Here is a 288358-nt window from a genome sequence, read left to right as displayed (position 1 = left end):
ATATTTTTCCAGACACCTTCCATGACATAAGCGTGGATTTTTAAAGAATATTTTTCCAGACACCATCCAAGACATAAGCGTGGATTTTTAAAGAATATTTTTCCAGACACCATCCAAGACATAAGCGTGGATTTTTAAAGAATATTTTTCCAGACACCTTCCATGACATAAGCGTGGATTTTTAAGGAATATTTTTCCAGACATCATCCAAGACATAAGCGTGGATTTTTAAAGAATATTTTTCCAGACACCATCCAAGACATAAGCGTGGATTTTTAAAGAATATTTTTCCAGACACCATCCAAGACATAAGCGTGGATTTTTAAAGAATATTTTTTCAGACACCATCCAAGACATAAGCGTTTATTTTTAAAGAATATTTTTCCAGACACCATCCAAGACATAAGCGTGGATTTTTAAAGAATATTTTTCCAGACACCATCCAAGACATAAGCGTGGATTTTTAAAGAATATTTTTCCAGACATCATCCAAGACATAAGCGTGGATTTTTAAAGAATATTTTTCCAGACACCATCCAAGACATAAGCGTGGATTTTTAAAGTATATTTCTCCAGACACCATCCAAGACATAAGCGTGGATTTTTAAACAATATTTTTCCAGACACCATCCAAGACATAAGCGTGGATTTTTAAACAATATTTTTCCAGACACCATCCAAGACATAAGCGTGGATTTTTAAACAATATTCTTCCAGACACCATCCAAGACATAAGCGTGGATTTTTAAGGAATATTTTTCCTGACACCATCCAAGACATAAGCGTGGATTTTTAAAGAATATTTTTCCAGACACCATCCAAGACATAAGCGTTTATTTTTAAAGAATATTTTTCCAGACACCATCCAAGACATAAGCGTGGATTTTTAAAGAATATTTTTTCAGACACCATCCAAGACATAAGCGTTTATTTTTAAAGAATATTTTTCCAGACACCATCCAAGACATAAGCGTGGATTTTTAAAGAATATTTTTCCAGACACCATCCAAGACATAAGCGTGGATTTTTAAGGAATATTTTTCCTGACACCATCCAAGACATAAGCGTGGATTTTTAAAGAATATTTTTCCAGACACCTTCCATGACATAAGCGTGGATTTTTAAAGAATATTTTTCCAGACACCATCCAAGACATAAGCGTGGATTTTTAAAGAATATTTTTCCAGACACCATCCAAGACATAAGCGTGGATTTTTAAAGAATATTTTTCCAGACACCTTCCATGACATAAGCGTGGATTTTTAAGGAATATTTTTCCAGACATCATCCAAGACATAAGCGTGGATTTTTAAAGAATATTTTTCCAGACACCATCCAAGACATAAGCGTGGATTTTTAAAGAATATTTTTCCAGACACCATCCAAGACATAAGCGTGGATTTTTAAAGAATATTTTTTCAGACACCATCCAAGACATAAGCGTTTATTTTTAAAGAATATTTTTCCAGACACCATCCAAGACATAAGCGTGGATTTTTAAAGAATATTTTTCCAGACACCATCCAAGACATAAGCGTGGATTTTTAAAGAATATTTTTCCAGACATCATCCAAGACATAAGCGTGGATTTTTAAAGAATATTTTTCCAGACACCATCCAAGACATAAGCGTGGATTTTTAAAGTATATTTCTCCAGACACCATCCAAGACATAAGCGTGGATTTTTAAACAATATTTTTCCAGACACCATCCAAGACATAAGCGTGGATTTTTAAACAATATTTTTCCAGACACCATCCAAGACATAAGCGTGGATTTTTAAACAATATTCTTCCAGACACCATCCAAGACATAAGCGTGGATTTTTAAAGAATATTTTTCCAGACACCATCCAAGACATAAGCGTGCATTTTTAAACAATATTTTTCAGACACCATCCAAGACATAAGCGTGGATTTTTAAACAATATTTTTCCAGACACCTTCCAAGACATAAGCGTGGATTTTTAAAGAATATTTTTCCAGACACCATCCAAGACATAAGCGTGGATTTTTAAAGAATATTTTTCCAGACACCATCCAAGACATAAGCGTGGATTTTTAAAGAATATTTTTCCAGACACCATCCAAGACATAAGCGTGGATTTTTAAAGAATATTTTTCCAGACACCATCCAAGACATAAGCGTGGATTTTTAAAGAATATTTTTCCAGACACCATCCAAGACATAAGCGTGGATTTTTAAAGAATATTTTTCCAGACACCATCCAAGACATAAGCGTTTATTTTTAAAGAATATTTTTCCAGACACCATCCAAGACATAAGCGTGGATTTTTAAAGAATATTTTTCCAGACACCATCCAAGACATAAGCGTGGATTTTTAAACAATATTTTCCAGACACCATCCAAGACATAAGCGTGGATTTTTAAACAATATTTTTCCAGACACCATCCAAAACATAAGCGTGGATTTTTAAACAATATTTTTCCAGACACCATCCAAGACATAAGCGTGGATTTTTAAACAATATTTTTCCAGACACCATCCAAGACATAAGCGTGGATTTTTAAACAATATTTTTCCAGACACCATCCAAGACATAAGCGTGGATTTTTAAACAATATTTTTCCAGACACCATCCAAGACATAAGCGTGGATTTTTAAAGAATATTTTTCCAGACACCATCCAAGACATAAGCGTGCATTTTTAAACAATATTTTTCAGACACCATCCAAGACATAAGCGTGGATTTTTAAACAATATTTTTCCAGACACCATCCAAGACATAAGCGTGGATTTTTAAAGAATATTTTTCCAGACACCATCCAAGACATAAGCGTGGATTTTTAAACAATATTTTTCCAGACACCATCCAAGACATAAGCGTGGATTTTTAAAGAATATTTTTCCAGACACCATCCAAGACATAAGCGTGGATTTTTAAACAATATTTTTCCAGACACCATCCAAGACATAAGCGTGGATTTTTAAACAATATTTTTCCAGACACCATCCAAGACATAAGCGTGGATTTTTAAACAATATTTTTCCAGACACCATCCAAGACATAAGCGTGGATTTTTAAACAATATTTTTCCAGACACCATCCAAGACATAAGCGTGGATTTTTAAACAATATTTTTCCAGACACCATCCAAGACATAAGCGTGGATTTTTAAACAATATTTTTCCAGACACCATCCAAGACATAAGCGTGGATTTTTAAACAATATTTTTCCAGACACCATCCAAGACATAAGCGTGGATTTTTAAACAATATTTTTCCAGACACCATCCAAGACATAAGCGTGGATTTTTAAACAATATTTTTCCAGACACCATCCAAGACATAAGCGTGGATTTTTAAACAATATTTTTCCAGACACCATCCAAGACATAAGCGTGGATTTTTAAACAATATTTTTCCAGACACCATCCAAGACATAAGCGTGGATTTTTAAACAATATTTTTCCAGACACCATCCAAGACATAAGCGTGGATTTTTAAAGAATATTTTTCCAGACACCATCCAAGACATAAGCGTGGATTTTTAAAGAATATTTTTCCAGACACCATCCAAGACATAAGCGTGGATTTTTAAAGAATATTTTTCCAGACACCATCCAAGACATAAGCGTGGATTTTTAAAGAATATTTTTCTATACACCATCCAAGACATAAGCGTGGATTTTTAAAGAATATTTTTCCAGACACCATCCAAGACGTAAGCGTGGATTTTTAAAGAATATTTTTCCAGACACCATCCAAGACATAAGCGTGAATTTTTAAAGAATATTTTTCCAGACACCATCCAAGACATAAGCGTGGATTTTTAAAGATTATTTTTCCAGACACCATCCAAGACATAAGCGTGGATTTTTAAAGATTATTTTTCCAGACACCATCCAAGACATAAGCTTGGTTTTTAAAAGAATATTTTTCCAGACACCATCCAAGACATAAGCGTGGATTTTTAAAGATTATTTTTCCAGACACCATCCAAGACATAAGCGTGGATTTTTAAAGAATATTTTTCCAGACACCATCCAAGACATAAGCGTGGATTTTTAAAGAATATTTTTCCAGACACCATCCAAGACATAAGCGTGGATTTTTAAAGAATATTTTTCCAGACACCATCCAAGACATAAGCGTGGATTTTTAAAGAATATTTTTCCAGACACCATCCAAGACATAAGCGTGGATTTTTAAAGAATATTTTTCCAGACACCATCCAAGACATAAGCGTGGATTTTTAAAGAATATTTTTCCAGACACCATCCAAGACATAAGCGTGGATTTTTAAAGAATATTTTTCCAGACACCATCCAAGACATAAGCGTGGATTTTTAAAGAATATTTTTCCAGACACCATCCAAGACATAAGCGTGGATTTTTAAAGAATATTTTTCCAGACACCATCCAAGACATAAGCGTGGATTTCTTAAAGAATATTTTTAGACATCATCTGAGACATAAGCGTGGATTTCTTAAAGAAAGAATATTTTTAGACATCATCTGAGACATAAGCGTGGATTTCTTAAAGAAAGAATATTTTTAAAGAATATTTTTTCAGACACCGCCTAAGACATAATCGTGGATTTCTTAAAGAAAGAATATTTTTTCAGACACCGCCTAAGACATAATCGTGGGTTTCTTAAAGAATATTTTTAGACATCATCTGAGACATAAGCGTGGATTTCTTAAAGAAAGAATATTTTTAAAGAATATTTTTTCAGACACCGCCTGAGACATAATCGTGGATTTCTTAAAGACTTTTTTAGACATCATCTGAGACATAAGCGTGGATTTCTTAAAGAAAGAATATTTTTAAAGAATATTTTTTCAGACACCGCCTGAGACATAATCGTGGATTTCTTAAAGACTTTTTTAGACATCATCTGAGACATAAGCGTGGATTTCTTAAAGAAAGAATATTTTTTCAGACACCGCCTGAGACATAATCGTGGATTTCTTAAAGAATATTTTTAGACATCATCTGAGACATAAGCGTGGATTTCTTAAAGAAAGAATATTTTTAAAGAATATTTTTTCAGACACCGCCTGAGACATAATCGTGGATTTCTTAAAGACTTTTTTAGACATCATCTGAGACATAAGCGTGGATTTCTTAAAGAAAGAATATTTTTTCAGACACCGCCTGAGACATAATCGTGGATTTCTTAAAGAATATTTTTAGACATCATCTGAGACATAAGCGTGGATTTCTTAAAGAAAGAATATTTTTAAAGAATATTTTTTCAGACACCGCCTGAGACATAATCGTGGATTTCTTAAAGAATATTTTTAGACATCATCTGAGACATAAGCGTGGATTTCTTAAAGAAAGAATATTTTTAAAGAATATTTTTTTACAAAACAACTAAGGCGAAAGCGTGGGCGCTGGCGGTAACCCTGGTGCCAACGTTGCTGACATCTCCTTCTCCGCCTTTGTGATGAAAACCCTGATAATTATTCCAACATTATTTACATACCATAGCATCGATTTTGTCGTTGCTATTGTTATTATTGTTATTACATTTTTTTATATTATTGCTGCTGTTACTACAACTCTCGCAGTTTACAAGCTCACTTGTTTGCTCGCTCCTTTCAAATTAAATTAATGATGTTGTTTGTGCTGTTGTTTAATTAAATAAAATTGTCAGTTTAACAGCAACAATTACAATAAATTGATTACTTTGACAAACGGAAATTGATAATTTACCTTTTTAAAGCTTGTATGTCATACCTTGTCGGCGACAACAGCATTGTCGCTTGCAATGCTGTTGTTGTCATTGTTGCTGCTGCTGCCGTTGTTGTCTTGTCGTGGTTTATATTTGCAATGTCCATTACCTTCATTATGTTAATAAATTGTGTGCATATTTGTTGCTGTTGTATGTTTATTGTTGTTGTAGTTAGTGGCGAGTCGTATCGTACCTCTTTATACATATTGCTGTCATGCACCAGAGCACCTAGTTACAGTTTTTTGAATCATGTGTGCAGGTGTAAGAAAATTTGTTGACATGCCATAGTTTTTGCCATATCATGGGATAGAATAACACAAACATTATTGTTTTTACAAAGTTGCAGTAAAAAAATTTAATTTGCAATTAATAATTGTCAAAAGTGTTGTGTGTGGGGTGAACTAGAGCTACTGTCATAATAATAATGAAAATGTGTTACTGATAGCCTGGTTGTTTCAGATTTCCCACATTCAAACTTCTGCAACCTGGACTGGCTGGACAGTTAAATATATGCAGCATATCGAGCGGTCCCATGACACATGTAGGTCATGCCTTGGGTATTGTGCTACCAATTCGTGTCCAATTTAGGTACACCGCCCATACTTAAATTGAGCTCGTGTTTGCTTTGGTTGCTAGGGAGGATGGGTGTGATCTTCGACTACAACAATAACATCAGTGTGTATGTGTGTGAAAGCTATCCAAGCCTGTTTGATATAGATCATGAAGATCGATCGTTAGAACCAACATATAGAGACGGTTAGTAGTCGGAATCAGGGCAACACGCCAATATTTCAGGGGGAGCTTCATTTCAACCATACAGGTGGTGACCAGTGTGGTAGTGCATTTCGACACCTCCAAATAATAGTATGCTAAGTCTAAAAAGTGAGTTTTGCAGGAGAAGCTCTCAAAGTTTGGAAATTTTTTTGAACTTCAGTACTACGCTAAGTCAATATTTGTTTATAACTTCTGTTCGGATTGACCGATTATTACCAAAATTAGACAGAATTTAAGTAAAAGGACGTTCGACACCTCCAAATAATAGTTTGCTAATTCTGAAAAGCGAGTTTTGCAGGACAAGCTCTAAAAGTTTGGAAATTTCTTTGAACTTCAGTACTATACTAAGTAAATATTTGTTTATAACTTCTGTTCGGATTGTCCGATCATTACCAAAATTTGACAGAATTTAAATTAAAGGACGTTAAAAATAAAAATGTAAAGAACTTGAAAACATGCTAAGTCGACTTAGCATACTATTGTTTGGAGGCGTCGATTTGGCGACCGATATTTTGATGATTGCCAGTTTTGTGGTGCGTTAGTTCCTTCTCGCTGCAGCCATCCCAGACCCTTGGTGAAGAAAAGCCGACTTGTCTTGCTGGTTTGGAAGGTTGTCAGAGATTAGTACGTACGATCACCAATGCTTCACAGTCTTTGGGTCGTGAGTCTTGGACAGTAATATAATAAGAGCTTGGTTGTGACTGTTTTGCCTTCATCTACGCACAACCTGCAGTAGTCAGTAATTTCATCTTTTTCAAATTTGCAAGACATTGATCTTATTCTGCAGTGACCCATAATTATTCCGTACCATATATTGCAGGTCAGGTTTTTTCATGGAAAGTAGAGATGTAGTTTCTCGCTTGGAGAGGATTTGCTAGATTGTCTTGCATACCTTACAGCTAGGTTCATCATGCCAAAACTGGTTAGCCTGTCTTGATTGAGTTTTCGACTTCAACATCGGTTTACTCCGATCCGCAACTCGCCAGTTCATTCATTATACCCTACACCACTATGTGGGGAGGGTATTATAAGTTGGTTTTGGCCAAAAAGTTTGTAACGCATCGAAATAATGGTCGTAGACCCATACTTATATATATCAAAATGAATGTCTCAACGAGCTGAGTCGATCTGGCTATGTGTGTCCGTCCGTCCGTCCGTCCGTCCGTCTGTCCGTCTGTCCGTCTGTCCATCTAAACCTTGTAATCACGCTACAGGCCGCAATTTTGATCGGATCGTCACGAAATTTTGGATGTTGATGGGGGTCCCGGAGGGGAAGAAGCCTATTGATTTTGGTGATGTTCGGATAATATTTAGGGGTCGGAAAGGGCAAAAAACTTAGGTGGATAAAAAGACAACGTTTTTTTCCAAAGCCAATATCTCAGCTTCTATATGGGGTATACCAAAAGCAAAACCTGACAATGAAAGCAGAAAATATCACCTTTCTAATGATGTAAAGTAGGTGCTCGTACGTGATCAAACAACGAAGATATCGCAATAGTAGCAAATAAAACCCCAATTTTCATTTTTGCGATTTTAATTATATTGACAAATATCACAGCTTTGGTTGAAAATTTTCCAAAAGCAAAGATTGACTATGAAAGTAGAAGATCCCGTCTTTACAATGATCCTAACTAGGTCGGCGTAGGCAACCAAATAACGGAGATATCGCAATAGTCGGTAATACATCCCATTTTTCTATTTTTTTGGAAATCACGCTACAGGTCGCAATATTGATCGGATCGTCACGAACATTTCAGGGTTAATGGGGGTCTCACAGATGAAGAAGCATATTGATTTTGGTGATGGTCGGATAATATTTAGGGGTCGGAATGGGCAAACACTTATTTGGAGAAAAATCAACATTTTATTTCAAAGCCAATATCTCTGTTTCTTTAAGAGGTATATTAAAAGCAAAACCTGGAAAGGAAAGTAGAAAATATCACCTTTACAATGGTGTAAAACAGGATGTCGTAGGTGGTCAAATAGCAAAGATATGGCAATAGCCGATAATGCATTCCATTTTCCGATTTTTTTGTAATCACGCTACAGGTCGCAATTTTGATCGGATGGTCACGAAGTTTTTGGGGTTAATGGGGGTCCCAAGAAGAAAGAAGCCTATTAATTTTGATGATGGTTGGATAATATTCAGGGGTCGGAATGGGCAAACACTTATTTGGAGAAAGGTCAACGTTTTATTTCAAAGCCAATATCTCTGTTTCTTCAAGAGGTATATCAAAAGCGAAATCTGGCAAGGAAAGTAGAAAATATCACCTTTACAACGATGTAAATTAGGTTGTCATAGGTGGTCAAATAGTAGATATATCGCAATAGTCGGTAATGCAACCCATTTTCCGATTTGTTTGTAATTACGCTACATGTCGCAATTTTAATCGGATCGTCACAAATTTTTTGGGAGTTGATGCGGGTCCCACATAGAAAAAAGCCTATTGATTTTGGTGATAGCCGGATAATATTTAGGGGTCGGAATGGGGAAAAACTCATTTGGAGACAAATTCAAAGTTTTATTCTTTGTGAATATATTGGCTTCCAACGACATAGCCTGTCAATGGAAGAAGAAAATATTACCTTTACATTGGTGTAAAGCAGGTTGGCGAAGGTGGTCAAACAAGGGAGATACCACAATAGTCGGTAATGCATCCAATTCTTCCATTTTTTGCAATCAAGCTACAAGTTCACTTTGATCGGATGGTCACGAAATTTTAGTTGCTTATGGGGGTCCCAGAGAGAAAAAGGCATATTATTTTTGGTGGTAGTCGGATTATATTCCCTAAAAGAAATGTTTACCAGTGAAAAGCTCATGCACAGGGGTAGTGGTGTAGGGTATCGCATGGTCGGCCCCGTCCCGACTATAGCCTTTGCTCACTTGTTAATTTATGTCTTATGATGTTGCAACCCGCCGGGAAACATCACAAAGTAACGATTGATGTTAGTGCCTCTGCAGACTTGATGGTGTGGGACCTGAATGATATAAGGGTCGCTTGACTATCTATGTTGTCACCGGTTCACTTATGTCCCTTTTTATATTATTTATCAGTTCTGCCGCATTTTCTGATGGCAAAGATTTCAGCTGGGAATACAACAATTTGCGTTTAACTTATATGAGAGCCTTAAGTTGGGGGTTGTCGCTATAGACACCTGCTCCTGTTTCCGTTTTCATCTCCGAGCAATCGGTATAGATCTGTAATAATCGTTTTTTCGGCTAATCGGTCTTAGTCTTTCGGAAGTTTATGACTAGACTTCCCCGCTGTTGGGATATCACAGTGACTTCCCTCCAGCCCCCTGTGCAGTTGGGGAAGTGGGTATTAGACTGGGGATACAGAGCACGATGGGGCCAATAGCAGGTTTTCTAGGCAAAAAGTCAATTTTTGAAGTGAACAATTTGAAAAAAATAATAACGGATTTCGATTGCCAACACTCTGAATCACTAAAAATAAAAAAATAAATCAATCTGGTAACATCACAAAGCGACATACTGATCTGGCAATGGTGAAATATTTTCTTATGCATCATTTTCCGACATTCATTATAAATAAGTAGTGAAAGCATTTTAGGCGCCAAAAAGAACATTTCAACATTTTTATATTTTTTAAACATGGAAAGCTCTTCAATGGGTATGTAAAATAAGATAGTGTTAACAAATAATAAAAGTGTTATGTGTGGTAAATGTATTTTTGAGTTAAGATGTTATGTCTTTTTTGGAGTATTTTGCTTTGTTATCCATGTGTTCTCTGGAGTATAACTTTTGAGATCTAGGTAGATCTAGGGTATTATATATATGTGGTGAAAGGTATTAATGTGTACTATCATTTTGTGAAAAAATTAGCTGCGCCTATCTGCGCCTTTTCATAAAAATCTGATTTCAGATGTCGTAATACTTAAAAATATGGACATTTTTATGTTTTGGTTGGCGAATAATCGGAAACCCATTAATGTTACCAATTGGATTTCGGAAAAATTTAATAGACGTATATAATAATAATAATATATAATTTCAAAGATATCGCAAACTTTGGCTTTTGTGGCGGAATCTTAGCCGATTTTTACTAAATTTGGAACCTTTTTTTTATTAACTTATAACAAAGCACAGACAAAACCATGAAATTTGAACATATGTATATAGGGGAGCTATTTCTATATCTGAACCGATTTCAATATAACTTGACAAACCTATTTGTAGTCCGAATTCCGTAACATTTTCCAAATTTTATTGTAATTTGCATGCTTGGTTAATCATTTTCCTGAAATAGGGCGAACATATATATAGGAGCTATATCCAATTCTGAACCGATTTCAATATGATTTGCCAAAAATGTTTCTAGACCAAAATCCGTCACACATTTCAAATTTCATCAAGATTGGACATACATAGCGGGATTGGTGCAGCAAATACCTAAAATCGGGCGAAAAAATATATGGGAGCAATATCAAAATCTGAGCCGATTTCAATATAACTTGGCAAACTTATTTGTAGTCCTAATTCCGTGGTATTTTGCAAATCGCATAAAAATTGGGCAGAATTTGCGTGTTTGGTCCATCAATTGCTTGAAATCGGGCGAACATATATACGGCAGCTATATGTATATATGAACCGATATGAACCAAATTTGGCATATTAGTTTCTAAGCCCATTATAAACATCTGTACAAAATTTGGAAGGTCTAGCTTGCCCCAGTGATTTGTTGCCTCGAAACCCTGTCATTGGCCCCATCGTGCAGAGATGGAGACGGGAGTTTGTCCATGTACAATGTTCCCGTTTGATATTGTACCCCACGGAATCTGGCTACGTCCTTAACTCACACTATTGACTCTCTAAAGCAGATCCAAGATTTGGGTTTAGCCATCTTCAGTTCGCTGTTGTACTTATTTGAAGGCGCTTTCTGCCAATCTGAGGACAACTTCGTTTTACTCAATTTGTTGTAAAGACTTCTACTGATCTTCCTAAGATTACTTGGGCAGGTAAGTGGATAGGAGGCCTGATGGCTATCCACAAGAACTTTATCAACGTAATATTGCCTTAGCCGAAAAAAGGGAAATATATAAATTCAAGATTCTTTTTGGCAACTATACAAGTTCTTGCCCTATCTCCGTTGGATATGGCGAATATAGTATAGTTGCCATCGTTTATCCCAGCACCCCTATTTTTATAAAACAAGTAAAAAAGTATCAGTCAGAGATATACCCTCAGCCTATGGGAATTGAAACTTTTGTCTACGGTCAGATCAAATGTATTTAGGATCTTTTCAGCATTTTGTGGCCTTTTTTGAAATTGCCGACAAAAATATGGATTTGGATTGGTTCTTATTTTGGGTGTCATATCTTTTCGATAGATATTGCGCCCACTGGACATTTCAGTTGGTCATCGTATAACTTTTGGACGAATATGGAAGGAAGCATGGACTTGTCTACGGAAAACATAATATTGCTGTAAACAGGACCACAACGAATAGCATCGGTATACAATTCCAAAGGAGAAGTTAAACAAAATTTAGATAAAATATTAGGAGATCCAAAGTTTGGATCAAATTTGTTCAAGAGATATCGTGCATACCATTTAAGTGACATTTTTTAAATATTCCGGGGAAGTACCGAAAGTTTTGGAACTGTATTGCCTATTGTCGAATTAAAACTATGAAAAAAATGCAGAAGGCCAAATCGGACGAAATCGGTTGATCAGTTCGAGAGTTGTCGTGCTCTCCAGCCACTACATATGGTGCCATAGGGGTTTTTGCCTTTTACCGTCTTAATAGAGGCAGCGAATGCAAGTTGCTTCAACAAAAATCAAAGTGATTCGGGAGCAGGTCTTAAAGTGAACTTATCCGATATTTTGTGTGGGAGGTACCGGATGGAGTGGACAAGTATAGTCCATATTTGAATCTGATCTATACCTGGTAGATATATTATCATGTGTAAAGTATGGTCTAATTCGCCCACTCTCTTCAAGAGTTACCGTGCGAACAATTTTTCCGAACATTTTTGAACTTTTGTGGGGGAGGTATCTGAAGGAGCTGACCGATATGGCTTATCTTCGAACTAAAACTAAGTTTGGACAAAATATTATGAACGCCAAATTTTAGACCTAATCGGCAGATCTGTTCGAGAGTTATCATGCGCTCCAACCACTATACACGGTGTCATAGGCTGTTTTTGCACCTTTCAGACTATTTTCTCAGGAAGTATTGACTTGCCCCTTATGAAACTTGTACCGTCAAATGAGGGGCAGCGAGTAAAAGTTTCTACAACAAAAATCAAAGCAATTCGAGAACTGTTCCTAAACTGAAACTTTCCGAAAATTTGTTTGGGAGGTACTCGAAGTAGTGAATCGGATGAATCCATATTGGAACCCCATCTAAGCCTAGTAGAAGTTTCACGATGTGCAAAGTATGGACCAATTCGGTTACTCCCTTCAAGAGTTATCGTGCGCACAAATTTTCCGAACATTTTGGAAATTTTGTGTGGGAGGTACCCGAAGGAGTGGATCGATATGGTCCATCTTCGATCTTAAACTAAGTTTGGGCAAAATATTACGAAGTGCAAAATTTGGTTCCAATCGGTTAATCCGTTCGAGAGTTACCGTGGGCACCATCCAGACAGACGGACGGACATGGCTAAATCGACCCCAAATTGTCTGAATCGAATTTCGTCCAAATATATTTGGGGTCTAAAACCGTTTCGATGAGGCACATTTTTGGTCGTATCAAAGTGTATATGGTAAATTTCAAATTTCTTTTGCAATTCCATTGGAAGAAATTTAAAAAAAATTTTTGCGAGCACATCCGCAATTTTTGGAACATAGATTAAGAAAAAAGTCGTGGTTTCAAATCGGTTCGCGTTCACAAAATAGGATGCTGCGCTCCAAAGTTATGGGGGGTTTTATTCCCTTATAAAGAACAAATATTTAAAAATTCCATTTTTGCTGTAATATGAAAATGTATATATAAAGCGTTAACAGCATTTAATATCTATCAGTAGATGCCCAAATATTTACTAAATGTATTTCTATTTTCGCGGAAAATCAAGAAATACTGAAAAAATCTTGGAGTAAATTTAATTTATTATAATTTAGAGTCCAAATAAAGCTCGCAAAAATAAATTAAAAATACATACAGATTCTAGACAACGCGTAGAAAAATATGAGACCAAAATTTTAACGATAGGCTTTATAACTGCCATATTACAGCAACAACAAAAGACGAAAACTTATTGTTGGAATATTATTTCAAAAATATATATTTTTGTTTAATACGAAAAATAGAAAAAAAAATTTTGGGAGTTATTCTACTATTTCGCTAAAATTCGATGCAAGGACTGACGGACTTCGCTGACACTTCTTCAGGGAAAATGCGATGACAAACCCGAAAGTGTATTTGCTTACTTTGACAAACAATAGGATTATGAAATAGAAAGTAATATTGAAATTACAACCAAAGAAAAAACATAAAATTTAAAAAAGCGTATAATTCGCGAATTCGTTAAAATCAGTTAAGGCGCATGCGCTTTTCAGATACAGCGAGTGCATCTCTATCAATATGTAGCGATTTTTCCACTTTTCATTCAGCGGCCAAAGTGTGCCGTCAGCTGCATCTTACTGTTCAAAAAACCTTTATGTGGGTAAAAATTGCGCGATGTACATAAGATTATAAGGCGCATCCGATTTCGGTGACCGCCTATAAAAAATTCGTCATTATAACAAATTTTAAACAAATTCGTCAAGAACCGCGGATGTGCTACCAAATTCTATTTTATACGAAATATGAATATTACTCCAGAATCTCGGTAATTTATGCCACACGGTTTTGGAAAATAATATAATCGCGTATAAAGGATTCCATTTATGTAAAAATAACCAAAGAAAATCGCGGTTGAATGCGCGAAATCATCAAGATATAATTTTGCAGAATTTCCTACTTTCAAGGTATCTATAATCGCCGTTTTAGTGGATGGATTTGAAAGCAGAGGGGTTCATTAGATCCGGCGCGTAAAAAAACTAAAATCACGCGGGGTTCAAGGGTACCTGAGTCACAGTTGTAAATTTTGAAGCCAAAAAATAGGTTTTTAAAGAAAATTTACGCACCAAAATTTCGACTTTGGACTCCTATTACTAGGGAGCTGTATGAAGCACACTCATGAGATATACATCAAACGACGTGGAATCACGAGTTCTACAATCCAATAAATAGTTTGTGTAATTATCTGGTTGCGCCCTCCAATTATAAGAAAAATTCAAAAAAACTCAGATTTCAAAACTTCAAAATGTCAGCATCGATTATAGGGGGATGCAGTGTATATATCTAAAAGTCATACATTAGAACCATGTTGCCCAAGGGGTATTCTTTAATTCTTTCCTTGAGCTCTGGTCTGAATTTTCCGTGGTTTGACCAGAAATCAAGAAAGAACACAAAAAAACTTGAAAACTTCAACACATTTTCACCCATTTTTAAATATTACGACCAACACAGCTTCCACATAAATTATTTGTTATGGTTTATTTTATGCGACCCCGGCTAAAACACTTCAATTAATATAAATATATTCATATTGTATAAAATATATTGACAGTTCGCGACTTATTAAATGGTGAACCTCAACTTCAACGATTGTAAAACATTTTTGAATATTACCATATACCCTCGTTAGCATAAATGCTGAGGGTATAAAAATAAGGCTTCTGGACAAAGACGATGTCAACGTCAGACTTCAGCAGCAGCCGCTTTGCAGCGATGCAGATTAATCAGCATTATGAGAAGTGGTTGCTGCTTATGATATCCTACAGCTTTTATTCTAAGCGGAACCTTATTTATCCTAGGCCAAAATGCAGTCCTTAGGTATTCTTAACAAGACTCCTATTCTCCAGACTGTAGTTCACCTGTTTCCACGGTATGGAGATGCTGTCTACTGAGTATTGTCAGTATGCGTTCATGGTTCACAGTTCGAGGTTGCAGGAGACTAGGATTCTGTCTACTGAGTATTATCAATATGCGTTCATGGTCCACAGGTTAAGGTTGCACCAGTATTGACAAAAATCTTTTGCGCGGTATCTCCTTTACACTAACAATTGCTAATTGGTACCCTTTTTAGAGTGCAAGTAAAGACAACGCTACGGAAGTGCTTGTGTTTGGGACGTTCCGGTTCGCCCGAGAACACGCAGACGACCTTTAATAAACATCCATCGATTATCACTAGTCTTTCCATCGGGATCTGCTCTGTCGATCACTGAAACTCGCAGTTAATCTGATAAGATTGCTCTTCTGGTTTTCTTGTCAGCTATGCTATACGTGAGAAGGTACCGGATGATATCTTGTGGCTCAGGTTAGCTTGTGAGACCACCTTGGCAGTGGTATCATTCCTGCTTTTATTCCGCTGGTAACTTCTAGAGGAGTGGAAGGTTTGGAGTCCTGTCTCGGGTTGGGTCTTTTAGGTATGAGGTATGGTTCCTCCGTTAACCTTACTCCCTTCACTGTATTTATTGGTAAAGAAGCGTTGTGTTTAATAGGAGTCACTCACAGAGATATAGAGGCCGGTTCCGTGTTAGACTTCACAGCTTTCTGAATCCATGACTTATTCATCCTCTTTGAGTTATCATCCATCGGCTTTGAGGGGTGGTTGAAGAGCCTCTAATTGTGGTCGAGATAGGTGAATTATGTTTGGGGAGTTGGGTCAAGTCCAGATCGCTCCTAGTTTGTGTTTTAGCGGCTATGGAGGTCGATGTTGGCATTGAACTCGACTTTGTTTCTTCGGTCGTCGAGATGAGAGAGATTCTATTAAGGTCTTTCGTACTTGCTCACCACTTTGTGATTAATCCTGCTTAATTTGCACTCTCTTCTCCAGACGGATGAGGGTTCCTTGTGGATGTATTCCCTGAGGTAGTGCATAGACCTACTTTACGGTATGGTAGTAGTGGCTAGTTGAGGCGGTGGCAATGTTTTCGTCCAAACAGTTGCTCGAGGTTCTATCCTATTTTGCTTCTGCTTTCGTGTAATCACCCGTCCTGGTTTCAATGGATTTGCTGATTCTACAGAAACCGAGGCCAGTTTACCGATGGCTACAGTCGCTGAATCGATTTCGGTATCGATTTCGTCATCGGATAAACAGACCTCAACCGAAGCACAGTCCTGGCTGAGAGCCATGACCGCCGTCTGCTTCAGAAGGGATAGAAGTTATCTGCTTTCTTTAGTTAGACTATGACAACTTCTATGTTTGTTAGCACTTGTCCGTCCGCATCCGAAACTACCGCACGTCACCCATAGGCTGTGTTTCTCCAAAATCAATTACCATGGCCGTTACAGAAGTGGTGTCATCATTGGGTTTCGTAGCAGATCTCCACATGAATAAACTGGCCAAAAATAAATTGAGAAAACTTGTCAAATACTCAACTCCGGGTTCATTCAGTTGCTCAAGCATTGCCTACTACTCCTTCCGTTTATGTTCGTCTTCTCATCAAGAGAAAATTCCCTAACCTTTGTTTCTTCAACACGAAGATCATCATGTTCATTTGCTAGTGCCGCCGCTTCTGATAGGAACCTTAGTCTAATTGTATTCAAACAGTAGGTATGTATCAAGCAGCTACAGCTGTGATAATTTCAGCTACCAATTATCTACGAGAATGGTCAGATCTATGAAGCGGTGATTAATAAGTTCCCTGAACCCTTGACAATTAGCTTTTCCATGGTTCAGAAAAGTACGACCATCAAAGTTATAAATACATTATATAAATCATCGCGCTCCGGTGAATTTTGCTTTTCTTTGTTTTTTTTTTGATTTTTCTCATCTATGTACATTAGGGATATAACTTTTTGCACTTTTTTGGAAATATCAAAAATACCACCATATAGCCGTGTAGAGCATGAAAAACTATTATGAAATACGGTGTCATTTTTTCTCTACCGCGAAAAAATTTTCCGCACCAAATGCAATGAAGTTCTGTAATGCATTTTTTAATTTTATACGTCATAACAACATATTTGCTTTTCATTAAAATTTTTATTTTTTGTAATCAAATTTAAAATCGTTATCAAAGCGTTCTGGACCAATTTGTTCTAAAATCCCGCCATTTCGGACCATATTAGGATTTTTTGACACTATTGCAATTTTTGGTTTTTCTTTATAAACTCGTGAATTTTATGTTTATATTTTTTTAGCCTATCGGAGAAGAGAATATGGAGTCATTTGCAACTAATTCGCGAAAGTTACAGGCTGTTTTTGTTGACTTTGCCTGTGAGAATTGTATTTTTTTCTATAAATATTTATTCAAACAAAGCAAATTTAAAATTATAAGTAGAAAAAGCATCAAAAGGGTTTTAGTAACCAAAGCTGGTGCGGAGACTTTTTTCACCGAATCGATCTTAGAAACGCGTTTTCATTATTAGCACAAAATTCCCTACATGGTACTGGTGTTGTATTTTTGTAGAAAACAAATACGATTCTCACAAGCAAAGTCAACAAAAACAGCCTGTAACTTTCGCGAATTCGTTGCAAATGACCCCATATTCTCTTGTCTGATAGGTTAAAAAAATATAAACATAAAATGCACGAGTTTTTAAAGAAAAACCAAAAATTGCAATAGTGTCAAAAAATCCTAATATGGCCCGAAATGGCGCGATTTGAGAACAAATTGGTCCAGAACGCTTTGATAATGATTTTAAATTAGATTACAAAAAAATAAAAATTTTAATGAAAAGCAAATATGTTGTTATGACAGATAAAATTGAAAAATGCATTACAGAACTTCAATGCATTTGGTGCGGAAACTTTTTTCGCGGTAGAGAAAAATTGACACCGCATTTCATAATAGTTTTTCATGCTCTACACGGCTATGTGGTGGTATTTTTTTGGTTATAGCCCTAATGTACATCCTTGTTTCAGAATCCGCAAAAACTTCCCAGGTGTAAGCTCCTTTCATTTAAAGTTGGTTCAAGAGAGCCGTGCGAAAGAAAACTAATTGTTCCATTTTACTTCAATATAACTCATGGTGAAGGGTATGAAAAGTTCGACCGCGCCGTTCCTACTTGTTAAATGGTAAAATTTTCAAAAGAGCAAACTGTCGAAAATGAGTTTTACATACATATTTTCCAAAATGTACGGAAACGGGAAAATTTGCAAAAGTAGTTTACTTAGATGGCTTTTATACTAAACAGAACGTCTTGTTCCATAAGCCGAACTAAGAATAGTTTTCCAACCGCACCGATCTTTTGCCTTACTTCTCCAATTTTGGACGCCATGTTTTGTGATATCTTCTTCAATTTGGTCTTTCCATCGGAGTTTTGGCCTTCCCTTGGGGCGTATACCGTCGAGTGGCTCGTATTCAAATGCCTTTTGGGCGGGGGCATCTTTATCCATCCTGCTGACATGGCCAAACCAACGCAATCGTTGTAGTTCGATACGTTCTACTACACTACCGCTCACTTGAATAGAACCCCCCTGCAAAATTTTTTTCAACCTCCATTTTTTCCAAATTATACAAGATATGAAATTATTAAGTTTTATTATATTTTGCTTCATGTGTTTGGAGTAAACTTAGTCATTCATTTGCATTCAAATCCAATTTGTATAAGAATTATGCAAGGAAAACAAAATAAAGTCAAAAATTGAAGTAAAAAAATTGGCTCATTTGAATAGAACCCCCCTTTAAAATTTGGGAATACAGAAAGATTGTAGTAGAATATCGATGCAAATTTACTCTATATTGAAAACGAAGTACTTTCAGTAATATTCAGTAAAAGTATATCCCTCCTGATTAAGGATATACCCGTATATCCTGCTTTGGAAAGGATTCTTTAAATAATCGGGTGTAATGCCCAACAAAGCTTACTTTTTTCATTCAACAAGTTTATTTTTGGAAGATTGCTGTCTCCTTTAGTCGTACATTTTACGCATAAATCATTCCCATACATTTTAGAGAATATTTTCCACTCTAGAATATGGCGGTCCCGCAAGGACATCCGCATTTCTTTTCAAAATTTTAAGTTTTTATGACTCGAAGTGTACAAACGTTTACAAAATCGTGATGAAATTTCCACACGGGATATCCAAAAATGTTACTCACTACTGGATATGTCTGTTTCAGAACTCCTTTGTAAATTGTCGTGCGCATTTAGGGCGAAAGAAATTGACGCCCAAGTCCTTCATAATTAGTAAGGACTATCCTTATTAAGTAAACAATTGCATAACTATAGAACTATTTTTTTCGCGTCTATTGAATGGAAGACCATCTTCTAAATTGTTTCTGTAGCGATGAATGTGCTTTTATGGTGCTGGAAGGCATTACTAATTATTAAGGACATGAGCGTCAATTTACTTCACTTTAATGCGTACGACAATTTACAAAGGAGTTCTGAAACAGACATATCCAGTAGTAAGTAACATTTTTGGATATCCCGTGTGGAAATTTCATCACGATTTTGTAAACGTTTGTACACTTCGAGTCATAAAAACTTAAAATTTTGAAAAGAAATGCGGATGTCCTTGCGGGACCGCCATATTCTAGAGTGGAAAATATTCTCTAAAATGTATGGGAATGATTTATGCGTAAAATGTACGACTAAAGGAGACAGCAATCTTCCAAAAATAAACTTGTTGAATGAAAAAAGTAAGCTTTGTTGGGCATTACACCCGATTATTTAAAGAATCTTTGCCAAAGCAGGATATACGGGTATATCCTTAATCAGGAGGGATATACTTTTACTGAATATTACTGAAAGTACTTCGTTTTCAATATAGAGTAAATTTGCATCGATATTCTACTACAATCTCTCTGTATTCCCAAGTTTTAAAGGGGGGTTCTATTCAAATGAGCCAATTTTTTTACTTCAATTTTTGACTTTATTTTGTTTTCCTTGCATAATTATTATAAAAATTGGATTTGAATGCAAATAAATGACTAAGTTTACTCCAAACACATGAAGCTAAATATAATAAAACTTAAAAATTTCATATCGTGTATAATTCGGAAAAAATGGAGGTTGAAAAAGATTTTGCAGGGGGGTTCTATTCAAGTGAGCGGTAGTGTATATCGATGTCGGTCGGCTGGTATAGCTCGTGGTTCATACGACGTCGGTATTCACGCATATTGGTCCATAAATCTTTCGAAGAATTTTTCTCTCAAACACACCAAGTTCTGCCTCATCTGCTTTCGCAGGTACCCATGCTTCAGATCCATACAAAAGAACGGGTAGTATCAGTGTCCGGTAAAGTGTAAGTTTTGTTTGACGAGAGGTGGTTTTGCTTTTAAACTGTTTATTTAGACCAAAGTAGCATCTGTTGGCCAATATTCTTCTTCTCTTTATTTCAAGGCTTATATTGTTGGTTTTATTTATGGCGGTGCCGAGGTATATAAAGTCATTTACTATCTCAAATTTATAATTATCAACATCCACAGTTGGTCCGAGTCTACTGGATGACTTGCGTGTTGATAGCATAAACTTCGTCTTATCGCCGTTGACTGCCAGACCCACTCTGGCAGACTCTTTTTCAATTTTTGCAAAGGTGGCTGTTACGGCTCACGCTGATCTACCTATTATGTCTATGTCATCTGAGTATGCAAGCTTGAAACACCTTTGCTCTAATTGCTCTGTCGAACGCGGCCTTATAGTCGACGAATAGGTGGTATGTGTCGATCTGTCTTTCGTGGGTCTTCTCCAATATTTGGGGCAGAGTGAAGATTTGGTCAATTGTCGACTTACCAGGTCTAAAACCGCATTGGTATGACCCGATTATTTCATTGACCATGGGTTTTATCCGTTCACACAGTATGCTCGACAACACTTTTTATGCGATGGGAAGGAGACTTATACCTCGGTAATTTGCACAAACCGTTTTGTCTCCTTTCTTATGTACGGGGCATAGTAGGCTGAGGTTCCAATCGTTGGGTATGCTCTCCTCCTGCCAAATTTCGGTAATTAGCTGATGCATACTCCTTACCAGCATTTCGCCACCGGTCTTGAACAATTCGGCGGGAAGTCCACCAGCTCCTGCTGCCTTATTATTTTTCAGCCTATTAATGGCTGTCGTAACCTCGCTTTGGCTAGGTGGTAGACATTCAACATTGTCATTTACGATTGGTTCTGGGGTATCTTCATCGCCATCCATATTCGATACCAAAAGCTTCATAAAGTGCTCTTTCCAGATCCTCAGTACGCTATCTGTATCAGTTACCAGATTCCCTTGGTCATCTTTGCAGGAGAATGTGCCTGCACCAAATCCTTCAGTCTGGTGTTTTACACTCTGGTAAAATTTTCGGACTTCATTCTGACTCCTGAACATCTCGAGTTTCTCACGCTCACGTTTTTCTTGCTCCTTCTTTTTTCTCTCCTGAAAATACGCTTTTCCTCTCTTCTCTTCTCCCGATAAGTTTCTTTCGTTCAAAAGTGGTTTACTGTGTAAAAAATTTTAGTTCTGGAACACAACTATAGTTATTAGAAAGCCAATATTTTTTTAGTTGAAGCAGCCAGATGAAAAAAACTAATTTTATGTTTTCTTAATTTGATTAGATGGTAGATGACATCAGCAAAAAATAAATAAATAAAGTGGGATTACTGATAAATCTAATTAGTTTAATTTACATATTTAACAACTTGATGAAATTGATAAACAAACTAAATTAGTGGACAAACTATAAAAAAGTTATAATTCAATATTAGCCTTAAATAGAAAATTAAATTATAACAAAAAACATATTTAAATGTCATTTGTTATTTGTATTTCACATTTAACGCCAATCGAATAGCTAACGCAACAAAAAACATAAAAAGTGAATGACTAAATTTGTTGTTGTTGCTGCACCACAGTGTATTTGAATTGACACCAAACATAAAAAACTCATAAAAAGTCATAATTATAAAATTATACAGCGAAATGCCATAAAAAATCTTTGGTTTTTATTATTATTTCTCTCTCGTTTTCGTTTCGTTTTTATTATTTTTTTATATAAAATGAAATCAAAAATATATAATTTGTGTTGGGTGACTGGTTGCTCCATTGCCGGGGGACATGTTATTGTTCCTTAATTTTACGCTTATTTCTTTGTTTGATTTTTTTATTGCAGAGGTTATGATGCCCGGTTTTTTGGGTGTTATAAATTTCGCTTAAATTCCCCTTTGGGGTGTAGCATTTTATGATGCCAACAAATCAACAATCTAATTAGCACGTATATTTTTAATGATCGACCACAATAACTCGAAAGGAATTTAAATGGTTTTTGGTTGTCTATTTTTGTTTTACAATATACAGGAGATTTGAATTCGTCATCTAAATTGAGTAATCTAATTAGTATTTTTTATAACTTCATAAAATTATCATGTTTTTTATAACATTTGTGGAACTTACCCACCATGGCTATATTCAAAAATTTTGGTCGTAAAATTTTTTAGACCAGTTCCATAAAGTCAAGGAAATTTGAATACAAATAAAGCTGAATATATGAGTTCACATATGTATATATATTAAATGCTTATAAAAGAAAACTATAAAATTTTAATTATTTGCAATGCCATTTGGTTTGAATACTAAATAAACGATAATTTATGGGATATCAAATCTAAAAATAAGTTTTTTAATTGATTTCGACTAAATTAAAATAACTTCTTTTTTAAATTAAAAATAGAAAACAAATTAATTTGTTTGGAGAAATCAAACAACCGTACCATATTATGTTATGTTTATTTGGACAACCAGTAAAAAATAATAAAACTCCGGCGGGTCCTGCTATGTATATGATACCCTACACAACCACGATTTCAATATAATTTGGCGACATATTTTCTAGACCAAATGGCATTACAGTTTCCACATTTCATCAAAATGTGTGTACATTGGAGGTTAATCCAAATCCATAGCAAGTTCAATATAACACTGTGCAACATTTTTGAGCCAATCGCGTGCAAACAACTTCTGTCCAGAATTTTATGAAAGTAGAGGACCAATAGGCAAAAACCATATTTGGGTTTTGTTTTCTTAGATCGGGTTCGGCTTTTTTGGCCCCATCTAAACATGGTTAAATATCGAATTTTTAAAACAAATCAGGGCTGTATCTCTGGAAACAAAACGAATTTTGTTTTGACATCTGCAGCAAACTTGTAGATAAGAAAACTGCATTTATTGCCTCAAATTTTATAATATATCTAAAAATTCTATAATTTGTGTATATTTCGCAGCGTATCTCCCAAAATGTTAAATTCTTCTTAATGTTGCCTTTTGGGAAAATATTCTCTGGAATGTAATACACAACTCTTCAGAACATTACATTGTTGTAAAATGCCTCTATCGCCTTGTTTATAGCAAACTTTTCAACAACAATTTGGTAAATATTCAATAATTAACTGAAATCCCCAACATGAGAATAAACAGCCTGTATGAACATTGTTTTAAATAAGTTTTGTAAAAGGTATGTTATGAAATACCCCTTAAACAACGTGAAATAACAATTTTAGAGTTTCGGAATGTTCTGAAGAATTGATGGTCACATTATTTGGAACATTTTTAGAATGGCTACTGGTTTCAAATTCCAACGGTTTAGTTGTTACTCACCAGAATTTCAGATATTATGTAAACTTTTCTATATTTTAACGAGTTTGATGCGCTAGATACAGCTTTTCCTAGTTCATCTGTTTGACACATAAGTTCTACTACTTTAGGGCTACAATATTGCTAAAGACTGCAAAGCAAAATTCTTATTAGTTTCGGAGAAAAAGGTCCGATCACTGGAAAAAAGGCTCATTTTAGGTCGGTTTAGATGAGGCCATAAAATCTAAACCCGATCTAAGAACACAAAACCAAATTAAGGTTTTTGTAGTCTCAATATGTACATTCAGAAAATGCCCATTAGAAGCTGTTTGCATTTCCAGTGTTGCACAGTGTAATTTAGTAAAATTTATTTCTAGAACAACTTCTGTCTTAAATTTCAAATTTCATCAACATTGGACATACATGTCGAGGTTGGTGCACCTAAAATCGGTCGAAAATTGTGTAGATAATATTCTTAAAATACCTAAAATCGAGAGAAGCCGTTATAGGGGACTGTTCCAAAATAAGAGGCCTGAACGATAACTATCTGGCCTAACAATGAAAATGCGAATATTTACCATCAAAAACGGTTATATTGTTTTTTTTAAGTAGTCTTCAGCATGATTTATACACTTTTTCGTGCGCTCAAATTTCTGGCGAAGCACTTTTTCCACTCCGATTGAGACACCTCCAAAACATGGTTTTTCAACATTTTTACAGCATCTTCAGGCAACAAAAATCTTTGACCACGCCTTTCTTTCTTGATGTTCTGGAGTCGAATGAAGTCATTGGATCCCCCCTCAGGGCTGTACGGCGGTATGACCCATCAATTCCACGTTTTGTCCGGTCAAACAGCCGCTGCACACTGGTCGAAACCATTGATCTAGCGGCGCGAAAGTCAAAAAATCGAACTATAAAATTACGAAATATTTTCCATTGTATCGATTACAGACCCTTTGCAGACAAAGATTTTGTTTTTCATTTTTGTTGTTGTAAATATTCACTCATTAATTCACTATCAAATACAAGAGTTTTTGTTGCATCAGATTTTAAACAATTGTTGCAAAAAATTAACTTCATATTTGTTTAAATGTTAAATAAATTCGTAATGAAAATGGACAAGATAAATTTTAATTAATAGCAGAGGGTGTGATTTAAATTATAAAAATTAGTTTGGGGTCTGGAGGTACTTGGTTATATAGCAATAAATTTTCAAAAAATGTAATTTTTTTAGTGTTTTTATGGGTTGTACGCGCTTGTTCCATAGAGTGCGTCTTGTAAACTTGGCCGATCTTAGGTCCGATTATTTTTGGGGAATGAAATTGGACTCTCTGGATACTGAATAACCACATTCGGGCTGCAAATATTTGCAAATCTTTTGATGGCTGCAATTTTAAAATAAGGGATTTTGCATGAAATTCATACAAATTTAGCTGTGCATTTGTATCGGAGCTAAATCAAAATATGGACCTATCTTGAGAAATGTTTGCAAGAAGGAGTTCTACCCCCGGAGACACCATAATACCATATCATAGCTAAATATGTTATTAAATATGGGATAACAAGTAAAAATTCAACGAATCGGGGGTACCATAAAAGGGGCTACATCGAAACATAAATCCGTATTGAAAATGTTTTGCAAGAAGATTTTATACGCAGTGAGAATGCAAAATTACAGCCAAGTTGAATTAAACATGTGGTCATGATATTCAAAATACCTTAAATTGGGAGGTACGGTTACATGGGGGCTATATCAAAACGTGGACCTGTGTTGATAATTTTTGGTGGAAATATTTTGTGACCACTAGGAACCCTAAGTACGAAATTACAGCTAATTTGCTACGAAATTGTGGGTTAAATCCTCAAAATACCGAAAATCGGAAGGTACCGATATATGGGGGCTATACCAAAACATTAGCCGATATTGTTCATATTTGGTCCATTATTACCCACAAGTACAAGCTGAGTTTGTGCAAAATTTCAGTGACGTATCTCAATTCGTGTGCAAGTTATGAATTTCGCGCCGGTAGATCAGTGCTTTCGACCACCGTGCGCTGGTTTGAATCGATGTGTGAGAGCCCACACTGTCATGATACAGAATGATTTGTCTTCTCTTGTTCGTTTTTCGAATTTCTCAGGAGACTTCAGGCAAACAAATTATAGTGTACTACTCAGAATTAACCGACCTATATTTCTTAAGCCCTATAGTCGCCACACGGTCAGTTTTTCTGAAGAAACCGGCAACCTTTTGCTTCGAAGTGCTTCTTACTTAAACAACTTTCGTTTGATTTGGCTCGCTTTCGAAGACCCAAACGGCCGATTCCTGTTTTGTCTCAGGCTCGTTAGCATAGATCCGAGGTTAGTCGTCCGTGACGAACTTATAAACATCGTTTGGAACACCGTGCTCAATTTTATGCACAATTTCTTTGAACAAATTCACAGGAGCCTTTTTTGAGCGATTGTCCAACTTTGCTGGATTTAACGAGAAAATTCATTTTCGCGGCCAGGTGTTTATGCAATATCAAATGTTAGTTGGTGGAAGAAATGCCAAAGGATGCCTCTACCTCACGGTATTCCACATGGCGATCTCGCATTATCCGTTCATGCACAGCATATTTTTTTCTGGCACAACGCCCGATTTTGGGCGGCCCTCACTACCTTCGTATTTTGGCGAGTGCCGACTACGGTTGAACTCATTAAACCAGTTTTTCATAGTCCTATAGGATGGTCCTTTATCGGCATACAAAGATTTAATTTGATCGATACACTCATATGGTGATTATCCGCGTCGAAATTTGTGAAAAATTCTTGGACTAAAATGTTTACAAGTAAATTCCTTTTGTTTTTGCAAAGTGATTTTAAACAACACATAACATGGTCGTGCGACAAACTGTCCTGAGGAAGTCTAGGCTAAAAACTATCAAACTTTCCAAAAAAAAAATTCAAATGGCGCCTGGCAATACGCCGTGTGCCTAGGCCAGGTAGTTTTCGTGCATCCCTCGTACGGACCTATGTTGACAATTATTGGTGGATAAGTTTTGTGACCATTGTGAACCTCAAATAGCACGTTACCGCTAGTTCGGCCAAAAACTTTGCTAAAATCTCCAAAATACCGAAAATCGGGAGGCTGTATGGGGGCTGTACCAAAACAGGTAAATTATTTATTAATTATGTCATAAAATGTATCAACTATCATTTATATTGGGGTTATATCAAAGTGTGGACTTATGTTGAACATTTTTGGCGTAGAAGTTTTGCGATCACTGAGAACCTTAAATGACAAATTACATGTAGCTCAGTCTGAAAATATAGCTAAAATCCTCAAAATATGATTTGTTGAGATCGATAACCCTATGTTCATGTTATAGATGTTCGGTAACTTAGTGATTCGGTGATCGTTAGCGTTAATGCTACAAACTAGCATCTTAAACCCCAAGCTCAAAAAATTTGTATAATTTCAAAACTAATAAAAAACAAGTAAGAAAACACTATAGTCGGACGGGGCCGACCATGTGATACCCTACACCACAACCTCTAGGAATTAGCTATGTGCAACTGTCTTGCACGCTGAATGTCCGTTTTGGATTCCCAGGCCTGGCCACATCCAATATTCAACAGTGGCAAAATACCCCTGCGTATTTTAGCCATGAAAAACTTCTGTATAAGTGGCAACTTAGGACACGCCTTTGGATTCGGCGATAAAACCTAGGTCACATATCAATGACCTAATATGAATCCATTGATATAAGAGAAGGCTTCCTTGTCCGTACTGGGATGTTTGTGGAACAATTACACTATGCAACACTGAAAATGCAAACAACTTCTCGTATGGATTTTTTGAAAGTACATATTTAGACTACAAAAACCCTATTAGGGTTTTGTCCTGTCAGATCCAGTTCGGATTTTATGGCCTCATCTAAACCGGGCTAAATCTACACTTTTTTGCATTTATCAGGCCTTTATCTCAGAAATGAATAGGAATTTGGCCTTGCTGTCTTTAGCAATATTGTAGCCCTAAACTAGTAGAACTTATCTTTTGAAAAAACCACATAAGAAAAACTCCATCTAGGGCATAAAAAACTATAAAATATAGAAAATTTTACATAATTGCTGAAATTCTGGTCAGTATCGGCTAAACTGTTAGGAGTTGAACCAAGTAACCTTTTGCAAAAATCTTCCAAATAAAGTTCTCAACAATTCTTTGGAACATTCTAAAACTCTAAAATGCTTACTTCATGTTGTTTCAGCGGTATTTTGCATCATATCTTTTACAACTTGTATTTCAAACACAGTTCACACCAACAGTTTATTCTCGCATTTCGGTTTTCACTACATTATTGACATTTTTATTAAATCGTCGTTGAAAAATGTACTAAAAACAAAGCCATAGAGGTATTTTACAACAATGACATGTTCTGAAGAGTTGTGTATTACATTCCAGGAAATAGCTTTCAAAAAGAAAATGTTCAGAAAAAATTAACGGTTTTGGAGATACGGTGCGAAATGCATATAAATTGTGGAATTTTTGCATATATTTTGAAATTTGAGGCAATAAATGTAGTTTTTCGTGTTCATTATTTCTCCATATATTTTATTCTTGTCCTTATCTACAAATTTGCTTCAGAGGTCAGAAGAAGATTCGCATTGGTTTCAGAGATATAGCCCCGAATTTCTTTAAAAACTCAATATTTAACCATGTTTAGATGGGGCCATAAAATCCGAGCTGGATCTGACACAACAAAACCCAACTAGGGTTTCTTGTCGTTTGGGCCTGTACTTTCAAAAAATCCTCAGTCCGAATTGTTTGCACAAGATCACTTTAAAAATGTTGCACAGTGTTATATAAATTATACATTTCTAAAACATATGCCAAAATTGGAAAATTCACATTGATTAGCATCTCCTGCTACATCTTTAAATTGTCTTTAAATATCAGGTTCCTTTTTGAAATACACCTAATATAAATATATATATACAATGCAATTTGTCATATCTCTGATATTTGGGAAAATTGTGATTTTGTTGAAGATCTATCGTCCAAAAATTGTGCACTTGTACCTCACATATGCTTGATAATGCACGTAGTTTTGTGATTTTCAGGGCATTTCGAAAATAGTTCATTGTGGTTATACATACATATATTGTGATATCAAACATATATTTTATACCGGTAGAAATAACTAATAATGAATAGAAATTCAAATAATTCGCATGCAGACATATTTATCAATCCCAAAATTATTCATATTCAATTACATACCTAGAGAGATAGTATAAGTCAGCTGCGCTGACAGTGATATACCCTCAGCATCTGACCAAAATAGAAACAAACACAAAAATTATGCCGTATTAAAAATATGTTGATTTTGTATCACGAGTTTGCTTCAAAATACTTGAAATCTGTAAGTACCGTAACGTAAGGCTATACCAAATCAATTTTAGTAAGCTAACTTCTGATTTTTGAAAAAGTTTAAGAATTATTTTTTGGACATTTGGACCATTATCTCAGGAAGTATGGATTTACTCTGGAAAATTTGTACCGTTGCAATAGGGACAGTGAAAAGAACCTTCTTCAAAAAAATTCAAATAGATCCGAGACGGGTCCTCAAACTGCACTTTTCCCAAATTTGTGTGGGAGGTATTCAAAGGACGGGACCGATATAGTCCATATTCCAACTTAATACATAACTGGATGAAATAGTAGGATGTGCAAAAATTTGGACAAATCAGAAAATCCCCTTGAAAGTTATCTTGCAGATTTGCCATTTTAGTTAGTTTTCTAGTTTGTTTTTCAGAGTTTCTTGGAGCTTTTCGGCCATAATCTCAGAAAGTATGGTTTTGGCATTGCAATTGTACCATCGTAAAGGGGACTGCAAGGAAAGTTTGCTGAAAAAATTCAAAACGTTTCGAGAGGATTCTTAAATTCCACTTTTCCGTATTATCTGTGGGAGGTACTCGAAGATGTGGACCGATCTATATCTGGAAGGAATAATAATATATGGAAAGTTTGGACCAAATCGATTGCTCACTTCGACAGTTATCGTTCACACAATTTTTCAGACAAATGTTGAACTTTTGTGGTGGAGGTGCCCGAAGGAGTGAACCGATATAACCCATATTAAAAATTAAACTAAGTTTGGGCTAAATATTACGAAGTGTAAAATTTGGTTCGAATCAGTAGATCCGTTCGGGAGTTATCGTGCGCACCAGACAGCTAGACAGTAAAAGAGACAGATGATCGGACAGGGCTAAAACCATTATTTCGATGAGGCACATCTTTGGTCGTATTTTGTATATATTCCCTTTAATTAATTGGACAACTGAACTGAAAAATGCTCTGTCATGATAGAGACAATTTGTAGTATGGGAGGAAATTGTGGTTCTCCACACAAAACCCATTATACATATATTAGGCAGTAGGCCCGTTACCTAGCAGACACATTATTCCAATTTGCATCAGGGGAAATGTCAGTAGTTATTTTTCCATATCTAAGCTACTTTGCCGGTATATGCCCTCCAGGAATTAAAATGTGGACTAACAATAAGATGTGTATATTTTTCATACAAAAGTAATGGTCTATGTCACCCGCTACATAATATCAGATCATCATGCAAAATTATAGGCAGTTTCTTCAACCTAAACTCTTACCTCGTGCAACAATTCGTGACTATTGAGCTATAATTGCGACCTCTAGAGTGGTAAATACTACACTACAAACAAAAAATTGGATATATTAAGCTGTAACTCTGTTATCTGATCACGTACATCATAATTGACATCAATGGAAAGTTCAAAAGATTGTCTTCCAAGTATAACTTACTTGCCCGGAATGTCTCTTCCAGGAATAAAGATATAAGCGGTATATTAAAAAAGTTCTCAGAAAAGTTGTGGTGTGATTGCCATCTCATATTTCAACCCTCTTCCTTGTCATATACTCTTACTTTATTTAAAATTACGTTTTTGGTCCATTTCACCCGCTAAATATTTCACGATCATCGCCAATAACAAGTAAAAAAGTATCATTCGGCGTTGCCGACAGAGATATACCCTCAGCCTATGTGAATTGGAACTTTCTTCTACGGACAGATCGAATGTATTAGGGTCTTTTCAGAATTTTGTGGCCCTTTTTGGACATTTGAACTTGCCGACAAAAATGTGGGTTAGGATTAAAGTTCAAAAGTGTTGCGGAGGAGGGAGCGACATAGTGCATTACGGAAGTGGATCTTATTTTGAGAGTCATATCTTTTTGATAGATATCGCGCCCACTAGTTATCGTACAACTGTTGGACCAGTATGCCAGGAAGCATGGACTTGTCCACGGAAAACATAATATGGCTGTAAACAAGTACAAAGAACATCATCGGTATAAATGTCCAAAGGATCGAACAGACCCTAAATTGCACTTGGACACAAATTTTGAAGTTATACACTAGTGAGATGATCTTTATTTAGTTGCCTTCTACTTTTACTGTGACGGGAAAATCGTGACAAGTGTGGTTTAATCACAAATCGAGAGAAAACAAAAAAGACACGTTGGCTTCAACCCATTTTTACCCATTATTTAACATAAATGTAGCCACAGCTTTCACGCAAATTATTAAGGCCAATATTTTTTGCCAAGTCTAAAAACATTTCATTTTATCCGAAAGCATTTAATTTGTATAATACTCAACCACATTTCGCAAGTTATTAAAGGCTAAACCTTGGCTTCAACTATCTTAAATTTTCAAATATATTGCCCATATATACCCTCGTTAGCATAAATGCTGAGGGTATAAAAAACAAGTAAAAAAGTAGCATTCGGCTTTTCCGGCAGATACGTACCCTCAGCCTGTGCCGCAATGATGAGGGGAAAACCAAGCATGGGTTATTTTTCCAAAACATTACAATTGTAGAAGTGGACCGATGAAGTTTATCTTCGAATTGGACGTAAGTTTGGAAAAAACGATTGCGATGTGCAAATATTGAACAAAATTGAGGACTACCTCAAAGAGCCAGTCAGTATGAACTTGTTGCGTTTTCATATGAAAAAAGAGCTACTGACGCTTCCCCTGATGCAAATTGCGATAATGTGTCTGCTAGATAACGGGCCTACTCCCTAATATATATAGTGGGTTTTTGTAGATAATTACATTTTCCTCCCATGCTACAAATTGTCTCTATCATGACAGAGAAATTCCCAGTACTGACATTATTGCAAATTACGTGGAGCCTCAGTGTATTAATTGTCCAAGTGGATTTATATACATACATTGCAGCATGGGGTCGCTTAGCGACTTTTTACAAAATGTACTCGGTGTAGTTGTCGTTAAAGTTTTTTTTTTTTTAATATTAATGTTGGTGATGGCGAAGGCACCAACAGCCTCCTGACGTATAATTGAATATGAATTTTTCCGACCAGGCAACATAACATTTTTATTGGTGGCAAAATATCCCTCATTAATGTTGGCGACATTTCCTGAGTATTTCAGCCATGAACTACTTCTTTACAAGTGGAGTCTTAGGACACGGTAGAATCCACAAAGTAATTTCTTACAATAAGTTTATTTGTTAAATAAAGGAATTTGCATGTGCTAGTAGATAATTGCAGAGGTAGTGGTGCAGGGTATCACAGGGTCGGCTCCGTCCGACTATAGCATATTCCTTTACAGACTTACGGGACTAAGATGTATTTTTTAAGCACGTAACACGTTTTGCGATGTAAATAAAAATATTTGGTAGCACAGTTGAAGCAAAATAATATCATAACGCCCCTATCCATTTCATAATCGATGGTTTTGCAATTCTTGCTTTCACCGATCGTTATCAGGTAACCGCCTTCGTCTACTTTTTTCTGACTTCTGTTTAACGTGATCTCCCGAATTCTACTTCCACTGCAAATTTGGAATAAGACGCAATGGCTCTGATTACACGGAAAAATGCGGTAATTGAATTTTGACTGAGACTTTACAATCCAGTACATTGATCCTTGTTAGCAGAGCTATTCTATTAGTGGCCGTTCTTTGTGTGTTTCGGATGCTTGAAGTCTTGTCATACTAACGCGTGGCTGTTGTCAATTACTTGGTCACCCAACATAGTCAAATGAATATCACAAACTAATTAACTTTTAATAAGTATTTACCTACTTATGTCGCCCGATAAAGAATATATGTCAGATAATTCGACCAAAAATATCCAGTACCTCCGATTTCTTGTTTTTTTTTTTTCTTTCCAATTTTGAATATCAACCTTTTTCGATTTACATATACATATACAGTGTACAAAGAATACCAGTATTTGGCCATTTGTAATTGCCTTCCAGCTCGGCGGGAACTAAACTGATTGCATTCATACTCCTTTTCAGTGGAGACATCATTTTTTAGTATCATGACAGGATCTAAACAGTATCAATATATATGTATCTGGTACAGCTTAAATTTTATATCGCATAAATGGGAAGTTGATCTTTCGAAGATGTTTTACTAACGGTTTAAAAGTATACATATATGTATGCCACAACTTCACTTCCAATGAAATTACCTCCGATCTCTTGATTTTTCAAATAACCCACCAATTTTGTGGATTTGTACCTTTTTCCTTGAAACTGTGGGAACTACTTTCGGCGTTATCATCTTCATCTTTTCAATCGGAATCAGACCGAAACCACCACTAATCTTTACAAACTCTAAACTAAGCCCTCTCCTTTTAAAGACTTTTCGCTGTTAATTTCCTAAAAAGACGCTTGAAAATAAATGAAATAAATCAAAAATTTACAAAACTGAGGCAAACAATGAACCCTCACAGTTGGTACATACACAATTTTCGCCAAAAACTGTCCAAATACGTGTCAAGTTATACTCCAAACGCGAAGTTCGATAGGAATTTGTGGAAAAATAGACTTTCTTGAAAAAATATTTTTCGCAAATGTTCGCGATTTTTTTTAGGTTTTATCCTTTTCTGCCATGAGACCTTTCCGAATTGGTGCGAATTGTCGAAATCTGTTCAGCCGTTCTAGAGTTATAAGCGTAGTAACTAACATCATCCTTTTTATACCCTATACCACAATGTGGGTATTATAAGTTTGTTTGGTAAAAATTCATGTAACACCACGAAATATTCGTCGGAGACCCACAATGTGGTATACCAATCTTCATATCTCGACGAGATAAAGCGATTTTGAGATGTGTGTCTGTCCGTCCGTCCGTCCGTCTGTCCATTATAAATTGTAAACACGCTCCAGGCCGCAATTATGGACCGATCGCCACGAAATTTTGTATGGAGGTCGGGTTCCGATCAGAATAGATCCCTATTCTTATTGGTGATGATCGTGAAATATTTAGCGGGTAAAGTGGACCAAAAACATAATATTTATCCAATTTTCTAGCGGCTCTGTAGGTCTCAATAATAGTCCGATCAACGCGTAATTTTAAATAAGGTAAGATTATATCACAAAGGAGAAGCTTGCAATTTGAGATGGCGATCGGATAATATTTAGAGGGTTAAATGGACCAACACTTTTGTGTGGAAATTGTGAACATTTTTAATATACAGCTTATATCTTAATTCCTGGAAGTGACATTCTGGACAGGTGAGATATACTTGAAAGTGGAACGCTCGACCTTTCAATTGATGCCAATTATGTTGGTGTGCATGATCAGATAACAGAGTTACAGCCTAATATATTCCGTTATTTGTTTGTAGTATAATAATAAACTCGCTAGAAGTCACAATTATACATCAATAGTCACGAAATTTTGCACCGGGTAAGAGTATAGGTCGAAAAAGATGCCTAAAATTTTGAATGATGATCTGATATTCTTTAGCAGGTAAAATAGAGCATTACTATTGTATAAAAAATATAAAAATTTTATTTTTGGTCGATAGTTTAATTCCTTGAGGACATATGTATATATTTTGCAAAGTAGCCTACATATGGAAAAAAAACTATTGACCTTTCCTCTGATGTAAATTGCAATAAAGTGTTTGCTAGATAACGGGCCTACTGCCTAATATATAATGGGTTCTGTGTAGAGAACCACATTTTTATTCCATGCTACATATTGTCTCTCCAAAAGTTTATGTAACACCACGAAATATTCGTCCTAGACCCCTTATTTGGTATGCCAAAATCCATATCTCGATGAGATAAAGCAATTTTGCGATGTGTGTCCGTCCATTAAAAATTCTAAACAAGCTTAAGGCCGCAATTATGGACCGATTGTAACGAATTTTTTAAGGAGTTTGGGTTCGGGCCAGAATAGAAATGATTAGTTTTTGCTGATGATCGTGAAATGTTCGGGGAATAAAATGGACCAAAAACAAAATTTTAACCAATTTTGTAGCGGCTCTGTAGGTCAAAATAATAACCCGCAAAATTTTAAACCAAGTTTGAGTTTATGATGAAAAAGAAGGGTACAAACCAACGTGAAGATCAGATAATACTTAGCGGGTTAAATGGACTGAAACTTTTGTGTGAAATTGGTAAAAATTTCAGTAACGTAGCGGTTAAACAACGGAAGTAGTAGTACTACATAAGTGGGTTTCATTACATTTTAGTTGTGTGAACTAAATTTTCCTTTCCTGCTACAAAAATGTCTTTTTCGTGCTAGATAACTTTTTGGTTTTGGTGATAAGTATTATACATTACATCTCTGATATTTGATAATTAAATTTTTACAATCATTGAAAAGAAGTTCCGTGGAGAGCGATGGTCCAGGGATAGTGGTATAGGGTATCCCATGGTCAGCTCCGTCCGACTATAGACTTTTCTTACTTGTTTATATATAGATATAATATTCCTTAAATTCCCTCGTTTAAAAACCAATTTGTTAGATGTTTAATGAGTTTAAAAAATATGGTGAGCTATAGTGAACACGGCAAACCGCTTTAACAAAAATATTGTTTAGTGAATGTGCTCTATCAGATAAAAAAAAAATTGGTAGTTTTCTTAGGAAAAAATGATAGAAAATGGCAAGTTAGGCAGCACAATATGTATGTAACCCATTAAATTCGTTGCGTATGATTGATATATGTATGCCATGTTAATATTAATCATACGACCATTGCAATAGTGTTGGGAGCGTTTATGAATCCTTTCAGTTCGACATTTTTTGATACCAAATCAGTACAAAATCGATTCAATCGAGATTAAAATATGTATAATGGAACATTTACATTTATTTGTATATAATTTGGTGATTTGGAACTGAATGATGGTTGTATAGATACACGGAGTTTTTATATTGGGGAGAAACGAAAATGTTTGTTCAAAATATTGTCAAGATAGGTTCCCCCCATATGGTTATGAAAATCACCCATGCCTGCCCTGGGGTATTCCTTAGAAATACATATATTATTGACCTTAAATAAACGAATATAAGCTTTACCACGTTTTCTTAATCTCTTTACAAACAATCTCCAAAATAGATTAACTTATCTGTACAAACAAATACAAACGAATTTGTATAACAATTATGGCGGATGCTGTTTAACAACAAAAGATGTAAACACACACACATCAGTGCTTAAGAAACAAATCAACAACAAAATACACCAAAACAGCAACAACAACACTACAAGTCAAACACAAAAATGGCTACCGCAAATTGTATGCTATGATGAATGTAAAAAAATAAACAGCCGGCAAGTGAGACAAGCAGCCAAACAACCAATGAGAGTGTGAGGTTAAAGATAGCGATAATACTTGCACACCAAATTGTAAGAAGCATACAAATGGTATAAACAAGGAATCATGGAATGAGGCATTTTTGGAGGATTATTTAAAAAAGTAAATGAAAATAATTAAACATTTAACTAAAATATTATGATTGGCTTATTTTTATTATCATTTAAGATACTTGAAATTTCCAAAATTAAAAAATAGTGGCTTGTTTTGAAGTATAATAGACACATGTTTTCTTTTACTGCTAGATGGATATGAAGACACAGATAAACTAATATGGAGACATTAAAAATAAAATTTTCGCAGTAAAAGGTAATGTTAAGAAGCCGTCCCTCAAATTTAATGATCACTTTTAATTTCAAGTTAAGTGGAACGCTATAAATCTGATCGAAAAATCTAGATTATAACAAAAAAAAACTGATAGACACCTTTTACTATCTGAATACTCCTAAAAGAAGCAGAGATATTCGCAAAGAAATAACCAGTGAACAATTAACCATATTGTACATTCCGACCCCAAAATATTATCCTACATTCACCAAAATCAATAAGCTACTTCTACTCTGGTATCCTGCATTTCATACCAAAATTTCGTCACGATCCGATCTAAATTACGATCTGCAAATATAACGACGGACACACCTGGCCAGATGGGTTCACCTCGTCGATACTTTAATATTGTTAATACGGAGATCGTTAATATATAGGTCTACGACCAGAATGCCTGTCCTGAACTATTTTGGTCCGTGGTGGATAGGGAAAACCGGTTTTTTTTGCGATATTCGCATCTATCATATTCCAACTTTGGTGAGATGTAAAGCATGTACGGAATGGATGCACTTCCTAGCCTGCACAGATCTCAGGACTATTGCGATATGATTGCTGTTAACTGCGCCAGAGCATCTTACAGCGTATCTCCAACAGCAGCAAACAAAGCTTCTAACCCCGAAAATGCATCATTCCTGCAATTCAATTGCAACAGTCTCCGTAACAAAGTCAGCGAAATCGTAGACTCTGAGTCGGGGAAAACTCATGGTTACTGCAATCCATGAAACAAAGCTTACCGTCACCAATGGTAGGAAGAATTGCTTAATGTGTACATACCGGGGATGAATAACTATGCCTTGCGATATATGCCCGTATTAAGTTCGGTTTCGGAGGACAATAACCGTCAGGTGAAAGAAGACTTTAATTCTCATCATGAGCTTTGGCACTGCTGATAGCTCCACATTTTGCACGGTGAACTAAGGCGCGAGGATAAGAGGTGCTAGATACAGCTTGTCAGGGATCATAATTATGGCACCCCGTATGATAAACGACGTGTCCTGACAACCCATTATTTCTCTTGGCTAAGACCATATTCCGATCATTGCCTCTGTAATCAGACAACCCGAGTTCATAACCTTCCGCTTCTGAACCATGGAAAAGTGTATTGGCAAGTCTGATTGCCCATTTCCTTTTAACGGCGTGACAGTGACAGATCCAAAGAGATGCGAGTATTATTTTATCATGCAGCTTATAGAGTGTGTTACACCATATAAGAGCCTTCCCAGCCGAGGAGGCACCAGCACAGTTTACGAGCAATGTTGCAGACGTCATCTGAATCTAGAAATTATCCAAAGCGTTTGGGTTCACACGGAATCTGAACGGAACTTCTTAAGCAACTGGATGAATCCGGAGTTGAGTATTTAACAAGTGTCCTAAATCTATCGTTACCCACACAAATTGTACCAGAAACCTGGAAAGTGGGCAGGGTAGCCCGCTACTGAAGACAGGAAGGATGCCAACAGAGGTAACCTGCGCACTTTACATTAAAAGTTATGAGTAAAGTTCCACTAAAGTACCCATATATCGCACTTTCTAAAATTCCACACGCTCCAGACGCCATAGAGGTCGTAATACATGCGAATGATTGTATGATCCTAACGTAGGGTCCTTTCGTCGATGACATATCGCTCATTTACTCAAAGAGTGACATAACTAAACAAATGAGTTTTCTGAGTTAGCAATTTCTATTTTTTCTACTTTGTGTCAAATTTCCATTAACTCATTAACTACGGGTTTGACATAATTTAACAAAATAGTGTTTTGAGTTTATGAACCATTAAAACACTAGAAATCGTGCTTGATCTTGCACAGAAATTTAGCACTGATATCTGGCTAGCTGTTTGCAAAATATAGACTAAGAGTTATTTTAATTTTTGTGTAATAATCTTTTTATGTTGGGAACACAAATTTCCATCGCCAACTTACAACGCGTTTTTCTCGAAACTGTATTTTTGAGATGTACCACTCTTTGAGTAAATGAGCGATATGTGATAGTTTAAATGCATAGATGACTTAGAGCAGTTCTTCAATCTGAGGAATATGAACATATGAACATATCACAACCTGGACAGCTAACATGAAGCTCCACCTGAACATATTGGTCGATGGTGATCTGATTCCGACCACTAACTACCCCGATATTTTGTGTAACGTTCGAATGCATATGTAATTCGTCCACGCAAGGTTCTCAAGTCTTGACCTCTTATAAGGCAATATGCCGCACTGTCGCGAAAATGTCGCTCCAATGTGGTATGCAAATGTTAGCGCTACGCAGTGGAAGAGTATTCAAAACTGCCAGAAGACCACCAGAGGACTGAAAGTTGGTGTGTCCTCATTATACCAGTGGACCATCTTTATGAGGTGGCGAAGAATTTATACGTACATGAACACAACAAGATGTTATCGATGCACTACATGCTTGCGTGTTATCGCCGTGAGAATCACTGCCACGATGAAGTGGATAGGCTTACCCTAACGCAGGCACGTCAGGAGAGATCTTGATGATCTGGAAAGAGAGTTCCAATGATATAAGTGAGAACCTTTAGATCAACAAACCCATTAGGGCGGCTTGAATAACATTTATGCTAATGCCGTTGCGAAGGCAGTACAAATGAAGAGTGTGAATGCCGTATTCCGAGACGATTCCCCATTCTGTCACAGAAGAATAACTCCAGCTGCTAAGGCAAACAGATCCAGACGATGTAGCCTCCTGAATTCGTATTGGGCCCGCATTGATGGCACAATACCAAACACATGCCCCACATGTGGATGGGGACCGCACGACACGTTGCATTTGTTTAGCTGCTCACACGCAGAGAAAAGACATTGTGGGAGCAATAATATTCTATGAGCAAAATAGTGTATTTTAAAAATCTGAAAATATATATTGTTGGTGCAACAATATATTTTGTGTCATTATGTTTCCTGACACAAAATATATGGTTGAAACAACAATATATATTTTCAAATGTTTAAAATACACTATTTTGCTCTTAGAATATGATTGCTCCCACAATATATCTTCTCTGCGTGCAGATAACCTCACTCAACTGCCTTCTGATTTTTTATTGGCACAGCCAGTTCAAGTTGCAGAATTTTTGAATCGGAATACAGAGGAACCAAGACCAGATAACTGAATTAAAACTGTTTTTTCCCCTAAAACCGTTTGTCTTTATGGGGTTTCAGAATTTTGGTCGTATGAACTTGCCGACAAAAATATGGATTTAGATTAAAGCTCAAAAGTGTTGCGGAGTAGGTACCTGAAGGAATGGACCGATTTTGGAAGTGGGTCTTATTTTGGCTGTAATTCCTTTCGATAGATATTGCGCCCACTAGACATTTCAGTTGGTCACCGTATAATTAAGTCATTGGGCCATTATATCAGGAAGAATGGACTTGCTCACGAACAAATTAAAAAGTATCAGTCGGCTTTGCCAACAGAGATATTATACCCTCAGCCTATGTCTGGGGTCTTTTAAGAATTGTTTGGACATTTTTGGACATTTAAACTTGCCGACAAAAATGATGATTAGGATTAAAGTTAAACAGTGTTGTGGAGGAGATACTTGAAGGAATGGACCAACATAGTCCATTATGGAAGTGGATCTTATTTATGGCGTCATATCTTTTCGATAGATATCGCTTGTCCACGGAAAACATAATATCGTTCTAGACATGACCACATTTACAAACGATCTTCGAACAGAGCTTTAACTGTACTTAGGCACAAGCGTTGACCTTTAATGGGAGAGGTACCCTAAGAAGAGGATCTATATGGGCAATTTTAGAAGTTAAATTAAATTTTAACAAAATATTAGGATATTCATAGTTTGGACCAAATTGGTTGATTGGTTCGGGAGTTATCGTGTTCTCCTGCCACTACATATGATGCCATAGGGGATTTTGCACCTTTCGGATTGTTTTCTAAAGAAGTATGGACTTGCCTCTGAAAAAAACTTTTACCGTCATAATTGAGGCAGCAAATTCAAGTAGTTTAATAAAAAATTAAAGTGATTCGAGAGCAGGTCTTAAAGTGAACTTATCCGAAATTTTGTATGGGAGGTACCCGAAGGAGTAGACAAATATAGTCCGTATTTAAACCAGATCTATATCTGGTAAATATATTAGGATGTATAAAGTATGAACCAAATCGGTCACTCCCTTCAAGTGTTATCGTGACCACATTTTTCCCAAATTTTTTTAATTTTTGTGGGAAGGTACCTGAAGGAGTGTACCGATATGCACGGTGCTCTTGAAACAAATTTAAATGGAAGGTGCTTACACCTGGGAAGTTTTTGCGGATTCTGAAACTACAATGTTCATAGATGAGAAAAATCAAAAAACAAAAAAAATCGCCGGAGCGCTTTTTAAATAAAACGCGATTCAAGTTGACATTTTTAGGGGTTGTTTAGGTTTCTGCGATTTTGCTTGGAAATTGCAAGTCCTATCAAAATGGGAATAAAGAAAATGTTGTAGCTATCAAAATTCTCTACAAGATTGACCTTAATGATATTTTCGTAGGTTTTACAACTTTTGAGATATAGACGTTGAAATTGGGACAATTCAAATTCAATTCAATTCTGTATGGTCTCCTTACAAAACAATGTCATGACTGCAATTTCCCAACTTAAGCTTATATCTAAAAAAAATCGGTCACTCCCTTCAAGTGTTATCGTGACCACATTTTTCCCAAATTTTTTTAATTTTTGTGGGAAGGTACCTGAAGGAGTGTACCGATATGCACGGTGCTCTTGAAACAAATTTAAATGGAAGGTGCTTACACCTGGGAAGTTTTTGCGGATTCTGAAACTACAATGTTCATAGATGAGAAAAATCAAAAAACAAAAAAAATCGCCGGAGCGCTTTTTAAATAAAACGCGATTCAAGTTGACATTTTTAGGGGTTGTTTAGGTTTCTGCGATTTTGCTTGGAAATTGCAAGTCCTATCAAAATGGGAATAAAGAAAATGTTGTAGCTATCAAAATTCTCTACAAGATTGACCTTAATGATATTTTCGTAGGTTTTACAACTTTTGAGATATAGACGTTGAAATTGGGACAATTCAAATTCAATTCAATTCTGTATGGTCTCCTTACAAAACAATGTCATGACTGCAATTTCCCAACTTAAGCTTATATATCTAAAAAAATGGTACAACCTAGGAAAAATAACATAAGCCAGTCTTGTAGAGAATTTTCACAGCTATAAGATTTTCTCAGGTCCCATGCCGATAAGACTTGCCGTATTCAAGCAAAATCGCGAAACCCTAACAAAAAAACCTAAAAATGTAAACTGAGCTTCTTTATCTCAAAAATGGTACAGCCTGAGAACAAATCATAAACGTCAATCCTGTAGAGAATTTTCACAGCTACAACATTTTTTTTAGCTCTATTTCGATTGGACTTGCGGTTTCCAAGCAAAATCGCGAAAACCTAAAAAACGCCTAAAAATGTGAATTTTGACCGCGATTTATTTAAAAATCCCTACAGCGATTTTTCCTTGTTATTGGATTTTTCTCATCTATGAACATGGCTGTTTCAGAATTCACAAAAACTTCCCCTGTGTAAGCGGTTTTCATTAAAAGTTAGTTAAGGCGCACCCTTCATGACATTGTTTTATAAGGGGGCGATACAGTCAGTGCAATGCCCGAATTTGAACTTCAATATCTCAAAAATGGTAAAACCTACGAAAATACCGTAAAAATCAATCTTGTAGAGAATTTTCATAGCTACAACATTTTTTTCAGTCCCATATCGATAGGACTTGCGGTTTCTAAGCAAAATCGTTAAAACCTAAAAAAACCCCTAAAATGTCAACTTGAATCGCGATTTATTTAAAAACCGCTCCTGCGATTTTTTTTGTTTTTTGATTATTCTCTTCTATGAACATTGTAGTTTCAGAATCCGCAAAAACTTCCCAGGTGTAAGCACCTTCCATTTAAATTTGATTCAAGAGCAACGTGTATGGATTTTTTTTTGGAATGTAACCTAAGTTTGAACAAAATGTTACGAAGGCCAAATTTTGGACCGAATCGCCAAATCCGTTCGAGAGTTATCCTGAGCTCCAACCCCTACACACGGTGTCACAGGGGCTTTTTGCAATTTTTAGGCTATTTTCTCAGGAAGTATGGACTTGGCCCTGATGAAACTTGTACCATCGTATAAGGGGCAATGAATACAAGTTGTTACATCAAAAATAAAAGCGATTCGAGAGCACCTACTAAACTGAACTTTTCCGAAATTTTGTGTGGGAGGTACCCGAAGGAATGGACTGATTGAGGCCATATTGGAACTTTATTTAAGTCTGGTAGACATTTTACGATGTGCAAAGTATGAACCAAATCGGTTACTCCCTTTATTGTGCGCACAAATGTTTCGAACATATTCGAACTTTTGTGGGGGAGGTACCGGAAGGAGTGGACCGATATAACCCATCTTCAAACTTAAACTATGTTTGGACAGAATATTCCGAAAGCCAAATTTTGGACCGAATCGGTTGATCGGTTCCAGAATTATCGTGCGCTCCAGCCAGCCAGACAGACAGACGGACGGACATGGGTAAATCAACTCCAAATTGTCTGAAACGGATTTCGTCCAAACATACTTGGGATTTAAAACATTTTGCCCGTATGAAAGTGTATATACCTCGTTAGCATAAATGCTGAGGGTAAAAAAACATTATACCGCCGTAAACAGGGTTTACAATTACTATTTTCCATTTTTTCGGGAATTTTGGTAATTCTTCTGAGAATTATTCATAATCGACAACTTGATTTGCTGTTCCGGATAGTACTGTCGTCCTTGGTAAGAAGTCGCTCCATTTCAACGAATTCAATAAAGAACCATTACTGTCCTTATATCCAAAATCCTAAAACATTGCATTTTCTTTCCTTTTTTACATTTTCATATTCTCTGTGGATGAATTCTGAGGAAAATATTTCCAATATTGAGATATTTTCTAGGCTCGCAGCAAGAAACCAACCGCCCTTCATTCTGGTGAAAATACCACATATGGCGTTTTCATTTTCAAGGTGTATCTTCGGTAACAGCATTCAAAGGATCCGGGAACAGACCTTAAACTGCTCTTAAATATAAAGTTAAACTTTTCTGAGGGATGTACCCCAAGGAGTGGAGTGGAACTTTAGCAGGGGAGGTACCTGTAAATACCATCTTCGAAATTTGTCTAAGTTTTGCAGATATCCATTTGGTGTTCGTAAGTGTTTTTTGAGGTTTTTGGGTCATTATCTCAGGAAGTATGGACTTACTCCAGAAAAAAAATTTTACCGATTCAATAGGGACCTTGAAAACAACATTCTGTCAAAAATGTCCAATAGATACGAGTCGACTGTTACTTTCCCAAATTTTGTATTGGGCGAAGGACGGGAATAATAAGATGTGCAAAGTTTTAACGAAATCGATTGGTCCCGTCTAGAGTTATCGTCCACATCATTTTACAAATTGAAAATATGAATATCCGTTGCAGGCCAAACAACAACTGATGCTTACTCTCAATTTACGCTTCCGTGAAGAAATGAACAACACTGTTTTACAGAAAATGTTTGAACCTTTGTGGGGGAGGTACCAAAGGAGTGGACCGATATGGCCCATCCTGTAAATTAAACTAAGTTTGGGCAATAAATATATTATTATTACAAAGTGCAAAATGCCAATGCTATAAAGGAATTTCGTCCAAAGATACTCGGGATTTAAAACCATTACTTCGAGGCACATTTTGGTTGTATCAAAGTGTATATGGTAATATTCAAAAATGTTTTACAGTCGTTGAAGTTAAGATTCACCATTTAATAAGTCGCGAACTGTTAATATATTTTATAAAATATGAATACATTTATATATATTGAGGTGTTTAAGCTACGATCTCATAATATGGACCATAACAAATAATTTTCGTGGAAGCTGCGCTGGTGGTAATATAAAAAAATGGGTAAAAATGTGTTGAAGTTAGCAAGTTTTTTTGTGTTTTTTCTTGATTTCTGGTAAAACCAAGGAAAATTCAGACCTAAGCTCAAAGAAAGAATTGAAGAATACCCCTTGGGCAACATGGTTCTAATGTATGGCTTCTCGATATATACAGTGCATCCCCCTTAAATCGATGCTGACATTTTGAAGTTTTGAAATCGGGGTTTTTGGAATTTTTCTTATAATTAGAGGGCGCAACCAGATAATGAACTAAACTATTTATTGGATTGTAGAACTCGTGATTCCACGTCGTTTGATGTATATCTCATGGGTGTGCTCCGTACAGCTCCCTAGTAATAGGAGTCCAAAGTCGAATTTTTGGTGCGTAATTTTTCTTTAAAAATATATTTTTTGGCTTCAAAATTTACAACTGTGATTCAGGTACCCTTGAACCCCGCGTGATTTTAGTTTTTTTCCGCGCCGGATTTAATGAGCCCTACCGCGATCGAATCCATCAACTAAAACCGCTGATATAGATACCCTGAAAATAGGAAAATAAGCGCAATTTTATTTTGACTAATCCGCATACTAAACCGCGATTTCCCTTAATTTTTTTTACATAAATGGAATCCTTTATACGCGATTATAATATTTGTCAAAAAGGTGTGTCATAAGTTACAGAGATTCGGGAGTAGTATTCGTATTTAACCAAAAATAGAATCAGGTAGCACATCCGCGGTTCTTGACGAATCTGTATAAAATTTGTCTTATTGACGTATTTTTAACAGGGGGTCACTGAAATCGGATGCGCCTTATAATCATATGAACATCGCGTTATTTTTACCCACATGAAGCATTTTGGTGTAGTAAGATGCAACTGATAGCACACTTTGGTCGCTGAATGAAACATGGAAAAATGCAAACATATTGACAGAGAAGCACTCGCTCTATGCGAAAAGCACATGCGCCTCAACTGATTTTAACTATTTCGCGCGTTATACGGTTTTTAACTTTTACGTTTTTTCTTTGATTGTAATGTCAATATCACTCTTTATTTCCTAATTCTAGTGCTTATCACACTAAGCAATTATACTTTCACGATGATAAACTATTTTCCTTGAAGAGGTTTTAGCAAAATAATTCAGGTTTTGTTTGGAAATTTAGCGAAATAATAGAATAACACCCAAAAAATGTTCTCAAAATTTTCGTATTAAACCAAAAAATATATTCTTGAAATTATGTTCCAACAATAAACTTTTGTCATTTGTTGTAGCTGCAATATGCAATTTAAAATCCCAATCTATAAATTTTTGGTCTCACATTTTTCTGGACATTGTCTAGATTCTGTACGTATTTTTAATTTATTTTTTAGACATTGTTATGGACTCTGAGTTAGAATAAATAAAATTTACTCCAAGATTCCTTCATTATTTTTTGATTTTCCGCGATAATGAAAGTAAATTTAGCAAATATTAAGGCGTCTACGGATAGATATTAAATGTTGTTACCGATTTATATATACATTTTGGTATTACAACACAAAGGGAATTTTTAAATATTTTTTCTTTATAAGGGAATAAAACCCCCATAACTTCTGGGCGCAGCATCCAATTTTGTAAACGCGAACAGATTTGAAACCACGATTTTTTTCTTAACCCATGTACCAAAAATCGTGAATGTGCTTGTAAAAAAATTTTTTAATTTTTTATCGATGTAATTGTAAAGGAAATTTGAAATTTACCATATACCAATAGGTATTTACCTTTACACATTCTTAACCTCTCATGCCTACTACTATCTTATTTTCCAAAAACTAATAACATCACTAATAAATCTCTTCAAATATTCTCAATTATAATAAACATGTAAATTGTACAAATTTATCCGTTTATACGCTAATTGATTGACATGATTGTTATTTATCTGCAGTTATGTCTAAATGTGTATTTAATACTGACAAAATTTACTACTACTTTTTTTCTGTTTTTCAACAACTGGAAATCTGCCCCCTTTTCCCCACTCTGCTACAAAACAAATTAACGCTCTCTTTGTACTCCACATGCGCCGTTTGATTCTCAACAAAGAGTCAATGGAAATTAATGGAGAATAAAATTAACTCACGAGAGAAATGAAATTTATATAAAACGAGAGCATACTCCTTAGAGGTAGTTTACACTATCTATCAATGTCATATGACACGAAATAAAAACATTCCATATCTACCCACGCAGGCAATGTGGAGACGTAATTTTATTACAATTTTGCTGGTGTGGACGCACAAAGTAAATGGCGTAAGGAAAATCCCTGATATTGCACATATTAGCTACTATATAATGATGGAAAATTTCATGTCATATGACATTTACATATAGTGTAAACTACCCCTTAACATGAGTCAATGTGGGCAGAGAGCAAGAGCTCCAATTAAATGTGGAGCACACTTGATGGGGAGCAGGTTTTCCAAGACACAACACACTTGTTGAAAAGTCAATGCACAATACTCGTTTGTTGGGTCTCTCATTTTGTTTACAATGCAATCAATACTACTCTCTGTTCCTCTATATATCTCATTTTATTTATTGCTCTCATTTATATTGAAAATGAGCTCCATTTCTCTGTATACATCTCCCATAAAATTGAGGCAGGCAGCTGGCTGGCAAACAGACCCAACCAACAACTGCACACCACAATGTCTCTGTGCCTCTTCTGGTATGCTTGAGCTTGATGTGCTTGCTGTGTGTTGCTTTGTTGATGTTGTTTCGTCGTCGTCGTTCTTAGTTTTTGGGGGGCCAACACAAAAATGGCAACACTACACGATTTTAGTTGTATTTCTACTGTTGTCATTGTCGCTACACACAACATCTGTAATTTTTATTGAATTTTTCGTATTGTGGTGTGTTTTTCCTTCCTAACGTCGTATTTACGTAGCTTCTATGCGAAATGCATTCATGCGTACCTACTACAACGACGACAACGTATGCCAAATGTTGTTGCTGTCAATGTTTTTGTTCTTTATTTTTTTGATGTTGTTGTTTTGTTTTGCATTTGCACTCTAGAGTTATGGTATTTTTTTCCTGGCTGTTTTTTAGTCGATGTTGTTGATTATAAACGTAAATGTATAACGCGCGGTTAAAAAACGATAAAAAAGGAATAAATAAAAAAAATTGTTTTAAAATATGTCGGAATAAACAACGATAAAATATGCATTTTGGATAATAACCCTTCCATCAATTAAATTAAAATTTAAGGTGAATAACTAAATAGTTTTAAGAGAAGAGAGAAACTGGAAACAAAATAAATAAAATAATAAATGCAGTTAAAAAATAAAACAAAGTAGTTAAAAAAAGATTATGTTGAATAATTCCATATAGTTATAAAATTAAACAAAAAATAGCGGCATCCAAATATGCGAAATAACGTATCAATTTTTAAAAAATTTTAGAGAATTTATATAAATTTATTTTTTAAGAAAATTTCCTTTTTGTGGAGTTTTATGTGTCCCTTTACAAACATCAATGAAAAGTGCATCGATAATAAAAATATTGCAAGGAACCTTATCTACATATATTTGTATAAGAAAGCCATCCATGGATTAATTACATACATACATGTATCTAATGTTGGATTAACTGACACTCTGCAGTATGGAACCAAACATCAAAATATCGGATTACATTACAATGGATTATAAAACTAGATTTTGATAAAAGGTAACTTTATGCATATCATTGAGCTAATATGAATCGGGGTGCACTCATTGATATGAGAGAAGTCTCCCATGTCCCTTCTGAAATGTTTGTGGAACAATTATTATATAACTTTATGCATGGGAGGAATTATGTATGTTTATAAAAGTATTTTAGTCGCATTTCAGCAATTTAAGCAACACAGCCTGTAATTAATGATATTAAAAGAATTATGCGTAATATGACACATTAACGTGGGTTAGTATTAAAGATGGTGTACTAAAACTGTGTTGAACGTGGACTAGTGTGGAAAATTATGGTATCGTATTAAGCACTAATCATTGCATTAGACTAATGAACATGGAAGGTTGCGAACACAGATTTAAATGTGCAATCTTAAGAAAATTTAGTACTAAGGGAATGAGTTCGAAGGTCTTATAAGAGAGAGAATACGTACTAAGATTGCGGGGAGTTTTTTAACAGCAGTTCTTGAATTTGTGAAACTATGCAAGCCGACGGCACCTACATAATTGGTTTGTCTCATTAAATTTTCTTTGAAAAGGACTGTGATAATTCTGGCATATACAATACATGGGCATCAAAATCAAATATCATGGATAATAAAAATGGAAATCGGTTGAAACCTATGTGGGAACAGTATCAATATTCGAACCATGTTAAACAAAATTTTGCAGACATACATACATACCATATTTTAAATTTTTAGGTTTAATCGGGCGAAAAAAAAATACTTTTATGAAATCAATATATAAATTTGAACCGATTTCTATCAATATCAAAGAACTGAGATGTGTTATATCGTATATAGGCGAAAACTGATTAGATAAAATTCGATCAGCAAACGCAACTGTGGTTGTATCGTGACACATTCTGTTCACGTTTCTTATGGAAATATTTTGAAATCCATCAGAACCATAATAAATTTGGTCAGAACATGCAGCTTAAATCTATAGCAAATATTGGGGGTGTGTCTTTAATTTTCGCTATAGAAGTGTTCTGAGCAAAAAAACAAGTAAAAAAGTATCAGTCGGCTTTGCCGACAGAGTGTAACGAACACGGTCAGTGTTTATCGAATACTTGTTTAACAGGTATCGGTTTTAATCATTTTAAACTAATATCGAGGATTAGGACTACGGGAGTCATCAGTAGGGCTAACTGTTCAGTCGGTTTCGGGGTTCGGTCCTTCCTCTTTATCAATCGGTTTCCACGTTACGATAATAAATTTAAGACTCCCTTTTTTTTTAAGCTAAAACAGAAAAATTATAATGGACCAGAACATCTACAACGAAAAAAAAAATTACCCCATTTAATGTAAAAAAACTATTGAATATTGGTATTTTAATATTGTTTTTAATATTCAACCTCCCAGATGTTTAGATGGGGGGTGAAGCCTCTATACCCTCCCTTCCTCTGTTCTATCGGCTTAATGTTTATGATAGAACAGAGGAAGGGAGGGTATAGAGGCTTCACCCCCCATCTGTTTAACAGGTATCGGTTTTAATCATTTTAAACTAATATCGAGGATTAGGACTACGGGAGTCATCAGTAGGGCTAACTGTTCAGTCGGTTTCGGGGTTCGGTCCTTCCTCTTTATCAATCGGTTTCCACGTTACGATAATAAATTTAAGTCTCCCTTTTTTTTTAAGCTAAAACAGAAAAATTATAATGGACCAGAACATCTACAACGAAAAAAAAAAAAATTACCCCATTTAATGTAAAAAAAACTATTGAATATTGGTATTTTAATATTGTTTTTAATATTCAACCTCCCAGATGTTTAGATGGGGGGTGAAGCCTCTATACCCTCCCTTCCTCTGTTCTATCGGCTTAATGTTTATGATAGAACCCATAATCGAATGCGACTAATACATGCCTAGATCCTATTCATCATCATTCTTTCAGGAAAACTCCGGTTTTATTCTTAATAACAATTCATTTTAATTCCAGGGATTTCATTCAGCGATTACAATTCATAATGTTTTAATTCTTAATGTATAGTTTAGGTTATGTGCGATTATCATATGTACTTCTTATGCTTCAAAATTATTGTTTAGAATAAAGATGAGAATGCTAATAATAAGCGATAATGATGATATTGTACTTGTAAAAACACAGAATGACGATAATGATCATCAGAAGGTTTAACATAAGAAAACGAATACAACTTGTTCCTAACTCTGTCTCTCAGCCTATGATAGAGCAACAAAACTACAATTTCATAGGAATTGAATTAAGAGGAACTTACCAAACACATCAGCTATCGTTGAAGAGGCCTTTTCAATGAAGATCGATGTTTTGTTGTTGTTAAGACGTTGAGGCACCAAAATAGGGTAGCCAATCCGTGATGATTACGAAGTACATTATATCACTATATAAATGAAATTTATATGTATATGGGCAAAACTGCCAATTATTTCATATTCCATTTCCAAAAAAGTGATTTTTTTCTTTTCGCGCTACATTAACGATTTTTGGTACATAGGTTAAGAAAAAATTCCCCAGTACAAATCCGCTCGCGAGCAAATTTTTGGTTGTTGCGGACAAATGTTATCGCGGTTTTACTTCTGCTTTTAAGAAAAAATTATTATAAACACGCTAATTATTTTATTGAGCACAATTTTCACTAAAAAGTTATCACGAAGTGACGTCATTAAGTAGATTGCATAATACTTGTAAAATGTTTCTCAGCATTCGCGGAATTTACAAAAAATTGACAAAATTTTAAATGTAATCCGAATTTTTTGAAAATATAGCTCCATATACCCGTCAAAAATTACAAAAAAGTAACAGTTTTAAATAAAGACTTCACGGGGAATCAAATGAGACCAAACTTATAATCATCGGGATAGTATTTAGGATATTATAGCCAAAATAAGCACATATTTGTGTTACAAAAAACTAATTTTGGTTTGGAATAATAGTTTTCACACGCATTCTAGAGTCGAAAATATTGGAAAAATTCTATAAGAGTACTTCTTTTATTTTTCTTGAAACTCCCAAGAAAATGGGTGGATTTTGCTTTATCTACATTCACATAGAAGGTTTGCCATTGAGGAAGGTTATCGGGTTGTTGAAATAAATCATTAGACTTCTTAAACGGAAACAGAGTTCAAATAAATTGCTTTAACTTATATGCATTATTAAAATATGTGTAAATCGCGTAATTATCAAAATCGTTTTGTCCGCATGTGATTTTCATGTACAGCATGACCACATCTTTTAATTTGTATATATTTTTCGAAATATAATTTGGACGCTAAGATGTAGCATCGGCTGCATCTTAGCATTAAAAAACCTATAAAACATCACTAATTTTCCCAAAGTTCATACAATTTCGTTCCGCATCCGGTTTTAGTGTCACCATGAAAATCTGCATCGATATATACCTATTTCAAGGCAATCAGTCAAGAACCGTGGATGTAGCATCACACACTATTTTTGGGATAAAATGAATGTAGTTCCCTTATCAGTGAAGTTTTTTAATCTTTGTTTCCGTAAAAAGGAAGATCCTGCACTAGTTTTTTCATAGCAGTGCAAGCTGCCGACAGAATACGCGATAAAATGCGCGATATTTTCAAAAACAATATTAGGTGATTTTCCTACCTTGGAATTTCTCGTATCTCGCGTTTTAGTAGATGGAATTTCACGAGTATTGATTTATTAGATCCGCAACGTAAAAATCAAAAATTTGCAATCAAGTACGAGTAAATCGAATGCCAATTGTAAAAATTAGGCCCGAAAAATATGATTTTTAGAAATTTGTTCACACAAAATTTTCGTATTTGGATACAGATTTCTCTGAAGCTGTGTAGGCTACATTCACGACACATATATCAAATAAATCAGAATCGTGAGTTCTTCATTCCTATATATGATTTTTTGAAAAACCTGTTTGCGGAACGAAATTATAAGAAAATTTCAAAAAACACTTAAAATCTGGCTTCAAAATGTCAGCATCATTTAATGGTAGACGCAGATCAAATTTTGAGAAGTTATACACTAGTGAGATGATCCTTATTTAGTTGCCTTCTACTTTTACTTTAACGGGAAAATCGTAAAAAGTGTGGTTTAATCACAAATCGAGAGAAAACAAAAAAAGACACGTTGGCTTCAACCCATTTTTACCCATTTTTTAACATAAATATAGCCACAGCTTCCACGAAAATCAACTTTGAAACCCAATATTTTTTGCCAAGTCTAAAAACATTTCATTTTATCCAAAAGCATTTAAATTGTACAATATACAACCACTATTCGCGAGTTATAAAGGGGTAAACCTTGGCTTCAACGATGTTAAATTTTCAATAATATTGCCCATATATAGGTATATAGGAATATAAAATGGCTACCTATAATTTTCACAATTTTAAGCACATTATTAATATCATTCAAATTAATCGAATTTTTGATAGAAATTCCAAGCCTATAATTATTCAATAAATATTAACAATTTTGATATTTAATTAACGAGCACTTTCTTGATTTGGTGTTAAATATTTGTCACATTACTTTACAATTTTACATTAGGTTTTTTGATGCAGCAGATCAAAATACACTTTACTATTGCTGTTTAATAATCCACGTTTCTTTTTTTTTTTTCTTATGATCTTGTAACTAACTGGATTTCATTCTTTTGATGCTTTTGCAATGACACAATATTTAAGACTAACAGTGAATGTTGATCTGCATACCTGCAGCGCTATTCTCTCTTTGTGGTGTTTCTTTTGCTAGTGTACTGTACAACTTAATTTCTTTTCATCATTTCCAAGTTATTGTTTATTTTGTTTATAATTTGTTAAGATCATTGATATACCCAACGAACTATAATTCTGATTGAGTTTTAACAGCGACTGCATTAAATAGGCATGGATTTTTTTTTTTTTTTAAATACATATGTGAAATTTTTGGTAATAAAATTTAGTGTTTTTTTATGAAATAAAAAAAAAGAAATAAATGTTTTCAATGAAAACTAAAATTGGCAAAGTCTTATTTAATGTATTGTTGAACAAGGTCCAAGTTCCTTATTTTTTGTAGGACTCTTATGGCTATTTATGCACCAATCTTACTTGAATTCATGGCTTCGTGGACAACTCATGTCATTCATAGGTTCAGGAATATTGTCCCGAATCTGGATGTGCTGGTGGGAATCTGGATGATGGTCCAGAAATGACAAAGGATGATATTGCAGAATACGACGATTGTTTTTAGTTGCTGATTTGGAATAAAATCGCCGTCTTCCAATGGATAAGTAGGGAGTGCTACCATCGATGAAATTGTGGGATGGGTACAAACAGTCAGCGGAGTTATGTTTCTTCTTTGCATGTCCATATAGGACATGCTTGGGATGAAGAATAATTTCCCTCTAGAACATAACCAAGGTGATAGTAAAGGTGCACTTTTTCCTAAATCACAAGTTTTTAACTAGGTAAAAATGGACAATTCAAAGCGAATATTGGTTTAATTACCTGATGTCAATAAAACACCGAATTTAAACATTCACTTTAATTATAGTTTTACTAAGACCACGTCCAAAGTTTAGAATTTTTGGATTCTAGTAGGCACAAGAGATCGATGTTATCTTGACGACGATTAAATTGGAAAGAACGGAAGTTGTAAGTGGGATGCTCTTGAAGCTGGTGGTGTCTGCAGATGCCTTTCTGTTATACAAGCATTCTCAGTTAGCAGAAATTGTTACCACATTCTTACAATCCTGGTTAAAACAACTTATTGTACAATATATCGTACAATTTAGTAGATGCTATTACCGTTACCAAAATGACGAAGTTCAAGTTAAAGGAAATGCATGCAATAAGAGTTAAGGAAAACTGAAGTTAGGACTTCCTTTTAAAATGTTCTGTCAAAAGTCCATTACAAGAGATATACCCTCAGCATATGTGAATTGAAACTTTCATCTACGGACAGATCGAATTTATTTAGGGTCTTTTCAGAATTTTGTGGCCCTTTTTGAACATTTGAACTTACAGGCAAAAATGTTGATTAGGATGAAAGTTGTACTTGAGGGAATGGATCGACATGGTTCATAATCGATCTTATTTTGGGAGTCAGATATCGCACCCACTAGTCATTTCAGTGGGTCATCGTATAACATTTGAACAAGTATGCCAAGAAGCATGAACTTGCCCACGGAAAACATAATACCGCTGTAAACAGGACCACAACCAATAGCATCGGCATACATTTCCAAAGGATCTTCGAACAGACCCTAAACTGCACTTAAACAAAAATGTTGAAGTTTGGCAGGGAAGTTAGCAGTTAAACTAAATTTGGACAAAATATTAGCCGATCCAAAGTTTGGATCAAATTGGTTACCCCGTTCAAGAAAGTGTGTCGTTTATACCATTTTAGTGACATTTTTTAAATTTTAGGGGGAAGTATTGGAAGTGGTGTACCGGTATTGCCCATCTTCGAACTGAAATTAAGTTTGGACAAAATATGTCGAAGGCCAAATTTCCGACCAAATCTCTTGACCAGTTCGAGATTTTCGTGCTCTCCAGCCACTATATACGGTGTCATAGTGATTTTTACAGCTTTTGGGCTATTTTCTCATGAAGTATGGACTTGCCCCTGAAAAAACTTGTACTATCGTAAAGATGGCCAGTGAATGCAATTTGCTTCAAAAAAAAAAAAAAAAGTGATCCGAGAGCAGGTCTTAAGTTAAACCTATCCGAAAGTTTGTGTGGGAAATACCCGAAGGAGTGAAGAAATATATTCCATATTCGAACCTGAATTATACCTGGTAGATATATTTGCCTGCGTAAAGTATGTACCAAATCGATCACTCCCTTCAAGAGTTGTCGTGCACAAAATTTTTCTGAACATTTTTGAACTTTTGTGGGGGAGGTACCTGAAGGAGTGAACTGATAGGATTATCTTCGAACTTAAACTATGTTTGGACAAAATATTAGGAAGGCCAAATGTTGGCCCGAATCGGCAGATCCGTTCGAGAGTTATCTTGTGCTCCAACAACTACACACGGTGTCATAGGGGTTTTTTACAACTTTCACTCTATTTTGTCAGGAATTATGGGCTTGCCCCTGATGAAAGTTGTACCGTCGTATGGGGTGGGGGGGGGGGGTATTACAAAGAAGACTAAATACCAAATTTCAGCCATTTCGGTGTGATTATGAGGCACCGTGGACCTAAGGGTGGTTTTAAAAAATCGATGTCGGATTTAAGGGGTAAATGTATAATTTCCAGAATGAAACTTATAGTTGATGGCATTGACAATGTTTTTGCGAAAAAAACATATACATAAATAGTTTTCTTCTTCGTAAATAAATTCGTTGTAAATGACTTTTCCTAGTATTCTTAATATCAGTACTATAAATTTATATTGAGTTTTACTAATGTTGGGATTTTTTGGGAGACTCCGTATTTTTTTAATAAAGGGGAAAGTCTCCAGTTTCCAGCTGCCCCCATCTGTTGAAAATCGGTAGGTATGCTTATATGAGGGCTTTACCTAAACGTAGACATATATTGAACATTTTTTGCAAGGTGGTATTTTGTTCACTCAGAACTCAAAATGCAAAATTACAACTAAATCGGTTGGAAAATTTGGCTAAAATCGTAAAAATACCTAAAATCGAACGGTACCTTTATATAGGGGCTATACCTAAACGTGGACCTATATTGAACATTTTTTTGCTTCGTGCCAATCACAGCTGTTTAAGCGCCTTAGTCGAAGTTACTGAATCAATAAGATATGACATTGATGACAACAAATTTTGCCTTCTTGTTTTACTTGATCATTCGAAAGCGTTTGACTCAGTAGATCACAAAAATCTCTGCATGAAACTAAAGTTGTTTTTTGGATTCTCCTCCACAGCCGTAAATTTAATTAGGACATACTTAAGTGACCGCTTGCAGTCCGTTTGCATAGGCAACGTTAAATCCATGCCTTTGGTAGTTCCGAAGGGTGTTCCCCAAGGATCAATCATTGGGCCTTTACTATTCTCGCTATACGCTAATGATCTACCAACCCAAATTGTCAATAGCAACGTCGTTATGTATGCTGATGATGTTCAAGTCTATGCAAGTGGGTCTGTTGATAGAGTTGGCGAATGCATAACTAAACTTAATAAAGATCTTTCCAGTGTGTACAGATGGGCTACAGCAAACGGTCTTTTATTAAATCCTCAAAAATCAAAGTGCCTCGTCATACATAAAAATAAAAATTTTTCCTTGCCAAACCTTAATATTGTTATTAATAATCAGAACATTGATATTGTTCCTAATGCCAAGAATTTAGGAGTAGTATTCAACAATACTTTAAGTTGGTCCAACCACGTGAATGCTGTTGCCGGGCAAACGTATGCTAAACTGCGAGCTTTATGGGTTACACAGTCGTTCACACCAATCAATATCCGCATACTTCTGGCGAAGAGTTTCCTAATTCCCGGGTTAATTTATGGATGCGAACTTTTCGCTAGCTGCGATTCATCCAGCCTGCGAAAATTGAACGTAGCCTTCAATAATATTATACGCTATGTTTATGGATTGAAACGAAACCAGCACATTTCTCACCTTACTAAAACTCTTTACGGTGTTAGTTTTAATCATCTTCTCAAGATAAGATCGTTAATATTTCTTCACAAAATTATTGAAGTAAAAAAACCAGAACATCTTTTTAAAAGAATAAAATTCACACGATCTGAGAGAGGCAGAATCTTAATTCCATTAAAACAACGAAATCTATTATCTGATAGACACTTTTTTATAAATTCCATACGTCTTTGGAACTCTCTTCCCCATGAAGTTCAAACGATCAGCAACGCGTTTATCTTTAAAAAGCATATTTTCAAATTATATACAACTGAATCAAATAATCTATAATTCTCCTTTATTTATTTCTAATAAATTGCTTTATATTATTCTCTTTTATTATTGTAATAATTCTATTTTTTATCATTGTAACTCTTCCTCTTATATTTAATTTTGTATTTAAATTTTTAAATGGATAATTCATAAAAACCAAACCTGTACTGTAATTATAAGATTTTTGTCTTGTTGTGCAGGTATTCATAAATAAATAAAATAAATAAAATAAATAAATGTGTTTTTTTCACTCAGAACTCAAAATGTAAAATTTCGAACAAATCGGTTGGAAAGTATGTCTAAATTGGTCAAAATACCAAAAACCGGGTGGTACCTTTATATGGGGGCTATACGTAAATGTGGACCTACATCCACTAAAAATGTTTTTCTATCTTTTTGCCTCGTTATAACCCTACGTTTAACATTTCGAGGCGGTAGATCGATTAGAACTATTTTTGGCATTCCTTTCCATACAAGTTGGACTACTGTGCTGGGCCTATATACCTATAGCAAAAATTAAAATCCGAGCCGATTTTCACAATTTTTTGTTAACATATTTCGATTGTGCCCAAACTTTGGCAATCTTAAAATCTAACAAAACTAAACACTTTTGCCGCATAAAAAATCCAACATCGATTTTTCCCTTTGAGTTAAAACCAGTTTAGTGGACCTGTGCTGATAAATTTCTGGCAGAATGTTTTGTAGCTCAAAGGAGGACTAAATACCAAATGTCAGCTTTTTTTGGTAGGATAATATAGCTAAAATCTTCAAAATACCGAAAATCGGCAGATATTGATCTATATAAACATTTTTGGTAGAAATGTTTCTTGGCTTTTGGAAACACAAAATACCAAATTACAACCGATTCTGTGGTCAAATGGGGCTAATAAATGCAAAAACTTAAAAATTACGTGTACTATATATTGGGCGTTATTTGGGGGCTATACCACAACGTGGACCTATGTAAATAAGCTATTTTTGGTAGAAATGTTTTTTGTTGCCTCTTTAAACACAAAATACCAAATTATAACCAATTCGATGGTCGAATGGGACTAATACCATCAACATACTTTAAATCGACGCGTACTTTATATGGGGGCTATATCAAAACGTGGACCTATGTAAACAATTTTTGGTAGAAATGTTTGTTATCCTCTGAAAACTCATAATACGAATATACAACCAATTCAATGGTCAAATGGGATAAATATCTTCAAAATTCCATAAAACTTCGACGCGTCACGAGTCACTTTGTATTGGGGCTATACCGAAACATAGACCTATATACCCCATTTTCAAATACCAAAAGTTCTAAGTACCCTCAATAGATTTTACAAAAAGTTTATACACCTATTTCAATGGGTTAGGACGCTAGAGTGATTTCCACAGACGGACAGACGGGGGTGTTAAACTTTCCCCCAGAATTTTGTCGATATAGGTCCACGCCTTCATATAGCCCCCATAGGATGGTACCTCCCGATTTTCGGTATTTTGAAGGTTGTGGCCTCAATATTTCACCGAAATAGCTGAAATTAGGTACTTAGTGTTTGGTGGGCGTATTTAACATCCCCCTCTTATTTTGTCGCTATAGGTCCACGACTTTATATAGCCCCACCTCTTGATTTTTTTTTGTTCTTTTTTTTTGTTTTTCCAACTTTATCTTACCGAAATATCGGGAATTTGGTATTTAGTCTTCTTTAAAATTTGGTATTTTGTCTTTATAGGTCCACGCATACATCTTTATTATATCTTTATTCCTGGAAGAGACATTCCGGGCTTACTTGTTTATTTTGGATATTATAATTGTTTTATGAACAACTTAAATATTGAGGCTACGACACCTTTCGAGTAAATTGCCAAATAGGGTCACTTTGATCTGCTTTTATATCCAATTACTGAACTATTGACACTATTTATTGTGACTTTGTATTTTTTTCGATTTTTGGCCGGGTTTTTTTGGAAAATTGGCCACTTTACCTCCGTATAAAAAGATACCCCTTTCAAAACTATGTCATTCAGTCATACTTTAATTCACGTTATTACCTTTGGCGAAAAGTTTTTTATTCTAATCCTAAAGGGAATAAATAATTCAACTTGACTAAGCCTATCACAACTTTGCTTAAATTTTTCTACGTTTTAAAATGCCAACTTTTTTCGCTGAATAACGCTCACATTACCATTTATCAGCAAATAAATCACATGAGTTGAGTAATTATTTTGCCAGGGTATTCAAATTTATTATATTTTGATATATGCCATTCATTTGAAACGACTTAAAACGGCCTAAAAATAAATCATTCATGCCTAAGACAGAAAATACCCATATCATTCTACAATTTCATTAATGACTGGGGAGGGAATTCACCACAACAAATGTAGTATAGGATTTCAATACTTCACTCCACTCTCCTTTACTAATAAACAATATTTCAACAATGAGCACAAACAACAAATTAATATCGTTTACTGCAAAATGATTGAGAACATTGTGATGTTATTGTTGTTTTTGTTTCAGTTGCTATTTTCTGTATTTTTTTAAGTTTCTTATCGACATGTATGAGAATATCAGCATCATAAATCACCGCCGCATATCGATTAACCTCATTATTACCCCCTCTCCAGGCTATTCGTCGTCGGTCGTCGTTGTTGGTCGATCGCCTAAAAAGTAATTAAAAATAATTAATCACTTATTTAAACGAACTCGGTGACTTGTTGGTTGCCAGTTTGGTTGGTTGGGTGATTGAATGACTAAATGGCTGGTTGAGTGACTGACAAAATCGTTAGTTCATTGCGAGTGTGCAGGGTAGTAGGGTGAATATCAGTAATGAGCCCACTTAAATGTTTAACACTCCATAATTAAGTGTTATTAGTTTTTTTTTAAACTTATTAGAAAAAATTGTAGTTCTTTTCTCGTTTTCAAACTTTTTGTTGTCGTTGTTGCTGCTGTTTCTTTGTCATTATTTTCCTTTGAACCATAATGAATAATAACAAATGATTAACCACATTAATAATAGTTATAATTATTATTACTGTGCCGCAAAGGAAAACCAAACAAAACGATAAACAGTCAAAGCAAACGACGAGAAGAACTGAGGAGAGGAAAAATTCAAATAAAAACAGCATGTTGCTGCACAGGAAGAGGTGGGCAAACATAAATTAATTAAACACAAGTGTTTGTTAAACATGGCGATAAAAATAATGGAGTGGGAATGAAGACATTCTACTTTTGCACAGTGGGGTAAATTTGCTTTAAAATCAGACAAAATGTAATGGAAATGTGTTTTAATAAAACGTTTGTGGGATAGCTATCGTATACAGTCTATATAAGACAGAAAAAGTAAGGAAGTATCAGCCAGATGTTCTGACGGAGATATACCCTCAACCTTAGACCAAAAAAAAAAAAAAGAAGCAAACACAATAATTATGCCGTATATAAAATAAATTTATTTTGTATCACGAGTTTGCTTCAAAATACGTGAAATCTGTAGGTATTGTACATAATGTGGGCTATAATAAATCATTGACATATACCAAACAATTTTAGAAGGCAAACTTCTGATTCAGAGAGAACTTGAAGTATTAAATTACGTTAAATTCAGTTTGGAAGAAATTTTTGAAAATGTTGAGAGTTATTTTGCACACTATCCATTTTAATATGTGCAAGCAGGGTTTTTTTAGCTTTTGGGTCATTATATCATATGGACTTACTTCAGAAAAAATTACACCGTGTAATAGGGACTGTGGAAACAACCCTCTGCAAAAAAATTTCAAATAAATCCGAGAGGAGTCCTCAAACTGCACGTTCCCCAAATTTTGTTAGGGAGGAACTCTAAGAACGGGACCGATATAGTCCATACTCCAACCTGATACATGAAAGGATGAAGTAATACAAGGTGAATAGATTGGATCAATCAGAAACTCCCTGCGAGAGTTATCTTTCGGATTTTCCATGTTAGTTGGTGTCGTCTGAATTTCTTGGAGCTTTGCGCCCTAAAACAATTAAACGGTTGTATACCGAGAGGAGCTCTTAAACTTCACTTTTTCCGAATTTTGTGTGGGAGGTAACAGAAGGAGTGGACCGATATAGTCCATATTCGAACCCAATCTATATCTGGAAGGAATAATATGAGGTGCAAAAGTTTGGATCAAATCGATAGATCCCTTCGAAAGTTATCGTTCACACCATTTTACAGAAAAAATTGAACTTTTGTGGGGGAGGTACTTAAACTAATTTTGGGCAAAATATTACGAAGTGAAAAAATTGGTTGATCCGTTCGAGAGTTACCGTGCGCACTAGCCAGCCAGACGGACGTACATGGCCTTAGCAACTACGTCCGTGTGAATGCTAATCAGACCTGCCTGATATGCCTCTTGATCTAAGGGTTCTCTCCTATATTGCTGGACCTCCCTCTCTAGAGCATGAATATCCTTCCTGATATGCCTGGGTGTGTCGGGCCTAGCCAGCAGATGGCGATGGGATGGCTCTTATGGTAAGACCCGCACAAGTACTGCAACATAAGCATCTCATTGTGTTGCTGTAGTGGAAGAATTTTTGCCTCATGTAAATGGTCCACTTAAGACTTGAGGTGGCGTCCTGTTTCTATTCTCAGGGCGGCATTTTGACAAGTTTGAATCTCTTTCCAATGCGTATCAACTAAATTCGCGGACCAAATTGGCGCCGCATAGCTTACCATAGACCAACCTATGGCGTTATATTTGGTCAGTGAGGTTTCTTTATCTGCACGCCAAGTGCTGCCAGCTAGTGACTTGAGGACATTGTTTCTGGACTTCAGTTTGTCGCAGATAGCTGCGGCATGCGCTGGCTATGTGAACGTAGTGTCGAGTGAATGTGGTGGGAATTCTGCTACCATCGACCACGACATTCTACTCTCTTCTATACTGCGCAGTCCATGGAGTGAACAGAGTGGCCGTAGATTTTGTAGCGGATATCTGCATATTCCTCGCGTGGAAAAAAGTTACGATCTCAATGCCGTCTGGAGGGATCCCGCTCCGGAAAGGTAGAGGTTAAACTTATGGCTAAGGCCATAAGCAAATACAGTGTGAATAAAGACCTCGGAGTACATCCCCCATCTATCGCAGCGGAGGAGCGTCAGCTGCCACGACAAATCAGAGTAGTTTTGGCTCAACTTCGTTCAGGATATTGCAGTCGCTTAAATTCCTATTGGTCAAGTATTGATAGCACCTTGCAAAACATCTGCACAGTATGCGGCATGCGCCTTTTCAACTGTTGTGCCAAACCTACTCATCTAACTTCAGTGGATCTGTGGTTACATCCCATCGAAGCAGCTACTTTCCTGGAACTGGAGATAGATCCAGAGTCAGATTGAGCAGAACAACGAACGCGCAAACACAAAATAATAAACACTGTTACAACAACAACAACAACGGACAGACATGTCTAAATCGACTCCAAATTTTCTAAAACTAATTTCATCCAATAATAAACCGTTATTTTGATAAGGTATAGAGAGATAAGAAATATGCAAATGTTGGACCATAGTCAGTCACTCTTTTCGATAGCTATCGTGTCCACAAGCTTATGTCAGAAAGAGTGGACTTTTCCACGAAAAACAAGATATCGCAGTACCTGAAAGAGTATCTTCAATAAAAATTTAAAATCGATCCCAAATAGCTGCTAATTTCCACGTAAGACAAAGAAAGCTCTGACCTTTTGTGATGAGGATATTCGAATTTGCTGTCTAATATAGACCTTCTTGAACTTGATATAGGCTTGGACAAAGGACGATGTACAATTCTTAAGTCATCATGCTCATTAGACATTTTAGTTGGTGCCGGCAGAGAAAGGGTATTTATTGCTTTTGGGCCATTATCTCTGGAGGTAACGACTTGCCACCGTCGTAATATGTGCCGCGGGGACAATTCGCTTCAAAAAATTCCAAGGCGAGACATGTGTTAAACTACCACAAATTAGAGTATTGTGTGGGAGGTATCCACTGGAGTAGACCCATTGTCCATATTCGGACTTGATTTATGTAGAATAAATATTATGATTGTGAAGGGTTAGACAAAATCGGTCACTCCCTGATAGGCTGATATGGTCCATCTTCGAACTTGGTCTAAATATGTCCGCACAAAATATTTCCTGGTGAAAAGTTTGCACCAAATCCGTTGATCTGTTCACAGCTACCATGCACACAAACCAGCTACAAACCGACTACAAATTGTCTGCAAATATACTTGTGGTCCCAAACCATTATATCGATAGGACACATATTTACCGTATCAGAGTGTATTTCCCATCGTTATCTGAAATGAAATTTAGTAAACAAGTTTTCCTATTCGATGGAAACATTGGACTATTGTAGAATTTATCAAGTTTACTTGTGTTGTAACATAGTGGGGGATTCTTCTACAATAACATTAGGCGACTGTGATCCAGAGTCTGCCACGGTAATGAATCCTGTAATTACCCTAGTTGACAGATGTAAACGGTTCAAAGATCTCAACATCCAGACTTTCATCAATTCTGCTACCTTCGTTGTCTAATTTGTATGAGTATTCAAGACCTAGCCTTTGAAAGTGTACGTCAGATTCGGTAGCCTTTTCCATCTTTGTTTAGAGGACCAAACCATCCATAAGAGGATTATATCGGAACCCTTCACCTCTACGTGGGATAACAACATCAACATATTAAAATATTAAGGCTGCTGATATATAGCCACTAGATTTCTGATCACGTTGTGATAGATGGAAGACATGCATTAAGCGTGTTGGATGTACGATCGTTCCGAGGTGCAAACATAGACTCGGACCACAACCTTGTTACAGGAAAGGTACGTACCAGATTGAACGTAGCAAACAAAGTGCGAACAGACACAACACGGAAGTTGGGCACCGGTAAGTTGCAATCACAACAGATAGCCACAGCATATTCCACTCAACTGGCCCAACTGCTTAATCAAAGCACTCCTCGTTCCGATAACATATCAAGACAAAATATTGCCCACTCCATGCAAACAGTTGCAAAGTCAGTACTTGGATACGAGAGACCTCCACCAAGGAATCCATGGTATGACCAGGAGTGTCGTGCTGCTACTGAAGAGAAAAATGCGGCATATAGGGCTACTTTACAATCAGTAGCAACGCGTAGCACACGAGAGAGGTATCGGGAGAAAAGGAGAGAGGAGAAATGTCTTTTCCGCAGGAAAAAGAGAGAGATGGAAAAGCGGGAGTGTGAACAAATCGAGATGTACAGGAGACAGAATGAAGTCCGAAAATTCTACCAAAGAGTGAAACATTAAACTGATGGCTTTGGAACTGGCACATCTTCCTGTAGAGACTAGCAAGGTCATCTGGCAACTGATACAGATAGTGTCCTAAGGATATGGAAAAAGCATTTTTCCAAACTGTTGGTATCCAATAGTAGAGAAGTCGACGAAGATACCATAGATCCAATCCCAGAAGATGGTATTGAATGTATAGCATCCGGCCGAGATGAGGTAAAGACAGCAATAAACCGGCTGAAGAATAATAAGGCAGCAGCAGCTGATGGCCTACCATCCGAGCTGTTTAAAACCGGAGGCGACACGCTGATAAGGTGTATGCATCAGCCAGTTAGCTCCATCTGGCAGGAAGAACGCGTACCCGACGATTGGAACCAGAGCATACTGTGTCCCGTCCATAAGAAAGGAGATAAGACTTTATGCTCCAACTATAGGGGCATAAGACTTCTCCCTATCGCCTACAAGATAGTATCAGGGATATTGTGCGAACAACTAAAGCCCACGGTCAACAAAATAATTGGACCATACCAATGCGGCTTTATACCTGGCAAGTCCACCATTGACCAGATATTTAAACTGCGGCAAATCCTGGAGAAGACCCAAGAGATGCAGATCTACACCTACCATCTTTTTGTCGATTATAAAGCAGCCTTCGACAGTTCGCTACGTTCAAAGGTATTCCATGGCATGTCTGAATTTGGTATCCCCGCAAAGCTCATTCGGCTTTGTAAAATGACTCTAACTGAGACAAGATCTTCAGTTAAAATAGGAAAGAACCTCTCCGACGAGTTTTGCACCAAAAGAGGTTTCAGACAAAGAGACAGCCTTTCGAGTGATCTTTTTGATATCCTGCTAGAAAAAGGTTATACGAGAGGCAAACGTCAAAAGAAGTGACACAATCTACACCAATAGCCATTTGTTACTTGCTTACGCTGATGATATAGACATCATGGGACGATCAGTAAAAGAAGTAACCGATACCTTTACGAAGGTCGAATAAGAATCTGCCAAAGTGGGTCTGGCGGTAAACGGCGAGAAGACCAAGTTGATGGTGTCGACACGCAATGCGTCCATTGAGATCGGACCAACTGTTGAAGTTGGTTCCTATAACTCGGCACCGTCGTAAACACAACGAACGACATCAGTTGTAAATTAAAAAAGAATTGTATTGTCCAACAGATGCTACTTTGGCTTAAGTAAGCACTTCAAAAACAAAGCCACAACTCGCCAAACCAAAATAACGCTTTACAAAACGCTGATACTACCCGTGCGGATTTATGGTTCCGGAGCCTGTGTACTTGCGCAAGTGCTTGGCGTGTTTGAGAGAAAAATTCTTCGAAAGATCTACGGACCAATCTGCGTTGACGGTGAATATCGACGTCGTATGAACCACGAGCTGTATCTGCTATACAATGACATCATTATAGATACACGTATCGAGATGCAGCGATTGCGTTGGCTAGGCCATATAATAAGAATGAGCGATGATGAACCCGCTAAAAAGGCGTATAAATTCGAGCCACATGGCGGTGCACGCAGAATTGGCAGGTCAAAGAATATATGGCGCAAACAAGTGGATGAAGAGATTTCAAGGCGCGGTATTCCAAAAAGCGAAGCACGAAACAGAGAGAATTGGAGATCTTTTCTTAGTTCGGTCTAGGGAACAAATGTTCCGTAATGTTCCAGCTAAGTAAGTAAGTAATATTTCTCACGAGACTCCTCTTTAAGTTTGCTCCCAATTCCCTTAGAATATATCCATGACCATACGTGCTGCGCTAAACTACCTTAAATTGTCTGCACCAGTATAGGCTTTATGGTTGTCCATAGAAGTAGTCGTGTAGTTTCTACCAGATATTTTTCTTGCACTTTAGGGGAGTCCATCTGTTGGTCCCAAGACTTACAAACCTAAACCAGCCGGATAACAATCGTTTGACAATGGCTCGTGGTCTCATCAATGCTTTTCGCCGGTATTCGGTTATTTTATTTCCAGCACCATAACTTCATTATATTTTATAGTATGGAGGATATATAATCTATATGTACTATAAAGGATCAGGATAAAATTCTGAGTCGATCTGTCCTTGCATGTCTTTTGTAATCCCTCTATCGTCCCCAATAATTGATCTAGAACGCAATATTTTTTGCATCCGAGTGTCTTTTTTCCATAGGCAGGTCAAGTTCGAAGATGGGCTATATTGGACCACTTTTTGGTATAGCCTCCATAGCCCCCCATTTTCGGTATTTTGGGGAGTTTAGCTATATTTTCTTTACCGTACTACCTGTAATTTCACGTTTGGGGTTCCCAGTGGCCACAAAATATCTCCACTAAAAACCGTTGACATAGGTCCATGTTTTGGTGTAGACCCCATATAACGGTACCTCCCAATTTTCGGTATTTTGGGGATTTTAACTACATTGTTTGACCAGACTACCTGCAATTCAAAATTTGCGGTTCCCAGTGGTCAAAAAACATCTTCACCTAAAACCGTCAACCTAGTTCCATGTTTTTGTATCTGCCGATTTTCGGTATTTTTGGGATTTTAAATACATTGTTTGACCAGACTACCTGTAATTAAACATTTGAGGTTCCCAGTGGTTACAAAATATCTCCACTAAAAACTGTTGACATAGGTCCATGTTTTGGTATAGCCCCCACATAACGGTACCTCCCGATTTTCGATATTTTGTGGATTTTAACTACATTGTTTGACCAGACTACCTACAATTCAATATTTGAGGTTCCCAATGGTCAAAAAACATCTTCACCCAAAATCGTCAACCTAGTTCCATGTTTTGGTATAGCCCCCATATAACGTAGCTTCCGATTTTCTTTATTTTGAGGATTTTTAGTTACAATTTTTGACAGAACTACCTGTAATTTGACAGTGGAGGTTTATAGTGATCACAAAACATCTCCACTTAAAATTGTCAATATAGGTCCATGTTTTAGTATAGCCCCCATATAACAGTACCTCCAGATTTTCGGTATTTTGAGGATTGTAGCTACATTTTGCGACCGAACTCCCTGTGATTCGACGTTTAAGGTTCCCAGTGATCACAAAACATCTTCACCAAAAACTGTCAATATAGGTCCATGTTTTGGTATAGCCCCCATATAACGGTATCTCCCGATTTTCGGTATATTGAAGATTTTAGCTAAAATCTTCGAACTAATTTCAGAACTATATGAAAGTCGACATTTGAGATTCCCAGTGTTCATACAAACTACCAACATAGGTCCATGTTTTTGAATAGCACCTGTATATAAATTGTCAACATACATAGGTCCATGTTTTGTGCCTCCCCATTTTCGGTATTTTTGACTATCGAACTATCTATAATTCGAAAAACTGTCAACATAGGTCTATGTTTTGGTACCTCCCGATTTTCGGTTTTTGGATTTTAGCTAAAATTGTTGACCAAAGTATCTGCATTTGAGGATCCCAGTGGTCACAAAATTTCTCCACCAAAAACATAGGTCCACGCTTTGATATAGCCCCATATAAGGTTTCCGACCGATTGAAGACATTTTTATGCTTTTTTCCTTATTTGTGTATCAGTGGTCACAAAATATCTCCGCCTAAAACTGTGGACAAGAAAGAAAATAATTATTCCCTTTTAGTTCAGAATCTTCTATGGCGGAGGGTATAAAAAGTTCGGCCTGGCTGAACTTAAAGTTTTTGTACTTGTTTAAATGTAACTTTTCTATCAATTTGAGGCATACTCACTTGAATTTCACAATTTTTTAACAGTTTATGACGATAACCTTTTTTTATACGTTTACAAGTGTATAATAGTCGACAAAATAAAAACCAGTAAAGAATGCCGAGTGTTCAAGGGATCGCCAATGTTAAAGAGCCATATTGACCCAGATCTGTCGTAGGTTGCCCTCAGACAGCTCTGATTCAACACAGCACAAAACCCCACCTTGGAAGACTCGCCCATTTCGTTGTAAAGAAATATTGGGACTTATGGACACACTGACTTGCATGTAATGTCTGTTAACCAAAGTTTCTCAGCAAACTCATTCCCAACTTTGATCGTTAATAGGTGGTCTCCTGTAGAATATGAAGTTGGTTACATTAAGGGTTACAATGTCCTGTTCGTAAACATGAATGATTGGCACTGGCCACTTCCTCTGAAGTTCTGCCCCCACTTGGGCTTTCCGCTATTCAGTTTTACATAAGACTTGTGCTCTTTAATTAATCCCAACTGTTAAGCGCGAACTAACCTAAATGAAAATATAAATTATTAAAAATTAGCCACTGAAAATAAATTGCACACCACCACCACCCTCACACGCTATTACACTAAGAACAAATACACATAAACTTGGCCATAAATCCTCACACTCGCATAAACTTATTAAACTCAGTTCAAATGGCAAACAGTGCAAATATTAATGTGTAAATAATGCGAAAAACAACACCAAAGAAAAAGGCGAAAAAAAACGTATGGAAAAATGAAAATAATATTTTACAGCTCGTAAATAAAGTAATAAATTAATGTTTTAAGCATACAAGGCAGGCAGTGGCAACCAACCAACAACAATTACTACAACACAAACAAATGAACAAATAAAACCCAAATAACAAATGGAAAAAGAAGAAAACAAGAAATAATGCAGTAAAATAAGATTTATTACCAAATTGCATTACCAGTGGAAAATTGTTGTTGATGATGGGGGTTGGGTATTATTTTCTTTGGAAGGATGTTCTTTGAGAGTTAAGTACATAGGTGTATGAAATAAAAATTCTGGGATTGAACAATTGGAATGTGGGGTTTCTGTGGGAGTTTTTACAATTTCCAGAATTAATAAGCCAACACTTTGTCCCAAGCAATTAAAAAAAATCGGAGCAAAGTGGATAACAAATTAATGTGGTTCCTCTAAAAGATCTACTTTAAACGACCAACCCATTAGGCTGAGAGGTATAACCACAGCTGAAAAATATAATGTTGCTTGAAAGGACACTCGAACCAGTGACCTTCTGTGTTTGAAGCGTCATCGTGGTACTTTATAATCATAAAAGAGTGGCTTTTTCAACTCTCCACTATATAAACTAGCTACAATCCCGCTAATCTTATATCTGTCCTTTAAAAGTTTATACTCTCCTCCGTACGATATGAAACACTAGGAAACTACAACAAAACTAGATGCAACAAGGTTACCAGCCATTATTTTCTGTACATATATTTCAAAATTTTGTGATTATTTTCCATCAATCATTTTCCTAAAGTTACCCAAAAATATAATTCTTCCCTTTCTTTTTGCATTTTTCTCTTTACAGTGCAATAGAAAGCACAACCAACGTCAAACGGCAAGAAGGACGTGGCAAACAAAACCCGGCAAAATATTTTTTGACAAGAAGAGTGAGTGAGTGAGCCAGCGAGTGGCGGAATGAATGAGTGATGCACCACGGCGGCATGCTATGAAAATAGTCCCGAAATACCACAAAAACCGCATGTAAACCAGTGAAGCAAAACCAACAGAAATAATTTACAAAATATTTAAGTGCAAAAACAACAACAGCAACAGCATCACTAGCCGCAAATGGTGTGGCCAACTAAATCAACTATTTAATAAATGCATAAAAATTCATTGAATTTTTTTCCTCTTTTTTTCTTTCAAAATAAAGCCGTAACGTGCAGTGAATATTTTTTGCCATAATAATCAGAGGAAATGCCAACGGAAAAAAAATTAAATGCATAAAAATATAAAAGTGGGCGAAAAATATATATAAAAATAAAATCAAAAATAATTATTTTTATATTAACGTAATATAAACGTGAAAAATCCATAAAAATATTCATAAATAAATATGTGGTAAAGATCGTTATATTTTTTTCGTATATTTTATTTCTCAATTAAAATTTAATACAATAAATGTATATAAAAATAACAGTGAGTGTTTGCGGTAGCCATTATAAATGCAAGTGTTAATAATTTATATGGACATTAATGTCAAATGTGCGGATTGAAAAAATAAAACACAAAATATACACATAAATATATAAAAATTATTTTGTTCTTGAATATTTAAATATAAAAATTAATATTTTTAAAGCATCGAATTAAGAAAATGATTGAAAATAAAAAATACATTATCAAAATTAATTAATGAGATCAAAGATTTTTATATCTGTGAATAATATTTTCAGCTGAAATGCTGAAATTGTATCTAACAAAATATAAAAAATATTAAAAATCCAATACAAAACACAAGTGAGGAAACTAATACTGCTTTGCAACGCCTAAAAGAAAGTTTTCTGTTAAAAAATAATATGGAATCCCAAAAAAAATAATTATAATTGCATTATTCTCACCTGCAAGAAGAATTTATGGTCAACTCAAACATAAATCCGTCTTCTTAATATGATATATTTTTCTGCAAATGGTTTCTAGTAAAAGTATATTTTGGATATATTGGGTGGAAGTTCGTACTTATGTGTACAAAAAGTACTAAATGGTACTAAATATATAGATGTTCAGGTCACATTTTCATCTTTTTTGTTAGGTTTTTACGATTTGCTTGAAAACGGTAAGTCTTACCGAAATGGAACTAAAGACAATCTTCTAACATTGCGAATTCTCTACAAGATTGGCTTTCGTAATTTTTTTCCTAGGTTGTACCATTTTCGAGATATATAAGTTTAAGTTGTGAAATTGCAATCATGACATTGTTTTATAAGGACGCGATACAGTCAATCCATTGTTCCAATTTGAACTTCTATGTCTCAATAACGGTAAAACCAGCGAAATTATCATAAAGATGAATCTTGTAGAAAATTTTCATAGCTACAATATTTTTTTAGTCCCATTTCGATAGGACTTACGGTTTCCAAGCAAAATCGTGAAAACATAAAAGTGTCAACTTGAATCGCGATTTATTTAAAAAGCGCTCCGGCGATTTTTTTCGTTTTTTGATTTTTCTAATCTATGAACATTGTAGTTTCAGAATCCGCAAAAACTTCCCTGGTGTAAGCACCTTCCATTTAAAGTTGCTTTAAGAGAACCGTGATGTGGAATTAGGATTAATATTGAATTGCAGTATTGAGATATGGAGGTAAGTTAGGTAATTTGTACTTATGTGTACGAAAAGTACTAAATTGTACTAAATTTGGTACAATTTGGATTTGGGTGAACGGACAGACCTGGAAATATAAAATTTGGAATAATGATTACTGTTGGAGTGGTGGATTGAGATATTGAGAATATTGGAAATGTGTTAGGAAAGTACTAAATGGTACTAACATTGGTACAACTTAGATTTGGATAAACGGATAGATCTGGGATCCTGAAATTTAGAATTGAGATTACTGTTGGAGTGTAGGATTGAGGAAGTTTTGGAAATTTTGGAAAATAAATAAAATAAAAAATAAATAAACGCATAGAGCTGGAATCCTGAAATTTGGAATTAAGATTACGGTTGGACTGTACGATTAAGAAAGTTTTGAAAATTTGTACTTATGCTTACGAAAAGTACTAAATTTGGTACAATTTGGATTTGGTCGAACAAATAGAGCTGGAATCTTAAAATTTTGAATTCAGATTACTGTTAAAATGAAGGATTGAGGTAATTTTGGGAAATCATACTTATGGGTACTAGAGGTACTAAATGGTACTGAGTTTGCGACAATTTGATAATGGACGAACGGACAAAGCTGGAATCCAGAGATTCGGTCTAAATGTTATATCGGGTGTAGGAACAGAGCTGAAAATATTAAATTTGTTCTTAGAGCAGCCAAGATCATCCATATACAAATTTAGAAACAAAAATTAAATGCCTGCCGGGAAGTCTGTATACCAAAAAGTTATTTTGGCAGGTCTCTCTCGTTAATTTTTAAAATAGAAAAATTTGAATATATACTGAAAACGCCAAAATTTTGAGAAAAAATAGATATCTGTAAGAAGGACAAATATTTTTTCAGTTCATACCAATTAATTTTACTCGTCTTTTGGCTGAAACTTTCTTTAAAATCAGTAAACAAAATCTATGAAAATATGAATCATGTTGCTATGAGTTGTGTACCATGTCGTATGAACGGGTTTATTCGTGTACGTAATTATGAGAACGAACGACGTGATTCAAATGCTGGTATGAACATAAAGGAGATAGTAAGAATTTTTGAAATTTTAGGAGGAGTTTTCGGAAATTCGTTTTTAACTATTTATACACTCCAGTTCATCTTTGTCAGATGTGGAAAACTTTTACAAAAAACTACTTATAATTAAAAATAAAGACCATGAGTTTCCATTGCCAACAAATATTGGGCAAAAAAATTGTGTTAAGGTCTTGGATGAAAATCGATGCTTAGAGCTCAAAAAGGATTCTTATGAAAAAATTGATAGAAACAATTTACAAAATCAAAATTTTATACTGATATGGATTCAATATTTTCAAGACTACAACAAAAGTTCAAAGAAGTCACATTTTATAGCTTTATAAATCCGAAACAGAAGAAATATGGTATAGATAGCTCACATTGCTGCAACTCCAATTCAATGATTGATATTTTATCTGAGGAAGATGAATGAAAAACGATGGGTTTCCCGCGGTTTCGTTGGCTGTGGACATCTACAGGTCCAAAAAATAAAGAATATCCAATCGCCTAACGCTTCATGTCACCATCAAGGCCTTGAAATTTCAATCGATCCCAAGACGTTTTATGTGTACAAACAACATAGTGGTAGGGACATCCAGAGCTTAAATTTATCGGAGGAAAAGTATTTAATTTTAATGGTTTAAAGTTTAGTGATGGTATGTGTACCAAACAAATATGTCTGATCCATTATAACACAAGAAAGAACACCTTTGATTCTGTGCATTTTACATTACGCAATATCTTCCAAATCAAAGCCCTTGATACATAAAGGGTTCAGCGGTGGGAGTTTTGATATTTTTCGGAGCTGTAGATGTCTACAGGCAATGAAACTGCGTGAAACCCATAGATTTTCACTCATTTTCCTCAGATAAAATATCAATCATTAAATTGGAAAGGCAGAAATTTGAATTATCTTTACGATATTTCTTCTGTTTCGGGCTTTGTAATTGTAATATTCCCAAAAAAGTTCAACATTTCTGTATAAGTGCAGTTTAGGGTCTGTGCGAAGATCCTATGGGAATTTATGTCGTTGCTTCTTCTTTTGTTTCTGTTTACAGCGATATTATATTTTCCATGGGCAAGTCCATGGACGGTGGCTAACTGAAATTACTGGTTGCCGTGATAGCTATCTATAGCTATTGCGAAGCCACTGTTTGATATATATATTAGTCGTATCATTAAGGCCGAGGCCATGGATGGCTCCCGCACAAAAGTTCAGAAGCACCACCTCAGTACATTTTTCTAAAATGATAATTTTTTTAAGAAAACAAGGTTGTTATTATACATTAAACCACAGGTACTTGCCAACGGAAAGCATAATATCGCTGTAAACAGGACCACAACGAACATCATCGGTATACATTTCCACAGGATATTCGAAGAGACCCTAAACTGCACTTAGACACAAATTTTGAACTTTTGCAGGGAAGGTACCTTAAGGACCAATAAGAGCCATTTTCGAAGTTAAACTAAATTTGGACAAAATATTAGTAGATCCAAAGTGGTTACACTGTTCAAGAATGTGTATCGTGCAACCATTTTAGTGACATTTTTTCAAATTTTGGCGGGAAGTACTTGAAGTTGTCGACCGGTATTGCCCATCTTCGAATTGAAACTAAGTTTGGACAAAATATGACGAAGGCCAAATTTTGGACCAAATCCGTTGACCAGTTCCAGCGTTATAGTGCGGTCCAGCCACTACACATGGTGTCATAGGTATTTTTACAACTTTCGGGCTATTTTCTCAGAAAGTATTTACTTGCCCCTGACACTTGTACCATCGTAAAGGGGGTCAGTGAATGGAAGTTGCTTCAACAAAAATCAAAGTGATTCGAGAGCAGGTCTTAAAGTGAACTTGTCCGAAATTTTGTGTGGGAGCTACCCGAAGGAGTGGACAAATATAGTCCATATTCCAACCTGATCTATACCTGGCAGATATATTAGGATGTGTAAAGTATGGACTAAATCGGTCACTCCCTTTAAGAGTTGTCGTACGCACAATTTTTCCGAACATTTTTGAACTTTTGTGGAGGAGGTACCTGAAGGATTGAACCGATATGGCTTATCTTCGAACTTAAACTTAGTTTGGACAACATATTACGAAGGGCAAATTTTCGACCGAATCGGTTGATCCGTTCGAGAGTTATCTTGCGCTCCAACCACTACAGGCTTTTTTCTCAATAAGTATGGACTTGCCCCGAATGAAAATTGTACCGTCGTTTGGGGGCAGTGAATACAAGTTGTTGCAACAAAAAAAAGCGATTTGAGAGCAGGTCCTAAACTGAACTTTTGTGTGGGATGTACCCAAAGGAGTGGACCGATTGAGTCCATATTGAAACCTTATCTGAGTCTAGTAGAAATTTCACGATGTGCAAAATATGGACCAAATCGGTTACACCCTTCAAGAGTTACTCACGTATTTTCGGAACATTTTGGAATTTTTGTGGGGGAGGTGCCGGAAGGAGTGGACCAATATTACGAAAGTCAAATTTTGGACAGAATCGGTTGATCCGTTCGAGAGTGCGCTTCAGCCAGCCAGACAGACGGACGAACATGGATAAATCGACTCCAAGTTGTCTGAAACGGATATCGTCCAAACATACAAACCACTATTTCGGAGGCACATTTTGCCCGTGTGAAGTGTACATTAGGGTTAGTCATTTTTTCATTTTTTTTCGAATATCAAAAATCTGTGGAAATGGCAAGTAGGGCAGGCAAAAATAATAAGAATTGCGTTTTTACTTTTTCGAAATTGTAAAAAAAACTTCCGCACAAAATGCAATTACTTTAGCTAAAAACAAACTTTTTGAGTTTACTTTTTTTAAATTTGAGAAATTTTTTTCTGCAATAGTTGTTCTTGGAAATATTTTTTTTAGTTGGTTTTAGTGCATCGATTTCAAATATGCAATTTGATCAAAAATCTGTCATTCAGTTTTTAAGCTACATCGATTTTAAAATTTGCATCTCGGTTTCATTTCCCAGTTTTAAAAATTTTAAACGAGTTGTTCTAATAAAAGTTTGACAATACAGAAGTAATGTAAAAATAAATGACATATTTTGGATCAAATTACATTTTATTAAAAATTTATCAAAATTTATTAAAAAAAAGTATAAAAAAAATTATTTTTAAAAAAAATATTATCAAATTTTAAAAATCGCAAAAAAAATTAAATAAAAAAGTTGGTTTTGAGCTAAAGTAATTGCATTTTGTGCGGAAGGTTTTTTCACAATTTCGAAAAAGTAAAAACGCAATTCTGCTTGTTTTTGCCTGCCCTATATGCTATTTCCACAGATTTTGAATCTAAAAAAATGACTTACCCTAGTGTACATACCCTCGTTAGCATAAAAGCTGATTGTATAAAAATATTTTAAGTCGTAAATATTTGTGGACAAAACTAAAGCACCCCCCAATTTAAGGTAAAAGAAAAAAAATAGTGAAATCAATATTTCGTTGCGTATCCTTTATTCTGGATGACACACGCACGTCTTGTAGGCATAGAGGATATTAAATTATTAATTATTTCACGTGGTATTGTTTCCCAGGCTACTTTTGCGGGTTCAAATAATTTTTTTTAAATTTTCGTTTGGTTAATTTTCTCCCAATCCCAATCGCGAGTTAAGATCAAGGAATTGGGCAGACAAACGGACAACTTCTGTTGAATTGTTTTGGAATCACTCCTTAACCACTTTCGATAAATGTTTTGGCTCGTTATCTTTCTGGAATGTTCATCTAACTGACATCTCTTCTTCAGAATAAGTCAACATCACGCCTTTTAATACGTTACGATACTTTAAACTATCCATAACACAACCTTCAAAATACAGAAAATCGGGAGGTATCGTTCTATGAGGGCTATATGAAGACGTTTACCTATACCAACAAATTTCAGGTGGAAAGTTTCACACCTCCAACATAGACTTAAACCAAATTTCCGTCATTTCGAGTTGATATTGATGTCATCCAGAATAAAGGAAATGCAACGAAATATTGATTTCACTAGTTTTTTTGTTCCTTAAATTGGGGAGTGCTTTAGCTTTATCCACTCACTTACTCTTGAATTTTAGCTTTTTTATAAAATTCACAATTCATTGAGTTTGTGCTTTTTTAATTTTTTATTTTTTTATTTATCTACCCAGCAAAAATCCTCATTACAAACCTCCTTTCCCACCCATTATTTTAACAAGGGCATGTCGCGCGGAATTTCTGGTTATTTTGTAACCACTGAAAGTAGTAGTCAGAATCTACTCAGTATCAGTATTTCAGTGGTTACGAAATAACCAGATATATCGCGCGACATTACCTTGTTAAAATAATGGGTGGGAAAGTAGGTTTGTAATGAGGATTTTTGCTGGGTAGATAAATAAAAAGAAAAATACAAACTAAATTTTTAAAAATGTCATTTTAAAAAATGTACCGAGGAGGTGCTTTAGTTTTGTCTGACACTGTAAAAGCAGTAGAGAAGTTTAAGAAGTAAATTTTTAAAATTTATACCACAATTACAAAATTATAATATTATAAAATATATCTTAACATTTGAGCCCCAGTGCGTATGATTCTTATTAATAAGAAAGATTATAATAACAATCATACGACCTGGGATTCCAATGTTAAGAAAAACAAAACATTATTAAAAAACCACAAAGATAACCATTTTCGTATGAGAAGAGAAGAATGGCTTACAGGTGTCTGCTGATGACAACAGGAAAAATTACGGACGCTAAGAGTGGCCACTATTTCCACCCATACCAGAGTATATGTAAGCGCTACACGCTTGTTGAAGAAATTTTTCTTTCAGATAAATTAAAATTCAACAATATTCGACTGACTGACTCCTCTTACTTATTGGCCAACCATTTTTATTATTTTTCTCTTGGTTGCATCAAATTAGACCCAGACTTATTACTGCTTTACCTCTCATCTTAAAATTTAACCAATATTATCCCAAAATAAATCAACAACCAACACAAAAGAATTCCATTTTGCGACAAAAGTTCAAAAGGTATATGAACTGAATTCAAGAGTTGGCTTGGCCATAAATTCTTCACTTCAGGTCAAAGTGCAAAAAACCGTGTAATATTCCTACAAAAGTAATAAACAGAAATGTTGAAAATTAAAGAAAATCATAACCAACAAAATTTATTTTCCCAACTTTGCAAAAAGTTCACAACTGTCGACAACTCTATAATTTCACCAAATAATCTGCAATTTGTGTAATTTCCCAACGCAATAATGAAAATTTGTTGAAATTATAATTTATAGTGTAGCTTGTTCCAAATTAACCCACGTTATTAATTAATATTAATGGCAACAACAGCCAGTAACAATAATAAGCAAGTGCAAAACTCAACAGACCACGAAAAAACGCAATAACAACAATAAAAAATGCAAAAAGTAGCCACAAATTATCTTATAACACAAATAATCATTAATTAATGCAAATAAGCGCGCAATGTAAAATGTCTGTTAAGGCGCCTGCGTTTAAATAGTTTATAAACAACAACAGCAACAATAATAACAAAAGCATTCAACACTCAAATGTAACAACTACTACAACTCTCTTACCTTTTTTTCTCTACAATGTCTACAGCACATAAAGAAGCAGCAGCGACATATGACTGTAACAAGAAAAACAACATATGAAATCTCTTTATAAAGAAAAAAGGAAACAAAAAATAAAATATAACAAAAAAGGAAATCTCAAAAAAAGTCAAGTGAAACTCAGCAAACTACAACAGTGTTAATCTCAACTGCACACTCTTTTTTTACTCTCACTTTGTGGATTAGAGAGTAAAAAAATACAAAGAAAAATCTCATTATCAAAGTGCTAAGGATAACTGGAATTACAACAACGAAAAAAAATTAGAGAACTAAAAAAACAACAATAATAACAACTACTCACCTGTTTTGAACATCTCTTTGGGAATACTGCTGCAATTTCTTGTTGTTTTTTTTCTTTTTCCTTTTGGAAAATTGTCAAAGAAGAAATTGCAAATTAGCACCATTACCAACATTGTTGGCCTTAGTGTTGCCAACTTGATATTAATTGGATTTTTTACGCCATCCGTTTAAAAACAACAGCCTTCAAAGTGGATTTAACAAATTATAATAAAATGCTGCAGGCAAGCAGTCAATATCTGCGGCCGGACTATTTGGCGGCACCAACTGCGGTAAGTAAAGTAAAAAAACATTAATAAGGTATAAAAAAGAATTAACATTAAAAACTAAACATTTTAAAATATAGACCAGAATAAAAGTATTAATCAATAACATTTATAACAAAACATCGAACCCTTAGAGACAAGGGTGGCATATACGTTACGACAATACTTATACACCCATTATATTTTGCGAATAAGTCTTAGACATTTTATATACACTCCACGTCAGTAGAATAGAACACCTTCATTTTTGTTATTGTTAGCTTATTTATCCCAAAACGAATGAATCTGCGTTTTCAATCTTGTGGGGATGTAAAGTCGATAATGTTCCATATCAAACACAGAAAAAATTATGTTTCTAGTTCTTCGCGAAATGATTTTCTGATCATTTTTCCGATAGTACTATGAAAAATAGGCATTTATTTTTGGTCATCAGGATAGAACAGTCACTTTATTTTCGCGAATTTTTGAGATAGTAAAGCCGAATTTTCTTTCAGTCGATAAAGCAAGGCTTTCTAATCATTTTTCACCAAAGAAAACCTATAAATTATTCCGCGGACACCGAAATAACAGCGTTAAAGGGTTTAAATTGACAGATATTGGAAACATCTCGGAATATCAATAGGAGTCGCGCAATTATGTCATATTTCTTCACAATAAGATAGAATATGACATAGACAACCTCGACGGATACAATCGAGTGCTTCGGATGCTGATAAGATGGAATATTTTCAAAATATTTATGAAAAAGGTCAAAATTTCTTAAAAAACCATGATGATTTGTTCAATAAAATGGTTTTTCCGCGAACATGTCTGCCATTTAATGGTTTGGAAATATACCCCAGATTTAGAGGAAAATAATCTGATATGAAAATAACCGCTATTTAATACACTGAGGGAAATTTTAGCACATTTTTCAAATTGAACACACCCTTTGGATTTTGACTTTTATATGTTTTCTTATTTCGGTGTCCGCGACTGTTCTTAACAGTGTTATGCTCCAATATAAATAGACCAGTTTATGCTCTCCATACCGGATTTTACGAATTAGTAGTTTTTTTAACTGAAATCGCAAATGTAAAAGCCCCGTTTTCGCGGGAAAACACAGTCATGGAAATTGAGGTTTTAGGTTTCGTATGTTGTTTTATAAGGTACTAAAATTTTCCTCAGTGTATTAAAATAACGGTTGTTTTCGTATCAGATTATCTTCCTTCAAATCTGGAGCATATTTCCAAACCTTTGAACGGCAGACTTGTTCGCGGAAAATCCATTTTATTGAACAAATCATCATGGTTTTTTAAGAAATTTTGACCTTTTTCATAAATATTTTGAAAATATTCCATCTTATCAGCATCCGAAGCACTCGATTGTATCCGTCGAGGTTGTCTATGTCATATTCTATCTTATTGTGAAGAAATATGACATAATTGCGCGACTCCTATTGATATTCCGAGATGTTTCCAATATCTGTCAATTTAAACCCTTTAACGCTGTTATTTCGGTGTCCGCGGAATAATTTATAGGTTTTCTTTGGTGAAAAATGATTAGAAAGCCTTGCTTTATCGACTGAAAGAAAATTCGGCTTTACTATCTCAAAAATTCGCGAAAATAAAGTGACTGTTCTATCCTGATGACCAAAAATAAATGCCTATTTTTCATAGTACTATCGGAAAAATGATCAGAAAATCATTTCGCGAAGAACTAGAAACATAATTTTTTCTGTGTTTGATATGGAACATTATCGACTTTACATCCCCACAAGATTGAAAACGCAGATTCATTCGTTTTGGGATAAATAAGCTAACAATAACAAAAATGTAGGTGTTCTATTCTACTGACGTGGAGTGTATTTTGTAGAACACTGTTTCAAGTATTGTTATAGAACCGGTTTCAAATGTCAATTCCATTGTTAATACGTCAAATTAATCCTAATAAAGAGGTTTAACCCGACAAAAAGCTATAATATAACACTGTGCAACATTTTGAATGTAATCTTGCGCAAACAATTCGAACTGAGGATTTTTTTAAAGTACAGACCCAAACGACACAAACCCCTAGTTGGGTTTTGTTGTGTCAAATCCAGCTCGGATTTTATGACCCCATCTACATATGGTTAAATATTGAGTTTTTAAAGAAATTCGTGGCTATATCTCTTAAACCAATGCAAATCTTCTTCTGACCTCTGAAGCAAATTTGTAGATAAGAACAAGAATAAAATATTTGGAGAAATAATGAACTCGAAAAACGACTTTTATTGCCTCAAATTTCAAAATATATCTAAAAAATCCCTAAATTTATATACACTTCGCACCATATCTCCAAAACTGTTAATTTTTTCTTAATGTTTCCTTTTTCACGTCGTTTTCAGCATATTTTTCAACTAGGATTTAATAAATATGTCAATAATGGTGAAAACAGAAATGTGAGAATAAACTGTTGGTGCGAACAGAGTTTGAAATAGGTGTTGTAAAAGATATGATACAAAATACCGCTGAAACAACATGAAGTAAGAATTTTAGAGTTTCAGAATGTTCTGAAGAATTGCTAAGAACATTATTTGGATGATTTTTGCAAATGGTTACATGGTTCAACTCCCAATAGTTTAGCTGATACCGACCAGAATTCCAGAAACTATGTAAAATTTGCTATATTTTATCGATTTTGATGCCCTAGATGAAGTTTTTCTTAGGTGGTCTGTTCAACAAATAAGTTCTACTAGATTAGGACTACATTATTGCTAAAGACAGCAAGGCCAAATTCCTATTCCTTTCTAAGATAAAGGCCTGATAAATGGAAAAAAAGTGTAGTTTTAGCCCGGTTTAGATGAGGCCATAAAATCCGAACTGGATCTGACAGGACAAAACCCAACTAGAGTTTTTGTAGTCTAAATATGTACTTTCAAAAAATCCATACTAGAAGTTGTTTACATTTTCAGTGTTGCATAGTGTAAACAAGCTACACGCAGTTGTTTTATTGATCGACAGCTGGTCTTTTGAAAAGAAGAGAAAAATCTAAAAATTAATGAAATATGAAAATGCAAACTATTTGGGTGTAGATGATGGAATATTGCCAGCCAGAGAAACTTCCTTCCCTCAATTGGATTTGACCCCAAATCTGCACGATGTGGCTTTTTGAATGAATAATGAATAAAAATACGAAATATTGTGAATTCCCTGAATGGAGAGAGTTTTCATATTCGGCGACTTGTCCCCATAAACTTCTGTACTTTGGTGGATCTTTACATAATATTTATACCCTACACCACTATGTGGTAAGGGGTATTATGTGTGATAGACCCATAGTTCCTTCTAGGGATATACATAGAATCACTTTCTGAGTCGATTTATGCATGTCCGTCCGTCCGTCCGTCCGTTCGCAACATACAGGTCGCATTTGTTGACCGATTTCGCTGAAAATTGGGGAATACCATTTTTTTAGCCGTCGGAAGATCAAGTTCGAAGATGGGCTATATCGGTCCAAGTTTTGGTATAGCCCCCATATAACGGTACCTCCCGATTTAAGGTATTTTAAGGATCTTAGCCGTATTTGTTGCCCAAACCAGCTGAAATTTTACATTTGAGGTTCCCAATAGCCGCGAAATTGCTCCACTAAAAATTGTCAAGATAGGTCGACGGTTCGGTATAGTCCCCATATAACGATACCTCCCGATTTAAGGTATTTTATGGATCTTAGCCACATTTTGTGCCCAAACTAGCTGAAATTTTACATTTGAGGTTCTCAATGGCCGCGAAATTGCTCCACTAAAAATTGTCAAGATAGGTCCACGGTTCGGTATAGTACCCATATAACGATACCTCCCGATTTAAGGTATTTTAGGGATCATAGCCACATTTTTTGCTTGAACTAGCTGAAATTTTACATATGTGGTTCACAGTGGCCACGAAATTTCGCCACTTATAATTGTTAAGATAGGTCCATGTTTTTTTGTAGCCCCCATATAACGGTACCTCCCGATTTTAGGTATTTTAACGATTTTCCCCAAATATGGCTCCAATTTGCCATTTGGAGTTTAATGAGTTCAAAAAATTTACTTTAATGTTTGTTTTGGGTTATTAAAAAACTTCTCCACCAAGAATTATGGACATACATATGTCCCCGTTTTGATATATTTTGGTGAGAATCGGTTCAGATTTGAATATAGCTCCTATATATATTTTAGGCCGATTTCGCGTATTTGCTGCACCAAACACTCTATATAAGTCCGATTTCAATGATATTTGGAGTGTGTGACTGAATTCGGTCTGGAAATAAATGTGCCAAATTATATCGAAATCGGTTAAGATCTGGATATAGATCCGATTTATATTTTACATATTCACAGTGGTGTAGGGTATCATATAGTCGGCCCCGCCCGACTTTGATCCTTTCCTTACTGGTTTTCCTATATGAGGAACTCAAAATTTCTTCATTCAAATGCAACGTGTTTTTTTTTACACTGACGAATATTTGAAAGAAGAAAGTTCAATGACAGAGAAGCTACTCCCATAGGCGATATGACTGATGAGGTGCAAAGCTTACAGTCACATAAACTGGCTGTTGTGTGGGTTCGAATCGTCGGCTTTCCTTTTTCACTTGCAAAAATCATCGGTCATTAAGCTCAACTCTAAACGAGAAAATTAATAAAAAATAAAATTATCTTCGCCCTGACAGGCAAAATTTCAAAAAAAAAAAACAAAAAAACGGCAGAGTCCGTTTGCGATTTGTACCCACGTCCTCGAAAAACATATCAAAATGTTGTCGCGGCGTGTTAACGTTCAGAGGAAAACTCATTACTTTCAAAAGCTTCGCTAAAAAAGCGTTTGTCATGGAAGCTATACAGGTTGATCGAACAAATATACGTCACTGTAAAAAACAGGTTGCATTTGAAAGAATAAAGTTCAATGATAGAGAAGCCACACCCACAGCCGATATGTCCGATAAGCTGCAAAGATAGAAGCGAAACTAGTCACATAAATTGGTGGCTGTGTGGGTTCAATCGTCGGCTTTTTTACTTGCAAAAATCATCGGTCAATAAGCTCAACTCTAAACGGGAAAATTAATAATAATTTAAGGACCTTTAACGGATTGTTTTCTGAACTTTTCCCGCTGTTGTTCTCAGGATGCTAATTACAACGATATATTTTTGTGAAAATTCCATACTTCCGGAGGTAGTAGACCCAAACAAAAGGTGAGAACATTTGACTACATATTCCCAAGATAACAGTCGCGAAATCCAATCATCATTAATATGTGTCGAAAAAAGAAAAATTGATTTATTTTCGTTAACGTTACTGAATGCTTTAGTGGAGAATTTATGACATCAATATTATAACTTTAACATTATTTACTCCTTCGTGCTGGAGGTATATATCTGCCCAGGAGGCCCGGTACTAAGAATAAGAACGACCCTATCCTTATTCCCACTCTTCATCTAACCGAACATAGCTGTGAAATGTTGCGTACATTATCATATTCTAATCTCCGCATTTGATGTGATATACTGTGTGACCGAAGATTTATTGCCGTATATTTACGCATACCTCAATCGGTTAAGGCAAGAGAATAGTTGAATTTGTTGTTTAGACCTTTACAGATGTCATCACAGGAAGTTCGTCTTTTGTTGGACGCTATAAAAAACTGGTGATGGGACAATCCCTACCAAAACAGTTCTATCCCAGCAAAATGTTCGATGACAAATCATGAGTTGAATGATGGGTGCAAGTGATCTGGCATATCATCTTTTTGTTATTTTCACTCATGAATTTTATATAAGCGTGACCCCCAAAATATAACGTTCTTTTTTGGATCCTAAGCATGTCATTTTAACTAATGCATTGACATGTCATTTTCACCAATACTTTGACATGTCATTTTAACCAATGCATTGACATGACATTTTAACCAATGGATTGACATGTCATTATCACCAATGCTTTGACATGTCATTTTCACCAATGCTTTGGCCTGAAATTTTCATTCTTGTTCGGAAAATGAAAAATGCTGTATTTAAATATGATTTTCATGGCTAACAAAACTCTTTATTAATTCAAACGAATACATGAAATAATTAAAATAATTTATATAAAAATTGCAATTTATCACCGTCGCTGTGCCGCAACATAGTTTACTTCATCAATAAGGTTGTAAAATTTTCACTTCTCTTTAAACAAAAATGGCGCTGAATGACGCTCTCTTTAAAAACTTTTACACGACAAATTTGGGCGAGTAAAAAATAGTATCATGGTCTGATTGGCTGATATGGCGACCCATGCTGATGATAGGCATCTGATTTCTTACACTGGTGATGAGCACAGTCTCAACGGGTTTTTAGACAGGCGATAGTACCGGCATCGACAGCTTCAAGACTTTTCAGCAATAATATTGAGATTGGCGCAATGCTTTGTATGATCGATTGTTTCGGATAGCATTTGCTACATCAACAAGTAAGAACGGCGTTAAGTTCGACCGGGCCGAACTATACCCTCCACCACGAGTTGTATTCAGAGATGGTCTGTATGACGTTTTTTTAGGTATTCGACGGTAAGAAAGTTGTAAATGTCGAAAACCTCATATACCCGTAGAAAACGTATATAAAGTATTAAACGTCATAAACCTCAACAAATTTATGTTACCATCATATTTTTCACTTAATAATAATTTTGCCAGCCTGTCTTTGTTATTGCTGAGCGTCCGTACCTTTTTTGAAAATAACAGCATATTTTTATTAATATTTTAATTTTTCAAAATAACTGAAATAATTGAACAATAAATTCGATTACGCACTTTGCACACCATCTACAATATATTCCGAACACTACAACTACTTTACGTATGAATTAAAGAATTTGCAGGTGAAGTAATAAACAAACATATGCTTAATGTCCATATAATATAAAAAATATATATAAATGTACATTTTAGAGTGAAATCTTTTTATGGCTATTTTTTAATAAAATAGGATATCAAAAAAAATGAGTTTTATTATTATGAAAAACATAGATTTTTAGGTTATTATGTCTATTCTGTCAAAAACCTTGTTTGTTTGGCTAGGTTTACGACGTTTCCGACGTATGTAATATACATCAGAAATGTATTTCAGATACGTCATAATTGCAGACAGACCATCTCTGGTTGTATTGAAGTAAAATGGAACAATAACATTCCTTTCGTTTATAAAGAAGAATGTGGCTAACCTTCTAAATACCGATATGCGGGATATACTGTTCTATGGGGGCTATATCAAAACATCGATCTCTGAATTTCTGGCGGAAAGTTTTTAGACTCAAAGAAGAGTAAATACCAAATTTCCGATATTTCGGAAAGTTAATGTGGGTAAAACCTAAAAAATACCGAAAATCAAGAGGAACGCTTCTTTGGATGATACAGGAAGACGTGGACCTATACTGATAATTATGTTTATCATAATTATGATAGTGTTTGGCAGAGATCGTATAATATTTAGGGGTTGAAATGGACTAAAAATCAAAATTTTATCCGATTTTGTAGCGGCTCTGCAGGATCGACGCGAAGTACTTTAGGTAAGGTTTGGGTTGATGACAAAGATGAAGCTGGCAATTTAACATGATGATCAGATAATATTTAGCGGGTGAAATGTACCAAAACTTTTGTGTGTAAATTGGTATGTTATAATAAGAGGAGGAATAAGAGGATCGCTTTTCCTATCCATTGATGTCAATTATGTTGATGTATGTGGTCAGATAACATAGTTACTTACAGCCTAGTATATACAGGGATCACACAGTTTTTATTGTGTGTACTGTAACCATAATCACGCTAGAGGCCGCAGTCCTATTTTACTACTGAAAAAATTTTGCACCATGTATGAGGTATGGTCAAGGAAAATGCCAATTATTTTGAAAAATGATCGGAAAGTATTTAGCGGGTAAAATTTACCATTGTGGGAAAAATATCCAAATTTTGATTTTTGGTCTAAATTTAAAATTCTGGCAATTCTTAAAAACCAAATCTTGACATCTCCTTTGATGCGACTTATATCAATAATAAATGATGCAAAAATATGTATTAATTAAATCAATAATATAAAGTGTTGAAATCATAAAAAATAAATTCCGTGGAAATTCCAGAGGAAATTTTGTAGGGTATCACTGGTTAGGCCTCGTCCGACTTTAGCACTTGCTTTGTCCATAAACTTCTGTTTTGGGTAAATATATTTAAACACAAGACAGATTGCTCGTCATCTTTGAATAAATATTTTTAAAAATACCAAAATAATTGTTTTAAAAGAAATACACCTTTAATACGTTTAAGGATATTTTACCCAGAGGGCCTATCAAATAAAATGTATGGACACTCCGACATTTCTCTACCAAAATGTGTTACAGTCTCATTAGATTCAAAATAAACCCCTGATTTCTAATCACGATCTGCGATGGGGTATACGTCATGACGATAAGTATACTCGCAGTACTCTTAGTAGATAAACGAATTTACAATACAATTGCATATTCATTCGAATGCTGTAATAAAAACAAATTAATACCTTTCCACAAGATCCACTCTAGCTTGTCTTTTTTCCACAAACAAGTTACCCATATTGAATATCCTACTTTCGCCTCACCCAATATCGAACTTTCTAATTTACTTGTCTCTGTTATAAAATCAATCACGTTCTAAGCAAGCAAACAAAACAAACAAAGCAACCAACCTGTCTGCCACAAACAAAGTTAAAATTAGACATTGTCACCTCTCACATAGCTCTTAATGATATTATCATTTACAACAGAAGCTATAAAATTCCTCATAAATTACATTTGCCTTTTGAAACAACACACAAATAATTAAATACAATCAAGATAAGACAAAAGCCAATGTAAACGATACTTGAGTTTGAACTCATCAGATAGGATTGGGTGAGTGTGTGTATACAATATACGATACGAGTATAGGAATGATTGAAAGGAACTAACTGGCCAATTAACTGGCGCCAAGGGGTGTAATCATAATGGCCAAAGCTAATCAACAATCATTGGCAATTGTGATGGTGGATGGACACAAAACATTAGCAGCAGCACTGAAGTGACAGCGGCATCATTTGCAGCACTCACTATCTTTGGAAGTCTTTACTTTCAACTCATCAACCCATTTGGAGCCAGTCAAACAGAGTTATACCCAGTTAACTAGCTGCAAGCTATGAAATCAGATATACAAGATAAAACGTACAACAACAAGAAGAAGAATTACGTGGTGGGATATTGTAAGAGACAGGCGAACAACAAAACCAAATAAACAAATAATCAATCTCAATCACATCAATTACACTTTGTTTCAGTTTTGTTGGTTTTCTTGTGTTTGTTACCTTTCCACCAAACCCTTGCCCCAATCATTTGTGGTGAAGATTTTTACAAAATGGTACCCTACAGACAAGATTCGGGATGTAAAGATACAAAAGGAAGTTTTGAAGGTTTTCTATAAGAAGATCTAACTGTCTTCTAAAAGCGGACTGTGATAATATTTATTGGTTTTACTCGCGAAGACTAGTTGGCCTCCCGGGAGAAGACTTGTTGGTCTTTCCTGAGAAGACTGATTGCTCTTCCCAGCGAAGACATATTGGTCTTCACTATAAGAAGACTTGAGGTCTTCTATAGGAAGAACTGGGTCTGCTATAAGAAGACCTGGGGTCATCTATAAGAAGACCTGAGATCTTCTATAAAAGGTCTGAGATGACGAAAGGTCTTCTATAAGAAGGCCTATTAGAAGATCTAGGGCCTTCTTCAAGAAGGCCTGGGATCTTCTATAAGAAGACTTGAGTTGTTCTAAAATAAGACCTGATTTTCTTCTAACACAAGACCGGCTGGTCTTCTAACAGACAGCGAGGTCTTCTTACAGAAGATGACCTGAGGTCTTATATGAGAAGACCTGAGGTCTTCTATAAGAAAACTTGGGGTCTTCTATAAGAATACCTGGGTAGGGTGTCCAAAAACCCGGTTTTTCCACACAAAACGGTTTTCGGTTAACCGAGATTTTCAATTTTTCAAAAACCGGTTTTCGGTTCTCAAAAGACCTAGGGCCTTCTTAAAGAAGACCTGGGGCCTTCTTCAAGAAAACCTGGGACCTTCTTAAAGAAGACCTGGGGTTGTTCTAAAACAAGACCTGATTTTCTTCTAACACAAGACCTGATATACTTCTAATACAAGACCGGGCGGTCTTCTAACAGAAGACAGTGAGGTCTTCTAACAGAAGACAGTGAGGTCTTCTAACAGAAGAAGTCCTGAGGTCTTCTATAAGATTACCTAGGGTTTTCTATAAGAAGTCTGGGGGTTTTCTATAAGAAGACCTGGTCTCTTCTGTAAGAATACCTGGGGTCTTCTATAAGAAGAATTGTGGTCTTCTATAAGAAGTCTTCTGTAAGAATACCTGGGATCTTCTATAAGAAGAAATGTGGTCTTCTATAATAAGAACTGAGGTCTTCTATAAGAAGGCCTAGGGTATTCTATAAGAAGACCTGAAGTCTTCTATATTATGATCTAAGATCTTCTACAAGATGACCTGGTGTCATCTATTAAGACCTGGGGTCTTCTATTAGAAGACCTAGGGTCTTCTATAAGAAGTCTTGGTGACTTCTATAGGAAGACCTGATGTCTTCTATTGGAAGACCTAAGGTCTTCTATTGGAAGACCTAGGGTCTTCTATAAAAAGTCCTGAGGTCTTCAATAAGAAGACCTGGGGTCTTCAATAGGATGACCTGGGGTCTTCTATAAGAAGACCTAAGGTATTCTATGAGAAGACCTACGGTATTCTATAAGAAAACTTGGGGTCTTCTATAAGAATACCTGGTGTATCTTATAAGAAGACCTGGGGTCTTCTATAATAAAACCGGAGATCTTCTATAAGTAGACTTGAGGTCTTCTATAGGAAGACCTGCGGTCTTCTATAAGAAGACCTGCGGTCTCTATAAGAAGACTTAGTGTCTTCTATAAGAAGAACTGGGGTCTTACATAAGACGACCTGAGGTAGTACATTAGAAGTCCTAAGGTCTTACATAACAAGACCTGAGGTCTTCTATAAGATGGCCTAAGGTATTCTATAAGAAGGCCTAAGGTATTCAATAAGAAGGCCTGTGGTCTTCTATAAGAAAACCTGAGGTCTTCTATAAGATGACCAAAGGTCTTCTATAAGAAGGCCTATGAGAAGACCTAGGGTCTTCTATAAGAAGACCTGGGGTCTTCTATAAGAAGACCTGGGGTCTTCTATAAGAAGACCTGGGGTCTTTTATAAGAGGACCTGGGGTCTTTTATAAGAAGACCTGGGGTCTTCTATAAGAAGACCTGGTGTCTTCTATATGAAGACCTGGGGTCTTCTATAAGAAGACCAGGGGTCATCTATAAAAAATACCTGAGGTCTTCTATAAGAAGACCTGATTTCTTCTATAAGAAGGCTTGGGGTCTTCTATTAGAAGACTTGGGGTCTTCGATAAAAATACCTGGGGTCTTCTATAAGAACACCTTGGGTCTTCTATAATATGAGCTGGGGTCTTCTATATGAAGACCTGGGATCTCCTGTAAGAACGCTTGGGGTCTTATAAAGGAAGACTTGGGGTCTTCGATAAAAATACCTGGGGTATTCTATAAGAAGACCTGGGGTCTTTAATATATATAAGAAGACCTAGGGTCTTCTATAAGAAGACCTAGGGTCTTCCATAAGAAGTCCTGGGGTCTTCTATAAGAAGAACTGGGGTCTTCTATAAGAAGACCTTGGGTCTTTTATAAGAGGACCTGGGGTCTTTTATAAGAAGACCTGGGGTATTCTATAAGAAGACCTGGTGTCTTCTATATGAAGACCTGGGGTCTTCTATAAGAAGACCAGGGGTCATCTATAAAAAATATCAGAGGTCTTCTATAAGAAGATCTGATTTTTTCTATATGATGACCTTAGGTCTTCTATAAGTAGAACTGGGGTCTTCTATAAGAAGTCTTGGTGTATCCTAAAATAAGACCTGGGGTTTTCTATAAGATGACCTGGGGGCTGCTATAAGAAGACCTGGGGTCTTCTATAAGAAGGCCAATGGTCTGCCATAAGTAGACCTGGGGTCTTCTATAAGAAGGCCTTGGGTCTGCTATAACAAGACCTTGGGTCTTCTATAAGAAGTCCTGGAGTCTGCTATAAAAATAAATGTGGTCTTCTATGAGAAGAACTTGGGTCTTCTATAAGAAGACTTGGGGTCTTCTATAAGAACACCTTGGGTCTTCTATAATATGAGCTAGGGTCTTCTTTAAGAAGACCTGGGATCTCCTGTAAGAATACTTGGGGTCTTCTATAAGAAGACCTGGGATCTTCTATAAAAAGGCTTGGGGTCTTATAAAAGAAGACTTGGGGTCTTCGATAAAAATACCTGAGGTCTTCTATAAGAAGACCTGGGGTCTTTAATATATATATAAGAAGACCTAGGGTATTCTATAAGAAGACCTAGGGTCTTCCATAAGAAGTCCTGGGGTCTTCTATAAGAAGACCTGGGGTCATCTATAAGAAGACCAGGGGTCTTTTATAAGAGGACCTAGGGTCTTCTATAAGAAGACCTTCTATAGAAGACCTAGGGTCTTCTATAAGAAGACCTGGGGTTTTCTATAAGAAGATCTGGAGTCTTATATAAAAAGACCTGGGATCTTCTATAAGAAGACGTGCGGTAATTCTATAAGAAGACCTGACGTCTCCTGTAGGAAGACCTGAGGTCTCCTGTAAGAAGAGGTCTTCTATAAAAAGACCTGGTGTCTTCCATAAGAAGACCTGGGGATCTTCTATAAGAAGACCTGGGGTCTTCTATAAGGAGACCTGGTGTCTTCTATAAGAAGACCTAGGGTCTTCTATAAGAAGACCTAGGGTGTTCTATAAGATGACCTAGGGTATTCTATAAGATGACCTAGGGTCTTCTATAAGAAGACCTAGGGTCTTCTGTAAGAAGACCTACTGGTCTACTGTAAGAAGAGACCAAATGGTCTTTTATAAGAAGATGGGGTTGTCTTCTATTAGAAGGTCTGTTGGAAGATCTGTAATTGTTACTAGAATACTTGTTAGTCTTCTACAAAAATATTGGGTGGTCTTCTTTAAGAAGACCTCGTGTTCGTTTCACGGAAGACCTGGTGATCGTTTTTTAGAAGACATGGTGGTCTTCCAAAGGAAGAACCCGCGTTCTTCCCTTAGAAAACCTGGTGGCCTGATGGTCTTCTCTAAGAACTTTTGTTAGTCTTCTCATAGAAGACCTGGTGGTATTCTGTGAGAAAACATATTGGTCTTCTGTGAGAAGTTACGATTGTCTTCTATAAAAATTTCTCTTGATCTTCTCTAAAAATACCGTTTCCATAAAACCAAAAGTTGATGGGGTCTCTTCTAGGTCATTCCAAGTCTACCTAACCAAAGGATCTTCTTGCTACTCCTTGCACTTAATTTTCCCATTTACAAAGTCCTTCATTTCTTTTATGTTGCTGTTGTTGTCTTTATATTCCTTCATTTACTCATTTCATGTGTCTGATTGTCTAAACCGAAACATCAATCAGTGTTATCGTACACAGCTGGTAACCTGATGGATGGACAGACTCAGGATTGAATGAATGAATGAGTACATGGATGGATGCCTAGATGTTTTGATCACTGTTTGTTGTTGGGGTTAGTGCCTGCCATCGTCGTCGTGGTGTTGTACCCATTTGGAAAGGGGATACTCATTCACATTTGATTAAATAACCACAAAAGCTAACCAACCTAACAAAAACATACTCAACTCAACTATTCATGTCACTCACTACGTCATTCTGTTTGTCATGTCTCGGTTTGTCTGTCAGCCAGTCAGCCAGCCAAATGGGAGAAGGTTTTACAAAATAACCGCTTAACCGCACTCTGCACTCTACAGAAATAACTTATACAGACAGCATTTTTTCTGCTGCCAACAATTCCAATTGACACATACTTAAAATTGGAAACCAGTGGTTGTGGTAACTTGGTGGTGGTGACGATGGTGATGCTGCTGCTGGTGAGGAGATTGCCGGCAACCGCATTTCATTCGTCTCGATTACAAAATGAAAATAACATGAAAAACGACAAATGTCTTCCAACACCCGTGGCCTTAGATCTTATTTTATTTTCGTTTTTGTGATTTGTGGTGTAAACGGATAGGTGTTTTGTGTTGAAAGCGAAGATGTTACATGACTGGTCATGAATCGCAGTAATCATTGATTTTTTGACATGGAAAACAAAATAATGAAATTTAATATGAGTCGTTACGATAGATGAGTGACAAGGAGGGACGAGAGGGAACAGGGAACCGCGCTAATGTGAATAATATTTAAACTAAAGTTCATAAGCACCTGGGAACTTGTAAGGTAGGAGTGGAGTGGGAGGTCTTTTGTCTCTTGTCATACAGCATAATTAAGGATTATATGCCGGACTGTCATTTGTTGATAACCTCTCCAGCATCGAATAATAAGTCTGGGCCCTTTTTAGGGTCAAATATATTTGAGCTTTCGTTTGAGTAAAAATATAAAAACCTGGGAAAACACTGATGACTTCTGAAGATTTGGTTGCCGAACTGACATCTCACACCTCCATAAAAACCCAACTACCGTCTCTTCCTTCTCCAAACTTTGCCAACATCGAAATTCCTTAGAATTGAATTGAAACAGACAAACAATTCCCAACAATGTATAACCTTCACAAGCCATTGAAATATTCAAAAAGCTACAGCAGAAAAAATTCCCATTTGTGGCATAACATCGTTCGTCTGTCGTTGACGACAATGACGACTGACATCTTTAATTAAACAGAGACACTAAAACGCATTTGACTAACGTTTTGAAATGGCAAACAAACGACTCTATGGCGTCAATACAAAAAGAGATATATCAAACAAATAGACAAACAGCAGCAACAACAATAACCGAAAGAAATAAACAAATGACAGTAGTAGTAAATTTGTTGTCTTACAAAACTTTGACAGCTGTCAGACTGACATTTAAAAACACATAGGACCGTATATAATACAACACAACAGCAAAACACAACAAATGCTAACAACAAAATTCCAATAACAACAAGTAAAAAAGCGTTAAGTTCGGCCGGGCCGAACTTTTCATACCCTCCACCATAAAATATTCTGAACTAAAATGAAATAATTAGTTTCCATTCCTGTTCCCAACTTTAAGTGGGTACGTTAAAATGTCAGATAATGTACATAAAATGCTTCATTCGGGAGGCCCTGTTTTATGGTGCCTATATCTAACCGTTACCGTTATATAGGGGTTATAGTAAAACATGGACTTATGTTGACAGTTTTTGATGGGACCCTTTAATGTCAAATAACTCCTAATTCGGTTAAAAATTTTAGCTAGAATCCTCAAAATACCGAAAATCGGCACATAACGTGGGAACTTCAAATGTCATTAACAGCTAGTTCGGAGGTATGTGGTATGTTCGAAAATATGAACTTAAGCTGAAGCTTTTAAATTTCAAATTACAGAAAGTTCGTCCAAAAAATAAAGCTAAGGTACGGAAAATCGGGAGGTTTGATTTGGGGCTATACCAAAACATGGACCTACGTGGTTAAACATTTTAAGTAAAATCCTCAAAATACCGAAAATCGGGAAGTATCTTTATATTGGGGCTATGTTGAAAATTGTTGACGCAGATGTGTGGTGACCACTACAACCTTCAAATTTCAAATTACAGTTAGTTCGGTTAAAAATTGTAGCTAAAATTGCCAATTACTGAAAATTGGGAGGTACCGTTATATGGGAGCTATATCCGAACATGGACCTATGTTGACAATTTTTTATGGAGAGGTGTTGTGACCACTAAGAACTTCAAATGTCAAATTATTTTAGCTAAAATCATCAAATTGCTGAAAATCGCAGGTGCTTTTATATGGGAGCTTTATCAATACATCGACCTTTCTTGCCAATTTTTGGTGTAGAGGTGTGGTGACCACTAAGAATTTCAAATGCCAAATGTTCAAATTACAGATAATTCGGTTAAAACTTGTAGGTAAAATTCTCAAAATACCGAAAATCCGTTATATGGGGATACCGAAATCCGTACCGAGGTACGGTTATATGGGGCTATACCAAAACTATCAAATTATAGCTAATTCGGTCTAGAAATGTGAATTTAAACGTCAAAATACCTAAAACGTTATATGGGGGCTATTCCAAAACATGTACCTATGTCCACTAGTTATATAAGTTTATTGACATTTAAGAACCCTAAATGTCAATTTATAGCTAATTCGGTCTGAAAATGTAACTAAAAACGTCAAAATGCCATAAATCGGGGGTACCGTTATATGGGGCTATACCAAAACGTGGACCTATGTCCACAACTTTTGTTATATAAGTTTATTTACACTTAAGAACCCTAAATGTCAAATTATAGCTCAATCGACCTGAAAATTTCGCTATAAACGTCAAAATACCGTAAATCGGGGGGCACCGTTATATGGGGGCTATACCAAAACGTGGACCTATGTCCACAAGTTTTGTTATATAAGTTTATTGACATTTTAGAACCCCAAATGTTAAATTATAGCTGCATCGGTCTGAAAATGTAGCTAAAAACGTCAAAAGACCGTAAATCGGGGGTACCGTTATATGGGGGCTATACCAAATGTGGACCGATATATCCCATCATCGAACTTGACCTGCCTGCAAAAAAAAAGATGCATTTTCCCAAAATTTCAGACAATTTTATAGCTAAATCGGTCTGAATTTATAGCTAAATCGGTCTGAAAATGTAGCTAAAAACGTCAAAATACCGTAAATCGGGGGGTACCGTTATATGGGGGCTATACCAAAACGTGGACCTATGTCCACAAGTTTTGTTATATAAGTTTAGTGACGCCCTAAATGTCAAATTATAGCTAAATCGATCTGAAAATGTATCTAAAGACGTCAAAATATCGTAAATCGGGGGGTACCGTTATATGGGGGCTATACAAAAACGTGGACCTATGTCCACAACTTTTGTTTTATAAGTTTATTGACATTTAAGAACCCTAAATGTCACATTATAGATAAATCGGTCTGAAATTGTAGCTAAAAACGTCAAAATACCGTAAATCGGGGGGTACCGTTATATCGGGGCTATACCAAAACGTGGACCTATGTCCACAAGTTTTGTTATAAAAATTTAGTGACGCTTAAGAGCCCTAAATGTCAAATTATAGCTAAATCGATCTGAAAATGTAGCTAAAAACGTAAAAATATCGTAAATCGGGGGGGTACCGTTATATGGGGGCTATACCAAAACGTGGACCTATGTCCACAAGTTTTGTTATATAAGTTTATTGACACTTAAGAACCCTAAATGCCAAATTATAGCTAAATCGGTCTAAAAATGTAGCTAAAAACGGCAAAATACCGTAAATCAAGGGGTACCGTTATATGGGGGCTATACCAAAACGTGGATCTATTTCCACAACTTTTGTTATATAAGTTTATTGACACTTAAGAACCCCAAATGTCAAATTATAGCTAAATCGGTCTGAAAATGTACCTAAAAACGGCAAAATACCGTAAATCGGTCAACGTTCTATCTCCATTTTTGTGGATGCTAGAGTGATTACCACAGACGGACTGACGGAAGTGCACAGATCGACTCAGAATTTTACCCTGATCAAGAATATATATACTTTATAGGGTCGCAAATGAGTATTTCAATGCGTTACAAACGGAAAAACAAACTTAATATACCCTCCATACTATGGTGGAGGGTATAAAAAACAACACCAACAACAACAAAACGCCATCAATATTTAATGACCAACAACAGAAGGCAACAAATTTGGTTTTGTTTTGAAAAGAAAAAAAACTAAAATATTTAATACAGTTATGTTTTGCGTAGTTGGATGACAATAAGTTGATGGACAGATTTGGATGGACAGGGAAATCATTTGGATGATTTGGTGTTCAAATGAGTGGGTATGGTAGGCTTTCACTTTCATGCCATAGCAGATAACATCATTAGGATGATTATAAGGTTCAAAAGATCGGTTGTTTAGTTGTTGTAGTTGTAAAGTCATATAATGTTTTTGGTTTGTGAACACTGCGTTGCAATTTGGCCATTAAAAAGCAGGTAGTATTAGAATCGGAGTGCTCTGATTGATATGAAAAAAGTCTCCCTTGTCTCTCCGAGGATGTTCGTAGGAGCATAAGCATGTAAATATGTATGATATATTTATGTGTCCGTTTCTATACCCTCCACCATAAGACAAATATAATTTGTCATTCTGTTTGTAACACATAGAAATAATATTCGTTGGAGACCCTATAACGTGTATACATATATTCTTTATCAGCATAAAATTCTAAGTCGAAATAACAATGTCCCCCTGTCTGACCTTCCGCCCAACTTATTGTTGCAATCAAGACACAGCTGAAAAAATTCAGCCAGAGGTTTATAATTTAGAAGTTTCTATTAAAGACGTTTTTTTATTGAAAATTGACAATAGCCGTCTATTGATTGATATAGCCCCCACAGGACGGTACCTCCCGATTTCGATATTTTAAAGGTTTTAGCCTAATTAAACAAATCGCGGTCAAAGTTCACATTTTTAGGTTTTTTTTTTTAAGGTTTTCGCGATTTTCTGGGCAACCACAAGCCCTATCAAAATGGAACAAATAAAGCTGTTGTAGCAGTGAAAATTCTCTACAAGATTGACCTTTATGATATTTTCGTAGGTTTTACCATTTTTGCGATATAGACGTTCAAATTGGGACCATTCACTGACTGTATTGCTTCCTTTTAAAACAATGTTAGGTACGGTGTGCTTTAACTAACTTAAAAAAAACCATTTACAACAGGGAAGTTTTCCAGATTCTATAACAGAAATGTTCATAGATGAGATAAAATCCAAAAACAAGAAAAAAATCGCTGGAAGGATTTTTAAACAAATCGCAGTCAAAGTTCACATTTTTAGGTTTATTTTAGATTTTCACGGGGCTAAAGAAAATGTTGTAGCTATGAAAATTCTCTAGAGGTTTGGTCGTTATGATTGGTTCCTAGGTTTTACCATTTTAACGATCTCAATGCTGTGCTGCTTACGGAACCCATGGTTATGATCGGCAACTGGATAGCCCTTTCTGAAGCTTGGGAAAACTAAAGCCTCGAGGGTCTTTCCTATGGTCGACAAAAACGAAATCGGTCCGTACGGTTCACCTTTGCTGACTTCCTTGTCGGGTTTCAGTATCGGGACCACTCTGCACAGTTTGCAGACTTCTGCTATGATGTGGGTAGCTAGCGACAGGTTCAGAACTTTCGTAGGATCTTTAAATCCCTGCTGATACAGCTGTTTCAGCATTACAATAGAGATACCGGCAGGGCCAAACTTTTTGATGATAATGGCATATGCAACATCATCCATTCTAATTTGTGGTGGTTCATCCTCGGCGGGAAGAGATCTGATGCGACGTAGTACTCTTTTCTTCGGTGTGTTCGATAAACTGTCAATTGAAATAACTAGCGCACATCTTCGGGTCAGTCATAGTAACGTCGCCAAACGTGACTGAGGGCCTTTCTTCCCCCTTTCTAGGGTTCGAGAGTGACTTAACCGTTGCTCCCAATTCACCTATAACGGCTTGAATGTTGCAACTCTTCCGATGAATTAACCATTTATTCCGCTTATGTTTGTCAACCAGTTAACTTCCAGAGTCCGCTCCCTGAATCAGGGGTCATTGGGCTTGGCTCGACGAAGCTCATCACGCTCATTTGCTAATCCCTTCGCTTCTTCTGGGAAATTTGGTTTCACTTTGGGTATTCGTCCAGCATGTATATGGCGAGCGGCTGCAGCAGTGATGGTGTCTCGGAACGCCCTTTCCACTACCCGAACATCAAAAGAATTGAACAGATTTCTGAAGGGGTGATTGGCGAACTCTCTGAAACTCGGCCAATTAGCTTTCCTATGATTGACAAAAGTGCAGCTTTCATAGGTGATGAAATCGGGCGGTCTGCTTATGGGGACAATTATTGTAAGATGGTCTGATCCAAGAGAAATGACATGTTGCCAGGCGACGATATTTATCAGACGAGGTGGTTATGTCTGACCGACTGTGACACTTTCCTCTAATTGTTGTAGGAAAGTTCTCATTAACCGAGCAAAACGTAGAGCTATCAATCTGCTCAGACAGCGCTGTACCCCTCTGGTCGTTTCCAAGGACCGAATGCCACATCTCATGATGTGCATGAAAATCCCCCAAGACCAGACGGTTAGGACCTTCCACAAGCGGGCTAATGTCAGTCTTGTACCCTGAGATACAGCTATGTACCGGCGGGATGTATACGTTCAGCAACTCTATCTATATTGAAGAGGCTGGTGCAATAGGAAAGCTAACCCTCCACCTCCACTTTTGGTGCGATACTTCCTCAGTACGTTGTAACCACTACACAACGCTGTAAGCTGCAGTTGTTGTTAAGCTTGGTTTGCTGAACCGCCGCGACCTAGATCTTCTTCCGATTTAAAAAGTCTACTATTTCCTATATCTTACCTCGTAGTCCATTGCAATTAAATTGCAGAAATGATGCATTTTCTGGGATTGGAACAACAACGGCTGGTGTTAATTGCTGTATGTGTGGTTGCTATTGGGGGGAATACGGAGGAGTTTCGTAATCTGACGATGACGACTCGCTTGGTCTGTGTTCACCCAGCATCCCACAACATAGTCCTTCTCGTGGACAAGTCCAGAGCAACCCCTTAGATGCACCCACTCCTGACATCTATTGCATCTCACCGAAGATTCTATATGGGTGAAGATGCGGATGTGACACATATATTGGTCCTGTTTTTTCTTTCGTCCCGACACGGACCAAGAGATTCCGGAGCAGGCATTCCGGGATATGGTGTTCCCAACACAGAAAAACGATACAAATACAAACATATGTACACTGAGGTGACAGCTGCTGGCCGGAACACGAATGACGTGGAATTGAATCCAAATTGTCCGTGGTCTCTTCCACGTATCAGTAGGTACCAAAAGAATCCGGAACAAGCCAACCGGGATATTCCGCTCCAACTATAGAAAAACCATACAAACACAAATACTCCTATATGTATTTGCACTGAGATAGCAGCCCCTGGCCGAAACTTACTTACTTACTTAGCTGGCCCATTACAGAACATTTGTTCTATAGGCGGAACTAAGAAGAGATCTCCATTCCTCTCTATTTGTTGCTTCGCACTCTGGAATACCGCGCCTTTTCATCTCATCATCCACTTGTTTGCGCCATCTATTCCTTGGCCTGCCAATTCTGCGTGCACCAAGCGGTCCGTAACACTAAAGTTTTTTTGTTCCGGGTCAATCAAGTGTAGAAAGGCCACCACTGTGGGAGCGGTGGTTGTCAAGAGAAGTGCAGGACACACGATCAAAAAGATTCTGCATATCAGATCTTATAACACAATAATTTAGGGACTGTCGTTGTCTTCTTACATCGACGTCTTGGTAGTGTCGATTTAGCCCTACCGCACGTCTGTCTAACTCGCTAGATGGTGCGCACGATAACTATCAAACTTATCGTCCGAATTTGTCCGAACTTTGCACTTCTTTATATTTTGTCCAAAATAGATCAAGTTCGAAGTAGAACCATATCGGTTCACTCCTTCAAAAATTCAGAATTGTCAGCTAAAATGGAGCACACGATTACTCTAAAAGGCAGTATTCGTTGTAGTCCAAAATGTCCACTTCTAAATATGTTTTTCTATTCTTTTATTTCAAACAAAATTTCAACATTTTTACGAAAGTACAGTTTAAGGACATATTGTTTGATATTTGTTGCAGCAGATTGCCTTTAAGACCGTACAATGTTTATACCCTACACCACTATGTGGTAAGGGGTATTATGTGTTAGTGCATTTGTATGTAACATACAAAAGGAAGCGAGATAGACCCATAGTTCCTTCTAGGGATATACATAGAATCACTTTCTGAGTCGATTTATGCATGTCCGTCCGTCCGTCCGTCCGTTCGCAACATACAGGTCGAATTTGTTGACCGATTTCGCTGAAAATTGGGGAATACCATTTTTTTAGCCGTCGGAAGATCAAGTTCGAAGATAGGCTATATCGGTCCAAGTATAAGGTATAGCCCCCATATAACGGTACCCCCCCATTTGCGGTATTTTGACGTTTTTAGCTACATTTTCAGACCGATGTAGCTATAATTTGACATTTAAAGTTCTTACATGTCAATAAACTTATATGACAAAACTTGTGGACATAGGTCCACGTTTTGGTATAGCCCCCATAAAACCCCCGATTTACGGTATTTGGACGCTTTTAGCTACATTTTCAGACCGATGTAGCTATAATTTGACATTTAAAGTTCTTACATGTCAATAAACTTATATGACAAAACTTGTGGACATAGGTCCACGTTTTGGTATAGCCCCCGTATAACGGTACCCCCCGATTTACGGTATTTCGACGTTTTTATCTACATTTTCAGACCGATTTAGCTATAAATTGACATTTAGGGTTCTTAAGTGTCAATAAACTTATATAACTAGTGGACATAGGTTCATGTTTTGGAATAGCCCCCATATAACGTTACCGCCCGATTTCAGGTATTTTGACGTTTTAAGTCACATTTCTAGTCCGAATTAGTTATAATATTACCTATTTTCGGTATTTTGAGGATTCTAGCTAAAATTTTTAACCGAATTAGGAGTTATTTGACATTAAAGGCTCAAAAACTGTCAACATAGGCCCATGTTTTATTATAACACCTATATAACGGTACCTCCCAATTTCTAGCCCACCAAAAATTGTCAACAATTCGGGTCTCCCGAATGAAGCATTTTATGTACATTATCTGACATTTTAACGTACCCACTTAAAGTTGGGAACAGGAATGAAAACTAATTATTCCATTTTAGTTCAGAATATTTTATGGTGGAGGGTATGAAAAGTTCGGCCCGGCCGAACTTAATGCTTTTTTACTTGTTTTTTTTTTGCGGACTAGTCCCTACTTCCTGAGTTAATCAACAGATCATTGTTTTATACTTTGTTGCAACAGATTGCTCTAAAGACCGTACAACATTCCAGAGAATATGGCTCAAAAACTCAAGAAAACCATGCGGGCCCAAACTAAAACGAGTGATAACCACGACAGAATGGCCCAAAAGCTCTAAAAAATCCTATGGTAACATCAGCGCATTTTAGCTGGTTCACCAACACTACTTTATCGGAGGATTCAACCAAAGAACCTTGTTGACCGATTTTATAAGATGGTTTCGCCAGACTCAACTATGACTATTGGTGTTACAGAATTGGCCATAATATAATGGTCAGGCCAATCATTGATATTTTCAGTTCTAAAGCCGCATTTATATTATTCCAACATTTCATTGACCATATGCCTTTGTCCAGATACGTTAAATACGATTCTATAATCGAAACAATGGAAGAATTGCTTCAAACCAAGGGGCACCATCTGGTGGTACTTCTACAGTTGGAATAAGTTGTATAAATATTTTTATACACTCCACCAAAATATGGAGGGTATAATTAAATTGTTCATTCCGTTTGTAACACATCGAAATATTCATCGGAGACCCAATAACGTATATATACTCTTGATGAGGATAAAATTCTAAGTCGATATAACCATGTCCGCCTTTCCGTCGGTCCGTCTGTTGAAATAAAGATACAGCTCGCATTTTTTAAGACAGAGCTTTGTAATTTGGTATAGAAGTTTCTATTACTCCTAGGATGTTTGGTATTGCAAATGGGCTATATCCGTCCACGTTTTGATATAGCCCCCATATAACGGTACCACCCGATTTTCGGTATTTTTAAGGTTATAGCTTCATTATAACACCGAAATGACAGACATTTGGTACAAAGTCTTCATTTGGGGTATAAAAATGTCCACCAGAATATTGTTGGTATACATAGGTCGACTCCCTCATATAGTCCTCATAGAACGGTACCTCCCGATTTTCGTTATTTTGAAGGTTGTGGCGTCAATATTCCACCGAAACGGCTGAAATTTGGTATTTAGTCTTCGTTGGGGGTATACAACTTTCCCGCAGGATTTTGTACGTATAGGTACACGCCTTTATATAGTCCCATATAACGGTACCTCCCTATTTTCGGTATTTTGAAGGTTGTGGCTTTAATATTCCTCTGAAATGGCTAAAATTTGGTATTAAGTCTTCATTTGGGGGTATAAAACTTTCCCCCAGAATTTTATTGGTATAGGTCCACGCCTTCATATAAAAATTTCCACCAGAATATTGTTGGTATAGGTCGACTCCCTCATATAGTCCTCATAGAATGGTACCTCCTGATTTTCGGTATTTTGAAGGTTGTGGCCTCAATATTTCCCGAAATGGCTGAAATTTGGTACTTAGTCTTTGTTGTTGGTATAAAACTTTTCCCCAGAAATTTTTTTGGTATAGGTCCACTCCTTAATTGGCCCCTCTTAGAACGGTACCTCCCGATTTTCGTAATTATAAAGATTGCGACGTCAATATCCCACTGAATTGACTAAATTTTGTTATTTAGTCTTCCAGGGGTTTATAAAGTATTCCTGAAAATAATTATTAGTTTAGTTGTTTTTAAGTCTGGAGTGGGGGTACACTCCTTCAACTTCATCAATACAGAGAGTAATGTTTTTCAAAACGAACTGACAGTGTTGCAAAATTTTACTGATCGCTAGCAATATCATGATTTCATCCCGGCGAAGGGAATTATCAATTGGCTTTTCAGTTTTTGAAATGATGCCTTTTTAGCGAAAACCCGAACTCTTTAAGTGTCTAGTATTCTCATATGAATGAAGCCAATTGATAATTCCCTTCGCCGGGATGAAATCATGATATTGGTAGCGATCAATAAAATTTTGCAACACAGTCAGTTCGTTTTGAAAAACATTACTCTCTGTAATAGAGAGTAATGATGACGTTTAAGCCATTGGGGGTCACACACCAGACTTAAAAACAATCAAATGAGATTGAAACTTCAACCAAAAACAAAACAAACATTATTAGTTTAGGTCAGCATCTTCCTTTATCCCCCATTGAAGTATACCTCTTGATTTTTGGTATTTGTTAGGTTTTAGCCATATTAACTTACCGAAATATCGGAAATTTGGTAATTAGACTTCTTTGAGTCTAAAAACTTTCCGCAGGAATTTGTTGGCGAAATTTTCTGAAATTTGGTAATTAGTCTTCTTCATAAACGAAAGGAAACTAATTGTTCCATTTTTGTTTTTTCTATATAACTCGTGGTGGAGGGTATAAGAAGTTCGGCCCGGCCGAACTTAACGCCATTCTTACTTTTTATACCCTACACCACTATGTGGTAAGGGGTATTATGTGTTAGTGCATTTGTATGTAACATACAAAAGGAAGCGAGATAGACCCATAGTTCCTTCTAGGGATATACATAGAATAACTTTCTGAGTCGATTTATGCATGTCCGTCCGTCCGTCCGTTTGCAACATACAGGTCGCATTTGTTGACCGATTTCGCTGAAAATTGGGGAATACCATTTTTTTAGCCGTCGGAAGATCAAGTTCGAAGATGGGCTATATCGGTCCAAGTTTTGGTATAGCCCCCATATAACGGTACCTCCCCATTTAAGGTATTTTAAGGATCTTAGCCGCATTTGTTGCCCAAACCAGCTGAAATTTTACATTTGTGGTTCCCAATGGCCGCGAAATTGCTCCACTAAAAATTGTCAAGATAGGTCCACGGTTCGGTATAGTCCCCATATAACGATACCTCCCGATTTACGGTATTTTGACGTTTTTAGCTACAATTTTAGACCGATTTAGCTATAATTTTACATTTAGGGTTCTTAAGTGTCACTAAACATATATAACAAAACTTGTGGACATAGGTCCACGTTTTGGTATAGCCCCCATATAACGGTACCCCCCGATTTACGGTATTTAGACGGTTTTAGCTACAATTTTAGACCGATTTAGCTATAATTTGACATTTAGGGTTCTTAAGTGTCAATAAACATATATAACAAAACTTGTGGACATAGGTCCACGTTTTGGTATAGCCCCCATATAACGGTATTCCCCGATTTACGGTATTTTGACGGTTTTAGCAACATTTTCAGACCGATTTATCTATAATTTGACATTTAGGGTTCCTAAGTATCAATAAACTTATATAACAAAAGTTGTGGACATAGGTCCACGTTTTGGTGTAGCCCCCATATAACGTTACCCCCCGATTTACGGTATTTTGACGTTTTTAACTACATTTTCAGACCGATTTAGCTATAATTTGACATTTAGGGTTCTTAAGTGTCAATAAACATATATAACAAAACTCGTGGACATAGGGCCACGTTTTGGTATAGCCCCCATATAACGGTACCTCCGATTTACGGTATTTTGACATTTTGAGTCACATTTCTATACCGAATTAGCTATAATATTACCGATTTTCGGTATTTTGAGGATTCTAGCTAAAATTTTTAACCGAATTAGGAGTTATTTGACATTAAAGGCTACCATCAAAAACTGTCAACATAGGCCCATGTTTTATTATAACCCCTATATAACGGTACCTCCCAATTTCTAGCCCACCAAAAATTGTCAATATACATAGTTAGATATAGGCACCATAAAAAAGGGCCCTCCGAATGAAGCATTTTATGCACATTATCTGACATTTTAACGTACCCACTTAAAGTTGGGGACAGGAATGAAAACCAATTATTCCATTTTAGTTCAGAATATTTTATGGTGGAGGGTATAAAAAGTTCGGCCCGGCCGAACTTAATGCTTTTTTAATTGTTATAAAATAAATCAATCTTTTGGATATTTTAGACAAGTATTGCATGACAAACCATCCCCAAATTAACGCTTTCAGAACCTGATTTTTTATATTTCCTTATGTGATCACTCCATAATTAATTTGCCACGAAATATCAATCAAATCGTTTAAAAAGTTATTAGCCATAGCAAATTACTTTTTGTGGCTCAATTGTAATCCAGATTAGAATACATTACTTAGCCAGCAATTAGTAGTTTGCTAAACGTTTTAGTTAAATATTTTAAATAGCTAAACCAAACTTGTAACTTCGGTTACGCATTCCAAATCAATTGAACAAAACGTGGTATTTGGCATTACCTTACCACAACATAGAAAAATTCAACGATACCAAAACGATGATAGCACCACATTCCACATAGATATATTAAGAAAACAACAAGAACAACAGCAACAAATAAATCTGTTCACTGCTCATGGTCCGTTTTATCTATAGGCTAGTCTGACAATTGCTATTTACAATACCACATATCAAAATCACGAAAAAAATGTGGCCAGACAAATGATTTGACTATTTCAATCAAGTGAGCGAAGCGAAACAGGTATACAAAAGTGCCTGATTTGAAACTTTGTATATTTCCCAATTGAGTGTGTCAGTTGATTGTATTAGTCCAACAAACAAGTGCAGTTTGAAAATTATTCGTGGCTTACCTAGCTGACTCTGTGCTTGCTATAGTCCATAGTTTATTGTAAAAAATTTTTGGAATTTTAACGTGTATTTAGTTGCAATCCAAAATCCCAAAGCGTAAAATTGTCCACAATCAAGTTGTTTACTGTCGCCTGTCTGTCATTCATTTCATTCGTTCATTCATTCGCTTGGTCGGTCGGTCATTCATTTTGGCGTCTAACTTGTTGTGTCAGTTTTTGGTGCGCCATAGCGTAACATTTTGATTTAAATCATTTTTAATTGGCGCCATTTAAGTCGCTTTTGTCAAACGATTAGAGTTTATTAACCACACACAGTTTTTTTGGGGCTGGTTAGTGAAGTATTTCGCAGAAGTAAATTTTACAGTTTTGTAGTTCTTAGAATACACGTTATCCATAATGAGAATTATTTTAACAATCGAATCCTCATTGAAAATAAATCTATTTCAATGGGGCACTTTTTTGATCGTTTCAAATATCCTCTTAGCCATAAAGCTGAGCGGAGAATATATGTAATGCATCTGTAACTATCTTTGGAAATGTAGATATCTCAACCTGAAATAAGTCCAATATATTTGAATTTTGTTGGAAGGTACCGGAAGCAGTTGAGCGATATAGTCCATCTTCAATGTTAGTTGTGCAAAGTTATTTTAAACGAAATTGGCCACAATTTTAAAGGCCTCATCAGCTAGAGAAGTTCCTCAACATTTAACAGCATAATTTTGATGATTTTTGGTCACAATAAAAAATAAGAAATTGAATAGGTTCAAAGTCTAAAAATTCTCTTCATAAATATTCCCAGTCCCCAAAAGCCCCCAGCCCCATCAACTTTTCGCTTACATATTCATACAAACTTATTCAATAGCCATAAATTTCCACCTATCCCCCAGCATTAAATAACAATCATTTATATCAAAGAGACAGATAATAACAAACCAAACCAGAAAACAACAACAGTAAAAAAATACAACCCAACGAAGTAGGTGCAAATGTCAGCTGACCACAGATATTACCATAAATAAAATTTAAATTGTCAGTTGTATATCACAACAAGTAATACCCTGTCACAATCGTTATGACGTTATCGCGTTCCTGTTTTAGAGAAAAACAAATTTCAAACCAACCGACCGGCAAATCATTTGTTCGACGACCAACTATCGGCGAAATATCAAAAGACTTTTTTTGTCAGCGGGAATAAAGAAACAGATAGTTTGATATTATATGTCATTATAATTTATATATTTGTGTGTGAAGACAATAGAAAAGCTGTTGAAAATTTATGATTTGAAAATATTAGTTGGAATAATTAAATTAATATATTTAAAATGTTGCTGTTTTGAAATTAATTAATTCCTTTGGCATAAATTATGGCTGGTATTTCTTTGCAAAATATATTTTTCTTTCAAATTTTGTTTATTTTTTATTATGCCCTCAACATTTATGCTAACGAGGGTACATACGCTTTCATACGGGCAAAATGTGCCTCATCGGAATAATGGTTTTAGACCCCAAGCATGTTTGGACGAAATCCGTTTCAGACAATTTGACGTAGATTTAGCAGTATCCGTCCGTCTGTCTGTCTGGCTGGTGCGCACGATAACTCTCGAACGGATGAAGATATGCCATATCGGTCCATTCCTTCGGGTACCTCAGGCACACAAGTTCGAAAATTTGTGCGCACGATAACTCTTGAAAGGAATAACAGATTTAGTCCATGCTTTGCACATCGTGAAACTTCTACCAGACTTAGATGAGGTTCCAATATGGTTCACTCCTTCGGGTACCTCCCACACAAAATTTCGGAAAAGTTCAGTTTAGGACCAGCTCTCGAATCGCGTTGATTTTTATTGTAACATCTTTTATTCAGTGCCATAATTACGACGGTACAAGTTCTATCAGGGGCAAGCCAATGCTTCCTGACAAAATAGCCTGAAAGTTATAAAGAACTCCTATGACACCGTGTGTACTTGTTCGTAATGTTTTGTCCAAAATTAGTTTAAGTTCGAAGATAAGCCATATCGGTCCACTCTTTCAGGTACTTCCCCCGCAAAAGTTCAAAAATGTTCGGAAAAATTGTGCGCAGCATAACTCTTGAAGGTATTGACCGATTTGGTCCATACTTTACACATCCTAATATATCTACCAGGTATATATCAGGTTCGAATATGGACTATTTTTGTCCACTCCCTCGGGTACCTCCCACACAAAATTTCGGATAAGTTCACTTAAGGTCCTGCTCTCGAATCACTTTGATTTTTGTTTTTTCAGGAGCGCACTATAGCACTCGAACTGGTCAACAGATTTGGTCGGTAATTTGGCCTTCGAGATATTTCTTCCAAACTTAGTTTCAGTTCGAAGATGATGGTATTTTAAAAGTTAACCTGAGGATCTTCGATAAGAAGGCTTGGTGGTCTTCTATAGGATGATTTGTATTATCCTATAAGTCTTGGTGGTCGTATATACATAAGAAGACCTGGTAGTCTTCTATCGAAAGATTTGGTGGTCTTCAATAAGAAAACTTAGAGGCCTTTTATAAGAAGACCTTATGGGTTTCTTTCGGATGATTTGGTGGCATTCTATCAGAAGACCTTGTGTTCATATATCTATAGGAACGCCTTCTGTTTTGATAAGAAGACAGGGTGGTCTTCTTTAAAAAAAAAACCTGGTGGTTTCCTTGAAGATGACCTGGTTGTATTCTACAAGAAGACTTGGTGGGTTTTCTATAGGAAAACTTGGGGGAACTATATGGGAACGTGGTGGTCATCAATAAGAAGACTTTGTAGTCATCTAACAAAAGATCTGGTGGGCATCTATATGTAGATCTAGTAGTCTTTTATAAGAAGACATCCTGTTCTTCTAGTGATCTTGTATAATAGATATATGAGGAACTGGTGGTTTACCATAATTGGAGGCATTCTATAGGAATACCTTGTGGTCATCTATAAGAAGAGCTTGGGGTATTCTCTAAGAAGATGTCGTGCTGTAAAAGGCCTATTCTGTAAATAGCCTATTGGTCCTCTATAAGAGGACTTGGTTGCCCTCTATGTGAACCCCTGACGGTATTCTATAGGTAGTGGTATTTGTAAGAAGACCTGTTCGTCTTCTATATGAAGGCTTGGCGGTATTCTTATTAAACAACGAATGTTCTTCCAATAGAGGACTGGGTGGTATACTGTAAGAAAATATGGGCGGTATTCTGCAAGAAGAGGCTAGGTGGCATTTTGTAGGAATACCTGGAGGTCTTTTATATGAAGATTTGCCGATCTTCAATAATACTTGGTAGTCTTCTATAAGATGATCTGTTGGTGATCATCTGTAAGAAGACATTGGTTTTCTGTAAGAAGTTCTAGTGATAATCTATAAGAAGGCCCGGTGGTCTTCTATGAGATAACCTGGTGATCTACTATACGAGGACTTGTATAGAGAGCCAATAAGAGAGCCTTATGTTCTTCTATAAGAAAACCATGTGGTTTCCTATGAGAAGGCCGTGTGGCCTTCTATAAGAAGGCCATGGTGCTTGCTATAAAAAGACCGTGTGGCCTTATATAAGAAAATCTTGTGGTCTTCTATAAAAAACCACACTCTCTAAAAAGACATGACATGTGTTTGTATAAGAGGAAGACTTAATAGTCTTCTATAAGATGACCTGGTAGTTTTTCTAAGAAGGCCTGGTGATCTTCTATAACAAGATGTGGCGACAGTCTTCTATAAGGAGTCCTGGTTGTCTTTAACAGAAGACCTGGTGATGTTTTATAAAAATGCCATGAAATCCTTTGGTAGGTCATTTACCAAAGATCAAAAGCATTGATGAGAGAACCGCACCCTCTGGTGCATCGTCAGTAAGCCATTGCGTAAAGGAAATCTCTGCGAAATAATTATTCTGCCAACATCACATCCATACACCCAGTCAAGATAGAGGAGACACGTACGTCATCCAGGTCCTTGTGATTTTATTACTCTTTAATGAAGTTAAATGCTACTTTCAAAGCAATGATGGTTGCCAATGTGTGGTTCGATTTCGCAAAGAAAATATCTTCAAGCCGTTAATTTATGATATTGCATTCCATCCTCCCAATCAAGAGGAGGCACCTAAGTCAATACCACCTATTCATATGAACATACACTTAAGCCTGAGTAGGTCTAGGTTGTTGCTGGAAAAAAATGTTGAGTCTTATTTTTAAGATTTTATCATTTTCCGAATTCTGTATGATGTATTTTTTCAAGAGTTGATTTCAGAGGTTTGTGAAAGCTGGACAATAGCAGAGGGAGTGTTCCAAATGCCTTGTTTTACCTGCTTTAACCTTTTCCACCATTTATTTTGCTCCGATGGCGGTTTATCTGAATGATCTCGATCATTGGGCCTCCAGCAAACTGGCTTCTCGGAGATTTAACGTCCTGTTTGGTGTCTTTGGCACTCTTGTCCTCGCCAATTCTTGTCCTTAGTTTTCCAGGAAGAGACCGTCGAGCAGAGCTCCGAATACTCGTTCGAATTCGCTCGAAACTCTTCTCAAATTCGAGCAAGTTGAAGGGTCAACTTGCCCCCTACCAACTACCACACAAAAACATACCCCAACCCCAAATAAACATACCCCACAAACTAAAAAAGTGCACCAAAAAAAAATTACCAGGTCTTGCCAAATTTTCACTCCCGAGTAAATCGGCGATCTGCAGTCGAGTAGCGCCTCAAGGAGAATGCAATCCTTTTTATCCTTCTGTGGAAGACCTCCCACCTCTTCAATGCCTGATTTTGGTTTCCAAAGACTTCGAGTATGCGTTGGCTAGGCAAAGGATTTCGTCTTCCCCCACAGCTTGCTTAGGTGAGGGATCTCATCTATCCTCTCAGCTCCTTCCCAAGGAGCGGAGATGTTTCTTGCCTTGCCAAATTTTCACTCCCGAGTAAATCGGCGATCTGCCGTCGAGTAGCGCCTCAAAGAGAATGCAATCCTTTTTATCCTTCTGTGGAAGACCTCCCACCTCTTCAATGCCTGATTTTGGTTTCCAAAGACTTTGAGTATGCGTTGCCTAGACAAAGGATCTCGTCTTCCCCCACAGCTTGCTTAGGTGAAGGATCTCATCTATCCTCTCAGCTCCTTCCCAAGGAGCGGAGATGTTTCTTTTTATCTCCCTGAGTGCCGCAAAGTTCACATGATGGTCGAAATGGCCCTTTCTTTTACCCTGCGGACCATATCGTTATTGTTATAATACTCTTTATGTAGGCTATCGGACCTTCTCCGGCTGTTGATCCGCTCAGCTCCTTCCCAAGGAGCGGAGATGTTGTTTTTTATCACCCTGAGTGCTTCAAAGTTCATATACTGGTCGAAATGACCAATCCTACTACCCTGCGGACCTTGCCGTTATTGTGATAATGCTCTTTATGTAGCCTATCAAACCTTCTTTTGCTGTTGATCCTCTCAGCTCCTTCCCAAGGAGTGGAGATGTTGCTTTTTATCTTCCTGAGTCGAAATGACCCTTCAATTAACTGCTGCCGACTTCAGTCGTTCTATTACCCTGTAGACCATGTCATTATTGTGATAATGCTCTTTATGTAGCCTATCAGACCTTTTCCTGCTGTTGATCACCACATAACACAGTTCGTCCCTGAATTGTTTCTTGGTTATTTTAAAGTAAGTTGATCGCTGCTCCCTCCTGTTTCTACGACCATCTTCCTCTTCTGAAAGTCCTGGGATTTCCTTTCCGAATTCACAGTATTTCAAAAGATTCAGCATCCGGGCTCACCTTCTCTCATTGTGTCGCTCTCTACTGGAGGATTCTACTAACAGTCTCATTTGTGTGAGTCTTCACTTGGTTTACTCGAATCATTTGAATGAGGAAACCTATTCTTCGGCAGATCCGATTCCTTCGCCGTGTCCGAGAAAGCGGAGAGAGTGTTATTGATCTCCTTCTGTTTGTTTTATTTTGTTTAACCCTCCACGGAGGAAGTTTCCTAGGCATTTTTGGGAACTTCCTGTTGTTTTTTTTTTTTTTTTGTTTAGCCACGAATAGTTTACCCCTGTCAGATAATTCTTTGCTCATGATGGCTGAATGACTACACGGTGTGACTCGCAGTCAGATCACTAATCTCCGCATCTTACTGGTTATTTTGATCCTGTACCGGATTTTATTCTTATTTCGTTATTCCATAGCTGGTTTTGTTGTTACTCTGTTCAGGTCGTATCACAAGTAATTCCCTAGTTCGAAGCACATGCATGTGAGTGGGTATGAAAACAAATAGTGAATGCATTACAATTTAGTACAACGCCTTCCTGTTAGTTAAGAAAAATAAGAAGAAGCATTAAGCAATAAACAAAAATAAATACAAAATTGTTTTAGTCTGTTTAATTTTCTTTCCACATATTTACTTTTGACAGCAATTTATCAACAGTGATATTTGTTCAAAATATTTATTATGGCTTGGATGTTTGTTTATTTGCCAGCCATACAATCAGCCATTCATTCCTCTGACTGTCTGTTTTGTTGGTTAATTGTGAGGACAAGTGATGACAATTTAAGGGCGTATGTACATTAAAAGAGGAGGAGAAAAAAAATAAACTTTTATTCATTTTCACATGTTATTAAAAAAGTCAATATTTTCTTAAGGCGAGAGTGGTATGTGAGGAAGACAACCACACGCCCCACATTTCTTCGTTTTCAGTAGAGTTGAAAATTGTCACCCATTTTGACAAGACACACAAAAATTTCTCACTTGTTAATGGTTTTGTATTATTTGTTCTTTAGTTTGTCATTTTGTTTTTGTTTGTTTGTCATTTAATGAATGTTTCAGATGTGGGTTTTTATTTTATTGTCTGTTTGTTTTGCACACATGTGTATATATGCACACTTGTATGTATATATGACTATGACTGTGATGAGCAAACAAATGATGACACTGACAGCTGTCAACTTGAGTTTATTTGATTTTATTAAAATTAATTACGATCGAAACGTCATTAATCATTGATATTTGTATTCTGGCTTTGTTGTGTTTTTGTTTTGTATTGATGATTTGCTAGGAAAGGCAGTGTCAATGACGATGGTGATGGCGATGATAGCTCACAGACTTTGTTTATGGTTATAGCTTTTTTTGATAGCGTTCGAAGTTCAATAATTTCATTTCATTGATGCTTTCTTTATTGTTTTCCCATTCTGAGAAAACATTGTGAGTAATTAAGCGAATTTATTATAATGTTCAACAAAAGAATTCATTTAATTATTTTTTACACAAATATGGTAAATATGGCAATAAATTTTAATGCCAGCGTGGGTTTGGGGCAGGATGTGATCGAATGAGATTTTGTGTTTTTTTATGTGGCCAAGATTGATTGAGGAAATGATGGGGAATATTGAAATGTCACTGTGGAAGGAAAGAATAATACAAAAGGCATTAGTCGTGTGGCAGTATAAAAACTTTGTGCTGTTTCTGCAAAAAGGTGGAGGTAACATCAGCGTTACAATTTCCTAATTACAAAGATTTAGAAAGACTGCAAAAGATTTTCAAATTTATGTAGAAGAAAAATCATTCCTTTTGTGTAACTTTAGGAGGCCTGATATAGGTCTTCTTATCTAGCAGCGACACCATTACGGATGGGAAGGTTTCAGGAAAAGACTTATCTCCATATGTGTTGTTGTATCAAACTTACACACCCTCTGCTTCTTTCTTCCCTGTAATCCTGCCATCAAAAATAACCTTAAAACTTATTATCCCGTAAATTTTTTTTCATTTCAAATTATTTTATGATATACTCATGATATTTACATAAAGATTTATATATTGTATATCATAACTCATTGGCAAAGAAGATAAACAACCGAAAATAAATTTTATCAAGAAACACAAGAAAGAAAAAAACATAAACCAGACACCCATCCCAACCCAACCAACCAACCAAGGAAAAACGCCATAAATTGCAACAGCAATACTCGTATCTTGTAATGCGAAATTTGCTTTCGTTTATAACGTTTCAGAAGTAAACAAATAAAATTGGAGAAAATTTACGATACTCAAAGCAATAAATCATAATAATATCATGGTGCAACCTTCTGAAAAATAGCAGAAGCAGCATAGCACCAAGCCCCAACACACCACACCATTTCCAACAACACCAACAGAAGTCAGTAATGAAACTGAATTATGACTGTTTGTCAGAAAAGAAAATATGCATTTAATCAAGGCGAAGAATGGAGGAATGGTGGCATGGAAAAAAAGTGAACGTAAATAATATACACAACAGCAGTTATGGTAAATAATAAATGATTGTTCATAAAATATATAGAGGAAAAACAAAACAAACGGGATTGAATGATGAAAATATTACCGTAGAAAATGTTGTAATAATTTTGTGTGTTTCAGGTGAAATATCCAGAGAATTTGAGTTCTTAGTGACAGCTGTATACTTTCAACAAAAACAATAACCCTAGAAGTGGGTCCAAATATCATGCGAGGAGTTTCCTAATTTTTATACCCTCCACCATATGGAGGGTATAATTAAATTTGTCATTCCGTTTGTAACACATCGAAATATTCGTCGGAGACCCTATAAAGTATATATATTATTGATCAGCATAAAATTCTATGTCGATTTGACCATGTCCGTCTGTCCGTCCGTCCGTCTGTTGAAATCAAGATACAGCTCGCAATTTTAAAGATAGAGAGTCAAAATTTGGTACAAAAGTTTTTATTACTTGCAGGATGGTTGGTATTGAAAATGGGATATATCGGTCCACGTTTTGATATAGCCCCCATAGAACGGTACCTCCCGATTTACGGTATTTTTAAGGTTTTAGCTTCATTATCCTACCAAAATGGCTGAAATTTAGTACGTTGTCTTCTTTAGGGGTACAAAACTTTCCCCCAGAATATTGTCGGTATCGGTCCACACCTTCATATAGCCCCCATATAACGGTACCTCTCGAGTTTCGGTATTTTGAAGGTTTTAGCTTCATTATCCTACCAAAATGGCTGAAAATTAGTACGTAGTCTTCTTTAGGTCTATAAAACTGTCGCCCAGAATTTTGTCGGTATCGGTCCACACCTTCATATAGCCCCCATAGAACGGTACCTCCCGGTATTTTGAAGGTTTTAGCTTCATTATCACACCGAATTAGCTGAAATTTGGTACTTAGTCTACGTTGGTGGTATAAAATTTTCCCCCAGAACTTTGTCGGTATCAGTCCATGCCTTCATATAGCCCCCATAGAACGGTACCTCCCGATTTTCGGTTTTGAACTTTGTGGCCTTTGTGGCCTCAATATTCCACCGAAATGGCTGAAATTTGTTATTTAGACTTCGTTGGAGGTACTCAAACTTCCCCTTTAAATTTGTAGGTATAGGTCCACGCCTTCATATAGCCCCCATGGAAAAGTACCTCCCGATTTTTCGTATTTTGAAGGTTGTGTCTTCAATATTCCACCAAATTGGCTGAAATTTGGTATTTAGTCTTCAATGTGATGTAAAACTGTTCGCCAGAAATATGTCTGTACAGGTCCACGCTTTCATATTGCCCCATTTCTGACTAAAATTCGTCGGTATAGGTCCACGTTTCGATAAAGCCCCCATAGAACGGTACCTCCGGATTTTCGTAATACTGAAGATTGTGACGTCAGTATCCTACCGAAATGGCTTAAATTCGTTATTTCGTCTTCCAAGAGTTATAAAATATTCCACAAGAGTATTATCAGTATAGGTCCACGGCTTCCTCTATCCCCATAATAGCTTACTTCTTGATTTTCGGTATTTTTTTAGTTTTAGCCACATTCTCGTACCGAAATATAGGAAATTTGGTATTTTGTCTTCTTTGAGCCTAAAACTTTCCGACAGAAATTTGTCGGTATAGATCGACGTTTTGAAATAGCCCCCATAGAATGGTGCCTCACATTGTGTTACCGAAATTGCTGAAATTTAGTAGTAAGTCTTCTTCATACACGAAAGGAAACTATTTATTCCATTTTACTTCAATACAACTTGTGGTGGAGGGTATAACAAGTTCGACCCGGCCGAACTTAACGCCGTTCTTACTTGTTAATTATAAATATTTTTGTTGGTGATTAAAGACGATTCCGAAGTTTCCAACCTAAATTTTTAGGCATTAGTGGGGAAGGTATTATAAACAGGGGCCACTATGAAATATTCTGAACTGAAATGGAACAATTAGTTTCCTCTACTGTCCACAATATAAGCGGAGGTGTTTTTTAAAAACAAAATGTAGATACAAATTTTAAAATACTTCAAATCGGGCGGTACCATAATATGAAGACTACTGTAAAATATGGATCTACGTTCAACATTTTCGGTAGATATGCTTTTTGACCCCTAAATGCCAAACAATAGCTAATTTGGTCTGAAAATATAACTAAAAACCTCTGAAATCGCGAGATGCCGTTACAGGGGGGGCTATACCAAAATATGGAGCTAAGTTTTTTGATTTATTAAGAACCTTAAATGCCAAATCAAAGCTAATTCTTTCTGAAAGTGTTGTTAAAAACATTAAAAATAAGGCGTTACTGTTATATGGAGGCTATATCAAAATATATGTTCACAATTTTCAGACCACTTTAAACCCTAAATGTCAAATAATAGCTTATTCGGTCGGAAACTATAGCTACAAACGTCAATCGGGTGAAACCGGGTGGTAGCGTTGCATGGCAATTTTTTCGCAACTTTGATCTACAGTGGTGGCCAATTCATTTGCAACAAAATTGCACGTTTTAGAACGTTTTCTGTAAAATATTGTTTAAAAGCAAAATTAGGTATTTTTGTGCAATTATTTTTTTTTTTTTTTTTTTTTTTTTTGGGAAGCTTGTGTTCTTCCCGGTAATGTGTATACACAAAATGTGTGCGGTAATTTATCATCTGACAAGTTTTCTAAAACTTTTTGCCTTTATAGAATCCCGAATTTCCAATGATATCGCCCGTTATAACGCCAATAGATCAGTAGTACTCACCCTGATACGGGTCCGATCCCTACGCTTATCTGTTTTTCAATACCCAGACTTCTGACTTTTGCTAATAAACTCTGGACTCTGAATTTAATTAAATCCAAAACTTAGATGTCAAGAGATTTCCATTATTTCATAATCTTGTGACTCTTGCACCCATGCTCATGCCCCTCACCTAGACCCGCCACTACCCTGATGAAGTACGTATGACTGATATCAGTTTTAACAAGTAAAACAGTATCAGTCGGCTTTGCCGACAGAGATATACCCTCAGCCTGTGTGGATTGAAATATTTTTTTACCCAAAAAAAAAAAAAACTTATGTATTTAGGCCGTATGCACCGACAAAAGTATGGATAGGATTAAAGCTCAAAAGTCTGCGGGGATATCGATAGATAGGGCTTTTTTATCACACTAGCCTGCGAAAAACATAATATAGCTATATTCGGTAATATATTCGTTTCGAGCCCTCCAGACACTACATATGGTGCCATAGGGGTTTGTTTACTGCCGTAATTGTGGCACCGAATGCAAGTTACTTCAATAAAAATCAAAGTGATTCGAGAGCAAGTATTAAAGTGAATTTATGCAAAATTTAGTGTGGGAGGTATCGGAAGGAGTGGACAAATATAGTCCATATTTGAACCTGATCTATATCTGGTAGTTATTTTAGGATGTGTAAAGTATGGACCAAATCGGTCACTCCCATCAAGAGTTATCGTGTTCACAATTTTTCCGAACATTTTTAAACTTTTGTGGTGGAGGTACCTGAAGGAGTGGACCAATATGTCTTATCTTCGAATTTAAACTAAGTTTGCACAAAATATTACAAAGACCAAATTGTGGAGCGAATCGGCAGATCTGTTCCAGAGTTATCGTGCGCTCCAACCACTACACACGGTGTCATAGGGCTTTTTTGAACCTTTCAGGCTATTTTCTCAGGAAGTATGGACTTGCCCATGATGAAGCCCATGATGATTATATGGGAGCCAGTGAATGCAAGTTGCTACCACAAAAATCAAAGCGATTAGTGAACAAGTCCTAAACTGAACTTTTCCGAAATTTTGTGTGTGAGGTACCCGAAGGTATGGACCGATTGAGTCCATATTGGAACCTCTGGTAAGTCTGGTAGAAATTTCACGATGTTGCAAAGTATGGACCAAATCGGTAACTTCCTTCAAGAGTTATCGTACGTACTAATTTTCCGAACATTTTCGAACTTTTGTGGGGGAGGTACCGGAAGCAGTGGACCGATATAACCCATCTTCGAACTTTACCAAAGTTTGGACAAAATATTGCGAAAGCCAAAATTTGAACCGAATCGGTTCATCCGTTCGAGAGTTATCGTGCGCACCAGCCAGCCAGACAGACAGACGGACAGACAGACAGACGGACGGACATTGCTAAATCAACTCCAAATTGTCTGAAACACATTTAGTCCAAACATACTTGGGGTCTAAAACCATTATTTCGATGAGGCACATTTTGCCCGTATGAAAGTGTATATACCCTTTCTAGCCTAAAGGCTGAGGGTATAATTAAGAGGTAAATGTACAATTTCCAAAATGAAAGTTATAGTTGATGGCATTGACAACATATTTACGAAAAAAAAATCAAAATACGTTTTCTAAGTTCCTTAAAAATGAATTCTTTGCAAATGACTTTTTGTGCTATTTTTAATATTATTGCTATAAATTTATGTTGAGTTTTACTAATGTTAGCCCCGTAAGGGCAAGTCCATTTTTTTTTAAATACAGGGGAAAGTCTCTAGTTAAAGATAAAAAGAAATCCAGCTGCCACCCTGTAAGTTATTCCCCTTATACCACGCCTGTAAAATCGCTAAAATTCCGAAAATCGGGAGGTACGATTATATGGGAGCTATAACGAAACATGGACCTATATTGAACATTTTTTGCAAGCAGGTATGGTGTTTCCTCAGAACTTAAAATGCAAAATTACAGCCAAATCGGTTGGAAAATTTGGCTAAAATCGTCAAAGTTCCGAAAATCGGGGGGTATGTTTATATGGGAGCTATACCTAAACTTGGGCCTATATTGAACATTTTTTGCACAGACGTATGATCTTCCCTCCAAAGTCAAAACACAAAATTACAGCCAATTTGGTTAGAAAATCTGGCTAAAATCGCCAAAATACCGAATTTAGGGAGGTACGTTATATGGGAGCTATACCTAAACGTGGACCTTTATTGAACATTTCTTGCAAGGTGGTATGTTGTTCCCTCTGAACACAAAATGCTAAATTACAGCCAACTCGACTGGAAAATTTGGCTAAAATCATCAAAATATAAAAAATCGGGGGGTACCTTTATATGGTGGCTACACCCAAATGTGGACCTACATCTCCATACAAGTGGGCACTCCTTTCCATACAAGTGGGACCACTGTGCAGTGGAGCGGCTGAATACGTAGACGGAAAACTCTAAACCCTTTAGAAGGAACGGGAAACCACTTATTTCGGTTGGATAACACTATGCATTTTAAAGGCAATTTTGTGCAAACAATTTGAACTGAGGATTTTTTGAAAGTACCGACCCAAACGACAGAAACTCTAGTTGGGTTTGATTACGACACATTGGATTTGATGGCACTTAATCTTCGCTGGGAGTACAAAACATTCCCCCAGAATTTTGTTAGAAGCTGTGAACCTAAGCTTCATGTAGCACCCATAGAACGATTATCGGTATTTTGAAGTTGAAGTTGTTGAAATTTGGTATTAAGTCTTCACTTAGGGTATAAAACTTTACGTATCAAATTTGTCATAATTTCATATAGCCCCCATAGAACAAGACCTCCCGATTTTCGGCATTTTAAAGGTTGTGGCATCAATAATCCTCCAAAATCGCTAAAATTTGGTACTAATTCTTCGTTGGGTGTATAAAACTCTCCCCGAGAATGTTATCAGTATAGGTCCACGCCTTCATATAGCCCCCATAGAACAAAACCTCCGATTTTTGGTATTTTGAAGGTTGTGGCATCAATAATCCTTCGAAATCGCTGAAATTTGGTACTAATTCTTCGTTTGGGGTATAAAACTTTCTCAACGAATTTTGTGGGCATAGGTCCACGCCTTTACATAGCCTCCATAGAACGGTACCTCCGTTTTTCTGGTATTTTGAAGATTGTGGTATCAATATTCCACCGAAATTGTTGAAATTTGGTATTTAGTCTTCATTTGGGGTATAAAGCATATAGCCCCCATAGAACAATACCTCCATATTTTCGGCATTTTAAAGGATGTGCCCACAATGATCCATCGAAATGGCTGAAATTTGATGTTTAGTCTTCTAAATATGTCGGTATAGGTCGACGCCTTCATATAGCCCCATAGAACGGTACATCCCAATTCTCGATATTTTGAAGGTTGTGGCCTCAGTATTCCAACGAAAAGGCTGAAATTTGGTATTTAGTCTTCGTTGGTGGTGCAAAACTTTCCCACTGAAATTTTTAGGTATAGGTCCACGCCTTTATATTGCCCTTATAGAACGGTACCTCCCTAATTTCGGCATTTTGAGCTTACTGAAATTTGGAATTTGTTCCATTTTATTGCAATGCAACTCGTGGTAGAGGGTATAACAAATTTGGCCCGGCCGAAGAACTAGAAATTATGTAAAATTTTTTTATAATTGTTTTGTTTATTGTTGAAGTTCAATCTCATTTTCGATTGTGTGAGTGGAGTATTCCCCCATTGGCTCAACTTCATTTATTATTCTCTATTACAGAGAGTAATGTTTTTCAAAACGAACTGACAGTGTTGCAAAATTTTACTGATCGCTACCAATATCATGATTTCATCCCGGCGAAGGGAATTATCAATTGGCTTCTCAGTTTTTGACATGTTGCAAAATATTTTGATTTTGGTGTTACTTTGGAAAAGCCGAAAAGTGAGTGTGATTCTCGTTCATATGAGAATACTAGACACTTAAAGAGTTCGGTTTTTCGCTAAAAAGGCATCATTTCAAAAACTGAGAAGCCAATTGATAATTCCCTTCGCCGGGATGAAATCATGATATTGGTAGCGATCAGTAAAATTTTGCAACACTGTCAGTTCGTTTTGAAAAACATTACTCTCTGTAATAGAGAATAATAAATGAAGTTGAGCCAATGGGGGAATACTCCACTCACACAATCGAAAATTTTTTATAATTTATAGATTTTGATGTCCTAGATGGAGTTTTTCTTATGTGATCTGTTCAGTAGATAAGTTCTACTATTTTAGAGCTACAATATTGCTAAAGACAACAAGACCCAATTCCTATTCGTTACTGAGATAAAGGTCCGATAAATGCGAACAAATATAGTTTTTGCCCGGTTTAGGTGAGACCATAACATCCGAACTGAATCTAACAGTCATTGATGACTAATCGGTATTCCCAAGTTTGACTTTAAGACATAATCAGGGGGATCGATTTTCACTTTAGACATATGGTCTAGTAGACTTTTTGCTCAGTACGATCCCATGAATTAGAAACTCCAGGCTCCCGTGATGGTGTTCAAATCGCCCCACCCTGATGTGAATTCATACGTAGTCCAGTGAAATCGGATAACTTAAGACAGAAATTAAAAAAAATATTTTCTTTGTTTAAATTAAAATTAATTGAATTTTTGTTAAAGTAAAACAAAATTCCCGTCCTTTTTTTTTTTTGGCCTGTAATGTGTACGAGTGCTACTATATAAGTTTATGCCCTAATAAAGAAAATGAGCTAAGAAAATGATAATGAGCTAAAACTTTCAAGAAATCGGGAGGTATTGGGCTCAACTACGCTCGAGATGGTGCGGTCGTCTAAATTCTTATAGCACAAGGATCGATGATATAGTGCAAAACATCTGCCCAGCATGTGGCACAGGCCCGCACGATACACTGCATCTGTTCAACTGCCCTGCCCCAACCAAAATGGCAAATCCGCAAGATAGTTCTCGCAGGGAGTTTCTGATTGATCCAAACTTTGCACATTGTATTATTTCATCCAGTCATGTATCAAGGAATATGGACTATATCGGTCCACTCCTTCGGGTACCTTCCACACAAAATTCGTATAGAGTGAAGTTTAAGAGCTCTTCTCGGATCGTTTTCCTGAGATATTGACCTAAAACCTCCAAGAAACCCTGACGGCTCGAACCAAAATGGCAAATCTGCAAGATAAATCTCACAGGCAGTTTCTGATTGGTGCAGACTTTGCACATCGTATTATTTCTTCCAGTCATGTATCAGGTTGGAATATGCTCTACATCGGTCCACTCTTTCGGGTACCTTTCGCACAAATTTCGGGAAAAGCGTAGTTAAAGCAACCATTTACAACGGTACAATATTTTCCGGAGTAAGTCCATGCTTCCTGAGATAATGACCCAACGGATCCAAAACCCCTGCAAGCACATTCTAAAATGGTTATCGCGCAAGATAACTCTAGAACTTTTTCAAAAATTTCTTCCAAACTTAGTTTAACGTTATTTAATATGTATTTCGAGTTCTCTATGAATAAGGAGTTTGTTACTAAAATATTATACAGTTATATTAATATGCACTATAAATATTTCCATATTACTTTATTTGAAATACACAAATTATTTTATTTTTTGTAAACTCTTTTGCCAACGTTTTTAATTAATTGTGTTTTTTCGGTCATAATAAAAATTATTTTTTTTTTTATTTCCATCATGAAGATGTCTTCATTGGTCTTTGATCCCATTATGGGTAATGGTTTATTAATCATCAATCAATTACACTGCTCAACACGACTTTTGTTTCAACCGAGGTTGCGGTTGTTTCTAGATGAAATCGGCGAGATATTTTCAAATCCGGTCCCGGTTTTTGTCCATCAGCTCTTGTTCTTGAGATATAGTTCAAAATCGGTTTTTACGAGTTTAACCCAGACCTTCTTTTTTTTCGAATACAAACAAATATTTTTTGTGGGGTTTTCGACATTAATCTATTAAGGAGATGTTGTACGCTCGATACAAATCATTTTTGAAATAGTTATGGTGAGTATATATCAAAAAATATAGAAAATATACGATGGACCGTGTAAAAATTGCATATTTTGAGTACATTAATTTGTAATTACATCATCGGGGGAAGTCATAGGATCTTCATATGGCAATGCGGATATGCTTAGGGTGTCTACTATATAGTCCAGTATTCAAATATATAATATAAAGTTCATAGCGCCCATGATTCGGCCATAACCTAAAAATCGCCATGAAGACTTCTAAAGGGAAATAATTTACCAGTGATATCATTACCACATAAGCCATTTGCTTTTCAATGGCAGTCTTCATGATGGTTTTTAGGTTATGGCGGAATCATGGGCGCTATGAACTTTATATTATACATTTGAATACTGGATTATATAGTAGACACCCTAAGCATATCCGGAGTACCATATGAAGATCCTATGACTTCCCCTGATGACGTAATTACAGCATAAATTACTCAAAATATGCAATTTTTACAAGGTCCGTCGTATATTTTCTATATTTTTTGATATATACTCACCATAATTATTTCAAAAACTATTTGTATCGAGCGTACAAAATCTTCTTAATATATAAATGTCGAAAAATCCACAAAAAATATTTGTTTGTATCCGAAAATAACGAAAGTCTGGGTAAAACTCCTAAAAACCGATTTTGAGCTATGTCTCAAAAACAAGAGCTGATGGAGAAAACCCGGGACCGGATTTGAAAATAAATCACCGATTTCATCTAGAAACAACTGCAACTTCGTCTGAAACATTCAAATTTTTCAATTTTGTTGAGCAGTGTTATTGTTATTATTATTTTATTCAACTTCAATTATATAAAATGTGGTTTCAACAAAAAATGGCTATTAAGTTTTTGTTGCTGCTGTTGTTGTTGGCGTATTTAATATTTCACATGATTGCCCCCTGTCAATTCAATTCTCCATTTATGACAATATTTTATTTCATTTAACTTTTTTTTGCACACAGAAATATAAACGACTCTTAATTGTAATTTATTGATAATCGTTTATTAATCTGGCAATTTATTGAAGAGTTAATACCATAACAAATATGGCAATTTTCATATTAATAAACATTAATCACAAAAGGGAATACTGAATCCATGCAATGAGCAACACAAAAGTGGAATGATTTGTATGTAATAAAATGAAAAGATTTAGTTTATAATAAATAATACTCATAATTCTTTTATTAGTTGGCTTGCCTCTCTAACGCCGAGAAAACTCTGCTAAATATTTATTGCCCCCAAAATATGACCCTAAACTACATTCCCTTTCCTTATAAGCAGAAATTATCCACATGACCACCATAACCTCTAACTTGTTTTGCCGTCTTCCTTCTTTTTTCTTCGTTCTTCCCAAGAAATTCAAGAAAAACGTTTTTAGTTTTCTAAATTATTAACGCTCAACGTATGGTTGGGATGAAATTTATGGCGCGCAATTTAAATTTATAATCGCCGCATGTTTATTCTTCTCTGCAGAGAATAGTAAATGAAGAAGAAGAGGCGAAGAAACTAAACAACCCGCAAATATGAAAATGTTGTGCCCACTACAAGGCACTGCAGTTGAGTTCACTTCTCCGTTTTGTCGTTACGTTTGAAGAAGACTAAATTGTTCAAAGCACTCACTGACTCACTATGACACGCTCCACCGTGGCCCACAAAACATTACATTTGCAATATGTTGCATTGGCAATATTTTTAGTTTGCTATAGTTATTCCAAGGTATTCCAGGGCAAACGAAGTTATGTAGTGTGCCTCCTTCCAACTTCGACTAACTTCATTCAATGCAAATCATCATCAGAAAATGCATACAAATTCGCACGATTATTATGATTATTGCTGTTATTATTATGATGATTGTTTGAACGGTTGTTGTAGTTGTAGCAATAAGTTTAATATGAGTTCTTTGTTCTTCGATTCATTCAAAAGTATTTTTTTTTATTTCTTATTTTACCCCAGACCCATCAAATAAATATGTATATTATTTTGCTTTTGCTCTAGGAACAACTTTGTAATATTTGCCGATAGTTGCCGTTGTGGCTGTTATGCCACAAAGCGTTCTCTGTGTGAGGGTAATTTGAAGTTCATAAATCATCGACATCGCACAGATGAAAGGTATTTACAATCATGTTGTAAAGTTGTGTGAGATATTGCTTTTGTTGTTCTAGAAATAGTTTAAGAATACAGAGCTTTTGTGGAGAATACACTCAGAGAAATAAGATTTCGATGAGCACTTGGTCTTCTAGAAGAAGATCAGTTGGTCTCCTTGGACAAGACAATTTGGTCTTCTATGAGGCAACCATTTGGTCATCTATTAGAAGATCATTTGTTAGGTCTTTTATGAAAAGACGGTTTGCTCACGATGGGAAGGCCATTAGTAGAAGTCCATTTAGATTTATATCAGTATACTATATAAGATCAGATCTATAAGAAAACTTTTCGGTTTTTTATGAAAATATAATTTTTCATTTATGAGAAGACGATTTTTTTCTATGAGAAGGCCCTTTGGTCTTCTACAAGAAGACTATATGGTCTTCTGTGAGAAGACACTGTGGTCTTCCGTGAGGAGACCCTGTGGTCTTCTTTGAGGAGACCCTGTGGTCTTCTGTGAGAAGACACTGTGGTCTAATTTGAGAACTTCTATAAGAAGACCCTATGGTATTCTATAGAAAGACCATTTGGTTTTCTATAAGAAGACCATTTGGTCTTCTATAAGAAGTTCATTTGGTCTCCAATAAGAAGACCATTTGGTCTTCCATAAGAAGACCATTTGGTCTTCCCTAAGAATACCATTTGGTCTTCTATGAGAATATAGTTTTAGCTTTGTAAAGAAGACCCTTTGGTCTCCTACGAAAATACACTATCCACTTCTATGAAAAGACTCTTTGGTCTTTTTTAGAAGACGCTTTGGACTTCTATGAGAAGGCGATTTGGCCTTCCATGAAAAGGTGCTTTAGTCTTATACGAGAAGACTCTGGGGCCTTCTAAAAGAAGACTTTTTGGTCCCTTCTAAGAGAAGACTTTTTGGTCTTTTATGAGAAGAATCTTTGGTCTTGTATGACATCACCCATTGGTCTTCGATTATAAGATACTATAGTGTTCTATTAGAAGACCCTTTCCTCTTCTATGAGAGGCCCTTTGATATCTTATGAGAAAACCTTCTATTACAACACCCTGTGGTCTTCTATTGGAAGACTCTGTGGTCTTCTATTAGAAGACATTTTGGACTTTTTGAGAAGACCCCTTTGTCTTCTAAGAGACGAACTTCTGGTATTTTTAGAGAAGAACCTTTAGTTTTCTATGAAAAGACCATTTGGTCTGCTTTATGAAGATAATTTAGACTTCCATGAGAAGCCTTTTTTGTCTTCTATGATAAGACTTTTTGACCTTTTGTTAGAAGATCTTTTTCTCTTCTGTGAGAAGGCCAGCTTGTCTTCTATGAGAAGAGAAGACTTTTTTTGTGTTCTATGAAAAGACCTTTTGATTTTCTCTGAGAACACCCCATTTGGACTTCTGTGAGAAAACCCTTTTGGAACCTCTATTGGAAGACATTTGCTGTTTATAACAAGATCACTTCGTCTTCTATGAAAAAACCATTTGTCTCTATGAGAAAACGCTTTCTTGGTCATCCACGAGAAGACTCTTTGGTCTTCTATGAGAAGACCATAGGGTCTTCTCATAGAAGACCATAGGGTCTTCTCATAGAAGACCGTAGGGTCTTCTCATAGAAGGCCATAGGATGTTCTGATAGAAGACCAAAGGGTCTTCTCATAGAAGACCAAAGGGTCTTCGCCTAGAAGAAGACCATAGGGCCTTCTCATAGAAGACCATAGGATCTTTTCATAGAAGAAGACCATAGGGCCTTCTCATAGAAGACCATAGGATCTTCTCATAGAAGGCCATAGGATGTTCTGATAGAAGACCAAAGGGTCTTCTCATAGAAGACCAAAGGGTCTTCGCCTAGAAGAAGACCATAGGGCCTTCTCATAGAAGACCATAGGATCTTTTCATAGAAGAAGACCATAGGGCCTTCTCATAGAAGACCATAGGATCTTTTCATAGAAGATCATAGGGTCTTCTCATAGAAGACCATAGGGTCTTCTCATAGAAGACCATAGGGTCTTCTCATAGAAGACCGTAGGGTCTTCTCATAGAAGACCATAGGGTCTTCTCATAGAAGACCATAGGGTCTTCTCATAGAAGACCGTAGGGTCTTCTCATAGAAGGCCATAGGATGTTCTGATAGAAGACCCTATGGTCTTCTATGAGAAGACCCTTTGGTCTTCTATCAGAACATCCTATGGCCTTCTATGAGAAGACCCTACGGTCTTCTATGAGAAGACCCTATGGTCTTCTATGAGAAGACCCTATGGTCTTCTATGAGAAGACCCTACGGTCTTCTATGAGAAGACCCTATGGTCTTCTATGAGAAGACCCTATGGTCTTCTATGAGAAGACCCTATGATCTTCTATGAAAAGATCCTATGGTCTTCTATGAGAAGGCCCTATGGTCTTCTTCTATGAAAAGATCCTATGGTCTTCTATGAGAAGGCCCTATGGTCTTCTTCTAGGCGAAGACCCTTTGGTCTTCTATGAGAAGACCCTTTGGTCTTCTATGAGAAGACCCTTTAGTCTTCTATGAGAAGACCATTTGGTTTTCTATGGGAAGACCCTTTGGTCTTCTATGAGAAGACACTTTGGTCTTCTATCGAGGACCATTTTACCTTCTCTGAGAAGATCCTTTCTCAGAGGAGGTCTTTCATCTTTGACGAGAAGAGCAATTGGTCATCTGTAAATATACCATTTCGTCTTTTGAGAAAATATCATTTGGTCTTCTGTGAGAAGATTATTTGGTTTTTTGTGAGAACATTTGGTCTTCTTTGAGAAGACTATTCGTTTGTCTAGGGGAACATAAATTAGTGATCTAGGGGCAGTTCATTTTGGTCTTCCATAATAAGATCATTTGGCTCACAGTAAGAAGGTGGTGAGACCTTTTAGGCTTCTATGTTAAGACTTTTTGGTTTTCTATGAGAGGAACACTTTGGCTATTATCTGAAGATCACTTGTTATTTTTTAACACATCTAAATATTTGTCGGAAGCGCGACATCTCTGGAGCCGTTAGTCAAAAAAATCTGAAAATATACTGAAAAGTTTTGCTGATGAGCAGCATCACCACAGCAAAAAATTAAAGAAATCAAAAATATCATTTTGAAAAAATGGCCGATTTCACTCAGAAATCCCCATATATTTTTGGTCAGCATACAATTCTTAGTCTATATAACCATGTTTGTCTGTACGTCCGTCAGTCTGTATAATAAAATCGAGATACACCTCGCAATATAAGATATAGCTTTAAAATTTGGTAAAGAAGTTTCTATTACTCCTAGGATGTTTGATAGCTAAAATGGGCTTTATCGGTCCACGTTTTGATATAGCCCCCCATAGAACGGTACCTCCCAATTTTCGGTATTTTGAAGGTTGTGGCTTCAATATCCCATCGAAATGACTGAAATTTAATATTTAGCCTACTTTGGGCGTACTAAGCTTTCCATCGGAAATTTGTCGGTATAGGTCTACGACTCTATTTAGCCCTCATAGAACGGTACCTCCCGATTTAGTCTACGTTGGCGGTATTAAACTTTCCACCTGAAATTTGTAGTTATGGGTCCACGCCTTCATATAGCCCCCATAGAACGGTACCTCCCGATTTTTGGTATGTATTTAGAAGGTTGTGACCGCAGTTTCCAGGCGAAATGGCTGAAATTTTATATTTAGTCTACGTTGGCGGTATTAAACTTTCCGCTTGAAACTTGTAGTTCGGTATGTATTTAGAAGGTGGTGGCCTCAGTAACCCGCCGAAATATCTGAAACTTGATGTTGAAAACTTCCCCCAGAATTTTGTTTGTATGGGTCCACGCCTTCATATAGCCCCCATAGAACGGTACCTCCGGATTTTCGGTATTTTGAAGGCTGTGGCCTCCATATTCCACCGAAATTGATGAAATTTGGTATAAGGTCTTCGTTGAGGGTATTTAACTTTCCATATCAAATTTGTCGATATAGCTCTACGTCGTCCTCCATTTTGAAGGTTGTGTCATCAAAATCCCACCGAAATGGCTGAAATTTGATATTTAGCCTTCGCACTTTCCACCAGAAATTTGTCAGTTTGGGAAAATGTCTGTATATACCCCCGATTTTCGTTATTTTGAATGCTTTAGCCGCATTATTCAACGGGAATAACGAAAGTTTGGTATTTAGTTTTCGCTAAACGTACATAACATTACAGGTACAGAGCATCCCTTGCAAAATATGGGGTAGTCCACATTGAATTCGAAATGATTTTCCATGTTTGGAAAGAACGACGATTACGCCTGATATGAGCTCTTTTAACGAAATTATCATCAATTAGCATATTCTGCTGTTGCAAGGAATAGAACGGAGGAGTTTTGTACTGTTAGACAGGTTCCTACTTACTTCAATACAAAAAGTTCTGCCCGGTCCTTAACGTCGTTCTTACTTGTTGGAGAATATATTTTTGTCTTCTGTGATAAAAACTTCTGGTCCTCTTAGAGAAGAGCTTCTGTTTTCCTAAGAAAGTACTAATTGATTTTCCAACAGAAGACGATTTGGTCTTCTATAAGAAAAACTTTTAGTCCTCCATGAAAATATCTATTGGTCTTCTGAGAAGAGATTTTGGTCTTCTGTGAGATGACCTTTTAAGTTTCTTTGTGAATACATTTGGTCTTCTAAGAGAAACCATTTATATTAAAAACATTTTGGTCTTCTATAAGAAAACCTTTTGGTCTTCTATGAAAACACATTTGGTCCATCTAAAAGAATACCATTTGATTTGGTTAAATTGGCATGCTAATGCACTCGAAAGAGGTCATCTAACGTCATCATCGGCATCATGTGCACCATCATCACCAGTTTAGTCATGGCCGTGTTAAATTGAACCACATCATAGACATTTTTATTATTTATGGACGTGCTTAGAAACATTTTCAACTGAAAATGATACTTTTTCCCTTCTCGTTTATATATCGCTTGTTCTTTTTTTTTGCTCCATTGAAACTAACAAATTGAGAGAAACTTTTTGTAATTTATATCCAAACGTTTGCCAGTCAAGCGTATGCCACAGAACTAAATCTGTGAAATGAAGAGTCAATAAAGTCATAAATTTTAGATTAACATTCGTTTTTACGATTATTTTTATTATTTGTATGGTGTGATATTTGAGTTGTTTTCTGTTCCTCGCGCTTCATCTCTCTTTCTCCCTTTAAATCAGTTCGGAATTCATTAAATAAATGTTAATCAATATTTATTGTTATTTTTTTGTTCCACCCATCCAGCAATGGATTGTGGAGGATACATATATGTACATACATACGTATGTGTATGTACGTGCAACGATGCTTACTGGGCAAACATATTGAACATATCAACGTTTTGTTAATAAATTATTATCGAAGACTTTATGACATTTAGTGTCATTGATATTTAGCAAGACCGATGAAGAGAATTGGAAAAAGAATTTGCCAAGAAATCAGCAATGCCGAATGTGAGGACATCCTATAATATTTATTTGAATGAGTCGGATTTTAAAGAATATTTTTTGAGGCAACATGAGTCTAGAAAACGTGGACTTTTAAAGAATATTTTTGTAGGCAACATATGTCTAGAAAACATGGATTTTTAAAGAATATTTCTTTAGGCAACATGAGTCTAGAGAATGTGGATTTTTAAAGAATATTTTTAGGCAACATGAGTCTAGAAAACGTGGATTTTAAAGAATATTTTTGTAGACAACATGAGTCAAGAAAAGGTGTCTTTTTAAAGAATATTTTTGCAGGCAACATGAGTCTAGAAAACGTGGATTTTTTAAAGAATTTTTTTGGAGGCAACATGAATGTAGGAAACGTGGCATTTTCAAGAATATTTTTGTAGGCAACATGAGTCAAGAAAAGGTGTCTTTTTAAAGAATATTTTTGCAGGCAATATGAGTCTAGAAAACGTGGATTTTTTAAAGAATTTTTTTGGAGGCAACATGCATCTAGGAAACGTGGATTTTTAAAAGAATTTTTGTAGGCAACATGAATCTAGGAAACGTGGATTTTTTAAAGAATTTTTCGAAGGCAACATGAATCTAGGAAACGTGGATTTTTTAAAGAATTTTTTGTAGGCAACATGAATCTAGGAAAGTTGAATTTTTTAAAGAATTTTTTGTAGGCAACATGAATCTAGGAAACGTGGATTTTTTAAAGAATTTTTTGTAGGCAACATGAATCTAGGAAACGTGGATTTTTTAAAGAATTTTTTGTAGGCAACATGAATCTAGGAATCGTGGATTTTTTAAAGAATTTTTTGTAGGCAACATGAATCTAGGAAACGTCGATCTTTTAAAGAATTTTTTGTAGGCAACATTAATCTAGGAAACGTGGATTTTTTAAAGAATTTTTTGTAGGCAACATTAATCTAGGAAACGTGGATTTTTTAAAGAATTTTTTGTAGGCAACATGAATCTAGGAAACGTGGATATTTTAAAGAATTTTTTGTGGGCAACATGAATCTAGGAAACGTGGATTTTTTAAAGAATTTTTTGTAGGCAACATGAATCTAGGAAACGTGGATTTTTTAAAGAAATTTTTGTAGGCAACATGAATCTAGGAAACGTGGATATTTTAAAGAATTTTTTGTAGGCAACATGAATCTAGGAAACGTGGATTTTTTTAAAGAATTTTTTGTAGGCAACATGAATCTAGGAAACGTGGATTTTTTAAAGAAATTTTTGTAGGCAACATGAATCTAGGAAACGTGGATTTTTTAAAGAATTTTTTGTAGGCAACATGAATCTAGGAAACGTGGATTTTTTAAAGAATTTTTTGTAGGCAACATGAATCTAGGAAACGTGGATTTTTTAAAGAATTTTTTGTAGGCAACATGAATCTAGGAAACGTGGATTTTTTAAAGAATTTTTTGTAGGCAACATGAATCTAGGAAACGTGGATTTTTTAAAGAATTTTTTGTAGGCAACATGAATCTAGGAAACGTGGATTTTTTAAAGAATTTTTTGTAGGCAACATGAATCTAGGAAACGTGGATTTTTTAAAGAATTTTTTGTAGGCAACATGAATCTAGGAAACGTGGATTTTTTAAAGAATTTTTTGTAGGCAACATGAATCTAGGAAACGTGGATTTTTTAAAGAATTTTTTGTAGGCAACATGAATCTAGGAAACGTGGATTTTTTAAAGAATTTTTTGTAGGCAACATGAATCTAGGAAACGTGGATTATTTAAAGAATTTTTTGTAGGCAACATGAATCTAGGAAACGTGGATTTTTTAAAGAATTTAGGAAACGTGGATTTTTTAAAGAGTTTTTTTGGCAACATGAATCTAGGAAACGTGGATTTTTTAAAGATTTTTTAGGCAACATGAATCTAGGAAACTTGGATTTTTTAAAGAATTTTTTGTAGGCAACATGAATCTAGGAAACGTGGATTTTTAAAGAATTTTTTGTAGTCAACATGAATCTAGGAAACGTGTTTTTTTTAAAGAATTTTTTGTAGGCAACATGAATCTAGAAACGTGAATTTTTTAAAGAATTTTTTGTAGGCAACATGAATCTAGGAAATGTGTTTTTTAAAGAATTTTTTTGTAGGCAACATGAATCTAGGAAACGTGAATTTTTTAAAGAATTTTTTGTAGGCAACATGAATCTAGAAAACGTGGATTTTTGAAGAATATTTTTATAGGCAACATGAATCTAGAAAACGTGGATTTTTAAAGAATATTTTTATAGGCAACATGAATCTAGAAAGCGTGGATTTTCAAAGAATATTTTTATAGGCAACATGAATCTAGAAAACGTGGATTTTATAGGAAACATGAATCTAGAAAACGTGGATTTTATAGGAAACATGAGTCTAGAAAACGTGGGTTTTTAAAGAATATTTTTATAGGCAACATGAATCTAGAAAACGTGGGTTTTTAAAGAATATTTTTATAGGCAACATAAATCTAGAAAACGTGGATTTTATAGGAAACATGAGTCTAGAAAACGTGGGTTTTTAAAGAATATTTTTATAGGCAACATAAATCTAGAAAACGTGGATTTTATAGGAAACATGAGTCTAGAAAACGTGGATTTTTATAGGAAACATGAGTCTAGAAAACGTGGGTTTTTAAAGAATATTTTTATAGGCAACATAAATCTAGAAAACGTGGATTTTATAGGAAACATGAGTCTAGAAAACGTGGGTTTTTAAAGAATATTTCTTGTGGCAACATGAGTTTAAAAGATTAATCAATAATATTTTTTGAAAGCAACATAAGCTTAAAAGCGTGGGTTTTTCAAGAATATTTTTGTAGGCAACATGAGTCTAGAAAACTTGGATTTTTAAAGAATATTTTTTAAGTCAACATGTGTCTATTAAACATGGATTTTTCACGAATATTTTTGAGGGCAACATGTATCTAGAAAACTTGTTTGCCCGTGTTGCCTCATCTCTTGGTGTAGGGTGCTCCAAAGCAAAAAAAAAACTCATAAAATATCATTAAATCTAGAAACTCATAGCTGTCAAAAATCGCAGTAGGAGGTGGGGTATTGCAAATTGCCCGCAACATAACTTAAGCCGAAATCAGGCAACACAGATGTTTATTGTTCGTTTATATTCAACCGCCTGCCCTCCCGTCCATTCACTAGTTTGATGCTAATCGTTTCGTTATACAAATGAAAGATTAACCATAAATTTGGCTTAAGTTTCATAATTGTAAGTATTGACTTTAGTTGTAACATTGTTGTTATTGACGATTTTGTTGTTGTTGGTCTTGTTGAGGTTTGAGTTGGGGCGTGACGTATACGAAAAAACTGTAGAGGTTTGTATTTTTATATCAGTGTGTTTGCTAAACTAATGTGAACGCTCCTCAATTTTGATTTTTTTTTCACTCGCTATGACTTGTTGTCGATATGGAAGCGTGAATGAAGGCGTATTGGTGTGAATGAAATGCCTGAACGTCGATATAAATGAATGAATGGATAAGTCACGACTTAAAGGTGTAAATTTATGATTATGAAAGCATTGAAAAAATATATTGATATCTAATTGTATTTATTATCGTTTCGCAAAAATCGCATTGTTGTGCTGTTGTTGTTGTTATCGTTAAGACTTCAAGTTAAATGCAGATATGAGTGGTATTTGTAGGAAAAAAAACATTCATTGGTGTTGAAGTCTCTGTGTCTCAAATAATTGATAACCTTTGGATTTTTCAAGAATATTTTTTACCGATTTTTAGAGAACACTGTGCTGCAAATGTTGTCCAAAAAATGCAGAGCTTCTTCTGCACCAATTCGTTTTTGTTGTTGTCCATAGAAGACGAAAGTTTCGATCATTTTTCCAGATCACTTCGAATATGCGAGGTCACATCTCTGGAACAGTTTAACATTATAGCTGTCTCAACACAGTTCTTCCGTTTAAAGAATATGAAAATATCCGCCGCTCAATCTACGGGACCATCTGGATCAACGAGCTCATCAGGCAGACTTGGACAGCAATCACACGGATGCAGTTGCATATCCAGATCAAGTGTATAGTGTGAATGCCGTATTAGAGAGCAGCCCACATCAACGTCATATTAACTGCCCATCTAAAGCAACTCACCTGTTTTCCGATTCTTTATGGACGCAGCTAGTCTAGGTTAACTGACAAGTGAAAAAGTATTATTCGGCCTTGCCGACAGAAATATACCCTGAGCCTATTGACAAAATTAAATCGAATACCGTATATGCCATCCCAATCTTTTTCCCCAATAACTATGTATTAGGGATTTTAAGAATTTATGGCCCTTTTTGAAGGTACGAACTTGGCGTCAAATATATAAATTTGGATTAAAGCTCAAAAATATTGCGGAGGAGGTACCTGAAGGAATATATCGGAGGTTTTGGACCACCATGTCAGGAAGAATAGACTTGCCCACGAAAAGCATAATATACCTGTAAACAGGACCACAAAGAGTAGCATCGCTATAATTTTCCAAAGGATCTTCGAACAGATCCTAAACTGCGCTCAAAAAATTTTGGAATCTATGTGGGGAAGGTACCCTGAGGAGAAGACCGACATGGACCATTTTCGAAGTTAAAATATATTTGGACAAAATATTACGAGATCCAACGGTTTGACAATTTTTTACCGGAAGGTGCGCACCAATAGCGTCCATCATCGAACTTAAACTAAGGTCGGACAAAATATTACGGACCGAATCGGCAGATCCTTTTTATCTAAGATTAAATCAAATCTTAATTGTGATGTGATTCGATATTAAAGCATCCTTTCAAAAAAAATCATTTCAACGTAGTTTGTGCGGGATTTTTTTTTAAACTTTAATGAAATTAACGATATTTCAGTCATTAAAAGGCAAAAGTTCATTCATTCCTGCTACAGGAAATCATTTTTGAGAAAAACTAGGCAACAAGTCAAAACCCTAATACACACCTGTCTCAGACCAGACAACACCACATTTTCAACGGTGGCTAAAATACTCCTCAGTTTTTTTACGCAACACTGTTTTTGCTAAAGCAGTTTGCGGTGCCCACTGTAGCTCGAAAAGGAATAAACCAATCAGCATATGTTTTTGTGGGATCATTAAGAACTTAAAAATCTTGTACTTAAGCGAAACGGAATTAAAAAATATTCATTTTTAAAACATTTTTTAAAAATTGTGATCTGTAGAAGTCAGAATTAAGGTTTTAACAAAAAATGTGCAGTTTTTACGCCATTAATCTGTCAAAAAAATGTTTAAGTCTCTTGCTTAAGTACAAGCTTTTTATATGAATAATAATCCCGTTTTTGATCTACAGTGGGCACCGCATTCAAAAATGCCATTTCGAGAAATCCGCGTTTAAAAATTCGATGTTACATACAAATCACATTGAATTTTCTCTATCCTCTACGCTAAAGCTAATTTTTGTCCGATCGACTCGAATTTTATACAACATATTCTATTCTAACTGTACTTTAAACTGAGTCAATAAAAAATAATTTAAAAAAATTAAGTTTCAGTATTTTATTTATAAATGCACTTAAAACGATGAAATAATTTGTCGCTTAGCCTCAATAAGTATATTCTTTCTCATGGAATCTCTCAAATAAAACGTTTACGTTTAATTTTGCCACCATTTTTAATTTAAATACAAGCGCTTTATTTGAGAGGTTCCATCACGAGAAAGAATATACTTATTGAGGCTAAGCGACAAATTATTTTCTCGTTTTAGGTGCATTTATAAATAAAACACTGAAACTTAATTTTTATACCCTCAGCCTTTAGGCTACAAAGGGTATATACACTTTCATACGGGCAAAATGTGCCTCATCGAAATAATGGTTTTAGACCCCAAGTATGTTTGGACGAAATGTGTTTCAGACAATTTGGAGTTGATTTAGCAATGTCCGTCCGTCTGTCTGTCTGTCTGGCTGGTGCGCACGATAACTCTTGAACGGATGAACTGATTCGGTTCAAATTTTGGCTTTCGTAATATTTTTTCCAAACTTAGTTTAAGTTCGAAGATGAGCTATATCGGTCCACTCCTTCCGGTACCTCCCCCACAAAAGTTCCAAAATGTTCGAAAAATTTGTGGGCACGATAACTCTTGAAGGGAGTAACCGATTTGGTACATACTTTGCACATCGTGAAATTTCTACCAGACATAGATGAGGTTCCAATATGGACTCAATCGGCCCACTCCTTCGGGTACCTCCCACACAAAATTTCGGATAAGTTCAGTTTAGGACCTGCTCTCGAATCGCTTTGATTTTTGTTGCAGCAGCTTGTATTCACTTCCCCCCATACGACGGTAAAGTTTTATCATGGGCAAGTCCACACTTCTTGAGAAAATGACCGGAAAGGTGCAAAAAGCCCCTATAACACCTTGTGTAGTGATTGGAGCATAAGATAACTCACGAACGGATCTGTCGATTCGGTCCAAAATTTGGCCTTCGTAATATTTTATCAAAACATAGTTTAAACTCGAAGATGGGCTATATCGTTCCACTCCTTCAGGTACCTCCCCCACAAAACATCAAAAATGTTCGGAAAAATTTTGCGCACTATTACTCTTGAAGGGAGTGACTGATGTAATCCATACTTTGCACATCCCAATATATCTACCAGATATATATCAGGTTTTAATATGGACTATATTTGTCTACTCCTTCTGGTACCTCTCACACAAAATTTCGGATAAGTTCACTTTAAGACCTTCTCTCGAATCACTTTGATTTTTGTTGAAGCTATTTGCATTCGCTGCCTCCATTACGACGGTAAAAGTTTTTCCAGGAGCAAGTCCATATTTCTTGGGAAAACAGCCCGAAAGGAGTAAAAAACCCCTATGACACCGTGTGTAGTGGTTGGAGCTCAAGATAACTCTCGAACGGATCAACCGATCTGGCCAACATTTGGTCTTCGTCATATTATAACCAAACTTAGTTACATGGGCAAAACCGGTCCACAAATTTCGGTACTTCCCCCCAATATTTAAATAATGTCACTAAAATTCTAGGACGATATCACTTGAATGGGGCAACCAATTTAGTCCAAACTTTGGATCTCCTAATATTTTATCAAAATTTAGTTTAACTTCTAAAATGACCCATATCGGTCCTCCCTAAGGGTACCTGCCCTACTAAAGTTCAACATTTGTGTCTTAGTGCAGGTAATTCCTATTCCACATTGTTGTCGGCAAGTTCAAATGTCCAAAAAGGGCCACACAATTCTGAAGAGACCTTAAATACATTCGATCTGTCCGGAGGTAAAAGTTTCGCTTCACATTGGCTGAGGGTTTTTACTTGTTTTTAAATCATTTTTTATTTTCAACTTTTTAGTAAATAAATTTGTTTGACCACTGAGAACCCCACTACAAATTACAGCCAATTTTGGCCGCAAATGTAGATACAAACTTTAAAATGCCTGAAATCGGGTGGTACTGTTTATAGGGGCTCTACCAGAACCTGGACCTATATCCACAATATTTGGGGGCGAATTTTCTGTACCATTGGGAACTCAAAATGCCAAGATACAGCCAAATCGGCAAAAAAATGAAGATAAAATCCTTAAAACACTTGAAATCGGGTGGCACCGCTATATGGGAGCTATACCAAAACCTGGACCCATGTCCACAATTTTTGGTGGAGAAGTTTCTGTGCCATTGGGAGCTCCAAATGCCAAGTTACAGCCAAGCGTAAAAATAAGGATAAAATCCTATACAAAAAACCTGGACCTATGTGCACAATTTTTCGTGGAGAAGTTTCAGTACCATTGGGTGTCCCATTGGCAAGTAACAGCCAATTCGGGCTAAAAATTAAGATTAAATACTCAAAATACCTGAAATCGGGTGGTACCGCTATATGGGTGCTATACCAGAACCTAGACCTGTGTTCACAATTTTTGGTGGAGAAGTTTCTGTACCACTAGTAACTCCAAATGCCAAGTTGCAGCCAATTTGAGCTAAAAATGGAGATTTAATCCTCAAAATACTTGAAATCCGGTTGTACCGTTATATGGAGGCTATACCAAAACCTGGACCTATGTTCACAATTTTTTGCTGGGGAAATGACTGTATCATTGGGAATCCCAAATGCCAAATGACAGCTATTTCGGGCTAAAAATGAAGACGAAAATCCTTAATATACCTGAAAACGGGTGGTACCGGTATATAGTGGCTACAGGAATAAATGTTTCCATATTCATGAAAGCTGTGCAAAGTTTCAGTTCGATCGGTCAACTGCAACAGCGTTAAAAATGAGTTACTAAATTTGAACTTAATCGGGTGGTACCGCTATATGGGGCTATAGGAAAAAATGGACCTTCGAATATTTTGTCCAACCTTAGTTTAAGTTAGAAGATGGGCATTATGGGTCCACACCTTCCGGTGCCTCAAACTCCCCCCCCCCCCCCCTCTCGAGAGTGTAAAAAATTTCACTAAATAGGTACGCGCATTGTAGCACAAATGCTCGACGTTTTGCGGTGACCAACATAAATGAGTGGTGGGCGAGGTATCTATCGAAAAGAAATGACTCGTAAAATGGACTATGACGAACCATACCTTCAGGTATGTGCAAAGTTTCAGTTCGATTGGTCAACTGCAACAGCGTTAAAAATGAGTTACTAGATTTGAACTTAATCGGGTGGTACCGCTATATGGGGCTATAGGTAAAAATGGACCCATATTGGTTTTGGTTTCATATTCATATATTGTCATCCAAATCTGAAAAGTGTGCAAAGTTTCGGTTCGATTTGTCAACAGCAACTGTGTAAAAAATGATTTACTAGATTTGTACTAAGCGGACACCAAAGCAAGTTAAACAACCCCTTAAAACACGCTGCTATAACTCGGTAATAAAAAGTAGATCTCATATATTTAAGATAATATAAATCCACCTTTGTTGCGGAGGAAGAAAGAGAGGGCTTTTGCTCTATACCTTCACTTCGCAGTGGGGCTTTTACTTGATAGAATGAATATTTTGAATGATATTAACAGCGGCTATATAAATGGAGAGAATGTATATCTTGTGGTCCGATGCCGAGGTCGGCTATATATATTTTAAAATGTATCTCAGAAGCGTGGGTATTTTATCCCAGAAACGTGGACATTTCTATACCAAATTTTATACCAGAAACGTTGGTATTTTTATTCCAAATTTTAGACCAGAAGAGTGATTTGTTAAGGTTTTTGTAATTTGTTTAAACCATTTGGTATTTTAATGATAATTTGCATTACCATTAACAAATAATATTTTTTGTCATATCCCCAAACTTTTTCTTTAATTTTTCACATTTGCAAATATTTTCCTAATAATTATCAAATTTCCCATGTCAAACTAATGTTTTTAACATTTGCTCTTGTTTTATTGACTTTTCTGTTTCATTGAAAACATTTGTTAAAATTAATTTAATGACGTCGTTGATCAAACACTGTGGGTGGTTGAAAATAGGCACACAGTCTGCAACCCCACTCAATGGCTGTTGGGTGGGGATTTCACAGTGTCGCTATGCCCCATAGCTGCTGCCCAGTGTTGTGTTAATTGTGGTGGTCGTGGTGGTGATCTGGTGACTTTGGTAATTTTCAAATGAAATAGTTTTTACCAAGCCAAATGGAGAAGGGGAATGGAGAGCGCTGAGTTAGCTTTTTTGTTGCTTAGCTGTTTAGCTTGTTCAACTTGGGCGCGTTTTAATTTATGACCACTTATTAATGAAATTGATCGTTAAATTTATGGTATTGTTATTGCATTTTATAGCACACTTAAATTATAAATATTTTTATTTGCCCCCACCCGGTTCTATTAGTTGGCTGGCTAGTTGTATGGTTGTTAATGTTTTCCCCTTTCGTTTCGCTTCGTCGTTGCTTTTTTGCTTTGAACAGAAATATTGAAATTTTGAAATAATGACAAGAAACAGAAATAATAATATTAACAAGAACAACAACAACAACTAAGGCTAGATTCAATGTTAATGTTAAAGTGTTGAGTGTATCCGATCCGATTGAAATCTTTTTTATAATGGCCAAGCAAATAAATGTGTGTCAATATTTTGCTGCAAATTCTTGGTTTTATAGAATGGGCGGGGTGCTGTAGGGGGAATGTGATAATTTATGACATACTTTTGTTTATTTGCTTGCTTTTCTTTGAAATGTTTTTAATTTGCTCATAATTTTTGCTGTGTTGTGTTTACAAACTGATACTGTCACCAATTATAATTTGTTTTTATTTTGTCTTAATTATGTGGAGGATAATTTATGAATTTTTATTTATTGGGAAATCATTGTGGGTTGGCATTGTAGAAATTTTGGTTCTAAAGTTCTCCTAATTACTTGTTTTAATTTCGGAGCTATCACCATAATAAAACAAACAAATATTTCTGAAGGAGCAAGGGGACTTCTTTTATTTTAACGTGTGCAGATTTAGGGGCTTCTTTTTGTCGCCATTTGTAGAGAAGTTTTTCACGGCTGAGAGGTTTTTACAACTAATAAAAATTTTTGATATTTTATTGCCAGAGAATTTATCTTATTTTTTATCATGCCAGCCGGGAATGCTAAATAATGCAGCACTGTGGCATCCATACACATAATTCTACACAAATACACTGTTTACCCACAAACATACACACATGTATAAGTGATTCTCAATTTCTCTCCAAGGACCATCATTTATGTACAACAGAAAAGGTCAACTTTCACCATCAACAAATTTGAAAAAAAAATCCGCACAGAAAAAAAAATAGCAAAATACTATTTACTTGGCTGTCTGTTATCATGTCATGTGTCATTTCACCTGCATGCAATTCTGAGTTTGACGACTGATTGCTCTTTTTTACTCTTTTCATTCTTGCTACCCCCATAAACAACTGTGTGCGCGCTTGATATCTGCAATCATTTACATCAACACCAAACATTGCCATACCCTGACACCAGTGTAATTTTTATCGTTATGCAGTTTAAAATGTCACTGTCATGATTTGCAAAAAAAAAATCGAGAAAATAAATTGGAAAAAGAACACAACGGAAGTAGAAGTTATTTTTCCTTAGAATAGTTTTTTTTTTTTGCTTTTCACCATAATATTTTATGAAGAGTGCAAAAAGTGAAGTGGTAGTAAACATAAACTGTTAAAATATAGCATTGAGCTTTTCCATCTTTCATGCTCTGCTTCTGCTTTTCTTTTTAGACGACATTTAAATTTGTGTTGTCAACAACTTTGAGAACTAACATAGTTTGTGACATTTAATACACGCCACCATTAGATGAGCAGCATATTTATTATAGCTGTCGTAACCGACATAGTCTTACTCACATATCGATAGTTTAAGTTCGAAGATGGGCACTATGGTCCGCAACTTCCAGTACCACACCCTCGAAAGTGCAAAAAACTTCACTAAACAGGTACGCGCATCGTAGCTCAAAAGCTCTAAGTTATGCGGTAAATTTAGTAGTCAGAATGAAGTCAAAAATTGCCACATAGGGTAAAACATAAAAGTGGTAACTGTAGAACAGGTAACAGATACCGAGAACAAATTGAACTTCAGTAGCAGTCATGAAAAAAAAACAATGGCACAATCCCTGAAAAGTTGTAAACCATTGCTACGAATGAGATAAAGGCTGCATTTTACCGACTGAAAAATAAAAAACCACCAGGAATCTAGCGGAGCTCCTTAAGATCAGCGACGACGGCCTGTTAAAAGATGGAATATATAGCACTATTTTGCAGGAGGAACGCACACCCGATTATTGGAACTCAGGACTGTTTGACATATGAACATTTGTTGTGTTGCTGAAAAAACACTTAAAAAATGTAATTTACTTGCGAACTTTTTTGTTCGATAATTTTTCACAACTTTCGACATGGAGAATCACGGCAAGAGTGCATCGATCAAATTAAATCGTTGTGTGTCGATAAAGAACCATCCTATAGCACTATGAACAACTGGTTTAATGAATTCAATCGTGGCCGACATTCGCATGTGACGAAAATCATGAGGGTCGTCCAAAATCATGAGGGTCGTACTTGAAAAGTACAAGGCCGATATTACTGCCATACAGGAAATACGATGGATTGGGAAAGGCGTCACAACAACACCTAAAGGTGACGCACTGTACTATAGCTGTCATGACGCAAAGCATGAGTTAGGTTGCGGATTTGTAGTTAATCGGAAATAAAAACATCTGGTATCCAGCTTCACCCCAGTGAATGGAAGACTTGCTGCAATTCGAATAAAGGCAAAATTCTTCAACATCAGCTTTATTTGCGCTCATGCTCCCACTGAAGAAAAGGACGAACAGACCAAAGATATATTTTACGAGCGCTTGGAACAAACATATGATCGTTGCCCTGCCCATGACATTAAAATTATTCTAGGCGATTTTAATGCCAAAATTGGAAAGGAGAATATCTTTGGTCCAACAGTCGGGAATTTCAGTCTCCACAGTGAAACATCTGACATTGGTATGAGGCTGATAGACTTTACAGCTGCAAAAAACATGGTAGTTAGCAGTACCAGATTTAATCATCTCGATATTCATAAGGGCACCTGGCTGTCCACAGATCATAGAACAAGAAATCAAATTGATCATGTTGTGATAGATGGAAGACATTCATCGACCGTGTTGGCGCAACATTGATTCGGACCACTAACTTGTTGCAGCAAAGGTACGTATCCATCTAAACGTCGCAAATAAAGCACGAAAAGACACAACGCGGAAGTTGGACATCGATAGGCTGCAAACACAACAGATAAGCACAGCATATTCCACTCAACTAGCCCAATTGCTTAATGAGAGCACTCCTTGTCCCGATAACATAACAACACAATGGCAAAATATTGTCCACTCCATGCAAACAGCCGCAAAATCAGTACTTGGATACCAGATACCTCTATAAAGGAATTCATGGTATGCCCAGGAGCGTCGTGCTGCTTCCGAAGAGAAAACTGCGGCATACAGAGCTACTTTAAAATCAGTAGCAACGCGTAGCGCACGAGAGAGATATCGGGAGAAAAGGAGAGAAGTGAAACGTCTTTTCCGCAAGAAAAAGAGAGAAATGAAAAAGCGGGAGTGTGAAAAAATCGGGACGTACAGGAGCCAGAATGAAGTCCGAAAATTCTACCAAAGAGTCAAACATTAAACAGATGGCTTTGGTACAGGCACATCCTTCTGTAGAGACTAGCAAGGTAATTTGGTAACTGATACAGATAGTGTACTCAGGATATGGAAAGGCAAGTCCACCATTGACCAGATATTTACCCTGCGGCAAATCCTGGAGAAGACCCAAGAAATGCAGATAGACACCTGCCACCTTTTTGTCGATTATAAAGCAGCCTTCGACAGCCCGCTGCGTTCAAAGGTATTCCAAGCCATGTCTGAATTTGGTATTCCCGCAAAGCTCATCCGGCTTTGTAAAATGACTTTAACTGACACGAGGTCCTCAGTTAAAATAGAAAAAAACCTCTCCGAAGAGTTTGGTACCAAAAGAGGTTTCAGACAAGGAGACAGTCTTTCGTGTGACCTCTTCAACATCCTGCTAGAAAAGGTTATACGAGAGGCAAACGTCAAAAGAAGTGGCACAATCTACACCAATAGTCACATGTTACTTGCTTATGCTGATGATATAGACATCATGGGCCGATCAGTAAAAGAAGTAACTGATACCTTTATAAAGATCGAAGGAGAATCTGCTAAAGTGGGTCTGGCGGTAAACGGTGAGAAGACCAAGTTGATGGTGTCGACGCGCAATGCATCCATTGAGCTCGGACCGACTGTGGATGTTGGTTCCTATAATATTGAGGTTGTAAAAGACTTCGTCTACCTCGGCACCTCCGTAAACACAACAAACGACATCAGTTGTGAAATAAAAAGAAGAATTGTATTGGCCAACAGATGGTACTTTGGTTTAAGTAAGCAGTTTAAAAACAAAGCCACATCTCGTCAAACAAAAATAACGCTCTACAAAACACTGATACTACCCGTACTTGCGCAAGCAGACATGGCAGTGCTTGGTGTGTTTGAGAGAAAAATTCTTCGAAAGATCTACGGACCAATCTGCGTTGACGGTGAATATCGACGTCGCATGAACCACGAGCTGTATCTGCTATACAACGACATCAATATAGTTAAACGTATCGAGATGCAGCGATTGCGTTGGCTAGGCCATATCATAAGAATGAGCGATGATGAACCCGCTAAAAAGGCGTATGTATACATGCCACATGGCGGTGCACGCAGAATTGGCAGGCCAAGGAATAGATGGCGCAAACAAGTGGATGATGAGATGAAAAGGCGCGGTATTCCAGAGTGCAAAGCAACAAATAGAGAGGAATGGAGATCTCTTCTTAGTTCGGCCTATAGAACAAATGTTCTGTAATGGACCAGCTAAGTAAGTAAGTAAGTTAATGTTAAATCATATTACCACTAAATAAAAAGCCTCACTGTTTAGCTAAAGGACTGGCCAGACAACAATGTTCATAAATATGGAGATGAACGGTACAATAATTCCGAAAATGTATTACCCCAAGATCTTCAGGGTCACATCGAAAGCATGTTTGTGTCGTTAAAGTATGCCACATCTATCTGTAACAAGCAGAGAACAAGGTCCTCAGACAAAAAACCTTGCTGACATATCACATCGTCGTAGCGGAGGGGGAGTGCCACCAAATGGTCATATTTCAAAACGTTTTAGAAACATTGTGGCGTTTTGTTTTTTTGGGATAGCGTTTGCAATTTTGTTTTTTCAAAATAGTCTGGCTCAATCTCATTGTTGTTGTTTTCATATTTTAAAACAACTAGTTTATTAGTGGAAAAGATTTGGCATTGTAGGCCAAGGGGTAAGGCAGGGAATACAATAGTTTCGATTCTAATGTTTCTAATTGAAGACACTGGCACGACGTGTGTTGTTTTTGCTGTAAAGCATACCAACCAAATTTTGGTGTGTGCATTCGTCGAAATTTGACGACACATACTAGTGGAAAAGGTTTGAATTGTTTTCGCAGACACTTTCGTCGGAGTTGTGTGAGCTTGCCAAGGAAAAAGTTCTCATTGAACTTTTTTCTTTGCTTACCTTTATACTTCGAGCTGACGATTGATGTTTGGGTATAACAAGTTTTTTGTTGAAGAAGGTATTGAAAAATAACTTCGGTGGAGAATATCCACAAACAAAAAACAAGGGAACTGATGAGATTCTGTGGCGAAATCGAAACTATAGTATTCCCTGCCTTACCCCTTGGCGAACAATGCCAAATCTTTTCCACTAATAAACTAGTTGTTTTAAAATATTAAAACAACAACAATGGGATTAAGCCAGACAATTTTGAAAAAACAAATTTCCAGAACTTGTTTGTAAATTTTTCTGGCAAAATTTAGTCCATTGGGCTCCAAGCAAGCTTTTCGTAGCCTGATCCCCTGTGAAATTCAACGGGGTGGCTCTACGTGGCCATAGATTATTTGTATAAGGATTTTATACAGTACAAGGTTCATACGACGCCAATGTTCTCCATCTGGCCAGAGAATGTTGTAGATTTTTTAAAAATATATTTTTCGACAAATGCTCCTAATGCCTCGCCTACTGTTGTCTTACTTGTAAATTTGCCTTGGTCAGTGTAATTTTCGTCCACCTGTCTGGCCGATTCGGTCCAAAATTTGGCCGTCGTAGAACAAGCTCAGATCAAGTACATCCACCCCAAAGCTATTAATTTTGGTTAAATTTGAAGATAGTAACCACATTGTTTTGCAGAGGGTTGTCTTCACGGCCACTATTACAAGGTACAATTTTGTTTTCGAGGCAAGTGCAAAATTCCTGACAAAAAGCTGAAAACTTCTAAAAACAAAACCGGCACCAACTAAAATGACTAATGAGCATAAATAACTTTAGAATTGAGGGGGTTCGAGATACTACACATTTTAAAATTTCCCTACAATCGTACATCAATATCCAAAAAGGTTTATATCGGGTACCTCCATTAAAAAGATGAAAATTCTTCTTAGAGCAAGTGGCTGGTTGGCAGGATAACTATCCAAGAGAATGACTTTCAAACAGTTCCAGTTTCAAGATAAATTCAATGTTTCTCTGATCGCGATGATTTTTTAAAAGTGGTAAGTCGTTGTGTTCATTGCTACAACATTATAATTTCTGTTGCTGTGAGAAGCCAATAGTTCCTGATTTTGGATGCCATCGTGGTGCAATGGCATACACTCACGACTTGCACGCTGAAGGTTGTGCGTTCGTCTGATTCCCCGGCCGGGCAACATAAAAAATACCCTACACACAATGTGGAAAGGGTATTATAAGTTTGTTTTTTCCGAAATTTCATGTAACACCGCGAAATATTCGTCGCAGACCTCGCATGTGGTATACCAAAATTCATATCTCGACGATATATAGCGGTTTTGAGATGTGTGTCCGTCCGTCCGCCCATTAAAAATTGTACACACGCTACAGGCCGCAATTATGGACCAATCTTCACGCAATTTTGTATGGAGGTCGATATCAGACCAGAGTAGACCCCTTTACTTTTTAGTGATGATCCTGAAATATTTAGGGGATGAAATGGACCAAAAACAAAATTTTTATCCGATTTTGTAGCGGCTCTGTAGGCCACAATAATAATCCCATCTGCGCGAAATTTTAAACAAAGTTTGGATTTACAATAAGGAAGACGCTTGCTATATCAAATGAAGATCAGATAATAATAATAAACCAAAACTTGTGTGTGAAAATTGGTAAAATTTTTAATATACATCTTATATCTTTATTCTTGGAAGATACATTGCGCCCCCGTAAGTCAAATTCGAAAGACGAATTTTTAACCTTTCCATTGGTGTCAATTATGCTGATGTACGTGGCCACATAACAGAATTATTGCCTAGTATATTGAGGAATTCCACAGTATAAATTGTGTATAGTGTAACCATAATCACGATAGGGGTTGCAGTTATAGCTCAAAACTGACAAAATTTTGCACAAGGTAAGAGTTTTAGTCAAGGAAGTTGCCAATTAAATTTGGGTAATGATCATATAGTATTTTGCGGGTGAAATTGACCATAACTTTTGTGGGAAAAATATCCTAATTTAATTTCATTTCATTTCTGGGGGACATATTCCGTCAAATTAAGAATACCAAACTTGAAAACCAATCTTTGACCACACCCTTGGCGCAAATTACATCAATGTAGCGGTTAGATAACGGACCTTTATTGTTTTGGCTTATTTGTAAGGAAATACATTTACCTTGCTTGTTACAAAATCATGAAAGAGAAATTCCCAGTTTTTAAATTGAGGTAAATTACAATGATGCACGGGGATTTGAAGTTTTTGTGCCGCTTTGGGCAAAAGTAATATAATACCTCGAAATATTGGTTGGTTCCGTAAAATTCGCCGAAAACTATTATAAAGGTCTTTTGATATTTTTTCTTAATACGAATTTTATTTTTTAAGATGCAATCCGTCCATCCATTATAAAATAAAAAAAATTATCATCTAACGTTTCCAGTAAGGGCGCTATATCATTAGGATGGTTTTAAGAAATCGATGTCGAATTTTTTTAGACTACACATCCCTAAAATGATTAGTTTTGTTGGATTTTTAGGTAGCCAAAGTATGATCACAAATGGAAGATTGTAACACGTGTCACTGAAGTCTCAAAGTTTCCATAGTAATTCCAAAGGTGAATTTACACGAAATTGCTCTAAAGGCCACATTTCTTGTCCAATCGATGAGAAATTTTTCATTGCTGTGGCTAGGAAACGAACCCTACAAAGATTTTGATACTGCTCCAATAGTATATTTGATTACTTTTAGGTAATTTGGGTCCTATGATATAATTACGGACATTGAAGCAATTTCGTGACAATTCACCTTTGGCCCCATACAAATTACTATGGAAATTTTGAGACCCCAGTGGCACGTGTTAACATATTCCAATTGTTCTCAAACCTTGATAATCTTAAAATCCAACAAAACTAATAATATTATAGGGGTGTCGCCTAAAAATCCGACATCGATTTTTACCTTTGAATTAAAACCAATATATGTATGTATCATGTTTGTATGGCCGGACGGCTAAGATATGTATCAATCATATAAAATAAATTCCGCGGAAAACGAGTACCCAGGGATAGTGGTGTAGGGTATCACATGATCGGCCCCGTCCCACTACAGCTCTCTCTCTCTCTTACTTGTTTCCTTTATAAAATTTTTCATTTCACATTTTCATAAAAATAGAATTGAGCCCCAGCTCTGTCTCTTCACTCAGCAGCAAAGTGTGTACCATTTAGTAATTTTCGTATACCTATGGTATGTATTTCGACAACCACATATCTCAACTTACACTGGCAATAATATAAAATAATAACAGTAATCTTAATTCCAAATCTCAGGATTTCAAATGTATGAGTTCATCCAATACCAAACTCAGTACCATTTAGTACTCTGCGTATCCATAACTACGAATTTCCAAAACTTCCTTAATCCTTCACTCTAACTGTAATCTTAATTCCAAATTTCAGGATTCGAGCTCTTTTCGTACCATTGAGTACTTTTCCTACCCATAAGTACGAATTTCCATAACTACCTCAATCCTACACCACAATAGCAATCTTAATTACAAATTTCAGGGTTCCAGCTCTATCCGTTCACTCAAATTCAAATTGTAACAAATTTAGTACCGTTTAGTACTTCAATCCTGCTACTACCTCAATCCTGCAGTCTACCAGAAATCCTTAATCCAACACGCCCACACTAATCTTAATACCAAATTTCACGATTCGAGCTCTATCTTTCAACCCATATCCAAATTGCGCCAAATTTAGTACCATTAAGTACTTTTCGTACCCATAAGTACGAATTTCCAAAATTACCTCAATCCTACACCACAATAGCAATCTTAATTCCAAATTTCAGGGTTCCAGCTCTATCCGTTCACTCAAATTCAAGTTGTACTGTATTTAGTACCATAAAACTATCTCCATATCTGAATCCTATACTCCAGCAGTAATATTAATTCCAAATTTTTCAGCTCTATCCGTTCACCAAAATCCTACTTGTAATATATTTAGTACTTTTCGTACACGTTAGTATGAATTTCCAAAACCATTTCCTTATATCAATACCACTTCCCAACCTTAATTCCCATACCAAATATTAAGATTCTATCTATATCCGTCAAAAATACACAATTGATACAAAATTTAGTAACTTTTAGTACTTTTCGTTCACTTGCAGTTTGAATTCCCAAAAACAATTTGGTTTATCTTTCTAACACTCCATCAGTGACCCTTATTCCAAATTTCAGAATTCTAGCTCTTCCCGTTTGCCTACTGCAATGGGTACCATATTTACTACCTTTTAGTACTTTTCGTACCCTTCCAGATCGAATTTCGAAAAACTCAACCTTATCTCACCCCTACACACCAACCGTCGCTCACTCACTTATCACTAAGCTCTTTTATATAATAAGATGGATCCATGTAAGAAGGATTAGTTATTATTTTTAAAAATCGGTTAACAAATGTCTAAATTATAGTGTTTTAAGTCTGAAAACCCCAAAAAACTATAACTGAATTTCTCACAATTTTTAAAATAAATATTGAACAAAAAAAAAACATAATATTTTTGAAAATTATTATATAAAAAGGGTGCCACCGTGGTGCAATGGAATGCACGCCCGCCTTGCACGCAGATGGTCGGGGGTTCGATTCCCCGGCCAAGCAACATCAAACATTTTTCAACGGTGGCAAAATACCCCTCAGTAATGTTGGCGACATTTCCTGAGTATTTCAGCCTTGAAAAACTTCTCCATAAGTGGTGTCTTAAGACACGCCGTTCGGACTCGGCGATAAATAGTAGGTCCCATATCATTGAGCTAAATATGAATCGGGGTGCACTCATTGATATGAGAGAAGTCTCCCTTGTCCCGTATGGGATGTTGTGGAACAATGTTTGTGTGTTGTTTATTATATAAAAGAGCTTAGTGATAAGTGAGTGAGCGACGGTTGGTGTGTAGGGGTGAGATAAGGTTGAGTTTTTCGAAATTCGATCTGCAAGGGTACGAAAAGTACTAAAAGGTAGTAAATATGGTATGGTATTTTACTGTGTTGTGATTATTTCGCTATCTGTAAAGATAAGGAATTGAGGATCCTCGGGTTCTTTCTAAATATAGGATTATAGACAGGTAACCTGAGTAGTGGAACTTGACAATGTTGGGGACATTTTTTTTATGAAAATTCTCTACAAGGTTTAAGGTTTAATTTATTGAACCTTATTTTTATAAAAATATTCTCTACAAGCTCTGTTCTAATATTCGTAAAGTAGCGATAAAATAAACAGCAGCTATATGTCTGAGTATATGGGAAGTAAGATGAACCTGCTATTTAAACATTTTCTCAATATCCTCCAGCCGGGTTAGTTTTTATTTACTAGCTTCCTTTTAGTCCCAAGACTCTTGGATCAGAAGTTTGTTTACGACCTGGATACATATCTGAATAGTTTTTTATTTTGAAATTTCAGACATATATTATAGGTTTTTACTAATCCACTTCCTTTCTTTCCATCTCTTTACAGGTATGTATTTCTTATTGCATTTTCCACCGACTAAAAACAAATCAATACAACAAGAAACAATAACAACTGTAAGTATGGAAACTTTTTCCCACTTGCAGCAAAGATGAATTTTTCGTTGACAACAACTTTTGTGCAATAACATTAACATTATCGCCGTCACAATAACAACTGGAAAAGTAAGAAAAACTAATTTATTTTTGCCAAACAATTCCACAAGACAACAAGGGAAACAACAACAACAACAAAAATGACTATAAAATGAAACCTGTCGCCTGCCTTTGTCGACACCCTTAAGCACTTTGGTGAGCAACAACAAAACAAACTACCAAACCAACAACAACAACTGGTGGAATAAATGCAAAAACTCGAAAAAAAGAAACGAGGAAACTTCCTTGGCCATTTATCACTTTGAAATATCTAAGCACAAGGAGTGACAATGCACAATAGCGGCGACGGCAACAACTACTACTGATGATGATGGCTAAAGGGCATCACCAACAAACATTAACAACAACGGCAACGAGTGGCTGCTGTTGCACAAATATACATAAACAATTCAACAATGGGCCAACAAATGATAAAAGAGTTTGGCTGGCTTTGGCAATTTAAAGTATTGTCACGAGGGAAAAAGAGAGATAGAAGAAAAATTAAAGCAATTTGTGTTAAGTTTTAGAGGGGTTTTCGTGGTGCACTTTTGGTGTTTTTCATGGGTTGTTGGAAGCGGTGCCAGCAACTTTATTTTGTCACAGCTGTCTACTTTTTGAGGGCATCCATTATGGTTAGTTGTTGGATTGTATTTGTAAACCATTACAAACTAAATAACACGATTTTTTAATAAAAAGACAATGCTTTATAGAATGAGAGCTGATGAGAGTCTATACATAGAGACTAGATAAAGAAGTCTTTATAGAAAAGCAGTGGGGAGTATTAATAGACGAACTGGAGGAAATCTTTATGGACGAGCAGAAGTGAGTCTTTATGGAAGAGCTGAAGGGAGTCTTTATAGACGAGCTGAATGGAGTCTTATAGACGAGGGAGTCTTTATAGAGGAGCTGGAGGCAAACTTTATAGACGAGCTGTAGGGAGTCATTATAGAGCAGCTAGAGGTAATCTTTATAGATGAGCTGCAGGAAGTATCTATAGACGAGTTGAAAGGAGTTTTTATAGAAAAGCTGAAGGTATTCTTTATAGACGAGCTGAAGGTCGTCTTTATAGACGAGCTGAAGGTCGTCTTTATAGACGAGCTGAAGGTCGTCTTTATAGACGAGCTGAAGGTCGTCTTTATAGACGAGCTGAAGGTCGTCTTTATAGACGAGCTGAAGGTCGTCTTTATAGACGAGCTGAAGGTCGTCTTTATAGACGAGCTGAAGGTCGTCTTTATAGACGAGCTGAAGGTCGTCTTTATAGACGAGCTGAAGGTCGTCTTTATAGACGAGCTGAAGGTCGTCTTTATAGACGAGCTGAAGGTCGTCTTTATAGACGAGCTGAAGGTCGTCTTTATAGACGAGCTGAAGGTCGTCTTTATAGACGAGCTGAAGGTCGTCTTTATAGACGAGCTGAAGGTCGTCTTTATAGACGAGCTGAAGGTCGTCTTTATAGACGAGCTGAAGGTCGTCTTTATAGACGAGCTGAAGGTCGTCTTTATAGACGAGCTGAAGGTCGTCTTTATAGACGAGCTGAAGGTCGTCTTTATAGACGAGCTGAAGGTCGTCTTTATAGACGAGCTGAAGGTCGTCTTTATAGACGAGCTGAAGGTCGTCTTTATAGACGAGCTGAAGGTCGTCTTTATAGACGAGCTGAAGGTCGTCTTTATAGAAGTGAGTCTTTATAGACGAGCAGAAGTGAGTCTTTATAGACGAGCTGAAGGTCGTATTTATAGACGAGCTGAAGGTCGTCTTTATAGACGAGCCGAATGACGTCTTTATAGACGAGCTGAAGGTCGTCTTTATAGACGAGCCGAATGACGTCTTTATAGACGAGCTGAAGGTCGTCTTTATAGACGAGCTGAAGGTCTCGTCTTTATAGACGAGCTGAAGGTCTCGTCTTTATAGACGAGCTGAAGGTCTCGTCTTTGTAGACGTGCTGAAGGTCTCGTCATTATAGACGAGCTGAAGGTCTCGTCTTTGTAGACGTGCTGAAGGTCTCGTCATTATAGACGAGATGAAGGTCTCGTCTTTATAGACGAGCTGAAGGTCGTCTTTATTAGACGAGCTGAAGGTCGTCTTTATAGACGAGCCGAATGACGTCTTTATAGACGAGCTGAAGGTCGTCTTTATAGACGAGCCGAATGACGTCTTTATAGACGAGCTGAAGGTCGTCTTTATAGACGAGCTGAAGGTCTCGTCTTTATAGACGAGCTGAAGGTCTCGTCTTTATAGACGAGCTGAAGGTCTCGTCTTTATAGACGAGCTGAAGGTCTCGTCTTTATAGACGAGCTGAAGGTCTCGTCTTTATAGACGAGCTGAAGGTCTCGTTTTTATAGACGAGCTGAAGGTCTCGTCTTTATAGACGAGATTTAGGTCGTCTTTATAAACGAGCTTTAGGTCGTCTTTATAGACGAGATATAGGTCGTCTTTATAGACGAGCTTTAGGTCGTCTTTATAGACGAGCTTTAGGTCGTCTTTATAGACGAGCTTTAGGTCGTCTTTATAGACGAGCTTTAGGTCGTCTTTATAGACGAGCTTTAGGTCGTCTTTATAGACGAGCTTTAGGTCGTCTTTATAGACGAGCTTTAGGTCGTCTTTATAGACGAGCTTTAGGTCGTCTTTATAGACGAGCTTTAGGTCGTCTTTATAGACGAGCTTTAGGTCGTCTTTATAGACGAGCTTTAGGTCGTCTTTATAGACGAGCTTTAGGTCGTCTTTATAGACGAGCTTTAGGTCGTCTTTATAGACGAGCTTTAGGTCGTCTTTATAGACGAGCTTTAGGTCGTCTTTATAGGTCTCGTCTTTATAGACGAGCTGAAGGTCTCGTCTTTATAGACGAGCTGAAGGTCTCGTCTTTATAGACGAGCTTAAGGTCGTCTCTCTATCGGAAGCATCTTTTGTCTCCGGTCGATAAATGCCAAAAAGGGATCATAGAAAAGGAATTTCAAAAAAAACTGTTTGGTACCACTTTGTTATAATGTGTCACTGCTAATGGCCATCACCCATTATTTGCTGTTGCTGTCGCCCCTGTTGGATATCAACGTTGATATATTTCTTCCCACTGGCATTTTACAACTGCATTTGCAATTTAAATTAACGTTTTACAAGACGTCATTATATCAGTATACGATTTTGACGTAAACGGGGTACAAAATAAGAAAAAAAACTACAATGTGTAGGTATGAGTGTGGGTAATATTTATGGGGGATTTTATTGCTTCTTTTTGGTAGGCAAAATACAGGGAAGGCCAAACCAAATTAAGCAAACCGTATCGGTATAATAAAGTGCAACGAAACTCGCAAATCAGTTAAGATGCTGTGGGTCAATTCATAAACGTGTGGGTACAGGTTGGCGTATAAATGTTGACATCAGTTATACGTCAGGGTGTCCACTACCTAGATAAGGTAAAGATATCAGCATCTATAAAATTCTCATGTAATATTATTTCCTTCTACCACACGTATATCAAATACTGAGTCTGAAATGCAGATGAGAGACCAAGGTACACCTGAAAAGTAAAGACTGACCTTATCTATATCTTCTGAATCCCCACAAATTCTACAGTCGCAGACTCCACTTTCAATCTTGTTTCAATCTTTCTAAACTACATCCCACCAAGTTTGGCGATGTTACAGCACATAGCTGGCCTAAGATAATCATTGGTAAATCGATCGAGTTATCTAGTTCATCTGTTAATTCGTCTCCAATTAGATTAATATGTCCAAAGTTCATGGATATTGGGAATTTCATACAGATACCTTCTGCAATTACACTATGCAACACCGAAAACGCAAACAACTTCTAATATGCATTTTTTGAAAGTACATATTGAGACTACAAAAACCCTAGTAGAGGTTTGTCTTGGCAGATCCATTTCGGATTTTATGGTTTCATCAAACCGGGCTAAAACTACAGTTTTTTTTGTATTTATCGGGCCTTTATCTCAGAAACGATTAGGAATTTGGGTTTGCTCTCCTTGGCAATATTGTAGCCCTAAACTAGTATAATAATCTTTTGAACAGACCACATAAGAAAAACTCCATCTAAGGCATCAAAATCTATAAAATATACAAAATTGTACATAATTGTTGAAATCCTGTTCAGTATCAGCTAAACTACTGGGAGTTGAACCAAGCAACCTTTCGCAAAAATCTTCCAAATAAAGTTCTCAACAATTCTTCAGAACATTCTGAAACTCTAAAATGCTTACTTCATGTTGTTTCAGTGGTATTTTGCATCATATCTTTTACAACACGTATTTCAAACACAGTTCACACCAACCGTTTGTTCTCGCATTTCAGTTTTCACCACATTACACAGTGGATCCACCCATTGGCCAAAAATAAAAAAATGAATGTCAAAATTTTGGCACACCATCTGGCAACTATGACAGCTATGATATGGACCTTTTTAAAAATATACTAATTTTTGTTTCATTCGAACGCGATCTTCTTAAGAATAGCTTCAAAAGTCGGAATATTTGACTAATATATTTTGTTGTGAGTACAACCTATATTTTAAGTGCAAGTAAATATATTCAAAATATAGGGAAATTAATACGTATAGCAAAATATTATAGTGGAATTAGAAGGAGGAGGTAATAGCTTAATTTTCGTTAAAAAATAGTGCTTTAGCGTGTTGTGGAATTCTAGTTAGCTGCATATTTTCTTAGTGTATTTTGTAATGCCAATTCGATCATATACTTAAATTTGACCTAAGGTTTTAGTCATGATGCCCACCAGTGCCCACCTCGGGAATAATTTTCCAAAGTAACTCATGGGTTTAAGATTATTCAGTATTAAAATCAGCTGCCATCTAGTGCCAGACTATAAATATAGGGCCGCTGACTAAAGCTGCCCTAGAATAGGGTTTCTATGGATATATTAGCGTATAACTCTGTTATCTGACCACGTACATTAACATAATTGGTATCAGTGGCAAGATGAAGAAATCTTCTTCCAAATTTGTCTTACGTTGGTGGTACGTGCCTTCCAGGAAGAACGCTATAAGATATATATTAATATTAATATATTGTTTTGTTTCCCCAAGCCTATTTTTGCATCATAAGATAATCGGGACCTTAGTTCATGTCATTTTGTATTAACAGCATAAAACAATTCTTACCGTATACCCCCTCCAGAGGGGAAAGGGGGGATAATGTTACGCTCGTGGTTTCTTAAAACACTCTTCGCAGCAGCACAAAGCTGTAACCAGTGCATTGGTTTGATATTTACACGGGAAATATTTTTGGCCACTTTCTCCATACAAGTGGATCCACTGTGCATTATTGACATATTTATTAAATCGCTGTAGAAAAAGGTACTGAAAACAACGACATAAGGCCATTCTGCAACAATGACATGTTCCGAAGGGTTGTGTATTACATTCCAGGGAATATTTTTCCAAAAGAAAATATTCAGAAAAAATTAACGGTTTTGGAGATACGGTGCGAAGTATATAAAAATTGTGGAATTTTTGCACATATTTTGAAATTTGAGGCAATAAATGTAGTTTTTTTCGAGTTCATTATTTCTCCAAATATTTTATTCTTGTCCTTATCTACAAAGTTGCTTCAGAGGTCAGAAGAAGATTCGCATTGGTTTCAGAGATATAGCCCCGAATTTCTTTAAAAACTCAATATTTAACCATGTTTAGATGGAGCCATAAAATCCGAGCTGCATCTGACACAACAAAACCCATCTAGGGTTTCTTATCTTTTGTGTCTGTACTTTCAAAAAATCCTCAGTTCGAATTGTTTGCACAATATCACCTTAAAAATGTTGCACAGTGTAATGAGGGTCTCTCTGACGTGCCAGGGTGCGAGAAGCCTATCCACAAGATTGCGGCAAGGGCCCTTATGGCCATTATACCCAAATAGGTGCTGCATTGACAATATCTTTTTGTGCTTTTGCACCTACTAAAGTTTGCATACCACACTGCTGCCGCAAAGCCTATCTAAGGCTGGCCTATTGTACGCCTAATATCCTATTGACTTCTGGAGTAAATAGATAGGACTATTGAGTCTTCAGGGTTCCTACAATGATGCTCATCACGCTTATTTTCTAGTCCCGGCGCCTCTGCTAGACAATTTGGCCTAATTTCGGGTATTCGACCAAACGGAATGTAGTGAGCGGCTACTCTAAGCTACCCGAGGATCTGAAGGAATATACAGCCCTTAGAAGTGTTGCTTCGTAAAATCTTTGAACTCTTACAAATACGCTTTTCCATGGTTCAGAAAAGTTAGGAGGACAAAGGTCGGGTGGTCTATTAACGGAGGCAATGATAGGAAGATTGCCTGAGCCAAGGAAAATGGCGGGTTACCAAACACGTCATCTATCAAACCGGGAGCGACAATTCTGTCGAGGTGCAGCTGTAATGAAATTCTCTCAATAAAGAAAAAATTCCACAACATCCCATACGGGATAAGGGAGACTTCTCTCATATCAATGAGTGCACCCCGATTCATCTTTAGCTCAATGATATGGGACCTACTGTTTAACGCCGAGTCCGAACGGCGTGTCTTAAGACATTGCTGAAATACTCAGAAAATGTCGCCAACATTACTAAGGGTTATGAAGTTTATCTCAGTTTCCCGAAAATCTGAGGGAATATGCAGCCTTCTCAAGTGTTGGTATGTAAATTCTTTGAAATCGTTCCAAGACGTTTTTCCATGGTTTAGACAAGTAAGGCTGTCAAAGGTTATGAAGTCGGGTGGTCTGTTAAAGGAAACGATGAGCCAAGGAAAATGGCGGGTTGCCAGGGCACGTCATTTAGCAGACCTGGTGCAACAAGGATGATACTCGTATCTGCCGAGCTGTAACAATCTGTTCTTATTCTCGTATGAGCTTTTTGGTTCACCGTGTGGAGATATAAATGTGTTCAGCCTGTGCTGTACCCCTCTGGTCATTGCCTGGAAGCAATTCCAAAGCTCATGATGATCTTTGAAGTTCACTAGCACCAGACAGTTATTGTACCCCAAAATCTAACTAATATCAGGCAAATAAAGCAGGGTGCAGCCTCGAAGATTCCTACGAGTAACTCTGGTGCATGACATTGTGACGAACTGGCCAAGGCATCTACGCCTACATCAGTCGAAAGTATATTTTCCGTTTTTGCAGGAGGTTTCAGTACAAGTTCGTACATCCTTCAGATATTGAGGGGCTAAAGTTACTCTAGGCATACCTGATTTAGAGTTGGGTTTTAAAATTCGCTGCTGCCGTTGACTTTTCGACAGCCATTTCACTCGGAGACCAGCGGTCCATTGTGTTTATCCTGAAAAGAGAACATTCTCATATAGCCTGAAATACTCAATGTTGTTGTTCTACCACTTGGCATAGATCTAATGTAACAGTGTCTAATGATAGCTTTTAAAGCGATTGTGATTTATGTACGTACTGAGAGAAGGGACGCAATTCTACGCTGATGGCCAAATCTACTTCGATACATCATAACCAAGTATGTTTTCTAAAATTCTCACGGCTTTCTCCGCGTAGAGCTTACAGAGTTTGTTGAGGAAGTAGCGTACCGGTGGCTTGACACAGTCCTTCACCCGAAGGCAGTGAAAATTCAGCTTTGAACAGTCTTAGATTTAATAGTGAAGGATCCTAACGCCTTTTGAACAGCCTAGTTATCCATATATACAATGACTTTCAGCACTGCGAAGACTTCTGTTTTGCAGTTGTCGTTAAGGTCGTAAGAGCGTCAGAAGTTCAGTTCTTCAAAATACACACCACATTCCTAAAGTTTTCAATCTTCATCGCATTTGTGAATGACAGGAGCAGAGGAGGTGTTCAACCGTTCTCTCCTCTATTAACCCTTATGGGCCACAGTTTGTCTCTTTGTGCCATATGGTAGCCAACCTCTGTTATTTTATTTACATGTATGTGTGTAAATATGTTTCCTGTCTTATTGTAGGTTGGCTGGTTATTTTATTCATTGCACCTTTTGTGGCATTTATCTTAAGTGAGTAATCTAACACGTTGTTGCAAGGTGTCGTGTTGCATTCTTTTTCCATTTTTTTTTTTTTGCTCCAATGTGGTTTTAGTCTAAACGCCTTATTTTCAGGCATTTTATATGTTGTTATTGTTGTGTTTTTTTTCAACACTGCCAAATGTTGGTCATTCTTTTGGTGTTGCTGTTGTTGTACGTGGTGTTGTCGGTATGCTTAAATTTTATTCCGTTCATTTTCAATGCTATCAAAGTGAAAAAATCTTTTAACACTTCCATTTGGAAGCAATTTTAATGTTGTTGCTGCTGACACCAGACGTTGATGTTAGTGCTGCTGTTGGTCATGTCGTGCTTTTTTGTGTTGTTGTTGGTGACGTTGGGTTTTTTTCATTTCTTGAAGCAAATATTTACAGTTGGAAATGGTTTTGTGGGATGATGATTGGGAGTATTGTTTAGTGGAGGTGATACCCTACACAACTGCAGGGGAATCACTCCTTGATGTGCCAAGTTTTTTTAGGCTAAGAGTATCCGCTGTGTTTTGGTTATTTTACCGTTGTTGGGTATTTCCTATTCGCCTTCGCCAACTACCAAAATTTATTTATTTTTGTTTGTTTGCAGTAACCACTGTAAGGAGCTTCGTGTGTTTTTTTTCTGTCTTCTGTGCCATGTCAATCCTTCATTTCTCTATAACACAAATGTTGCTTGCCGCCTGTAACAGACTTCATTCTCAACAGACGACGACTGACTTATGGTCTGTGTGTATTTTATTATGCAAAATGACAGACAACAAGACAAGACCTAAAGACGTTCCTATCTTTATTCGGCTTTTATTTATTTCTACATTTTCCACTACTTCTGTGCCGTTTTTCATCCAGCAAAGTTTATTTTACTAACTCTAGTTATTGTTCTTCTACAGATGATTTTAATGCGGTAGTTATTGGTGTTGTTGTTGTTATTGCTTTCAAATCATGTACAATTTAATGTAGCTGAAACAAGCAGAAAAAAAAAGAAAAACAAAGATTCAAAGTATTGCTGAACTAAGCTGAAACGACTGAAATGATGATCTAAACTGAGACTGAAGTGAATACTGAACGAAGACAGCGACGACAACAAGCCGTGCTGCTGAGATGGCATGAACGAACATTTTTGTGGCATGACTTAAAACCCGACAAAACTTGACAGCTTTAAAACGGCATGAACTAAATAAAAATAAATACTACACAACCAAATATTCAGCATGCCAACAACAGTGAACCAGCCAGCCAACCAGCTAGAGTGGCATTGTGTCAGGTCAGAAATACAAGTAAAGTCAGGCAGCCAGCCAGCCATGCAGCTAAAAATTGACGGCAACCATCTTAACCAACCATCTTAAGCGGCAGCAGCAAAAGCAAAAATCCAACCCTACAACTCTACAAATGCAAACCTTAAGATTGCTTGGTTACTTACTCTACGGTTTGATCTCATTGCATGCTGGGCTCATAGTACATTTCTCTCTTACTCTTCTGGCTGCATGTTGTATGCTGTTATTCCGTTGACTTCATTCACCCACTCTTTCATTCATTATCTTGTAGCAATTCCTTCCTGGCCTCAGTTTTTCGCTGAGCATCTGTTTTTGGTTTGCCATGAATATGCAAAACATTTTTAATCCTGAAAGCAATCAAATCGTTTTTGCCGCAACATTGTCAGTCGCCAACAATAAAATACGAAACAATCATCAACAACAAAAAATACTTGATAAAGATGCCGCCTGACACATGAAGATGTTAACATTACAATTATTCATCTTTTAGTGTGGAATTTATCAGCGCAGATCTCTTGTTGATGATTGTTTCAATGGCAAATGTGGCAGACAATGTCGAAAGATGCCGACACAAATCTCCAAGACAAAAAGAATGGCGTTTAAGTGTTGAGATATTGAATATGAAATGTTATTTATTTTTGACATACGAGAATAGGGTGGGGAAGGGAATGTGGATATTAAAATCTTCAAGATACAAAGTAGTTCTTCATTTACAGTGATATCTAAAGGAATTTTTTTTCAAGTTTTTTATCATGAAATAATTTTACGTTAAATAAATAGTAAGGACACTTCGTCGTATTACTAACGTCATTACTCATACGCACTGATAGTTTCTTTGAAAATCCAAAGAATTTTGAAAAGTCAAATAAATTAGTCTCAAATCACATAGATAAAGTTGTGATCAACAGGATCCATATATCAAATTTTGATTGTGAATATTTCCATGTAGCTACCAATGTAGCGAAAAAAAGTGAGAACTAATACATGACTGAAACTGGTAGTGCAAAAGTCTATAGCAGAAGTCTGAACGTTCATTTCACTCATTTACTGGTCGAAACCAACCCTGCATCTACAACGTAGAAGATAAATTGAACAAGTGACAAGTAATAATTCGATAAGCTCTTATTTGTATATCCCCGGCCAACAAATTTAGCTAAATTCCTCAAAATACCTAAAATCACGAGGGATCATTACATGCGGGCTCTTCTTAAGCATTGGCTCATGTTGAAATTTATTTGCGAAGAAGTTTGGTGACTCCGCAAAAGTCGAATAACAAGTAGTTCGGCCAAAAAATTTAGCTAAAATCTTCCAAATACCTAAAATCGGGAGGTATCGTAATGTGGGACTTATATCAAAACATGGACCAATGCTGACAATTTTTGATTGGAAAGTTTCCTGACTGCAGAGAATCTTAAATGTCAAATTACAGGAAGTTCAGTTAAAAAAATTGTGTTAAATAGGGAGGTATTGTAATATGGGGCCTTAATTAAAACATGAATCTATGTAGACAATTTTTGGTGGGGAAGTTTTATGTTTGCATGGAAACTCAAAAGTTCAATAATGGACCAAAAAATTAGCCAAAATCCTTAAAATAACAAAAATCGGGAGGTACCGTAATATGCGGGTTATATCACATGGGTATTCCAAAACATGGGTTTGAAATTAAAACATTTAGTGAAGAAGTTAAGTGACTGCAGGCGACTTCAAAATATGTAGTTAATATCCAAAACATGGACCTAAGTTGACAATCCTTGATGGAGAAGTTTTGTGACCACTGGGAGTCTCTAATATGAAGTAACAGGTAGTTTGGTCAAATACCTAAAAATCGGGATGTACTGTTATGTGGGGCCTTACCAAAATCTGCACCTATGGTGATGTTTTGCGATTACTGGGAACCTGAAATGTCAAATTACAGCAAGTCCGGTCAAAACATTTAACTTATATGCTCAGAATACTCAAAATCGGGAGGTGCTGAGGGCGGATATAGCCCAGATGAAGAGGCGGACATCGTTAGATCAACTCAGTATTTTATCCTGAATATTTCAGTGCCTTAAAAACAGAAAAAATCTAATTATACCCTCCATGCAAAAAAGATTACAATGTGCAAAAATTGGACCAAATCGAGGACTCCTTTTAAGAGCCTTAGTTGGTGATTGTAAGTTTTTTACAGCTTTAGGGATATATCTTAAGGTAGAATTAATCACGACATAGCCATAACGCCACATCAATCAGCCGGTAGAACTAAACTTACGGAAATCAATGTATTCGATTAGTGGCTACATAACATAATTCCACAGGTTTGGGTCGATTAACTGATCGATATGGCCTTAGCAGTATGGATTAACCTCGATACAATTTATACTGTAGGAATTTCAAAACGACACTAAACATATCGCTAACAAGCACATCTGCAAACAATTTTGTGTGGGAGATACACGAAGGAGTGGACCGATGGAATCTATATTCGGACATGATTTAAGTGTAAATGAGATATTATAATGCCCGAAGGTTGGGTTGAGTTGATGCCGGCAGGGCTATTTAGAGCTTTTGGGACATTATCACAGGAACTATGAACTTGCCCCTGAAAAAATGTGCTGTCATTTAAGGGCTCACGAGCACAACATGTCGCAAACGTTTCATGCCGATCCGACTGCACAGGCAAACATTTTGAAAATTTTTACATTCGAAGCACGTCTTCGTCCAACATAGTCTATATTCGAAGCTAACCTTTGTTTGGAGGAAATATTACGACGTGCAAGTTTGGTCACTCCCTGCGAGAATAAATATTTTAGATACAAATGTTGAACTTTTGTGCGAGTGGTACCTTAAAAAGTGGATCGATGGCCTATATCTTCGATATATTACAAGGTGCCCGGACATAACCCCCACGGACATAACTCCAAACGATTTTTTTCTTAATTTCAAAATTATTTCTTTGCCTAAGTTTGAAATTTATAGTTAATTTTTTTTTTTTTTGTAAATTTTAGAGTAAAAGTTAGAATATAAGCGGAATTATACATTTGAGTAGGCCTAAGTGCCAACCAACGCCGAAGTATCCACAATATCCTCCTTATTTCATAAAAATTATTTAAAAACGATATTATGCCAGAAATTGTGTAAGTAGCAGTTCGGAGAAGTTTTACCATGAATATTTTTACAAAAACTTTTTATCTTCTTAAATTGTGAAAATAGTTTTGTAAAAAATCACGCTATTTTTTCCAAAATATTTTCGCCTGCGGCGCTTCTCGTTTTTCAGAAAGTATTTGAATAGTTTTACAAAAACTTTTTATCTTCTTTAATTGTGAAAATATTTTGTTAACAATCGCGCGATTTTTTTTTTTTCAAAAATATTTTCGCCTGCGGTGCTTTCCGTTTTTCAGAAAATATTTGGATATGTCTACAAAAACTTTTTATTTTCTTTAATTGTGAAAATATTGTTGAAAAAAATCGCGCGTTTTTATACCCTCAGCCTTTAGGCTAGAAAGGGTATATACACTAGGGCTATAACCAAAAAAATACCACCACATAGCCGTGTAGAGCACGGAAAACTATTATGAAAAACGGAGTCAATTTTTCTCTATCGCGAAAAAAGTTTCCGCACCAAATGCATTGAAGTTCTGCAATGCATTTTTTAATTTTATCTGTAATAACAACATATTTGCTTTTCATTAAAATTTTTATTTTTTTGTAATCTAATTTAAAATCATTATCAAAGCGTTCTGGACCAATTTCTTCTCAAATCGCGCCATTTCGGACCAGATTAGGATTTTTTGACACAATTGCAATTTTTGGTTTTTCTTTATAAACTCGTGAATTTTATGTTTATATTTTTTTAACCTATCGGACCAGGGAATATGGGGTCATTTGAAACGAATTCGCGAAAGTTACAGGCTGTTTTTGTTGACTTTGCTTGTGAGAATCGTATTTGTTTTCTACAAAAATACAACACCAGTACCATGTGGGGAATTTTGTCCTAATAACGAAAACGCGTTTCTAAGACCGATTCTGTGAAAAAAGTTCCCGCACCGGCCGTGATTACTAAAACCCTTTTGACATTTTTTCTACTTAAAATTTTAAATTTGCTTTGTTTGAATAAATATTTGTAGAAAAAATAAAATTCTCACAGGCAAAGTCAAAAAAAACAGCCTGTAACTTTCGCGAATTCGTTTCAAATGACCCCATATTCCCTGGTCCGATAGGTTAAAAAAATATAAACATAAAATTCACGAGTTTATAAAGAAAAACCAAAAATTGCAATAGTGTCAAAAAATCCTAATATGGTCCGAAATGGCGCGATTTTAGAACAAATTGGTCCAGAACGCTTTGATAATGATTTTAAATTAGATTACAAAAAAATAAAAATTTTAATGAAAAGAAAATATGTTGTCATAACAGCTAAAATTAAAAAATGCATTACAGAACTTCAATGCATTTGGTGCGGAAACTTTTTTCGCGGTAGAGAAAAATTGACGCCGTATTTCATAATAGTTTTTCATGCTCTACACGGCTATGTGGTGGTATTTTTGATATTTGCAAAAAAGTGCAAAAAGTTATATCCCTAATATACACTTTCATACGGGCAAAATATGCCTCATCGAAATGCCTCATCCAAAATTTGGCTATCGCAATGTTTTGTCCAAACTTAGTTTAAGTTCGAAGACGGGCCATATCGGTCTACTCCTATAGGTACCTCCCCCACAAAAGTTCGAAAATGTTAGGAAAATTTGTGCGCACGATAACTCTTGAAGGGAGCAACCGATTTGGTCTATACTTTACACATCGTGAAATTTCTACCAAACTTAGATGAGGATCCAATATGGACTCAATCAGTCCACGCCTTGGGGTGCGTCCCACACAAAAGTTCGGAAAAGTTCAGTAGGACCTGCTCTCGCATCGTATTTACTTTTGTTGTAACAACTTGTATTCACGGCCCCCCATACGGCGGTACAAGTTTCATCAGGGGCAAAACCTCCTGAGAAAATAGCCTGAAAGGTTCAAAAAACCCCTATGACGCCGTGTGTAGTGGTTGGAGCGCAAGATAACTCAAGAACGGATCTGCCGATTCGATCCAAAATTTGGCCTTCATAATATTTTGTCCAAACTTAGTTTAAACTCGAAGATAAGCCATATCGTTTCACTCCTTCAGGAACCTCCCCCACAAAGGTTCAAAAATGTTCGGAAAAATTGTGCGCACGATAACTCTGGAAGATAGGGACCGATTTGGTTTATACCTTGCACATCCTAATATATCTACCATATATAGATTATATTCAAATATGGGCTATATTCCTCAACTCCTTCGGGTACCTCCCACACAAATTTTGGATAAGTTCAATTTAAGACTCTCGAATCACTTTGATTTTTTTTATTTTTTATTTTTGCCTTATTAAGGCGAAGGCCATTTATAGTGATATTTAATTAATTCTCTTTCGAGTTGAGCTGTAAGGCCTTTAGAGATACATTGAAAAATTAGGAGTCTACCGAAGTCCCACGCATCCAACCATTACACTACGTTTCACGGGTGGTAAAGCCGATCTTCAGGTGTATTAGGATGTTGTTTGTGTGGCAGACGAAGGCAAAGCTTGGAAACTAGTATATATATCGCACTTCATTAGACAAATGTATATGCGAAATTATATCAGTTAATTGAAACTCCAAACTTTTCCACCCGTGAAACGTAGTGTAATGGTTGGATGCGTGGGACTTCGGTAGACTCCTAATTTTTCAATGTATCTCTAAACACTTTGATTTTTGTTGAAGCAACTTTCTGTCGTACCTCCATTACGACGGTAAAAGTTTTTTTCAGAAGCAAGTCCATACTTCTTGAGAAAACAGCCCGAGAAGTGTAAAAAAACCCCATGTAACTATACATAGCGGCCGTAAAGCATGATAACTCTCGAACTGTTCAACCGATTTAGTCAAAAACTTTTGTCATATTTTGTCCAAACTTTCTTTTCGGCAAGTTCAAATGTCCAAAGGGGTCCACAAAATTCTGAAAAGAAACTAAATAAATTCGATCTGTCTTAGATGATAATTTCAATTCACATTGGCTGAGGGTATATCTCTGTCGGCAAAGCCGACTGACACTTTTTTACTTGTTACCTACATCCTTTGAACATAGCTGCCTGTCTAAAGCCGGACTATCTACCAATCACCTATCAGATGTAATGACCTCCCTCCGATGACTTCCCACCAGCAACCAATGGTCCTTACTGACCCAGCATTTTTTATCCTAAATTTTAAAGTTATTCGCCACCCTGGCTTATAATAACAGATGACTTAAGGTAACTGAACCCAAATAATTACATTATCGCCATCGAAATCAAGGTATTTTAGCGTCCGCCGTTGAAGTTTAGTCAACTTTTTTGTCCCAAATCGGACGTAGTTAGGCATTTAGGATTAGAAGTGGTCTTACAACTTTTCCACCAATAATTGCGGACTTAGATTCATGTTTCGTATGATCCCCGATTCCATATTTTCATTCTAAATTGACTGTATCTTGCCATTTAGGGTTCCAGTGGTCAACAAATTCTTTACCAAAAATTTTGGACATGGATCCATGCTTTAGTATAGATGCCATATCAGGTGTTTCCAGTGGTCAGAAAACTGCCCCACCACAAATTATTGACATAAGTTTGAAATCTACAAAACCATTGTACAAATTAAACCTTATCTGATGACAGCAAAAATTTTTCTTTATGTAATCAAAATATAAATAATTTCCAAAATATTTATTCTTTTATCAAAGCTCGTGAATTTTCTCGAGGAAAAACAACAAAAACTGTTCATTTCCAACTGTCAACTATGCCCCCCCAAAAAGTGTCATGTTTTGTATTTTCCCTCTACTAAACTAAACAAAAAAGCGAGAGAGAAATGTTTGCCATTGTGTTCTGTGACAGCCATACAAAAAACTTGTCAACACATCAAGGTTGCCAACTGTCAAACTTGTATGCCAAATAAACCGGGTGTTGTGTTTTTTATTTGCTGCATGAGTTTCCCAGCAACTGCTGGGTGTTTTTGCCTGCGTTTTTTGCAAAAGACAACAACAACAAAAACTGTTTAATTTGTACAATATTTTTGTTGGTTGGTTGGCTTTTTTGTGCCGTTGGCTCCCTGTTACATTATTTCACTTCATAGAATTTATTTAACACTTTGTGGACTGATTTGTGTGTTGTAGCTACATATATTAATTATTTTTTTTTTTCTACCTGTAAAATGTGTGGCAGTGTGACTTTTTTCTGGTAGTCATGTTTCGGGGGTATTTGACTTGGTTTTGCTTGTTTGTCGTTTGTTGTTTGCTGTGTGTGTGTTTTTGCAAACATTTTCCATTCGTTTGCTATGAATTATTTCGTTGATGTTTATTTATGACTGCGTGTCTGTGTGGCATTTTATTTATGACCAAAAAACATGTAACCAATTTGAAAGAAAAAAACAGCTCGGCAGCAAAAAACATAACGAACTACTTTGCCAACACTAGAGTGACAACAACATAAATAATATAAATTATTTTTGTATTTTTTGCTTGTTTTCCCAAACATTTCGTGTGGCAAATGCTTGTTTAAGTCTCATATTTCGTTTTGCCCAACATTTCTCATTGTGTCAGTTGTTTTTTGTCAGCACTTATTTTGCTGTTGTTGCTGTTTTTTGTTGTTGGTATTTTAGGTGTCACATGTCAAATAATGTCACGGACCCCTATTGTTGTCGTTATTCTTGTTGGGTTAGATCATCTAAAAAGAGGTCGTTACCACTACTTGTGGCCAGTTTGATAAACACCTGCCCATGTTCGAAAATGTTTTGATTGACACATCAAAGTAAGAAAATGCGTTTTGCGACATGGGTTTCCATTATTTGATTTCTTGTGAAGTGTCAAATGTGTCAATCGATTTTTGTTACGATTGTGGCAATGTGACGTATGAGTGTTGGCAATTGTTTGCGTATAAGGATTGTATAACGTATACGCACGAGGGTACAATATGTGCAATTGAATTATTGTAAATTATAGTGATGTGACGTATGAGTAATGTATTTGTGAATATACATTAGGGTTATGAATTTTCAACTTTTTCTCAAAAATGATTTCCTGTAGCAAGTATAAATGAACTTTTGCCTATTAATGACTAAAACAATGTTTATTCTATTTAAGTACAATACAAAAAAAGGTTACTCACAAATCATTTTTATGTCGGAAGATGATGTTTTATTCAATACCGAATATTTAAATTTTAATATCGAAAAATTTGGCCATTTTTAAGAAAAGCGATCGCTATTCCAGTTGATTCAACTGACACAATGATTTCTGATCTTGAATGTTAAGTTAAGATTGTGTTCCCAGAGCCGTAGTAGCGATGACTTTTGAAATTCGATGAGGAAGTTAGATTCGAGGATTTTTATAATCGAAAGAAAACTAATTGAATTGAATCCATAATTCCTCGGTCTATTTTTCTAACAAAAATTATTCTTAGCGTTCGATAGAAAGAATACCAATGTCATGTAGGAACAAGTGAGCAAGGGCTATAGTCGGGACGGGGCCGACCATGTGATACTCTACACCACTACCCCTGTGCATAAGCTTTTCACTAGTAAACATTTCTTTTAGGGAATATAATCCGACTACCACCAAACATAATATGCCTCTTTCTCTCTGGGACCCCCCATAAGCAACCAACAGTTCGTGACCATCCGATCAAAATTACGACCTGTAGCTTGATTGCAAAAAATGGAAGAATTGGATGCATTACCGACTATTGTGGTATCTCCATTGTTTGACCACCTTCGCCAATCTGCTTTACACCAATGTAAAGGTAATATTTTCTTCTTCCATTGACAGGCTTTGCCGTTGGAATACCCATACTAGAAGCCGATATATTCACAAAGAATAAAACTTTGAATTTGTCTCCAAATGAGTTTTTCCCCATTCCGACCCCTAAAAATTATCAGACTATCACCAAAATCAATAGGCTTCTCCCTATCGCCAAAAATTTCGTCACTATACGATCAAAATTCCAACTTCTAGCGTGATTATAAAAAATGGAAAAATTGGGTATATTACTGAATTTTGCAATATCTCGGTTTGCCCATCACCAAACTAAATAGGCTTCTTCCTCTGTGGGACCCGCATCAACTCCCAAAAAATTCGTGACGATCCGATCAAAATTGCGATCTGTAGCGTGATTACAAAAAAATCGGAAAATGGGATGCATTACCGAGTATTGCGATATCTCTGTTGTTTGAGCAGCTACGACAACCTACTTTACATTGTTGCAAAGGTGATATTTTCTACTTTCCTTGCCTCTTAAAGAAACAGAGATATTGGCTTTGAAAGAAAACGTAGACCTTTTCTCCAAATAAGTTTTTGCCCATTCCGACCCCTGAATATTATCCGACCATCATTAAAATCAGTAGGCTTCTTTCTCTTTGGGACCCCCATTAACCCCCAAAATGTCGCGACGATCCGATCAAAACTGCGACCTGTAGCGTGATTACAAAAAAATCGGAAAATGGGATGCATTATCGACTATTGCCATATCTCTGCTATTTGACCACCTACGACAACCCACTTTACATCGTTGTAAAGGTGATATTTTCCTTGCCAGGTTTTGCTTTAGATATACCTCTTAAAGAAACAGAGATATTGGCTTTGAAATAAAACGTTGACCTTTCTCCAACTAAGTGTTTGCCCATTCCGACCCCTGAATATTATCCGACCATCATCAAAATCAATAGGCTACTTTCTCTTTGGGACCCCCATTAACCCCCAAAATTTTGCGACGATCCGATCAAAACTGCGACCTGTAGCGTGATTACAAAAAAATCGGAAAATGGGATGCATTATCGACTATTGCCATATCTCTGCTATTTGACCACCTACGACAACCCACTTTACATCGTTGTAAAGGTGATATTTTTTACTTTCCTTGCCAGGTTCTGCTTTTGATATACCTCTTAAAGAAACAGAGATATTGGCTTTGAAATAAACTGTTGACTTTTCTCCAAATAAGTGTTTGCCCATTCCGACCCCTTAATATTATCCGATCATCACCAAAATCAATAGGCTTCTTCGTCTGTGAGACCCCCATTAACCCTAAAATTTTCGTGACGATCCGATCAAAATTGCGACCTGTAGCGTGATTTCCAAAACAATAGAAAAATTGGATGTATTACCGACTATTGCGATATCTCCGTTATTTGGTTACCTACGCCGACCTAGTTTGCATTATTATAAAGACGGGATCTTCTACTTTCATAGTCATGCTTTGCTTTTGGAAAGTTTTCAACCAAAGCTGTGATATTCGTCAAAATAATTAAAATCCAAAAATAAAAATTGGGGTTTTATTTGCTACTATTGTGATATCTTCGTTGCTTGATCACCTACGAGCACCTACTTTACATCATTAGAAAGGCGATATTTTCTACTATCATTGTCAGGTTTTGCTTTTGGCATACCCTATACAGAAGCTGAGATATTCGCTTTGGAAAAAAACGTTGTCTTTTTATCCACCTAAGTTTTTTGCCCTTTCCGACCCCTAAATATTATCCGACCATCACCAAAATCAATAGGCTTCTTCCCCTCCGGGACTCCCATCAGCGTCCAATATTTCGTGACGATGCGATCAAAATTGCGACCTGTAGCGTGATTACAAGGTTTAGATGGACAGACGGACGGACTGACGGACGGACACACATAGCCAGATCGACTAAGCTCGTCGAGACATTCAATTTGGTATATATAAGTATGGGTCTACGACCATTATTTCGATGCGTTACAAACTTTTTGGCCAAAACCAACTTATAATACCCTCCCCACATAGTGGTGTAGGGTATAAAAAGTAAATGGCGATTGATTTGAAAAAAAAAAAAGTAAAAAAGCATCAGTCAGCTTTGCCGACAGAGATATACCCTCAGCCTATGTGAAATGAAACGTCCATCTGTTGACAATATCGAATCTACGGATTTCGTAGCCCTCTTTACAAATCTCCGACAAAAAATATATTTGGTTTGAAGCTCAAATGTTTTGCGGAGAAAGTACTAGAAAGAATGGTCCAAAATAGTCAATTTTGGATGTGGATCTTATTTTGGGAGTCATTCCTTTTGATAGATTTTGTGCCCACCAGTCATTTCAGTTAGTCACCGTATAACTTAGAGGTTTTGGGCCACAATATCAGGAAGCATGGACTTGCCCACGAAAAACATAAAATCGCTTAAAGCGGAGAACAAAGAATAACGTTATAATTTTCCAACCTTTTCGAACAGATCCTAAACTGCGCTTAAATAAAAATTTTGATCTTTTGTGGGGGAGGTACCCTAAGGAGAAGGAGAAGAACGATTTCTGAAGTAAAACTACATTTAGACAATATACACTGCGCAACAAAATGGAGGTGAAAGTCTGGGGAACGGAAAATTCCTCTTGGGGAAGAAAGGCCTTGGTGAGTATATTATGAACCCCGTAGGACGGATCCGCCGTGAGTCGAACTTCCGCGTTATGTCGTGATAAAGTTTTTGCTAGAGACCCTGTAAGAAATCAGAAATTAGCGTTATATCTTTGTTCACTGTTGCTTTACCTTATTTTTGAGATAGCATGTCTTCAGTCAACACGAATGGGCATTATTTTCGTTGAGCACTCCGACCTTCTAACTCGCTTCCTTCAATGTCCTTTTCGTTCTTTATTTTAAGAGCGTCTATAAAAGTACCACATGATGACGTTTTTCAGCTTCGAAATGTTCTGCAAAAATGTCGCTCAGAAAATTTTAAGTACGTCTTTTGTCGCGTTTTCATAGTCATGCCATTTACCCCTGTTTGCCCAGAAACAAACTGTGTTTTTTTTTTTTTTTTTTGTTTGTATGTTCTGTAACGAATATACAAAAAAAAAAAATAAATACAGTGTTTTTCTGAACGAAAACAGGGTAAATGCACAAAACGACCACGAAAACGCGACAAAATCGATTAGTTGTCAATCAGAGCCGTACCTAAAAATTTCCTGAGCGACGTTTTTGTAGAATATTTCGAAACTGAAAAACGTCATCTTGTGGCACTTTTATAGCTGCTCTTAAAATAAAGGACATTGAAGAAAGGTAGTTAGAAGGTCGAAGTGCTGTACGAAAATAATCCTCATTCGATTTAACTGAAGACACGTCATCTCAAAAATAAGCTAAAGCAACAATGAACAATGACATAACGCTAATTCCTGATGGCTTACAGGGTCTCTAGCAAAAACTTCATCACCCCATAACGCGGAAGTTCGTCTCACGGCTGATCTGTCCTTTGGGGTTTTTAACAAACTCACAAAGGGCTTTTATCTCCAAAAGGAATTATCTCTGCCCCAAAATTTGTGTTCACAGTGATATTAAAAGATCCAAGGTTTGGACGGTTGCTCCGTTTAGCAGATATAACGCGTACTATTTTAGTGACATTTTTTAATTTTGGGGGTAAGGGAGGTACCCGAAAGAGCGCACCGACTGTGCCAATCTTCAAACTTAAACTTAGTTTGGACTAAATATTACGAAACCCAAATTTTGGACGGAATCGGCAATCGGAATCGCCTATTTTGTCAGGAAGTATCCACTTGCCCCTGAAAAAAACTTGCACCGTCGTCATGGGGGCAGCAAATACAAGTTGTTACCACAAAGATAAAAGTGATTCGAAAGCAGGCGTAAAACTGCATTTTTCCGAAATTTGGTGTGGGATGTATCTGAAGGAGTTGACATATATAGTCCATATTCAAGAAATAGTAGAAACATTACGATGTGCAAAGTATGGACCAAATCCGTTGCTGCCTTCAGGAGTTATCGTGGGCACAAATTTTCCGAATACCGATATGGCTCACCTTCGGACTTAATTTAAGTTCAGACAAAATATTACGATGGCCAAATTTATCACCAAATCGGCAGATCCGTTCGAGAGTTATCGTGCGTTCCAACCACTACACATTGTGCCATAGGGGATTTTTACAACTTTCTGTCTATTTTCTCAAGAAATATGGACTTTCACCTGGTACAAGTTTACCTTCGTAATGGGGGCAGCGAATACAAGTTGCTTCAACAAAAGTCAAAATGATCCGAGAGCAGGTCATAAACTGAACTTTTCCGAAATTTTGTGTGGCAGGTACCCGAAGGAGTTGACCGATAGAGTCCATATTGAAACCTCCCCTATGCCTGGTAGAATTTGCACGATGTGCAAAGCATGGACCAAATCGGTTTCTCCCTTCAAGAGTTATCTTGCGCACAAATTTTCCGAACATTTTCGAACTTTTGTGGGGTAGGTACCTGAAGGAGTGGACCGATATGGCCCATCTACGAACTAATTTTGGATAAAATATTACGAAAGCCAAAATCGCCAAAATCGGCTTATCTGTTCGAGAGTTATCGTGAGCACCAGCCAGCCAAACAGACGGACGGACATTGCTCAATCGACTCCAAATTGTCTGAAACGGATTTCCTCCAAACATACTTGGGGTCTAAAACCATTAGTATGAAAGACCAGCAGAAGTTCTTACAGAAGTCCAATTGGTCTTCCTATTGAAGTGCATAGGACTTCCCAAAGAAGTCCAAAGAGTGTTTTATAGAAGACCAACTGGTCTTCCTAGAAGATGTTCAACATTTCTTCTTATATGTACATGGCCAACATTTGTACTTATAGAGGACAAACAGATCTTCTAATATAAGAGAAACAGGCCTTCTTATAGAAGATTTACAGGCTTTCTTATAGGTATTCTTCTAGAAGTCCAGCAGGTCTTCTTATAGAAGACCAACAGGCCTTTTCACAGAAGATCAAAATGATCTTCTTATTGAGACTTAACATATATTTTGTAAAGGACCGACAGATCTGATTTTAAAAGACCATGAAATCTTCTTATAGACGACCATTAGTTCTCCTTGTACGAGGGCGGTTCGGAAACTTCTTAGCCTATCAATGAAAGAGAATAGTTAGTTTTTCAAAAATATTTTTATTTTTCAATAGATTCTCCTGAAACTTCAATACACTTAGTCCAACGCTTTTCTAGCAATTCTATCCCTTGATTAAAATAGTTTTCCTCAGGGTCTTCAAAATAGTGGTTTACAACTGTAATTGCATCTTCATTTGAGGTAAAACGCTTGCCAGCAAGGATTTTTTTAGATTTGGGAACAAGTAAAAGTCACTGGGAGCTAAATCAGGAGAATAAGGTGGGTGGTCAAGCAACTCGTACTTTAATTCGTTGATTTTAGCCATTGTTAAAATACTCTTGTGCGCTGGTGGGTTGTCTTGATGAAAAATTATTTTTTTGTGTTGTAAGCCAGGACGTTTTTCTCGAATTTGTACATTTAATTGATCTAAAAGGTTGCAATAGTACTCTGAATTTACTGTTTTACCCTTTTGCAGATAGTCAATCATTAAAATACCTTTGAAGTCCCAAAAAACCGTTGCCATAACCTTACCAGCCGATTGAATTGTTTTTGCCTTCTTTGGGGCACTTCCTCCAGCTTCAGTCCATTGTTTGGATTGTCCTTTTGTCTCTGGAGTATAGTGGTGGATCCATGTCTCATCAACAGTTATGAAACGACGCTTAAAATCCATTTTATTTCGCTTAAAACGATCCAAACAAGCTTGAGAAATGTTCATTCTTATGTTTTTGATCGACTGTTAACAAATGCGGCACCCATCTTGCAGAAAGCTTTTTCATCTGTAGTTCTTCATGCAAAATTAAATGGACTCGATCATTTGAGATGCCCATGATATTAGCAATTTCACGCACGTTTATTCGTCGATCAGTTAAAACCATATCATGCACTTTGGCTACAATTTCTGTTGTTGTTGCTGTTTTTGGACGTCCACATATGAAGGAGCACTTTCACCTAACACATTCACCATATCATTATGAATTTCTTGTCCCGATAAACTTTTTTTATGTAAATATTTAATGACAACACGCATTTCTAATTTTCCCATTGTAAAAAAATTGCGGATGCGTCTTTTTTGAACACCTGTTTCTATATGCCAGATCGAAACAAAATTTAACATGTGTTCATAACAGAGATGGAAGTTTCCAAAACACTTAACTTTTTTCTGTTTATACCGCGCTTTTTGTGCTAGGCTAAGAACTGCCCTCGTAGAGGAACAATATATCTTCATCTAGAAATCCAACATTTCTTCTTAATGAAGACCATCCGATCTTTTTATGGAACAGCAGCATTTCTTATAGAAGAGAAATAGAACTCTTATAAAAGAGCAACAGGGCTTTTATAGAGGTGTGTGAGGGAGAGAGAGAGCTCTTCTTATAGAAGAGCAACAGTTATTCTACAGAAGATCAAGAGCCCTTCTTATAGAAGAGCAAGAGTTCTTTTAACAGAAGCGCAACAGCTCTTCTTATAGATGTCCAACAGGCCTTCTTATAGAAGATCAACAGAGGACAGGTCTTCCTTGAAGAAGACCAAGAGGTCTCCTTATAGAAAGCCAGTAGATTTTCTTATAGAAGAACAACAGGTTTCCCCGATGAAGACAATTAAGACTTGTTATAGAAGATCACAAGGTCTTCTAATTGAAGACAAACAAGTCTTCTTATAGAAAACTAACATGTCCTTTTAAAAAAGTCCAACAGTTAATCTTATAGACGACCATTATGTTTTCTTATAGAAGACTAATAGGTCTTTAAATAAAAGACCAATATTATTTTTTTATAGAAGACCAAAAAGTCTCCTTGTAGAAGAACATTAAGTCTTCTTACAGAAATCCTTTAGGAGAAATATAGTTCTTCATATGGAAGATTATCGGATCTTCCTAGAGAAGATCATTAGGTCTTCTTATGAAAGCAACAAAAGCAACATCCAAGACCAAGAGCTCTTCTTATAGAAGAGCAAGAGCTCTTCTTATAGGATATCAAGAGTTTTTCTTATAGATAAACACGAGCTATCCGTATAGAAGAGCAAGAGTTCTTCTTATAGAAGAACAAGAGCTCTTCGCATAGAGGAACAATTTCTCTTCTTATAGAATAACAAGAACTCTTCACATAGAAGAACAAGAGCTCTTCTTATAAAAAACAAGATATCTTCTTCTAGAAGAGTGATAGATCTTCTTATAGAAGAGCGAGAGATCTTCTTAGAGAAGAGCGAGAGATTTTATATAAAAGAAGAGCTAGAATATCTGCTGCTCTTCCATAAGAAGAGCTGTTGCTTTTCTATAAGAAGCATGGACCCACATATACGCGATGTCTGTCAAGTTCCGATGATATTTGGTGTATAAATAAATTTTACAATAAATATTGAAATCGGTACATATTTATACCCTCTGCATTTATGCTAACGAGGGTATATACACTTTCATACGGGCAAAATGTGGCTCATCGAAATAATGGTTTTAGACCCCAAGTATGTTTGGACGAAATGTGTTTCAGACATTTTGGAGTCGATTGAGCAATGTCCGTCCGTCTGTCTGGCTGGCTAAAGCGCACGATAACTCTCGAACGGATCAACCGATTCGATCCAAAATTTGGCTTTCGTAATATTTTGTCCAAACTTAGTTTAAGTTCGAAGATGAGTTATATCGGTCCACTCCTTCCGGTACCTCCCCCACAAAAGTTCGAAAATGTTCGGAAAATTTGTGCGCACTATAGCTTTTGAAGGAAGTAACCGATTTGACCCATACTTTGCACATCATGAAATTTCTACCAAGCTTAGATGAGGTTCCAAAATGGACTCAATTGATCCACACCTCCCACACAAAATTTCGGATAAGTTAAGATTAGCACCTGCTCTCGAATCGCTTTGTTTTTTGTTGCAACAACTTGTATTCATTGCCCCCCCCCCCCCCATACGATGGTACAAGTTTCATCAGGGGCAAGTCCATACTTCCTGAGAAAATAGCCTGAAAGTTGCAAAAAACCCCTTGACACCGTGTGTAATGGATGGAGCGCAAGATAACTCTCGAACGGATCTGTCGGTTCGGTCCAAAATTTGACCTTCGTAATATTTTGTGCAAACTTAGTTTAATTTCGAAGATAAGCCATATCAGTCCACTCCTTCAGGTACCTCCCCCACAAAAGTTCAAAAATTTGTGCACATGATAACCCTTGATGGGAGTGACCGATTTGGTCCATACTTTACACATCCTAATATATCTACCATATATAGATCTGGTTCGAATATGGACTATATTTGTCCACTCCTTCGGGTACCTCCCACACAAAATTTGGATAAATTCACTTTAAGACCTGCTCTCGATTCACTTTGATTTTTGTTGAAGCAACTTGCACTCGCTGCCTCAATTACGGCAGTAAACATTTTTTCAGTGGCAAGTCCATACTTCTTGAGAAAACAGCCCGAAAGCTGTAAACAAAACCCCAATGGAACCATATGTAGTGGCTGGAAGGCTCGAACCGAATATATTACCGAATATAGCAATATTATGTGTTATAAAAAAGCACTTTCTATCGATATCCTGGAAAATTTTTGAGCTTTAATCCTATCCATACTTTTGTCGGTGCATACGGCCAAAATTTTAAAAACCCCCCTAAATACATAAGTTTTTTTTTTTTTTTTTTGGAAAAAAAGTATTTCAATCCACACAGGCTGAGGGTATATCTCTGTCGACAAAGCCGACTGATACTTTTTTACTTGTTTTGTGCCTTTTTTCCTCCCGTAACATCACTCTGGCTGAATATCGTCGAAATAAAACTAAAATTGTGAACAAAGGTACCATCATCGGAATGTGTCCTACAGGAATAAGGATAGAATGCTTAAATGAAAATATTGCCATATTTACGCAAACGTACCAAGCTCTATCTCCTTCGAAATTTCGTGCTGATTGGACGATCATTTTTATGTGTATAGCGATGGCAACAGTTGTCAATTTTTGTTTTTGGTCCAATAGGGCGAAAGAAACTCATAATACGGTTTCTCCATTGGGCACTGTGGTTCCGCCCGTGGACAAAAATCGCAAAGTTTATGGCAACAAATTTGATTGCGATTGAAAGAAATATTCTCTAAACACATTAAATTTTTAATATCCAATATTATTTTTGCCAATTTACAGCGTTTATATGTCAAGTTAAGCAGAAGAAGTTGAGACTTGTAAGGGGTGCCTAAAAACGAAAAATAGATCCGCAAAGCATTTGTAGTTTATGAGTGAAATTAAAAAAATTGAAGAGGTAAATGAACATTTTCCAAAATGAACGGCACTGACTATGGTTTTACGAAAAAACCTATTGAAAAATCGTTTTCTAACTTCCCTAAAAATAAATTCTTTGTAAATGACTGTGGGTTCCTTTTTCACTTGCAAAAAATTTTCAATCATCAAGCTTAACTCTAAACGAGAAAATTAATAAAAAATCATTAAAAATTATCTTCGCCTTTACAGGCAAAATTTCCAAAATAAAAAAAAGACTTTTATTTTATTTTTAATATCATTACTATAAATTTATGTTGAGTTTTACTAATTTTGGGCAAGTCCATTTTTTCAAATACAGGGGAAAGTCTCTATTTTACGATAAAACTAGATCCAGCTGCCCCAGCTGTCACCCTGTAAGATATTTCCCTTATACCACACCTGTAAAATCGCCAAAATATCGAATATCGAGAGGTACGTTTATACGGGACCTAAATCTAAACTTGGACTTATAATGAACATTTGTTGCAAGGAGGTATGTTATTCCCCCAGAACACAAAATGCAAAATTACAGCAAAATCAATTGGAAAATTTGGCTAAAATCGTCAAAATACCGAATATCGGGAGATACGTTTATATGGGAGCAATACCTAAACGTGGACCTACATTCATTAAATTTGTGATGTACGCCAACCATCAATAGGCTTCGTTCTCTGTGAGACCCCCATCAACCACCAAAATTTCGTAAGGATCCGATGATGCATTACCGACAATTGCGATATCTCTGTTGTTTGACCAACTATGACAACCTGCTTTGTAAAGGTGATATTTTCTACTTTCCTTACCAGCCCCCCTATTCTGTAACTTTTTAACAACTTTACTCATTGTTTATTTTACAACAATTTCATTTGTTTGTTTTGTAGTTGTTACAAAAACAAAAGAAATTTTAACAACTTTTTAATCGATAAAAGTTACAGAATAGGCCTACTGGTTTTGCTTTCGATATACCTCTTACAGAAACAGAGATATTCGCTTTGAAATAAAACGTGGCCTTTTATCCAAATAAGTTTTGTTCACATTCCGACCCCTGAATAATATCCGAACATTCCCAAAATCAATAGTTTTTTCCTCTCTGGGACCGATGTGGCGGGATGCATTACCGACTATTGCGATATCTCCGTTATTTTTCCATCATTGTAAGGATGGCAGTTTCTACTTTAAAATTTTTTGCCATTCCGACCCCTGAATATTGAAAATTAATCTTTACATATTCACCACTTATCCTGTATGAGTTCTCTGAAAAATATTTAGAAAAATTCCACAACTGTGTTCGTATAGACCTCCTCGATTATTGCATTATTCGTCCTTCCAATCAGTTTCTTTAAATTCTTGAATATGATAATATTTTATTAAGTCAACCCTCAAACTTACAACACATATTGTTTTAGCTTTATTAAAATAAAGCTTTAAATTAGTATCCAAATTGGGAATGGCATGTGTTAATCACTTGATTTGATTATCGCCATTACTCGTGACACAATTAAATCTAATCCAGTTTAACATTTTATCACCCTGTCATCGAAAATCATTACCTTGATCAGTGATTACAATTACTTTGTTTTTAAAATGTTTTTATTGTCTTTGGTTTTGTTTTGACATTGCAATTAAGCAGGGGTAGCCGAGCAGCAGCAACGGCAACCAACGACAGCAACTCAATCAACACACACTGAGAGAATGTAAAACCCCAAACGAAACACATGAAAATTAAAATAATTATTTTTTTTTTTTTGAACACGCCGTGTATGAGACAGACGACAATTGTGATGATAGCGGCGCGTTGGTTATTTTGGTAGCTACAGCGGTTGACGCGTTCACAAAACACAAAGTGAAATGAAATGAATGAACGTTTGTTGATTGTGTTATAAATTAAAGTAAATTATTTCTTTTTAATTGTACAAATTAGTGTCAGTCATATATATTTTTATTGCAATTTCAAGTTGTGTGTGTCAAATGTTGAATGTGACAGGTACAAAAAGATGGTCGTGTTGGCCATGTGGTGAGAATGTTAAAATTTTTATGGGGATTTTTGAGATACAATCAATGAAGAGGTCGTTTATAAGATACTTTTTGAGGGTCCAAAAACGATGGTTATAAAGAATTTCGTTGTTTACTTTAGCGAGTAGTAGAAAAATAAAAGTTATTTTTTAAGGATTTACAACCAAAAAAAGCCCGAATTGCAAAATATACCAGAATATTTTTTTAATCAGATTTTTTTTTTTAAATTTAATTTCCATTATATAAAATAATTTTTTAAGAATATAACACTGTGCAACATTTTTGAGCCAATCGCGTGCAAACAACTTCTGTCCAGAATTTTATGAAAGGAGAGGACCAATAGGCAAAAACCATATTTGGGTTTTGGTTTCTTAGATCGGGTTCGGTTTTTATGCCCTCATCTAAACATGGTTAAAGATCGAATTTTTAAAACAAATCGGGGCTGTATCCCTGAAACTAATACGAATCTTGTTTTGACATCTGCAGCAAACTTGTAGATAAGAGCAAGATAAAAATATTTCGGGGAATAATGAACTCGAAAAACTGCATTTATTGCCTCAAATTTTATAATATATCTAAAAATTCTATAATTTGTGTATATGTTGCAGCGTATCTCCCAAAATGTTAAAGTCTTCTTAATGTTACCTTTTGGGAAAATATTCTCTGGAATGTAATACACAACTCTTTAGAACATTATATTGTTGTAAAACCCTCTATCGCCTTGTTTATAGCAAATTTTTCAACAACAATTTGGTAAATATTTCAATAATTTATTGAAATCCCCAACATGAGAATAAACAGCCTTTGTGAACATTGTTTGAAATAAGTTTTGTAAAAGGTATGTCATGAAATACCCCTTAAACAACGTGAAATAACAATTTTAGAGTTTCAGAATGTTCTGAAGAATTGATGGTCACATTATTTGGAAAACTTTTAGAATGGTTACTTGTTTCAACTTCCAACAGTTTAGTTTTTACTGACCAGAATTTCAGAAATTATGTAAACTTTTCTATATTTTAACCAGTTTGATGCGCTAGATGCAGCTTTTCCTAGTTCATCTGTTTGACACATAAGTTCTACTACTCTAGGGCTACAATATTGCTTAAGACTGCAAAGCAAAATTCTTATTAGTTTCGAAGATAAACGTCCGATCAGTGGAAAAAATGCTCACTTTAGGTCGGTTTAGATGAGGCCATAAAATCTAAACTCGATCTAAGAACACAAAACCCAATTAAGGTTCTTGTAGTCTCAATATGTACTTTCAGAAAATGCCCATTAGAAGTTGTTTGCATTTCCAGTGTTGCACAGTGTAATTTATTCTAACAATTAAATTTATTTTAAGACTGGTAGTTACATAATTTTTTTAGAGTACTTACAATAAAATATACCCGAATTATAAATATTTTTTTTTAATTATAAAGTAAAAAATATTTTTAAGAACGACGACTATCACAACCTTAAACCTTGTATTTTCCAAATACCTCAAGGTGTGTTTTTTTAATTATTTCCAAAGTTCGCTGATCCGAAAAAATCCTACGTTTTCTGTTGTAAAATTTAAAACTGCAATGCCGTAATTTTCACGTTAATCACGTCAATAAGAAATGTGTTTGCTATTTTTATGCGATTTTCCTGTTCGAATTCAAATGAAATTTATTGAATTGAATTGTAATTTTCCATTTTAATTTCATTGATTTTATTATAGGCGTACATGATTAGTTCGTGCCGTCAGTTGTTAGTTGGGGTGTGAACGTATGCATGTTTTTCGTGGTTTTCCGTTTGAAATATTGCTTTAGGGAAATAGTCATGGAAAAAAGTTCGTTGAAGCTTAGATTCAATAACTTTCATTTGATTACGAAACATTTTATTGTAATGTCAGTCAATATGACTTTCTAGTAGACCTTCAGCATATGACGGTACAAAAAATTGTGGGTGACAAAAGAAGTTTTGGAAGTCCCGGCGTATACGAGGGACACTCGAAAACTTTCTAGCCTAGGCAATTTGCAGTGTCGCCAGGTGCCATTTGAATTTTTTGGAAAGTTCGACAGTTTTTAGCCTAGGCGTACATATGACATGCGTTGGTTTGTTTACAGTTACTTCAAAAAGTCACTTTGCAAAAAAATGGAATTTACTTGTGAACATTTTCTTCCGATAATTTTTCATAATTTTCGACGTGGATAATCACGGCAAGAGCGCATCGATCAAATTAAATCTTTATATGTCGATAAAGGACCATCCTATAGGACTGTGAAAAACTGATTCAATGAATTCAATCGTGGCGGGCACTCGCTAAAAACCCAAGGTCGTGAGGGTCGTCTAAAAACGGGCATTGTGCCAGAAAAAAGATTAAGCCTTGCGTGAACGAATAATCCAAGATCGCCATGTTAAATACCATGAGATAGAGACATCCTCGGGCATTCATTCCACCAACTAACATTCGATATTGCATGAACACTTGGCGGCAAAAATGGGGTTTTCTCGTAGGATCCCGTGTTGATCGGTGCAAGAAATTTCGAAGAAAATACGATTGCGGTACTTCGAAAGACGTTTATAAGATGGATACAGGTGGAACTATGCGTACGAACACGAAAAATAGCAGCAATCGCCTACATTTTCTTTAGGCCCAAGAACCCCTAAAAATGTGAACTTAAATCACGACTTATTTGAAAATCCCTCTGGCGATTTTTTTTGTTTCTTGATATTTCTCATCTATGAGAATTGTAGTTTCAGAATCCATCCATTCGATTTAAATTTGGTTAAGGCATACCGTGCTAGTTTATACAGCAATCTTGTTCGGCTGCGTCCGTAAACAATCACGAGACAGGTGATTGGCGTTAGCTGGGCAGTTAAACAAATGCAGCGTGCAGTGCGGCATCATATTATCATTTCCGGTCCAATATAAATTGAAGAGGCTGTTTCGTCCGGTTAATAAATGGGCTAACACCACAAGTGTTTGCCTTGGCTGCTGACTTTCTTCTGCTGTTGTGACATTCACAATGTACCTTTGTACTGCCTGCGCAATTTCATCATTGTGAATGTTATTCAGGTCAGCCAGATAGGCTCATTGATCTAGAGATTCTCGTTTGTACCTATAGACCTCTCTCTCTCTCTCGCTCTCTAGATTATGAAGAGCACTCCTGAAGTGCCTGGGTGGTCCACTAACATCTTGTGTAACACCCAAGCAGGTACTGCATCGAGAATATATGGTTGAGCTAATGCAAGGGTAAAATCGTTGTATTCTCATGAAGATGGTTCACTTGTGTAGGCACCATGTTTCAATTCATTCTGGCTGTTATGAATATTCTTTCACTGTGGAGCGCTACCAGTTGCATACCGCACTGGGGCCACAGAGCTTTCCACAGGTCGCCCGATTTCCTTAGTAAGAGGTCAACAAGGCATATTTGTCCGCACCCCAAGTGCTGCCGGCCAGCGAATTGAGAACCTTGTACCAACATACTTCTGATTTTGTCTCAAATAGCTGCGGTTTGTGCGGATAACCTAAATATGTTATCAACTGTTACACCTAATATTTTGGGGTAGTCTATGGTCGGAATGAGAATAGCCTCGACCAATATGTTCATTTCAACCGCCTATATGGTGAACAGAGTGAGAATAGACTTAGCGACGTATATGGAAGAAGTACACTAACTCAGCTATGTCTGGAGAGGGGAATTTCAGAGAAGTATAGGTTAAAAGGTTCCGGAAATATTACTCTCTGTTCAATCTACTGGTCTAAGACTTCTTATTTCCAAATTCCACAAACGACAGGTGTTCACGTTATCCAACGTTTTAAACACGTCTGGAGGGAAAGCCAGCCTGATAAGCTCTTTGATCTGGAGGTTCTCGTTTGTACCTTTGGACCTCTCTCTCTCCCAAGATTATGAAGAAGTCTCATGAGGTGCCTGGGTGAGGAAAGCTTGTTCTTTAGATTGTGGCAGGAATGTTCACAGCTGATGCAAGGGTAAAATCGTTGTCTCCTCCTGAAGATAGTCCACCAGTGTTATGAGTAGGCACCATGTTGCAATCCATAGGGCGACATGGCTGGTATAAATATTCGTTCACTGTGGAGCGCTACCAGTTGTATACCGCACTGGCGCCGCAGAGCTTTCGACAGGTCGCCCTATTTGCTTTGTAAGAGGTCAACAATGTATCGTTGTCTGCACCCCAAGTGCTGCCGGCCAGCGATTTGAGAACCTCATACCTACTTTTGATTTTGTCTCAAGTATGTTATCAACCGTTACACCTAATATTTTGGGGTAGTCTATGGTCGGAATGAGAACACCATCGACCAGTATGGCAATGGATTTAGCGACGAATATGGAAGAAGTGCACTAATTTAGCTATGTCTGGAGAGGGGAATTTCAGAGAAATATAGGTAAAAAGTTTCCGGAAATATTACTCTCTGTTCAATCTACTGGTCTTAGACTTCTTATTTCCAAATTCCACAAATGACATCTGTTCAGATTATCCAACGTTTTTAACACGGCTGGAAGGAAGTCTTCTATATGTCCCCTAACAGCATGGGATGATTGACGGTATCCTAGGCCTTCGATAGGGTAAGAGTCACAATAACTCTTCGGTCGCACGACATGCTCGGGTTCAGTCCTCGACTCGATGTGTATATGGGTGTAATAATTTTATGGTGGTTTGCATTTTTGCATTTTCAAGAATCCATGCCGATGTTGCGCAACGGCTTCTCATCATGGGGAGGGAGAAGTGTCTCTAAAATCTTCGTTACTGGCGAAAGGCTGGAGATCGACACAAACGACTCGTTTTTGCTTACATCCTTGCAAATAACACGCGAACTTCTTCGGATCTTCATGGGATGGTTGACGGTATCCTAGGCCTTCGATAGGGTAAGAGTCACAATAACTCTTCGGTCGCACGACACGTTCGGGTTAAGTCTTCGACTCGATTTGTGTATATGGGGTGTAATAATTTTATGGGGGTTTGCATTGTCACGAATCCATGCGGATGTTGCGCAACTGCTTCTCATCATGGGGAGGGAAAGGTGCCACTAAAATCTTCGTTACTACCGAAAGGCTGGAGATCGTAATAAACGACTCGTTTCTGCTTACATCCTTGCCTGACTTCAGTACCGAGTCCAAACTGCCAAATTCCCGGGCTTCGATTTCAAAATTGGTAGGACATTTGAGGACATTTGTAAAATTCTCACCTCCGCGTTAATCCAGTTGCTTATGCATTACCATTGAGACTCCGCATGGACCTTACACTTTGGATGATTTCGGGCTACGGCTGATATCCGCAACATAGCTGCTCTTAAAATTATATGTAAATTACACTCGGGGGGCCACCGTGGTGCAATGGTTAGCACGTCCGCCTTGCACTCAGAAGGTCTGCGGTTCGAATCCCAGGCCAAGCAACATCAAATTTTCAACGGTGCCAAAATTCCCCCTCAGTACATGCCGGCGACATTTCCTGAGTATTTAAGCCATGAAAAACTTCTCTACAAGTGGTGTCGTAAGACACGCCGTTCGGACTCGGCACTAAAAAGTAGGTCCCATATCATTGAGCCAATATGAATCGGCGTGCACTCATTGATATGAGAGAAGTCTCCCTTGTCCCATCTGGGATGTTTGTGGAACAATTATTATTATTAAATTACACTCGAACTTCTACGGATCTGTCAAAAGTCTAACCAAAAGAGCTCGGAGCAGACATTCAGGATATATTGCTGCTACAATGGCAAATAGATGATGGTGTTAGATCAGAAGAGCAAAATCCCGAATGTGCTTTGAATTCTAAGATTACTCCTTTATTTTATGATAAATTCCCGTATTGCGGTACCTCCCAAGTACATGTTCCAAAGCGATATTGTCTGGGTGGTGACAAAAATGTTATGAATTCATAAGTCAATTTTTGTACCCTCCACCATAATATGGAGGGTACAATTAAATTTGTCATTCCGTTTGTAGAACATCGAAATATTCATCGGAGACCCTATAAAGTATATATATATTCTTGATCAGGGAAAAATCCAAAATCCATGCAAGCATGTCTGTCTGTTAAAATCAAGATACAGCTCGTAATTTGTAAGATAGAGCTTTGTAATTCGGTATAGAAGTTTCTAGTATTCCTAGGATGTTTGGTATTGCAAATGGGATATATCGGTCCAAGTTTTGATGTAGCCCCTATAGAACGGTACCACTCGATATTCAATATTCTGAAAGTTTTAGCCTCTTTATAACACCAAAATGGCTAAAATTTGGTACTTAGTCTACGCTGGGCGTATAAAACATTCCCGCAGAAATTTGTCGGTATAGGTCCACGCTTTCGTATAGCTCCTATATAACGGTACCCCCCGATTTTCGGCATTTTGATGGTTGTAGCCACAATATTCTTCAGAAATGGCTAAAATTTGGTATTAAGTCTTCATTGGGGGTATAAAACTTTCCCTCATACAATTATTGGTAAAGATCCACGCCTTCATATACCCCCAAGCAACGGTACCTCCCGATTTTCGGTATTTTGAAGGTTTTAGTCTCATTATCACACCGAAATTGCTGAAATTTGGTACTTAGTCTTCGATGTGGGTAGGAAACTTTCTTCCACAAATTTATTGGTATAGGCCCACACCTTCATATAGCCCCCATGGGACGACACCTCCCGATTTTCTGTATTTTGAAGGTTGTGGCCATAATAATCCACCGAAATGGTATTTGGTCTTCACTTGGGACAGTAAACGTACCATATGAAATTTGTTGGTGAAGGTCCTCGTCTTCATATAGCCCCCATAGAACGGTAACTCCGATTATCGTTATTTTGAAGGTTTTAGCCTCATTATCACACCGAAATAGCTGAAATTTGGTTGTTAGTCTTCGTTGGGGGTATACAACTTTCTCCCAGAAATTTTTTGGTATATGTCCACGCCTTTATATAGCCCCCATAGAACGGTACCTCCCGATTTACGGTATTTTGAAGATTCTGGCCACAGCAACCCACCAAAATGGCTGAAATTTGGTATTTAGTCTTTGTTGGAGATAAAAACCTTTCTGACTGAAATTCGTCAGTATAGGTCCACGTCTCGAAACGTCCCCGATACGGTACCTCCCTATTTTCGAAATTCTGATTGTTGTGACGTCAATATCCCACCGAAGGACTGACATTTGTTATTAAGTCTTCCATGGGGTTATAAAATATTCCGTAAGAGAATTATCTGTAAAGGTCAGCGGGTTTCTATATCCCCCATAGAAGCGTACCTCTTGATTTTCGGTATTTTGAAGGTTTTACCGAAATATCGGAAATTTGGTATTCAGTCTTCTCTGTGTCTAAAAACTGTTCGCCAAAATTTTTTTGGTATAGATCGACGTATTGATATAGCCCTATGGAACGGTGCCTTCCGAATTTCGGTATTTTGAAGGTTAGCCACATTTTTCTACCGAACGTGCTGAAATTTGGTATTTAGTCTTCCTCATAAACGAAAGGAAACTAATTGCTCCATTTTACTTTAATACAACTCGTGGTGGATGGGTATAACAAGTTCGGGCTGGCCGAGCTTAATACCGTTCTTACTTGTTTATTTTACGATAAAGTCCGCATATAACTTAAAATTTCAAATATAACCTATGGAACCTATGTATAGGGCTTGAAATCATTATTTCAATGGGACATATTTAACAATAATCATAGTTTCGGCTGTATAAATAGCTGATAAAGTAGCCAGAACTGAATAATTTAAATTTGTCGCATATCCACAAGAAACATGAGATGGGAAGACATTAGAGCATCTCCTGTAATCTTACATTTCTAGACCAGTTCTATCCAAGACTTTGTAAACCCACTATGTCAAGTACTACAAAGAACAACAAAATACAGATGTGTTTGCTCAGTGGAAATAGTAAGTACCACTGCTCTAAAGACATTCTCCTCTCTATCTTAAGATTTAAACCGATATTTTATTTTTCTTTGAGTGTATTCCCATCTCGTTCGCTTTGTCTTATGGCTGAATTTTGTAAATGCAATATTTAGTTCCTTTTTTCTCTGTTATTTTGCCTGCCTTCTTGCCCTGCTGTTTGCGAATGCAATTATTTTTAAACATAAATTTTTGCAGCTTTTTTTGTTTGTGAGTATTCCCCATACGGTTGGCGAAACGTTTAATTTTTAAGTTTTTTTTTTTTGTTTGTTTCTTTTGATGTGTGTGTTGTTTTTGTTTTTTTGCTCTTTGTGGTGTTTATAAATTATTTGCAAACACTCCTATAAATTATATTGTTTATAACACTTATGGCAATTAAATTCACACGTAAATTGCAATTTCATTAATATTTAAAAGCACTTTACAGTGCCAACGATAACTGCAACAACAACAGCAACAAATATCCCAGCAATTATAACAAAAACAAGAACAACAACAACATCATCATCATGAAAGAAATATGTTCACGCTCTCACGTACCATTTTGTGAGTGTGTTTGTGTTTTTTATGTCGATGCATTGAATTACGACGCTCAATCTTAACGAGAGCAGAGGCAGTAACAGCGGCAGCAGCGAGGGGGAAGTGACCAATTTTTTATTTATTTATATTGCATTTGATTCGGAATCCATTACAAATTCGTTGCCGTACAAAATGTATTACGTACTTCAGACGAACATTTGTTGTTGTTGTTGGGGTATTTGCTTATAAGGCTCATTGATATTTTGGCAGATCAATAAATCGATTTGCAATTTGTTTAGCGTACAAATGTGCAAAAATGCATTTTCATTATGGTGATTGAAAATTAATATTTTGTGAGTAAATTATATTTCGAATGTAAATCTTAATGTCAACGGTTTTGACAGAAATAAGTGGGGAAATATTAATTGAAATGGGCATTTCTTAATATAAATTTTCGGAGATGTATAAGTAACGCCGTTACTTATACGCCAAGTGGGAACAATTAATTAGAATGGAGTGGTAATGTCATTCGATATTCAATATTTATATATTTATGTACGCAGGTGCCGCCGCAGTGCAGAAAATTTAACGTACATTTGTGGGACAAACAATTAATTAGTTTTAAATGTAATTTCGTTCAATACTCAATTTTTTTTAAACTCCACGAGTCATAAAAAATTCTTTAAAAATCAATGAGTCATAAAAAATTCTTTAAAAATCCACGAGTCATAAAAAATATCTTCAAAAATCCACGAGTCATAAAAAATTTCTTCATAAATCCACTAGTCATAATTTTTTTTTTTGTTTTTTGAAATCTAGTAGACTTTGAAAAATTTCTCTAAAAATCCACGAGTCAAGAAAAAATTCTATTAAAATACACGAGTCAAAAAAAATTCTTTAAAAGTCACAAAAAATGTCTTGAAAATCCACGAGTCATAAAAAATTTCTTTAAAATTTCAAGAGTCATAGAAAAATCTTTAAAAATCCAGGAGCTATAAAAAATTCTTTAAAAGTCCAAGAGTCATAAAAAATTTCTTTAAAAATCCACGAAACATAAAAATTTCTTTATAACTTCACGAGTCATAAAAAATGTATTTAAAAACCCACGGTCATAAAAAATGTACATAAAAATCCACGAGCCATAAAAAAAATAATTTAGAAATCCACGAATCATAAAAAATGTCTCTAAAAATCCACGAATTATAAAAAATTTATTTAAAAATCCACGAATCATAAAAAATATTTCTAAAAATCCACGAGTCATAAAGAATTTATTTCAAAATCCGCGAGTCATACAAAATTTATTTAAAAATCCACGAGTCATAAAACATTTATTTAAAAATCCACTAGTCATAAAAAAATTTCTCTAAAAATCCACGAGTCATAAAAAATATCTCTAAAAATCCACGAGTCATAAACAAATTTCTTTAAAAATCCACTAGTCATAAACAAATTTTTTAAAAATACACGAGTCATAAAAATGTCTTTTAAACTCCACAAGTCATACAAACATTTTTTTTAAATCCACGAGTCATAAAAATGTTCTTTAAAGATCAACGAGATATAAAAAATTCTTTAAAATCCACGAATCATAAAAAAATGTCTTTAAAAATACACAAGTCATAACATTTTTTTTAAAGAATCCACGAGTCATATTTTTTTTAGAAATTAACGAGTCATGAAAAATATTCTCTAAAAATCCAAGAGTCATAAAAAATTTCATTAAAAAATAACGAGTCATGAAAAAATTACTTTAAAAATCCTCGAGTCATAAAAAATTTCATTAAAAATTAACGAGTCCTGAAAAAAAATTCTTTATAAACCCACGAGTCATAAAAAAAATCTTTAAAAGTCCAAGAGTCATAAAAAAATTTAAAAATCCACGAGTATTAAAAAATTATCTTTAATACTTTATGTAGAGTCATAAAAAAATTCCTTAAGAATATACGGGTCATAAAAAATTTCTTTAAAACCAAGATCCATTAAAAATTTCTTTAAAAATCCACGAGTCATAAAAAAATTTCTTTAAAAATTCCCGAGTCATAAAAAAATGTCATTAAAAATTAACGAGTCATGAAAATTTTTCTTTAAAAATCTACGAGTCATAGAAAAATTTCGTTAAAAATAAACGAGTCAGAAAAAAATGTCTTTAAAAATCAACGAGTCATGAACAAATTTCTTTAAAAATCCACTAGTCATAAAATAATTTCATTAAAAAATACGAGTCCTGAAATAATTTCTTTATAAATCCACCAGTCATAAAAACATTTTTTTAAATTCAAGAGACATAAACAAATTCTTAAAAATCCACGAGTCTTAAAAAAATCTTTAAAAGTCCAAGAGTCATAAAAAATTTAAAATTTTAAAAATCCACGAGTCATAAAAAAAATTCTTTAAAAATAGACGAGTCATAAAAAATTTCTTTAAAATCAAGATCCATTAAAAATTTTCTTTAAAAATCCACGGATCATAAAAAAATATTTTTCAAAATTCACGATTCATGATTTTTTTAAACCACGAGTCATAAGAAATGTCTTAAGAACTCCACGAGTCATAAGATATGCCTTAAGAACTCCACGAGTCATAAAAAAAATCTTTATAACTCCACGAGTCATAAAAAATTCTCTATAACTCCACGAGTCATAAAAAATTTATTTAAAAATCCACGAGTCATAAAAAATTTATTTAAAAATCCACGAGTCATAAAAAATTTATTTAAAAATCCACGAGTCATAAAAAATTTTCTATAACTCCACGAGTCATAAAAAATTCTCTATAACTCCACGAGTCATAAAAAATTTATTTAAAAATCCACGAGTCATAAAAAATTTATTTAAAAAAATTATTTAAAAATCCACGAGTCATAAAAAATTTATTTAAAAAAATTATTTAAAAATCCACGAGTTATAAAAAATTTATTTTAAAATCCACGAGTCATAAAAAATGTTTCTAAAAATCCACGAGTCACAAAAAATTTATTTAAAAATCCACGAGTCATAATTTATTTAAAACCCCACGAGTCATAAAAATGTCTCTAAAAATCCACGAGTCATACAAAAATGTCTCTAAAAATCCACGAGTCATAAAAAAATTCTCTAAAATTCCACGAGTCATAAAAAATTTCTCTAAAAATCCACGAGTCACAAAAAATTTATTTAAAAATCCACGAGTCATAATTTATTTAAAACCCCACGAGTCATACAAAAATGTCTCTAAAAATCCACGAGTCATACAAAAATGTCTCTAAAAATCCACGAGTCATACAAAAATGTCTCTAAAAATCCACGAGTCATACAAAAATGTCTCTAAAAATCCACGAGTCATACAAAAATGTCTCTAAAAATCCACGAGTCATACAAAAATGTCTCTAAAAATCCACGAGTCATAAAAAAAATTCTCCAAAAATCCACGAGTCATAAAAAATGTATTTAAAAATCCACGAGTCATAAAAATTTATTTAAAAATCCACGAGTCATAAAAAATGTATTTAAAAATCCACGAGTCATAAAAATTTATTTAAAAGTCCACGAGTCGTAAAAAATGTATTTAAAAATCCACGAGTCATAAAAAATGTATTTAAAAATCCACGAGTCATAAAAATGTATTTAAAAATCCACGAGTCATAAAAATTTATTTAAAAGTCCACGAGTCGTAAAAAATGTTTTTAAAAATCCACGAGTCATAAAAAATGTATTTAAAAATCCACGAGTCATAAAAAATGTATTTAAAAATCCACGAGTCATAAAAATTTATTTAAAAATCCACGAGTCATAAAAAGTGTATTTAAAAATCCACGAGTCATAAAAAATTTATTTAAAAGTCCACGAGTCATAAAAAATGTATTTAAAAATCCACGAGTCATAAAAAATGTATTTAAAAATCCACGAGTCATAAAAAATGTATTTAAAAATCCACGAGTCATAAAAAATGTATTTAAAAATCCACGAGTCATAAAAAATGTATTTAAAAATCCACGAGTCATAAAAAATTTATTTAAAAGTCCACGAGTCATAAAAAATTTATTTAAAAGTCCACGAGTCATAAAAAATGTATTTAAAAATCCACGAGTCATAAAAAATATATTTAAAAATCCACGAGTCATAAAAAAATATTTAAAAATCCACGAGTCATAAAAAATGTATCTAAAAATCCACGAGTCACAAAAAATTTATTTAAAAATCCACGAGTCATAATTTATTTAAAACCCCACGAGTCATAAAAATGTCTCTAAAAATCCACGAGTCATACAAAAATGTCTCTAAAAATCCACGAGTCATACAAAAATGTCTCTAAAAATCCACGAGTCATAAAAAATGTATTTAAAAATCCACGAGTCATAAAAAATGTATTTAAAAATCCACGAGTCATAAAAAATGTATTTAAAAATCCACGAGTCATAAAAAATGTATTTAAAAATCCACGAGTCATAAAAAATGTATTTAAAAATCCACGAGTCATAAAAAATGTATTTAAAAATCCACGAGTCATAAAAATTTATTTAAAAATCCACGAGTCATAAAAAATGTGTTTAAAAATCCACGAGTCATAAAAATTTATTTAAAAGTCCACGAGTCATAAAAAATGTATTTAAAAATCCACGAGTCATAAAAAATGTATTTAAAAATCCACGAGTCATAAAAAATTTATTTAAAAATCCACGAGTCATAAAATTTATTTAAAAATCCACGAGTCATAAAAAATGTATTTAAAAATCCACGAGTCATAAAAAATTTATTTAAAAGTCCACGAGTCATAAAAAATGTATTTAAAAATCCACGAGTCATAAAAATGTATTTAAAAATCCACGAGTAATAAAAAATGTATTTAAAAATCCACGAGTCATAAAAAGTGTATTTAAAAATCCACGAGTCATAAAAAATGTATTTAAAAATCCACGAGTCATAAAAAATGTATTTAAAAATCCACGAGTCATAAAAAATTTATTTAAAAATCCACGAGTCATAAAAAATGTATTTAAAAATCGACGAGTCATAAAAAATTTATTTAAAAATCCACGAGTCATAAAAATTTATTTAACAAACCACGAGTCATAAAAATTTATTTAACAATCCACGAGTCATAAAAAATGTATTTAAAAATCCACGAGTCATAAAAAAATTTCTCTAAAAATCCACGAGTCATAAAAAATGTCTTCAAAAATCCACGAGTCATGATTTTTTTTTAAACTCCACGAGTCATAAAAAATTGTCTTTAGAACTCTACCAGTCATAAAAAATTTCTAAAAAGAATTGTTAAAAAATCCACTAGTCATAAGAAAATTTTTTACAACATCACGATGTTTTTAAAAATCCACAAGGCATAAACAATTTCTTTGAAAATCCACTGCCGACAATATAAATAACACAAATATATATAAGAAAATATTTATATATTCTGAAATGTAATATAATTATTGTAAAACGATTTAATGTATGATCGCTTATATCCGAACAACGGATGGGCAAATAAAAGAAGAAGAAGAAAATCCACGAGTCACAAAAAATGTATTTAAAATTCGAAGAGTCATAAAAAATTCTTTTTTGCACGCTGAAGGTCTTGGGTTCGATTCCCCGGCCAGGAAACATCAAATTTTCAACGATGGCAAAATACCCCTCAGTAATGTGGGCAACATTTTCTGCATATTTCAGCCATGTAAAACTTCTCTACATGAGGTGTCTTAGGACATGCAGTTTTGACCCGGCGATAAACTGTAGTTTCCATATTATTAAGCTGACATGAATCGGGGTGCACTCATTGATATGCGAGAAGTCTCCCTTGTCCCTTCTGGAATGTTTGTTGGACAATTATGTTATAGAACCACACGGGGCCTGAAAATATCAATAGAAAAATAATGTTATAAAATGTTGGGATCCATTCGATCTAGTCAGTTTTAGCTACACATGTTTTCACCCGTTTCAAAATTAAATTTAACATGTTCTTATTTATGCATGTCTTACATTATTTTATATGTTTTACAAATGATTTCAGTTTGTTAATCATTTCAATTACATTGTTTCAAGCTTCGTATGTATTTGGCAACAGAAAAAGAAAATTGTTGTTGATTTCACATGTTTTTTTGTGTTTATTTCCAGTGCATAATTTGCACAACATTTCAAATTGACGTTAATTCATTGCATTCGTTACAGGTGTCATGGGGGCTGTCAGTTATTTTTAATGTGAACATTAAACAGACAGAATGACCGACTGGTAGACCAATAAACCGGTTGATGTTAATGTTTTCACTTGTGTGTGATATGTAGCCGTCAACCAGTCCGTCCGTCCTTCCGTCCATTCATCCATCCATCTATCCATCTGCTTGTCTGTCTGTCTATCTAACCGACTGACAGCTTGCAAATGTACCAAACGACCGACAAGTTTGCATAAAACAATCACTTTTTATGGAGTTCATTTCATTGGCTTATTAGCCATTTTCAATTTATTTATGGTTAAATGAAATTGTTTCGTACAGTTAATATTAGTTGGTGAATTTATTTGTTTATTGGATTGTAAATATTGTTAAAAACATTTAAAAAAGTAGGTGTGTACGAGAGATATTGGTGTTAATTAGGTATAGATTGTCAATGGTGAATGATTTAAGAATCAGATAGAGATATTGGGGGAAGGGTGCCTTAATTTTGCAATAAATAATACGATGTGCAAAGTGTTCAAGAAATCCAGTCAGACAGACGGACGGACATGCCTAGATCGACTCCGAAATGTGCGAAATGGATTTGGTCTTAACGTATGTGGGGTCTAAAATCATTTAAAAGACAATCATATCTGATCTTGACAAAGTATTTATAATCTCTATATTCATAATGTTGAGGATATAAAATGGACACGAGGTATCAATAACCCAAAAACAATGACATACAAACAATGCTCTTTTTATAGAACACAATTTATAATAATTACTTCACATTTAATTGTTCCATCACAAAACATCTGCTCTTTATTCCATTCACCATAAAAAGTTTACATTCTTAAATAAATATTATCTTTTTTAATATCAATATCATCTTTCTTTTCTTTCCTGAACATCTGCCTGTCACTTTAGCCACATACTCTTATGTGTACATTAAATTTGGCACATTATTAATTATTGTTGTTATTTGTAAATATCGTAAATGCCTTAACAAGACAGTCATTATTAACAATTTAAACAATATTTGTATATTATTTTAATTTTTTGAGCAACTGTATTGCTTTTCTTTCATTGTTCTCTTTTTACATTTTATAAACAAGGAAGGTGAAAACAGTTGTTTATTTATTTATTTTATTTTAACAACTGTGATAATGGCAACCGTTTAAACCGTAAAGAATGTGTCATTTTCGTGTGTCTGTTTGAGAAGAAAACGAAATGTTTTGCTATTCAAATACTAAGGTAAATAAATATTGAAATAATGCGTTATCGTCTCTTAATGTGTGGAAATTTTATTTATTTGACAATGAAACTGTTTCACAATTTTTAGTGAAGATGTTAATGGGTTTGTTCATAAAAACTACAAAGTGGTGAATAAAAAGCAGATTGGGCGAACAGTTGTCGTATGATTTATGTTGACATTCATACGCCACCATGAAAAACATCATACGCCATTATAAATAACAATATTTTCTGTACCCCGATCCAGAGGCTAATTTTCAAGTATTACAATTATTTCCAAGCTACAATAGATTTACTAAATAACAAAATCATTGAAAAAAAAATAAGTTGCAGTGTTTTTTTATAAATGCACTAAAAATTAGAAAATAATTTTTCTCTTAGCCTCAATAAGTATGTCCTATTTCATGATGGGATCTTTCAAATAAAACGCCTGACTTTTGTTGTCACCATTTGCAATTTTAATGTAAGCGTTTTATTTGAGAGATCCCATCATGAATAAAAATATACTTATTGAGGCTAAGAGAAAAATTATGTTCTAATTTTTAGTGCATTTATAAATAAAACACTGTAACTTAATTTTTTTAAATTATTTTGTTATTCTTAATTTTTTAGCCAATAAATTTTTTTGACCACTGTGAACCCCATAATAAAATAACAACCAAGTCAGACCGAAAATGTAGATAAAACAAGTTGTTACAACAAAAATCAGAGAGATTTAAGAGCAGGTCCTAAGCTGAACTTTTTCGAAATTTTCTGTGGGAGGTATCCGAAGGAGTGGACCGATTGAGTCCATGTTGGAACCTCATATAAGTCTTCAAGAGTTATCGTGCGCACAAATTTTTCCAATATTTTCGAACTTTTGTCAGGGAGGTACCGGAAGGAGTGGACGGATATAACCCATCTTCGAACTTAAACTAAGTTTGGACAAAATAGTACAACGGACATGGCTACATCAACTCCAAATTGTCTGAAACGGATTTCGTCCAAACATACTTAAACATCAATATACCTGAAATCGGGTGGTACTGCTGTATGGAGACTATATCAAAACCTGGACCTATGACCACAATATTTCGTGGCAATTTGAGCATAAAATGTAGGTAAAAACTTTAAAACGCTTGAAATCAGGTGGTACCCTTATATGGGGGCTATTGCAAAAAATAGACCCATATTGGTTTTTGTTTCATATTCATGTATTGTCTTCCAAATCTGCAGAGTGTGCAAAGTTTTTTTTCGATTGATCAACTGCAAATGTGATAATTAGATAGTAGATTATTTGAACTAAAGAGGCAGACAAAAAAGCTAATTAAATTGAACACCATCACGGGCGCTTTGACTAACTGATTCTTGGGATTGTGCTGAGCAAAAAGTCTACTACCATATGTCTAAAGTTAAAATCAGGCTTCCGGATTTTGACTTGAAGTTTATTATCCAGTTTTTTTGCATACTTTGCACACAAAGACAAGATTGTAGCCAAGACAATAATTAAGAAATAAGAAAGAATTAAAACCTCTTTAGTACATCTCAAAAGCATTGGAATGCTCCTTTTGGCAGTTTTGGCCTTGAGAAAGTCGAATTTATTCGGAAAATATCGATAAATGACACTGTGCTACAAAATAGATATCAAAGTCAGTGGGCGGAAAATTCCTTTTGGAGATTAAAGCCCTTTGGTGAGTGTACTAAGAACCCAAACGGAAGTTTTCACCATAGGTCAAATTTCTGAGAACTCGCGTGATTAATGGTTTAATGTTGGCCCCTTAATTTGTGAGAAAATAGTTTTATATCTCTGTTTAGCGTTATTGTAGCTTCATTTTGAGATTACGTGTCTTCAGTCAAATCGAATTGTAAATCTTTTCGCGTAGAACCTTTTATCCTTCTAACCGAATTTTTCTCTTTTATTTCTTCAACCGTAGCAAAAGTACTACAAGATGAGATTTTTTAACATTCAAATATTCTACAAAAATGTTGCTCAGAAGATTTGTCCCATCGGGAGCATTTTATTAACAAATTTTATTAAATTAGAAGTTTGAATATCAATAAAATTGTCCCAGTTACAATCTGTACATTTAAGAAAAAACTTTTCTGTGTTTTTCTAAAGAATTCTAAAAACGTTCTCTTTTAGCTAGGCTTGCTAATGTAATTTTTCAGAGGGTTGCAACAGCAAACGAGGGCCCAAAAGGCTCTAAAATTCCAAGAGGAACGAAATAAGGTCATGATATGGTTATAAGGTCATAATTTTTCATAAAGGTAGTCCCACCTTCTAAGATAAGAGGCTCCATACAGAAAATGTATTCCATTAGCAAGGCTAGAAGTACAACTTACCTCCAATTTGATTCATCTTACTTTTTCCAGCATAGCCTTGGCCTTCTCCTACTGTAGTTCAGAATCTTCTTTACTGGACAAAATTCTGTAAATGTAAAGTGTTAATAAATAAAAAAATATTGTATTTTTTTCAAATATATTAAGTTATAATTAACCATTTTCATAAAAATTTAGACTTGAATTTGCAAAAATTTCAACAAGTAAGAACGGCGTTAAGTTCGGCCAGGTCGAACTTGTTGTACCCTCCACCACGAGTTGTATTGAAGTAAAATGGAACAATTAGTTTCCTTTCGTTTATGAAGAAGATTAAATACCAACTCTTAGCAAGTTCGGAAAACCAATGTGGCTAACCTTCAAAATACCAAAATTCGGGAGGTCCCTTTCATGGGGGCTATATCAAAACTTTGATCTATACCTACAAATTTCTGACGGAAAGGTTTTACACTCAAAGAAGACTAAATACGAAACTTTTTATATTAAGGTAAAATCTTCAAAATACCGAAAATCAAGAGGTAAGCTTCTATGGGGTATTTAGAAACCCGCGGACCTATACTGATAATTCTCTTGGAATACAAAATAGCAAATTTCAGTCTTGCGGTGGGATATTGACGTCACAACCTTCAGAATTACGAAAATCGTTCAATGGGACTATATGGAGGCGTGAACCTATGCAGATAAATTTTATATGGAAAGTTTTATACCCAAAATGAAGACTAAATATATCCCAAATGACGACAAAATACCAAATTCTGGGGAAAGGTTTTATACCCCCAACGAAGAATAAGTACCAAATTTCAGCCATTTCGGTGTGATAAAGAAGCTAAAACCTTCAAAATACCGAAAATCGGGTTGTGCCGTTCTAAGGGGGCTATATCTAAACGTGTACCGATATAGCCCATCTACAATACCAAACATCCTAGGAGTAATATAAACTTCTATACCAAATTACAAAGCTCTATCTTAAAAATTGCGAGCTGTATCTTGATTTCAACAGACGGATGGACGGACAGGCGCACAGACGGACGTGGTTATATCGACTTAGAATTTTACCCTGATCAAGAAATTCGATGTGTTACAAACGGAATGACAAATTTAATAATACGGTCCATATTATGGTGGAGGGTATAATAAATTATAATATTTATATTGTTACGGAATTAGGTTGAACAGAACGATGTGTAGGTGATTATTTATTTCCCGATACGATTTATACGAAATAAAACGCGGATTCTTTCGGTTACGATTCCAGAATGCTTTATTGACTTTACACTAATTTAATTCACTAAACACACAGTGCGGCCCTACTAAGAGCACAGCTTTTCTTTAATGGAAGTTTTGGTAAAGTCATCTATAACCTAACGCCCTTCTTCAAATTTAATATTTCATTTTTCTTGAGTTCAAATAAATTTTATACTTTGTATACATACATATTTATTTATTTTTATGAAGTTATTGAAAGTAAAGATTTTCTTCGTCAAACTTCAACACTATTCCGTGGATTGTCATATGTTTTATATATATTGCCAAAGTTAAGTTTCTTAATACTGTTATGTACATCAACTTATTAATAATAATTGTTTTACAAACATATTTCACAGATCCTGTTAATGAATTTGTTGTTCTCCACTGTTGTTTTTTTCTACCAAGTGACGCACGGACATTTAACAGCATAAGATGATGTAAAACCCCTTTAATATGTTTATAATAAACGAACAGATATTTAAATGCAAGAATTTTAATTTTTCATGAATTAACTGTGTAGTTGTAACATTTTTAAATAATAAAAAAAAATCTGTTTCAATTCTGGTAAATAAATCAGAAATTCATACGATAGTTCATCAGACTTCGGTCCGAAAGTAAAACTTCCGAATTTCATAAGATTTTACTTCGGAATTCGGACCGATTTCTGTCCGAACGTCGGTTAATAAATCAGAAATTCATACAATAGTTTATCAGAAAACTTCCGATTTTCGGTCAGAGAACACGTCAACCACGCCATATGGCTTTTGGTCTGAGTTCGGACCGAACTCGCATGTTTCTTCCGGCTTTCGTACCGAATTCGATCCAATTCGGATGTTTCTTCCGATTTTGGTTTGCTGGGCACTAAAGGTTCAAGTTTTTGTATAGGCCTTAACATAAACTTTATCTGCGATTTGACATAGCCTTCATGGTATAAGGGTCCACATTAAGGTGAAGGCGCCATACATAGTGGATTCCAGAGTGTAGAAAAATATTCCCTATATAATGTTACCTCCCGAGAAAAAACATGTTATAATTTCACGTTAATTTTCAAAAATCATTATGTTTAATTATTTCCTATAATGATCAAGAAAATATGTTATTGCTCTGACGGAACTTCGAAAGTCTTCATAGTCGACCCCATTTACTATGTTAGTTTCTTAGATCACCAACACATACTGACGTCCAAACTTATTTCGCAATTTATCGCACATTTGAATAACGTTTACATCTAAATTATAGATCTTTATCGCACACATAAAACTTATTTCTCACCCATGTGACCCACTTTTTCGGTGCGTTTTTGGTGGAATATGAAAAACTGACAATGTTGTTGTAGTTTACGTTTATCGCATAAATTTATCGTCCGTCAAATATGCTTGTCACAGCTACATTGAAATGCAACACCAATGACAAGATCTCTCGGTTTTTAGTGCAAAGTAGAAAAAAAAAACAACCGACATGACACACGGCTTTATGGTTTAAATATTAAGTCAGCAAATTTGCTGTGCTAAAGAGACGCTTAAAATATGTAAAAAAATATATTTATTAAAAATGTATGCTATCAGCACAAAGCAAAAAAAAAAACACAGATACTTTTTTAAAGAAGGCAAATGTAAAAAATGTGCAAACGTTAACAGCTTTCAACACCACCAGCGTAATGTCTATAATTATATCGAATAAGCAGTATAAAATTATATATTTTAATATGAATATATGTCGGTCGGTATGTCGTTGTTATATGTACACCTATCAGATTTAAACGTGTGATATAGAGTATTTTTTGCTTAAAAAGGCTTTTGTCGTTGTCACACACACACACTCAAATATTTACATTTATTGGTACTGCGAGTATATGTCGTTGTGTGTGCTGTATGGCTGACTGGCTGTCTGCTTTTATACACGTCGAAATATTCATTAACGATGACAAGTTGAAATGCTAATTATTGTCAAATTAATTTAGTTGACTGTCAGCTTAAAAAGATATTTACAGCAGAACAACGGGGCAACACCAACATTTAAACTGTCAGCATCAACTGAAACAACATACATAACAACCACAACAGAAACAAAAAATGAACGACACCACACTGTGGTTGCACCGTGTCTGGAAACCTAAAGAAAAATCTTGGCATGTGGGCCTTTGAAAAAATATTAAATATAAACACCCTTTGAAAAAGTCTTTACAAAAATCAACGCTTAAAGGCCCAGAGGCATCCACTCTTGAATGCCACAGGCCTTTGAAAAAATGATTACAAACATCCAACATAAAGGCCGACAGGCTTATAAAAAAAAATATTTTAAAAAATTCCATGCTCAAAGCAAAAAATATTTCAAAATTCCAAGTATTATGGCCCACAGGTCTTCGAAAAAATAATATATTAGCAAAAATCCTCTTAATTTTGATTTTTTTAAATCCACATCGTTGATTTTTTTTTAAATTCACGTCGTTAAAAAATATTTTTAAATCCACTTCGTTAAAAAAATAAAAAATCTTTGAAAAAATATTTTTAAAAAATCGTTAAAAGTCGTTGAAAAAATATTTTTAAAAAATCCACGTCATTGAAAAAATATTTTTGAAAAATCCACGTCGTTGAAAAGATATTTTGAAATATCCAATTCGTTAAAAAATATTTTTTAAATATCCACGTCGTTTAAAAAAAATATTTAAAAAAATCCAGGACATTGAAAAATATTTTGCAAAAATCAATTTCTTACAAATCTACGTCTTTGAAATTTCTTTTTACAAATCTACGTCGTTGAAATTTCTTTTTACATATCTACGTTGTTGAAATTTCTTTATAAAAATCTACGTCGTTGATTTTTTTTTAATCTACGTCGTTCAATTTTTTTTTTTACAAATCTTAAAAAATATCCACGTCGTTGAATTTTTTTTTAAATCCACGTCGTTGAATTTTTTTTTTAAATCCACGTCGTTGAATTTTTTTTTTTAAATCCACGTCGTTGAAAAAATATCTTTAATAAATGCACGCCGGTATAAATATTCAAATATTCACATTTTTTTACAAATCTACGTCGTTGAAATTTTTTTAAAAAAATCTACTTCGTTGAAATTTTCTTAAAAAAATCCACGTCGTTGAAAAAATATTTTTAAACAATCTTTGAAAAAATATTTTTTAAAAATCTTTAAAAATATTTTTGCAAAATCCACGTCGTTGAAAAAATATTTTTGACAAACCACGTCATATAAAAAATATTTTTTTAAAAAATCGTTAAAATATTCTTGAATATTGAAAAAATATTTTTGAACAATCCACGTCATTGAAAAAAAATTTTTGAAAATTCCACGGCATTAAAAAAATATTTTTGATAAATCCACGTCGTTGAAAAATATTTTTGAAAAGTACACGCCGCACAATGGTTCAGGAATCGATTTTCCTGGCCAAAAATCAAAATTTTGTTTTGTCAAAGATATTTAATTTCAATTTAAACATATTGAAACTAAGGAAACCAAAAAATTAGGCCCAAATATTGGAGGGTGTGGGCGTGGCGTGCCCCTAAAGACGAGCATTTTCCCCATTTTTGGAAAATACGCCATTTTTCCAAATTTCTGGAGAAAGACGAAGTTATTTCTCTGAAACTATGACAGTTATTGTGTCCATTGTTTTTTTGTAAGGTAGGTAGGATTGTGGCATTTAAAAATCGTTTTAGTAAATTACTGTTGCGTTTACACAACTTGATTTATTTTATTTTTCCTCGGGTACTAAATTTTATGAAATTCCAAATTTAGTGGACTAGAACTCTTGTGGAACAACATGGAACAAAGTTTTGTTTTCACAGAAAGATGCCTCCTCTTTCAGCCCATATATACTTTTGTACCCGTCCCGTTCCGTCCGTTTAACACTTTTTTCAATTTATTGAAATTACATGGGTAAAAATGTGTATTTTTCTATACAGTTTCCATATGAATTACAGTTTTTGGACACAAATTACAACTTTTTTGAGTATATGAGTTTTTATACGAGTTATATAAGTTTTATTAAATCCCAAGGAGAATTTTTTTTAATTTTTGAAAAAATTTAATTTTTTTGTAATTTTTTTTTTTACAAATTTTTGAGAAAAAATTTTTTCGAAATTTTTTTCGAATTTTTTTTTTAGTTTTTTTTTTGGTGATTATTTTGTTTATTTGTCGGTGTTTGACCATCTTTAATACATAGGAAGATATAAAAACCACAAAAACACTCATATTTTGATGAAAAATAGTTAAAAAAATCAAAAGTTTAACTTTGACCTTGAATTTCTCTGCAACTACCAAACCGAAATTGACCGCTTATAATTCGTCTGAAAGCTGATGGTGTTATCTGTCTAACAAAAAAAAAGAATTATGAATATATATCTATCCCTTCAAAAGTTACAGAACTTTGACCAGGAAAAAACGATTCTGAACCACTGTGCGCCGTCAAAAAAAAAAAAAATCCACGTCTTTGAAAAAATATTTTTGAAAGAATATTTATTTTTAATTTCAGTCATTGAAAGAAATTTTTTTAATTCAGGATGTTGTTTTAATCAATAACGTTGAAAAAATGTTTTTTTTTTTAAATCCATGTCATTCAAAAAATATTTTTAAAAATCCACATCGTTGAAAAAATTATTTTTTTTTAAATTTAGATTGTTGAAAAATATTTTTTTTAAAAAAATCCACATCATTGAAAAATATTTTTTTAAAAAATCCACAACGTGGGAAAACATTTTTAAACAATCGATGTCATAAAAAATATTTTCTTTAAAAATCCACTTTGTTGGTTTTTCCACATCGTGGAAAAATAATTTTTAAAAAATCCACATCGTGGAAAAATGTTTTTAAAAAATCCACGCTTAAAGGCCAACAGAACTTTGAAAAAAATAATTACAAAAATCAAAGCTTAAAAAATCCACGCCCAAAGCAAAGGATCTTAGAAAAAAAAAATAATTACAAAAATCCCCGCTACACCTGAAAAAATCTTAACAAAAATCCTCTTCCTTTTTTTCAAAAATATAAAAAAACCACAGAGTTGAAGAATATTTTTTAAAAAATCTACGCCATTGATTTTTTTAAATCTACGTCGTTGTTTTTGTGTAAATTCACGTCGTTGAAAAATATTTTGGAAAAATCCACGTCGTTGAAAAAATATTTTTGTAAAATTTACGTCGTTGAGAAAGTATTTTTTAAAAATCCACATCATTGAAACAATATTTTTGAAAAATCCACGTCGTTAAAAATTATTTTTAAAAATCCAGGATATTGCAAAATATTTTTAAAAAGTCAATGAATTTTCTTAAATCTACATCGTACAAATTTTTTACAAATCTACGTCGTTCAAATTTAAAAAACATCCACGTCTTTGAACAATTTTTTTTAAAAAATACAAGCCGGTAAAAAAATATTTTTTTTTTAATTCAAGTGACTGTAAATATAACTTCTTAAAAAATCCACGTAGTTGAAAAAATATTTTTAAAAAATCCACGGGCCTATTTTTTTAAATCGACGTCGTTGAAAGAATATTTTTTTACACTCAGCTCGTTGAAAGAAAATTTTTTTAAATTCAGGTCCTTCAATGTTGAAAAAAACTTTTTTTTTATAAATCCACATTGTTAAAAACTATTTTTGTAAAAAATCCACATCGTGGAAAAATATTTTTTAAACAATCCACGTCATTAAAAAAAAAATTTAAAAAAATTCACTTTGTTGAAAAATGTTTTTTAAAAATCCACTTTGTTGAAAAATATTTTTTAAAAAATCCACATATGGAAAAATATTTTTAAAAAATCCAGATCTTGGAAAAATAATTTTTGAAATTCCACGTCGATGAAAAAAATATTTTTTAAAAAATTCACTAGTTGAAAAAAATATTTGTTTTACATCCGCGTCGTTGAACAAATATTTTTTAAACAAAAATATATTTTTTTTAAAAATCCAAATATTTTTTTCAAAATCCACTTTGTTGAAAAATATTTTTTCAAAAATCTACATCTTGGAAAAATATTTTTAAAAATTCCATGTCGTTGAAAAAAGTATAAATTCATGTAGTTGAAAAAAAAGTTTTTTTATACATCCGCGTAGCTGAAAAAATATATTTTTTAAAAAAACCAAATATTGTTTTAAAAAATCCACGTCGCTGAAAAAAAAAATATTTTTTTATAAATACATATCGTTGAAAAATATTTTTTAAAAAATCCACATCGTGGAATAACGACTTTTAACAATCCACGTCATTAAAAAAATATTTTTTTACAAAATCCACTTTGTTGAAAAATATTTTTTAAAATCCACGTTGTGGAAAAATAATTTTTAAAAAATCCACATCTTGGACATTTTTTTTAAATCCAGATCTTCGAAAAATTATTTTAAAAATTCCGATCGCTGAAAAAAATTATAAAATCAAGTCTTTGAAAAAAATATTTTTTAAAAAATTCACGTAGTTGATAAAAAATATTTTTCTTACATCCGCGTAGTTGAAAAAATATTTTTTTATACAAAAATATATTTTTTTAAAAAAATCCAAATATTTTTTTAAAAAATCCACTTTGTTGAAAAATATTTTTTAAAAATCCACTTGGTTGAAAAATATTTTTTTACGAATCCACTTTGTTGAAAAATCCACATCTTGGAAAAATATTTTAAAAATTCCACGTCGTTGAAAAAAAAATTATAATTTCACGTAGTTGAAAAAAATGTTTTTATTATACATCCGCGTCGTAGAAAAAATATTTTTTAAACAAAAATATATTTTTTTAAAAAACCAAATATTTTTTTAAAAAATCCACGTCGCTGAAAAAAAAATATTTTTTTTATAAAATCACGCCGTTGAAAAAAAATATTTTTTAAAAAATTCACGTCGTTGAAAAACATATTTTTTTACATCCACGTCGTTCAAAAAGGTTTTTTATACAAAAATATTTTTTTTTTTAAATCCAAATATTTTTAAAAAAAATGCTCGTTGTAGAAAGTATATATTATTTAAATCTACGTCATTGAGAAAATATTTTTTAAATCCACGTCACTGAAAAAGTATTAAAAAAATCCAAGACGTTGAAATTTATTTTTTTGAAAAATCTACGTTTATTAAAATATATAAAAAAATCCAGGTTATTGAAAAATATTTCAAAAAAAACAACGTTATTGAAAAATATTTTGAAAAATCGACGTTGTTGAAAAAAGATGTTTTACAAAAATCCACGTTGATTATTTTTAACAAATCCACGTCATTAAAAAAATATTTTTTAAAAAATCCTAGTGGTTAAAAATATTTTTTACAAAATCCCAGTGATCAAAAAAATATTTTTTAAAAAATCCACGTCGATACAAAATCTTTTTTACAAATCCACGTCGTTACAAATATTTTTTAAAAAATTCACTTCGTTGAAAAAATATTTAAAAAATCTGCATTGTTGAAAAAAAAATAAAAATCCACGTTCTAAAAAACATCTAGAAATAACATATTAATTTGTTGAAAAAATATCAAAAAAAATACGGTGTAAAAATTTTTTTAGGGAAATCACGTTGTAAAAATATTTTAAATAAAACCACCTTGTGGATTACTAAAAAATCCTGGTTGTTTAAAAAATATTTTTAAAGAAATTCAGGATGTAAATTTTTTTTATTAAATCCACGTTGTTGAAAAAATTTCGTGAAAATTAAAGAAATCCACGTTGTTAAAAAGTAATTTAAAAAAGTAAAAAATTCACGTTGTTGAAAAAATATTTTTAAAAATAGCCACGTTGCTGAAATAAAATTTTTAGAAAGGTCCACGTTTTTGAAAAAAATTAAAAAAATCAACGTTGTTTGAAAAATATATTTTAAAACCAGTAAGGAAAGGATCAAAGTCGGGCGGAGCCGACTATATGATACCCTACACCACTGTGAATATGTAAAATATAAATCGGAGCTATATCCAGATCTTAACCGATTTCGATATAATTTGGCACATTTATTTCCAGCCCGAATTTAGTCACACATTCCAAATATCATTGAAACCGGACTTATATAGCGTGTTTTGTGCAGCAAATACGCGAAATCGGACGAAAATATATATGGGAGCTATATCCAAATCTGAACAGATTTCGATATAATTTGACACATTTATTTCTAGACAGAATTCAGTCACATATTCCAAATTTCATCGAAATCGAAAAATATATTGCGTGTTTGGTACTGAAAATACGTGAAATCGTCCGAAAATATATATGGGAGCTATATCCAAATCTGAAGCAATTTCGATGTAGTTTCGCACATTTCTTTTTAGACCGAATTCCAAATTTCATCAAAATCGGACGTATATAGTGTGTCTGTTGCATCAAATACATCAAATCGGCCGAAAATATGTATGGGAGCTATATCCAAATTTGAACCGATTTTCACCAAAAGCAATAGCGTTCTTCCTATGGTTAAAAAAGTTGTAGTCCCCACTCAGCTGAATCGGACAAAAAATGCGACCTGTACGTTGCGAACAAAAATACATGGACAGACGGACGGACATGCATAAATCGACTCAGAAAGTGATTATATGTATGTATATCCCCAAAGGGAACTATGGGTATATTTCGTTTCCTTTTGTATGTTACATACAAATGCACAAAGACACATTACCCCTTACCACAGTGTGGTGTAGGGTATAAAAATCCAAGTTGTAAAAAAATTTTAAAAACCCAAAGTTTTTGAAAAAATATTTTTAAAAAGCTTCAAGTTGTTTTTTTTTTTGTAAACCACGGTATTGGAAAAGTAATCTTTATAACTCAACGTCATTTTTCGTCTGGTCTTTTAAACTATATATGTATTTTGCGTATACATGCTGGCAGCAGTTATACGTCACCAGAACCTTTCATACATATTTGTTTATTTTGCCAAAAGTAATTACAATTTTAACCACAATCGCCACACTGTTCCAATTACCTTCACACTTCCCAATCAAATGGACAACAGCAACAGCAGTGAAAGACAACACCAGGCCAAGTCCAAATCCATACAATCTCATAATAATATTAAAATATACTCGACTCGACTTGTAATAAGAAGTGAGAAGTGCAATTTAATGAATGCCAACTTTATTATTCAGCATTCAGCAGAAAACCACAAGCAACCAACCAACAAGCAACAGCAACAACATTGCACAAATTAACGAAAAACAAAACTGAAAACAACAGCAACATGAACGCCTGCAAAGAACTGAACTGTGAAGAGAATTTAATGAAAATAATGTGACATAAAACTAACCGACGAAACGATATGAAATAAGTACGACGACAACAACAAGAACATCAACGGAGAGTCAAAGAAAATACAAAATGATGGCTAAGGAAGGTTGCTGGCCATTTATAGACTCTGTTAGATGGCTCTTCAAATTGTCGCCATAGATGTAAACAACTATCCGTTTGAGACACCACCAAGCCTTCACACAAAATCTCTACATCTGAATAATCAGAACAAATGCATGTTTATGTCCGCCTTTTGCTGTCTTTTGTTGGATTTTCTCGCATGATCGTTGGCGTATTTTATGTACTACTGCGGATGCTGCTGTTGGTGTTTGCGTTGCTCGACGAACGACAGTGTTAATGGATAATGAATTATGAACGCAGTGTGCAATAAAATATGAAATTAAAATTGTAAATGTTCAAAATGTCACGCAAAATATGCAAATGTAGCAAAAATCTCAACATAAATGGACAGAATTGAAAATGACAGAAGCTTGCAAAAGCTGATAGAGGATTTGTGTGAAAACATGTAGTGGGTAAAATGCGATGGCTGTGAGCGTCTGATGGTGGTTGTATTTATGAATTAATTTAATTTAACTGAAGGAATTAGTGTTTTATGGGAGGATTAACAGACGAAGCACAGGGATGCCGCATTTGATTTTACTGACAAAAACGCCAATATTTTCGCTCACAGGCATGGATATTTTTCAAAGCGTTCGATTTTTTCAAAGATTTCAGGAGGCCATGGGTGTAGATTTTTTAAAAGATTTTTAGAGGCCCACAAGAGTGGTATTTTTCAAAGATTTTTAGAGGTCCATAAGAATGGATTTTTTCAAAGATTTTTAGAGGCCCATAGGCGTGGATTTTTTCAAAGATTTTTAGAGGCCCATAGGCGTGGATTTTTTCAAAGATTTTTAGAGGCCCATAGGCGTGGATTTTTTCAAAGATTTTTAGAGGCCCATAGGCGTGGATTTTTTCAAAGATTTTTAGAGCCCCATAGGCGTGGATTTTTTCAAAGATTTTTAGAGGCCCATAGGCGTGGATTTTTTCAAAGATTTTTAGAGGCCCATAGGCGTGGATTTTTTCAAAGATTTTTAGAGGCCCATAGGCGTGGATTTTTTCAAAGATTTTAGAGGGGCAATGGCGTGTATTTTTCAAAAATTTTTAGATGGGCAAAGGCATGTATTTTTCAAAAATTTTTAGAGGGGCAAGGGCGTGTATTTTTCAACGATTTTTAGAAGGGGCAAAGGCGTGTATTTTTCAAAGATTTTTAGAGGGGCAAAGGCGTGTATTTTTCAAAGATTTTTAGAGGGGCAAAGGCATGTATTTTTCAAAATTTTTTAGAGGGGCAAGGGCGTGTATTTTTCAAAGATTTTTAGAGTGGCAAAGGCGTGTATTTTTCAAAGATTTTTAGAGGGGCAAAGGCGGGCATTTTTCAAAGATTTTTAGAGCGACAAAGGCGTGTATTTTTCAAAGGTTTTAGAGGCCCATAGGCGTGGATTTTTTCAAAGATTTTTAGAGGCCCATAGGCGTGGATTTTTTCAAAGATTTTTAGAGGCCCATAGGCGTGGATTTTTTCAAAGATTTTTAGAGGCCCATAGGCGTGGATTTTTTCAAAGATTTTTAGAGGCCCATAGGCGTGGATTTTTTCAAAGATTTTTAGAGGCCCATAGGCGTGGATTTTTTCAAAGATTTTTAGAGGCCCATAGGCGTGGATTTTTTCAAAGATTTTTAGAGGCCCATAGGCGTGGATTTTTTCAAAGATTTTTAGAGGCCCATAGGCGTGGATTTTTTCAAAGATTTTTAGAGGCCCATAGGCGTGGATTTTTTCAAAGATTTTTAGAGGCCCATAGGCGTGGATTTTTTCAAAGATTTTTAGAGGCCCATAGGCGTGGATTTTTTCAAAGATTTTTAGAGGCCCATAGGCGTGGATTTTTTCAAAGATTTTTAGAGGCCCATAGGCATGGATTTTTTCAAAGATTTTTAGAGGCCCATAGGCGTGGATTTTTTCAAAGATTTTTAGAGGCCCATAGGCGTGGATTTTTTCAAAGATTTTTAGAGGCCCATAGGCGTGGATTTTTTCAAAGATTTTTAGAGGCCCATAGGCGTGGATTTTTTCAAAGATTTTTAGAGGCCCATAGGCGTGGATTTTTTCAAAGATTTTTAGAGGCCCATAGGCGTGGATTTTTTCAAAGATTTTTAGAGGCCCATAGGCGTGGATTTTTTCAAAGATTTTTAGAGGCCCATAGGCGTGGATTTTTTCAAAGATTTTTAGAGGCCCATAGGCGTGGATTTTTTCAAAGATTTTTAGAGGCCCATAGGCGTGGATTTTTTCAAAGATTTTTAGAGGCCCATAGGCGTGGATTTTTTCAAAGATTTTTAGAGGCCCATAGGCGTGGATTTTTTCAAAGATTTTTAGAGGCCCATAGGCGTGGATTTTTTCAAAGATTTTTAGAGGCCCATAGGCGTGGATTTTTTCAAAGATTTTTAGAGGCCCATAGGCGTGGATTTTTTCAAAGATTTTTAGAGGCCCATAGGCGTGGATTTTTTCAAAGATTTTTAGAGGCCCATAGGCGTGGATTTTTTCAAAGATTTTTAGAGGCCCATAGGCGTGGATTTTTTCAAAGATTTTTAGAGGCCCATAGGCGTGGATTTTTTCAAAGATTTTTAGAGGCCCATAGGCGTGGATTTTTTCAAAGATTTTTAGAGGCCCATAGGCGTGGATTTTTTCAAAGATTTTTAGAGGCCCATAGGCGTGGATTTTTTCAAAGATTTTTAGAGGCCCATAGGCGTGGATTTTTTCAAAGATTTTTAGAGGCCCATAGGCGTGGATTTTTTCAAAGATTTTTAGAGGCCCATAGGCGTGGATTTTTTCAAAGATTTTTAGAGGCCCATAGGCGTGGATTTTTTCAAAGATTTTTAGAGGCCCATAGGCGTGGATTTTTTCAAAGATTTTTAGAGGCCCATAGGCGTGGATTTTTTCAAAGATTTTTAGAGGCCCATAGGCGTGGATTTTTTCAAAGATTTTTAGAGGCCCATAGGCGTGGATTTTTTCAAAGATTTTTAGAGGCCCATAGGCGTGGATTTTTTCAAAGATTTTTAGAGGCCCATAGGCGTGGATTTTTTCAAAGATTTTTAGAGGCCCATAGGCGTGGATTTTTTCAAAGATTTTTAGAGGCCCATAGGCGTGGATTTTTTCAAAGATTTTTAGAGGCCCATAGGCGTGGATTTTTTCAAAGATTTTTAGAGGCCCATAGGCGTGGATTTTTTCAAAGATTTTTAGAGGCCCATAGGCGTGGATTTTTTCAAAGATTTTTAGAGGCCCATAGGCGTGGATTTTTTCAAAGATTTTTAGAGGCCCATAGGCGTGGATTTTTTCAAAGATTTTTAGAGGCCCATAGACGTGGATTTTTTCAAAGATTTTTAGAGGCCCATAGGCGTGGATTTTTTCAAAGATTTTTAGAGGCCCATAGGCGTGGATTTTTTCAAAGATTTTTAGAGGCCCATAGGCGTGGATTTTTTCAAAGATTTTTAGAGGCCCATAGGCGTGGATTTTTTCAAAGATTTTTAGAGGCCCATAGGCGTGGATTTTTTCAAAGATTTTTAGAGGCCCATAGGCGTGGATTTTTTCAAAGATTTTTAGAGGCCCATAGGCGTGGATTTTTTCAAAGATTTTTAGAGGCCCATAGGCGTGGATTTTTTCAAAGATTTTTAGAGGCCCATAGGCGTGGATTTTTTCAAAGATTTTTAGAGGCCCATAGGCGTGGATTTTTTCAAAGATTTTTAGAGGCCCATAGGCGTGGATTTTTTCAAAGATTTTTAGAGGCCCATAGGCGCGGATTTTTTCAAAGATTTTTAGAGGCCCATAGGCGTGGATTTTTTCAAAGATTTTTAGAGGCCCATAGGCGTGGATTTTTTCAAAGATTTTTAGAGGCCCATAGGCGTGGATTTTTTCAAAGATTTTTAGAGGCCCATAGGCGTGGATTTTTTCAAAGATTTTTAGAGGCCCATAGGCGTGGATTTTTTCAAAGATTTTTAGAGGCCCATAGGCGTGGATTTTTTCAAAGATTTTTAGAGGCCCATAGGCGTGGATTTTTTCAAAGATTTTTAGAGGCCCATAGGCGTGGATTTTTTCAAAGATTTTTAGAGGCCCATAGGCGTGGATTTTTTCAAAGATTTTTAGAGGCCCATAGGCGTGGATTTTTTCAAAGATTTTTAGAGGCCCATAGGCGTGGATTTTTTCAAAGATTTTTAGAGGCCCATAGGCGTGGATTTTTTCAACGATTTTTAGAGGCCCATAGGCGTGGATTTTTTCAAAGATTTTTAGAGGCCCATAGGCGTGGATTTTTTCAAAGATTTTTAGAGGCCCATAGGCGTGGATTTTTTCAAAGATTTTTAGAGGCCCATAGGCGTGGATTTTTTCAAAGATTTTTAGAGGCCCATAGGCGTGTATTTTTCAAAGATTTTTAGAGGGGCAAAGGCGGGTATTTTTCAAAGATTTTTAGAGGGACAAAGTCGTGTATTTTTCAAAGATTTTTAGAGGAGCAAAGGCTTGGATTTTTTCAAAGATTTTTAGAGGAACAAAGGCGTGGATTTTTTCAAAGATTTTTAGAGGAGCAAAGGCGTGGATTTTTTCAAAGATTTTTAGAGGAGCAAAGGCGTGTATTTTTCAAAGATTTTTAGAGGCCCATAGGCGTGGATTTTTTCAAAGATTTTTAGAGGCCCATAGGCGTGGATTTTTTCAAAGATTTTTAGAGGCCCATAGGCGTGGATTTTTTCAAAGATTTTTAGACGCCCATAGGCGTGGATTTTTTCAAAGATTTTTAGACGCCCATAGGCGTGGATTTTTTCAAAGATTTTTAGAGGCCCATAGGCGTGGATTTTTTCAAAGATTTTTAGAGGCCCATAGGCGTGGATTTTTTCAAAGATTTTTAGAGGCCCATAGGCGTGGATTTTTTCAAAGATTTTTAGAGGCCCATAGGCGTGGATTTTTTCAAAGATTTTTAGAGGCCCATAGGCGTGGATTTTTTCAAAGATTTTTAGAGGCCAATAGGCGTGGATTTTTTCAAAGATTTTTAGAGGCCAATAAGCGTGGATTTTTTCAAAGACTTTTCAAAGATTTGTTGATGGCCATAGCCGTGGATTTTTTCAAAGACTTTTCAAAGATTTGTTGGTGGTCATAGCCGTGGATTTTTTCAAAGACTTTTAGAGGCCAATAAGCGTGGATTTTTTCAAAGACTTCTCAAAGATTTGTTGATGGCCATAGCCGTGGATTTTTTCAATGATGTTTTTTTTTATTTTTAATCTGTGCATGAGATCGTATAAATAATGCCGTTAGTCATACCTTAATGTGAACTCGTTGTTCACATTTATAGCTTATTATGCTTGTTTTCAAAATTCCATTTCAAAATTTATGACACAAGAAATATATTATCCACTTAATCCAAGAATTTCCATTGAAGTCCACACAGTAGAAATAATAAAATAATTTAATTTATATGGCGCAAAATATTCCTCACAAAAATTCGCATTAAATTACCGCAAAAATTATAGCATTTAGTCGACCACAAATTACGTTAAATAAAAAAAGAATTAAATTTTTTGACATCCCATAAATTTGTTTGTGTTTGTGTTGAATAAGCAAAGCAACGAAACAAAAATCATAACCACCGCATCAATAAATTTATTTAAATAAATGCTCACTACATATATCCTTAATGCCATGATGATAAAATATTATTATGGTCCTCTCACTCACGTCTATATGTATGTCTACAGTGTGATCAGCAGTCAGTGGCACTGAGTGCGTTATAATTAAATCGTAAAAAAATATGAATAATGTCATTCCTCTTGTCTTTTGAATTGTTTTTAATTAATTTTCATTGAAATTAATGAACTTCCCCCCACATATGCACTCATGGCACGTATAAAGCAAGGCGTCAGCATCAAATAGACAATCACAAATAATATGACCAGCCACTGACTTGCCACACATTCATGTGTCACATAAATTTCAATGATATTTTCAACAACAGCAACAAAAACATTTTTTGCTCAAACAGATTTTTTTAATAACTCATAGCTAAAGAGAGCGTGTGTGTGTGCTTTTTGCCAATTGTGAAATGAGTAAGTGTTTGTATGTTTGCCTATAAACCAAGAAATCAGCAATCCCACGTATAGCAATAAGCTATAATTTTGCATCGCATCGCATGGACCACAAAAAAATGTTTGAGGAATATTTCTTTGTTGCAAGAAATAAAGGGTTATTTTGTTGAGACTGCAGCATCGTGGTTGTTTTGACAACCTTTTGGCACGTTAAATAAAAAATAAAAAAGTCCTCGTAGTCTTCTATTCCATAGGAGACCTCATGGTATTCTCTCCTATTAAAGACCTTGTGCTCCCTGCCAATTTTGGCCTATAAAAATGAATATGAAGTCTTCCGCCTTAAATGTATTTTTATCATTCTCTTGAAATAACCCTTTAAGACCTCAATCATCCATTGGAAATCTCCATACATAAATGGTAACATAATCACACACGCAGCGTATTAGTTACCTAATTATTTCAACAATTTTATGTGTGGCATTATTTTATCAAATTTACAACGTCAGCAATTTGTGCCGTTTAATTTTTTTTTGCTGTATTTGTAGCAGTTAATTTTTTGTTTCTTGTTGTGAGCAGCGTTTTTTCTGTTTATGCTGTCAACAAAAAAAATCTGGTTGCTTGGATGTTTTTGCGCAAAGAGCTTGGCCAGCAGTAAAAATAATAAAATTATTTAACATTTTTATAAGGCCTTCTCGGCAGACTCGCCAGCAATGCAACAAAAAGAGACTCAATGAATGTTTTTGAGATTTTTACTGATGTCCATTAATGTCATCGTATATCGTCATTTGGGAGCAAAAGAAGTTGTAACGAGTCGGAGTACAAGCGACCAGTCAATAGGCTTTTGAAATTACTGTCAAGAATGGAACAAAAAATGCCTAACTGGAAATGGTCACTCAATGTGGAATGGAGTAGGGTGGGGGCTATAATGCGGGTTGTTTTGTTGTGATAACACCACAAAAGACAAATCCAAATCCATGACCAATTGTTTATTGTATTTTATGGTCTGCTGATAATCGTTATACTTTTAATTTTATTACAAAATGTCATTTGTAAGTGGCTGTGGCCATAAAAACAAAAGAATAACACGTAGATTTGTAATCAGGTTATTGCAGTTGTTGGTCATAAGAAAATTCGTGTACATTAATTAATTGCTTTTAAGAGCTTTAAAAGTGTTGTGAAATATAAGCGAAATAATAAAGTATGTGATTTAAATTAATATACATTTGAATACTATTTTATTGATATATTTTTGAATAACGAAATCATTTCTTTTTATATTTTTAGGTAAGTTTCCATCATTTTTATACTCTACAATTCTTTGTCTTATGAAAGAGAAGGTAAGATACCATACTCACAATTGCCGGAAAATAAATATGTTTATAGAGCGATATATATTGTGGAACAAGGTGTAATGGTATGCACACCCGCCTTGCACGCTGATGGTCGTGGGTTCGATTCCCCGGCCAAGCAACATCAAACAATTTTCAACGGTGACAAAATACCCCTCAGCCATGTAAAACTTCTCTACAAGTGGTGTCTTAAGACACGCCGTTCGGACTCGGCGATAAACTGTAGGTCCCATATCATTGAGCTAATATGAATCGGGGTGCACTCATTGATATGAGAGAAGTCTCCCTTGTCCCATCTAGGATGTTTGTGGAACAAATATTTTAATTCTTGAAGGGAGTAACCGATTAAGTCCATACTTTGCACATCGTACAATTTCTTCCAGAGTTAGACGAGGTTCTAGTATGGACTCAATCGGTCCACTCCTTCGGGTACCTTCCACACAAAATTTCGGAAAAGTTCAGTTTACGACCTGTTCGCGAATCTCTTTGATTTTTCTTGTAGCAACTTGTATTCACTGCCCCGCTTACGACGGTACAAGTTTCATTAGGGGCAAGTCCATACTTCCTGAAAAAATAGCCTGAAAGTTGCAAAAAACCCCTATGACAACACCGTGTGTAGTGGTTGGAGCGCAAGATAACTCTCGAACGGATCTGCCGATTCGGTACACAATTTGGCCTTAGTAATATTTTGTCCAAACATAGTTTAAGTTCGAAGATAAACCATATCGGTCCACTCCTTCTGGTACCTCCCCCACAAAAGTTCAAAAACGTTCGGAAAAATGTTGAAAAATTGTGCGCACGATAACTCTTGAAGGGAGTGACCTATGTAATCCATACTCTGCATATCCTATTATATCTACCAGACATAGATCAGGTTCAAATATGGACTATATTAGTCAACTCCTTCTGGTACCTCCCACACAAAATTTCGGATAAGTTAACTTTAGGAACTGCTCTCGAATCACTTTTATTTTTTTTAAGCAATTTGCACCCGCTACCTCCATTACGATGGTAAAAGTTATTTCAGGGGTAAGTCCACATTTCTTGGGAAAACAGGCCGAAAGGTGTAAAAACCCTATGCCACGATAACTCTCGGACTGTTCAACCGATTTGGTCAAACATTTAGTCTTCGTCAAATTTTATCCAAACATAGTTTCATGAGGCAATACCGGACCAGAACTTCCCCTACTTCTCCCCCAATAAAATGTCACTAAAATGCTAGAATGATATCACATGAATTAGTCAACCAATTTGGTCCAAACTTTGGTTCTCCTAATATTTTGTCAATATTTAGTTTAAATTCTAAAATGGCCCATATCGGTCCTCCCTGAGGGTACCTCCCCCACAACCGATTTGGTCCAAAACTTGGCCTTCGTCATATTTTGTCCAAACTTAATTTCAGTTCGAAGATGGCCAATACCGGTCCACAACTTCCGGTACTTCCCCTCAATATTTAAAAAATGTCACTAAAATCGCATGCACGATATATCTTGAACGGGACAACCAATTTGCTCAAAACTTTGGAACTCCTAATATTTTGTTCAAATTTATGTTAACCATATCGGTCGTCTCCTTAGGGTACCTCCACCACAAAAGTTCAACGTTTGTGGCTAAGGGTCTGTTCGAAGATTCTTTGGAAATGTATACCGATGCTGTTCCTTGTGGACCTGTTTACAGCGATATTATGTTTTCCGTGGACAAGTCCATGTTTCCTGGAGTACTGGTCCAAAATTTATACGATGACCGACTGAAATGTCTAGTGGGCGTGATATATATCGAAAAATATGACTCGAAAAATAAGATCCACTTCCATAATGGACTATGTCGGCCCATTCCATTAAGTAACTCCTTCCCAACAATTTTGATCTTAAATCCGAATCCACATTTTTGTCGGCAAGTTCAAATGGTCGAAAAGGGCCACAAAATTCTAAAGAGACCCTAAATACATTCGATCTTCCCGTAGGTGAAAGCTTCACTTCACATTGGCTGAGGGTATATCTCTGTCAGCAAAGCCGACTGACACTTCTTTACTTGTTTTGAAGCAACTTGCATTCGCTGCTCAATTACGACGGTAAAAGTTTTTTTCAGGGCCAAGCCCATAATTCTTGAGAAAACAGCCCGAAAGGTGTAAAAAAAACCTATGGCACCATATGTAGTGGCTGGAGAGCTCGATAACTTTCGAGCAAACCGATTTGGTCCAAAATTTGGCTTTGCTGATATTTTGTCATACTTTCAGTTCGAAGATAGGCAATACCGGTCCACAACTTCCGGTAGTTCCCCCGAATATTTAAAAAATGTCACATAAGGGTATGCAAGATATCTCTTGAACAAATTTGGTCCAAACTTTGGATCTCCTAGTATTTTGTCCAAATTTAGTTTAACTTCTAAAATGGAGGTACCTTAGGGTACCTCCTCCACAAAATTCAACATTTGTGTCTAAGTGCAGTTTAAGGTCTGTTCGCAGATCCTTTGGAAATGTATGCCGATGCTTTTCGTTTTTGTCCTGCTTACAACGGTATTATGTTTTCCGTGGACAAGTACATGCTTCCTGACATACTGGTCCATAAGTTATATGATGACCCACTGAAATGACTAGTGGGGACATCTATCGAAAATATATGATGCCCAAAATAAGACTAGTGGGCGCGATATCTATAGAAAAGATATTACTTCCCAAATAAAATGCACTTCCATAATGGACTATGTCGGTCCATTCCTTTAAGTACCTCCTCTGCAACACTTTTGAACTTTAATCCTAATCCATATTTTCATCACCAAGTTCAAATGTCCAAAAAAAGGCCACACAATAATTAAAAGACCATAAATACATTCGATCTGACCGTAGATGAAAGTTTCAATTCACATAGGCTGAGGATATATCACTGTCGGCAAATCCGACTGATATTTTTGACTTGTTTTGTTTAATTTTGCAATATAAATTTATTGCACTATTGGTTGGCAGTTCCTGCACTACAAGATCCAGTACATGGAGATCCGGTAGCACATTTAGGGCAGCTTGTGAAGTACTCTTCGTGGTACCGGTGATTAGTATTGATGCAGTTCTTTGGACGTCATTTAATTTACGTAGATGCGATGCCTTGCTCAAAGCATTCCAGCATGGCAAAGCTCCATGGGAAATACCAAGCCGTATCAACCATCAGCTCTTGCCACTGGAGTTCTCGTAGGAACATGTCTATTTTCGTGCTCCTCGCCATTTCTTTCCGACGTTGGTTTGGGGTCCAGATCTTACTTACTTATTTAGCTGGCCCATTACAGAACATTTGTTCCATAGGCCGAACTAAGAAAAAATCTCCATTTCTCTCTATTTGTTGCTTCGCACTCTGGAATACCGCGCCTTTTCATCTCTTCATGCACTTGTTTGCGCCATCTATTCATTGGCCTGCCAATTCTGCGTGCACCGCCAAGCGGCCCGTATTTATACGCCCTTTTAGCGGGTTCATCTTCGCTCATTCTTATGATATGGCCTAGCCAACGCAATCGCTGCATCTCGATACGTTTAACTATATTGATGTCGTTGTATAGCAGATACAGCTCGTGGTTCATGCGACGTCGATATTCACCGTCAACGCAGATTGGTCCGTAGATCTTTCGAAGAATTTTTCTCTCAAACACACCAAGCACTGCAATGTCTGCTTGCGCAAGTACCCAGGCTTCGGAGCCATACACCAGCACACGGGTAGTATCAGTGTTTTGTAGAGCGTTATTTTTGTTTGACGAGATGTGGCTTTGCTTTTAAATTGCTTACTTAAACCAAAGTAGCATCTGTTAGCCAATACAATTCTTCTTTTTATTTCACAACTGATGTCGTTTGTTGTGTTTACGGAAGTGCAGAGGTAGACGAAGTCTTTTACCACCTCAAAATTATAGGAACCAACTTCCACAGTTGGTCCGAGTTCAATGGACGCATTGCGCGTCGACACCATTAATGTTGTCTTCTCACCGTTAACCGCCAGAACCACTTTAGCAGATTCTCCTTCGACCTTCATAAAGGTATCAGTTACTTATTTTACTGATCGTCCCATGATGTCTATATCATCAGCGTAATCAACTAACATGTGGCTATTGGTGTAGATTGTACCACTTCTTTTGACGTTTGCCTCTCGTATAACCTTTTCCAGCAGGATGTTGGAGAGATCGCACGAAATGCTGTGTCCTTGTCTGAAACCTCTTTTGCTACTAAACTCTTCGGAGAGGTTCTTTCCTATTTTAACTGAGGACCTCGTGCTAGTTAAAGTCATTCTACAAAACCGGATAAGCTTTGCGCGGATACCATATTCAGACATGGCTTGGAATACCTTTGAACGCAGCGGGCGGTCGAAGGCTGCTTTATAATCGACAAAAAGGTGGTAGGTGTCGATCTGCATCTCTTGGGTCTTCTCCAGGATTTGCCGCAGGGTAAATATCTGGTCAATGGTGGACTTGCCAGGTCTAAAGCCGCATTGATATGGTCCAATTATCACGTTGACCATAAGCTTTAGTCGTTCGCACAATATCCTTGACACGATCTTGTAGGCAATAGGTAGAAGACGTATGCCCCCATAGTTGGAGCATATAGTCTTATCTCGCTTCTTGTGGACTGGACACAGTATACTCAGGTTCCAATCGTCGGGTACTCGTTCTTCCCGCCAGATGGTGCTAACTAACTGATGAATACACCTTATCAGCGTGTCGGCTACGGTTTTGAACAGCTCGGCTGGTAAGCCATCGGCTTCTGATGCCTTATTACCGGCTTTATTGCTGACTTTACCTCATCTTGGCTGGGTGGTATACATTCAATACCATCTTCTGGGATAGGGTCTGTGGTATCTTCGTCGTCTTCGCTGCTATTGGATATCAACAGTTTTGAAAAATGTTCTTTCCATATCCTGAGCACACTATCTGTATCAGTTACCAAATTACCTTGCTGGTCTCTACAGGAGAGTGTGCCTGTACCAAAGCCATCAATTTTATGCTTGACACTTTGGTAGAATTTTCGGACTTCATTCTGGTTCCTGTACATCTCGATTTTTTCACACTCCTGCTTTTCCATCTCTCTCTTTTTTGGCGAAAAGGACGTTTCTCCTCTCTCCCTTTCTCCCGATATCTCTCTCGTGCGCTACACGTTGCTACGGATTGTAAAATAGCCCTATATGCCGCATTTTTCTCTTCGGTAGCAGTACGACACTCCTGATCATACCATGGATTCCTTGGTGGAGGTCTCTGGTACGCAAGTATGGATTTTTCGGCTGTTTGCATGGAGTGGGCAATACTTTGTCATTGCGCTGATATGTTATCGGGATGAGGAGTGCTTTGATTAAGCAATTGGGCTAGTTGAGTGGAATATGCTGTGGCTATCTGTTCTGATTGCAGCTTGCTGATGTCTAACTTTCGTGTTGTGTCTGTTCGTACTTTGTTTGCTACGTTTAACCGGGTGCATACCTTTGCTGCAACAAGGTAGTGGTCCGAGTCTATGTTTGCTCCTCGGAACGAACGCACATCCAACACGCTCGATGAATGCCTTCCATCTATCACAACGTGATCAATTTGATTTCTTGTTTTCTGATCTGGAGACAGCCAGGTGCCCTTATGGATGTCGAGATGTTGAAATCTGGTGCTGCTAACTACCATTTTTTTGCCGCTGCGAAGTCTATCAGATTCATACCATTGTCAGATGTTTCACTGTGCAGACTGAATTTTCCGACTGTTGGGCCAAACTTATTTTCCTTTCCAATTTTGACATTAAAATCGCCTAGAATAATTTTAATGTCATGGGCAGGACAACGGTCATATGTTTCTTCTAAGCGCTCGTAAAATATATCTTTGGTCTGTTCGTCCTTTTCTTCAGTAGGAGCATGAGTCTCCGACTAACTACAAATCCGCAACCAAACGCATACTTTATGTCATGGCAGCTATAATAGAGTGCGTCAACTTTAGGTGTTGTTGTGACGCGTTTCCCAATCCATCATGTTTCCTGTATGGCAATAATATCGGCCTTGTACTTTTCAAGTACGTCTGCCAATGCGAAGACTGCACCTTCTCTATAAAGAGCGCGAACATTCCAGGTGCAGATTCGCAGATTATGGTCCTTAAAACGTTTGCGGGGTTCGTCATCTTTAGAGGGATTCGTTTTTCTTTTCTTTTATTTTTTCATAGTAGGCTGCTTTTTCTAGAGGAGGGTTATTAACCCGGCGCCCAAACCCAAGTTTTTAACGTTCTTATGGGTGAACGCGCGGAACATGTTAGCTCTCTACCTTGAACGGGTGTTAAAGGCAGTTCCCCAGGTGACACCACGGGGAGGTCAGTGTCCACTTGAGATGAAAGAGGGACCAAGATAAATCCTGGACTTTGCCATCATGTCGATTTACCTACTGGTACGGTGACAGTTTGGATTTCTATCTTCTTCGTGAACAGAACCAGCTTTACTATTATTGGTTTCACCCAATGTCGACAATTTGAATAGAACTTCTTGCATAAGTTCCGATAGAGTTTGTGGGAACATATCGCTAATCGTGTTGACTACATCATTAGCGTATGTACTGGTTTTAAGTCATATTTTGTCAAATTCCTTGAGCATTTTTTTATCTTTGTATCTATGGTTATAAGACACCACCATGTGGCGTGCTCCTGGTGACAGGCTTCCGATTGGAACTTTTACATTTGCTTGAGTTAATTATCCTGCTGCCCAGCATTTCGTCAATCCAGCTAAGTTAATGAATATATTATGGATGGATTCAAGCCCAACGTTACGTCAAGAGAGGCTACTAACGTGTAGTTTCACCCATCTACACTTCTCTCGATAAAACCAACGTCCTCATTCAGCGCTTTTAATGTAGTCATATTGGACAGAACTTATAGCAGTATTCGAAAGTTTGACTTTATTTGGGAAGGAAGATATTTTTTCGACATCTATCTAGATGATAACTCTATAGTCTTTTGAAATACTTTCCTGCTTGGGAATGTATGCCAATTTGACTTCCATCCGTAGAACCGGAATAATCGAAAAAACACAGACTAGCTATGAAAATATTATGGAACCAGTGCCTCCAATGAGTTTTGCACCACTGCAGGTACAATACCATGTGGCACGAGTGTTTTAAATGTTTTATCGTCTACGACATTTTCGAGCGACTTATTGTATGTACCCTTAAACATGGAGTTTTTGAGACTTCTATCCACTTCTTTTTTTAATCATAATATGTAGTGTATAATTGAATACCGAAGCCATAATTGAATATCTGTGTAAAATTTGACACTTTTGATTTCTTTTATTTTTTGCTGTGTTGATGCTGCTCCTCAGCAAAACATTTCAGTACGTTTTCAGATATTTTCGACTAAAGTGGAACCTTTATCGCACCTTGAAAAGTCGAATTCTGTAAAAACTATAGAAATACTCATAACTTCTTTAATATTGGTCCAAAAAGAAAAAAAAAAAAACATTTTTGCGTTCTTTTTTTATTTTGTTTTATCAGCTTTTTATCCCGCTTTGTCGACGGTGTTGCGTGCTGCCGGGAACCAGTTGTAGAAGAATAAGACGGCAGCTTTTCCAAGGGGGCCGGTGTCCAGTCTCGAGTGTGGCTATGGTCAGACTCGCTGCTGGGGCTCGCAGGTTCCGCACAATCCTCGTGTCCACCAGTGTCCGCAACGGTTACGTAATGGAGCTTGTGTAGTCCGCTGGAAAAAACCCCAACCCAAAGGAAAGCAAGAGGTTTTTCTTGAATCTTAAAATTTATTGGTTTTCAGCAGTCTTTGGGTGGGTGACGGTACTGGCGTAGCGTGGATAGAAGAGGATCTAATCCAAGATGTAGGTTTTAAAAGGCACTATCAGTATCACTTCGTTTTTCTCGGTTTTCTTTGTTAAAACGTTCATTTTTATGTATGTATACTCAAACCATTTGTGTTCGATGACAAAAGAAATATGAAATGACAAGTAAGACTGAAACGGAGCCCAACACTTTTCTATGGTGCCGCCGTCAGTATTGCTTGCCATGCCGGAGATCCTTCTCTAAATACAGCCTCCAGCGATCTTCGAAAGCGCACGTCGCCATCAGCTATCTAATAAAAAATTAACAAAAATTTTGCACAGTGGGCTTGGGCGCATTTTTCGCGATTTAATATTAAATATATATTTTATCAATGATTTTATCTTCCACTTTCCTCTAATTTTTTGTATTAAACTACGATTAATTACACAAATTTTAAGTCCTATCTGGTAGTGGGATTCAAATAACAACAATTTGTTTTTAAATTTTTAAAATTTGTTATTTTACCAAAAATAATATTTTTGTACCCTACTCCACAATGTGGGAAGGGTATTATAAGTTTGTTTTGCTAAAAATTGCATGTATCACCGCGAAATATTCGTCGTAGACGCCCAATGTGGTGTAGCTTTTTTATACCCTCCACCATAATATAGAGGGTATAATTAAATTTGTTTTTCCGTTTGTAACACATTGAAATATTTATCGGAGACCCTATAAAGTATATATATTCTTGTTCAGGGTAAAATTTTATGTCGATATAACCAAGTCCGTCCGTCCGTCTGTTGAAATCAAGATACAGCTCGCAATTTTGAAGATAACGAATTCTAATTAGGTATGGAAGTTTCTACTACTCCTAGGATGTTTGGTATTGCAAATGTCCACGTTTGATATAGCTCCCATAGAACCACACCTCCCGATTTTCGGTATTTGGAAGGTTTTAGCCCCATTATCACACCGAAATGGCTGAAATTTGGTATTTAGTCTTCCTTGGGGGTGCAAAACTTTTCCCCAGAAATTGTTTGGTACAGGTTCACGCCTTCATATAGCCCCCGTAGAGCGGCACCTCCCGATTTTCTGTATTTTGAAGGTTTTGACCTTAATTTATATAATACTAGCTGAACCCGGTGCGCTTTGCTACCCCGACTTAGATAAAATATAATGCAATGCTTTTTTAATATTTTAACGTATAAATATAGGAGATATGAAGGCGTTCTCTACCCATTCAGGGCTGTTTTGGAGCTACTATGGTATTTTTGTATGTTTCAGGACGTAACACTCCTCCTAAAGCCTTTTCGACTATAAGTATTCCTAGGGTAGTTATATACTCTAACAATATTAATTTCTCTTTTTTTACAGATTGGATTTGGAGTGAATAAAATTAGGAACGTTTGAGGATAGTTGTAATTTATTTTATAAATGGGACTTATTATTACTCTTAGGATAACTCCTCTTGTATTCAAAATTTTTACTCAAATAATGATTTAGTTATATCATATTAAAACATTATTCTTAAGAAGTCTCTCAAAGATATAATATTTAATGCTGTAGCCTTGGTCAATTCGTTCTCAACTATAAGTACTCGTACTTGTGTATATAATGATGACTTCTAAGTATCTTCAAAATTTCATTCAAATTAGACATATGTAACAAAAACATGACAATATATATGGGAGCTATATTCCGATCTGAACAGATCTCGATATCATTTTGCACATTTATTTTTACACGAAATCCCGTCTCGCATTCCAAATTGCAATGAAATTGAACATACATAACGTGTTTGGTGCACAAAATGCAAGAAATCTGCCGAAAATATACATGGGAGCTATAATCAAACTTGAACCGATTTTGATATAATTTGGAACATTTGTTTTTAGACCAAATTCCGTCACACATTCCAAATTTCAGCGAAATTGGACACACATAGCGTGTTTGCTGCATAAATTACAGGAAATCGGCCGAAAATATATATAGGCAATATCCAAATATGAACCGATTTCGATATAATTTGGCACATTCATTGCTATACCAAATTCCGTCACACATTCCAAATTACATTGAAATTGGACATAAATAGCGTGTTTGGTGCATAAAATATAGCGAATCGGCCGAAAATATATAAGGGAGCTATACCCAAATTATAACCGATTTCGATATAATTTTGCACATTTATGTATAGACCAAATTCCGTCAGACATTCCAAGTTTCAGCGAAATTGGACATACATACAGTGTTTGGTGCATAGATTACAGGAAATCGGCCGAAAATATATATATAGGGGCAATATCCAAATATGAACCGATTTCGATATAATTGGCACATTTGTTTCTAGACCAAATTCCGTTACACATTCCAAATTTCAGCGAAATTGGACATATGCAGCGTGTTTGGTCCATCCAATGCGGAAAATCGACCGAAAATATATATGGGAGCTATATCCAAATCTGAACCGATTTCGATAGAATTTGGCACATTTATTTCTAGACCAAGTTCTGTTACACATTCCAAATTTCAGCGAATTTGGTCATATATAGCGTGTTTGGTGTATCAAATGCGGAAAATCGGCCGAAAATATATATGGGAGCTACATCCAAATCTGAACCGATTTCGATATAATTTGGCACATGTATTTCTAGACCATGTTGATTCACACTTTCCAAATTTTATTGAAATTGGATATCAATAGCGTGTTTGGTGCCTCAAATACATGAAATCGGACGTAGGAGCTATATCCAAATCTGAACCGATTTCGATATGAATTGGCACATATATTTCTAGGCCAATATCAATCACACATTTAAATTTCACATATTCCAAATTTCATTGAAATTGGGCTTACATAGAGTGTTTGGTGCATCAAATACATGAAATCGGCCGAAAATATATATAGGAGCTATATGTAAATCTGAACCGATTTCAATATAATTTGACAAATTTTTTTGTAGATCAATTTCCGCCACATATTTCAAATTTCATTGAAATTGGACATACATAAGGTGTTTAATGCATAAAATACATTAAATCGGCCAAAAATATATATTGGAGGTATATCCAAATCTGATCCGATTTCAATATAATTTGCCAAACTAATTTCTAGGATCAATTCTGTCAAAGATTCCAAATTTCGTCAAAATTTAACATACATGGCGTGTTTGGTGTAGAAAATACATGATATCGGCCGAAATTATATATGGGAGCTATATCCCAATCTGAACCGATTTCAAAATAGTTTGGAACATTTATTTCTGCAATAATTTCCGTCATACATTCCAAATTTCATTGGAATTGGACATACAAAACGTGTTTTATGCATCAAATGCATTAAATCGCCCGAAAATATATATCCAAATCTGAGCCGATTTCAAATTATTTTTAGACCAAATTCCGTCACACATTCCAAATTTGAAGACTGTATCGATAATCGTTCGTTAGATATCAGCATACAAAGTCTACATTTTTTGGAGGTACCTCCGATCCTGGGGCTATATCTCCAGATCGGGGCGGAAACTTTCAGTCCATGTGGTAATATACTCTGAAAGTTTCAGGAAGATCGGTTCAGCGGTTTTTGAGTCCATAAACTTCAAACAAACAAACGTACAAACATTTTCCTCTTTTATAGATATAGATACCGCACAAATTTCATTGAAATAAATATGGGAGCTATAGCCAAATCAACACCGATTTCAATACTTATTTCTGCACCAAATTAAGTTACACATTGGACATACATAGCGTGTTTGAGGCATCAAATACATGAAATCGGCCGAAAATATATATATAATTTGGCATACTCATTTCTACAACAAATTTAGTCACACATTCCAAATTTCGTTGAAATTGGACATACATAGTGGGTTGGGTGCATCAAATACATGAAATCGGCCGAAAATATATATAGGAGCTATATCCAAATCTGAACCGATTTCAATATAATTTGGCATACTCATTTCTACAACAAATTTAGGCACACATTCCAAATTTCATTGAAATTGCACATACATAGTGGGTTGGGAGCATCAAATACATGAAATCGGCCGAAAATATATATAGGAGCTATATCCAAATCTGAACCGATTTCAATATAATTTGGCATACTCATTTCTACAACAAATTTAGTCACACATTCCAAATTTCATTGAAATTGGTCATACATAGTGGGTTGGGTGCATCAAATACATGAAATCGGCCGAAAATCTATATAGGAGCTATATCCAAATCTGAACCGATTTCAACATAATTTGGCATACTCATTTTTGCAACAAATTTAGTCACACATTCCAAATTTCATGGAAATCGGACATATATAGCGTGTTTGGTACATCAAATACTTGAAATCGGACGAAAATATATATGGGAGCTATATCCAAATCTGGACCGATTTCGATATATTTTGGCACATTTATTTTTAGGCTAAAATCCATCACACATTTCAAATTTGGAGTCTGTATCTGTAACCGTTCTATAGATATTTGCATACAAAGTTTAAAATTTTTGGAGGTACCTCCGGTTCTGATGCTATATCTCCGGATCAGAGCGGAATTTCGAAACTTTTTATAGCCTATGTTACTTTCAGGCGATGTAGTAATATACCCTGAAAATTTCAGCAAGATCGGTTCAGCAGTTTTTGAGTCTATAAATTTCAAACAAACAAACAAACAAACAAACAAACATACAAACATTTTTCTATTTTATATATATAGATAAATTTGGTATTTAGCCTTCGTTGTGGGTATAAAACTTTGTCCCTACAGGTCCACACCTTAAGATAGCCTCAATAAAACGGTACCTCCCGACATTCGGTCAGTCACTGATACGCCCATTGGGATCAGCCCTGTCTATAATTGCCAGCCAGATCTCACCCGGGAGAATCTGTCGAGCAGCGATGTCATCCTGCTTCGGGTTTTACGATCAAGGTTTCTGCAGAGCTGTAGGCTTCGCGTTGTCCTTACTCACAGTCGCGGACGAGCAGGGAATCTCCAGACCACTAGGTCCTGAATTTTCCTTACTCGCCTTTACAGACGAGCTTGGATTCTGCAAAACACCAGTTTCCGCGTAGTCCCTACTCGCCTTTGTGGACAAGCAGGGAGTCTGCAGAGCACTAGTTTTTGCCTTATCCTCACTCTCCTTTAGAGACGTACAGGCTTCAGAGAAGAAGCACTTGATGAAGAGGCTTTAACCTTTTCATTAGTGATCCTCTCACTAGCCTCCCTCGTCACGGAAGCAAACGATGCCGACAGATAGACCGGCTGTGACAACGTAGACTTCTTCGCAGAAGGAGGTTGTTCCTCAGACGACCTCATCCTCTTCACAACCATTGGTTGTGATTTTGGATCGGTTGACCGAGGTCCATTACCCTTGGAGGAGGTCAATGCAGTCACTGGCCCATCACTATTCCGTTCGCTCGTGTTCCCAATTGTGTCGGATGTTATCTTCTTTTTCATCAGCCGTCTCACCTCTATCCGCCTTTGTTGGGGTTTAGAAGTTGGGACAGCTGCAGAATCAGTCGATACCTTCCCAGAATATTTGGATCCCTTCTTCTTCCTTTTTGACTTCTTCTCAGCCTTCTTTGAGGGCTGCGACGTTGCCGCATTGGAAGAAGGGGTGTCCTTATCAGAGCTGAAGTCTCCTCCCTTCGTCACCTCTTCGGAAGTTTCGATGGGGGTTACTCCCGCTCCTGACGTAGGGATTTCACTGCCACGCACTTCCCTCTTTGTTACGTGAGGATATTCTCTTTCAAATCTCCTCCCGAACTTGAGGTTAGGCCGTATCATTTGAAATTCCCTTACGCTGATGGTGTTGGGTTCCTTATTGGTATACCGATTGCAATAGTTATTTGCCCTTCGGTATGATTTTTTATCTATTGCTTCCTTGGCTTTGGCAGAATTGGAGGTCTGTGGATTCAGCGAATTGTCCATCTTATCGATAGGTTCTTCGCTCGCGCCACTCTCCTCCTCTACTGCTTTTTGTCTTAGAAGCAGAGGTTTGTCGGGATTGTCCGACACCAAAGCATCACCGGATGGGGGATCATTAGGTAGACTAGAGGTAGGGACATTGATCACTGTCGCGTCCATTTATTCCTCCTCCTCAGTCAGCGATAATTTTTCCCAAATTTTTCCTGTGTCAAGTGGACGCTTTCCTCAGTTAAATTGAGAAGTACTAGGCTCTGTCTATTGAAACTGTCATTAATATGCTCCAGTTCCGGAGTGTCGTCCCCGCCCGTAACATTAGGAGAATCGTTGTCAATGTCCATATTCGTAATTGTCAGGAATAGTGAGGAGGTTGCACTTGTGAGTGTAAAGACTGAGGGTGCCAAGGCATCCACACCTACATCAGTCAAAGTTTCATCTTGGGGTTTTTGGGTTTTTGGTTTTTTGTTAAAATTTTGAATGTCCATGGGATATTTAGTTGTGGAGGAGCTGAGGTCTACCGCGGCATAGCCTCCTTACCACGGCAAGGGCATGATAATTACTCGTTGAGTCGCCCAGGTATCAATGAGGCTCCGTTCAAATACAGTTGGTACCCTAACCCAAACCTTAAGAACACCGATGGGCACGTGGTCGCTTAACACCCCGGTGATAGGGGATCACAGCATTTTTTTATTTGGTAGGATACCGCTACCAAATATGTGTCACACATTCCAAAGATACACTATGGGTTTTCAGTGCACTGTATTGGTTTGTGACAGTAGAGATGGATAATAGAGTTGTGCCAAAGGAACTATATGGAACTATCGCGTTCACTTCGCAGTTCCAATGGCCCACATTTTTTCTTTGAACAAACTGCGTATACTTACTATCACACGTTATATTTCATGATGTTACTCATACGTTTTGGAACTAGTACAAGGAACTAGGAACTAGATTACCCAACTCTAATGGATAACCTTTGGTCGGTCACAACCCCCAAATCAACACTCTAAAAAGCTGAGTGGAAGATTGTGGCGTCTAGCCCCCGCATCGCGTCAGGATCGTTAACCCTAGGCGGGTGCAATTATCAGTGTAAGTCTTCGCCTTCCTATATCCCCCATAAAAGCGTACCTCTCTATTATCTGTATTTTGAAGGTTTTAGGCACATTATCTTATCGAAAGAGAGGAAACTAATTATTCCAATTTACTGCAATGCAACTCGAACTTAACGCCGTTCTTATTTGTTCTTTGTTATGTTTGCGATTCGATGTGTAACTTTTGACAAACATTGTTGTCGTGTATTTTGTAACCTAGCCACGCTTTGTGTTTATCAACACTTATTTTTTATGTTATACGTAGGTAGCATTTATGTATTGAAGTTATTTGAAAAACGTAAATGGAAATTTTATACGAGGTACATACAATTGAAATTTAAAGTAAAAAAAAAGTTCCGAAAATTACATAGTTTTCGAACTTTTGGCGAACAAACGAAAAACACAGAAAATCATTTGCCAAACCTTCGTCAGTGATAGTCGTTTTCGAAATTTGTGGCGAACATTCGAAGAAAATTATAACACAGTAGAATACCTAAAAGACAGTATTTTTCTTTTATCCTATGTATATAAGAATTTATGATATGATATTCTATCTTATATTGTTTCCTACTCTATTCTATTTTCATATTCATTATATCTTCAAATGTCGACTTTTTAATATTTCCCAACACACCGTCCTGTTTAAATAATAGACCATGTCAGAGTCACACCGCTAACATTTAGCGCTACATTGAAAACGAAACTGACAAACAACACTTCCACGACACTTCAATTCCACCATTCGCTACGTATTATTTGTTGCACTTGTCGCACATTCATCTGATATATAACCCACATGGTGATAATCTCAACAACATTTACAATATTTTTAATTAATTTTAATTTCAACAACACAAAACCAACAAAAAAGAAAAAAAAAACGAACAGAAGATGTGAAAAATTTCATGAATTCACATCAATTAGCATTAATGTCATACTCACAGACAAACACACATGGATCTTCTTGTGAATGCTTTTATACATTCGTACATATCTCCATACAATCGTATCTACACTGAGCCCCACAAAATTCACGCACTGCTTAACACCACAACGCTAAGGCCATATATTACTCGATGTATTCCATTTTGCTCAAAGGCCGGCTGGCCGACAGGTCGATCGGTGAGTAGAGGAGCCAAGCGGCAAGTATTGGCAATGAATGCTAAAGTCTGCACTTTGGGTCGTTGCATATCACCATGCAACGCCAGCAGAAAACAATGACAAACGGCATCGACGTCGGAACAATCTGTTTGTTGAAAATGTAATGAATGGTTTTGTACGGCAGCACTTTCGAGGTTGTTGAGTTTTGTTGCATTTGTTGTTCTTGTTCGTGTCGTTGTTGTTGTTGCTGCGGGTTTTGTGCTTTATTATTATCGCTGTTTCTGCTGTCGCTGTTCATTCTTTAACAGCTCTTGGATAATTTATCATATGTCAACAGATTTGGATTATTTCGTTGTTGTTGTTGTTGTAGTTCTTGTTGCATTATTTAAGATTTCGAAAGACTGATTGTGGATTTGCACAAAGTGAAGTTTTGTATATGTATGCATGTTTAAACATGCAAGTGGCTAGAATTACAAAGTCAAAAGTGTTCTTTGCAAGGGGAAGAACTGTAGGAAAGGAAAGGTATGCTTCGAGAGGAAATGGTGCATCTAATGACAATTTTTCTAGGAAAGGGTGTTTCTATAGACCCTTTCCTAAGGAAAGGTTGATTTTATAGACCCTTTCCCGAGAAAAGTGTGCATCTTTATACCCCCCACCGAGGAAAAGGTGCTTCTATAGACCCTTTCCCTAAGGAAGGGTGCTTCTATAGACCCCTTCCAGAGGAAAGGGTGCTTCTATATACCCTTCCCACAGAAAAGGGTGCTTCTATAGACCCTTTCCAGAGGAAAGGGTGCTTCTATAGACCCTTTCCAGAGAATAGGGTGTTTCTATAAACCCTTTCCAGAGGAAAGGGTGCTTCTATATACCCTTTCCACAGAAATAGGCGGTTCCATAGACCCTTTCCACAGAAATGGGCGGTTCCATAGACCCTCTCCAGAGGAAAGGGTGCTTCTATAGACACTTTCTAGAGGAAAGGGTGCTTCTATAGACACTTTCTAGAGGAAAGGGTGCTTCTATAGACACTTTCTAGAGGAAAGGGTGCTTCTATAGACACTTTCTAGAGGAAAGGGTGCTTCTATAGACACTTTCTAGAGGAAAGGGTGCTTCTATAGACACTTTCTAGAGGAAAGGGTGCTTCTATAGACACTTTCTAGAGGAAAGGGTGCTTCTATAGACACTTTCTAGAGGAAAGGGTGCTTCTATAGACACTTTCTAGTGGAAAGGGTGCTTCTATAGACACTTTCTAGAGGAAAGGGTGCTTCTATAGACACTTTCTAGAGGAAAGGGTGCTTCTATAGACACTTTCTAGAGGAAAGGGTGCTTTTATTGACACTTTCTAGAGGAAAAGGGCGGTTTAATAGACCCTCTCCAGAGAAAAGGGCGGTTCTATAGACCCTCTCCAGGGAAATGGCGGTTCTATAGACCCTCTTCAGAGGAAAGGGTGCTTCTATAGACCCTCTCCAGAGGAAAGGGTGCTTCTATAGACCCTCTCCAGAGGAAAGGGTGCTTCTATAGACCCTCTCCAGAGGAAAGGGTGCCTCAATAGACCCTTTTCAAATTAAAGGGTGCTTCTATAGACCCTCTCCAGAGGAAAGGGTGCCTCAATAGACCCTTTTCAAATTAAAGGGTGCTTCTATAGACCCTTTCCAGAGGAAAGGGTTCTTCTACAGGCCCTTTTCAGAGGAAAGGGTGCTTCTATATACCGTTTCAAGAGAAAAAGGCGGCTCAATAAACCCTCTCCAGAGAAAAGGGCGGCTCAATAGACCCTCTCCAGAGAAAATGGCGGTTCTATAGACCCTCTCCAGAGAAAAGGGTGCTTCTATACACCCTTTCTTAAGAAAAGGGTGCTTCTACACACCCTTTCTTGAGAAAAGGGTGCTTCTATACACCCTTTCCTGAGGAAAGGTTGCTTCAGTAGACTATTTTTCGAGGAAACGGTGCTTCAGTAGACTATTTTTCGAGGAAACGGTGCTTCAGTAGACTATTTTTCGAGAAAACGGTGCTTCAGTAGACTATTTTTCGAGGAAACGGTGCTTCTATACCCCCTTTCCAGAGGAAAGGGTTCTTCTATACCCCCTTTCCCGAGGAAAGGGTTCTTCTATAGACCCTTTCCTGAGGAAAGGGTGCTTCTACACTGCCTTTCCTGAGGAAAGGGTGCTTCTACACTGCCTTTCCTGAGGAAAGGGTGCTTCTACACTGCCTTTCCTGAGGAAAGGGTGCTTCTACACTGCCTTTCCTGAGGAAAGGGTGCTTCTACACTGCCTTTCCTGAGGAAAGGGTGCTTCTACACTGCCTTTCCTAAGGAAAGGGTGCTTCTACACTGCCTTTCCTGAGGAAAGGGTGCTTCTACACTGCCTTTCCTGAGGAAAGGGTGCTTCTACACTGCCTTTCCTGAGGAAAGAGTGCTTCGTAGACTATTTTTCGAGAAAGCGGTGCTTCTATAGCACTGTTTCCGAGAAAAGGGTTCTTCTATAGACCCTTTCCCGAGGAAAGGGTTCTTCTATAGACACTTTCGTGAGGAAAGAGTGATTATATACACCCTTTCCTGAGGAAATGATGCTTCTATAGACCCTTTCCCGAGGAAACGGTGTTTCTATAGACCCTTTCAAAAGGAAAGGGTGCTTCTATGGATGTTTTAAGAGGAGAGGGTGCTTCTACAGGTCCTTACCACAGGAAAGTATGCTTCTATAGATAGACCTTTTCTAGAGGAAAGGGTGCTTCCATAGACCTTTTCCAGAGGAAGGGTGGTTCTATAGACCCTTTCCTAATGAAAGGCTGCTTCTGTAGACCCTTTCCTCTGGAAATGCTGCTTATGTAGACACTTTCCCGAGGAAAAGGTGCTTCTATATACACTTTCCCGAGGAAAATGTGTTTCTATAGACCCTTTCCTTTGGAAAGAGTGCTTCTATAGACCCTTTCCTTTGGAAAGAGTGCTTCTATAGACCCTTTCCTGTGGAAAGGATGCTTCTATACACCCTTTTCTGAGGAAATAATGCTTCTATAGACCCTTTCCTGTGGAAAGGATGCTTCTATACACCCTTTCCTGAGGAAATAATGCTTCTATAGACCCTTTCCCGAGGCAAAGGGTGCTTTTATAGACCATATAGGGTGTTTCTATAGACCATATCCACAGGAAAGGGTGTTTCTATAGACACTTGCTTCTACAGACCTTTTCCCGAGGATAGACTGCTTTTAAGGGCCCTTTCAATAGACCCTTTCTCGAGGAAAGGGTGCTTCTATAGGGCTTTTTCCGAGGAAAGGATCCTTCTATAGACCCTCTCCCTAGGAAATGGTGCTTTTATAGACCCTTTCCCGAGGAAAGGATCCTTATATAGGCCCTCACCCTAAGAAATGGTGCTTTTATATACCCTTTCGCGAGGAAAGGGTGCTTTTCTAGACCCTTTTCCAAGGAAAGGTTACCTCCGTGGTAAAGAGTGCCTCTATAGATAATTTCCAGTGGAAAGGGGGCTTCTATAGACCCTTTTCAAGAGGAAAGGGTGTTAAGACATCTCATCCATAGATTACCTTCCCATAGCAGAACCGGTAAAGCTATTCCTTCTCTTTCCTCTTTATTCCTATTTCATTTCAAGTGACCGCCTACCTTTCGGAGATAACATCGCGGCAGCTTTTCTCTCTGTATTTTATTATGTTTAGAAACAAATATTAAAATCTATAACATTTATCGAAAATATTTCAAGTGCTTCTTCCACAATATTGAATGTCAATTTCGTTTTTGTTTTGTATGCTGTCATTTCAACACTCCACATATCAGCGATAACAAAAAATAACGACACCAACACTTGATGTTTAACAATGTAAAAAAATCAAATTTAATCCACAAAAAAACATCATCTCAATTTGTTGAGATGTTTCAATTGTGAACCTTTTTCAAAAGACGCAACACAAACAAAACGGTTTTGAATCCAAAAAAAAATTATTCAAAATCTATTAGCTTCTCGGCAAGCATCTCTAGTACTTACTACATCTTGTCGTGAGAATTTGTACACACATTTGCCAAAGTAAATATTTTTTGGCATTATTGTTAATGCTAAACAGCTGCTGTTGTCGCTGAAGGATGAGTTGCTTGGTGTTATCTAGTTGACTCTGAATGAATGACATAAAAGGAACAAACACAGTTTGGCCGGTATTACGAATATATTTAGTTAGTGTAGCAATACTAAGCCAAGTACCTTTTTTGTAACGTTGTTTCAAATATTTGTACAAGTTTTACAAATCATACGCGCAACGCAAACACATATAACCGACAAACGTAAAAAATGTCTAATGGCGTGACGTGACAATGTAACCCAGTAAACTTTTGATAATGACAGGAAATTAGTTTATAAAGATTTACAATGTCAACATCCTACTTAAGAGTGAAATACCTATGATTCGAAAGTCATTTTTTATTGTTTTGTAGAGTATGGTGTTCATTTGGCGAAGATTCGAATCATCTGTTGGCCACAGTTCTCCTCTCCTTATTTCAGACCAGATGCTTCTTTTGTTTGCAGGTTCATATATGGACTTTATTGGCCCACGTTTTGAAATAGCCCCATATAAGGGTACCACCCGATATCAGGAATTTTGTTTAAATTTTCCGACCAAATTGGCTATAATTTGGCAGTTATGGTTCCTAGTTAAAAAGCGTATCTTCCTAAAAATTGGTAATATGTAAACGGTAATATGTAGAACGGAATCACTCGATTTCATGTAATTTATAGCTTTAAGCTGTTTTAAAATTTTTAGATACATTTTCGGTCGGAAATGGCTGTAATTTAGCATTTAGGATTTCCTGCTGCCAGAAAACTTGTCCACCAAAAATTATTACATTTTAGTTCAGAATATATCATGGTGGTTTACTTGTTGTGTCTATGGTGGCGTTGAATTACCTAAATTTTTAGGTTATTTTATAGATAGTTTATAGATAACTTCCGCAATAGGTTCGAGATAAAATTGTGCGTGGATATCGTCTTATGGCCCCAGACTTAGATTTTGGAGAAGTTCCATCCGATTTCAACTGAGGGACGCGTATAAGCCAATAACACACCTTACAATGCTATATGAGCTATGAGAAGATACAGAATTTAGGTGTGGCGTGGAATACCTTTGAACGTAAGGTGGTAAGATGGTAAGTGTCGATCTGAATCTTTAATGCATACCCCTTATCGACATGTGAATTACAGCCGGACGGGACACAGGATACTCAAGTTCCAATCATCAGAAAAACCTTGATTCTGTCAGATACTGATGTTGATGCATACCCCTTAGCGACATGCCGCTTACAGCTTGCCTGGTAAGCCATCGCACAGTGACCTGATCTCTGGTTTATATGTTTTTCAGGTCGCTGTTTTAATTTTTCATATAACTTAACCCTCAGGCGGTCATTAAAGGAGTACTTATGGTCCCTTCAAAGTTTGTTCGCCATAAATTATACCCTATACCACAATGTGGAAAAGGGTATAATAAGTTTGTTTTCCCAAAAATTCATGTAACGCCGCGAAATATTCGTCGTAGACCCCTCATGTGGTATACCAAACTTCATATCTCGACGAGATAAAGCGATTTAGCGATGTGTGTCCGTCCGTCCGTCCGTCCGTCTGTCCGTCCATTAAAAATTGTAATCAAGCTAGAGGCCGCAATTATGGACCGATTGTCACGAAATTTAGTATGGAGGTCGGGTTTGGACCAGAATAGAACTGATTAGTTTTTGGCGATGATCGTGAAATGTTAAAGGGATGAAATGGACCAAAAACAAAATTTTTGCTCGATTTTGTAGCCGCTCTGTAGGTCGCAATAATAGTCCGATCGGCGCGAAATTTTAAACGTAGTTTTGGTTTGAGATGAAGAAGTAGCGTGCAAGTCAACGGTATGATCGGATAATATTTAGCGGGTTAAATTGATCAAAACTTTTGTGTATACATTTAAATAAAAGTTATCATTTATCAAAAGCTAGCCCGGAAAGCTAGTGCACAGGGATAGTGGTATAGGGTATCACATGGTCGGCCCCGTCCGACTATAGTCTGTTCTTACTTGTTTTTACTATAGGTAATAGAATACATTAAAAATCTACATCTTATCGAAACGCCAGAAATATGCAAATATTTAAATTAATATTAGGGTTTACGCCAAATTATCCTACAAAAATATTATTTCAGATTGCAAAAAGAAAAAAAACAAGTTAAGTTCGGCCGAACTTTTTACACCCTCCACCGTAAAGTAGTCTTAATTAAAATGGAATAATTAGTGTCCTTTCACAATTTTTGGTGAAAACATTTTTCGACCATGGATATATGCTCCAACTGCCTAAATTATGTAATCTAATCTAAACCAGTAGGAAAAGACCAAAGTCGGGCGGGGCCGACTATGTAATACCCTACACCAGTCGAAATATGTAAAAATGGAATAATTAGTATACATCCCAATACGCAAATTGGAGCCATATTTGGGGAAAATCGTTAAAATACCTAAAATCGGGAGGTACCGTTATATGGGGGCTACAAAAAAACATGGACCTATCTTAACAATTTTAAGTGGCGAAATTTCGTGGCCACTGGGAACCACATATGTAAAATTTCAGCTAGTTCAAGCAAAAAATGTGGCTAAGATCCCTAAAATACCTTAAATCGGGAGGTATCGTTATATGGGGACTATACCGAACCGTGGACCTATCTTGACAATTTTTAGTGGAGCAATTTCGCGGCCATTGAGAACCTCAAATGTAAAATTTCAGCTAGATTGGGCAAAAAATGTGGCTAAGATCCATAAAATACCTTAAATCGGGAGGTATCGTTATATGGGGACTATACCGAACCGTGGACCTATCTTGACAATTTTTAGTGGAGCAATTTCGCGGCCATTGAGAACCTCAAATGTAAAATTTCAGCTAGTTTGGGCAAAAAATGTGGCTAAGACCCATAAAATACCTTAAATCGGGAGGTATCGTTATATGGGGACTATACCGAACCGTGGACCTATCTTGACAATTTTTAGGGGAGCAATTTCGCGGCCATTGGGAACCTCAAATGTAAAATTTCAGCTGGTTTGGGCAACAAATGCGGCTAAGATCCTTAAAATACCTTAAATCGGGAGGTACCGTTATATGGGGGCTATACCAAAACTTGGACCGATATAGCCCATCTTCGAACTTGATCTTCCGACGGCTAAAAAAATGGTATTCCCCAATTTTCAGCGAAATCGGTCAACAAATGCGACCGGTAGGTTGCGAACGGACGGACGGACGGACATGCATAAATCGACTCAGAAAGTGATTCTATGTATATCCCTAGAAGGAACTATGGGTCTATCTCGCTTCCTTTTGTATGTTACATACAAATGCACTAACCACATAGTGGTGTAGGGTATAAAAATGTGTTCAGCAAAATTCAAATTGAGGGTAGTTCCATCAAACAATGTAGACCCTCAAAATACCGAAAATGGGGAGCTACCGTTATATGGGAGGTATACGAAAAAATTGACCTACGTTGACGATTTTTGATGGAGAAATTTCATGACCACTGAGAAATTGAAATGTCAGGTTAAAGCTAGTTCGGTTAAAAATTGTAGCTAAAATTCTCAAAATAGCCAAAATCGGGAGGTACCGTAAAATGAGCCTCATCAAATAATGGTTTTAGACCCCAAGTATGTTTGGACGAAATATGTTGATGTAGCCATATCCGTCCGTCTGTCCAAAATTTGGCTTTCGTAATAGTTTGTCTAAACTTAGTTTAGATTCGAAGATGGGTTATATCGGTCTACTCCTTCCGGCAGCTCCCCCACAAAAGTTCGAAAATGTTCGGAAAATTTGTGCGCACGATAACTTTTGAAGGAAGTAACCAATGTGGTCCATGCTTTGCACATCGTGAAATTTCTATCAGACTTAGATGAGATTCCAATATGGACTCAATCGGTCCACTCCTTCGGGTACCTCCCACACAAAATTTCCGAAAAGTTCAGTTTAGGATCTGCTCTCAAATCGCTTTGATTTTTGTTGTAGCAACTTGTATTGACCGCCCCCATACGACGGTAGAAGTTTCATCAGGGGAAAGTCCGTACTTCCTGAGAAAATATGCTGAAAGTTGCAAAAAATCCCTACGACACTGTGTGTAGTGGTTGGAGCTCAAGATAACTGTCGAACGGATCTGCCGTTTCGGTCCAAAATTTGGCTTTCGTAATACTTACACATCCTAATATATCTACCGGATGTATATCAGGTTTGAATATTGACTCTATTTGTCCAGTCCTTCGGGTACCTCCCACACAAAATTTCGGATCAGTTCACTTTAAGACCAGCTCTCGAATCACTTTGATTTCTATTGAAGCAGCTTGCATTCGCTGCTTGAATTAAGACGGTAAAAGCATTTTCAGGGGCAAGTCCATACTTCTTGAGAAAACAGTCCGAAAGGTGAAAAACCCCTATGGCGCCATATGTAGTCGCTGGAGAGCACTATAACTCTCGCACTGGTTCACCGACTTGGTCTAAAATTTAGCTTCGTCCTATTTTGTCCAAATTTGGTCTTAGTTCGAAGATCGCCAACAACTCCAGGTACTTCCCCCTAATATTAAAAAAAAATTTCACTAAAATGGTATACACGATATCTCTTGAACGGGGCAACTAATTTTGTCCAAACTTTGGATCTCCTAATATTTTGGATCAAAAGTTATACGATGACTAGTGGGTCCGATATCTATCAAAAAAATATGACTCTAAAATAAGATCCACTGGACTATGTCAGTTCATTCCTTTAAGTACCTCCTTTTGAACTTTAACCCTAATACAGATTTTTGTCGGCAAGTTCAAATGTCTAAAAAGGGCCACAAAATTCTGGAAAGACGCAAAATACATTCGATCTCTCCGTCGATGCAAGTTTCAATTCACATAGGCTGAGGGTATATCTCTGTCGACTGATACTTTTTTACCTGTTTTATTTTCTGCACGCTAGAAACCCGCCTTAAAACCCGAGAGATGTGAAGTCTATCACAATAATTCCATTGTCAGTAGTTTAATGCCATGAACAGCCGGACTGTGGTAAAATGTTTAGCGCACGTAAAATATATCTTTGGCTTGTTCGTACTTGTTTTGGATTGGCTCAAATATGACTGAATTTGAAGAATTTAGCTGCTGTCCGACATATAGCAGAGACCAGATGTTTCAAGCTACGACTAACAAAGAATGGGCAACCAAACTCTTAATTTTTATCATGGCAGCTATTATACAGTGTGCCACCATTAGGTGTTGTGGTGACGCTTTTCGCAATCCCATGAATTTCATGTATGGCAGCAATATCGGCCTTGTATTTTGCAAGTATGTACATCTGTCAGAGTGTACACTATACCTTCTCTATAAAGACTCCGAACACTCTGTAAAGGGTATAAAATAAAACTGTATCCGATAATTTCGAAACTGTTGGCCAAAGAAAGCGTCCAATAAGTTTCGTCTTTTATGGGTTGTTTTGCTCTTCGAATTTATTTTCCCTCGACGAGGCGTCAACAGTTTTTTATCACAATTTTCCTTCTATCGGTTTGGAGAGGAAAATTGTTCGAATTGACTCCTCTAGACAAATAAGTATACCTTTTCTCAAGCTTAAGCTTGACCATCAGGTCGTTACCGACTGTGAAAACATATTGCTTTTCAATTATACACCTTTGTTGTGCTCGCCCCAATCCCAGTCATTCTTAAGTCTTCCCAGTTCATTGTGCTTGAAGGACACCGTGGTGAGACAGCATCTCAGAGACTTCACGAGATAGGAGAAGTTTCTGTTTTAGACTAATGGGCAAAACTTCTCTTTTTCGGCAGGGCTTTGCCTGAAACCACCTAATTTTCTACGAGTTTTCGTTTGACAAAAACAAATTGGTTTTGGCTAAATACAGCACGTCAGACATGTTTGTATTCTACGTCAAACTTATTGACAAGCGGTCATCTCTTAAAAAAATAGGTCAATTTGAAGCTGGAAAATATCGGTCTACTTCTTCTTCTGTGACCAAAAGTTAAATAATATCCGTTAAAAAGAAGGACACGATAAAACTGGAAGTGACCGATTTGTTCCAGACTTTGCAAGGAACTTTGAAATAGTTCTTCCAGGCATAGATCAGGTTGGAATATGAATAATATCGGTCCACTTCTATGGGTAAAACCCGCACAAAGTTTCAACATTTTTCGTTAAATTGAATTTTAAGGATATGTTTGGGATCGTTTTGAAATTTTTAGCAGCAAGCTGTACCCGAGCCTCCAGTAGGAAGATAACTTTTTAGCGGTAAACCTATAATTCCTGAGATACTCGTAATGGTCAAATATTTCTAAAAACGCCTGACGGCATCAAATAAAACGACAGATGTGTGCTATTACTTACGACTTGTGTACCCGATTTGGTCGAAACTATGCAGATCGTAAGATTTATTTCAAACGTATATCAAGTTCCAAGAAGGCCTACATCGGTCAAACCCCTCGGTTGCCTTGCTCTCAAAAGTTTAAAATGTTTGCTTATGTGTAGCATATGGGCTGTTCGAGGTTCGCTGTAAACTATTTCCCAAAGGTACTCCCTGTTTACTTCGATATAATGTTTTTCGTGAAAAGCTTCGCTGTGAAATATTCACCAATGTTAGTCCTAGTTTTCTTCGATATAAAGTTTTTCGTGGGCAAGTCCAAGCTTCCTGACATAATGGTCCAAAAGCTATATAAATCCTACGTTGAAATATTAAAAAAGCTCCTGTTCGTGATAACTTTCGGAAGAAGTTGCTGACATTATTCCAAACTTTGGGCATGGACAATATTTATCTCATACTTAAATCAAAATCGAAGATGAACGGTACGGATAACTCTTTTCGATACCTTCCTCACAAACGTTCCTATTTTTTATTAATCGCAGTTTAAGGTCTGTTGAAACCAGTTTAAGGCCACTTCTCGGATAGTTATCAAATTTTAATAACTGGTAATCGATGTGATCAATATACTCGTATCTGTTTCTGGTGGAAGCCAAAACATCCTTAAATATGGACTCCGAACTATTCCAATCTCTACGGCCGCTCTTCATAAATCTCTCGCACTAAAGTTGCTCCAACTCTCTCTCGACAAAGGCCCGATTGTTCCACAAAAACCAGGCCCAATTTAAAATTTTCTGTTTTATACCTTCTTTCGCCAAACATATTTACTCATTCGTTTCTTGAAAAGTGCGTTGGGAAATTCACCCAGACACCTGACAAGTTGATGCCAAATACACTTAGCAAACAAATATCTTGGAAAATGTAACATTTGTGTTATTAAATGACAGTTAAATGACATTTTGAAATGCTATTTGCATAGAATTTTTGAAATGCTTGGGAATATATACACCTAGACAACCCTTCACCCTCCTCCGAAATACACGTAACAAAGCAGAGAGACTATAAAAAAATGTGCAAAGAAGCCCCAAACAGACAATCATAACTTTTGCAAACGAATCACCGTTTCAAAGAAGACAACCAGCCAACCAAACATCCAAGAACAACAACAAAAAAGGTAATTTGGTTTATAAAATCATAACCTTTTTTCTTAGATTTGCACAAAATATAATAAATTTCCGCTTAACGGTTTGTTAGAGTTGTCTTCTTTCGCCAGGGTGTTCAGTTTGGTTGGTTGTATTTTATTTTCTTGTGTTTTTTTTTATTGCACACAATATCCGTGAATATTGTGAATGACTAAAACGGAATACGAAAGAAATAAATACACAAAATTATATTGTGGGTGGTGGTTGTGTATGAATGTAATTGTTGGAATGTGTATTTATGTGCGAGTGAGTGTGGGAGTGAGTTTATTTCTTCTTCTAGTATCCTCATAAATATGTATTACAGGATAATCATAAAAAGCGGAAATTGTGTTTTGTCTGGAGTTTTTTGTTACACTCTTTCTCTCTCTCCTCGCATGCTGTGTGTGCGTTGTAATACAAATAAATTTGTTATTTAAGGAAAACGATGTTATGTTTTGGTGTTGTTGTTGTTGCCAGATTCCTTTGGTACATTTTCATCTTCTTAAGAACTCTTAGCTTCGTTGGAAAGGAGCTGGAAGATGAGGAAGAAGTAGAAATTATTTTCTCCATTGCTACTGGCATCAGCTAAGCCGCTTTACAGCTTTGTGCAATAAAGATAGAAATCATATTAAAAAATGGCTAAAAGGAAATTGTTAAGTATGTAATAAATAAAAGTATTAAATCTACTGCTTTTGCTAACTGTGGGTGAGATAGGAAGGTCGGAGAATGTGGAAAGGATGGAATGAGAGATTTTAATTTATGATGGTGCAATTTGTTTGGGTGTTGGAGTTTTTAGAAGAAAATATATTATTTTTCAAAAGATTTTTGGGTTGGGTCCGGAGTAAGTCTTGGTCCAACAGATAGTAAGACCCCTCAGGGTATTGGGATTTTGGGAAACTTCTGGAAGTATGAATTTCCCAAACCGCTGTAAAAATTGCAACACCAGCGGAGAAATGAGAGTTACCCAAGAGAATAACGCGAGGTAGTCCCTACTCGCGCTTTATCTATGTTTGGGAGAAATATGATGCGGACAAATAGATGATCGTACGGCCGTTTAAGAGCTTTAGGGTCAGTGTGGTCAAGTATGAACTTGTCAATGAAAAAATTGTATCAATATAATCAGGACACAAAGTATATCCTCAGCAAATCGTTAAAACTACTCTTAAATTAAATTCAGTAATTTTAGTTAATGACCTCAAGGTTTTCTGAGCGTTCGAGTGAGTATCTCAGTATGTATAGGCGTTATCAAAAAAAAAAAAAAATAAAATATATATATATATATATATATATATATATATATATATATATATATCTATATATATAAAATAGAAAAATGTTTGTATGTTTGTTTGTTTGTTTGTTTGTTTGTTTGAAATTTATAGACTCAAAAACTGCTGAACCGATCTTGCTGAAATTTTCAGGGTATATTACTACATCGCCTGAAAGTAACATAGGCTATAAAAAGTTTCGAAATTCCGCTCTGATCCGGAGATATAGCATCAGAACCGGAGGTACCTCCAAAAATTTTAAACTTTGTATGCAAATATCTATAGAACGGTTACAGATACAGACTCCAAATTTGAAATGTGTGATGGATTTTAGCCTAAAAATAAATGTGCCAAAATATATCGAAATCGGTCCAGATTTGGATATAGCTCCCATATATATTTTCGTCCGATTTCAAGTATTTGATGTACCAAACACGCTATATATGTCCGATTTCCATGAAATTTGGAATGTGTGACTAAATTTGTTGCAAAAATGAGTATGCCAAATTATGTTGAAATCGGTTCAGATTTGGATATAGCTCCTATATAGATTTTCGGCCGATTTCATGTATTTGATGCACCCAACCCACTATGTATGACCAATTTCAATGAAATTTGGAATGTGTGACTAAATTTGTTGTAGAAATGAGTATGCCAAATTATATTGAAATCGGTTCAGATTTGGATATAGCTCCTATATATATTTTCGGCCGATTTCATGTATTTGATGCTCCCAACCCACTATGTATGTGCAATTTCAATGAAATTTGGAATGTGTGCCTAAATTTGTTGTAGAAATGAGTATGCCAAATTATATTGAAATCGGTTCAGATTTGGATATAGCTCCTATATATATTTTCGGCCGATTTCATGTATTTGATGCACCCAACCCACTATGTATGTCCAATTTCAACGAAATTTGGAATGTGTGACTAAATTTGTTGTAGAAATGAGTATGCCAAATTATATATATATTTTCGGCCGATTTCATGTATTTGATGCCTCAAACACGCTATGTATGTCCAATGTGTAACTTAATTTGGTGCAGAAATAAGTATTGAAATCGGTGTTGATTTGGCTATAGCTCCCATATTTATTTCAATGAAATTTGTGCGGTATCTATATCTATAAAAGAGGAAAATGTTTGTACGTTTGTTTGTTTGAAGTTTATGGACTCAAAAACCGCTGAACCGATCTTCCTGAAACTTTCAGAGTATATTACCACATGGACTGAAAGTTTCCGCCCCGATCTGGAGATATAGCCCCAGGATCGGAGGTACCTCCAAAAAATGTAGACTTTGTATGCTGATATCTAACGAACGATTATCGATACAGTCTTCAAATTTGGAATGTGTGACGGAATTTGGTCTAAAAATAATTTGAAATCGGCTCAGATTTGGATATATATTTTCGGGCGATTTAATGCATTTGATGCATAAAACACGTTTTGTATGTCCAATTCCAATGAAATTTGGAATGTATGACGGAAATTATTGCAGAAATAAATGTTCCAAACTATTTTGAAATCGGTTCAGATTGGGATATAGCTCCCATATATAATTTCGGCCGATATCATGTATTTTCTACACCAAACACGCCATGTATGTTAAATTTTGACGAAATTTGGAATCTTTGACAGAATTGATCCTAGAAATTAGTTTGGCAAATTATATTGAAATCGGATCAGATTTGGATATACCTCCAATATATATTTTTGGCCGATTTAATGTATTTTATGCATTAAACACCTTATGTATGTCCAATTTCAATGAAATTTGAAATATGTGGCGGAAATTGATCTACAAAAAAATTTGTCAAATTATATTGAAATCGGTTCAGATTTACATATAGCTCCTATATATATTTTCGGCCGATTTCATGTATTTGATGCACCAAACACTCTATGTAAGCCCAATTTCAATGAAATTTGGAATATGTGAAATTTAAATGTGTGATTGATATTGGCCTAGAAATATATGTGCCAATTCATATCGAAATCGGTTCAGATTTGGATATAGCTCCTACGTCCGATTTCATGTATTTGAGGCACCAAACACGCTATTGATATCCAATTTCAATAAAATTTGGAAAGTGTGAATCAACATGGTCTAGAAATACATGTGCCAAATTATATCGAAATCGGTTCAGATTTGGATGTAGCTCCCATATATATTTTCGGCCGATTTTCCGCATTTGATACACCAAACACGCTATATATGACCAAATTCGCTGAAATTTGGAATGTGTAACAGAACTTGGTCTAGAAATAAATGTGCCAAATTCTATCGAAATCGGTTCAGATTTGGATATAGCTCCCATATATATTTTCGGTCGATTTTCCGCATTGGATGGACCAAACACGCTGCATATGTCCAATTTCGCTGAAATTTGGAATGTGTAACGGAATTTGGTCTAGAAACAAATGTGCCAATTATATCGAAATCGGTTCATATTTGGATATTGCCCCTATATATATATTTTCGGCCGATTTCCTGTAATCTATGCACCAAACACTGTATGTATGTCCAATTTCGCTGAAACTTGGAATGTCTGACGGAATTTGGTCTATACATAAATGTGCAAAATTATATCGAAATCGGTTATAATTTGGGTATAGCTCCCTTATATATTTTCGGCCGATTCGCTATATTTTATGCACCAAACACGCTATTTATGTCCAATTTCAATGTAATTTGGAATGTGTGACGGAATTTGGTATAGCAATGAATGTGCCAAATTATATCGAAATCGGTTCATATTTGGATATTGCCTATATATATTTTCGGCCGATTTCCTGTAATTTATGCAGCAAACACGCTATGTGTGTCCAATTTCGCTGAAATTTGGAATGTGTGACGGAATTTGGTCTAAAAACAAATGTTCCAAATTATATCAAAATCGGTTCAAGTTTGATTATAGCTCCCATGTATATTTTCGGCAGATTTCTTGCATTTTGTGCACCAAACACGTTATGTATGTTCAATTTCATTGCAATTTGGAATGCGAGACGGGATTTCGTGTAAAAATAAATGTGCAAAATGATATCGAGATCTGTTCAGATCGGAATATAGCTCCCATATATATTGTCATGTTTTTGTTACATATGTCTAATTTGAATGAAATTTTGAAGATACTTAGAAGTCATCATTATATACACAAGTACGAGTACTTATAGTTGAGAACGAATTGACCAAGGCTACAGCATTAAATATTATATCTTTGAGAGACTTCTTAAGAATAATGTTTTAATATGATATAACTAAATCATTATTTGAGTAAAAATTTTGAATACAAGAGGAGTTATCCTAAGAGTAATAATAAGTCCCATTTATAAAATAAATTACAACTATCCTCAAACGTTCCTAATTTTATTCACTCCAAATCCAATCTGTAAAAAAAGAGAAATTAATATTGTTAGAGTATATAACTACCCTAGGAATACTTATAGTCGAAAAGGCTTTAGGAGGAGTGTTACGTCCTGAAACATACAAAAATACCATAGTAGCTCCAAAACAGCCCTGAATGGGTAGAGAACGCCTTCATATCTCCTATATTTATACGTTAAAATATTAAAAAAGCATTGCATTATATTTTATCTAAGTCGGGGTAGCAAAGCGCACCGGGTTCAGCTAGTATATATATATATATCATTATAATCAGCACTAACTTGGGCAACATTTTCAAAACTATCATCAATGGCCCTTACACGAACTTTTGTACAGGAAACACCCTGAGAAATACGCAGATGTAGACCACATAAGAACTTCATCTAAATTTGGATATTATAAAATACAAAATTTGAACCAAATTAGTTACCCCCTTCGAAAATTATGGGTAAGTGCGCTTTTTATGTTGGACCTCTTAGAGTTCTGTAGAGTTTGTGGTCATTATCACAGGAATTATGGACTTTCCCACGGAAAATTATATATATTTGTAATCAAAACCACAAGGATTTTTTTAGACCGATATACTCCATCATTGAACTTGATCTAAGTTTGGATGAAATATGGCAATGTGTTTCTGGTCCATATTTTTTAAGTAATTTTTCTGATATATAATCTCTTATCATTCCTCACTAGTGCATGTTTCTTTATTGTTCAATATTTTCAAGCAACGACATTTCATTGATGTGATTGTCTTAAAGATTAATAACATAATTATTGAGGGAAAACCGCTAATTTTTGTTTCATTCTATAAAGCACCCAAATGTAAAGATAGTGATTATGCAGAATTTTTAGAAAACCTTTTTTGTCGCTATGGTAGATATCCATGTATTTTGGTTGGTGATGCCAATGTAGATATTTTATCATCAAACTTTTCGTCAGAGTTGCTTAATTTGTTGATGAACTTTGATTTTAAAAATTGTCATGATCTTATCACTCGCCCTTCCAGCAATACTTCTATAGATCACATTTATAGTAACATTTATAAGCCCATGTATATTGATTCTATAGAATCTGATCTTTCAGATCACAATGTCTTACATTTTAGAATGGAATTGAATATACGCAGTAAAGAAGTTGATTTGAAATGTACTCTTGTGTGTGATTATGAGAAGTTGGAAAATCGTATTAGAAACTCAATTGATAATTTGTCACATACTGGCGACCCGTCAATAGATACGGAGAATTTGATAAAGTACTTAGGCGACATTGTTGATTCTTGTTCAGTACAAAAGCGACGGAAGATAAATGCAAAACAGAATATTACTCCGTGGATAAATGGTAATTTGCAAAATTTAATGTTATATAAAGAAAAACTTTTAAGTATGAGAAGAAAAAGAAATAATGCCAGTATTGAGATGAAACTTAAAAGAATCAGCAAAGTTATAAAAATAGCCCTTAATGAATCATGGAATAGTTTTTATACTAACACTTTGAACGACATGAAAAATGATCCAAAGAAGTCATGGGGATTTATGAACGAAACACTTGGTAGAACTTTCTCAAAACAAATAAATATTCAAAGTTCAAATGGAGATTTGATTCAAACCGATAGCATTAAAGCTGATTTGCTTAATACACATTTTATAGAGTCAGCGAATTGTCTAAAACTGCAAATACAAAATAATTCAAGTGATAATATTAACGATTTAAGAACCATGGTTAGAAGCAATCATACATTTCGGCTTACTTATACTACATGTGAGGAAGTTGAAAGTATAATAAGTACTCTGTCGCCAAGAAAAAGCTGTGGTCACGACAAACTTTATCCTAAAGTGTTTTTAACAGCTAAAAGCTTCATTGCACCAATTCTCACCAATATTTTTAATGATATGATTGATACTACTACTTATCCTGATATCTTGAAATTGCATAGAATCATACCAATCCCAAAGGAAACGAAATCAGTCAATGTGGACCAATTCCGTCCCATCTCAATACTTCCGATTATTGACAACATTTTTGAAAGAGTTTTACATACCCAATTTTTTAAGTATTTTTCAGAAAAAGACTTATTAAATAAATTCCAATATGGATTCCGTAAAGGTTGTGGCACGGAGGAAGCCTCTGTTAATGTTATAAATTACATTTGTAAAGGAATAGATGATGGGTATAAAGCTGTAGCCGGTATATTTTATGATTTGTCTAAAGCGTTTGATCTGGTTGATCATGAAATTCTTTTGGAAAAGCTCATGTTTTATGGTGTAACAGGAAATGCGATATTGCTTTTGAAAAGTTATTTAAGCGATCGCAGACAATATGTAGAGGTTGGTGAGATGAAAAGCTGTGTGCGTAATGTTATATATGGTGTTCCGCAGGGGAGCGTTTTAGGACCTCTTTTATTTTCGATTTATCTCAATGATTTAAAGAACCTTAACCTACATGGAAAAATGTTCATTTATGCAGATGATATTTGCGTTTTATATCCTTATTCCCATGAAACGGTGTTAAAACCATATTTAGAAAGAGATTCGTCATTAATATTAGAATACATAAGACTGAATCGGTTATATCTTAACACCAAAAAAACACAACTCTTAAGGTTTAAACCTCATTTCGGGTTCAGCAATGAGTTCAAAATATATGTTGGTCAAAATGAAATTAATGAAGTTACGCATGTTAAATATTTGGGACTGCATTTAGATGGGAAATTATCATGGGACCGCCATATTAAAGTACTAAAATCAAAAATTGCTCCAGCTATTGGCATATTATATAAATTCAAAAACAAATTTGATAGTACAACAAAATTGCTTATTTATCAAGCATTAATTCAGAGTCAATTGAATTATTTAATCATAATTTTTGGTTATAAAAAATCAACCGAATTTAAATCTCTTCAGCGTATGCAAAATCGAGCCTTGAAGGTTGTAGCAAACTTGCACATTTCTCATTCTACTGTAGATTTGTTTAGGACATGGTTCCCTACCATATTACCACTACATGGAATTTATAAATATCAAATATTGATATACATGTTTAAATGTATACACAATATTGGGCATCACACAATCATATTTTCCAGCGGACATCATGCTTTTAATACCCGCTATAGAAACAATTTGCAGATTGCCCTTTGTCAATCAGAAACGTCAAAGCAACGAATTCAATACACTGGTCCAAAAGAATATAATATCTTGCCTCAACATATTAAGGACATTGATGTATTTTCTGTATTTAAGAGAACTCTAAAGCAGTACTTATTGCAACATGTAATTTGGAATTGAATTGTAATTAATTTCATTTATTGTAAGGAGCATATTAATTGTAAACATTGCCAACTAGCCTCAATAATGCCAAATGGCGCTGAGGCACTATGAATTGTACAATCCTTATATATAAATAAAATAAAAAAAAAACAAAAAAAAAAAAAAAAAAAAAAAAAAAATATTCACGTCTTTTTATCCACTCTCTCTCTCTCTATCTCTCTCTCTCTCTCTCTCTTTGTCAATAAATAACAAATTCCATTCCATTACAAATCAATAAAATAGTATAAACGACAGAATGTGCAAACTGACGTCAATTGGCATTTATTTGACCATTTGTTCACTTTATTGACCTCTACTGGTCCCCACATTCATTTAAATCATAGCAACTGGACCATTTGACAGCTGTGGTCACTCTTTGTTCGTGGCACTGCACACCAACATAGTACATGTGTTGTATCTACCGATTGTGACACATTAATGTCATTTTCAGCTGACAGTTTTATTTGTTAGTCAATGAGATTATATATGTTGTGTTGTAGTTGTAGCAGTGTTGTTGTCATCGGTGCAAAGATTTCCGTATGAACAAAATGTGGTAATTTTTATACATTTAACGGGGCATAATTGAGGCGCTCAGCGCCAAAATGGCCTAACCCCCATTCTCAAAAAAATCAAACAGGCTATAAAGATCTTACCGGAACCTTTTGAAATAAATACTAAAAAAAATCCCTACTGCATTGTATAACACTAGGTTATACTACGTGCTAAAACAATGCAATATGGAGTTTTTTAGTATTTATTTCAAAAGGTTTCGGCTAAATCTTTATAGTCTGTTTGATTTTTTGACCATGCGGGTTAGGCCGTTTTGGCGCTGAGCGCCTCAATTACGCCCCGTTAAAGGTATAAAACTTATCACACTTTTGGTTCATACGGCCTCAATTCTTGCACACTTGTATTGTGACACGAGTAAAGACGCCGTTAAGTTCGGACGGACTGACCGACGATTAGTTTCTTTCGTTTTTTACCCTCCACCATAGTATGGAGGGTATATTCCGTTTGTCATTCCGTTTGTAACACATCGAACTAATCATTTGCGATCAGGATAAAATTCTTAGACGATCTAGCCAGGTCCGTCTGTCCGTCCGTCTGTCCGTCTGTTGTAAGGATAAAATTCTAAGACGATCTAGCCATGTCCGTCTGTCCGTCTGTTGTAATCACTCTAGCGTCCGCAATAATTGAGATAGAGTGCTAAAATTTTGCACCCGAGGGTCTTTTTTCCATAGGCAGGTCAAGTTCGATGATGGGCTATATCGGTCCACTCTTTGGTATAGCCTCAGGATTTGAGGTATTTTGACGTTTTTCGCCACATTTGCAGACCGAATTAGCTATAATTTGGCACTTAGGGCTCCTGGAGGCCAAGAAACATATCTACAAAAAAGTATGTATATAGGTCCAAGTTTTGGTATAGCCCCCATATAACGGTACCTCCCGATTTGAGGTATTTTGAGTTTTTACGCCACATTTGCAGACCGAATAAGATATAATTTGGCATTTAGGATACATGGTTGTCGAAAAACATATCTACGAAAAAATATGGATATATGTCCAAGTTTTGGTATAGCCCTCATATAACGGTTCCTCCCGATTAGAGGTATTTTGGTGTTTTTCGCTACATTTTCAGACCGGATTAGATACAATTTGGCATTTAGGGTCTCTGTAGGTCAAAAAACATTTTATCAAAAATTCCACGTCCACGTTTTGGTATAGCCCCCATATAAAGGGAGGGAAGGGAAACTAATTATTCCATTTTTACTTTCTATGTGTATATAATGGTGGAGGGTATAAAAAGTTCGACCAGGTCGAACTTAAAACTTTTTTACTTGTTGAATATACTAATGTCTTCCTTCACTTAGGCTTATTCCTTGAATATGTAAACTGATGAAAATCACTTTATGTTTTTAATGTTCTGCGTGGAGGTTCTCTACCCATTGATTGTTTAAAATCCCAAGTTACATCCACGTCCTAAGTAAGTCATCGTTTTTCTTTACAAACCATGGAGCAATATGTAAAATTTTCTGAATAGAGGTTTGCATTCTTGAAATGACAGTAATCTTGGTTCGAAAATTTGACAAAAACACCTAGAATTGCAAAAATTGAGCGATACCAGTTCAGGGAGGTAGAGTAAAATCTGGATGTACATTGAGAGTTTTTTTTTCAGAGTATGTTTTAGTATTTTCTGGTGACACAAAACTCAAATTAGCAACCAAGTCGGTAGAAAAATGTGAATAAAATCTTCGAAAAAATTTAAATCTGGTGGTAATACGAAATTTCTGTCATTTCGGTTAAACAATGTGGCTAAAACTTGCAAAATACCGAACATCGGAAGAAGTCGTTCGGACAGACACATTTCTGGTGGAAAGTTGTATGCCCCCAACGAAGACTTTATGTGAAATTTCAGGCATGTCGTTTGCATATTGAGGTCACGACCTTCAAAATACCGAAATCGGAAGGTACCGTGTACTTGAAAAGTACAAGACCGACATTACTGCCATACAGGAAATACGATGGAACGGGAAAGGCGTCACAACAACACCTAAAGGTGACGCACAGTTTTATAGCTGCCATGACACAAAGCATGAGTTTGGTTGCGGATTTGTAGTTGGTCGGAGGTTAAAACATCTGGTCTCCAGCTTCAACCCAGTGAATGAAAGACTCGCTGCATTTCGATTAAAAGCAAAATTCTTCAAGATCAGCTTTATTTGCGCTCATGCTCCCAATGAAGACAAGGACGAACAGACCAAATATATATTTTTTAAGACCTCTTAGGAGAAACTTATGACCGTTGCCCTGCCCATGACATTAAAATTATTCTAGGCGATTTTAATTCCAAAATAGGAAAGGAGAATATCTTTGGCCCAACAGTCGGGAAATTCAGTCTCCACAGTGAAACATCTGACAATGGTATGAGACTGATACACTTTGCAGCTGCAAGAAACATGGTAGTTATCGGTACCAGATTTAAGTATCTCGATATTCATAAGGGCACCTGGCTGTCGCCAGATCAAAGAACAAGAAATCAAATTGATCACGTTGTGATAGATGGAAGACATGCATCAAGCGTGTTGGATAAACGATCGTTCGGAGGTGCAGACATAGGCTCGGACCACTACCTTGTTGCAGCAAAGGTACGTACCAGATTAAACGTAGCAAACAAGGTGCGAACAGACACAACACGGAAGTTGGACATCGGTAAGCTGCAATCACAACAGATAGCCACAGTATATTCCACTCAACTGGCCCAACTGCTTAATCAAAGCACTCCTCGTCCCGATAACATATCAGGACAATGGCAAAACATTGCCCACTCCATGCAAACAGCCGCAAAATCAGTACTTGGATACCAGAGACCTCCACCAAGGAATCTATGGTATGACCAGGAGTGTCGTGCTGCTACCTATGAAAAATGCGGCATATAGGGCTACTTTACAATCAGTAGCAACGCGTAGCGCACGAGAGAGGTATCGGGAGAAAAGGAGAGAGGAGAAACGTCTTTTCCGCAGGAAAAAGAGAGAGATGGAAAAGCGGGAGTGTGAACAAATCGAGATGTACAGGAGATAGAATGAAGTGCGAAAATTCTACCAAAGAGTCAAACATCAAACTGATGGCGTTGGAACTGCACATCCTCCTGTAGAGACCAGCAAGGTAATCTGGTAACTGATACAGATAGTGTGCTAAGGAAATGGAAAGAGCGTTTTTCCAAACTGTTGGTATCCAATAGTAGCGAAGTCGACGAACATACCACAGATCCTATCCCAGAAGATGGTGTTGAATGTATACCACCCGGCCAAGATGAGGTAAAGACAGCAATAAACCGGCTGAAGAATAATAAGGCAGCAGGAGATGATGGCCTACCAGCTGAGCTGTTTGAAACCGGAGGCGGACGCTAATTATTTGTATGCATAAGCTAGTTAGCTCCATCTGGCAGGAAGAACGCGTACCCGATTGGAACCTGAGCATCCTGTGTCCCATCCATAAGAAAGGAGATAAGACTTTATGCTCCAACTTTATGCTCTCCCTATCGCTTACTAGATAGTTTAAGGGATATAGTGCGAACGACTAAAGCCCATGGTGAACGAAATAATTGGACTATACCAATGCGGCTTTAGACCTGGCAAGTCCACCATTGACCAGATATTTAGCCTGCGGCAAATCCTGGAGAAGACCCAAGAGATGCAGATCGACACCTACCACCTTTTTGTCGATTATAAAGCAGCCTTCGACAGCTCGCTATGTTCAAAGGTATTCCAAGCCATGTCTGAATTTGGTATCCCCGCAAAGCTCATTCGGCTTTGTAAAATGACTCTAACTGACACAAGATCTTCAGTTAATATAGGAAAGAACCTCTCCGAAGATTTTTGTACCAAAAGAGGTGACAGCCTTTCGTGTGATCTTATCAACATCCTGCTAGAAAACGTTATACGAGAGGCAAACGTCAAAAGAAGTGGCACAATCTACACCAATAGACACATGTTGATGATATAGACATCATGCGGCGATCAGTAAAAGAAGTAACTGATACCTTTATGAAGGTCGAAGGAGAATCTGCTAATGTAGGTCTGGCAGTAAACGGTGAGAAGACAAAGTTAATGGTGTCAACGCGCAATTCGTTCATTGAGCTCGGACCAACTGTGGAAGTTGGTTCCTATAATTTTGAGGTAGTAAAAGACTTCGTCTACCTCGGCACCTCCGTAAGCACAACAAACGACATCACTTGTGAAATATAAAGAAGAATTGTGTTGGCCAGCAGGTGCTACTTTGGCTTAAGTAAGCAATTTAAAAACAAAGCCACAACTCGTCAAACAAAAATAAGCTTTACAAAACACTGATACTACCCGTGCTGAGGTATGCTTCCAAAGCATGGATACTTGCGCAAGCAGATAAGGCAGTGCTTGGCGTGTTTGAGAGAAAAATTCTTCGAAATCTGCATTGACGGTGAATATCGACGTCGTATGAACCACGAGCTGTATCTGCTATACTACGACATCAATATAGTTAAACGTATTGCGATGCAGCGATTTTGTTGGCTAGGCCATATAATATGAATAAGCGGTGATGAACCCGCTAAAAAGGCGTATAAATTCGAGCCACATGGCGGTGCACGCAGAATTGGCAGGCCAAAGAATAGATGGCGCAAACAAGTGGATGAAGAGGTGACAAGGCGCGGTATTCCAGAAAGCGAAGCACTAAACAGAGAGAATTGGAGATCCTTTCTTAGTTCGGTCTATGGAACAAATGTTCTGTAATGGGCCAGCTAAGTAAGTAAGTGGGGAGGCACCGGAAGGAGTTGATCGATAAGTACGATATTTGAACTCTGTCTATGATTCTATGTGGATGCTGCGCGGGAACTGAGGTGGTTTGTACAGGCATATTACCCTACAATTGGTTGCAAAATACCAATAAGAAGCATTAAAATCCCTAAAGTAGACTTTGGTTGGACCCTGATCCAAAATTCTTCAGCAACCACTTAAAGGAATTTTAATTATTTCCAGCCATTCAAATGCCTGTAAAAAGCGATTCTAAAGAAGATGGTGTGACTATGTTGTTACACATCAGTCTATCATCAAGACTGGCGAAATGAATACAAATTATTTTCCCTTTCGATTTGTATTTTCTCGAATTAGTCATCTTAGGTCCCATAAAATATATGCATAAGTATGTTTTGTCTTCTCGATCTAAGCAACTGTCTTAATTGAAAAGTAAACAATGAATAATTTTTAGCACTTGAGCGCTGTCAACACTTGAAATTTCACATTCAAGTACATTTTTTTAAAATTTTGCTAAATAAATAGACTCAGACTAATTTTCAATGAAATGTTGTCACAATTTCACTTAATTTTTATTTTCAATGAAATTTTTTAAGACTTTTGTTTTTTCGTGTGGCAAGGAAGCAATTAGAATAACACAATGCAAGCATGGATGTATAATAGGGTGGATTAAAAAATGTCTTTATTAAAAAGGTATATGAATGCAAAAAATATAAATAGATTCTCCATTCAGGAAAAAAAACCTTTTCAAAGTTATTCGACGACATATGTTTAATGAGCGTGTACATTGAAAAAGTCCATATTTACACTAGGCAATTTTCCTTGCGGCAATTGTCAGTTTGATGGGGAGGGAGGTGAGGCATATGGTAACCCTTTGCCTCAACACCCCCTCTCACCGAAAAACTGACAATTGCCGCAAGGAAAATTGTCTAATGTAAATATGGACTAATATTTTTAAGTTAAAAATAAAAATATTAAGAATGTCATTTTCAAGCCCCCCTCCAACGAACATCGAAGCATTGATGATATTGTTTGATGTGTTTAGAATTTCGCTGAGTTTTCTTTGAAATATTAAATCGATCTATCCTGATCTGCAGACTAGCAATAATTACATTAGATATTATTTATGCATCTATATGTGCATACAGCAAGGTCTGAGGAGAAATGAAACATATTTTCTTGAATGCATGCACTCACGCAAATATCTCATTCACACAATTTGCAACCACTCTTTGCCACAGATAAGTCATCATGGCTGTTCGCTTTGACAGCTACAAAACAGTTGCCAAAAGACATTTCAAGCAAAAGTGCGTACGACAGTTTCATGTGTGTGAGTGTTTGCGCGTGATTTTAGCAATTCGTTAATTATAAATTATTTTTGTAATTTTTTAATGAGTCATGAAGACGATTTTGCTTTTAGTAATGACGAGTTGAAATGGGAAATAACAATCGTATTTGAAAACAAATTTTAGATACCTTTAGTTCTTTACTTTTAGGGTTCCATAAAATTCCACAAAATAATTTAAATTTATACAAACTAATTCTTGGAAAGTTGTCTGAGAAAACAAGACAATTCGTCAAACCTATTCGACAGACACCCTGGAAATCACTGTCAAATGTCAACATACATACCTCAAATGAATACCAGAATTTAAATCGTAATTAAATTCATTATCATCATCATAGGCATTATCACTCTATTACAAACCATTACCAGTATACATTCTTCATGCAATCCCATATGAATATCGTCTCCCCCCTACCCACACACACTCACATACATCATTTACAATTTACCCCCAACTGTTTGACAATCAAGCAACAATCAAAATTGCAAAATACTACTAACAACAATAAAAAGCGTAAAGAATCGGAATACATACGATACTACTTAACTGTCAACTTATTTGTGATTTAATAAAATGACACTTGTCACATTGACAAAATGACAGCATCATTTAGCTGTCATACTATCATTCTTCTCTTTTTCATATGAACAACAAAATAACAAAACAGCGACAGCAGCACCAGCAGCTACAGCAGAAGCACACGAATGTGTTGTTCTGTACTTCAAAAACAGATATTTCACAATACATTACATGAATGTGATATACATACATACAGCATACTAACATATGGAAGTAAAGGTAGGGGGATATACTTACATACAAACGTATCACATGGTTTACTGTAGATAGGGTCGTTGTATAAGAAACGAATATTTTAGGGATACCCAGCAAAAATCCTCATTACAAAACCCCCTACTAACTCATTATTTTTAAAAGGGCATGTCGCGCGAAATATTTAATTATTTGTTGACCACTTAAATAAGTCGTTAAATAACTATGTCTGATGTCCGACACATCGGAACAATTTCGGAATCAAAATCGTTCAGATTTCGTTCCGATTTCTAAACGATTTTTCGTAGGGGAATTCATTCAGATTTCAGAGAGAATGTCGGAAGTAAATTTCCCTCCGAATATGCTACTGTTTTCTTCCGATTTCGGTACGAATTCGGATCGATATGTCAGAAACAAATTTCCCTTGGCACCACAACTACGTTTTGTAAATATCTAACAAGGACACATTGATAACATTTTAGTTTGTTGTCGAAAAACAAAATGCTTGGTCTTAAAATTCGCATTTACAATTTTTAAATATTTTTTGCATTTATATTGCAACATACAAAAATTCAACCTAGTGCTGATAGACTTAACATATTCGTACACAAAGTTTACATTGATCTACTATAACTACAAAATGATAACAACAGTGAAAATCATTAGATGCGTTTGAAATTACAATCTTCCAATAAAAAACATAACAAAGAAAAATTGACCAATAAAAAGAGGCGTCAGAAAAAAAATTTTCCTTCGATATTTATAGGACATTATTCCAAAATCGTTTAAAAATCTTTACGAACATTCGGAAGGTACCACAGATTTTCATACGATATTGATCAGAAATCTGTACGAAAATTCGGAGAAAAAAATTCGCACTCCGAATTTCCCAAGGATTTTCTTCCGATTTAGTTCCGAATTCGGACCGAAATCGATCCGATTGCGCTCCGACATTTCGTTCCGAAATTATGTCAACCACTCCATACAATTTTCGTTATGATTTCGGATTAGAAATCGGACGTATCGTCCGAATTTTGTTCCGATTTCGTTACGATTGGTTTGCGGGGACTTATTTCGCGCGACATGCCCTTGTAAAAATAATGGGATAGTAAGGGGTTTTATAATGGGTATTTTTGCAGGGCAGGGACTTTAATGAAATTTTTGAGTAGAAATATAAATTGAATATCGTGACACGGTGGTGCAATTATATTATTCACACCCGTCTTCTACACTAAATGCTGGGTTCGATTACAAAGCCAGGTAACCTCACATTTTCTACAATGCACAGTGGTCCCTTGTATGGGAAGGCGCGACAGTATATGCTAAAAATAAGTAAAAAATACTTTAGCAAAAAAAATATCAATATGGGTCCAGTTGTTCCTATAGCCCCCATGTGGCGGTACCACCCGATTTCAGGTACTTTAAAACCTTTATCTCGGTATAGCTCTCAAATTACGATACCTACCCATTTCAGGAATTTTGAAGATTTTATCAACATTTTCGGGCCGAATCAGTTGTAATTTGCCACTTGGAGTTCTCAATGATCAACAACCTTCTCCGCCAAAAATTGTGGTCTTAGATCCAGGTTTCGGTATAGTCCTCATAACGGTACCTCCCTATTTCAGTTATTCTGAGTTTTTTATCTACATTTTCGGTTCGACTTGGTTGTAATTTGCTATTTGGAGTTCTTAGTGGTCAAAAAAACATCTCCGACTGGTATCGTGGACATAAAGCATGAAGTCATCTGTACACACTATTAACTAACTAAATACAAACAATTTTGGTATAAAAGTGTGTTAAAATTAACGTTAAGTTGACTTTTCTGCTAATGTCACTAATAAAATCGGGATGTCCTTCCCCCACGTATGGGGAATCTCAGAATATTTTAACAACACTCGATAGTGCCTTTAGCAATACCTTATATAGAAAACTTATTTCACATTTTTAAATGAAATCGAGTAATCTATTAAAGTGCATTTATTGTCCCTAATTAGCTGGCCGCCAATGTATATCAAAAATATACAAATGTAAAAAATACACTCATAAGTAGATCCCAAAACAAAAATGTCTAAATCTTAAAAGAAACAAGTAAAAAAGCGTCAGTAGGCTTTGCCGACAGAGATATACCCTCAGCCAATGTGAAGTGAAACTTCCATCTAAGGGCAGATCATATCGACGCCTCCAAACAATAGTATGCTAAGTCGACTTAGCATGTTTTCAAGTTCTTTACATTTTTGCAGTTTGCTTTGTTTTTGACCAATTGGTTGTAACGATTCGTTTATTTATTTTAGATGGGCTTTTTTGTTGGACCAAATCGGTTGAACAGTTCGAGAGTTATCGTGGCATAGGGTTTTTTACACCTTTCGGGCTGTTTTTCCAAGAAATATGCACTTGCCCCTGAAATAACTTTCACCGTCGTAATGGAGGTAGCGAATGCAAATGGCTTCAGCCAAAATCATAATGATTCGAGAGCAGGTCTTAAAGTGAACTTATCCGAAATTTTGTGTGGGAGGTACCAGAAGGAGTAGACAAATATAGTCCATATTTAAACATGATCTATGTCTGGTAGATATAATAGGATGTGCAGAGTATGGATTACATTGGACACTCCCTTCTCTAGTTATCGTGCGCACAATTTATCCGAACATTTTTGAACTTTTGTGAGGGAGGTACCTGAAGGAGTGGAACGATATGGTTTATCTTCGAACATAAACTATGTTTGGACAAAATATTATGAAGGCCAATTTTTGGACAGAATTGACAGATCCGTTCAAGATTTATCTTGTGCTCCAGCCACTACACACGATGTCATAGGGGTTTTTTGCTGAAAGGTGCAAAAAAGTCAGGAAGTATGGACTTGCCCCTAATGAAACTTGTACCGTCCTATGGCGGACAGTGAATACAAGTTGTTACAACAAAAATCAAACCGATTCGAGTGCAGGTCCTAAACTAAACTTTTCCGAAATTTTGTGTGAGAAGTACCCGAAGAAGTGGACCAATTGAGTCCATATTGGAACCACATTTAAGTCTTGTAGACATTTCACGATGTTCGAAGTATGGGCCAAATTGGTTACTCCCTTCAAGAGTTATCGTGTGCACAAATTTTCCGAACATTTTTGAACTTTTGTGGGGGAGGTACCGGAAGGAGTGGACCGATATAACCCATCTTCGAACTTAAACTAAGTTTGGCCAAAATATTACGAAAGCAAAATTTTGGACCGAATCGGTTGATCCATTCGAGAGTTATCGTTCATGTTTAGGTACAGTCCCCATATAAAGATACCTTCAGAATATCAGTATTTTGTTAATTTTGCCTACATTTTTTTGACTGAACTACCCGTAATTTTAGATTTGAGGGTCTTAGGGGTCACAACACTTCTCCACCAAAAATTGTCGACATAGGTCTATGTTTAGGTATATCTACATATAACGGTACCTCCAGATTTTCGGAATTTTGAGGATTTTAGCTGATGGAACTATCTTTAATTTGACATTTGAAGTTCTTACTGGTCACAAAACTTCTCCACTCAAAATTGTCAACATAGGTCCATACTTTGATATTTGTATATGTATGTGTAACCAGATAGACATGATCGTTTTTACAGGTCAATGTACCGGTACTAAAGCCATCAGTTTGATGTTTAACTCTTTGGTAGAATCTTCAGATTTCACCTGATGTATATGTCGGTTTTCCACACTATTGAATTTATATGCCTTTTTCCTGCGGACAAATTATTTTGTTCTATCTCCTTTCTTCTCGAAACCTATCTCATGCGCTTAGCGTTACTACTGACCACGTATAACGGGATAGGTCGCTCAATGGTATGCTATGGTCAGCGAATATAAGTGCAACGATGATCGTTTTGAAATGGTTACCGAAGACTCCTTGTGGTCTTGTTAACAGCGATATATATAATGTTTTTGTGGGTAAACCCAAAAGCTCTCGAAAATTATATAGTGAACAACTATAATGAATGATTTGCACGATAACTTTCGAAAGGTGGACTCCTAAAATTAAATCCAGTTCTAAAATGAACGGCCTGAGCCACTGATTAATTTTTACTCGAAGTACTAACTATAATTGTGGATTACTTCTTCAAGGATCTAAAAGTAGATTAGACCTGCCAATTTACTTTCGATATGACAATGTATTGCTCATATATTGATTCATATTTGTAAGAGAATTATAACACATCTAGCAGAAGTTCCGCAATATGACTGATTCAATAACAAAAAGCAAAATATACATAGGTAATATTTTCTAATGAATTCCTCCCTACCTAATAAGCTCTGTAAAATATAGATGATATCTATCAGGACTACAAATGTGATTTCCTTCTGCAAAGTTATCTGCAGGATCGAATGATCTGTTGTTGTGACCGCACATTATGTGTTTGTATATTCGTTTCCTGTTTAGTCAGGATCTGGTTCCATCTCAAGGTTTAGGTATCTTTCTGTTTCGATAGGTTGTAACCACAAAACTACTAGAGTTAGTTGAGTATGTTTGACAGGGCAGTTATTCTGCACCATGTCACCAAGCCTTGCTCTATAGGAATTTAGACTGCTGCACCGTCCCAAACATTGTTGAGCCAAAACTACTCTGACGTTCTTTAGCTGCGATAGATTTGTTATGTACTCAAAGACCGCATTCTTTTTTTGTGGCATCTGTGACTGTGTTTGTGGGAATGCTATTCAAAACTGAATATCTGGGGGCTCTCTTGTACCGTTGGATCTCTCTCTAGAGTATATGGTCCACTGATGGTTTTACCGTTTTTTCCATCGCTGCGCACACTGGCGCCACATAGCTTACAACATTCCCATCTATCGCGTTATATGTGGTCAAAAAGGTCTTAATCCTCACACCATGTGTAGGCGGCTCGGGACTAATAGACCTACATCTCACCTTGTCGCAGACAACTGCGACATGCGCCGATGACGAGAACGTAATGTCGAATCTCAGGCTAGTTAGTGGTCGGAATGTTGTTACCACCGACAAGGACATTTAACTCTGTTCTCATCTCAGATGTCCATGTAATTAATAGAATGGCCGCAGATTTATTGGCAGATTCAGACTTTCGCGAATGATATTATGTAGGGTACACAACGCCAGGATCGTACACACATCGCTTTGTTCGTTGCAATCTCAATGCCAGAAAGTTAGAGTTTAAACAGTTCTGGGGAAATCTCCGAACCTTGTGGAACTTCCTATTTAACTCTGCGAGGCGTCGATTTCTAGTTCCTGAATCCCAAGTACGAGTGGCGTTCACGCATATAATTGATTTTTCACTGATTCAAACTTGACCGGAAGGTTTTTAGCTCAATGTCCTTACACAGGACGGTGTGCTTGACATTATCGAAAACTTTTGGTAAATCGAGCAACACCAATACTGTCTTATAGTATGGCTTGCTTTGGTTAAGTCCCCGACTAATACGTGTAGAGGTGTCATGCAGCGCTGTTGTAGTGTTATACTGTTACGGAAACCATGCTGATGATCAGCAACTGGATAGCTATTTCTGAAGCTGGGTAGGTGTAAGGCCTCAATAGACTTTGCTACGGGTGACAAAAGCGAAATCGGTCTCTACGATTCACCTTTGCTACCATCCTTGGTTTTCTTCAATAGCGGGAACACCCTGTCCATTTGCCGGACTTCAGACACCATGTGGATGGCTAGCGACAGGTTTAGAACTTTATTAAAAATTTTAGGGGTAATGCCTCAATAGGCTTTGCTACGGGCGACAAAAGTGATATCGATCTCTACGATTCACCTTCGCTACCATCCTTGCTATTCTTCAATAGCGGGACCACCCTGTCCATTTTCCGGACTTCAGACACCAAGTGGATGGCTAGCGACAGGTTGAGAACTTAATTGAAGTACTCAACCCCCGTTTCATCCATTTGCTTCATCATTACCAAGGAGATTCCATCAGAGCCTAACGTTTTGGGAGATTTAGCGTTCGTAATGACACCTCTTCGTCAAAAGGACTACGAAAACGCGACAAAATCGATTAGTTGTCAATGAGAGTCATTCTGAACGACGTTTTTGCATAACATTTCGAAGCTGAAAAACGTCATATTGTGGTACTTTTATAGCTGTTCTTAGAATAAAGGACGAAAATGACATTGAAGGAAGCGAGATAGAAGGTCGAAATGCTCTACGAAAATAATCCTCATTCGATTTGACTGAAGACATGTCATCTCATAAATAAGCTAAAACAACAGTTAACAAAGATATAACGCTAATTTCAGATGCCTTATAGGATCTGCTGCACAAATTTCATCACGCTAGAACTCGGAAGTTCCATTCACTGCGGATCTGTCCTTCGGGATTCTTAATATTCATACCAAGGGCTTTCATCCCCAAAAGCAATTATCTCTGCCCCCGATTTTCACCTCCATTTTGTGATATCTTATGAGGCACTAGTATTGCGTTTTTTTTAAAACATTCTTAATGAGAGCGTTTTTAATCATTTAGATATGCTTGTAATTCCCTGAAGAGCCTTTTAATGATCTACATATTTGCAAATATTTTCAAAAAACTCTATATATACACAATAAGTTAGAATTTTCATTTAAATACTAAAATTTTGTCAGTTTATGGTTTAAGAAAAATTTTGTAAATCTCTCAATGGCGTAGGGAGTACTATTGAAGCAAACAAAACTGAGATTAAAAACTACTTTTCTCTATTTACCCACTCGATAATTTTGCTCTTCTTTGTAAAGCTGTTAATTAAAGAATGTCGAAGGCTGCAGTTCTCTCTGTTGAACAAAATTGCCATAACAAATTAAAATGTCCTTATAGCATAACCCTATTGCCTGTCATGACTGAAAGTGACAGCAACGACCCAGGCATTCATTTAGACATTCATTCATTTACACAGACACAAAATACTTGGCACCAATCTATATAAAATGCAGTCAGGCTGGCTGTCAAGCAAACAGCCAAAACAACCAACCAATGAGACATTCAACAAAATAATAGCAACAACAACAGAAATAGCAACAATAATAGCAATTTCAACAGTAGCGTCAATCTATATTTCAGATACAATTGTAAATTAACAAATGTACAAATATTACATGAATACTTTTTGTTGTTGTTGTTACTTATTAAATGACAATGCCGCTCGCTGCTGATGATGATCACTGTCATGTTACTAATTCTGTCACATTGACGACTACAACACACAGCTCTTGTGAGTATGACAATGCTGATGATGATGATGATGACGATGTTGATAATGTGCATGTCAAAGATGCCGCAACGCGGAGAATTAAGTGGGGCATTTGAAATGCTTGAACAAATTGAATTTAAATGTTTGAATGAATGAAAGCCTCAAATGACTTGAATGGTGGTCGGATTTGTGTGTGTAATAATTTGTTTTTCTACAATTTGGTCAATTTAGCACCAGCAAAAAAGTTTTTTTTGTTGCACCAGCATGGCGTGATAATTTCGAAGTACCATGTCGGGATAAGTGCCAATGTAAGTGAAAAAATTCATATGCAAAGATTTCAAGTGAAGGGAAATAAAAAGAGGGCATGGGAAATTTTTAGTTGGTGAAGTTTTTATTCATGGGGAGTTTAGTTGGCATTTTATTAAGGCATTGTTCCCCAAAATTCTGTAAAATCTGCAATATACAATTTTAATATTTTGAGATATACAATTTAAATTTTAAAATTAAAAAATCTTTTCACTTGACCACCGACTTCTATGACCAACAAATAAATAAGTTCTGTTGCTGATAGCCCTTCCTTTGTCGGCATAATAACAACAGCACCAATAATCTCTAATACAAACCCCAAAAAATAATGGACGGAAAAAAGCTTTCAAAAGAGTCAATAAGCTTGGTGAAATATTTACGATGACACACTTATGAGTGGTATATTGGGTGCCATGATATACAACGACACGATAAGCCATATATATTTTTGCCAATTTTTTAAACTATCGGACCATTTAATTTATAGCAGGCCATTGAGGCTACCATAAAAACTTCATGGCTGTATAAATTATTATAGGCTTGGCCTGTCATAAATGTTTTGCGAAGTGGCATAATCTTCAATCAGTAATTTCGTTTATATATAACAATGGAGACAATAATTTGCGCAAAAAGAAAGCAAACATGAAAGGGGAGATAAGTAGCCGGCATAAATATTTTTCAGGTTCTACTTATTTATTTCTAACAAAAAGGAGATTTTTTAAAAAGTGGATTTTTTAAAGATTCTTTTTAAAACGTGGATTTTTCAAGAATTTTTTCAAAACGTGTTTTTTAAGGATTTATTCAAAACGTGGATTTCTTAAAGAATATTTTTTAAAACATTTTTTCAAAACGTGGATTTTTTAAAACATTTTTTCAAAACGTGGATTTTTTAAAATATTTTTTTAAAACGTGGATTTTTTAAAACATTTTTTTTTCAAAACGCGGATTTAAAAAAAAATTAAAACGTCGATTTTTTAAAGAAAAAGCGGATTTTTAAAGAAAAATGGAAAAGCGGATTTAAAAAAAATTTAAAACGTCGATTTTTTAAAGAAAAAGCGGATTTTTAAAGAAAAATGGAAAAGCGGATTTTAAAGAATTTTTTCAAAACGTGGATTTTTTAAAGAATTTTTTGAAAACGAGGATTTTTTAAAGAATTTTTTCAAAACGTGGATTTTTTAAAGAATTTTTTTCAAAACGTGGATTTTTTTAAAGAATTTTTCAAAACGTGTATTTTTTAAAGAATTTTTTCAAAACATGGATTTTTTAAAGAATTTTTTCAAAACATGGATTTTTTAAAGAATTTTTTCAAAACGTGGATTTTTTAAAGATTTTTTCAAAACATGGATTTTTTAAAGAATTTTTTCAAAAAGTGGATTTTTTAAAGAATTTTTTCAAAACATGGATTTTTTAAAGAATTTTTTCAAAACGTGGATTTTTTAAAGAATTTTTTCAAAAAGTTGATTTTATGAAGATTTTTTTCAAAACGCGAATTTTTGAAAGTTTTTTTTCAAAACGTGGATTTTTTAAAGAATTTTTTCAAAACGTGGATTTTTAAAAGAATTTTTTCAAAATTTGAATTTTAAAATTTTTTTAAACATGGATTTTTTAAAATATGTATTCAAAACGTGGGTTTTTTATAGAATTTTTTCAAAACGTGGATTTTTGAAAGATTTTTTTCAAAATTTTTTTTCAAAACGTCGATTTTTAAAAGAAAAATTTTCAAAACGTCGATTTTTAAAAGAATTTTTTCAAAACGTGGTTTTTTAAGATGTTTTTTTAAAACGTGGAAGAATTTTTTCAAAATGTGGAAGAATTTTTTCAATACGTGGATTTTTAAAGATTTTTTCAAAACGTTGAAGAATTTCTTTCAAACGTGGATTTTTAAAGATTTTTTCAAAACGTGGAAGAATTTTTTCAATACTTGGAGTTTTAAAGATTTTTTCAAAACGTGGAAGAATTTTTTCAATACATGGTTTTTAAAGATTATTTCAAAACGTGGAAGAATTTTTTCAATACGTGAATTTTTAAAGATTTTTTCAAAACGTGGAAGAATTTTTTCAATACGTGGTTTTTAAAGATTTTTTCAAAACGTGGAAGAATTTTTTCAAAATGTTTAAGAATTTTTTTTAAATATTTTTTTTTTTCAAAACGTTGATTTTTAAAGAAGTTTTTCGAAACGTGGAAGAAATTTTTCAATACGTGGCTTTTAAAGATTTTTTCAAAACGTGGAAGAATTTTTTCAATACGTGGTTTTTAAAGATTTTTTCAAAACGTGGAAGATTTTTTTCAAAACTTTTAAGAATTTTTTTTACTATTTTTTTTCAAAACGTTGATTTTTAAAGAAATTTTTCGAAACGTGGAAGAATTTTTTCAATACGTGGATTTTTAAAAATTTTTTCAAAACGTGGAAGAACTGTTTTCAAAGCTTTTAAGAATTTGTTCAAATCGTGGATTTTTTACAACATTTTTTTAAATCGTGGATTTTTAAAGAGTTTTTTCTAAACGTGGAAGAATTTTTTTTCAAAAGGTTTAAGAGTTTTTTCAAATCGTAGATTTTTTACAAAATTTTTTTAAAACGTGGATTTTTGAAGATTTTTATCGAAACCAGAATTTTTACACAATTTTCTTTTCAAAACTTGGATTTATGAAGATATTTTTCAAAACCTTGATTTTTTAAAGAATTTTTTTCAAACGTGAATTTTTTAAAGAATTTTTCAAAATTTAGATTTAATTTTTTAAAATTTAAAAAGATTTTTTCAAAACTTACATTTCTTAAAAATTTTTTCAAAACATTGGTTTTTTAAAGAATTTTTCAAAACGTGAATTTTTTCAAAACTTGGTTTGTTTAAAGATTTTTATTCGAAACGTGGATTTTTTAATGAAATTTTCCAAGACTTGGATTTTTTAAAGAATTTTTTCAAAACGTTGATTTTTTAAAAAATTTTTCAATACGTGGATTTTTTAAAGAATTTTCAAAACGTGGATTTTTTAAAGAATTTTCAAAACGTGGATTTTTTATAGAATTTTTTCAAAACGTGGATTTTTTAAAGAATTTTTTCAAAACGTGGATTTTTTAAAGAATTTTCTCAAAACGCGGATTTTTTAAAGAATATTTTTCAAAACGTGGATTTTTTAAAGAATTTTTTTCAAAACGTTGATTTTTTAAGGAATTTTTTCAAAACGTGGATTTTTTAAAGAATTTTTTCAAAACGCGGATTTTTTAAAATATTTTTTCAATACGCGGATTTTTTAAAGAATTTTTTCAAAACGTGGATGTTTTAAAACATTTTTTCAAAACGTGGATTTTTTAAAACATTTTTTCAAAACGTAGATTTTTTAAAGAATTTTTTCAAAACGTGGATTTGTTTAAGATTTTTTTTTCAAAACGTAGATTTTTTAAAAAATTTTTTCAAAACGTGGATTTTTAAAGAATTTTTTCAAACAGCGAATTTTTAAGGATTTTTTTCAAAACGTGGATTTTTAAAGAATTTTTTCAAAACGTGGATTTTTTAAATAATTTTTTCAAAACGTGGATTTTTTAAAGAATTTTTTCAAAACGTGGATTTTTTAAAGAATTTTTTCAAAACGTGGATATTTTAAAGAATTTTTTCAAAACGTGGATTTTTTAAAGAATTTTTTCAAAACGTGGATTTTTTAAAACATTTTTTCAAAACGTGGATTTTTTAAAACATTTTTTCAAAACGAGGATTTTTTAAAACATTTTTTCAAAAAGTGGATTTTTTCAAACATTTTTCAAAACGTGGATTTTTTCAAACATTTTTCAAAACGTGGATTTTTTAAAACATTTTTTCAAAACGTGGATTTTTTAAAAAAATTTTCAAAACGTGTTTTTTAAACATTCTTTTCAACAAGTGATTTTTAAACATTTTTTTCTAAACGTAGATTTTTTAAAACATTTGTTCAAAACGTGTTTTAATGCATATTTTTCAAAACGTGTATTTTTTTAAAAATTTTTTAAACCGTGTTTTTTAACATTTTTTCAAAAAATGGATTTTTTAAATTTTTTTTTCAAAACGTGGATTTTTAAATATTTTTTTCCAAAACATGGATTTTTTAAAACAGTTTTTAAATTGTGGATTTTTTAAACAATTTTTCAAAACGTGGATTTTTTAAAACATTTTTTCAAAACATGGATTTTTTAAACATTTTTTTAAATCCTGGATTTTTTAAAACATTTTTTAAAATGTAGTTTTTTTAAACATTTTTTTAAAACGTGTTTTTTTAACTTTTTTCAAAAAGTCTACTTTTTTAAACAATTTTCAAAACGTGAATTTTTTAAACAAAAATTTCAAAACGTGAATTTTTAAAAAAAAAAATTAAAACGTGTTTTTTTAACATTTTTTGAAAACGTGGATTTTTTAAATATTTTTTCAAAACGTGGATTTTTTTAAACATTTTTTGAAAACGTGGATTTTTTAAATATTTTTAAAAACGCGGATTTCTTAAATATTTTTAAAAACGAGGATTTTTAAATATTTTTAAAAACGTGGATTTATTAAAACATTTTTTAAAACGTGGTTTTTTTAACATTTTTTCAAAACGTGGATTTTTTAAAACATTTTTTCAAAACCTGTTTTTTAAATCTTTTTTCAAAACGTGGATTTTTTAAAACATTTTTTCAAAACCTGTTTTTTTAAACATTTTTTGAAAACGTGGATTTTTTAAAACATTTTTTCAAAACCTGTTTTTTAAACATTTTTTCAAAACGTGGATTTTTTAAAACATTTTTTCAAAACGTGGAATTTTAAAAAAAAAATTTTTCAAAAACTGTTTTTATACCCTCCACCATAGTATGGAGGGTATATTAAGTTTGTTTTTCCGTTTGTAACGCATTGAAATACTCATTTGCGACCCTATAAAGTATATATATTCTTGATCAGGGTAAAATTCTAAGTCGATCTGAGCACGTCCGTCCGTCCGTCCGTCCGTCTGTGGTAATCACTCTAGCATCCACAAAAATGGAGATAGGACGCTGAAATTTTGGGAAAATGCGTCTTTTGTTTGCAGGCAGGTCAAGTTCGATGATGGGCTATATCGGTCCACGTTTTGGTATAGCTCCCATATAACGGTACCCCCCGATTTGCGGTATTTTGACGCTTTTAGCTACATTTTTAGACCGATTTAGCTATAATTTGACATTTAGGGTTCTTAAGTATCAATAAACTTATATAACAAAAGTTGTGGACATAGGTCCACGTTTTGGTAGAGCCCCCATATAACGGTACCCCCTGATATACGGTATTTTGACGTTTTTAGCTACATTACCAGACCGATGTAGCTATAATTTGACATTTAGGGTTCTTAAGTGTTAATAAACTTATATATTAGAAGTTGTGGACATAGGTCCACGTTTTGGTATAGCCCCCATATAACGGTACCCCCCGATTTACGGTATTTTGACGGTTTTAGCTACATTTTCAGACCGACTTAGCTATATTTTGACATTTGGGGTTCTTAAGTGTCACTAAACTTATTTAACAAAACTTGTGGACATAGGTCCACGTTTTGGTATAGCCCCCATATAACGGTACCCCCCGATTTGCGGTATTTTGTCGTTTGTAGCTACATTTTCAGACCGATTTAGCTATAATTTGACATTTATGGTTCTTTAATGTCAATAAACTTATGTAACAAAAGTTGTGGTCATAGGTCCACGTTTTGGTATAGCCCCCATATAACGGTACCCCCCGATTTACGGTATTTTGACGGGTTTAGCTACATTTTCAGACCGATTTAGCTATAATTTGACATTTAGGGTTCTTAAGTATCAATAAACTTATACAACACAAGTTGTGGACATAGGTCCACGTTTTGGTATAGCCCCCATATAACGGTACCCCCCGATTTACGGTGTTTCGACGTTTTTAGCTACATTTTCAGACCGATGTAGCTATAATTTGACATTTAGGGTTCTTAAATGTCAATAAACTTATATAACAAAAGTTGTGGACATAGGTCCACGTTTTGGTATAGCCCCCATATAACGGTACCCCCCGATTTACGGTATTTTGACGGTTTTAGCTACATTTTCAGACCGATGAAGCTATAATTTGACATTTGAAGTTCTTAAATGTCAATAAACTTCTGTGACAAAACTTGTGGACATAGGTCCACGTTTTGGTATAGCCCCCATATAACGGTACCCCCCGATTTACGGTATTTTGACGTTTTTAGCTACATTTTCAGACCGATATAGCTATAATTTGACATTTAGGGTTCTTAAGTGTAACTAAACTTATATAACAAAAGTTGTGGACCTAGGTCCACGTTTTGGTATAGCCCCCATATAACGGTACCCCCGATTTACGGCATTTTGACGTTTTTATCTACATTTTCAGACCGATTTAGCTATCAATTGACATTTAGGGTTCTTAAATGTCAATAAACATTTATAACTAGTGGACATAGGTCCATGTTTTGGAATAGCCCCCATATAACGTTACCGCCCAATTTCAGGTATTTTGAGAATTTTACCTACAAGTTTTAACCGAATTATCTGTAATTTGAACATTTGACATTTGAAATTCTTAGTGGTCACCACACCTCTCCACCAAAAATTGTCAAGAAAGCCCCCATATAACGGTACCTTCCGATTTTCAGTAATTTGAAGTTCTTAGTGGTCACAACACCTCTCCATCAAAAATTGTCAACATAGGTCCATGTTCGGATATAGCTCCCATGTAACGGTACCTCCCAATTTTCAGTAATTTGGCAATTTTAGCTACAATTTTTAACAGAACTAACTGTAATTTGACATTTGAAGGTTGTAGTGGTCACCACACATCTGCATCAACAATTTTCAACATAGCCCTAATATAACGATACTTCCCGATTTTCGGTACTTTGAGGATTTTACTTGAAATGTTTAACCGAACGTAGGTCCATGTTTTTGTATAGCCACAAAACAAACCTCCCGATTTTCCGTACCTTAGCTTTATTTTTTGGACGAACTTTCTGTAATTTGTTCATTTAAGTTCATATTTTCGTATAGCCCAGATACCTCCGAACTAGCTGTTAATGACATTTGAAGTTCCCACGTTATGTACCGATTTTCGATATTTTGAGGATTCTAGCTAAATTTTTTAACCGAATTAGGAGCTATTTGACATTAAAGGCTCCCATCAAAAACTTTCAACATAGGCCCATGTTTTATTATAACCCCTATATAACAGTACCTCCCAATCTCTAGCCCACCAAAAATTGTCAACAGTTAGATATAGGCACCATAAAAAAGGGCCTCCCGAATGAAGCATTTTATGTACATTATCTGACATTTTAACATACTCACTTAAAGTTGGGGACAGGAATGAATATTTTATGGTGGAGGGTATGAAAAGTTCGGCCCGGCCGAACTTAATGCTTTTTTACTTGTTTAAACATTTTTTCAAAACGTGGATTTTTTAAAACATTTTTTCAAAACGTGGATTTTTTAAAACATTTTTTCAAAACGTGGATTTTTTAAAACATTTTTTCAAAAGGTGCATTTTTACATTTTTTTAAACGTGGATTTTTAAAATATTTTTTCAAAAGGTGCATTTTTTTTAAAACGTGGATTTTTAAAATAATTTTTTCAAAACGTGGATTTTTAAAATAATTTTTTCAATACGTGGATTTTTTAATACATTTTTTCAAAAGGTGCATTTTTACATTTTTTTAAGACGTGGATTTTTAAAATAATTTTTTCAAAACGTGGATTTTTAAAAAAAAATTTCAAAACGTCGATTTTTTAAAACTTTTTTTTGAAACGTGGATTTTTTAAAACATTGTTTCAAAATGTGAATCTTTTAAAACTTTTTTTTGAAACGTGGATTTTTTAAAACATTTTTTAAAACGTGGACTTTTTAAAACATTTTTTCAAAGTGTGGATTTTTTAAACATTTTTTCAAAGCGTGGATTTTTTGAAACGTGGATTTTTTAAAACATTTTTTCAAAGCGTGGATTTTTTAAAAAAATTTTTTGAAACGTGGATTTTTTAAAATACTGTGTCAAAACGTGCATTTTTTAAAATATTGTTTCAAAACGTGCATTTTTTAAAATATTGTTTCAAAACGTGCATTTTTTAAAATATTGTTTCAAAACGTGCATTTTTTAAAATATTGTTTCAAAATGTGCATTTTTTAAAATATTGTTTCAAAACGTGCATTTTTTAAAATATTGTTTCAAAACGTGGATTTTTTAAAACATTTTTTTAAAACGTGTATTTTTTTCAATAGCTGGATTTTTTAAAAAAATTTCAAACCGTGAAAGAATTTTTTCAAAACGTGGATTTTTTAATAAAATGTTCACAACGTGGATTTTTTAAAAAAAATTTCAAAACGGGGTTTTTTTAAAAAATGTTTCAAAACGTGGATTTTTTAAAAAAATTTTTCAAGCCGAGTAAGAGTTTTTTCAAAGCGTAGATTTTTTAAAAAAATTTTTCAAACCGTGAAAGAATTTTTTCATAGCGTAGATTTTGTAAAAACAATTTTCAAACCGTGAAAGAATTTTTTCAGAGCGTAGATTTTTTAAAAAAAATTTCAAAGCGTAGCTAATTTAAAGAATTTTTTCAAAGCGTAGATTTTTTTAAAAAAAAATGTCAAAGCGTGGCTAATTTAAAAAATTTTTTCAAAAGGTGCAATTTTTAAGTTTTTTTTCAAAACGTGGATTTTTTAAAAATTTTTTCAAAACATTGGTTTTTAAAGAATTTTTCAAAACGTGAATTTTTCAAAACGAGTTAAATTTTTTTCAAAACGTGGAAGAATTCTTTCAAAACGTGGATTTTTAAGAGAAATTTTTCAAAACGCGGATTTTTAAAGATTTTTTTCAAAGATGGTTTTTTAAAGATTTTTATGGGTTTTCAAAACGTAAATATTTTTAAAGAATTTTTTAAAAATGTAAATGTTTTTGTGGTTTTTCAAAACGTGAATATTTTTGAAGAATTTTTTAAAAACGTAGATTTTTTAAGGATTTTGAAAACGTTGCTACTTTGACGAGTTTTTTAAAAACGTTGATTTTTTAGGGGTTTTCAAAACGTTGCTGTTTTTAAAGATATTTTTCAAAGCGTGGATTTAAAAAAAAAATATCAAAATTTTGATTTTTTTAAAGATTTTAAAAAAAAAATCAAAACGTTGGTTTTTTAAAACATTTTTTCAAAACTTTGATTTTTTAAAGCATCGTTTCAAAACCTTGATTTGTTAAAGAATTTTTTCAAAACGTGGGTTTTTTAAAGAAGTGAATTTTTTGAAACTTGAATTTTTTAACGAACTTTTACAACGTAAATTTTTTTAAAGAATTTTTTCAAAAAGTGGATTTTTTAACGTAGTTTTTAAAGAATTTTTCAAATCGTGGTTTTAAAAGAATTTTTAAACGTGCTTTTTAGGAGTTTCACAACTTAAATATTTTTAAAGAATTTTTTAAAAATGTAAATGTTTTTGGGGGTTTTCAAAACGTAAATATTTTTGAAGATTTTTTTTAAAAACGTCTTTTTTAGGGGTTTTCAAAACGTTGCTGTTTTTAAAAGATATTTTTAAAACTTAGACTTTTTAAAGAATTTTTTCAAAAGGTGGATTTTTAAATTTTTTTCAAGACTTGCATATTTTACACTGTTTTAGTGTAAATTGCTTTAATTAATCCTTTCTTGATTTGAACTCCTAGAGACCTTACCTCCATAAAACTTTAAATTCCTTCCCCAATCAGACTATAAAACGAAAACCCGTTGAAAGTGTATTTATTTTATAAAACAAAAAAGATGTTAATTTGAAGCCCTTCATTTTTATTACTACTTCGTCGACTACACTTAAGATAAGATTGATGTTCCGTTATGTTGTCATGGTTATTTGGTTTATCTCCTTTGTAAATACGAGCAGTATTTGTAACTGTAAATATATATTACTCCAACCAGCATTTGAATGGGGGATTCATAAAATGTATCTGCAAACACATATCTCGGCTAAAGTTGTAACTCATTTAATGCATATAATTCAGTTTAATGTTCTGGTGTTACGAATTTTTATTACCCTTAAGTACCGGCAATGTCATTGGCCCCCAACCATCGACAACAACAGTATCGTCAGTAATACGCATATAACACCCCATAAAACCACTTTGTTTTTTTTGGTAAATTTCTTTGACTACAACAACAGATATTCACATTTGCCCTGTCTCCTTGATTCCTTGTATACGGATAAAGTCATTGGCATAAACCATTGTACCCCATCGCCCCATATTGCCACTCTCTTCTTGTTTTTATCAGTTTGGTTATGGTATTCCGCTTTCAATATTTTATGTTTTTATTTGTTTGTTAATTTATGATGCAATTATTTCATTCTTTCTTCGCTTGCTCGGTTCACTTAACGCTTTCTCATGCCACCTTCTTAGGCATTTCTTACACTCGGACTTACTTGCTACGTACGTATCCGCAACCATGAAATATTTATGCGAATTTATAGATTGTATATTTATGGATAAGTCGGGAATATTTATGACTTAATACTTCGTTTAGTTATGTTTCGTAGGATTTTAACTACTTTCTTCCGGGCATGTGGCGATAAATATTTTCTCGTAGCATTCATAAATGTTTGTTATATCGAATTGTTTATATCTTAATGGTTGTTTATGACTTGAAGTGTTATGTCTATGGAGATAGGCTCTCTTAAAATATAGTTGGAGAAAGCTAAAATCTGGCGGATAAAATGTTCTTTATGCTTTTACGCCTTTAATTGACAATTAACTACAAAAGAAGGGGGGAAGATATAAAGGATACTATTTTCGTATAAAAAGGACCGGGATCGTTGAGGATATTATTCTTCACAAATTTTAAAATTAATGAGGAATATTTCTATTATGAGACAAAAAATTATTTAAAAAATGCAGGTTTTCAAAAAAAAATTCCAAACAAAATATACGTTTAAAAAATACTTTTAAAAAAATCTACGTCTTAAAAAAATCCTTTAAAAAAATCTACGTTTTGAAAAAAATTCTTTTAAAAAATCTACGTTTTGGAAAATTTCTTTTAAAAAATCTTCGTTTTTAAAAAATTATTTTTAAAAATCAACGTTTTAAAAAAAATATTTTAAGAAATCTACGCTTTGAAAAAATTATTTTAAAAAATATAAGTTTTGAAAAAATTAGGAGTGTTGGCTTTTTTTATTTGGGATGACGACTTTTGAAAAAATTCTTTGAAAAATCTACGTTTTGAACAATTTATTTTTTAAAATCTAGGTTTTGAAATTTTTTTTTAAATCTTCGTTTGGAACAAATTCTTTTTTAAAATCTACGTTTTGAACAAATTCTTTTTTAAAAACTAGGTTTTGAATTTTTTTTTTAAAATCTACGTTTTGAACAAATTCTTTTTTAAAATCTACGTTTTGAACAAATTCTTTTTTAAAATCAACGTTTTGAACAAATTCTTTTTAAAAATCTAGGTTTTGAAAAATTCTTTTTTAAAATCAACGTTTTGAACAAATTCTTTTTAAAAATCTAGGTTTTGAAAAATTCTTTAAAAAATCCACGTTTCTTTTTTTAAATCTACGTTTTGAAAAATTCTTTAAAAAATCCACGTTTATTTTTTTAAATCTACGTTTTGAAAAATTCTTTAAAAAATCCACGTTTTGAAAGAATCTTTTAAAAATCCACGTTTTGAATTTTTTTTTAAAAAATCCATGTTTTGAAAAATGTTTTAGAACATCAACGTTTTGAAAAAATGTTTTAAAAAATCCACGTTTTGAAAAAAATCTTTAAAAAATCAACGTTTTGATTTTTTTTTTAAATCCACGTTTTGAAAAATATCTTAAAAATCCACGTTTTGAAAAATCGTTAAAAAATCCACGTTTTGAAAAATCTTTAAAAAATCCACGTTTTGAAAAAATTCTTTAAACAATCCACGTTTCGGAAAAATCTTTAAAAAAATCATGTCTTGAAAAAATTCACGTTTTGAAAAATTCTTTAAAAAACCAACGTTTTGAAAAATTTTTTAATAAATCCAATTTTGAAAAAAATCTTTAAACAATTTAAATTTTGAAAAATTCTTTAAAAAATCCACGTTTGAAAAAATTCTTTAAAAAATCCAGGTTTTTAAAAAAATTCTTAAAAAATCCACGTTTGAAAAACTTCTTTAAAAAATCCAGGTTTTTAAAAAAATTCTTTAAAAAATCTAATTTATGAAAAGAAAATTGTGTAAAAATTCACGTTTCGAAAAAAATTCTTAAAAAATCAACATTTTGAAAAAACAAAATCTTTAAAAAATCCACGATTTGAAAAATTCTTCCACATTTTGGAAAAAAATCTTCCACGTTTTAAAAAAAAAATCTTTAAAAAATCCACGTTTTAAAAAAATATTTAAAAATCCAAGTTTTGAAAAAATGTTTTAAAATCCACTTTTCGAAAAAAATCTTTAAAAATCGACGTTTTGAAAAATTCTTTAAAAAATCGACGTTTTGAAAAAAAAATCTTTTGAAAAAAATCTTTCAAAAATCCACGTTTTGAAAAAATTCTTAAAAAAATCCACTTTTTCAAAACATATTTTAAAAATCCACGTTTTCAAAACATATTTTAAAAATCCACGTTTAAACAAAAAACTGTAAAAATTCAAGTTTAAAAAAAAATCATTAAAAAAATCATTTTGAAAAAAAGCTTTAAAAAATCCTCGTTTTGAAAAAAAGTTTTAAAAAATCCTCGTTTTGAAAAAAAGTTTTAAAAAATCCACGTTTTGAAAAAAAGTTTTAAAAAATCCACGTTTTGAAAAAATGTTTTAAAAAATCCACGTTTTGAAAAAAAGTTTTAAAAAATCCACGTTTTGAAAAAATGTTTTAAAAAATCCTCGTTTTAAATCAATTCTAAGAAAAAATCTTTAAAAAATCCACGTTTTAAATCAATTCTAAGAAAAATTCTTTAAAAAATCCACGTTTTAAATAAATTCTAAGAAAAATTCTTTAAAAAATCCACGTTTTAAACCAATTCCTTGAAAAATTCTTTAAAAAATTCCCATTTTAAACCAATTCTTAGAAAAATTCGTACAAAAAATCCATGATCTAAAAAATATTTAAAAGATTCTTTAAAAATCCACATTTTAAAAATTCCTTAAAAACCCAACGTTAAATAATTATTAAAAAAATCTTTATAAAATCCACATTTAAAAATTTTTAAAAATGTCATTAAAAATCTACACTTTAAAAAAAAAATGTAAACCAATTTTTTAAAAAATTCACGTTTTAAAATAATATGTAGAAAAATCTTTGAAATATATATGTTTTTTTAATAAAAAAATCACGTTTAAAAAAAATTTGTAAAAATTCCCCTAAAATCCACGTTTTAAATAAATATTGAAAAATCTTTAAACTTACATGTTTTTAAATATATTTTTGAAATATCTAGTTACGTCTACGTATTACAAAACGATTTTTAATAAATCTGGTAAAAATCCAAGTTTTAAAAATTATTTTAAAAAAATTCGTTAAAAACCTTATTTAAGAAATGTTGCTAAAAATTCACGATTTCAAAAATTATTATATAAAAATCCAAGTTTTAAAAAACATTTAAAAATTCCGAAAAGAATCCATGTTCTAAAAAAGTACTTAAAAAATTCACTTTTAAAAAATTCACTTTCACAAAATCCACTTTTTGAAAATAATTTAAAAAAATCTTTACAAACTGCAAGTTTTTTTAATACACAAAATAAAAAATAAAAAAAAAATCTTTCACAAATCCACGATTAAACAAAATATATTAAAAAAATTCTTTAAGAAATCCACGTTTTAAAAAATATTAATAAAAAATCATCATTAAAAAAAATTCTTTAAGAAATCAACGTTTAAAAAATATTGTAAAAACTCCGTAAAGAATCCATTTTTTTAAAAAATATTGAAAAATCTTTAAAATTACTCGTTTTAAAAAAATATTTTTGAAAAATCTTGTAATAACCACGTATTAAAAAATGGTTTAAAATAAATCTGGTAATAATCCACGTATTAAAAAAAATATTTTAAAAATATTCTTTAAAGAAATATTCTTTAAAAAAAAATATTAAAAAAAGTCCTTTATGAAATCCACGTTTTAAAAAATATTTAAAAAAATCAATCAGAAATTTTAAAAAAATATGTTTTAAAAAAAAATTTAAAAAATGTTTAAAAAGTTAAACAACTATTAAAAATTCTTAACAAACTCCACGTTTTAAAAAACTGTTTAAAAACAGTTCGCTAAAAAATCCACTCTTTCAAAATCATGATATTGGTAGCGATCAGTAAAATGTTGCAACACTGTCAGTTCGTTTTGAAAAACATTACTCTTTGTAATAGAGGGTAATAAATAAAGGTAAGTCATTGGGGCAATACTCCTGCTTAAGCTTTCAAATATCCACGTTTAAACAAAAAATATTAAAAAAAAGGTCCTTATGAAATTCACGTTTTAAAAAAATCTTAAAAAGGTTAAGCAACTACTAAAACATTATAAAAAACTCCACATTTTAAACAGCTATTTACAAAATTCTTTTAAGAAAACACGCTTAAAATAACATTGTAAAAACTCCAAAAAATTCATGTTTTAAATAAATATTGAAAAATCTTTAAAATTACACGTTTTTATAACATATTTTTGAAAACCCTTGTAATATCCACGTATTAAAAAATGATTTAAAATAAGCCTGGTAATAATCAACGTTCTAAAAATTATTTTAAAAATATTCTTTAAAAAATACAATTTTTAAACATTATTTTATAAAAATTCGTTAAAAAACGTTTCAAAAACTTATTTAAGAAAAGTCGTTAAAGAATCCATGTTTTAAAAAATACTTTAAAAAATCCATGTTTTATAAAATATTTAATATAAGCCAAAAAAAAAATCCATGTTCTAAAAAATAATGAAAAAATCTTGTAACAATTATTTAAAAAAAGTTCGTTAAAAATCCACTTTTAAAAATTATTTTAAAAATCTTTAAAGACACCAGGTTAAAAAAAAATTATTAAAAAAATCTTTAAAAATTCACGTTTTTTAAAAAATATTAAAAAAAAATCTTTATGAAATCCACGTTTTAAAAAATATTACAATATTAAATAATATTAAAAAAATCTTTCAAAAATAGACGTTTAAAAAAAAAAAATTCAAAATATCTTTCAAAATTCCACATTAAAATAAATAATATTAAAAAAATTCTTTATGTAATCCACGTCATAAAAATCCATGTTTTGAACAACTATTTAAAAAAATCATTAAAATCTCCACTTTTTAAAACAACTTTTAAAAAAGAATTAAAAAAATATTTAAAAAATTCCAGGTTTTAGTGAAGTATTTAAACAATACAGATTCTAACAAAATATTAAAAAAAATATTTTAAAAATCCACGTTTTATAAAAATATTTAAAAAAAATCCTCGTTTTTGAGAAGTATTTTAAATACCAAGTTTTAACAAAATTTAAAAAAATCGTTAAAAATCCATGGTTTTATAAAATTTTAGAAAAAATCTTAACAAAATCCACGTTTTAAAAAAATATTTAAAAAATCCACATTAAAAAAAATATTTATAAAATCCACGTTTTAAAAAAATATTTAAAAAATCCACGTTAAAAAAAAATTTATAAAATCCACGTTTAAAAAAAATATTTAAAAAGTCCACGTTTAAAAAAAATAAAATATTAAAAAATCCACGTTTTAAAAAAATATTAAAAATTCCACGTTTTAAAAAAATATTAAAAAATCCACGTTTTAAAAAAATATTTTTAAAAAATTACACATTTATAAAGAAGAATTTTAAAAAATCCACGTTAAAAAAAATAAATTATTTCACGTTTTAGAGAATTATTTTAAAAAAGTCGTTAAAGAAACCACGTTTTAAAAAATAATTTAAAAAAATCATTAAAAATCCATGTTTTTAAAATATATTTAATATAAGTCAAAAAAAAAATCCATGTTCTAAAAAATATTGAAAAAATCTTGTAACAATTATATAAAAAAAATTCGTTAAAAATCCATTTTTTAAAACTATTTTAAAAATCTTTAAAGTCTCCACGTTTAACAAAAAACTATTAAAACATCTTTAAAGACTCCACGTTAAAAAATAAAAAACTATTAAAAAAATCTTTAAAAATCCACGTTATTTTTAAATATTAAAAAAAAATCTTTATGAAATCCACGTTTTAAAAAATATTAAATAATATTAAACAAATCTTTCAAAAATAGACGTTTCTTAAAAAAAAAAACTTCAAAATATCTTTCAAAAATCCACATTTAAATAAATAATATTAAAAAAAATCTTTATGAAATCCACGTCTTAAACAACTATTTCAAAAACAACTATTAAAAAATAACTTCTTAAAAATTCACGTTTAAAAAATTCCAGGTTTTAGTGAAGTATTTAAACAATACAGATTCCAACAAAATATTAAAATAAATTAAAAAAAAATATTTTAAAAATCCTCGTTTTAAAAAAATGTTTTAAAAAAATTCCTCGTTTTAGAGAAGTATTTTAAATAACAAGTTTTAAAAAATTTAAAAAAAAATCTTTAAAAATCCATGGTTTTATAAAATTTTAGAAACAAATTTAACAAAATCCACTTTTTAAAAAATCCACTTTTTAGCAAAATATTTAAAAAATCCAAGTTTAAAAAAATATTTAAAAAATCCAAGTTTAAAAAAATATTTAAAAAATCCACGTTTAAAAAAATATTTAAAAAATCCACGTTTTAAAAAAATATTTAAAAAATCCACGTTCTAAAAAAATATTAAAAAAATCCACGTTTTAAAAAAATATTTAAAAAATCCACGTTTTAAAAAAATATTTAAAAAATCCACGTTCTAAAAAAATATTAAAAAAATCCACGTTTTAAAAAAATATTTAAAAAATCCATGTTTTAAAAAAAATATTTAAAAAATCCACGTTTTAAGAAAAAAATATTTAGAAAGTCCACGTTTAAAAATAAAATAAAATATTAAAAAAGTCCATGTTTTAAAAAAAATATTAAAAAATCCACGTTTTAAAAAATATAAAAAATCCACGTTTTAAAAAATATATTAATAAAATCCACTTTTTAAAAAAATATTAAAAAACCCACGTTTTAAACAAACTATATTTAAAAAATGACCCATTTTATAAAGAAGAATTTAAAAAAAATCCCCGTTAAAAAAATAGATAATTTCAAGTTTTAGAGAATTATTTTAAAACGTTTTAGAAATGTGTTTTGAAAGTCAACATTTAAAAAAATATTTAAAAATTACACATTTTACATTTTTTAAATATTTAAAAATCCACTCTTTATAGAAATATTTTTAAAATTCAGATTTTAACAAAATATTAGAAAAAATCCTCTTTTTAAAAAATATTCGTTCTAAAACATTCTGTAAAAATCCACGTTCTAAATAATTCTTAAAAAAAATCTTTCCAAAAAATTTTTTAAAAAACATTAAAAAATTTACGTTTTGAAAAAAAAATCTTTAAAAATCCAAGTTCTGAAAAAATTTTTAAAAAATCCACATTTTAAAAAAGTCTAGAAAAATATATGCGATGTTTTATTATAGTTTCCATAACCTACGATGTCTTTAGCCGCACCCCTATCGCCTCTTTAGTCAAGTGTTGATTTCATCATATAATTGTTGACGGTTTTATTTTACCGCCTGTTCATATTTTTTATAATTAAAATTTATGATTGAATTTCTGTGATATTTTATGGCTTTCGGTGTGGCGGATTCTAATTTATGGTTATTTATGAGAAGTGGTAGGTAGGGTGTTGCTAATGCACACATCTCGCTATAACTTGTTTAATATTAGTTTATGGCTGCGCTAGGTGAAGTGCTAATCAATTTCTTTCAGCTTATCTTTATGATCCGAAAGTTTATGAGACACTTCAAAATATTTCCATTAAAGCAGTGGTGATGAGGCAAACATGTCCGTCCCTAACATCGGTCAGAAGGCTTCATAGAGGATGTTTCTTCAATTTATAAAATTTATAAATTTCAACTGAGAATGTTATAAATGGAGGTGGTCTAGAGAATGGTCAGAGGGAGAGCTTTGTGAATGCTAAAATTCATGAATCTGATATTGTTTTTATCATGTCTATCACATGATCGAATACTTTCACTATGGGGATTTCCGGTGAACTATTCGACGGTAGGGTCCAATCTACAATTTTCAATTCTTTAATTACTTTTTTAATTTTCAAAATTTGCAATAATTTTTATTTAATTTTTTCCTTTTACCCTTCTTCCATTTCAGATCGACACAAAAAGCAGTCCGTTGGCCCTATTGGCCCAGACATGCAGCGCAATTGGTGCCGATACAACAAATCCCAAATTACTGGCAGCAAATATTGAAAAAGCAACCAAAGCTCATAAATCATCATCGTCATCTTCGTTGGATAATCGTGATAAATCATCGCCACTAAGTAGTCATTCTTCCGTTTCGACAGGATCGGCCGAACAACAGTTACAACAGCATCAGCCAACACAACAACAGCACCAACAACCTCCACCGCATCAACCCCAGCCTGTTAAATGTAGTTTTAAACCTTATGAAACGAATAATAATCACATAAGAGAACGGATTGATGTCGATGCGGAACAGGCCACAAATCTAACACAAGCTCATAGCCAACTACAGCAGCACCAGCAACAACATCAAAGAGTAAAAACACCGAAAATGAGTAACAATGGCAGTAGTAATGGTCTGCAGACACGATGTGATTCCAATCAAAGCGCCTCTTCTCAGCGTGGAGAATCGCCGGCCATAAATGGTGGAGGTGGTGCTGGTGGAGGCGGAGGGACATTGAGGCGTACCCCCTCCTCTGTGAATAGTTTGCAGCAGGATATGCAACAACAGCACCAACGTGCTCTCAGTAGTCCCGCAGCCCATCATCAGCAGCAGCATAAAACCAAAGAACTAAATCTAAATGGAGGAGGTTCCCTAGAATCCTCCCAGCACATGAGCACAGCAACATCAAGAACTAGTCCCTCGCAGCAAAGTTCAGCAGCGGCAGCAGCATCATCAGCCCGGCTACAGGCCTCAAATGAGGCAGCCGCCTTGGCACAAGCCTCCAAGGAGGCAAACTACATGAAAGCTTTACAGGCAGCAGCCGCAGCAAGTGGAGGCTCAGCAGCTGCGGGTTCCGCAGCCAGTGCTTACTATACCGGCTATCCCTCCAGCATGTCGTATCCCATGGACTTGATGACAGCCAGTGCTTTAATGTCTCCCCACCATCCCATGTTTAAGGCTGCCTCTCTCAATCCCTATCTGAATTATGCCCGACTGAAAGGTTTAGAAATGCAACCGAATATCTGTAGAGATCCTTATTGCACCGGGTGTCCCTCAAGTCCCCACTTTCTGAATAAGGCAGCCGGACAACCCTGCCCGGCTGGGTGTCCTCAATGTGAGCGAGAAGTTAAGGGTGGTTCTTCCGCAGCTGCTGCTGCCGCCTCATCCTATCATGCCCAGCTGGCGGCCTTGGCAGCCGCCTCACAAATGCCTTATGTTTGTTCATGGATCGGTGGTGATACCCCCTATTGTGGTAAGCGTTTTGCGACCTCTGATGAGCTGTTTCAACATTTACGCACCCACACCGCTTCCCTACCCGAATCTGTTTTAACTGCAGCCGCCCAAGGTGGTATACCACCAAATCATCCGTTATTTCAAAGAACATATCCAACACCGCCTCTAAGTCCTCTGTCAGCAGCCCGCTATCATCCATACGGTAAACCGTCCATGTTACCACCATCATTGGCAGCCGCCGCGGCAGCAGCTCCACCGGGTTCCCTGGCGAGCTTGCAAATGCAACAACACCCGGCATTGGCTCAATATTTTTCACCATATTCGCTATATGGACCACGTATGGGTTCATCACATCCATAGTCTGGAGTTGGGGAGTATAAAAAGTAGATATAGTTTTATATATATATTTTTTTTTTTCAAAACAAAACTTTTTTGGAATTTAAATTTTATTTTGAAAGAAAAAATTTTGATTTTGTTTTGGTTCACATGTGGCTTCGTGCTTCATATCGCCATGACTTTGGTAACAGAACGTAGCGCAGAATATATTGAAGAAGGTCACATTCAAATTTAATTTCCCTCTGGTTTTAAATATTTTTATTAAATTTGTTTAGAAAATCTATCTTTGAAAAACACACTCTTTGTAAAACTGAAATAAAAGCTCGTGATGTTAGTTAAGCATTATAAAAATTAAAATTAAAGTAAAATTAAAAAAAAAAAAAATAACTACAAAAAAACAAACCAACAAATAAATAATAATTTTGAAATTGTAAAATGGAAACAATTAATTATTACAAACAAAAAAATAATTGCAATTATTTATTATTGTCAGTCACCAACCAACAACACACGTACAGTGTTAAAACAAATTGTCTATTTAATAATAAAAAATAATAGTAATATAAAATGTTTGTCCAAAAAATAATTATAAAAAATTAAGTAAACATATAAATATAAAGCAACACACCTAATTACACAAACACACCCACTCTATATAATGTATATTTCAACTTGTAAATTCTTTTCCAAATAAAACAAAAATATAATAAATAATTTAAACTTATCATGTAATTAAATATATTTTAAAGTATTTAAAAAATAAATAAATATAAATTTCAATAAAAACTAAATCAAATCATTAAAAACTTGTATTTTTTCACTTAACCTAGTTGAGGCGGGGGAAGTTTCAGTAATTTCAGTGAAATATTGAGGCTACAACCTTCAAAATACTGGAAATCAGGAGGTAAAGTTCTATGGGTGCTAAACTAAGGCGTGGACCTGTACCAACAGTTTTTTTTTTTTGGGAAAGTTTTATACCCTCAACGAAGACTAAACACCAAATTTCAGCCATTGCGGAGGAATATTGAGGCCACAACCTTCAAAATACTGAAAATCGGGAGGTACGGTTCTTTGGAGGCTATATGAAGGCATAGACCTATACCGACAAATTTCTGGGGGAAAGTTTTATACCCCCAACGAAGACAAAATACCAAGTTTCAGTCATTTCAGTGAAATATTGAGGCCACAACCTTCAAAATACCGGAAATAGGGAGGTACCGTTCTATGGGGCTATACTAAAGCTTGGATCTGTACCGACAAAATTCTGGGGGAAAGTTTTATACCCCTAACAAAGACTAAATACCAATTTTTCGACTTAGAATTTTACCCTGTTCAAGAATATATCACGAATATTGTCAATTATTTCATATTCCATTTCAGAAAAAAATGATAAATTTTTTTCGCGCTACATCAACGATTTTTGAT

The 288358-nt window shown here is 35.3% G+C and overlaps 1 protein-coding gene across 20 annotated transcripts; it reads left to right on the top strand.

Annotated features, from left to right (window-relative positions):
• The first annotated feature begins 47652 nt into the window (after positions 1–47652).
• elB (zinc finger protein elbow B) lies at positions 47653–287006 on the top strand. Of its 20 annotated transcripts, none has more exons than XM_073967618.1 (5): positions 47728–48153; positions 70001–70082; positions 78404–78983; positions 151440–151507; positions 285329–287006. In XM_073967618.1, the coding sequence occupies exons 4-5, from the start codon at positions 151442–151444 to the stop codon at positions 286955–286957; spliced, it is 1695 nt and encodes a 564-aa protein (XP_073823719.1). In that variant the 5' UTR covers positions 47728–48153; positions 70001–70082; positions 78404–78983; positions 151440–151441; the 3' UTR covers positions 286958–287006. The 20 variants fall into 20 exon arrangements, 19 of the variants coding, with proteins under 19 accessions (XP_073823732.1, XP_073823729.1, XP_073823720.1 ...); XM_073967622.1 differs by lacking the exon at positions 151440–151507 and adding an exon at positions 70349–70536; XM_073967621.1 differs by lacking the exon at positions 151440–151507 and adding an exon at positions 70349–70536 and having other exon boundaries at positions 70001–70176.
• The last annotated feature ends 1352 nt before the right edge of the window (positions 287007–288358 follow it).

The sequence above is a fragment of the Musca autumnalis genome, unplaced genomic scaffold (genome assembly GCF_047663935.1).
Source record: "Musca autumnalis isolate F117 unplaced genomic scaffold, ASM4766393v1 scaffold_2, whole genome shotgun sequence".
Classification (NCBI taxonomy): domain Eukaryota; kingdom Metazoa; phylum Arthropoda; class Insecta; order Diptera; family Muscidae; genus Musca; species Musca autumnalis.
This window is presented reverse-complemented; position numbering and strand designations above follow the sequence as displayed.

Bases quoted from the DNA above. Each gene is read 5' to 3' on its own strand.
- elB (XM_073967617.1), top strand. From the start codon at position 266,979: ATGAAAGCCTCAAATGACTTGAATGGTGGTCGGATTTGTGTGTGTAAT. The intron at 267,135-285,328 runs GTAAGTGAAAAA...CTTCCATTTCAG, and splicing joins ATGTCGGGATAAGTGCCAAT to ATCGACACAAAAAGCAGTCC.